General features: G+C 34.0%; 11 protein-coding genes and 7 long non-coding RNA genes across 28 annotated transcripts in view; 7 read left to right on the forward strand and 11 right to left on the reverse strand.

The window, feature by feature from the left end:
• Nucleotides 1-24940: 24940 nt before the first annotated feature.
• Nucleotides 24941-52117, reverse strand: LOC145321588 (acyl-coenzyme A diphosphatase FITM2-like). 3 transcript variants are annotated; one of them, XM_080163028.1, is made up of 12 exons: nucleotides 52044-52117; nucleotides 42004-42036; nucleotides 40159-40242; nucleotides 39594-39692; nucleotides 39076-39160; nucleotides 37414-37460; nucleotides 35689-35758; nucleotides 34058-34138; nucleotides 26683-26744; nucleotides 26098-26152; nucleotides 25323-25395; nucleotides 24941-25008 (listed from the first exon to the last, which is right to left on the reverse strand). In XM_080163028.1, the coding sequence occupies exons 1-11, from the start codon at nucleotides 52114-52116 to the stop codon at nucleotides 25362-25364; spliced, it is 723 nt and encodes a 240-aa protein (XP_080019154.1). In that variant the 5' UTR covers nucleotide 52117; the 3' UTR covers nucleotides 24941-25008; nucleotides 25323-25361. The 3 variants fall into 3 exon arrangements, with proteins under 3 accessions (XP_080019154.1, XP_080019153.1, XP_080019155.1); XM_080163027.1 differs by lacking the exon at nucleotides 24941-25008 and having other exon boundaries at nucleotides 25264-25395; XM_080163029.1 differs by lacking the exon at nucleotides 24941-25008 and having other exon boundaries at nucleotides 25264-25395; nucleotides 34058-34132; nucleotides 35686-35758.
• A 1487-nt stretch (nucleotides 52118-53604) lies between these two features.
• Nucleotides 53605-76539, reverse strand: LOC145321585 (selenocysteine lyase-like). The gene is made up of 18 exons (XM_080163025.1): nucleotides 76470-76539; nucleotides 69651-69714; nucleotides 67040-67069; nucleotides 66247-66281; nucleotides 65043-65119; nucleotides 63108-63235; nucleotides 62151-62199; nucleotides 61717-61788; nucleotides 59928-59991; nucleotides 59473-59511; nucleotides 58592-58716; nucleotides 58336-58406; nucleotides 57615-57686; nucleotides 57507-57544; nucleotides 57280-57397; nucleotides 56194-56281; nucleotides 55505-55603; nucleotides 53605-53758 (listed from the first exon to the last, which is right to left on the reverse strand). Exons 1-18 carry the CDS (start codon nucleotides 76530-76532, stop codon nucleotides 53728-53730), a joined length of 1263 nt encoding a protein of 420 aa, XP_080019151.1. The 5' UTR covers nucleotides 76533-76539; the 3' UTR covers nucleotides 53605-53727.
• An 8-nt stretch (nucleotides 76540-76547) lies between these two features.
• Nucleotides 76548-78843, reverse strand: LOC145321589 (uncharacterized). Its single transcript, XR_013880326.1, has 2 exons — nucleotides 76753-78843; nucleotides 76548-76628 (listed from the first exon to the last, which is right to left on the reverse strand). It is a non-coding gene; the product is annotated as an uncharacterized LOC145321589 (long non-coding RNA).
• A 1012-nt stretch (nucleotides 78844-79855) lies between these two features.
• On the reverse strand, nucleotides 79856-92970 carry LOC145321587 (deoxynucleoside kinase-like). Its single transcript, XM_080163026.1, has 11 exons — nucleotides 91930-92970; nucleotides 91201-91277; nucleotides 89563-89622; nucleotides 86052-86106; nucleotides 85417-85508; nucleotides 84502-84534; nucleotides 83156-83245; nucleotides 82627-82695; nucleotides 81239-81287; nucleotides 80891-80979; nucleotides 79856-80391 (listed from the first exon to the last, which is right to left on the reverse strand). The coding sequence occupies exons 1-11, from the start codon at nucleotides 91979-91981 to the stop codon at nucleotides 80329-80331; spliced, it is 729 nt and encodes a 242-aa protein (XP_080019152.1). The 5' UTR covers nucleotides 91982-92970; the 3' UTR covers nucleotides 79856-80328.
• A 4223-nt stretch (nucleotides 92971-97193) lies between these two features.
• LOC145321590 (uncharacterized) lies at nucleotides 97194-110258 on the reverse strand. Of its 2 annotated transcripts, none has more exons than XM_080163031.1 (8): nucleotides 110174-110258; nucleotides 106532-106941; nucleotides 106002-106087; nucleotides 105349-105500; nucleotides 102448-102512; nucleotides 101734-101767; nucleotides 101460-101495; nucleotides 97194-97382 (listed from the first exon to the last, which is right to left on the reverse strand). In XM_080163031.1, exons 2-8 carry the CDS (start codon nucleotides 106809-106811, stop codon nucleotides 97325-97327), a joined length of 711 nt encoding a protein of 236 aa, XP_080019157.1. In that variant the 5' UTR covers nucleotides 106812-106941; nucleotides 110174-110258; the 3' UTR covers nucleotides 97194-97324. The 2 variants fall into 2 exon arrangements, with proteins under 2 accessions (XP_080019157.1, XP_080019156.1); XM_080163030.1 differs by lacking the exon at nucleotides 101734-101767 and adding an exon at nucleotides 101855-101888 and having other exon boundaries at nucleotides 97198-97382.
• Nucleotides 110256-113692, reverse strand: LOC145321591 (uncharacterized). Its single transcript, XR_013880328.1, has 2 exons — nucleotides 113440-113692; nucleotides 110256-110324 (listed from the first exon to the last, which is right to left on the reverse strand). It is a non-coding gene; the product is annotated as an uncharacterized LOC145321591 (long non-coding RNA).
• Nucleotides 113693-114708: 1016 nt separating this feature from the next.
• LOC145321593 (2,4-dienoyl-CoA reductase [(3E)-enoyl-CoA-producing], mitochondrial-like) lies at nucleotides 114709-139449 on the reverse strand. Of its 2 annotated transcripts, XM_080163033.1 has the most exons (13): nucleotides 139385-139449; nucleotides 138223-138281; nucleotides 137304-137363; nucleotides 132452-132526; nucleotides 127435-127524; nucleotides 126607-126700; nucleotides 125795-125819; nucleotides 125379-125479; nucleotides 124501-124581; nucleotides 123754-123796; nucleotides 116095-116171; nucleotides 115254-115372; nucleotides 114709-114838 (listed from the first exon to the last, which is right to left on the reverse strand). In XM_080163033.1, the coding sequence occupies exons 1-13, from the start codon at nucleotides 139437-139439 to the stop codon at nucleotides 114722-114724; spliced, it is 996 nt and encodes a 331-aa protein (XP_080019159.1). In that variant the 5' UTR covers nucleotides 139440-139449; the 3' UTR covers nucleotides 114709-114721. The 2 variants fall into 2 exon arrangements, with proteins under 2 accessions (XP_080019159.1, XP_080019160.1); XM_080163034.1 differs by lacking the exon at nucleotides 125795-125819 and having other exon boundaries at nucleotides 125379-125504.
• On the reverse strand, nucleotides 139449-164863 carry LOC145321594 (uncharacterized). 3 transcript variants are annotated; one of them, XM_080163036.1, is made up of 8 exons: nucleotides 164710-164863; nucleotides 164181-164287; nucleotides 162802-162920; nucleotides 162207-162311; nucleotides 144551-144634; nucleotides 143217-143328; nucleotides 140198-140249; nucleotides 139449-140135 (listed from the first exon to the last, which is right to left on the reverse strand). In XM_080163036.1, the coding sequence occupies exons 1-7, from the start codon at nucleotides 164820-164822 to the stop codon at nucleotides 140200-140202; spliced, it is 690 nt and encodes a 229-aa protein (XP_080019162.1). In that variant the 5' UTR covers nucleotides 164823-164863; the 3' UTR covers nucleotides 139449-140135; nucleotides 140198-140199. The 3 variants fall into 3 exon arrangements, with proteins under 3 accessions (XP_080019162.1, XP_080019163.1, XP_080019161.1); XM_080163037.1 differs by having other exon boundaries at nucleotides 139449-140249; nucleotides 162802-162912; nucleotides 164182-164287; XM_080163035.1 differs by having other exon boundaries at nucleotides 139449-140249.
• On the forward strand, nucleotides 147724-156874 carry LOC145323207 (uncharacterized). The gene is made up of 6 exons (XM_080165658.1): nucleotides 147724-147735; nucleotides 148501-148542; nucleotides 154096-154169; nucleotides 154377-154420; nucleotides 156253-156336; nucleotides 156511-156874. The coding sequence occupies exons 1-6, from the start codon at nucleotides 147724-147726 to the stop codon at nucleotides 156621-156623; spliced, it is 369 nt and encodes a 122-aa protein (XP_080021784.1). The 3' UTR covers nucleotides 156624-156874.
• Nucleotides 156878-158338, forward strand: LOC145323225 (uncharacterized). The gene is made up of 4 exons (XR_013880886.1): nucleotides 156878-156936; nucleotides 157058-157104; nucleotides 157948-158024; nucleotides 158235-158338. It is a non-coding gene; the product is annotated as an uncharacterized LOC145323225 (long non-coding RNA).
• LOC145323226 (uncharacterized) lies at nucleotides 158465-160534 on the forward strand. 2 transcript variants are annotated; one of them, XM_080165669.1, is made up of 4 exons: nucleotides 158465-158512; nucleotides 158686-158860; nucleotides 159936-159987; nucleotides 160099-160534. In XM_080165669.1, the coding sequence occupies exons 1-4, from the start codon at nucleotides 158483-158485 to the stop codon at nucleotides 160199-160201; spliced, it is 360 nt and encodes a 119-aa protein (XP_080021795.1). In that variant the 5' UTR covers nucleotides 158465-158482; the 3' UTR covers nucleotides 160202-160534. The 2 variants fall into 2 exon arrangements, with proteins under 2 accessions (XP_080021795.1, XP_080021794.1); XM_080165668.1 differs by lacking the exons at nucleotides 159936-159987; nucleotides 160099-160534 and having other exon boundaries at nucleotides 158686-159056.
• Nucleotides 164864-164944: 81 nt separating the features above from the next.
• On the reverse strand, nucleotides 164945-179740 carry Mpp6 (M-phase phosphoprotein 6). 4 transcript variants are annotated; one of them, XM_080163039.1, is made up of 7 exons: nucleotides 179606-179740; nucleotides 178652-178764; nucleotides 178048-178119; nucleotides 177261-177369; nucleotides 166247-166345; nucleotides 165499-165604; nucleotides 164945-165080 (listed from the first exon to the last, which is right to left on the reverse strand). In XM_080163039.1, the coding sequence occupies exons 1-6, from the start codon at nucleotides 179693-179695 to the stop codon at nucleotides 165533-165535; spliced, it is 555 nt and encodes a 184-aa protein (XP_080019165.1). In that variant the 5' UTR covers nucleotides 179696-179740; the 3' UTR covers nucleotides 164945-165080; nucleotides 165499-165532. The 4 variants fall into 4 exon arrangements, 3 of the variants coding, with proteins under 3 accessions (XP_080019165.1, XP_080019166.1, XP_080019164.1); XM_080163040.1 differs by having other exon boundaries at nucleotides 164956-165080; nucleotides 165495-165604; XR_013880330.1 differs by having other exon boundaries at nucleotides 164964-165125; nucleotides 165483-165604.
• Nucleotides 179741-179957: 217 nt separating this feature from the next.
• LOC145321592 (peptidylprolyl isomerase domain and WD repeat-containing protein 1) lies at nucleotides 179958-186825 on the reverse strand. The gene is made up of 5 exons (XM_080163032.1): nucleotides 186381-186825; nucleotides 183739-183885; nucleotides 182928-183194; nucleotides 182137-182434; nucleotides 179958-180991 (listed from the first exon to the last, which is right to left on the reverse strand). The coding sequence occupies exons 1-5, from the start codon at nucleotides 186510-186512 to the stop codon at nucleotides 179958-179960; spliced, it is 1878 nt and encodes a 625-aa protein (XP_080019158.1). The 5' UTR covers nucleotides 186513-186825.
• A 4460-nt stretch (nucleotides 186826-191285) lies between these two features.
• Nucleotides 191286-288358, forward strand: part of LOC145321597 (uncharacterized) — a 106543-nt gene continuing 9470 nt past the window's right edge. The window contains exons 1-19 of the mRNA XM_080163041.1: nucleotides 191286-191541; nucleotides 191668-191785; nucleotides 198940-199031; nucleotides 200491-200610; nucleotides 270708-270894; nucleotides 272625-272767; nucleotides 274420-274561; nucleotides 275710-275839; nucleotides 276919-277006; nucleotides 277463-277511; nucleotides 278331-278447; nucleotides 282917-283062; nucleotides 283327-283417; nucleotides 284069-284141; nucleotides 284554-284639; nucleotides 285857-285921; nucleotides 286431-286556; nucleotides 287147-287207; nucleotides 288054-288168. Of these exons, the coding sequence (XP_080019167.1) occupies nucleotides 191449-191541; nucleotides 191668-191785; nucleotides 198940-199031; nucleotides 200491-200610; nucleotides 270708-270894; nucleotides 272625-272767; nucleotides 274420-274561; nucleotides 275710-275839; nucleotides 276919-277006; nucleotides 277463-277511; nucleotides 278331-278447; nucleotides 282917-283062; nucleotides 283327-283417; nucleotides 284069-284141; nucleotides 284554-284639; nucleotides 285857-285921; nucleotides 286431-286556; nucleotides 287147-287207; nucleotides 288054-288168 (2042 nt within the window). The 5' untranslated portion in view covers nucleotides 191286-191448. The remainder of the gene's footprint in view (nucleotides 191542-191667; nucleotides 191786-198939; nucleotides 199032-200490; nucleotides 200611-270707; nucleotides 270895-272624; nucleotides 272768-274419; nucleotides 274562-275709; nucleotides 275840-276918; nucleotides 277007-277462; nucleotides 277512-278330; nucleotides 278448-282916; nucleotides 283063-283326; nucleotides 283418-284068; nucleotides 284142-284553; nucleotides 284640-285856; nucleotides 285922-286430; nucleotides 286557-287146; nucleotides 287208-288053; nucleotides 288169-288358) is intronic.
• On the forward strand, nucleotides 212568-215968 carry LOC145321599 (uncharacterized). Its single transcript, XR_013880332.1, has 3 exons — nucleotides 212568-212634; nucleotides 214567-214628; nucleotides 215750-215968. It is a non-coding gene; the product is annotated as an uncharacterized LOC145321599 (long non-coding RNA).
• Nucleotides 216277-218989, forward strand: LOC145321600 (uncharacterized). Its single transcript, XR_013880333.1, has 2 exons — nucleotides 216277-216875; nucleotides 218619-218989. It is a non-coding gene; the product is annotated as an uncharacterized LOC145321600 (long non-coding RNA).
• LOC145321598 (uncharacterized) lies at nucleotides 219953-224531 on the reverse strand. Its single transcript, XR_013880331.1, has 5 exons — nucleotides 223857-224531; nucleotides 223406-223475; nucleotides 222253-222314; nucleotides 221027-221144; nucleotides 219953-220552 (listed from the first exon to the last, which is right to left on the reverse strand). It is a non-coding gene; the product is annotated as an uncharacterized LOC145321598 (long non-coding RNA).
• On the forward strand, nucleotides 244860-247685 carry LOC145321584 (uncharacterized). The gene is made up of 4 exons (XR_013880323.1): nucleotides 244860-245391; nucleotides 245929-246072; nucleotides 246629-246724; nucleotides 247599-247685. It is a non-coding gene; the product is annotated as an uncharacterized LOC145321584 (long non-coding RNA).

Below are 288358 nucleotides of genomic sequence, written 5' to 3' on the forward strand. Positions count from 1 at the left end.
TCAAAAATATACAACAGACAGACAGACAAACAGACAGACAGACAGACATACAGACAAACAGACAGACAGACAGACAGACAGACTTAATAAACAGCAAGGATAATTATGTCCATTAGTCGCAAAGTAATGATAAACTAATAATATTTTGACGAAAAAAGAACGTTTGTTATGTAATATGTAACACTTAAAAGACATAAAAATGCCAAAAAAAGCAGGTAGTGTCAATAAACCTTATAATTAAACGATGTGGATTCTTAAAAAACGTTTTGGCTCACTGTCTAAAATTAGTAAGGCTCGCTAAACTTTAGTGAGACAGTGAGAATCCACCTCAGTTTCGTTCGATAGTTCATTTAATTTCAGCATTTTTACAAATTCCCGTACAAAAACAAAACAGTGTTATTTTTGTTAACAATCTCTCATTGACTGAACGTTATAAGGATATACACAGGTTGTAAAGAAGCTGCGCTGTTAAAACAGAGTCTAACAGACAGACAAACAAACAGACAATAAAACTGTGAAATAAAACTGCAGACATAGAAAATTATTTGTAAGCTTTCTCCACGGAGGAGGAGCAACAGTCTTCTCGGAGAAAGCAAACACGGGATCAACTAAATTTTAATTTCCGAATGTGTACACAGTATCCTCGGTGTTTCCTCATCCTATCCAAACTTTCAAAATTTTGAATGTATAAACGATTTATACATTCAAAAATTTGATTCTTAAAATTTAGATCTTTTTTGAAAGTTTGAAGCTTTTTTAGATAGTAGTAAATATTGAGATAGGATGAGGAAACACCGAGGAAACTGTGTACACATTCGGTAATTTAAATTCAGTTCATTAAACACGGACAGTAATAATGGATATACAATATACGTGGATATTATGACAGGGGAAAATTGCTATCATGATGGATATTATTTATTGGTCAGATCGTTCATCAAGTAAGAGGGGGAGGGGCAAAGGAGGTGGATTGGGGGGAATTGTTATTTTAGTCAGCTACAAGTTTCACTTTACTAGAGTACATGATAAGCTGGTGTAAGATCCAGATATTGATATAGTTATTTCTCACATCGTATTATAAACGGCTTTCCGCGGATATAGAATGTAATTGTACAATTATGAGATTAAAACTAGTTTTAATCTTATGATTGTACATTTTTATATTCGTAGAAAGCTGGGTATAATACGTTGCTAGACATAGTTTTTTCGTATGTATGAGAACCGGTTCCTATCCACCGGATTCGAATGAATACGAGAAAATCCATTATAGTATAACATCAGGGAACAAGTGGACAGTGGAAATACAGCAGGGAGGGAGGGGACATTGGACTGTAAATTACACTGGTACCCAAACTTTTATATCTTATTCGATGGCTCAAAAACTTTGGTTACTTTTATTAAATTTTGATTTCAAACTAGAAGCATCCAAACTTTTCAACCAATAATTAAATTTACAGAAAGGATAAGTTTGTTTAAAATTTAAACATATAGTCTTATCCCTTAAGATCCCTGAAATTTAGGGAGGAAAAGGACAATGATAGATAAATTAACCAAACACCTACAAAGCTTTGATGACAAAAAATGAAAATGATTGGGGCGAGATAAATTAATCTTTCATGGTCTGTACCTTATATCCCTAATAATTGGAGTGTATTTTAAGAAACAAAAGAATTGACATTTAGAATAGTTATTTATCGCATCGTATAAAAATGTACAATCATAAGATTATTTTTGGGCCCTGAGTTGCCCCTTTTCTTATTTAAAAAACAACAGCAGAGGGGGGGGGGGAGGCATAACCATGCAGGACTATCCAGTATGAGTACCAAATATAACCCAACCTAACGTAATCCTATAATATAAAGTAGTAAGCGTTTTTTGTCTGTCCTGAAGGATCTCGCTAACCGCTTAACCTTTATTGTTCTCCTTTACAGTGAAGCTTCTTATAGGTCCTGGGAAGGTTTTAAACTTTTTTTAGGGAGGGTGTCTGCACCACCCCCCCCCCCCCAAAAAAAAAATATTATTTACTCTTTTGAAACTCAAATTTAAAATGGGATGAGGTCGACTTTTTCCCCTCCTACCTTAATTGCCCCTAGAGGCTTCTAGGGGGCGTAGTTGCTAGTAAACAATAAAACAAAATCCTTCCGCCACCACTTATCTGTAATACAAAGTAGAACGATGTCTGTCTGTCTGTTTGTAACGAAGGATCTCGCAAACCGCTGATTTGATCGGGTTCTCCTTAACAGGATAGCTTCTCATAGGTCCCGGGAACTATTTTGGGGGAAGGTACCACCACCCTTCCAAGAAAAATTTTCCCCACCAAATTTTTTTTTACAATTTAATTTTTTTAACTAAAATTTTAAAAAAATTTCCCTCCCCCGCAAAAAAAATCTTTTACTTAAAAAAATCTAAATTAAGAAATTGGGTTAACCAATTCAATTCCCCCCTCCTTAAGAGCCCCTAGAGGCCTCTAGCATAAAGTACAAGTTTCAAGAAACAATAAATTGACTAAATCGTAGCGTACCCGAAAAGATAACACAATAAAAATAAGTAAAGTTCATCCGAAAATTATTTACTAAACTTAGGGATCTAAAGTGATAAGACATTACCCAATAAATTGATGTAAATCACCAATAAACACACACAAAATTAACTCTTCTGTAGATAACAATTAATGGTTGAAACATTTGGCCAACCAACATAATGATTTAACCAATAAAATTTAATAAAAGTCCCCAAAGACGTTATTTCAAAACTTTGGGGACTAGTGCAAATAACAGCCCAAAGTCCCCTCCCTCCCTCAACAAACGTGCTTTCTATATCATGTTTACACACAAAAATTACACGTTTTTGTAACGTTGTTTCAAATTCTTTTGTCGAAAAAAACGTCAATTTTTTTATAGTTATACTGTCAAAACATTTTTTTTATGAAATTAAACAATGAAATAATGTCTGTCTCAATAAAAAGACTTTTTAAATAGGGCGGGTTGAGGGGTGGGGTAAAGCAAGTTTTTTTTGTCATGTGGGCATCATTCTACTAAGAACAATAAAACACGTGAAAAGGTAGAAGAAAGAAATTATTTTATTAAAGTAATTATTTAAATTAACTGGAAAGTGAATAAACAGAATCCAGCACTTTTATTTCCGACCAATTGGCCGTCTGTTTTAAACTTTTGGGGAAAAGTAATACTCGCTATAACCACTGATTTAATTGAGGTCTCCGTTTAAAACAAACTTTACATGGGTTTTGTCATGATGTTAGGCTTAAATATTTTAATTTTAAGTCGTTTGATGGTTTTAGGCTCTTTTTCTGTCTTTTCCCTTTCGAATAAAAAAAGCCCCTAGATGCTGGGGACGAAGCTTCTATTAATGTAGAAGACACGATAATATTCTATTAAAGATGTTTAAAAATCAAAAATATTTTCCTTTTGTTCTCTTTGTCTTTTATCCTTCCTCCCAATAAACTTTTTTCTTCCATTAATTTATCTTTGAATTTCTCATTAATGGTGTTGTGGATTATTGTAGAGATCTCGTAATCTATAATACAAAGTAGCTTGATGTCTGTCCGTCTGAAGCTTAAGATCTCGGTAACCACTGAACCGATCGGATTCTACTCTTCAGGGAATATACGTACTGGTCCTGTGGTGGTTTTAGGCTATTTTTTGGGGGGGTGAGACACCCCCAACCCCCCCAAAAATAAAAAAAACCACCCCCTAATTTTTTTTTTTTACATTTTTTGTAAAATCTCAGTAACTGCTGATCAAATTGGGCTCTACCCTTCTGGGAATATACCTACTGGTCCTCTGGTGGTTTTAAGCTATTTTCTTGGGGGGTGGGACACCCCAACCCCCCCAAAAATAAAAAAATCCCCACTTCAAAAATTTTTAATTTTTAAAAATTTTTGTAAACAAAAACCAGCAATTGGGGTGGGGGAACCCCACTGCAACATGGAGCAAAGCCCCCATGAATCCTCCCCCCCCCCCCAATTTTTTTTTAATTTTAATTTTTGTGTATGTGAACAACCTAGGTTTAATTTTTACGAATTGAAATTTTTTTGTACAAATTAAAATTTTTGTGCATAAAGCGCACAACCTGGGTTTAATTTTACCACAGAGTAATTAAACAAAGAATATTTTTTTTGAATATTTCTATTAAGGAGGGTTGACTTCCCATAAGTTTATAGGGCGAAGCCCCTAGAGGCTAGGGGCGAAGCCGCTAGTTATGATATACAGGAAATAAAGCTTAAACTATATTCATTTAAACAAGGCAGCGACGAAATGAATTTTGATAACAAAAAGTAATAAATTTCTTTTAATCTCAACAAAGCTTTTATTAGTAATTAACTTAAGTCCAAATTTTGGAAATGTATAGATATTGTTACAATGGCTTCCCCCTCAAATTGCCTTGTTGAGCACAAACCCCCCTCCAAATCCTATTTTCAATAAAAATAAACTGAAAAAATTAATCTTTTTAATTGTGATTTTAGTCACGAGTTCAACATAAAAATTTGATCTAATTAATTCTAAAAACATATTTCATGATCTAATTGGTTTAATAAACAATAAACCAGCGGTTATCCGAAAATTGCACCTGGAACACAACCAAACTTTAAAAAAAAAATATATTTTGATGCTTATTTCAGGTTTAGTTAGGTTAAGTAAAGATTAGGAGCACCACACAAGACTAGTAGCCTGTTAGGATAATGCCCTGTAGGGGTAGGCTAGGCCCTCCCATAAACAGTATTTACACTTTGAGCCTCTAGCTCTAAAGGGGTAGTTTCACGAAATGCATTTGAACTTAATTTAGTGAACCGCATATCTTTTCCTGGTTAATTGGTTAAACTTTATTTATGTGGCATATATTTGAAAGAATTTCAATTTTCTACCACGAAGTTTTTAAAATATCAAGACTTGAAAATTGTCTTTTTAAATTGCATATATCACAAAACGACGATTTTCAAGTCTTGATATTTTCAAAACTACGTGGTAGAAAATTGAAATTCTTTCAAATATATGCCATATAAATATAGTTTAACCCATTAACTAGCAAAAAATATGCGGTTAACTTAATTATGTTCAAATGCATTTTATGAAACTACCCCTTTAGATATTACAACCCAAATCATATTATCCTACAATTTTCACGAAACTCATAATCAGAAATAAACCAGGGGGGGGGGGATAGTTGGCTGTTTATTACGCAAGTCTCCAAAGTTTAATAATAACGTTTTACAATAACTTTGGGGACGTATGTTGAATTTTAATTGGATTGGTCATTAGGTTGAGTGTCCAAACGTTTCAATCATTAACTGTAATCTTTAGAAGAGACCATTTTGTGCATCATCATTGGGAATTTACATAAAAGGAGAGGTAGGTTTCGGGCAAAATCCGTAAAGGTTATGTGTTATAAGTTAAAAACAGTAGTAGAACGATAAAAACTTATGTTAACTTAAAATTTTTTTTTTGTCTATAGTTGTTTTCAATAAGAAATACACATATTTAGTGAATATTATCGTTCTACTACTATTTTTAAGCCTTAAAACACACACCTTTACGGATTTTACCCGAAACCTACCTCTCCCTTTATTGTCTATCTCTTTAGAATAGATCCCTATAACTAAACCATTTCCATACATACAGTTTTAGAGTAGCTATGCTGCTAACAAGTTGAGAAAATACAAAAATTTAAATCAATTCTTTGAAAAAAAACACTCGAGATAATTAATGATTACCTATTTGATTTGATAAGTCAATCGAATAATAATAATAATAATAAGTAGTTCATTATAAATAAATAGACGGAGAAAAACAAGGAAGACAACATCCTTAAAAGCGAAGCTCTGAAACGGTAGGGGACAAAGGAACATTAACTCTTGTAGAGAGTAGGATAATTATATTTATCTTATGATTGGCGTTAAAAAATTTAAAATCAACATGATTTAAATGAACGTATGAACATTCTGATAACGATGATTGAGTCGCTACGCTTTCTAAATTGTACCTAACTACTACAATAATGGCCATGCTAAGTTTAAAATTGATAGGACATCTTTAACATGCCAAAATTAACGATAAAAGCCGTCCGTTAAGGACGGACGTACCGATCCTAATCATAGAAAAGCTACGCAATTGAATAATAATAAGTAGTTTATCAATAATATAAAAAATTTAAAAACAACGTGTTTTAGTCATCAAAGGAACGTGTTATAAAAAGGATGACCACATCCATAAGTAAAAATGTATTGATAAGAATACGGATAAGGAAATTTAATGATCATTTAAAGTCAAGAATAGATTTATTGGAGAAAAAAATAACAGAACCTTTCTCATTGTACCAAAGATATTAAGAATTGATTGAATTATATATAAAATAGTAAAAAACCTGCCTAAAAGCAGTCCAACCGCTATGGATGTTTTATACTTAATTATACTCCATATTGCTGCAAATGTTGACAAGAAGTTTCAGCCGTCTATCATTTATAGCAGCCAAGAAAATCATGTTTCCCCAAGAACGTTCAAGACAGACATTTCGAATTATAGAGTAACTTCGCCATTAAAAATATAAAACAATGTGTTTTAATCATCATTAAAGAAACGTGTTATAAAAAAATGAGTAATGTATTCAATTTATCTAGATCATTCAGGATATTTCTTTTTACACACAAAAATAATCTTTTAAATCCATATAAGTCTTTTTAATATGTAATATGAAAACGAATACGCTTTAATTTAAGTAATTTTTGTGAACGAATTGTCTCTTTCAAAATGTCTGTAAATTTTTTATTAAATACGATTTTTAGAATTAGCTTATCATTTACAATGATACCCAAAGTTTTATAAAAAAAAACGTTAATTTTCATCCCAAAACTTTACCTAGGGAATTTTATTTAATTTTCATTGTTAGGTTACAAACTAATTGTTTCAAAAATTTCAAACCAATAATATTTATTAACAGAAAGGGTATTTTCATCATGATTGGGGATTATTAATTTATCAGCTATCCCGTAAGATCCCAGGAGCTTAGTAGTAATTCTCAATCCGTTCTGGCTAATTGGGAGTTTTTTGGAGAACGGTATTTTTTCGAATGGAGAAACGTGTCGGTACAAAGGTTGCCAAGATCTTAAGGTAAAGACACTCACAAAGACTAACATCCTGTTAGGTACTTTTTTTAAGGATTAAATTTTAAAAAGTTTTGTTCTTATCTTCCTTGTTATATATATTAGAAAAACGATGTGACTTAATTTCACAAAAATGGAGTAACATTTTACAGAAACCTTAATCGACATCACAACAAGGATGACGACATCAATATAAGCGAAGCTCTAACATAAGAAGGAAGGACAAACTAACCCTTTGTATAGGGTCAGAACTTGATAAGTAAAACAACAATTTGTAAGTCTGAACCATTTGTTGAAAATTAATCAAACACAGGATACATTAAAAGGGACTATAACCAAGGACATACTTTCATCTTATACAGATGCTTCGCTTATAGTATTGTACATAGTTGTCTTAAGAATCCTCATTCCAAATATCAGATTAATTGGATGATTGAATAATATTTTTAAAAATGTTGTAAAAAAGGTAAAAAAAATAGTTTTGCTACGTTTTCTCAATCATACCTTACTATTACAGTTATCACCATGCCAAGCTAAAAATTCGATATGACAATTCTAACATATATCAACGAAAAGAGCTATCAGTTATAAACGGACGGATCAACTCTAATTATGGACAAGCTTCGCTTTTAAAAAGAAGCAAAAAAAAGCGCTTAACAAAGTTTTCAGGGTATTCTCACACGTTTTGTAAAGGGAAAAATGGTGATGTTTAATTCGGCCGAAAACAACAGGAATCTAAAGGAATAAGACAATGGCCGATAAATTGGTGTATATACCCAATGATGATACTCAAAATTACCCCTTTTGACCATGGCAATTAGTCGTTGAAATGTTTAAACACTCAACTTAATGAACCAACAAAATATAATTTAATAGAATTCAAGTCCCCAAAGTTGTTAATCCAATGAATACAAAACTTTGAGGACTAGTGTAATAAACACTTCCGAATGTCCCCTTCCCCCCTGGAAAATTAGAGACGTTTCTTTCGGTCGAAAACCACTATTCACCCTAATTTTTCCCGCCAAATGTTTTGTTCATAGAAAAAAGAGAGGGGTAGGTTTCTGGTAAAATCAGTAAAGGTTATGTATTATAAGGTAAAAACAGTAGTAGAACGATAAAAAATTTATGTTACCTTTTTAAATTTTTTTTGTCTATAGTTCTTTTCAATAAGAAATGCACATATTTAGTGAATATTATCGTTCTACTACTATTTCTAAGCCTTAAAACACACACCTTTATGGGTTCTACCAGAAACCTACCCCTCTCTTTAAACTATTTGGTGTCACATACCAATAAATATGTTTATTACACTAGTCCCCAAAGTTTTAGTAACACGTTTTCTTATTCGTTGTCTTAACAACTTTGAATTCTTTATTGAATTCTGGTTGGTTTTTTAGTTGAGTGTCCAAACTAATTGTAATCTATAGAAAGGGCAATTTTGTGTGCCATCATTGGTGATGTTCATAATTTTACCAGTGATTGTCTTATCCCTTAAGATCCCTCAATAAAGATACAGAGAAGGGATGGGAATTTAAGGAAAGTGAAGTACTAAAAGTACCCATGTACTAAAAATTAGGATTTTGCCGGATATCCGGATGATTCATAATGCCGGATATCCGGCGTTGGCCAAGTATCCGGCCCAACCCTAATAGAAAAATGGGCTAGCATTGCAAACAGACAGACAAAGAACAACATTGAGTAGCTTTGCTGTTAAAAATTATTGAATTTATTCCTGTGCTATTGGCCCCGGGACCTTAGATGATAAGACAATAGGCGGTAAATTATATATACATCTCCAATGATGACAAACAAATGACCCCTTCTGTATGTTAAGTCATTAGTTGAAAGGTTATGTTTTAAGTTTTGAACCAATCAATAAAAATTCAATATAAGTACCCAAAGTTTGTATGCTCACGAATAAGCTTGATAACGTTGCTACAACATTTACTTTTGTTTGCAGAAAAGGGATAGTTGCACGATGTGCATTTAAAGAATTGGGGGTATTTGTAGAAGTGAACCTTAAAATGTTTTTGTATAATATGATATAATAATATATAGGTTGGTAATAAAGATACCGGAGATAAAAATAAACTTTTACCAGGCAGTTTTTGAGTTACGTCCAAAAATGCCAAATTTGTTTAGGTAAAAGTCACGATTACAGTATTAATAGTTTTAAAACTATGTGGTAGAAAATGGAAAATCTTTCAAATATATGCCCTATAAATAAAGTTTAAACCATTAAAAAGGAAAGCTTATTTGGTTCACTAAATTCAAGTTCAAATGCATTTCGTGCAACTACCCCTTTAAATAAAATCAATACGCTACTTGTCTTTTAGGAATTACTCACAACCGGTTTTGGATCAGTGGAAATTTATGGAAGACATCCTATCTACCGGAATACTTTCTTTAGTTTTCTCTATGAATAAATAACCCTTGTTAAAATATATTGCAAAATGTTAAATTGAAGATAAAAATGCTGAGAATTCAATAACATATTCATGGGCTAGGCAGTCGCGCTACAAATCAAAATCCGGGCCGTATGGATGTTTTTTAAAAAAGATTTGGGTCAGATTTAGACATCCAGTTGATTTTAAAATTGGAATAGATAGATTTCCCAGAGGCTTACAGGGGGCTTGAGCGCAGCTGCCGAGCCCTGGCATATTCACACACTATGTCTGCAAGGATAGGTCACAGTTAGTTAAATTAATCCCATATATTTCAAGAATATTAGGACAAAAGTAAACACATTTAAATTTTGTCCAAGATATATTTTTATCCATTGTCTTATCCCTGTATCCCTGACTGTCTGAGAAAAATCCCTGCTTAAGCAGTTTTATCTTCGCGCATTTTTCTGCTAGAGTTATTGTAAAAATTTACCCCATCTAAAAATATTATTTGTAAAATTAAAACTTTTTGGCATAGAAGACTTTTTAAAACCGCACTTTCAGAACTTAAAATAGATATAAAATATTTCCATAAAAATTCTAGGTAACAGTACCAAGCCGTTTTCACTCCACAAACGGAGCATAGGCCGCTGACAATTTGTCAGTGTTTCTGTGTACAATGTGGATTTTTTTTATGGATATGGGACAGGGTTGTCAGTCCTAAGAGCACTATGATTGCGGTGTAAAGCGTCCATTTGCCCATCAGACAACCAACCCTTTGATTGCACGACCTTGGTCTGAGAAGTCCTAACTGCGGTGACCGAGATTCGAACCTATCACCTTCCTGACGACGAGCGAATGCGCTACGTGTTGAGCAATGGTTGTTTTACCTATCCCAATCAACAGACTACTTAATCTAATATGATTATGTTTCTTTCAGACTCAGTTATCTTATAAAGGTACAAGAACTAAAAACTTTTAAGACATAATCTCTAAACAAGGATGACAACATCCATAAGTAGCAAAGCTAAAAAAATATGAATTAAACTTGATAAAATAAATCGTGACACTTTATAAGTATTTTGGCAGTCAATCTTGAATGGAAAAAACACATAACTTAAAATCTGGGAATCAATCAAGCATCCGAACCAATAGGCAAATCCTAATGAAACTTGGATGGAAATATGTGGAATGTGAACATATTCAATCCCTGAAAATTTTAGCCATCTATCTTGAATAGGAGTCGAGAAAATCATGAAAATCTAGGAATCGGTCTAGCACCCCAATCGAAAGACAAATCTTACTAAACTTGGTGGAAATATGTAAAATGTGAGCTTATTCAATCCCTAAAAATTTTATCTTGAAAAAGAGTCAAGAAAAACTTATGAAAACTTAAAAATCTAGGTGTCGATCTAGCACTCCTATATGGAAAGACAAATCTTATTGAAACTGGGTGTAAACTTATTTAATCCCTAAATATTTCAGCTGTCTATCTTGAATAGGAGCCGAGAAAATCACGATAATCCCATAGCATTACGGACGGACAAAGTAAATCATAGAGAAGCCTCGCTACTAAAATATATATATATATATTTAATTGGAAGGGTTGTATATTCAAAATGCTGATAAAGGGCAAATCCAATATTAATATGCAATAATATTCAATCCTTAGCAATAGGAACAATTACATAAATGTTTCCTCTATATTTCAACCCAGTAATCTGAAGAGATGAGACAATGGGCGATAAATTGATTTACATCCCCGATGTTAATACACAAAACTACCCCATCTGTAGATTACATTTAGTGGTTAAAATGTCTGGACACTCAATGTAATGAATCGACCAATCAAAATTTAGTAGAAGTCCCCAAAGTAATCAGAAATCGTTATTATAAAACTTTGGGGACTAGTGTAATAAACAGTCAAATGTCCCCTCCCTCCCTGAGTGATAATATTCAATCCTTAGCAGCTAGGATCAATTACATAAATGTTTCCTCAATATTTCAACCCAGTAATCTGAAGAGATGAGACAATGGGCGATAAATTGATTTACATCCCCGATGTTAATACACAAAACTACCCCTTTTGTAGATTACATTTAGTGGTCAAAACGTCTGGACACTCAATCTAATGAATCAACCAATCAAAATTCAGTAGAAGTCCCCAAAGTAATAAGAAAACGTTATTATAAAACTTTGGGGGACTAGTGTAATAAACAGTCCAATGTCCCCTCCCTCTCTGTGTGATAATATTTAATCCTTAGCTAGGATCAATTATATAAATGTTTCCTGAGTAGGTCTTTTGTAGAACCGACGAGTAGGTCTTTTGTAGGGGTAAGTCTTTTGTAGAGTAGGTCTTTTGTAGCAATGCCAATATTTCAACCCAGTAATCTAAAGAGATAAAACAATGGGCAATAAATTGATTTACATCCCCGATACACAAAACTACCCCTTCTGTAGATTACATTTAGTGGTTAAAACGTCTGGACACTCAATCTAATGAATCAACCAATCAAAATTCAGTAGAAGTCCCCAAAGTAATAAGAAAACGTTATTATAAAACTTTGGGGACTAGTGTAATAAACAGTCCAATGTCCCTGTAACAAAATTATATTTGTTTAAATTAATGATTTATGATATTATTTCCACACAAGAAGACGACATTATGAGTTTCGCAGCAATCCCACACCAGCTCTAAATTGCAATATATTTCTATTAAAAATTGTGATTAGTAATTAACTTTGTGATCTTTATGCTTTTAAGGATTGTATGATATTTAATTATTACTGACTTATTATACTTTCAGACTCCTTAAAGCATTCTTTTAGAACAATCTTAATGTCGAATTAGCTAAAGTTAATGTTCACAATCTTAATATTCTATTATTGTCTAATTAAAACATATAAAACGTATCTAAATAATTAAAATCGTGGTCTCTTTAATATTCATTCAAAAGGTAATATTTTCATCCTTTTATAGTTCTAAAAGATTTTATTAGCGATTTTCATTAAAAAACGTGTGCATGTTTTTTACGTTAATTCAATTCTTTCTTTCAAAGGCAAGGCATTTAATTTCAACTTAATTTTTTCAACAAGTGAATTAAAATGTACTGCTAATTGGTTATACAGTGGTGAGTTCTTATGTTACTTGTTACATAACATATCAGGTTAGTGTTAATAGTACATATATCCATTGTTAATAAAACCACCAAACTTTCAAAGCTCATTAGAGTACCTCTAATCCCTACTACAGTGAGTTATTATAGTGTAGTAACTTAGGGATTAAAATTCAAAGGAAAGGGTTAGTCTAAATCCATTTCTCCTCTTCCCCCTCCTTCTCAGGGTGGAAGTTAAGTTCTGTTGGAAAGGGGTTTTATTACAACCCATTCCTGCCTCCCTTTCATTCCCTTTCTGTGTCATAGAAAAGGGATTATCTATTAAAAGATTTTGTACACTTTAATATGTACTATTTATCTTTGTAAATCCCTCTCCCATAAAGTGTAGAATACAACCCTCTTCCTTTTACTTCTCAAAAGGTAGACCATTTGTGATTTCACTGTACATTATGGTTGAGTATTTATTAGGGCTCTTGTGTCCTAATTTATGAAGCTTTTATCTTTTATAGATAAAAATTATTTCAAAGGTACAAATATAATATAAGAATAGTCATATTTAAGGAAAACTATATTCCTATTATTAATATATTCTTTTGTAATTGTACTTTCATATATTACTTTATGTTTTCTTTGATTCTTATAAAGGAGACATTACACTTGTAATATTCTAAACTTCAAAATTATTTAGACCTCTTGTATGAAAGGTTTTTAAGTAATTTTAATCAGAATTAATCTTATTTGTTGGTATTGGTAAGGAATATTAGTTATCTACTATATTCATGGCTTATCATTAGACCATTGTAAGATTAAATTTTCATACTCCAAAAACGATTTTTGGCCTGTTTCTTACTGCACAGATATACCCTTGTTGCTATCTGGTTCTGTGTGCTCATCTTGTTACATCATTACTTAGTAACATACTCAAAGGGGTTTACTACTCCTCCCCCTTTTATATAAAAAAAAGGTATTTCATTAGAAAGGGCTTGTAACCCCTTTTCACATTCTCCTACCCTTTTCATAGGCGGAGCTAATTGTGGTAACACACTTCTCTTTATTTTCCCTCCCCCTTCACTTATAGGTGGAGTCAGCGAAATATTGTTATATAATAGTTTATATATACTTATTGATTTATCTCAAGTTATAGTTTTCAGTTTGAAAATTTAATAGGGGAAATATCTCTTTCCCAATTATTATTCATAAATCTATCATTCATATGATTTAATGGTTTGTATATGCTAGTTTGAAATCATTGTTGTTAACTTCTACTTCTTAGTGGAAAATACATGGTTTAACTGATCTCCCAAATTATTTGCTTACTTAGGCAAGGACAAAATAGTTTGGTAATATCATAAAATCTCCAACCCACTATAGATAAAAGGCATAGCATTTCTTCTCCCTCTTTACTTCTAAGTGTGGAGCTCTTCAAGTCTATTTACCTGATTTCTAGGGGCGGAGCTATCATATGGGTCATATCTCCCTTAACCATTGTTGTGACAAAATCAATGGCTAAAATTTTATCTCTGGTTTCTGTTTGAATGTTTAAGAGAATTAGCTATGTATAAATGATTGTAAGTTCACAGTTTAATTGATGTAATTAAAACTTTATGAAATATTATAATTGTTATCTTTAAACATTTACTTTCATACTACTTATGGATATTGTCATCCTTGTCATTGTAATTTCTGACATTAAGAAAATCTGAGAAAGGAAAAATCCATTCATACTCATTTTTCTTACCAAGTTATTACATCTATTCCTAAAATCATACACTATCATGATTTAAATGTACACTACAGGTGTGTATAATTAACTATTTTGTATTGAGTTAAAGTTTTTGTGTATCAGATACAAAATTTTCTTTTCTTGTTTTCTTTGTTTTGTTTTAAGGAGAGTTTTGTTTTATCAGTACAGATTACAATTAACTTGCAAGAAATTTTGTGGCACAAAGTATTTTGATAAAGGAGTCTTGTACTACCTAATCAAATACTTCGTTCAGTTTTTGTTGAATATTTAATTCTGAATCTTCATTCTCAATAATTGCCTATTCAAGCATAATCATAACTGAATCATGTTGTCATATAAAAATTTGAGTTTTTTACCCTTAATACCTGAAGAATCTGAATCAGGTTATAGCAGCACATGTTCATTGAGTAATTCAGGTGCTTCAAGTTCTGACCTTTCACTTCCAGACTTGAATGATAATTGTACTATTACTGAATTGGACTTGTTTCTTGCCATTGCTGAAAAACTGATTTCTAGACTAGAAATATATGGCAGTGTATATTCAAATTCTTCTCACTTGAATAGCCATTTTCTATCCTATGAACATTTAAATGTAAGGTTACATTTTGCTCAAGCATTAGCATTTAATATGAAATCTATTACACATATTAAAAAATGTTGTGCTCTAATTCTTCAGATTGAGGAAAGTAAACTTGAGTGGCTAGTTAACTGTCCTAATCATCTTTTTCTATCTCTTACTAAGAAGACTCAACTTGATGTTTCAGCTGACATTGATAGCATTTATGAAGTTGGTTCTTTAGAGGTTGATGTTATTCCTACCAATCTCATACAAAACTCACATGAACTTCATGATAATAATGCTAGGTTTAACAGTTTGGATTTTGCTATTCCTTGCAGAAATACTATTTCCAACTCTTTACCTAAAGCTCAGGATCAGTCTTCATTCTCTATACACAGTAGTTCTTGTTCTAGTCATATTGAAAACATCAATCCAACTCTGGATAATGAAAGGAAGAAGGTTGATATTGTTGATAAAGTTCTGAATAATGAGATGTATTATCTTTCCAAGCTTTTGATTGCTACTTCCAGTAAGGATTTGTCTCATTCTAATTTGGTCTATTTGCACAATAGCCATGTTCCTGTCGTAGATAGGCTAATATCTTCACTTCAACATTCTCTCAGAGACTACATTACTGTCAAATTTCATGATGCTAAGTTAGCTTTATCTGTTGCTGATGTAATTAGGGATGCAATTAATTGGACTGTTGATATTAGACATCTCTTTCTCTCTAAGGAACTTTTCAAGAAATCTCAAGGCCAAAAATTATATGGTAATTTGAGTAAGTTTTCTACAGATCCTAATATTGACATTTACAGATTCTTCCATGAATTTGAGGCTTTAACTATCGATTTTGATTATTCTGCTGAAAGAGCTGAATTTTTGTATTCCAAGTATCTTGTTGAGATTCATCAGGACGAAGTTACAAGATACATGCATGATTATGAAGCTATCAAATCTTACATGATTCATAAATATGGGGATCCTAAACCTATTTTAATGAATCTTATCCAACCTTTAATTGATTTAACAATACCTGACAATCATTCCAATCCTGCTGTTTCAGTTCCATACTACAGAAAGTTTCAAGCTGTTCTTGAAACAATAAATTCTTACCTAGTTTCTAATTCTGAACATTCAAAGGAGTTTGAGGTGTGTATCTTTTCACAAGAGTTTCTTCATAAACTCTTACAGCTCATGCCTCATGATGCTAAGAAAAAATTCTTTAAGCAGATGGATTCGATTAAAGAGGATACTATTCATGTTAAAGGTAAAATAGCATTTAATGTTCTGTTGGATACAATCAGATTTCAGTTCAAAATTCATGATAGAATCTTAAAGCATGATAGTTCTGCTTCAAAGTATTCCAATTGTGACGAGGAGTCATGTATCTCCTATCACAAAAGGATAAAGTCTGTTAACATATCAAAGCAGCCAATTGCTGGTGGAAGATTATTTCCTTGTGTTATTCCTGGACACAATCACAGTGTAAATGAGTGTTCCAAATTCCTCAATCTTTCAACACAGGAAAGAGTTAAGCATAGGAAGGATTTCATATATAAACATTGTGCTGTTTGTCTCCAATCTTCTCTCTCATGTCATGGTGGTAAATGTATAAATATAAAATCTGTTCCACAGATTTTATTATGCAAAGGGTGTAAATCTATGAATAAGATTAATCCTGAAAGACCATGTTATTCTGTATTGTTTTGTCTAACCAATTCACATGGAAAACCACCAGACTCTGAAATCCTAAAAGGTTTGGAAATATACATTCCTGGATTTAAACCTCGTGTAGGACAGAGAGTTTCTATGGAAAAATTTCAAGAATCAAGATGATTAACGTCTTGTTTATCACCATCTGGTTGCATTCTGCAAAAATATCTATTTTATTTCAATACCTATCAACTTATATTTTGTGATTTTAATTTCATTTATTCAATTATTGTGTTAAAGGTTTCATTAAATATTTTGTGAGGATTACCTTATTTAAAAAAAAATTATATTTTTATTAATACTGAGGATAGATACAAAGAATACTTCAACAAGTTTTAGAGAGTTTTATCAGTAAAGGGATTATTAGATACCTAACTGAAAAGCTCCCAAGTTATTTACACTATTATTATTATGGTAAAGGTTTTTCAAACAATATAACCATAAAAATGTATTTCTATCTATTTGTCAGTAGAGGTTTTATTATAAATCTAACTGCAAATATGAGTTATTTAATGTTATTATAGTACAGGTTTTTTTTACAACCTAACTAAATAACATAATTATGGCAAATCTTATTTTCAGTAGAGGTTTTATGATAACCTAACTGTAAAAGTATATATATAATTGTTGTTATTAACAGTATGGGTTTTACTAAATAACCTAACTGTTTACGAGGAATGTACGCTATTGTGTTGAAATCTTTGTTGCGGGAGTGTAACAAAATTATATTTGTTTAAATTAATGATTTATGATATTATTTCCACACAAGAAGACGACATTATGAGTTTCGCAGCAATCCCACACCAGCTCTAAATTGCAATATATTTCTATTAAAAATTGTGATTAGTAATTAACTTTGTGATCTTTATGCTTTTAAGGATTGTATGATATTTAATTATTACTGACTTATTATACTTTCAGACTCCTTAAAGCATTCTTTTAGAACAATCTTAATGTCGAATTAGCTAAAGTTAATGTTCACAATCTTAATATTCTATTATTGTCTAATTAAAACATATAAAACGTATCTAAATAATTAAAATCGTGGTCTCTTTAATATTCATTCAAAAGGTAATATTTTCATCCTTTTATAGTCCCCTCCCTCCCTGTGTGATATTATTCAATTCTTAGCTATAGGAACAATTATATAAATGTTTTCTCAATATTTCAACCCAGTAATCTAGAGATAAGACAATGGGCAATAAATTGATTTACATCCCCGATGTTAATACACAAAAATACCCCTTCTGTTGATTACATTTAGTGGTTGAAACGTTTGGACACTCAACCTTTTAAATCAACCATTCAAAATTCAAGAATTCACCTCTGATTTCAACCAAGAACGATTATGTACAAAAGTAGCGATACTTCAAAATATAAGCTAAAAATCATTACTTGGATCTTAAACCAGATTTTCATGTTCTATAATAAAGTGAAACTTGCAGCGGGCTAACGATTTTCCCCATCCACACCATACCCTCAGCTCCTACTGGATGAACGAACTGACCAATAAGTGATGTCTATGTAATTTACTACATTTTTCGAAAAGTAAAAAAATAGCATTAACAAGTTTTGTTAACTCGGGCCTTTGACCCCTCGGGGCTAAAAAACTGAAACTTATTATAATTTTTAATTCTACTATCCACGGAAAGATGTCTATAATACAATGCGATAAATAACTATTAAATTATCAGACTTTGAAATCAATCAAACTGACACCATCACCTTCCTATCGGGAGAAACTTCTTGGCCAAAAAGTCCATGCAATCAAAGGTTATGTTTTCTGATGGGAGTTATTCTATTTTCGTAATCTTACATGACAAATGCATTTAAACTTTTACTACAATGAAATTATATAACCTCAATTGTAAAGAAATTATGTAAAGCCCACATAAAAGTTAGTGTACTTATCTTAAACAAAAAAGGTGGCAATTCTTAAAATTCCGATGTTTGCATTATGCAATGAATTAAAAGGCAGGGAGGGAAGCGACATTGGTCTGTTTATTACACTAGTCCCAAAAGTATTATGCACTAGAGAAGGGGTAATTTTGTGAATCATCATTGTGGATGTATATCAATTTATAGGTCATTGTCTTAACCCTGGTAGAAAATACACTTATTGAGATTGAACAGTAAACTGTTGTTCAGCTAGATTTGCATAATAAATTTCAATCTCTAGCAGCCTCTAAGTCTAGGGTTGGCGATCCGTCTAATTTTTTAACCGGATTCAGATTCTTACAAGAATCTAACCAAAAATAAAACGGATTCTCCGCGGATTCCGGATTCTAGCAATATTTTAAAAGGCTTTTAAAAATATAAATTAAGGGATTAAATTATACCGGGTACTGGGAAGAATCTAAAGCTGCGTTTTTCATATTTTCTTATCTCTCTTCTTAGTGGTGTAAGACGTAGGTGGGGAGAAATAGGGGGGGGGGGGGGTGATCTTTGCCTTTAAAGAGGTGGGGTTGAAAGAAAAAAATCAAGACGCTAATTTAAGCCTAACAATTAAGAATCAGAATCCGCTATAAAAAAAACGGATTCCGGATTCGGAAACCAAAATAGGCCAAAAATTGGGCGGATTCCGGGTTCGGATTGCAAAGGTTTCTGAAGAGATAATCGTTACCAGGAACATTTTACCGTGAACTGCACTAGATACAAAATATAACATTATATACCTTCAGGGGTGTATGTTTTGAAAATTTGACATATCTTCAGGGGTGTATATTCTGCAAATTTGACCCTGCTGAGGGGGAAAGGTTAAAAAAAATTTAAAAAATATGTAGTTGGGGGGGGGGGGGGGGGATGTAAAAATTAAGAGAACTGAAAGCATTTTTTCCACTTTCTTCCCTCTTTGGGAAAAAAAACTAAAAGAATATGTGGGAGGGGGGTTGATATGAATCCCTTTCCTTGCTGGAAAAAAACTAGGAGGGGAAAAAATAAAAACTTTTTGCATCAGGTAAAAAAAGAATTAATCTTGTGTAGAATATACACCCCTGCATACCTTTCCACTTACTTTCGTTTCCATTTTATCTAATTAATTTTCTGAAAACATTATATAACAAAAAAAGTATTTTATTTACTATTAAACAATAAACGTTTGTTTTATTATAACAATAGTACGAAATACCAAAAAACTCATCTTAAAAAAACATAGTAAATAATGTACTATTTCATCTTTAACATATAAATTTTCAATTTTTAGAGGGTTTTTGACACCCCCCTCTTGCATGCTATTAAAGTATGTAAATATCTTTATAATAAAGTAACAGGATGTCTGTTTGTTTGTTTGTCTGTCAGAGTGTCTGTACCGAAGGTTCTCGCTAACCGCTAAACCTATTGGGTTCTCCTTAACAGGGTAGCTTCTCATAGGTTCCGAGAAGGTTTATAACTATTTAGGGGCAGGGTGCAACCACCATCCCAAGAGAAATCGTCCCTAGAAAAAAAATTACCCCTCCAAAAAAAAATTCTTTATTAAATTTTAACAAAAAATTTATTGGAAAATTATTTCTGAATTTTCCTCAATTTTATGTGTATTTAGAACTCAACGACAAATGACAGTGACCAAAAAAGAAAGAAAATTATTTAAGTTCATCCCTGAAAAATTTTTATTTTTATTTTTAACTCTGTTTTGTTTTATTTTGATTGTTTTGATTATCTATTTAAATATGTACAAATAATCTTCCATTATCCTATCTCTGTATCTCTGGTATTTTATAAACCCCAAGTCCGGAAATTGATTGTATTTAACTTGGATTACAGACAATCTTATGTAACCAGGGAAGGAGGGGATTATAATGATTTAAATAATCTTCTAATAATTTTCTTCTCAATAATCACATGTAACTTATTAAATAGATGTTGGTTGTCTGATAATGAGGGCCATTTTAAGTTAAAACTATTCTTAATTACAAAAAAATGTATATATAATATATGAAATGGTCAAAATTAAAAACAGTTTGACTTAATAAGCACATTTGACTAAACGGTAACACACAACTTTACGGAAAATATACTAAAAGACCCCCATTTTTTTTATCATTGTCCTATCCCTGACAGGGATAACTCACAATCTTATATAACTTGGAACTCATTTGCTAGATAATTACATAATGGTCAGGGATTTCAGGATGATTGGCCTACCTATAGATTTAAAAATTAAGTTACATATGATACAACAATTAAAAACATAGGAATCTACCACCATTTTGTTCCTTATTACAGGCTAGTATAGGCAGAACTTTATACTCAATCGGAATACAGAAAAGATTAAGTTCAGTGCAATGTTCCCTTAATCACTGCTTAGTAGTACAATTATTAAATCATTATAAAAAAAATTATCTGTATTTTTAAATATAAATAAATTTGAGGTCATTAAAACATGAACTAAAAAATAGATATTTGTAATAATAACAATGATTATTAAATGGATGAAACAACAGGGGCAGTTCATTAAAGTTAAGGGTATGGCAACTTCAGGGGTATATATTCTGCAAAATTGACTCTGCTAAGAGAGAGGGGGGGGAGGGTTAAAAAATTCAAATATGTTGTTGGGGAAAAAATGAAATAATTAAGTGAAATGAAAACATTTTTTTTCCATGTTTCTCCCCTCCTTGGTGAAAAACTAAAATAATGTGTGGGAGGGGGGATAATATATATAAAATAAAGAGTTCTTCATTTTTTTTCATTTTCCTCCTTTCTTGCTGGAAAAAAAACATGGGAGGGGAAAAAATTAAAAATTTTGCAGCAGGGGAAAAAATGAATCTTGTGCAGAATATGCACCCCTGGGCAACTTTAAAAAGATACTCTACAATTAGGGTTTATCCGTGTTACGTAAAAGTATTTTAAGGAAAGACTTTGACATTTCTGTGACCCGGCAATGATCAAATATAATTCTTTGTCAAATCAGGAAAAGGTGGTATAAACAAAAACTGAATTAATTCGAAGAAAATATACTAAGGTAGACCCTAAAAACAGCTGGAATAACAAAACATTTTTTTCGATTAATTCAGTTGTTGTTTACAACTGATATCATATAGTCGAAATAAAATTAATTTGTGATCTAGCTGCCTTTAAAATCTATGAATTTTAAAGGCAGCTAGCTGCCAAACGGCTGAACGTACAGATCATACCCGCACACCATTTTAAACGGCATAAGAAGGCCTACAAATAATCTGAAATAGCCAAGATCCAATAATTCACAGGGAAAGCTTCACTGAAGAAAAAACGCGTAAAATAGGTCTTTTTTCGCGCATTTCTCTGCACTGCGAGATAATTATGCATTATTGATTTATGGCTATTCCAGATTATTTGTAGGCCTTCTTATGCCGCTTAAAACAGTTGGCGGGCATGATCTGTACGTTCAGCCGTTTGGCAGCTAGCTGCCTTTAAAATTCATAGATTTTTGAGAATATTGCTTACCAGCAATATTTTACCGTGAACTGCAGTAGATCCAATCTAATATATTTGTGACACCTTGATTTAAACAAAGCATTTGACAGATGCTTTTGATAGACTGCCAAGTCCTTCATAAAATCCTCATGAATAGTCCCCTTTTCTAGAGTGGTAAACAATAATTGTAAATAAAAAAAATAACTTTATTTTTAGACTATTATTTTGAGCATTTACTGTTATTATAGAAAAGATATTTCATCATAAGAAAAACTTATTTGCCAAAAATAATGACTTCCAAACTTTAAATTTTCATTTTAACATTTGATCTCAAAGATGATTATCATATTAATAAAATAAAAAATAAATATCTATTAACAATATAATACATACAATTAAATACAATATGATATTACACACCCTGCCTTAACCATTTAAAGGATAAAACAAATTTACCATCAAAACGGACAATGCATCGTTCAAATAGGACCAAGAGACAAGTTACGTAGAATCCATTGAGAACGAAATCCTAGCTGCTCCTTCTTGGCAGATATTTCATTTTTAGGATTTTAGGTGAAAACACCATATTCAACAAATATACTAGGCAATTCTACTTTGAATACAGGAAGATAAGATGTATTTCTGTAAATTGTGCTTAATAGGATACTTTTGTAACAAAAATAAAATCTTATTTATGTGAAATCAATGCAGCAGTTGTGACTTGACTTAAATTAGGTTAACTAGTCTTTGTGTTTCAATTGTTTTCTTTTTGATCTCAAACATTAAGGTATAGAATTCTTTACTTATTAAGAATAGAGAAAATTTAGAGACACCATTTCTAAATCAGTCAATAGAATAACTGGGGAAGAACCATCTGGCTAAGTTATTGGTAAGAATGTTTACAAATTTTGACAGGAAAGAGATAAATTTTGTATTTCTTATGACAAAGTTAGCTTTCTAGAAATCATATGGTTAAAAAATTTCTTTGCTATATTACTGGAATGGATCGTACATAACAAAAAATAAACATAGGTGTTTATCTGCTAGAATTTCTCTTTTAAGTTGATGGATTGTAGGACCAGTTTGACCAAATAGATATCATTTTTCAATTGTGCTAATATATGACTCTACAGGTTATCTGATCACTTGACTGTATTATAAATATTTCTATAATATTCTATATGTTTCTAAAAAACTGCCAAGTAACAATTTGTAATCAATCGGTTTCTATTAAAATTTCTGAATTAAATTTGTTAATAAATGGAAGACCAACTATTAAGGGTATTAATTTGCCATTGCTACAAGTGACTTTTTCTTCTTTAAAGTTCTCTTCTATATCAAACTGCTTTCCACTTAATAACAAAACTGTGTGGGAATATGAATCCCAATAGATTGTGGTATAGATTCTTCTAAGTGTGTTCTACTATACTTTCACAAGACTTTAACTGGGATAATGATCCTGAAGCTGGTATGTTTGATGGCAATAAGCCCCAACCTATAGCATCTATAATTTCTTGTTCCAGATATGGTTGAATCAAACATCAACCTTTGATTTATATTTGATCTAAGTTAGTTAATTTTTATGGATAGTGTCTGAATACAAAGCAATTTGATTGTTTTAGTTCTTCAAACATCCAGAAGTTCATTTCCCTGTCCTCAATGTTAGGTACCACAAATTCATTGAAGATCTCAATCATGTAAATATTGCCAGAGCACGATAAAAGTCTTGTCGTTAAAGAACCCTTTTTTAATGTATTTTTTTCAAAAGGTTTTCATGGCACAACTTTTAAAGGTAAAGCTTTCATTAATAAACATGAATTTCTAGGAGATACAGAAATTCATTAGGTAATAAAGCTGAGGTTTTAAAGTAATTAATACTAGTTTAAGCTCAGGACCAATTGACATCTGATGAGAGCCTGGTTGATTATTTAAAACATGCATTTAGGCAAACTGGATTCTCAGTCACTTCTAGAGTGATTTGTGTTAAACCCTAAGCTTCCCGGTATACAATAACTAGGACTAGAAGTTTGTTCAAAATAGGAAGGTTTCCATTTTCATTTTAAAGAGTACTTTTTGAAGTAATAGAAAATTAGCTCCATGGTTTATCATACAGTATTCAAATAACCTGTAAATTATATCTTAGCCAAATAGATAAAGTATATCTAGTTTGTCCTATAATCTGTCAAAATTCTATAAGAAAACACTTGTAGATTTTTGTTATGTATGATCCATTTAAGTAATACAGCACAGAAATTTAAACAGTTTGATTTACAGAAGAGAAGGCTTACTGTATCATATGAAATGCAACTATTCATAGTTGACTTATTATATTTGTTTTGCCTATTGTCTATTATGCAACTATTTTTATCTGACACATATTGCACACAAAATTAAAAATCTATCTCTTCCATGTAAAAATCTGTACACATATCAACCAATAAAATAGCCAGATTTGTCTTCCACAGTTATCCTATTGGCTGATTTAGAGAGTGTGTTTCTAGATTATCTCTATTTTTAGCACATACACATTATGTAAAAAATTCTATACCCTAATGTTTGAGATTAAAAAGAAAACAATTAAAACACAAGACAAGTTAACCAAATTCGGGTCAAATCACAACTGCTTCATTAATTTCATTTTAATAAGATTTTATTTGTGTTACAAAAGTATCCTATTGAGCACAATTTACAGAAACACATCTTATCTTCCTGTATTCAAAGTAGAATTGCCTAGTATATTCTGTGAATTTGATGTTTTTCACCTAAAATCCTAAAAATGAAATATCTGCCAAGAAGGAGCAGCTAGGATTTTGTTCTCAATGGATTCTACTTGTCTCTTGGTCCTATTTGAACGCTGCATTGTCCGTTTTGATGGTAAATTTTTTTTATCCTTTAAATGGTTAAGGCAGGGTGTGATTACTAAATACCATCATCTTAATGTCTAGATTGTTTTCCAATATACAAAATGTAAAATAATAGGAAATACCCCTAAAATAACCAGTGGACCAATAATAACCCCCTTACAGTTGTTTGAAAAAGAACTAAATTGTGATGCTTTTAAGGTTAGGTAAAATAATGTGCTTTCACTTAAACTTTTTTGGAAAACCACAACCCACCCCCTTTATTTTTAAATAAAAATAACTAGCTAGATCCTGCACTGGCTCCAGCCCTGAAAGTCCCTATCCCTAAGGATCTTTAAACATTAACTCAACCTAACCTAACCTAAAATATATAAGTGACTACCATAAATGAAACGAGGAAGAGTTATGTATTGGTCCACTATATTTTTTAAGGGATCCTACCTAATAATAAATTTTTATACTAACACATTTACATCAGTTCTAAATTATTTCAATTTTTGGCACAGGCAGTATCCTGAAAAAAAAAGAATATATAATAAAAATCAAATTTTTAATAAGTTTTTATTTGTTTATGGTAAAAACTAGAAATAAATCGTGGTATTTCTTTTTAAACGAGTCTAGCAAGATAAATTGGGTTATTATAGCAAATAAAACATCAGTTGGCTCGGAAGGGGGTTTGTGAGGTGAGGGTGTCTGTCAACCCCCCCTAAAACAGGATAATCGGAAGAACTGCCTTTCTCTCAAGGTTTTACAGCCCTCTGGTGATAAGCTGTGAACGCCACTTAATAAATCTCAGAATGCGAGAAATTGCGTGATATTTGAATTAGGGTTGGGCCGGATATCCGGCCGAATATCGGATATTAAAACTATCTGGATACCAGACATAAAAACTATCCGGATACCGGATATCCGACTGATTTCTAATGCTGAATATTCCGGTAATTTGCCGGATATCGAACATTGGCCCGATATCCGGCAGTAGAAATCAGCCGGATATCCGATGTCCGGCCAAAAAAGTATCCGGCCCACCCCTAATTCAAATATCACTTGTAATTATTGAGCCTGTTTATCATCAAAAAAATTCCCACTATCCTACGAAACAAAAATAAGTTTATTTGATGTCTCTATTTTTTTATACAAATAGCCTAAAGCCACATTATGATTTGAAGGAGCTGTGTTTTTAAAATATCCCTTATATCTTTATAAAAAAATTTACCTATAGATAAGAATCCATGCAAATAAAGCCACTAAACATCCAAACACTTTCTCAGCTAAAAACATAAAAAAAACACTGTTTAGTAACATAGTATGTTTCATACCTACTCTATTTTTACATAGGACATATCTTTAATTTAACCAAATATAAGATATAATATACATAGGTAGTTTCATAAATATATTCAACGTCAAATTCGATTAATAAGAGAGGTTTAGATTTAATAAGTAACATGTGAAAAATCAAAAAGGTTACTTGTCCTTTCATCTACAGATACAAAAATCTCTTAGAACGACCATAGATCAATGGGAAATTTGATTTAATACAAAAAAGATATGGTGAAATGTGAAAGATAAAAATTGGACAAAATCCTGCTAAAAGCATGCCCCATAATCATGGAAATATTGACAAGAAGTTTCAGCCTTCTATCTTAAATAGCAGCCGAGAAATTCACATTTACCCCTAATTGTTACAGATTGCCTGGCGGACGGAAGACACAGTGAAATATAGAGTAGCTTTGCTACTAAAAAAAAGAGTAAAACCCCTTCGTTAAGAACTTCTTTTCTCTTATTAAATAAATGATACCTGTGGTATGAAAATGTAAAGCTGTAGAGACCAACATAATCTCCCAAATCATCGTCAACAAACTGAATAAACACAAATATCAGGATATATTCCTAGAATTGGCTGTGGATCATCGATAGTCCCCCCCACTCCTTTCAAACACACTTATTAATTAACTCTTGTGGTTTTATTTAATCTAGATTATTTAAGGTTCAGTAGATCTTTAATAGTTATTTATCATAGACAGCTTTTTGCAGATATAAAAATGAAAAAATTAGGGGCCCGCCATGGCCCGGACTAACAAAACTGGTATTAATATTATAAATTTTTGTTTTAATATTCTTGAGAAATTATCTGTAATATGATGATCTACATGATTTTTTAGTAAAGCTGCACAGTTATGGAATCTCGACCACAAAGATTTTTTTATCCAATCTTGACAAGTGAGGTATTTTTGGAAAGAGGAATATATATAGAAAACGCCTATGAAAATTAGAAAATCCGCAGAAATCATATTTGCAAGTTATTTGCAAAAATCTGCAATGCTAATTTGCAAAATTAATTTCATGCCTTAAATGATGTATTTAGAAAAAATCTTTTCATGAAATGTGTTTATTTATAAGTTTAGAACATACTTAGGGCAAAAAAAATATCTTTAGTGTTACTTTTTTCACCTTATATATGAAAAAAGCAGTTTCTCACATTTTATGATAAAAAAAGGTATAGGAACAAAAAATATGATTTTTCTTGATGTAAACACAATAATTGGCATAAAATCTATCATCCTAAATGTAAAAATCAGATATAGAATCCTTTTTAGAGCTAATATAGGGCAAAAAGTAACTAAGACATTTTTGCAAAGTATGAAAATCTGAAGAAAATAGTTCTTTTTGCTTTTGATATACATATCAGATAATTGTATATAAAATTAGTGATCAAAAACTATAAAACATGTTATAAGTTTTTTCAACACTGTCATTGATTAAATTGCACTTTTAGGTATAAGAATTACCGAAGTAGTGCATAAAAACTCTTTTTATGATGTAATTAAACAAAATAAATGAAAAAAAAACAACTACAAAATGGTCTACTGCCTTATAAAAAACGCCCAATTGTTGATTTGAATTTATTTTGTTTGATAACTTAATAAAAAGAGTTTTTCTGTGCTACTTTGGTAATAAGTAAACCTAAAAGTTCATTTAAATCAATGATAGGGTTGAAAAAAATTTAACTTGTTTTATAGTTTTTGATCACTAATTTTATATACATTTATAAGAACTATTTCTATTTTTATAGAACTATTTTCTTAAGATTTTCATACTTTGCAAAAATGTCTTGGTTACTTTTTGCACTATATTTGCTCTAAAAAGGAGTCTATATCTGATTTTTACATTTAGGATGATAGATTTTATGCCAATTATTGTGTTTACATCAAGAAAAAACATATTTTTTGTTCCTATACCTTTTTTTTATCATAAAATGTGAGAAACTGCTTTTTTCATATATAAGGTGAAAATAGTAACACTAAAGAAATTTTTTTTTGCCCTAAGTATGTTCTAAACTTATAAATAAACACATTTCATAAAAAGATTTTTTCTAAATAAGTCATTTAAGGCATGAAATTAATTTTGCAAATTAACATTGCAGATTTTTGCAAATAACTTGCAAATATGATTTCTGCGGATTTTCTAATTTTCATAGGCGTTTTCTATATATATTCCTCTTTCCAAAAATACCTCACTTGTCAAGATTGGATAAAAAAATCTTTTTCGTCGAGATTCCATAACTGTGGCTGAGAACCAATTATGTTCCTTTGGATATTAATATGTTTCGTTGACATACTTGAAAGTTTTTTAAAAGGATGAGTGTTGGGGGGTGGGGAAGAAATGGAAAAGTTGAGAATTTGTGGTTCTTCGACAAAATTTCTGTAAAAACATTATTATCATAATACAAAATAAGCAAGTTCTTTAAAAGGGATATTCTTAAACTTTAATTTATTTGCAGACCAGCGGATATGCACCTAGAGGTCTCTAGGGGCCCTTTTCTAATGGGTGATTTCTCTTGGGGGGGAGGGGGGGGGGGTACGCTTTACCAAAATAGTTACAAACCTTCCCAGAACCTAAAAGAAGTTTACACTGTAAAGGAGAAAATCTCGGTTCAGCGGATAGCGAGATTCTTCGGTAAACACACACACACACACACACACACACACACACACACAGACAGACAGTCTTAAGTTCTCTTTCTTTTATATAAAAATTGATTTTAGGCAGAAATGATTGCACATCTTATTACGTATAATACGTGGAGTACAACCTAAGAAGTGTCAGGTCGGCAGCCGCACGTCGGCCGCGTGTAAGCCTCAGGGAAATCAACTGTTTACAATTTTAAAAATCAGATTAAAGTCTAAACCTGACTCAAATATGGCAATTTTTTTCAAAGCATCTAAACGCAGAGAGGGAGGGGACATTGGGCTTTTTATTACACTAGTCCCCAAAGTATTAAGTAATAACATTTTCTTATCCATTGGCTTATCAACTTTGGGAACTTTTATTAAATTTTGATATGTTGGTTCTTTAAGTTGAGTGTCAAAACTTTTTAGCCACTAAATGTAATCTACAGCAGGAGATACTGTTTGTATCATCATTGGGGATGTACATCAATTTATCGCCATTGTCTTATCTCATTAAATCCATGTTTCAAACGAGATTAAATTTAAGGTTTAGTGGCGGCTGCCGAGCCCTGCTGGAATGTGTCTGGCATGAGCCCCAGGTCCAGTAATTTAATTTGAGGGTAAGTCGCGGGTGCCGAGCCCTGCAAGAATGTTTCTGGCATGAGCCCCAGGTCCAGTTATTTAATTTGAGGGTATGTCACGGGTGCCGAGCCCTGCAAGAATGTTTCTGGCATGAGCCCCAGGTCCAGTAATTTAATTTGAGTGTAAGTCGCGGGTGCCGAGCCCTGCAAGAATGTTTCTGGCATGAGCCCTAGGTCCAGTTATTTAATTTGAGGGTAAGTCGCGGGTGCCGACCCCTGCAAGAATGTTTCTGGCATGAGCCCCAGGTCCAGTTATTTAATTTGAGGGTATGTCGCGGGTGCCGAGCCCTGCAAGAATGTTTCTGGCATGAGCCCCAGGTCCAGTAATTTAATTTGAGTGTAAGTCGCGGGTGCCGAGCCCTGCAAGAATGTTTCTGGCATGAGCCCTAGGTCCAGTTATTTAATTTGAGGGTAAGTCGCGGGTGCCGAGCCCTGCAAGAATGTTTCTGGCATGAGCCCTAGGTCCAGTTATTTAATTTGAGGGTAAGTCGCGGGTGCCGAGCCCTGCAAGAATGTTTCTGGCATGAGCCCCAGGTCCAGTTATTTAATTTGAGGGTAAGTCACGGGTGCCGAGCCCTGCAAGAATGTTTCTGGCATGAGCCCCAGGTCCAGTTATTTAACGAATAATTTGACAGCTAATACCAATATTTATGTCAGAAATATAATATTTCTAATGCCACAGTACATGACAGACGTTTTACATAAAAACTTACATACTAGCGGCTGCGCTACTAGCATCTAGGAGCTTAGTATTCGAAAGACTAAGAAACGTATAACAATAGTCTAAAAACAAACTTAGATATAAAAATTAGGTAACCTAAAACCATCCAGGGACCTATAAGAAGCTTCCATAAAATTAAAAAAACTCAATCAATCTCTGAAGCTAAGGATGAATTTACTAGTTTAAATTCCTAAAAAATATATATAAAAAATTCTTTCACAAAAGTAAACTTTTGACCAGAAGAATACTCTTTATATTTATTTTATTTACTTTTGTTGCATTTTATTTTTTTAAAACATGGCTGAATAAATATTCTTCAAGATTTTGGCAAAATTTTGTTTGGAAAATTAAATTGCTTCTGCAAGATTTACATTTAAAAGACTTTGTTAGTTTTGATTTGGAATATTATCAACTTAGAACGGACACAGTTGGGTTACATACAGGTTGACTTTTCCTATAGAAAAAGGACAAGAGTACCTTGTTGGGAGGGGATTCTCTTTCGATTTATAGTGATCAGCTTGTTATGGGATGCGATTCTCTAAACCAACGCACATTGGGGCATATCAGCCAAAAAGGGGATTTAATTATTTAGAGCCCGAATTTATTGTTCAAAATGTCAAATTAGAATGTTTGAGGTCAGGGAATGTATTTCTTAACTTATCAGAGTAGTATGAAAATTTTTCAGTAGCGCAGCTACTCTATCACTAGCTTTTTGGACCCTTTAAAGTGTATCTATGTCAATTGTAGTCCGATTTTAGTGTTCAAAGTGTCAAATTAGGGGTTGTTGGGGCCTGGGAATTGATTTCGGTAGAAGGGGAGGGGATGGTGTAAAGGGGGTGGATGGGAAATCCTTATTTTAGTCAGCTACAAGTTTGTTAAGTGATAATAAATCCATTATAAATGTAGGCATGATTGACATCAATTTTTATAAACTAATATCTATGTTTATAATGAAATTATGATTCTTGTTTACTGTTTATCTGTATATTAACCCTCCGTTTTTTTCTATCATATTTTCTGTGTGTGAAAGATAGAGGGCTATAAATGAGTGACTTCTTAACTATGGCTATGCCACATAACTGAGAGTTGGAATTTTTTGAATATCTCCAGCCTGGCAAAACATTTTTTCTGACTTAAACAAAGCCTTTTATCTTACTAAAATATCATAAACCCTTATGTAAAATATAGGTATTCAAGTCAATTTTAGGTTCCAGGTATGATCTTGAAGGTCCTGATCCTCCAGGTCTCTAGAAATCTTTAAAAGCCTCCTGTGACCGCCATTTTGACTTAGAGACTTCAAATTTTAAATTTAAGCTTTTCTTGTATGTCTACATAACGTATTAAAATTTCCTAAAGATCCGCCGCCGTTTTCCCGCCACCCGCCGACTGCGGTGGCTGGCAGCTGCCAAGTACAGCTGCAGCCGCCAAAATTTATGTTTTGAGATTTATAATATAAAATTTACATACAGATAAACATTTTCTGAAAAAATTGTATTTGTAGCTTCAAAAAAAAGAAAATAACAGCTTTTTGAAATTTTTAAGTAAAAAAGGACCTAAAAACAAAGGTTGTTGAATAAAAGAGCGAAGTAAGCGAAAATTGACTTTGAATCACTTGTAGTCGGAAATTCATTATCAATCAGGGGACCTGCAAAAAGAACCCCCTCCTCCCCGACCGATAAATGTGCGACAAGGGGCCCAACTGTTAAGGGTTAGTTAACAAACAGGGAACTAAGGGACAAAACAATGACCGATTAATATATGTATCATTGTATATTGTATATACCTACATAATATTGATACATCAAATTATATTACGAAATTGATTACTGTAGATGACAATTAGTGATTAAAATATTTCAACACTCTACTTAATGAACCAAGCAATAAAAAATCAATAAAACTTCCTAAAGTTTTTAGGCCAAAAAATATAAAAATTTTATTTTAAAACTTTGGGGACTAGTGTAATAAACAGCCCAATGTCCCCTCCCTTCCTAAATAAAACTGCAGATTTTAAAATAAGGACCAAGTAATTACATAATTTAAAAACAAAGCATTACCAATAGACAGACACATAACACTTGCTAATTCCAATTTCAATTAATTATAAGAACACCACGTTATTTGGATATTAGCTTAACCTTTGGGACATTTGGCTGTTTATAACACTAGTCGCCAAAGATTTACAGTTGTGTGTTAAAATGTTTTGAATACTAATTTTTATCTATACAAGAGGTAATTTTGTGTTTTATAATTGGGAATGTACATCAATTATATTGACCTTTGTCTTATCCCTTTAGATCATTGATAATGGTAATAATCCTTAGAAACAATTTTTTAGTTACATTAAAACTTCGAACATAAAGAGGTGTTGATTTAGGCTTAGCCCCTCCCCACCATTTAGTGCAATATCTATCATCTATCTATCTATCTAGTGTGGTAAATTGCAAAATCCATCTATCTATCAATCTATCTATCCATCTATCTATTCATTTATATATCCATCTATCTATCCATCTATTTATCCATCTATCGATCCATCTATCTATCTATCCATCTATCCATCATCCATCTATCCATCATCCAACTATCTATCTATCTCAACCTCTAAGGAAAACAATAAGGAGGATACAATTCATAAGTAACAAAGCACAAAAAATCTACTGTGATAAATTGCGAATATGGTCAATTAAAGAGCAAATGCTTAAATTTAATAGTAAATTACATACTGAATAGCTTTTATAGTGTTTCCAATTTATCTAAACACTCTAAAATAATAGACATAATATACGTGGATATTATAACTGGGTAAATTTTGTTGTCAATTTAGGTTGCTAATTTAGTCCTCATTTATTGGTCAGTTCTTACGTCCAGTATGAGGGGAGGGGATATCATTATATCAGCATGCTGGAAAGACCATTTCATTTTAGTTGGAGAAAATATGGTGCAACATGCAAGTAATTATATATCCCTTATTAAGATTCTAATTTCGGGTTGTTACAATATTGACAGGAAGAATTATCTAATAAATTAGCGCAGCAATATCAAACCTGAAAAAACCCATATATTTTAGAGGTAAAATAAAGCAGGGATTTAATAAAATAAAACAACTATGTTATTAAATTTTGACTTTAAAAGCGCCTTTAAAAGCATTTTCTTACAAAGTTTTTGTGCACCCACCTTCAGAAAACAGGCAAAAAACCCCTACGGGGGCGCGGGGGGGTAAATGAAACCAGTACTGGCGATTATAATATGTCTTTTGGTAATTAAATATCGCTTTTTTAGCCGGTGGCACCCGGTGAAAACATTTTTCCTGATACTGTCTACTTAAATGTTGATTTTGAAACAAACAAAAATAAACTAAAATCTTGACTTCAACTAGAATTATGTAGGACTAATATCTTCAATTTGTGCTTTTTTAGTTTATATTCTCAATATACATGTAATGCATGACTCAACAAAAGTTATTTTGTCTAATTACGTTAATTCTAAGAGATTTTATAATACTTTTAAAATTGTTGGTGAAACACACAAAATATGCCTTTTTCTGTAAGAAATTTTTTGCATTTCTTAACTTCCAGGCATTAGAAAGCTTACTTAAAAAGCGTAATTTTACGATTCCTTTGAAATCTGATGTAATATGGATATAATAATACTCATAGAATGATTAAAACTTGATTTGGGGGTGGTGAATAAAATCCCCTGGTTGCCCGTATGTGCAACGTAAATTAGGTTAATTAAAATCCATCAGACAACCAACCCTTTGATTGCACGACCTTTGTCGTCCTTCTCAAGCTTCCCTTTTTGGAATTTATCGGTAATTGTCTTTTCCTTATAAGTCCCTGGGTTTAGAGCAAATTTTACCTTATAAAATAAAGCTGAATATTTGAAAAAGTCTCCAAAGTTGATCCATTTGATTTTTTCTCATTATTTTCTTCTTTCCTGCTAAGGATGCATTTTTTAATAGACAAAAATATACGCCAAATTAAATTTACATCAAAGACTAACTTTTGTTTTGATCAAGGATTGGCAGACAGATGCGAATATATTGTCATTGGATTGGCAACCGCCGAATCTTTAAAAATTCGCAGCTGCAAGCCTGATTTAAAATTTCAAAATAGTAGCTGTTTGCAGATACATTAATTATGGAAATTTAATTGAATATTCACTCACAGCCAGGCCGTACCTAAATTTACTCACACCATTATGCATGCAATTCAATTCCCCAATTATGTTAAACAATTTACCCCTTCCCGAGATTATATACATACATTTGTGAAAGGGTTTGGACGCTGTTACTTTGTAAAAACTCGGGTAAAATCAGGAATTTCTAAGGTTTGAGGGGAGGGGGGGGGGGGGGCATTCTAGTATATTTTTAATTGGGGTTAATTTCAAAGTTTGAGGAGGGTGAAGACCTCTTTACCCCACCCCCCTCCTTGGACGTATATAACCCCAAATTTCAGATAGAGTTTAACTTAAAGTCGAGATGATAAAACATTATGATAACCGGTTCTACCCCATCCCTTATTCTCTTCCCCACTTTCAGATTGAAAGGGTGACGCAAATTTCAGACCCCAGATTTGGCGATTTGAGAAAATTTATCTTTATATTATAGCGAATTAGATAATCTAGCAAGCATCGCTTTTATCATATAGAGAAAAATAGTAAATCAAACGGCGAAAACCCATACAATATGACGCAAAACGCATGACCGCTACGACCGTGGCATTATTTTAAACCCGATCAATTTTAAAGCCCTTCTCCCCATTTTCAAATTTTCCAACAATCCTGAGCGGCTAAATCACGAATTTTGCATTGTACTACAGTACATAACAAATTTAATATTCTTAATGTTTTGTACGCTAACTTTTAAATTAAATCTAATTACACTTTTTTCAAAGCTCAAAGTTTACTTTTATTTTTAGATTAAAACGTCAAAAAGTTTTTGAAACTGAGCTTAGGGATTTCAGATGTATTTGATGTAAATTTGGGCAGGGATGAAGAGCCGCAGCTTTTGATAGCGACCGCAGATACGTATTATTAACTGGATGATAGTTTTTGACTGCCAATAGAGTTCTCCTTTTCCAGGAAGCTTTTTTGGGTTCAAAAAAAGAGATTTAAACCACAACCTCCCGATAATTGTATCTTTTTTTCTTAATGTTATAACCGCAGCTTTTGATATCGGCCGCAAATTGCAAAAAAACGGCGAGACTGCCAAAAAGTTAATTAAGAACAGAATACTCAGGATCAATAAGATTCTCCTTTACAAAGAAGCTTCTTTTAGATCCAAAATAGATATTTCAACAATAAAATTGTACTTTTTGTTTTTATAGCAAAATTAAAATGATGGGCCCTCACTCTCTTTTAAGTGCCCCAAAAAGCCTCTAGGGGTAATAAAAAATAACTTTTTTACATAATAGAAAAATAAGACGAAAATATCCACTTCTGCATTCAAAAGTCTGGAAAAATCTATATAGTCATTATATTAAAAATTCCTTGCAGCAAGTTGATGTTGAATATTTTCCAATGTAAACAATATGTTCCATAACAACAGAAAACAATGTCCTGAGAAAAAAAATAAGTTTTTATTAATATTTTCCTGATAAGGTTGTTAGATGTTTGTTAATACTTGGGATACAAGGATCTAAAGGGATAAGACAATGACCGATAAATTGATGTACATCCACAATGATAATAAACAAAATTGCCCCTTCTGTAGATAACAATTAGTGGTTAAAACGTTTGAACACTCAACTTAATGAGTCAACCAATCAAAAGTCCCCAAAGCTGTTAAACCAACGAAAGGTTGTTAGATGTGTGTCATTACTTCAGATACGTTCTTTAAATTTAATGACATCCTTTTATAATAGGTTCATTTAAAGGATCTTAGGGGGAAAAGACGATAAATATCAGGGTTGGCAATCCGAATCCGTCCAATATTTGGACAATTTAGGAATCCAGAATCCGAATACGGAATCCGTTCTTTTAATAGCGGATTCGGATTCTTAATTGTTAGGCTTGAGTTTCTGTGGTCCGAATATTTCACAGTAGCTTTTCATGCTTATTTTAGGTTAGGTTAGGTTGAGTAAGGGTTAGAAAATAGCTATAGGGTTACAAAATGGCTATAGAAATAGGAGAAAAGCTACTGTGAAAATATGAGAGAAAAAAACGTAGCTTTAGATTCTTCCCAGAACCCAGTAAAATTTAATCTCTTAATTTATTTTTACAAAAAAAAAGGATTTTTAAAATATTGCTAGAATCCGGAATCCAATATCGAGAATCCGTAAAAAAATAAGAATCCAGAATCAGCGGACTAATCCATTTTTTTTGGCGGACTTATGTAAGAATCCGAATCCGGTCCAAAAATTGGGACGGATTGCCAACCCTAATAAATATATACCCCCCCTTCACTTCTATACTGTTTTGAATTTTGATTGGTTGGTTCCAATGTACTAATGTTAGAGCTTTTCAACCAGTATTTTTTACCCCAAGAGGTAATAAAAAAAAAATGGCAAAATTCGTAAAAGGACCAAGGAAATCTTCAGTAAAAAAAATAAGGGGATTTTTTTTTTTTTTGGGGGGTTGGGGGTGTCCTTACCCCCAAGAAAATAGCCTAAAACCACCACAGGGCCAGTGGTTACTGAGATCTTAAGGGACAGACAGACGGGCAGACATCATTCTACTTTGTATTATAGATTTTCTTATCTCTTAAGATCCCTTTAAATATGGGAATAAAGTTGAAGGTCTAGATTTATTGTTCAACTTCAACTTTAATTCCAATTTGTTCTATATCCGTTTCAACTTTTAGACAATAAATTTGGGGGTTTATAAAGTATATTCAGGGATAAGGGACTTGGATTCTGACAAAACAATTCTAAGTGTACACCCCCCCCCCCCCATCTTACTCACTTCCCTTTAGTTACAACACAAAACAAGTTTGACGCCAACATTAGGCCACTAAAATATCAAAATTTTCAGCAATTTTGAATGGAATTAATTTGCTATAATAAAGACATAATAGCAGACTATTTCAAGATCCTATATCAATTTTTGCTTAAAAGATCTCTAAAACGCTTGTTCAAGTGTATAATATGCAAAGAAGCGTAGTATTAGCTTTCTGCTATTTTCCCACTTATAGATTTTAAAAGCTTTTTTATTTTATCTTTTTAAATGCAGAAAAAAACATTTATGGAAACGCATATGAAAGAAAATATTTATACCTGAAATATCAAATCTTGTCCAGTTATAACCAGCTTTCCTGCAGGATCTACAATCAAAGTACAATTTTTAATGAGGTGACACATAATACGCATACATGTCAGGGATGGAGGGGACAATGGTCTGTTTATTTTACTAGTCCCCAATGTTTTACAATAACGTTTTCTTATTCATTGGCTTAACAACATTGGTGACTTTTACTGAATTTTGATTGGTTTGTTTATTAGGTCGAGTGTAAAAAATCTATCACTAATTTTAATGTACAGAAGGGGTAATTTTGTGTGTCATTAGAGATGTACATTAATTTATCGGCCATTGTCTTATCCTTTTAGATCCCTGACAAACAAGGCCAATTATGACCATTGGAAACGTAGCAATAAAAGTAGCCAATAATCCTTTATTCCTTAAAATAAAGTAACATGATATCTGTCTGTTTGTTTGCACGGAAGGATCTCGCTAACCACTAAACCGATATGGTTCTCCTTAACAGGGTAGCTTTTCAAAGGTCCAGGGAAAGTTTGTAATTATTTTGGGGGAGGGTATCTCCAACCTCAAATACAATGAAATATAAAAGATACCTACATACTTATATTTCTATCTAATTTTAATAATGTTACTTTTTATCTTAGAATTAAAACGACTGACCTCCCCCCTACCTACACTATACTTGCATGGAAGTTGCGCTTCTAGAAATGTTCACTAATCTAGAGATCCCAAGGGGATCATCCAAGGGGGGAAGGGAGGGGATAATGGATCTAAAATTCATATTTCTGACAGTCTTGGACTTTGGGTACCAGAACACATGCAACTTTTATTATTTTGGCAAATTTCAAAGACTTTGGGTACCAGCGCAAAGAATTCCGCTAAAATAATTATTCACAAAGCAGACGACTCTTACTGAACTAACCAATACAAATACTAGCAGACTATTTGGAAAAAATCAAAACAAGTTTATTTTGGTTTTTAAACAAAATAGTTTTCATCTAAGAATGGGTGGGATAAACCAGAAATTCTACTGTGATACTTCTGTAACTATTCATTCTAATCAACCCTTTGTCAAATATAAAAACAAACCCCAATTATGGTATTATTTTGTAAGAAACTGTCATACCTTTTATGATAAATTACAGAATATTCACAGGAAAAACTCAAAAGAGCCAGTATAACCTATTGTTAAATACTTTTCTTTCAGTGTTTAATAATTTCTTATTATACAAATCTAATTAAGATTTCTATATCTAAATTTTTGGAATTTTCCAGATATATCTTGTTTTGAAAATATTGAGTTAGAACTCTAAAATTGAATTAATTGCCCATTGTCCCCTCCCTTTCTCCCTGGGATCATCCGCTTGTAATAGTATGCAATACTCTAACGCCCACTGATGGATATTATGTTAAGTAATATCCAATAGACTACCAACCCTTTAATTACACGACCTTTGTCTGCGAAGTCCTAACTGTGCATGGTAATGAGTTACGCCCGTTAGTGGACCAAGGCATTCCCCCTGCTCTAACTATTTCTGACATATCAGAAGTAGAAACCATTTTTAACGTCTTTAGTTATGACGCAGTGCCGGGCCGAAAATCGAACCTGTCACCTCTCCCCGACGACGAGCGGATATGCTACGCGTTGAGCAAATGTTGCGGATTTCTAGAAATGTCACCTTTTGTTGTTGAACTCCGACAGTTTACAGACCCCAGTCCCCTCTTCCACGACTGGAAATAATTGCACAGCAAACACATACCAAACTAAAAAATAATAAATTTTGTTGCAGTCGAAGGTACATTTATTCACAAATTTGAACACTTTAATTTCATATATTAACTAGTGGGTTCGCCCCTATCACCTAGGAGCTCTGCATTCCGAGGGAAATGTAAGGAAATAGAAACAGACTGAGACTTAAAATTCAAAATAAATAGCCTATAACCTTCCCGTGACCTATAGAAAGCTTCTCCTAGATGGATAACTCAATCGATTCAGTAGTTATCGTAATCAGACTCAAGGGACAAAAACCTTACTACTTTATATTATAGGATGTGATAAACAATCAATGAATTGAAAGGATATTTTTCCATTCAAAATTCTCTTAATGAACTTGCAGGCAAATTGAAAATAATTGGAAAACAATCATAAAAACTTTAAGTAAGTTTTACATCAGTTTTCATGGGTTTTAAAAATGACCTGTTGTTCCTAAAGCAATCTGAAGGAATATATTTGTAAGATGGCGGAGGCTGACTCCATTTGTCCTTGAACTTGCTCGGGTCAATAAATAACCTCCAACTAAAATACAATATCATAATATTTAATCAAAAATTTCATTAATAAAAAATTCAAAAAGATATTTGATTACGTTTCCTATAAACTATAAAGGATAAGACAATGAACGATAAATTAAAACACGTTCCTAATGATAAGCAACAATATTACCCCACCTGTAGAAAGTGTCCAGACTTTTAGTCCGGAACCAAAAAATCTGAATTTTAAAATAGAACCCCCTTATTATTATAATAAACTGAAAATAAGGTGATTTTTTTCCTCTATGCATAAACCCTGCCTTTCATACAATGTCCTAAACCTGTAGTGCTACCAAGAACCTAATAAAACCTAACCGAACCATAACTAAAATAAGAAAAATACAAAAAATGCCCCCTCTCCCTTATTTTGATATATTTCAAAAAAAAGGAATTGGAGGTTCAGTGCGCTTGACTGGAAACTTTGAGGGAAATCGCCGAAATTGTTGACTGACCTGCCGCTGACGTCCAAGCCCAACTCCATTTGACCATGTACACATTCAGGTAATTGGATTTAGAGGCCAACATTGTATCCCAAACTTAATAATAAACAAGGTTGACAACATCCATATAAGCCAAGCTCTGAAATCAAAAGGTAGGACAAACAAACAAACATTAACACTTGTAGAGAATTATAACTTAATTAGCAGAATACTAATTTGGAGGTATAAAAAAATATTTGAACTTGTTGCATAAATACAGGATTCTCTTCAAGGACATACTTACATTTTTAGAACTTAAATAGTGATGTTTCGCTTAAATATTGTACTTAGTTGTCCTAGGACTCCATTGTTCCGAAATTCAGGCTAATAGGATAATTGCATCATAAAATTAACATGTTTAAATACCTAAAATGTACGGACTTTCTGGTAAAGGTTTTAGAGCTGCTATGTTTTTATAAATCTTATATAAATTAGAATGCAAAGTTTCAAATCAATTGGACAATTCTAACATGAAAAAAATACCGAATAGATACATCCGTTGCAGATGGACGTAACACCCTAATTATAGGAAAGCTTAACTTTATTATCAAACATGTTAATAAAGTCTTATTAAAAAAAAGGTGACTGATATAGGTAATATTTTTTCGTTAACAGATATAATAGGAAATCTTTAAAACCAAATAATATGAAAAGGGTTCCAATTTGAAAACCTTTAACTGAATACTAGCTGCCGACGTGAATTGTATTCTTCCAGTTAGCTAATAAATTGGCGTCAACTTTATTGAAAATTAAACAAGGAAGAAAATGTTCAATATCTTTTTATTTTACTAATAAGTTTTTTGATAGATTTTGTTATGCTTTTCTTGGAAGATTTCTATTGGCATTATATATTTTCTTAAAAACCCTAGGTGCAAAGCCGCAGTTTATAAATAAATTATAAGGGGGGGGGGGGGGAGTTTTGACACATTTGCGTAAACCTGGCACCTAGGCTTTGGACTGAGAGGATAGGTTATTAGTGATAAAATCATTCTTATATGATGAATTTCACGAAGTTTTAAGATTTTTTGGATAGGCCTCCAGGTTTCGGAGCTCCAGGCCTCCAGGTGGTCTCTGTACAGGTAAAAATTAAAAATAAGATTTTTTTTTTTAAAGTTACAGGTCAACTTATAAAACAAAATATGCATCTTTTTTAATATTATTCACTTATTAGAAGAAAAAAGATGCATATTTTGTTTAAAAAGTTGATTTGTAACTTTAAAATTTTTTTTTTTCATTATTACCTGTACAGAGACCTATCCTCTATCCTACAGAGACCTATCCTCTCAGTCCAAAGATAAAGCCTAGGTGCCATGTTTACGCAAATGTGTCAAAACTCCCCCCCCCCTTATTGAACAAACTGGCAATTATCAAGTAATATGCCAAGACAAACAAAATAGCAGGATAGTTATTTATCACATCGTATTATAAGCAGCTTTCCAGTGATATAAAAATGTACAATTATAAGGTTATAAATATGTTTTTTTTTATGGTTGTAATCTTATGATTGTACATTTTTATATTCGTAGAAAACGGGATATAATACGATGCTATACATAATTCTTCAGTATGGCTGAGAATCGGTTCCAATCCACCGGACATTGATTGGTTTCGAAGCGATACTGGAAAAGTTTTTTATTTAAATTTTAAAACGATTACGTGTGGTACAGTAGTAGCATTGTTTTTGAAAAAATAGCTTCTTAGGTTAGATAACAAATTATCACAATAGCGGGATAGTACCTAATAATTAAATCAAAATTAGTTTTCGGACACAGTAGAACTATTATAGAGAAGCTTCGCATCTAAAATTGAATAACCTACCTTCATTTTCATTAAAAACGCTGAGGAAAAGTACTAAACAATTCAATTCTCAATTAATATTAATTTATATAATTTTTGAATTACAAAATTCAATTAAATTTACTACATTACTTAAGTTGCGCTAATTATTATTAATGGATATATTATTACTTTGATCTTACACCAGATTTACATGATCTCTAATAAAGTGAAAAACACAGCGGGCTAAAATAACGAAATAAACAATAAAAGATGGGGGAGATGGCAGCCTAAATTGACGATAATTTTCCCCCTGTCATAATATCTACGTATATTCTTTATCCATTTAAAATTATTCATTTGGAAACTAACAAGCTCGATTATATCCATGATGGGCGCAGTTAAAAAGCTTTAATTGTAAGATAAAATTGGGGATTTAAGGGGGGGGGGGGGGGAAGTTTTGACACTTTCGCTTACTCCATGATTATTGGGCTAGGTATTAAAGTTAGACTATAGGTTATTTGGGATAAAAGTTTACTTTAAGTTAGTACTTCACGGATTTTTAATCATTTTTTGGATAACCCCACCCCCTATCCCCCCGGGGCTCAAAATCCCCCTAAAAATGAACCTAACCTTAATTTTCTCAGGAACCATTTGACCAAAAGAGATGATTTCTTAAACTTAAGCTTTTATGCTTATAAACTAACTTCTGATTTAGAAGTCACCCCCCTGCCACCAACCCCTAGCCCTCCGGGGCTCAAAAAAACCCTAAAAATGAACCTAACCTTAATTTTCTCAGGAACCATTTGACCAACAGAGATGATTTCTTAAACCTAAGCTTTTATGCTTATAAACTAACTTCTAGTTTAGAAGTCACCCCCCTGCCGCCAACCCCTAGCCCTCCGGGGCTCAAAAAAACCCTAAAAATGAACCTAACCTTAATTTTCTCAAGAACCATTTGACCAACAGAGATGATTTCTTAAACTTAAGCTTTTATGCTTATAAACTAACTTCTGATTTAGAAGTCACCCCCCTGCCACCAACCCCTAGCCCTCCGGGGCTCAAAAAAACCCTAAAAATGAACCTAACCTTAATTTTCTCAGGAACCATTTGACTAACAGAGATGATTTCTTAAACTTAAGCTTTTATGCTTATAAACTAACTTCTAGTTTAGAAGTCAGCCCCCTGCCACTAACCCCTAGCCCTCCGGGGCTCAAAAAAACTCTAAAAATGAACCTAACCTTAATTTTCTCAGCAACCATTTGACCAACAGAGATGATTTCTTAAACTTAAGCTTTTATGCTTATAAACTAACTTCTTGTTTAGAAGTCACCCCCCTGCCGCCAACCCCTAGCCCTCTGGGGCTCAAAAATACTCTAAAAATGAACCTAACCTTAATTTTCTCAGGAACCATTTGACCAACAGAGATGATTTCTTAAACTTAAGCTTTTATGCTTATAAACTAACTTCTAATTTAGAAGTCACCCTCTGCCGCCAACCCCTAGCCCTCCAGGGCTCAAAAAAACCCTAAAAATGAACCTAACCTTAATTTTCTTAGGAACCATTTGACCAACAGAGATGATTTCTTAAACTTAAGCTTTTATGCTTATAAACTAACTTCTAGTTTACAAGTCAGCCCCCTGCCACCAACCCCTAGCCCCCCGGGGCTCAAAAAAACCCAAAAATGAACCTAACCTTAATTTAAATTTCTTATTTGTAGAGTTAGAGATACACTTATTATACCAAATATGCTTATTTTTGGATGTTATTGACATATCTCCTGAAAAAATTAGAATCGGCCTCCAGGTTCAGGTGCTGCAGGCCTCCAGGTCCACTCAGGAGACAGGTAAAAATTTAAATTTCTTATTTGATGGTTTAGAGGTACACTTATTAAACCAAATATGCATCTTTTTGGATGTTATTGACATATCTGCTGAAAAAATTAGAATCGACCTCCAGGTTCAGGTGCTGCAGGCCTCCAGGTCCACTCTGGAGACAGGTAAAAATTGAAATTTCTTTTTTGAAGAATTAGAGGTAAACTTATTAAACCAAATATGCATCTTTTTGGATTTTATTGACATATCTCCATATTGGGCACATTTTATACCCTCCGTGCACCCGTTGTTTTTGGATTTAAAAACCTCTTTCAAGTTTCACAGGGTTTTATATTGGCCTAGTAACCCTTGCCAATGTCTACTAATGTGAAATTCCAAAATCGACCCACCCTAAGTAAGTTGTATTTTTGTATTTTTTAACAAATAATTTAATCTGCAAGGTATTTTTTTCAGAGTTCTAAAATGGCGATAATATTGCTCACTGGAAGTAAGTAGCTATCATATAGGATAACTTTAGATTTTTTATACCTTGAGTTTTAAGTTTCTTGTTGTAAATATTTTTTATTTCTATTTAGTAACCTTTCATCTTAATTCAAACATTACACATAAGGATTTTTACCTGTTGAGCAGGCCCCTGGAGGCTTTCGGGAACACATATTGAAGCCGTAAACAATAAATTTGACTATATTGTTTACTTTAACCTTACTCTATTTAAATATCTTTCCTCTAAATTTTAAACTAACTATTTTAGATATTCACCTGAACCTGGAGGCCGATTCTAATTTTTTCAGCAGATATGTCAATAACATCCAAAAAGAAGCATATTTGGTTTAATAAGTGTACCTCTAACTCTTTAAATAAGAAATTTTAATTTTCACCTGTCGAGAGTGGACCTTGAGGCCTGCAGCACCTGAACCTGGAGGCCGATTCTAATTTTTTCAGGAGATATGTCAATAACATCCAAAAAGATGCATATTTGGTTTAATAAGTGTACCTCTAAACCTTCAAATAAGAAATTTAAATTTTTACCTGTCTCCTGAGTGGACCTGGAGGCCTGCAGCACCTGAACCTGGAGGCCGATTATATTTTTGTTTAGCAGATATGTCAATAACTTCCAAAAAGAAGCATATTTGGTTTAATAAGTGTACCTCTAACTCTTCAAATAAGAAATTTTAATTAAAGTTAGGTTCATGTTTGGTTTTTTTTTTGAGCCCCGGAGGGCAAGGGGTTTGCGGCAGGGGGGCGGGGGGCTATTTCTAAACTTGAACTTAGTTCATAAGCATAAAAGCTTAAGTTTAAGAAGTCATCTCTATTGGACAAATAGTTCCTGAGAAAATTAAGGTTAGGTTTATTTTTAGGTTTTTTTGAGCCCCGGAGGGCAAGGGGTTGGCGGCAGGGGGGTGACTTCTAAACTTAAACTTAGTTCATAAGCATAAAAGCTTAAGTTTAAGAAATAATCTCTATTGGACAAATAGTTCCTGAGAAAATTAAGGTTAGGTTCATTTTTAGGGTTTTTTGAGCCCCGGGGGGCTAGGGGTTGGCGGCAGGGGGGGTGACTTCTTAACTTAAACTCAATTTATAAGCATAAAAGCATAAGTTTAAGAAATCATCTCTGTTGGTCAAATGGTTCCTGAGAAAATTAAGGTTAGGTTCATTTTTAGGTTTTTTTTGAGCCCCGGAGGGCAAGGGGTTGGTGGCAGGGGGTGACTTCTAAACAAGAAGTTAGTTTATAAGCATAAAAGCTTAAGTTTAAGAAATCATCTCTGTTGGTCAAATGGTTCCTGAGAAAATTAAGGTTAGGTTCATTTTTAGGGTTTTTTTGAGCCCCGGAGGGCTAGGGGTTGGCGGCAGGGGGGCGACTTCTAAACTTAAACTTAATTTATAAGCATAAAAGCTTAAGTTTAAGAAATCATCTCTGTTGGTCAAATGGTTCCTGAGAAAATTAAGGTTAGGTTCATTTTTAGGGGGATTTTGAGCCCCGGGGGGCTAGGGGGTGGGGTTATCCAAAAAATGATTAAAAATCCGTGAAGTACTAACTAAAAGTAAACTTTTATCCCAAATAACCTATAGTCTAACTTTAATACCTAAAAATTAAGGTTAGGTTCATTTTTAGGTTTTTTTTGAGCCCCGGAGGGCTAGGGGTTGGTGGCAGGGGGGTGACTTCTAAATCAGAAGTTAGTTTATAGGCATAAAAGCTTAAGTTTAAGAAATCATCTCTGTTGGTCAAATGGTTCCTGAGAAAATTAATGTTAGGTTCATTTTTAGGGTTTTTTTGAGCCCCGGAGGGCTAGGGGTTGGCGGCAGGGGGGTGACTTCTAAACTAGAAGTTAGTTTATAAGCATAAAAGCTTAAGTTTAAGAAATCATCTCTGTTGGTCAAATGGTTCCTGAGAAAATTAAGGTTAGGTTCATTTTTAGGGTTTTTTTGAGCCCCGGAGGGCTAGGGGTTGGTGGCAGGGGGGTGACTTCTAAATCAGAAGTTAGCTTATAAGCATAAAAGCTTAACCCATTAGTGCCGAACTTCCCCCCTGTCGTCAGAATCACTTGAAATTTTAAACACAGCTTCCTTAAGGGATTGTAAGACATTTGTATTTTTAGATTTTTTGATTTGTGGCATACTAAAGAAGTTTTTTTTTGCGTCGTTTCTGACGCATTCGGACTAATCATTTTTCCCATGCGTCTATTATGTACCATATCGGACTAATCATCTTAGGCTTTTACTGTATAATCTATTAGTTGCTTCGCCCCTAACCTCTAGGGTGGGTGGGGAATGTCAGAAAAATAGCATAAAACCATCTTAAGATATTTATAAAGCTTTCCTGATAAGTAAAACCAATTCAGACCCGAAATTTCTATAATCTTTAGCTTCAGACAAAAACCTTACTACTTTATAGTATGGAATACTATACTAGCAGTGGCTTCGCCCCTAGAGGCATACAGGGACCCTTGGGTTTGGGGGGAGTCAAACCCCCTCTTTCAATTACAGTTTTTAAAGAAAATTTTTTTAAAAATAATGAGAGGGGTTTATTATTTTCTAGGGGTGATTTCTCCTAGAGCGGTTGTGGTACTCTCCCCCAAAATAGTTATAAACCTTACCAGGTCCTATGAGAAGCTAAAATGTAAAGGAGAACCATATCGGTTCAGTGGTTAGTGAGATCCCTTAGTACACACAGACACATGTATGTAGAATGTATTTAGATCCTGTTACTTTATTAAAAGGATACATAACACAGATACTCTACAATCAGTGTCTGTCTGTACGTCCATTCGTCTGTATAAAACAATTCAGAATATAATTATTTGGTACTAGTGGCTACGCCCCCAGAGGCCTTTAGGGGCACTTGGGATGGGGAGAGGTCATTGAATTCTACAACAATATTTTTTATTTTAGATTTAAAAAGAATTAATTTCATTAAGTTCATTCTATTTTTCTTGTGTTGGGGGTCTTTTTTAAGTGGCGATTTCTCTTTGGAGGGTTGTGGTACTCTCCCCCAAAATATTTATAAACCTTACCAGGTTCTATGAGAAGCTACTATGTAAAGGAGAACCATATCGGTTTAGTGGTTAGTGAGATCCCTTGGTACACAACACACAGACACATGTAGAAAGTATATCCTGTTACTTTATTAAAAGGATACATAACACAGATACTCTACAATCAGTGTCGGTCTGTACGTCCATTCGTCTGTATGAAACAATTCAGAATATAATTATTTAGTACTAGTGGCTACGCCCCTAGAGGCCTTTAGGAGCACTTGAGATGGGGAGAGGTCATTGAATTCAACAACAATATTTTTTATATAATAATTATATAATTATATAAGATATAATTTCATTAAGTTAATTCTATTTTTTCTTGTGTTAGGGGGGTCTTTTTCAAGGGGCGATTTCTCTTTGGAGGGTGGAGGTAACCTCCCCAAAAATAGTTGTAAACCTTCCTAGGACCTATGAGAAGCTACAAAGTAAAAAAAGAAGCATACCAGTTAAGCAGATACACAGATAGATACCCTCCACTTTATTACAATGTTTAGCAAAGAAATATGATTTTGTCGACAATTATATTGAACAACCCAATACATGACAACCCCTCCCCCCCCCCCCCAGCCCCTGTTAATCCTTAAAGTTTTATAATAACTTTTTCTTATTTGTTGTCTTACCAACTGTGGGGAATTGTATTTGTATTTTGATTGGTTGGTTTATTAAGTGTCCAAATGTTTCAACCACTAAATGTAATCTACAGAAAGATTTTATGGTATAATATCCCTAAATAAGTACATCAATTTATCGGCCATTGACTTACTATTTTAGATCCCTAACCAATACATTTCTTAGTTGTAGCGTAGTTGTTAATTATTTGGATGCAATTATATATATACAGACGGACGGATGTACAGACAGACCATAATTGTAGAGTATTTGCGCTATTTTTATGAATATATTAACAGCTAGGCTGCAATAAAAATTACGGAAGTATAAAGTATTAACATATTTACAGTCGTTAATTGGCTGTAATTTTGGATATATAGACAGACATACATACATTCCCTAGTTGTAAGGTAGCTATTATTTATTTTGATGCAATTATGGAAATACAGACAGGTGGACGTACAGACAGACCCTAGTTGTAGATTATCTGCGCTACTACTTTTATATCCTTAAAATAAAGTAACATGTTATTGTATGTCTTTGTGTGTGTACCAAAGGACCTTGCTAACCACTGAACCTATATGGTGCTCCGTTACATGGTAGCTTCTACTAGGTCCTGGTAAGGTTTATAACTATTTTGAAGGAGGGTACCACCACCATCCCTTAAGAGAAATCATCCGTAGAAAATAAAAAAAAAAAAATTAAAAAAAAAACTTTTTCTTTAAAAAATTGTAATTGAAAGAAGGGATTTGACTCCCCCTGCAATCTAAGGGGCCCTAGATGCCTCTAGGGGCGTAGCCGCTGCTTGTATTGTATTCCATACTATAAAGTAGTAAGGTTTTTTGGCTCAAGCCAAAGATTACAGAAATTGAAGGTCTGAATTGGTTTTACTTATCAGGTAAGCTTTATAAATACCTTGGGATGGTTTTAAGCTATTTTCCTGACATCCCCCACACGTCCTAGAGGTTAGGGGCGTAGCAACTAGTAGATTATAGGAGATTATACAGTAAAATCCTAAAATGATTAGTCCTATAAGGTCAAAAAGGACGCAATGGCTAAAATGATTAGTCCGAATGCGTCGAATACGACGCACAACAAGGGAGAGGTCATTTTCTAGTAAATCCCGTAAAGGTGTGTGTTATAAGGCCTAAAAATAGTAGTAGAACGATAAGGTGCTCTAGATATATGTATTCCCTATTGAATAGAACAATAGGGAAATTTTTTTTTTTTTTTTGATAACCGTACCTGGATTATCTAAAAAAAATACGAAATTTCTATCAAACGCTTTGTTTGGCTCAAACTGACAAAAATTAAAAAAAAAATATAATTATAATAATAATGTTTTCTATAGGTACAAGGTAAAGGTTAAGAACAATCTATACCATTAAACAAAGGAATAAGTCATTCTTTACAGGTTGATTTATTATAATTATATTTTTTTTATTTGTGTCAGTTTGAGCCAAACAAAGCGTTTGATAGAAATTTCAGATATTCCAGGTACGGTTATCAAAAAAAAAAAAAAAAAATTTCTTCCCTATTGTTCTATTCAATAGGAAATACAAATATATAGAGCACCTTATCGTTCTACTACTATTTTTAGGCCTTATAACACACACCTTTACGGGATTTACTAGAAAATGACCTCTCCCTTTATCAAAAAAAAGTATGTAAACTAACTAAAATTAAAGAAAACTTAGCAGAAACTAAAAATATATAACAAATGCTATAATTAATTATAAATAAGTATGTTTTAATTCTTTAAAAGAAAAAAGTTAGGCCTGGTGTGGAAATTTTTTCCTATTTTTTCCACTTCTGCCATGAAAATATGATTTCATCTGGTCATCGAATGAAGTGAGAGGCCAAGCAATGTAGAGGACAAAACTTGAAGCCCTATTCAGTTATTTACAAACATTTAAAAAGGACAGCATAAAAAAATAGAGTGATAGTATAGGTTTGAATTTGTGCGTCGTTTAAGACCCTATTGTCATTAATGGGTTAAGTTTAAAAAATCATCTCTTTTGGTCAAATGGTTCCTGAGAAAATTAAGGTTAGGTTCATTTTTAGGGGGATTTTGAGCCCCGGGGGGCTAGGGTGGGGGGTTATCCAAAAAATGATTAAAAATCCGTGAAGTACTAACCAAAAGTAAACCTTTATCCCAAATAACCTATAGTCTAACTTTAATACCTAGCCCAATAATCACGGAGTAAGCGAAAGTGTCAAAACTCCCCCCCCCCCCTTATTGTCCCAATTCTGTAGGTAATTAACTTTACAGCGAAGCTTCTTATAGGTCCAGAGAAGGTTTATGACTATTTGTGGGTATCTCCACTCTTCCAATAGAAATCGCCTCTATGAAAATGAACCATTAAAAAAATCCAACATTTCTATTCTTTCCTTTTTTAAACTACAATTGAAAGTGAATGGTCAACTTTCACCCCCCCCCCCCCCTACATTCCCTGAAGTGTCCCTAGAGGCCTCTAGGGGGCGTAGCCACAAGTACTATTTTTAAAGTAGCTTTACAACTTTAAAAATCAAGATAAAATATTAAAAACGGGCTAAACCTATTAAGAAAAAGCTTCACAACAAAACAAGGATGACAATATCCATAAAAGCGAAGCACTGAAACGGTAGGACAAAAGGACATTAACACTTGTATAGTGTCTGAACTGAATAATCAGAATATAAAAGTATAAGAGTCGAAGCAAAATTGTAAGTAAATTTGTTGAAAAACTGCTTGATACAGGATAATGTTTATGGACATACTTACATTTTTAGGACTTGATTATAGAGTTGCTTCGCTTATAATATTGTTCTGTGTTGTCCCAGGAATCAATATATCAAAAATCAGATCAAACAGATAATTAGATCACATAAAAATTTGTTATTAAAAAAGTAGAAAAATCAACATGTTGAAAATCAACGTACGGACATTCTGGTAATGATTATAGAGTTGCTACGCTTTCTAAATCGTACCTAAAACTACTGCAGGAATCATCATGCAAAGTTTGAAATCGATAGGACAATTCTAAAATGCCTAAATTAACGATAAGAGCTAACCGTGACGGACAGACGGACGGACGGACTGAGCCTAATTATAGAAATGCTTTGTTTTTAAAAATATCTATAAATATAGAATGTTAACAATTCTAGATTCTTAAAATAATATGTAATAATTTTTCATAGGTATGTTTCCGATAAATATTATCTGCGAAATCTTTCCTAACATAAACATTAAGATATATAAGTTGGAAAGAACTAAAATGTTAGAGGGAGAATTGAAATCTGCATCAAATTTTAAGGATTTTTTTTTATAAAATTTATTGTTGTATAATTCTTTATCTAAAAGCGGAAATACAATTTAAGTTAATTAATTTTGACATCTGTGATTAGTGGATTGAAAACTATCTGCGCTCTGATTGGAGAAGCTTAAGTGTCGTACATCATTCAACCAATTAGAGCGCAGGTAGTTTCCCATCCACCTATCCTATTGGTCAAAATTAATTAACTTAAATTGTATTTCCGATTTTAGATAAAGAATTATACAAAAAAACGAATTTTATAAAAAATCTTTAAAATTTAATGCAGATTTCAAATCTCGGGCCTCTAACATTAAAATTCTTTCCAACTTATATATCCTAATAAACAAGGAATATTACGTCTGCAAGTAGCGCAGTAAAAATAAGCTTACATAATCGTATATTAAAAAAAGTACAGTTCTCCACGGAGAGTAAAATGAAAAGTTATAGGATCAATTAATGTTTTTCTTTCCCGAGGGGATTAATTCAATGATTATCTATTATTTATTATTTTGTAAATTGTCTATTACGATACATGAATTTTCAGTACGGCAATAAACCGGTTCTAATCCAGAGGAAATAAATGAAAAGATGAATCTTATGGAAAGTATCTTAAATAATGTTTCTGTTTAAGTCAATTACATTGAAGGTAATTTATGTTTTTAAATTCAAAAGGTAAAACAGTTTTTTATTGCATCCTTTTTAAGACAGGTTTCCGTGGATATTAAAATAAAAAATTTTAAAAAGACGGACACACCTAGTTATAGACTAGAGTAGCTACGATTCTAATAATATTATTGAGAAATTTCCTAGTATGAAATAAATAGCTGCTCTTGTTGACGTAGTAGTGCATGATAAATATGATCTACACAATCCATACATTCTATCTGAAAAAAAAACTGTGGGATTGGGGCGGATACTTTTTTAGCCGGACATCGGATATCCGGCTGATTAATAATGCCGGATATCCGGTATCCGGCCGGGTAGCTGGCCAACGTTAGATATCTGGCGAATTACCGGGTATCTGGCATTATAATTCAGCCGGATATCCAGTATCCGGATAGTTTCAATTTCCGGTATCCGGCTGGACATTGAATATTGCCGGATATCCGGCCCAACCCTAGAAAAAAGCAGGGATCACAAGGGATAAGACAGTGGAGGATAAATTGTTTTACTTTCCCAATGATGATAAACAAAATTATCCATCTGCTGATTAAAGTAATTGGATGCATGGTCTGGACACTGTTGGCTTGTACAAACCAAACAATATTTATTTAAAGTACTTAAAGTTTTTTCAAAGAATTAGATTATGAAACTTAGGGTATCAGTATAATTTAGTTCAATTTATACTACCTCCCTAGTGAAAAATAGAATATCAGTGCTGAGAGAAAGGAGAGAGAGAAGGAAGGAGAGAGAAGGAGGGAGGGCGAGAGGGAGGAGTGAGGATAATAGACAATAAAAGTAAGGTTGGGCCGGATATCTGGCCAACGCCGGATATTCGGCAAATTACCGGATATCCGGCCGGGTGACCGGATATCCGGCATAAGAAACCAGCCGGATATCCGGTATATGGATAGTTCTATCCGTCATCTAGCCGGATATTGAAAATTGACGGATATCCGGCGAAACCCTAATTAAAAGAATCTTCCACTCATTTGATGTTATATTAACAGAATACTATTCAAAACAAAATAATTTTCTCTTAACTTGTTAAAATACCAATTAAGGATTTGCATTCAAATTCTTTCATAACCTGGGTTGGCCGTTGCAAAAGCTGAAAATACCAATTACGGGACAGATAATCTATCATCCATTGTCTTATTCCTTAATTCCTGGTAACTACATATAGGTAGCACAACTTGGCAATGTTTACATGTCTAACTGTCCGTCTGTGTATTAACATAAAAGCATAGATTAAAATAAAGTAAGCTTAAGTTCTGGAGTGGATACAAAAACGCGACATTACAAAACTGCGACAATTACAAAACCGCGACATTACAAAACCGCGAATGTAACAAAACCGCGACAATAACATAACCGCGACATTACAAAACCGTGAAAAATTAATGTCGCGGTTTTGAAATTGTCGCGGTTTTGTAACTGTCGCGGTTTTGTATAAACTCCTACGTTCTAAATCACAGAGTGTTATAAATAACATAAAAATGCAAATAAAAAAGCATTAGTTTGACTTTTCATAACAATATACATTTTTTAATCACAATAAATAAATTTGGAATAGTCCCTTTTGTGGCAACGCCCCTTGAAGGGCGATTCATCCTATTTTTAAAATGGCTTAAGAATCGCCGCTTAAGGTGCGTTGCCACGAAAGGGACTATACCCAATAAATTTTTATTTTGAATGTTTAGTCTTTTATACTTACTAGGTATCTAGTTCTTCTTACTAGTTTTTTTTTGTCTTCTAGATGCTTGTCAATTACTACTTATAAATAATTCTAATATATATTTTGTACTAATCTTCAGGATAAATATCACTTTATGCATTTGTAACTATTCTTCCCTTCAATCTAAAATCATGGTTTTTACTTTGTACATGGATACAAAATTGGAAGATATATTGAATTTCCCGCGTTTTTTTTTATAATGTGCTTTTATACCCTTGGAAGATCAAATTATTGCATGTTTGGACAGGGGTGTATATTCTGTAAGTTTGACCCTGCAGAAGGGGGGGGGGGGGGGGGTAAAAAAATCAAAAAATATGTGGTTGGGGGGAAAAAATGTAAAAATTAAGAGATCTGAAAGCATTTTTTTCCATTTTTCTCCCCTCTTTGGTGAAAAAAGCTAAAAGTATATGTGGGAGGGGGGATAATATGAATAAAAGAAAGAGTTGTGAAAATATTTTTCCATTTATCCCCTTCTTTGCTGGAAAAAACTAGGAGAGGGAAAAAAATAAAGATTTTTGCAGCAGGGGAAAAAAAATAATCTTGTGCAGAATATACACCCCTATGTTTGGATTTATTCATAAGGAAAAAGGATAAGAGGATGAATACTCACCCCTTTTTCATGGTAAAATACTACTTCCCCATCCCTAAATTTAGAAGCAGACGAAAATCAAAAACCGCCCAGGGCTTTTTGTAAGTCAATCATAAATAATAATGTGAATAAAAAGAAAAGCGATATTTAGCAAACAGCCGTGGGCGGTCAGAATCAGCTGAATGTTCATTATGAAAAAAATTTCCCCCTTTTTAGAAATAGAAGGATTCATCTTTCATGAACAAATTTTTTTAAATAAAAATAAAATTCTGTGTAATTTTTAATTAAAACATTAAAACGAAAATATCTAATCTAATATTCTTGCCCTAAATATGGAAATAGTAAAAAGTAAAAAAAATATTTTTTTTAATAATTTTTAATCCTCCCATTTGAAAAGTAGTGGAATAGCAATAAATTTTAGCGCGGCAACAGCGCTGAGTAGGCCTCTAGGCCCACTGCCTATTTTCGTCTTCTAGTTGCTTCGATTCCTCTCTTTTATTTTTTTCTCTATGGATTTATTTAATCAGCGATTCAGATTAGCATGTTTAAAGCAACATGTGTGTATTAAGTAGTAAGGTTTTTTTTGGTCTGTAGCTTAAGATATCGGGGACTACAGAACCGATTGAGTTCTACATTTTAGGTAAGTTTCATATAGGTCCTGGGATGGTTTTAGGCTATTTAATATTTAGATTCGAGTCTTTGTATGTTTTTAGGCTATTTTTTCCCTTTCCCTAGTATTATACAAAGTAGTAAGGTTTTCTGTTTTTCAGTAAAGATCTGAATATCCACTTAATAATTAGAGTTTACCAAACTAGAAAAGCTTTTCAAATGCCCCAGAATGGCTTTAGGCTTTATTTTTTCAAAGGGAGGAGTAGGTTGCGCTAAAAATCCGTAAATGTTGTGAGTTTTTAAGTTAAAAACAGTAGTAGAACAATAAAAATTTATATAAACTTTTCAAAAAAAATTTTTTGTCTATAGTTCTTTTCAATAAGAAATACACATATTTAAAGAATATTGTCGTTCTACTACTATTTTCAAGCCTTAAAACTCACACCTTTACGGATTTTTAGCGCCCTCCCTTTATGATCAGGGAATGGTTTCAGGATTTTAAACTGCTCTTACTCTCTCCCCTAGATGTAGGTGAGTAAAGCCGCTTATTTCTTACATAAAAGCAAAGTAATTCCCCCCCCCCCCCCCACAAAAAAAACACAAATATTTTAAATTAGTTTAAAGATATTGCTTTATACAATGTATTTTTCACTATGTGTTTAAAACCATGCCTTGATAAAGTAACAGCCTCGTCACCAAGAATAAGACCAGCTAGACCATCTAGAACTCGGTCTATATCTGATCTTCTTGTTTCCCTTCCAACACTTAACCTAAATTTTAATTCTAACAGAATATAGGGGATTTCCCTCAAATTGCCCAGTGACAACACAACCCCCCCCCCCCCCCAGCTTTGACATGTAATAAAATAAGTTTTCTATCTTATGTTAGGTTATATTGGTTACAGGGTAGTAGGGTTGAACGGATATCCGGCCTTTTTTAAATATCCATTCGGATTTCCGGATATTGAAACTATCCGAATACCGGATATTGAAACTATCTGGATACCTGATATTGAAACTATTTGGATACCGGATATCCGGCTGATTTCTAATGCCGGCAATCCGGTAATTTGACGGATATCCGGCGTTGGCTAGATATCCGGCCGGATAACGAATATCAAGCTAAAAAAGTATCCAGCGCTGCCCAACCCTACAGGGTAGCTTAGCAGGTGTAGGTCTCGCAGGAGTTAGGGATTAATTTTCATTTTTTTAAACAAAAGGGAGGGTTTTGGTTGACCATAGGCACTTTGAGGGAAAGCACCATAAAGACTCTTTAAAATTCGCAAATATTTTTATGAACAAACATGGACAATATTAAATATTTCAGCGGTAGCAACAGTTTAAAAACTAGCAAATTTTACCTGACTGTTTGACTAGCACCTTCTTCTGACCAGTTCCAAGAATTTAGCAGAATTTGTGACACAGAGCCTCCACTATGACAAGCTGCTCCTAATATTATTCAAAATTTAAAACCAACAGCTGGTCACCAGCAATAACAGCTGATTACGCGCGTATATATTAGTTAATATCTGTTGAGTATTTGATAGTTCAACTAACAGCTGATTACCAGCAAATATATTAGTTCATACCTGTAGATGCATGTAGAGTATCTGATAGTTCAGCTAACAGCTGATTAACAGCAAATATATTATCTTACCTGTAGATGCTTGTAGAGTATCTGATAGTTCAGCCAACAGCTGATAATCAGCAAATATATTATCTTTCCTGTAGATGCTTGTAGAGTATCAGATAGTTCAGCTAACAGCTGATTAACAGCAAATATATTAATTCATATCTGTGGATGCTTGTAGAGTATCTGATAGTTCAGCTAACAGCTGATCACCTGCAAATATATTTTCTTACCCGTGGATGCTTCTAGGTTATCTGCTAGTTCAGCTGATCACCAGCAAATATATTTTCTTACCTGTGGATGCTTCTAGGTTATCTGCTAGTTCAGCTGATCTTACCTGTGGGTACTTGCAGAGTATCTGATAGTTTAGCTAACAGCTGATTAACAGCAAATATATTAATTCCAACCTGTGGATGCTTGCAGAATATCTGATAGTTCGGCTAACAGCTGATTAACAGCAAATATATTAATTCCAACCTGTGGATGCTTGCAGAATATCTGATAGTTCGGCTAACAGCTGATTAACAGCAAATATATTAATTCCAACCTGTGGATGCTTGCAGAATATCTGATAGTTCGGCTAACAGCTGATTAACAGCAAATATATTAATTCCAACCTGTGGATGCTTGTAGAGTATCTGATAGTTCATCTAACAGCTAATAACCAGCAAATACATTAGTTTATATCTTTAGAGTATTTGATAGTTCAGCTAACAGCTGATTATCAGCAAATATATTAGTTCATACCTGTGGATGCTTGTAGAGTATCAGATATTTCAGCTAACAGCTGATTACCAAGAAATATATTGGTTCATACCTGTAGATGCTTGCAGAGTATCTGACAATTCAGCTAACAGCTGATTACCAGAAAACCCGCCAAATCTGACACTAAGAGTGTTTGGAAGCATGTGACTGTCTACATATCTCCACATTACCTAAATAAGTAAAATGAAAGTGAAACTAACTCTTAAATAAAGCAAATTAATTTTAACTATAGCATTTGTAAATATTGGATAATAGATTAATGAGACACAATAGAATTACCTCTCCTCTTTCTAGTTTGGGATCTTCCTCATTAAGCACTTAAAAAAAGTAATGTATTGAAAATGTTAAAAATTAAAATGTATAGTTTTTTATATATTTTTTTTTTACCTAATTGAAATCTTGTCATTAATCCATCTCTTAGGTAGTCTCTTACATTCTTTAAATGCTTGGTGTATCCATCTAAAATAGAAAGAATCTTCAAGAAAGCAACACTCTTCTAAACAATCTGTTTTAGCAGCTGTCAACTGTGTTAAGGCTAGCGTGTTTGGCAACTGTAAGAACTTGTTTAGTAGCTACAACTAGGCTATCCATTATATGACAAAACATTTTAAGCACAGTTTATGTACAATTTTAAAATCAGCTAACCCAAAACCCAAATAAACCAATCACTTTTAAGCACTAATAGAGCAGTGAAATGACGGCTTGCTTGTTAGCTATTTGACAAGATAAGCCGCCATGACTAGGCTAGCTATCATGACAGCTGTACTTCCTACCTGTATTGTCTGTGACAAACTGGGCAGCTAAAACTAGGCTAGCTATCATGACAGCTGTATTGCCTGCCTATATTGTCTGTTACTAGCTGAGCAGCTGATCCCAGACCAGCCATCATGACAGCTGTATTTCCTCCCTATATTGTCTGTTACTAGCTGAGCAGCTGCTCCCAGAACAGCAATCGTGACAGCTGTATTTCCTCCCTATATTGTCTGTTACTAGCTGAGCAGCTGCTCCCAGACCAGCCATCATGACAGCTGTATTTCCTGCCTATATTGTCTATGACTAGCTAAGCAGCTGCTCCCAGACCAGCCATCATGACAGCTGTATTTCCTACCTATATTGTCTGTGACTAGTTGGGCAGCTGCTCCCAAACCAGCTATCATGGCAACATTTTCTGTTCCTGACCTAAAAGAAAAAGTTCTCTTTAAGTAAAACCTACCAACGATTTTAAAATTATTTCCTAAATCAATGTCAATATTTTATGATAAATGCTTCATTATTAAAAAAAAGTTAATATTTTCCAAATGGTCGAGAAATCGGCAAGAATTAACAATAAAATTTGCATTCATACAATTTATTTACAATCTCACCTGAATCCTCTCTCCTGATTGCCTCCAAAAAACATGGGTCTGATAATATTTTGAGGATTCCTACAGTAGAGAGCTCCAATCCTGGGACCATAGAATTTGTGGCCCACTATTGTTATCATATCTGCCTGAAATTCATATTTTACTAAATAAATGACGAAATTCCCCTCTATTCCAATAAGGGATGGCAATCCGTCAAATTTTTGGACCGGATTCGGATTCTTACAAGATTTTATATATAATGATGATAATATTTGCCTTCAAAAAGCGGGAGTTGAAAGAAAAAACTCAAGAAGCTTATTTTAGCCTACCAATTAAGAATCTGAATCCGCTATAAAAAAACGGATTCCGGATACAGATTCCGATTCCAAAATTGACCAAAAATTGGTCGGATCCCGGATTCGGATTGCCAACCCTAATTCCAATAAAGACATCTAACAAGTGTGGGTAGGAACAATATTAAGCTTCTATAAAATGGTACTAATGTTAATGAGATTTCACACATGACTGTAAAATAGAGCTTGAACTTAAATTTTACATCCTCCTTCAAAGGGTTTCCCTTTATTGTCTTAATGTTAAGCGCTTTGTCTTAGTCATATATTTAAATAGTCCATATTTATTGCTAAACCCATTAAATGAATATTTTATCGCCGCAAGGCAGCGTTCTTTGAGTCTTTGTGTCGTGTACTATATGAAAATTCCCAAGCCTCTTAATCCTTACTCTAAAAAATCAGAGACGACGACATTTCCTCCATAGGTACACTGGATGTTCACTTAAATCGAAGGAGAATCCCGCCCTTACGAGGTAATGGTAATGCTGTCTTAATATCAAACGTTTTATTTCAGTCAAAGTGCATCAAATAGATGAAAAAGATATGATTAACCTGCAATTCTCCCGCAGAAACTTTAAGTTTTCCAATAACCTAAAAAAAACATGTATTTCCTTTTTAAAAACGAAGCCTTTAAGTATGTAATATTTGTGCAGCAGAACATAAAATAATGACAAAAGCAAAGTTATTATTCTTGTTTTTATTTAATAGAAACATTTTTCAACAGCCTCCCGTAAAGAAAAATCTATTGGCTGTGCCTTAAGTCTGAAGGGGTATGCAGTATTTGATATGAAACGGACCTATTTACAGCTTCCCTAAAATGCTGACATCGACAGAATTGTTTTTCAAGTTTCGCTTCGAATTCCGGAGGATTAGAACCGGTACTCAGCCATACTGAAAATTTTTCTAGAGTATCGTATTATATCCAGTTTTCTACGAATATAAAAATGTACAATAGTTTTTATATCCGCGGAAAGCTGTTTATAATGCGACGCGATAAATAACTATACCTGAGCAGCGTCTGTGTGCAGCAAAATCTTTTCACTTCGGGTCAAATTCAACTTTCGAATTTCACTAAAAAAATTAGCATTTTTTAGATCACAGATACTCTATAAGTGTGACATATCCGTAAGTATGCCACCACTACGTAGAATTATTTTAATATATTACCAAGCTATACACTTAAAACGCTACTTACAGATATTATAATAGTTATTTCTCGCATCGTATTATAAACAGCTTTCCGCGGATATAGAATGTACAATTATAAGATTAAAACCAGTTTTTTTTAGCCCCGAGGTGCCGAAAAAAGGTCAAAAACTCATTTCTTTCACTTATTTACAAAATGTATTTAAATCTTCTCTTAATCTCTCTTTTGAGAACTTTTTGAGAAAAAAAAATTTAAATAGAATTTAAGTGTCTTACAATAGGTATTATTTTATTAATTTTGACCTTCCCTATTGTTAAAAGGAAATAATAAATATATTAAAAATTCTATTATAAAACATTTTAAATTCTGTTTAACAATAAGGGAAAAGAAACAAAAGCACTTGAGAAAGGGGGGACAATATTAATATAGCAATATAGTAACTTCAGTTTTAATACCATACGAAAATCAAAATACACTTTCCAGAGCCGGATCTTTAAATCATTTTAGTGGTGAACCAGATCGGGGTGAGCCGAATTTCAGCCAATCACAGCGCGGCATTTCATAAAATGCTGTGCTCTCATTGGTGGAAAGTTGGCTCACCCCGATCTGGCTCACCACTAAAATGATTTAAAGATCCAGCTCAGTACGGCTTCGAAACCGGTAATAAGAAAACAGTTCTGAGCCGTACTGAAAAAGCGTGTATCGTATCGTTTTACAGATTATTTTCCACATAAAACAAAATTCAATAATAAAGTAAATGCCATAATCTGGAATCAACCTTTTCATTTTTAATTTTACTATCCGCGGAAAGCTATCTATAATACGATACTATTTATAAATTCATATCTGTTTTCAGTACAACTAGATTACGAGATCGCTCCAAAAATGTTGTCTCCCTATCTTAAGTAATTTTTCTATACCAAATTTAAACCTCTTGTCTTCCTTATTAAAAGCGAAGCTTTCCTACATTTAGGGTCAGACTGTCCGTCAGAAACAGATGTCTCTTAATTTAGGCATATTAGATTTCTCCTACAGATTTCAACGTTGACAAAATGATTCCAGTAACATTTAGGTACAATTTAAAAGCGTAGATACTCTAATTTACTACAAATAAGTCTGTATGTCCATTTTCAACATGATATTCAAATTTTTTTAAATGATAAAATCATCAAAATTACTTAATTTTGTGGAATAGAAAATTCAAGAACGATATGGTATAATGTTGAAAAAGTGAAGTATCTTTTTAATTAAGTCTTAAAATGTAAGTATAATGTTCATATTCAACATCGGTCATAAAAATTATTGTAGTATAGATTTAGAATTTATGTTTAGCCATAGCGAAGCATCTCTATAATCAAGTCCTCAATATGTAAGTATGTCCTTAAACATTAAGAAGTTTTTCAAACAATTTACTTACAATTTGTTTCGATTTTTATACATTTCTATTCAGATTATTCAGTTCTGACACAGTGTTAATGTTCGTTTGTCCTACCATTTCAGAGCTTCGCTTTTATGTATGTTGTCATCCTTGTTTTGTATATAGTTTGTAACTTTTATAAGAAGTGACCTAAATTTGTGACAAACAAAGAATTTCAATTTATTAATTTCTTGAAAAGTTAGATACGCATTATTGATAAACAAGATCTTACCTGAATATTTGTTGTACAGGTTGGAGGATTCCAGTTTCATTATTAGCCAACATTATAGTTACCATACACGTTCTAATATCATTAAAACATTTTTACTTTATTGTTTAACGTCATGTACATCACATAAACCAAAAAAAGATAACACTTTTAACATAAAATTCTCGTTTTATGTTAAAAATGTTACTGAAGTACACAATTGTTTTTTTTTTCATAAGTCCTAAAAATTGTTGTATGTACGACTTGTATGTAAATCCAAACTTTTTTTCTTGGGGGGGGGGGGTAAATACATTTCAACCACTAATTGTAATATAAAGAAGAGGTTACTTTGTGTATCATCATTTGGAATGTACATCAATTTATAGGCTATTGTCTTATCCCTTTAGATTCCTGACTCTTTCAGGACAAATTAAAGATAAATAAATATTTTATAATTCCTTGGTTGTAGACTGTCCAGAACTGCAGTTACATTAACACGTCCTGTTCCTACATTAATTTAAATTAGGGTTGGCAATCTGAATCCGCATCCGGAATTCGAAATCCGCCCAATTTTTTGGTCAATTTTGGCATCCGAATCCGGAATCCGTTTTTTAATAGCGGATTTGGATTGTTAATTGGTAAGCTAAAATTAGCATCTTGAGTTTTTTCTTTCAACTCCCCCTATTTGAAGGCAAAGATTATCATCATTATATATAATATCTTTTAAAATCTGGTTCGATTCTCGGAAGTGAATTATAGAAAACACCAAGAACATTAATAATAAAAAAAGCCTTTTAAAATATTGCTAGAATCCGGAATCAGAACCCGGAATCCGCCAAAAATAAGAATCCCAATCCGCGAGAATCCGCCATTTTTTTTGGACGGATTCTTGTAAGAATCCGAATCCGGTCCAAAAATTTGACGGATTGCCATCCCTAATTTAAAATATACCAAATATGTATAAATATAAAATGTTCATAGGTAATAAAGAACAGTTGGACTTAATAAGCACATTTGATTATATGCTAACACACAACTTTACGACTAATACGCGAAAAAATAATCCTTTTTCTTTAGGTACAATATCCCCTTTTTTTATAACCTTCTTTAGATTCCTTATTATTTTCAGTTATTCTAGGGGTTAGAGACAACAGTGGACATTGAGCAGTTTATTACTATAGTCCCTGAAATTTTGAAATAACGTTTTCGTATTCATTGGCTTAACAATTTTTAACCCTTTTATTGAAAATTGATTGGTTGGTTTATTAAGTTGAGTGTCTAAACGCTTCAACCAACAATTAAAATCTACAGAAGGAATAATATGTATTTTATTATTAGGGATGTACATCAATTTATCAACCATTGTCTTATCCCTTCAGATCACTGGTATGGTCTAGTGTAAATTACGCGATTACCTTTAACAACTGGGACATAGGTGACATTGCACATGTTTTGTTCTTCATAATGGCGTAGAGGTTGCGTGATGGCGGGGTGCTCTACATTTGTGGTTACTATGTGCGGTAGAGTATTTGTATTTGATTCCCTAAATTAAATATTAGTTAGAGAGGTTGAGTGATTGTTGAAAGGAATCAACATGTTTTAATGACATAGAGGTTGTGTGATGGCGGGATGCTCTACATTTGTGGTTACTATGTGTGGTAGAGTATTTGTATTTGATTCCCTAAATAAAATATTGGTTAGAGAGGTTTTGTGATTGTTGAATGGATCAACATGTTTTAATGATGTAGAGTTCTTTTATTTGATTTGCTAAATAAAATATTGGAAGGAGAGGTTGCTTGATTTAATAGAGTATTGCAACATAAATCTTTTTGTCATATGATGGTAATGTACCTAGTGGTTTTATATCCCCTAAAAAAATAATAAAATAGTGAGTGATTAAGTACTATGCCTATTGAAAAATGACCCCTTTCCCTTATTACCTATAAAAATTAAAATAAGGTGTGTGGTGATTCTTTATGCCTGTCCCCACTGGGACCTAAAAATGCAGTACCCTAACCCTATATAAGGGAAGGGGGGGGGGAAGCGTAATGACATCTAAACTTAAACAGTGAGCAAAATGGTCTAAATATTGAGCTAGATTTTGCTCACTGTTTAGATGTCATTACGCCCCCCCCCCCCCTCTTTAAGCTGACCTGTCCTAGAGATAATAGTAATATGTCTCATCTATTATTCAAGAAATTTTGACGGAAAACCCACGGCTTCTATGTCTAAATGGCTGATAAAAATTTTCAATTTAAAGTAACAGGATGTAAATCTGTGTATGTGTCTGTCTTCGGCATAATCTTATGTAATTTAAATTCTCTCTTCCCATTATCTAAATTAATATATTTATTTATTATTAATATATAATATATTATAATTTTTATCATTATAATTTTTGCATCAAAACTATTAAATAATGCAATTTGATGATTATCATATTTGCAAAAGGTACAATAAAAGACAGGGTTTCGGATCCGCATTGATTTTATGCGGATCCGGATCCTCAAAATTTGGTCAGTGCGGATCCGAAACCCTGATAAAAGAGATACAAAAACAGTTATTATATTAGATTATGTAAGTGACAGATTCTCTTTTTTATGAAAATGTTTTGTTATTTCAGCTGATTGCATTATTTTTAAAACTTTAGGTCAAAGCAATCTTTAATGGGAAGTTTTTAAATTCTGTTTGACTGAGATCATAATGTCATTTTAACCATTAGCGTGCAGTAAGAGGTGTAAGGGAATAACAACAACTCCCTCAAAGTAAAATTTGGAAATGTCTAATTCCCTCCCCCAGAATTGGTTTCCAACACCCATGGTGAATCTCTGCGCACGCCACTGATTATAACCCCAACTAAGTGAGATTCTTCCCGATTATGTAAACATATCAGCAGTTCATATTTAATTTTATCTTAACTCCAATTATCTGCCAGGAAAAAAATAATGGACTTAGGGTAAACTATAATTGTAAACTAAAAGAGAAAATAGTTTTTCTTTAAATTAATAACCCCTCTTAAATTGGATTTATTATTACCTGAGTCTTACACCAAATTTTCATGTTCTCTATTTAAATGAAACCTTTAGTGGGCTAAAATAACGATTTCCCCCCATCCCCTCCCCTCTTACTTGATAAACGAACTGGCCAAAAAATAATAGGGGATAAAACTCCATGACTACTTAGGTCCAAACACTAAGAAACTATGGCTACACACACAGGGGATAAAACAAGCTAAATTGACGACAATTTTTCTCCTGTCATAATATCCACGTATTTTCTACATCTACGTATTTTCTACATCCACGTATTTTCTACATCCACGTATTTTCTACATCCACGTATTCTCTCACCTGTATTTGTTAATAGCAGATGTTATGGCCAGATGGTTTGATTCTGTGCCACCAGAGGTAAATATTATATCCACTGCCTGAACAGGTAAATGTATCAGGATTCTTTAGCAGCTGCCATAAATCCTGCAGGGGGCCCTAACGCTTCAAGGCTACCCAGTACAGAATATAACCTAAACTGACCTATAGTAACAAACAAACATATGAAAAACTACCCCCACCTCCCTACTTTCTTTTTAAAAAATTTTAAAATTAAGTGGGGGAGAGGTCATCAGAGGTGGATTCTTAAAAAAAATTTGCCCCGCTAATCGCTTAGGAGGGCAAAATTGTTTTCGTGAAAAATCCTCCAAAATCACATAAAAAATCTACAAAAAAAGAAATAAAATCTTATGTTAATACCTAACCCTTCTTTGTTTAATTTTTGTAGATTTTTTGTGATTTTGGTGGATTTTTCACGAAAACAATTTTGCCCCACTAAGCGATTAGTAGGGCAATTTTTTTTTAAGAATCCACCTCAGTACTCAGTAAGGTAATATGAGTAAAAGTGTCTTTCCTTCTAATACTATATTTACCAATAAATATTGAAGCTTTAAAAAGATTTCATAAAACAAGAATTAATACTAATCTTTATTTACTAAGGAATTATTTTTAAAACTAATATGAAAACTAGAATAAATCTTTGTACCTACTTATTTATCTCTTGAAATAAAAAGAACAAAATAGCATTTTTAATTTTAAAAGAGCAGGATAAAAGAACGTATTTTTTTATTTAATGAAAAAAGGGATCTACTGCAGTTTACGGTAAAATATTGCTGGTAACGAATATTGCCAAAAATTTATGAATTTTAAAGGCTGCTAGCTGCCAAACGGCTGAACGTAAAGATCATACCCGAACACCATTTTAAGCAGTATAAGAAGGCCTACAAATAATCTGGAATAGCCAAGATCCAATGATGCACAGGGAAAGATTCACTGAAGAAAAAACGCATAAAATAGGTCTTTTTCGCGCATTTCTCTGCACTGCAAGATAATTATGCATTATTGATTTATGGCTATTTCAGATTATTTGTAGGCCTTCTTATGCCGCTTAAAACAGTGTGCAGGCATGATCTGTACGTTCAGCCGTTAAAATTCATAGATTTTTGGCAATATTCGTTACCAGCAATATTTTACCGTGAACTGCAGTAGATCCGAAAAAAGTAATAACCTGTGCGTCTAACATTTCTGCTATCTGACTCCTGGCCTTTAATATTATATTACACTTTATAATTCTTCAAAATCTTAAATTAAAAATTTTTACATTATAACTAAACAATGATTTATATAAATTGTATCATTTTGATTAATAAAAACTTTATATTAAAAACTTATATAAAAACTATTCTTTAAAAGTTTTCCACTCCAATAATTACGGGGTGACAAGGATAAAGGGATCAAGGTACCCAAATGAAATCAACTTTTGGATCAACTGCAGTTCACGGTAAAATATTCCTGGGACGAATATTTTCAAAAATCTATGAATTTTAAAGGCTGCTAGCTGCCAAACGGCTAAACGTACAGATCATGACCGCACACTGTTTTAAGCGGCATAAGAAGGCCTACAAATAATCTGGAGTAGTCATAATCAATAATGCATTATTAATTATCTTGCAGTGCAGAGCAATGCCCGAAAAAGACCTATTTTACGCGTTTTTTCTTCAGTGAAGCTTTGCCTGTGCATCATTGGATCTTGGCTATTTATTTGTAGACCTTCTTACGCACCAAGGGTAATAGGGCCCTGTTCCCACATTTAATTTTGTTTTGTTTTGAAAAAAAAACAATTTTATTAAGTGGGAGGTTTTTTTTAGCACATTCCACCTTCATAGTAGCCTAAAACCTTCCTTTAGACAATCAAAGACTTTCCTAAAAATAGTGGAATTATCAGTCTTGCCGTATACGAGGTGTTAGCGTACAGATGGACATCCTATTGTATTAGTATATTTAGAATAAAGCATAATTTTCCTTGTCTACTGCACTCTTAGCTCGTTTTCCTATAATAAAAAAAAATTACATAATTCTTACAAAAAAAAAATTTCTTGGGTATAGTTCCTTTCGTGGCAACGCTCCTAAAGGGGCGATTCTTTTTTTTCACAGTAGCTTTTCTCCTATTTCTAGCCCCTGCGGGGAGCTCTAACCCTGCGGGGCCAATTGCCTAACCCTGTGGGGCAATCACCTAAACCAATATAAAATAACCTAACCTAAAATAATCTATCAAAAGCAATTTTAAAAATACGACGAATCGCCCCTTTAGGCGCGTTGCCACGATAGGGACTATTCCCAATTTCTTGAATCAGATTATTGAGGCGTGCGAGAGAAGGGTGTTAACATCCCCCCTTTCTGACAATTAACGTTATTAATCTTTTAAACTTTTGGGAGGTCCAAATTCCTCCACCCCCTTCTACATTCCACCCTCTCCAACAAGCAGCTGTGCTCCTTTCTCTAAGAGCACTGTATTCAAAAGAGTAAGAAAAGTAGGAAAATAGGCAAAAACCAAACTTAGATATAAAAATTAGATGACCTAAAACCATCCAGGGACCTATAAGAAGCTTTCATAAAATAAGGAACTCAATCGGTTCAATAGGTATTTAAATCTTTAGCTACAGACAAAAAAAACCTTACTACTTTATATTATACTAGCGGCTGAGCCCCTAGCATTTAGGGACTCTATACCGAAGGGATATGGAAGGGCAGAAAAATAGCCTAAAACCATACCTACTCGGAATTTTTTTACAAATAAAATTGGCTAAAACCAACCCGAGACCTATAAGTAGCTTTACTGTAAAGAAGGACCTTTTCAGTTCAGCGGTTAGCGAGATCCTTCGGTACAGACAAAAAAAAGTTTATTACTTTATTTAGGGTGAGGCGGGGCATTACCGGTAATTTTTTTGGTTTTTTGAAAAAAAAATGGGGTAAATATTAATATTTTTAAATGGGACCAAGACCATTAGAAAGCTTACGGAAAGGACTATCAGGTCCTAATAGGACGTTATCCTAGGACTTTTAGAAGTTTGTCATAATTGGACTCAAAGAAATTACCGATAAATGCCCCACGGTGGGGCATTGTGGGTAACGTCTTTTCAACCTAAAAAAAATCGATGAAAAACGGCCAAACGGCCAGTCAAACATAAATAATCAAAATTAGTATAGGTTATAGGGATTAACCACAAAAATTTTCATAAAGACCGGACTATTCCTTCTATGTCAAAAATCATTTTTTTTAAAGACGAGAAATTTCGATTTTTTTTTCACAAAAATTTTCTTAAAAAATAAAATTTAAATTTTTTATATAAAAAAAACCTGTTCTATTCACTTTTTGGCCTAATTCTTAAAAAGCCCATATTGAATTTTAGATTTTACCAAAGAAAACCTGAAAATTGATCTTAAAAATCGAATTTGAATTTTTTTTTCGACGTTACCGAAAAATACCCCGCGCGAACTTTGGTCATTTTTGAGAAAAATATTAACTCTACATTTAAGCTCTCAACGGATTTGGAAAGAGCGGGAAATTCTTAGTTCAAAAGGTTTTTAAGGATCAGTTCTAGGTCTTACCAATTTTTGTGTAGGTCGATCTTTATACACCTAGGTGAAAAAAATTTTGAAGAAAAAAAATTTTCGTCCGACTTTGAGACCCAAAAAGTACCCTTAAAATTCATCTCACAAAAATTTCATTTTATACTTTTTTGTAGGCAATTTAATAAGGAACAAATTTGCTTTTATGTTTTTTTTCTGTCAGTCGATTAGAACATGGAGAAAAATGTCATTTTCTGGAGGTGGGTAAAAAATTACCGGTAATGCCCCTTACCGGTTAATGCCCCGCTTGACCCTATTAAGATGATTTGATTGAAGTGTCTGAAAATATTTGAAGTATATTACAGTTTTATTTTAGCTGAAATATCACTCTCTTAATATGATATTATTATCGTTGCATAAAATGTCAAAATTTGAAGATATAAAAAATACACCCACGTTATGCTTTCTTGAAACAACGAGTATACACCAGAAAAGACCCTCTTTTGGTTAAAACAAAATTATTTTTTTACAGCTCCAACGTGACTATTTCACTCCTTAGCGAATTTAACCTAAAGTAAGCTTAAAAATAAGTTTTTGTCTACTTTTGATTGAAGAGAAAATCCATCCAAATTACATAAGTGCACTCATATCAACCCCCCCCCCCATATTTTTGTTATTGGCAAAAAAAACGTATTTTAATTCCTAACAGGTTGGGTTTCATAAAATATGATATAAAGAGTGGTTGGAATTTTACGATTCAAAGACGATTTCCGGAAATTTACCAATTATCTTTATAAATATAGTGTAAATATGTAAAATTGCATACAAAATATACGCCTACTATATTGAGCTGGATCTTTAAATCTTTTAGTGGTACGCTAAATCAGGGCGATCCAGTTCGGCGCACCTAGATATTATTAGATTTCAATCTTTAAATCAAAATGGAATGGGCGAACCAGCGCGCCCAGTGGATCGCCCCGATTTAGCGCACCACTAAACGATTTAAAGATCCAGCTCTGGTACGTCATATACAAAATATACACCTACTACTATTAGTGATACCTATTGCATAAGAAGAGCTCGGGTTACCCCAGTTATCCAGGTTTTCTATTATAGCTGCCTGCACCTAAGAAAAAAAAGAAAATATTAATCTTAAGCTGTGAAGTAGTAAGGATTTCATTTCTGCATTACAACATGTTAATCTTGGAGAATAAATGTAGAATATACGTGGATATTATGGCAAGAGAAAAATTGTCCAATATCATTTATTGGTAAGTTCGTTTATTCAGTAAGAAGGGGAGGGTATGGGTAAAGGAGGGGGAAATCAAAACCCCTCTACCCCCCCTACACAGAGTCAAGACATTTTAATAGAAAGTGTACTGGGACAGACTAACTTATAGAGTAGCTATCATCCAACTAATAACAATGTTTCTGTATATAATTTGATTTAATGAATTATGCTTATTTAATGTATGGTATTGTATTGTCGCCTTGGAAACTAAGCCATTCAAAAATGTATGAAATGAGTAACAATAAAAATTATTGAAAGTTTTAAACCATTTATTTTTTTATATATTTCAACATCCCTTAACCTCTAACTGTTAAGTAAGTTCAGAAATGCGTAGGAACATGAAAATTTAATTTGCTCAAATAATGGAGTATTTTCAGGGATCTTAAGGGATAAGACAATGGCCAATAAATTAATGTGAATCCCCCATTGATGATAAACAAAAATCTAGATTAAAATTAGTCGTTGAAATGTTTGAACACTCAACTTATTGAAAGAAGCAATCAAAATTCACTCAAGTCCCCAAAGTTGTTACCTAAGACAATGAATAAGAAAACGTTATTCTAAAAATTTAGGGACTAGTGTAATAAACAGCCCATTGTACCCTGTCTCTCTGGGAGTATTCCAATGGATTCAGTATAATGGAATAGAAATCATTATTTCCTACGTTCTGACTATACCTAGAGGCTTAAAAAATATTAGGGTGTAAAAAATGGTTGTAGATTAATTTAATTATAACTTTTATCTCACTATCTGAATATTCATTAATTTAAAGAGTATACACATTACATTGCAATATCAAATTAAAGTGCTCTTGTACTTCCAATTTCAAATTTTAATTGAAATTCAATTTATACTTATTATTTACTATGTTCTAAATTTTAAATAAAATGCAAAATAGCTTGTATTACATAATAACAAGGATGACAAATTTCGTAAAAGCGAATATCTGGTACCAAACGGTAAGAAAACGAACATGAACATTTTTTTTCCAAAAACTACTGAGCAAAATATTAATTTAAAAGTATTAAAGGAAAGAAGGGGGGGGGGGGGGCGGAAGTGACACTATTTGAAACCAAAACTAAAAGTCAAAGGAAATCTACTAAATAAAGAGTTCCCACCATCTTAAAGATCTTATTGAGTACGTATAACTGTTACCTTCTACTTTGGTTTATTCTGTATAAAAATTGATACTCTAAAAACGTAATTATTCTAAAAATAAAAAAAATTCTTTGGAGATTTAAAGAATTTATTTGACAAAGAAATACATATCTTTTTTATTCTAAAGGTTATAAGAAAATTTTGCAATTGAATTAAGATTATAATATACAGGGAGGTGGAGGACAATTCTCAAAGAATTTCTATCCCCCCCCCACCAAAAAAAAAAATGCTACCAACCTAAGAATTGTAGAAAAGAATATTGCCCATTGTCTTACATCTTTATCCCTGGTTTTATTAAATATTTCTTGTAAAGAATTAATTGCTTTGTCACTATTATGCATTCTTAACATTGTTGAATAAATTGTATAACTATAACATCCTATAAGAGTTACATAACACTATGTATAATGTGTCTCTGATTTAAAGGCGTCAAAGGGGGGTGGGGTTTAGGTCAAATGTTTTTGGGTATATTCCCTTTCGTGGCAACTCCCCTTAAGGGGCGATGCGTCGTATTTTGAAAATGGCTTTTGGTTATTTTAGGCTATATTGGGTTAGGTGATTGCCCGCAGGGTTAGGCAATTGGCCCCGCAGGGTTAGAGCCCCACGCAAGGGCTAGAAATAGGAGAAAAGCTACTGTGAAAATACGAAAAAACGCCCCTTAAGGAGCGTTGCCACGAAAGGGACTAATCGGTTTTTTATTATATTTTACTCCCTACCACATAAATCTTTAACCCCAGGGGGTAGTGGATAATGGGGTGATTACAAAAGTTTTGATGTGTCAATTTAGCTTGCTAACATGGAATTTATTAATTGGTTAGTTCATTCATCCAGTAGGTGGGGAGGGTAAGGGGTAAAGGGGGGTGGAAGGGAGGAATCGTTATTTTAGCTCGCTGCAAGTTTCATTTTATTAGAGAATATGAAATGTAAGATCTAAGTAATACCAATATATCCATTATCAAAACACATGTATTTATACATGATGAAATTATTAATATTATTCCTTACACAAAATTTCTATAGTTATGTAACTTTCGATTAGTACCTATGAGTAATTTATAGCATCATATTATAGACAGCTTTTCGAGGATATTAGAATGAAAAATTAAAGATCAAAACCAGTTGTGTTGGCCCTGTTAAGCCGAAGGCCCTTGCTAAAAAAATAGTATTACCCTAATGATTTTTATTTTAATATTCGTAGAAAACTTCTGTAATACGATGTTATGCAAGAATTTTCGGTTGTAATCCATCGGTCATTAATCATTTTCAAAGCCAAACTGGACTATCTTATTTTCAAATTAAAATAAAATTCCTATTACAATATTTATTTTATCTTTTAAATATGTAAATAATTTTATATTATATAATAAAACTGTGTAAGTGGAAAATTAAAGAGTAAACAACATAAATACAAGAATAATGGGACTCAAATGTAGAACAGCAATAATATTTTATCAAAAAACAAACAATAAATCATACCAAATTAACAGGATCTTGTCTACCTATGTGTGTGTGCACTTAAGTATCTTGCTAACCGCTGAACCGATATGATTCTCCTTTACAATGTAACTTCTCATAGGTCCAGAGAAGGTTTATAAACATTTATAGGGAGGGCACCACCAACCTCTTAAGATAAATCACCCATAGAGTGCCCCAAGTTGTCTCAAGGGGCAAAACAATTTAATAAACAAGGATATAGTTCCATCTTTAAGGATATTTGTATTTTTAAATTTTTACCAATAGAAGATGGATTAATTTTAGCCTATAATTTAAATTTCTTTGTTTGTCCAAGAATTGTGACTGTCTAACGTACGGCCATGGTGTGGTTATATAGTAACTACACTGATAAAATCTTAAAACATATTACATAATAAAACTTTCTTATTGAAAAATTAAATATAAAATCATAAAACTTGACATTGCAATCAAATAAAACAAACTTTTAATGTAGAAGTATATTCTTAGTTTCGTTTCTGTAATAAGTTATCTATAATACAAAGTAGAATGATGTCTGTCCGTCCATCTGTCTGTCCGTCCCTTAAGATCTCGGTAACCACTGAACCGATTGGATTCTACTCTTCAGGGAATATACCTACTGGTCCTGTGGTGGTTTTAGGCTATTTTCTTGGGGGGTGGGACACCCCAACCTCCCCAAAAACAAAAAAAATCCCTCCCCCATTTTTTTTGCTGAAGATTTTCTTGGTCCTTTTACGAATTTCGCCAAAAAAAATTTTTGATCACCTCTTGGGTCAAAGCCTCTAGAGGCTTGGGGCGAAGCCGCTAGTGCCATTAATAAATCATATAAAAACAAGGATGGAAACGTTCATCAAAGCGACTCAAATGATAACTGTATTTAAATATTTTGATAATAAAACTCAGTATATACAAAATTCCCCAAAAATACAAAGTGAATGACTTTAAACTGACCAACAGGCATTTGCAGTTTCAAAAGCGAAACTTTCTTTAACTATGTTCAATCCGTACGTTAGTAACGGTTCTTTTCGTCAATTTAGACATGTTAGAATTGTCCTATCGATTTCAAACTATGTACATGTTGATTCCCATGACTGTTAAGTACAATTTAGGAAGCGTAGCAGCTCAATGATCGTATACAAGTAGTATTGAAAAAGACTTCATTGTCCCTGTCATAGTGATGTGTGAAATTGGGACTTATGGACAATTAGACTGAAAAACCCTAACTATAGAGAAGTTGGGATTTTTAAAACTTTTTATTACATTAAGATTTGATGGACTTTTTTTCTTGAAAAATAACTTTTATATAATAAAGAGTCAGTACAAAGATTTTTAAATGAAGCTTTCTTATTAACTCTGCACGTCATTACGTAAAGTTTGATAAGACAGTTCAGCTCAGCATTATCTATAATACAAAGTAGCTTGATGTCTGTCTGTCTGTCCAATAAGGTCTCTGTAACCACTGAAACGATCGGATTCCACTCTTCAGGGAATATACCTGCTGGTCCTGTGGTGGTTTTAGGCTATTTTCTTGGGGGCTGGTACACAAAAAATCCCCACAATTTTTTCAAAGCATGTAATTGAAACATAGGTACTGCCGCACCACCACAACTGTTTTTAAAGCGAAGCTTTTCTATAATTAGGGTCGGTCAGTCCGTCCGTCCGTATGTCAGTCCGTCAGTAACGGATAGCTTTTTTTATTAATCTAGGCATGTTAGAATTGTCCTATCGAATTCAAACTTTGCATGATGGCTCAGTAGTTAGGTACGATTTAGAAAGCGTAGCAACTCTATAATCGTTACCAGAATGTCCGTACGTCCATTTTAAACATGTTGATTTTTTTACTTTTTTAATTACAATTTTTTATGTGATAAATCATCCGATTCATCTGATTTTTGGATTACTGATTCCTATTACAATAAGTTACAATATTGTGAGCGGAGCATCTCTACAATCAAGTATTAAAAATGTCAGTATGTCTTTAAACAGAATTCTGTATTTAAGAAGTTTTGCAACAAATTTACGTATAATTTTGTCAAACCTTATATTTTCATATTTTGTATATTCAGCTGAGTTCTGACACTCAACAAAAGTTAATGTTCGTCTGTCATATCGTTTCAGAGCTTCGCTTATATGGATTTTGTCATCCTTGTTTTTTAAGCATGAAATTAAATAATGCTAATGCACCACCACCACAGTTTTTTTTATTACCTCTTGGGGCAAAGCTCCTAGAGGCTAGGGGCGAAGCCGCTAGTTAAGGCATAAAAAGAGGTGTATGATCATTTTAACCTTCTCCATATATTTCTAATTTTCCCCCTAAACCCCACTCTTAGCTGGGGATCCCATGCAGTATATACGAATCTTAGACAAAGTAGCTTCGGACAAAGTAGCTTCAGGACAAAGTAGCTTCAGGACAAAGTAGCTTCAGGACAAAGTAGCCTCAGGACAAAGTAGCTTCGGACAAAGTAGCTTCGGGCAAAGTAGCCTCCACTGTTAATAAAGGTCATGGCCGCAGAGCTCGGCCCCCTGGCCTGCCTAGCCGCGGGCGCTCGGTCCCCTAGCCTATAACCTAACCTAACCTAAAATTTGTAAAAACATCATTTTAAAAATTGTAAAAACAATATTAAAAATTGTGAAAATCTATCAACCACGAAATTCCAAACCACCTGTGTTTTAACAGTTGAGGATATTTTACTTAAATAAATGTCCTGAGGCTAACATAGATTAGGTTAGGTTAGGTTATAGGCTAGGGGGCCGAGCGCCCGCGGCTAGGGAGGCCAGGGGGCCGAGCGCTGCGGCTATGACCTTTATTACTATTGGAGAATAATTTTTCTTAAGAAGCTACTTTTCTTAAGTAAATGTCCTGAAGCTACTTTGTCCGAAGCTACTTTGTCCAAAGCTACTTTGTCCAAAGCTACTTTGTCCAAAGCTACTTTGTCCGAAGCTACTTTGTCCAAGACCCGTATATACACCCCTAAAAGTTAGTATTGCCATCTTAAATGACTTCGCAATATGGATATTGGTATTTCTGTGTAATAATCTTATTCATTTGAGAAAAAAAACAATGAAAATACGGTCTCTTTTAAAGAGGTTTTTTTTGTATATTTTTTAAATAACTTGTATTATAAGAGGAAACATCTTAAATTATTGAAATTATGTAACAAAATTAGAAAGTTAAACGTCACTGGTTCAATAAAGAACAATAATGAAATCCTCCATAAAACCAGAGCTTAATCTTTAAATGTGTAGCCGTTGTCGCTGCCGTAGCCGTGGCCGTAGTCGTAGACACTTTTTTGGCCGGATATCTGGCCAAAGTTCGATTTCCGGCACATTACCGGTTATTTGGGCAGATAACTGGCATTATAAATCAGCCAGGTATCCGGATAGTTTCATTATCCGGTATCCGGCCAGATATTGAAAATGGCCGGATATCCGGCCAACCCTAGTCGACAATCACTTAATAAACAGTTTGCTCAGTTTCATAACGACAAGAAAGTCCTATCATATCCAAATTCTCAAAATTCTTTGATGTAGTGACAGACCCAAAATATAGAAAAGGCTTGGTTCAGAACATAAGAAAAATGGCTAATAACAGTTTTGATGGCCCAGAGGGGCCGAAGGCCCAGGCCAACAAAACTAGTATTGATTCGTGGAAAATTGTCTGTAATCCGATACATGATTTTTCAGAACCGGTTCTAATAATTAGTAAAATTCAAAGTCACACTGGAAAAGCTGTTACCTATTATTCATTGGCCTAAAAACTTTGGGGACTTTTATTGAATTGGATTGGTTGGTTCACAAAATTGAGTGTTCAATCGTTTCAACCACTAATTGTAATTAAGAAAAGGGGTAATTTTGTGTATCACCATTGGAGATACGAATAAATTATCGTCCATTGTTTTATTCCTTTTATCCCTGGTTATAAATAGTCCACTGGTGAAACAAAAGATCCATTTTTTTACCTCTGATGCTATTGGGGTTGTAGCATTGTAATCCAGGTAAACTGGTTTCAGGTCTCCTGACATTCTTATTTTGTCTGAAAAAAATACAAAGATACAGAAAAATATGACAAAACTTCCTCTAAATATTGCTTGATTTACCAAGGGACTCCAGAGCTGGATCTTTAAATCATTTTAGTGGTGAGCCAGATCGGGGTGCGCCGAATTTCAGCCAATCACAGCGCGGCATTTTATAAAATGCTGTGCTCTCATTGGTGGAAAGTTGGCTCACCCCGATCTGGCTCACCACTAAAATGACTGAAAGATTCAGCTTAGTATTGCTTAATCATCATTGAGAAAGAAACTGACAGAAAAGATAAAGGCAAAATAGTTTTTCCAGAAACATAATACCTACTGTCTTAATTATTGGAAAATTCTCTAAAAATGTGTTTTTTCATTCTAAAATATGAAATTATACTGAATCAAAGGGAGAGGGTGAAAGTGACACTTTTTGAAACCATAACTAAAAGTCAAAGGAACTCAACTAAATAAAGAGTTACAGCTTGTAGATTTGGCATGGCAGTTGCTTTAAAGAAACGGCGGTGGAACCGCGGCTAGCCCCGAAAACCGCCGGATTTTTTTTGACTATTCGTCAAATTAGACAATTTTCAATCATCTTAGATAAACTTTTTTTCATAAAAATTTCCCTTGTATTTTCACTTGACACTTGTAAAATTTTAAATATGTCAATATTAAAAAAATCGCAAGTGTCAGGTGTAAATATATTGAACGGCATCATACTTCTAGAAAAATCACAAGTATCTTTATCCTGCATTAGTAGCCTTCCACTTTCCTGTCGTTCCTTATATTTGAATTTGGCGAGAAAAGTGAAAATTTTTTTTAAGGAAACGGCGGTTTTCGGCGGGAGCAGCGGTTCCGACGCCATTTCTTCACAGTTCCATATTGTACCTCTTTAAAGCAACTGCCATGTCGATTCTCAGAGCTGTAACTCTTTGTTTAGGCGAGTTCCTTTGACATTTAGTTTTGGTTTTAAAAAGTGTCACTTCGGCGTCCCCCTCTTTTTTTTTTATTTCTGTTCAATTTCCCCTCATTCATTTTTTCTTCATATCCTTTTACTCTCAGGGATCTAAAGGGATAAGACAATGGCCAATAAATTAATATACATCCCCAATTGATGATACACAAAATTATCCCTTCTGTAGCGTAAGATCAGTGGTTGAAACGATTGAACACTCAACCTAATAAATCGACCAATCAAAATTCACTAAAGTCCCCAAAGTTATTAGGCCAACTTATAAAAAGTACGTTATTATAAAACTTAGGGACTAGTGTAATAAACAGCCCATTGTTCCCTCTCTCTCTCTCTCTGTTCATATCCTTTACTTTCTTTTCATCCAGAATTCAAATTAAATCTTTCTTGAAATTGCAGGACAATCAAGTCAAAAATAGCGCAGCAGCAAAGGCGTTTTAGATAACCACCATAGTTAATTATATATATAACATCGTAACATAAACAGCGGGGGCTAACAAAACAGGTATTAAATTTATGATTTTTATTTTAATATTCGTGGAAAATTGTCTAGAATACATGTCTATACATGATTTTTCAGTATGGCTTAGAACCGGTTCTAATCCAGCAGATATTAATCGGTTTCAATTTTTCAAATTCATACTGGAAAATTACTAGCTAGTATTTTCACATATAGCTTAGAAAATAGTTTTAAGGACATTAAAAATAAAGACTTATAAAAGAACAAAGACTTTTTTTTAACGTTCTTGTCATAAAAAGACCATCTTAACAGATTTTCGATTTTTTAGGCATTTTATAAATCCGAAAACAAAACTGAACATTATTGGGCAGCAGGATAGACATATACAGCTGTTTATAGATTAGCTGCGTTTCTAACAAATTAAAGTTGGAAAAGTACTGGGAACATGTTTATATAAAGTTTTATAGCAGGTCTCAGCAGCCGCGGCCGTATTCAGCCGCTTTTTTTTAACAAGCCGCAGATTCGAAGATCTTATACAATCTGCAACCGCAGCCATTTTTTTAGTAACAAGCCGCCTTTATTTTTCAATTATGACGTTAAAACCGTTTAATATCCACTGGATCAGAAACGGTTCTCATCCTTACTGAAAATGCATGTATAACATCGTATTACAGACAATTTTCCATGAATATTGAAATAAAAAATATAACATTAAAATCTTAAGCCACTCGGGACTAACAAAACTGGTTTTAATCTTATAATTTTTAATTTTACTAACTGCAGAAAGTTGTATATTTATCTATAAAGTTCAGCAGTCAGAAGCCAAATCACTGCTGACAAACCCTGATAAATTGTTATTACGTCATACGTTTAGTGCAAAGTTTTATTATTAAAATGTAAAAAACAAGCTTGTTATTTTGTAATAATAAGATTTTTAGTTCATAGATAAACTAAAGTTAAGAAAATTATTTTAAAAAGTTATAGTTAAAGTGAAAGAAACTTTTAAAAATCAATCAATAAAGTAAAAGAAAATAAAACGTTTATTGAGTATTTGAAATATGATGTTATTATCATGATCTTCAAGTATAAGCAATTCAACAAAAAAATATTTTTATAAAGAATTTATTATGAAGTAAAGTCTTTTTTGGGCTTTTAGATGGTAAAATGCTCGACCCAGGTATAAGGTTTAACCAACAAGCGAAATAAATCTAAAACAATAATTGGGGGACAGATGGAAAAGTCGTCATTTTTACTATGTGTTTCCCCCCAACGGCAGCTGAAAAAAGCGTACAGGTTTCGTAATTTTTTTTCCGAATTAATTTCGTTGTTGTTATAAGCTGTAAACGACCGTTTAGTCTATGTTAAAACGTCATTACCCAACGATATCAATAAATGAAGATTTATTGTAAGGATAAGATAATCATGGCTGGGTTTCAGACAAAGAGAGGCAAATACTTTTATGTAAATAACATTTAATAGTTATTTATCGCATCGTTTTAGAGACAGCTTTCCGCGGATATTAAAGTTAAAAATTATAGAACCAGTTTTTTAGCCTGCAGGGCAGAATGCCTGGGCTAACAAAACTGGTATTATTATAATGATCTTAATTTTAATATCTGCGGAAAAAATTCTGTAATATGGTTTTTCAGTACAACTGAAAACAAGTTCTAACCCAGCGGATATTAATCGGTTCTGAAGCATTACTGGAAATTACTAAATATATTACTCTTACAAGAAATACAAATTTAAACAAAGCTTTAATAAAATAAACACTTTTCCAGTATGGTTTCGAAACCGATTAATTGACTGATTTGGAAATGTTCTAAGCCATACTGACAAATAGTGTTTCATATTTTGGAAAATTTTCCATTAATAATAAAATCATAAAAAAATACTCGAGAATTTGGCCCCTTGAGGCCAACAAATTGGAATTAATCTAATAATTTTACATAAAAACAATTGATGGAAAGTTTTCTATGGTACTATGCATTAAATAACTATCAAATCACGTTTTTGAGATCTAAGAAAAGGCCAACAAAAAAACTGACCAAAATACTAGAGAAATATTACATTTACGTAATATAAAAATCCAATGAAAAAAGATATAAAAAAAACATTCACATTCTATAAAAAAAGAAAATTATAGAAGTAAATGCTTGGATAAACAATATTAAAATCCTTAAGTAGCGTAACTACTAAAAACTTATGATCTTATTGCGGCAGTTTATATCATCGAGGTTTCATGGATAAGACAATGCAATTAATTAATCTCCTCTTATACGTTTTACACTTTATCTTTGGTATCTTGTAGTTTTGAGAATGAATGAAGGGAAGATTAATTTATATGCCATTGTCCTCTCCCTCCTCTCATCTCATTTAAATTGAAGATTGTGTAGAGATCCCTCTTTAGGACTACTGTCTTCCTTGCTTAGCATCTAAATGAAAAATATTTGTTTCAATAGCTTTCAATAGCTTTCAATAGCATTCAATAGCTTTCAATATCTTTCAATATCTTTCAATATCTTTCAATATATCTTTCAATAGCTTTCAATAGCTTTCAATAGCTTTCAATAGCTTTCAATAGCTTTCAATAGCTTTCAATAGCTTTCAATAGCTTTCAATAGCTTTCAATAGCTTCAATAGCTTTCAATGGCTTTCAATAGCTTTCAATATCTTTCAATAGCTTTCAATATCTTTCAATATCTTTCAATATCTTTCAATATCTTTCAATATCTTTCAATATCTTTCAATATCTATCAATATCATTTAATATTATTCAATAGCTTTCAATAGCTTTCAATATCTTCAAATAGCCTATGAAAGCTTAAAATCATTCAATATTTTTCAATATCTTTCAATCATTCAATATCTTTCAAAACTTCTCAATCTTTCAATCATTATCATTATCAATCATGGATAAAACAAATATCTTTCCTGGTTGATTCTCATTTTGACATGTTCAAACTCTGGCTGCAGTAAGCTGGCATCCTTGTCTGCTTCTATGGTTAATACTTGTCCTTGTACTAAAATAAAAAAAAGCTTTACATAGGTCCCAGGATGGTTTTATTCTATTTTTATGCCCCCTCCCTTTCCTTTCTAAATGCTAGGGATGCACCCACTAAGATCTGTTTGGCTTTTGGTCCTGAACACATGTTAAGCAATTTTGCAGATGGGGAATCTTACCTTTATCAGAAAAGTTCTTAGATTCTTAAAAATTAATTAATGTACAGCAAGTAGTGATTCTGTTGAAATAAAAAGGCAAAGTAAAGTACTGCCACTTACCTGGAAACTTAGCATGGCACAGCCAGTCTTCATACAGATCATGTAAATCCTGATATAATCAAACTTTTGTTCATAGTTTTACAGATACCCATAATGTTTTTCAATGTTTTTAGATTTTAAAGTTCTTTTTTGAAATCTTTGAATAAAAAGACAAAAATCTTTTTCCAATTTTTTTGATGTTTTTTCAATGTTTTCAATAACATCTTAGAAAAAAATTTTAAAATTAATAAAAATCCTCTGTAAAACATCCAATAATGTTAAACTTTCTAGTGATCCGTGTAAAAATGTTACATGAGGACGTAAAAATTTTTGCGCTATTAAATGGAAATCAAACCAAAATAATCATTTAAAAGGAATAAACTTTTAATATGTCTTAATTTTTCATTGATGTTTAAAATGCGATTAAGAAAATGAAATATTCAGTTTTAAAAAAAAAATGTTTACATAAACCTAATTTAATTCCCTAATTATATACTGCAAAGCAGGCATAAAGGAACCCCCCCCCCCAAAAAAAAAAAAATAAGAGAAATGCGTTAAATTATTTAAAATAAGTGAATTAATTTAATCTCCTACAAGTCCTCTCTTCCTTCTTGAATATAAATATATAAACAGCTGTATTGGGAGTAGTAGGTAATAGCAGAAAAAAAGCTTTAAACCATACGAAGACTTAAATCATCAACTAAAATAGTCTTGCACACCCAAGAACCAAAATGAAACATTACTTAAATGGAGAACTCAGTTGGTTCAGAAGTTATCGAAATCTTAAGCTACAGACAAAAAAACCTACTCATTTATATTATTACTAGCGGCTTCGCCCCTAGCCTTTAGAGGCTTTGCCCCAAGAGGTTTGATCAAACTAATTTTTCGTGTTATAGATTTTAAAGAAATTTTTTTTTTTTAATTTTGGGGGAGGGATTTTTTTTTTTTTTTTTTTGGGGGGGGGGGGGGGGGGGTTAGTCGACCCCACTATTTTTTTTTGGTTTTAAAAAGAAAAAATAAATTTGTGGGGGGGTATTTTTCATTTTGGGTAGGTTAGGGGTGTCCTACCCCCCAAAGAAAATAGTTATAAACCTTCCCGGGACATATGAGAATCTACCCTGTTAAGGAGAACCCAATCGGTTCAGCGGTTAGCGAGATCCTTCGGTACAGACACACAGATACACACACAGACAAACAAACATCCTGTTACTTTAGTATAAGGATAATATTAATTTATAAAACTTAACTTACATAAGATAATAACAAGATGGTTATTACACAAAGGCGATAATCATTTAGCAAAATATATCTTTTAGAGGAGCTAAAAAATCCCATTTGATCTAAATAAGGACATACGGACACTGCGTGCTATAGCGCAGCTTCGCTGCTTTAAGATTAAAAAAAATTACCTTAATATACGACAACGATATTAATTTCTCTTCCCCCCGGTTTCTCTGTTTTAATCTTTCATACGCAATCTAAATTAAACATTTTTATTTATTAAATTCCATTTAACAGGAATTTGAAAATTGTTTGAATTTAAATAAATCAACTGAAAGGAATGTTTAATCTAAAATGCATTTAATCTTAGCTCGTAGTCATACATCCGGAGCTGAATATTTTTTCACTTAGTACTGCAGAGATGGTAAAAAAACAGGTTTGCACAAACAGGTTAGCACCAAGATCCAGTGAGAGGACGGACGTATGGACGATCCAACCCTTAGTATAGAAAAGCTTCGCTTTTAAAAACCTTATTAAAGTTAAATTTTAAAATTTTGTGTCAACCTACCTCTGGAGAGGTTTTCAGGTATACAATCAGGTCAGCACAAAGATCCCAGTGAGAGGACGGACGTATGGACGGTTCGACCCTAATTATAGAAAAGCTTCGCTTTTATAAACCTACTTAAAGTTAAATTTTAAAATTTTGTGTCAACCTACCTCTGGAGAGGTTTTCAGGTATACAATGAGGTCAGCTCCAAGATTCCAGTGAGAGTCACAGGTGATGTATTTAAACCAGGAATCCAGCACCTTAACAGTTATACAGTAGCATCGCTAATTATTTAGACCGTTCAGAAATGTATGAATAATGTACAACATGTGTTCACTAAGATCTTGATACACTGCTAAACCGATGAATCCAAGATTTTCATGGAAGTTATGGGCAGGATTTAGGCTTTTCATTGGGGGAAATCTGTCCACTTGAAGATTTGGCCCAAGAAAAAATTATTAAGGCTCCTCACCGAAGTGTCAAGATATGAATATATTGCATAACTTTAAATTAGTAACATATTTTTCTTGTACGGTCATGTTCAATAGCTTGCGGTAGGGGGGTGTCAAAACCCCCATTAAAATTACAAAGGCAAGCCTTCCCTTATTTTTCACTCCCTTAATGCACTTTTTAAGAATTGATAATCGTACCCTTGCTGTAAAAAGCATTGCAAAAAAAACGAAGTAATATCATTACAAAACGCAAATCATTTTCATATATTGAAGGATTACAAAGCAAAAATTCGATATAAAAAGAAAAGTTAGTTTTCGTAAAAATGTCTGAGAAGAATATTAATCAAAAAGTTAACCTTTCTGCTCAAATGTCAGGGGTCGGCAGCCGCATATTTATATTTCGCTTATTTTAAAAGGTTGTTTCGGAATATTGCTGTTTTTTTATACTATCATCTAGGTATTCTGTATTCTTAGGGGACAGATGGGCAAGTAGCTTAAAATCAACCCCGGACTTAATTCTGAAAAAAAACTAGCCTAAAACCACCACAAGACCTATCAGAAGCTTGCCTTAAAATAAGAGAGCCAAATCAGATCAGCAGTTAGGATCTTAAGCTTTAGACAAAAAAAAACCTTACTACTTTATGAAATAGGATAGACTTAGTGTAAAGTTCAGGAGTATGCAACGACTTTTTAAAAATTCTGGGGGACTAAACTAAAAGCGACTTGACTGGTTAATTAAAAATTAGGGGGGTTTTATGCTTAACATTCAAGATGCAACTGTCTCTGGCTATTTAAAAATTAAGCGAGCAAATGCGACTTGCTGAAAAAAAGTGCGGTTGAATATCATTGCAACTGCAGATCTTTAAAGAAATGTATCTTATTCTTATCAGATTATTGTTTCTTTGAAAATATTTATGTAATTTTGGAGTTATAAAAAAATTGATATCCACGTCAATTCTCATAAATAAAAAATGGAATAATAATTGTAAAGAAAATTACATTATTTACTTTTTGGTTGCGCAGCTACTCAATAATTTAAATACAAATTCTACTCTGTCGCTTACCTCATATTCTGATGGTTGCATCTTTCCCTCTTTCTGTCGCAACAAAATAATATTCATAAAACTGTAATTATAATGTTATTTCTCGTATTCATTCGAATCCGGTGGATAGGAACAGGTTCTCATCCATACGAAAAAACTATGTCTAGCATTGTATTATATACCACGGGGCTAAAAAACTGGTTTTAATCTTATAATTGTACATTTTTATATTTGTAGAAAGCTGGCTGTATATAGTACGATGCTAGACATAGTTTTTCGTATGGCACCACGGGGCTAAAAAACTGGTTTTAATCTTATAATTGTACATTTTATATCCACGGAAAGCCGTTTATAATACGATGAAAGAAATAACTATTATAGTTTTACCTAAATCTTTTAGTGGTTTGCTTCACATAACATAAACAGAACAATCAATCTTTAGTTAGGTTAAGTATGGGTTAGGACAGATCAGCAGAGATAGAGCACCGCAGGGGTTACATTCAAAATAGTAGGGAAGGGTTCGGTGGTCCAATGATAAATCAAAGCGAAAGCCCTTAGCTTTTTGAAGCACAACTAAGTTAATTCTTAGTTGTGCTTCTGGGTAATAGAAATAGGGTTTAAGTATAACCCTATGATAATGTAAGTTAGTTTCCAAATTACTCATCTCCGTTTTTAATGTGTGGGAAAAACAGCCGGCGCTTCAACATTAAAAAAAAATACTCTTTAATCAAAACGAGCTTTTGTAGTGTATTTGATGTAATCGGTAAGGAAAAAAATTCAGTTTGGATAATAAATTGTGATGGGTGGAGATTAAGACTATTGTTTTCATCCAAAAGTAAGCTTCATAATCGTCCCATCCATTTAAAAGCTCGTGTTAATTCAACAGACATCCACCCACTTGAGAAATAATAAGATATGAAATTATGAATAAAATTCCTTGAGATTTTCCACAAAGCAGTATCTAGCGCTGAATAAAGATCTTTCTAATATTTTAACTGGATAGGCAGCTGAGTTCTCCACATGATGCTCTAAAAACAACAATCATCGAATTATATCCAAAATATTTATCAAGTAAACAGCGGTATGGCAGTTGCTTTAAAGAGGTACAATGTGGAACTGTGAAGAAACGGCGGCTGAACCGCCGCTATCGCCGATTTTTTAGCGGGAAACGGCGGTTTCACCATCTTTTATTCACAGTTTCATATTATGCTTCTTTAAAGCGACTGTCATTCCACATTTCAGTGCTTTAACTCTTTTATTAAGTAGCTTTGGTTTCAATAAGTGTCACAACCTTCCCCTCCCTTAATACAAAAGAGGGGGGGGGGGGCGGCTGTAAAAAGCATTTTTGGATCAAAACGTTCCTTTTGGAGCAAACACGAATAATGTTTTGTGCACAAAAGGAATTGCCCCTAATCTTTTTGAGGGGTTATCCGAAAAACTCTCACCAAATTGGCAAAAAAATCTTTCTTAAACATACAATCATCCCAGCCGTTTAAGAGATCTTTCAACCATACATACAACTTATTCTACAATAGGATTTTTAATATATAAAAAAAACTAAAACTTGTTACCTAACATTGTTAGTTGGACATAAGTTTGAAATGTTAAAGACCATCTAACTGGATCCTGATAATAATAGTAAACATTAACACAATATCCTAATATATAAAGTAGTAAGATTTTTTGTCTGTAGCGAAGGATCTCGCTAAACGCTGAACCGATATGGCCCTCCTTTACAGTGAATATTCTAATAGTTTTCAGGATGGTTTTAGGATATTTTTTTCATAAAAAGTCCGGGTAGGTATGGTTTTATGCTTTTTTTCTGCAGTTCCATATTCCTTCGTTATATAGCCCCTAGATGCTAGGGGGCAGCCGCTAGTAACATAAAAAGGATGAATTAAACGTAGAAAAAAATTACCTATGAACAAAATATGTTAGTTTAATATTTAATTTTATTAAACCAAAGCTATTTTTTCATAAAAATTTTGGGTATAATTCATACCCCGCCCTCCCCCCCCCCCCCCCCCACATTCTTAGGCGCTCATGATCTAAAAGATGATAGTCTTGTCATCAGTTTAAAAATTAGCTACTTAAAACATTTATGTGACATTTTATGTAAATTTTAAACTTGATATATCTTTAATTCAATTAATGTCTTTTGGACTTTAAAGTGACATTTGACCAAATAATTTGATTTCGCTGTTTAAGTGACCAAACTATTAGGTATTTTAAGAAATTAAACAATGACTGATAAAAGTTCTTTGCATCCCCAAGGATTCAGGGGTGTATATTCTGCATGGGATCCCCGGCTCAGGGGGGGGGGGGTTGTAATAAAATATAAGTGGTTGGAGGGAAAAAAAATGTAAAAATTAAGAAAACTGAACACATTTTTTCCATTTCGCCACCCTCCTTGGTTAAAAAAAACTAAAAAAATGTGTGGTAGGAGGGATAAAATAAATAAAATATAGAGTTCTTTAAATATTTTTCTATTTCCCCCCCTACTTTTTAAGAAAAATCTAGGGGGGGGAAAAAATAAAAAATTTTGTAGCAGGGGAAAAAAAATATATCTTGTGCAGAATATACACCCCTGCAAGGATTACAAACTAAAATATCCCATCTGTAGGATATATTTTATTATTTTTTGGAAACATATAGGTTAAAATCAACCAATCAAAATATTACTAGTACCCAAAGTTTTTGAACTGGCGAATAAGACAAAACTTTGGGCACTAGTGTAATTTACAGTTTAATGTCCAGGGTTGGCATTAAAAAAACCACTTGGTTTAAACCAAGTGGTTTAAACCAAAAAAAACAAGCTTAAAAAAAACAAAAAAAAACAAGGTGGGGATGGTTTAAAAAAAAAATATTTATACAAAGGCCTATCTTTCCAGTTATATCTTTTTATAATGTAAATAATACAGTAAATAAGTGTCAAAAACCTAAATACCAGATATAAAATTATTTTAATAGTTTAAATATTGTAGTTTGGTGATTATATCTAAGAGCATTCAACAGTACACAGTGAAAGAGACAAAAAAACCGGTTGAAACCAAAAATAAAACCTAACTGGTTTGTTCTTTTTTACAAAAAAAAACCTGGTTTTTTACCAACCCTGCTAATGTCCTCTATCTCCCTTCCAAACTATTCATATTCTTTAAAGTTCCCTTAATTTTGGAAGATTTAGATTACGTTTTTGCAAACCATATTCATTCATTAATTTAGAAAACAAAAGAATACTAAATCAGGAAATTTTTCTAAAATTATATTTGGGGGGGCAAATAGAGAGGTCGTCAATTTTGCGATGTGTTGCACCCCAACAACAGCTGAAAACACGTATAGGTTTCGTGATTTTTTTTCTGAATTAATTTCGTTATTGGTATAAGCTGATACTAAATTATACTATTGTTGACTCAAAAGAAACAGGGAGGGAGGAGACATTATAATAACGTTTTCTTATTCGTAGACTCAACAACTTTGGGGACCTTCATTGAATTTTAATCAAGGGGGGGGGGGGGGGTCGGATCTGACACTTTTGCGTAAACAGAGGGAGCATAGGCTTTGTCTTAGGAGTGAGAGAATAGGTTATTAAAGACAAAAGTTTACTTTTGGGGTGTATTTTTAAGACAAAACCTATGCTTCCTGTTTACGCAAGTGTCAGATCCGACCCCCCCCCCCCCCCTTGGTTCATTAAGTTGAATGTATTAACGTTTCAGCCACGTTTCAATTGTAATCTACAGAAAGGGTAATTTGTGTATAATCATTGGGAATGCACATCAATTTATAGACCATTGTATATCTCTTTCGAAAAGACAACTTTACGAAATTCAACAAATTGTAAAATGGTATTGGTTAGCTGCACGTGCTGTGTTATTTTAGGTAAGTCAAAGGAATAAAGCTATACGTAAATAAGTTTAAAATTCAAAGTTTATTTTCTAAATTTCAATTCCTAAAACTTAATTACAAATAGCTTTAATATACACCTAGCTTTAAGGATGTTTCTTGATAATGGATAAATTATTATGTGGATCTTACACCAGCTTTTCGTGTTCTCTAATAAAGTGAAACTTGCAGCTTGCTAAAATAACGATTCCCCCCTTTCCATGCTCTTTACCCCATACTGGATGAACTAACTGACCAACAAAAAAGCTCTCCATTTTAGCAAGCTAAAAAAATTGACGACAATCTTCCACCTCTTATGAACTAAACATCAGGTTTCATAAAATTAATCATTTTGTTCTAATAAATAACTAAAAATTAGATCTATTTGAATAGCTTATACCTTTCCTTACATCCTTGAGTGTTTGTATAACGACCTAATTTAAATTCATCAAAGTTAATCTGGAAAACCAATGAAGAATAAAGGGAAACTGTAAATCAATGTTAAGTCATTTAAACTTTTTTGTCTGTAGCAAAAGATCTCGCTAACCACTGAACCGATATGTTTCTTATTTACAGTGAAGCTTCTTATAGGTCCTGTAATGGTTTTACGCTATTTTTACTTTCAAATATTAAGCCCCTAGACGTTAAAAGGTTTTATGTTGTTTTATAGAGTTAGGTCGCTTCCTAGGGAAACATAAAACATATATTTCATTAATGTTTGACATGATAAATATCACCTTGTCACTAGCGGCTACGCCCCTAGATGCCTCTAGGGACACATACCAATGTTTTAATTTATTTTAAAATCAGCTATTAACCAAAAATTTTTTTATCGCCGCTAGATGGTGTTAGTTATGGTTTTAGCAAATTGCCGCGTTTTTCTATTTTATTTATTTTTGTCGATTTCTCTGGGGATGGTGGTGGTACCCTCCACAAAAATAGTTATAAAACTTTCCGGGACCTATGAGAACCTACCCCTTTAAGCAGATAGCGAGATCCTTCCGTACAGACAAACAAACAGACATCCTGTTACTTTATTATAGGGATATCTTGTATCAGAACTAGCGGCTGCGCCGCGCCCCTAGCATCTATAAGCTCTAGGTATATTATAAGGGGTATGGAAAGCAAAAAATAAAAATCAAATAGCCTAAAACCATCACGAACGTGGCTTGCTTTGCTTTGCTTAGAAGACAATATCTTTACCTCGTACATTAACTGTAGAAGATTAATTCCATTTAGATTTCTCCATTTGTGTACAGGCTCCTAGTTCAGACAATCATTTCCAAACACAATCTATCTATCTATCTATCTATCTTCTATTTAGATTTCTCCATTTGTGTACAGGCTCCTAGTTCAGACAATCAATTCCAAACACAATCTATCTATATATCTATCTATCTATCTATCTATCTATTTAGATTTCTCCATTTGTGTACAGGCTCCTAGTTCAGACAATCATTTCCAAACACAATCTATCTATCTATCTATCTATCTATCTATCTTCTATTTAGATTTCTCCATTTGTGTACAGGCTTCTGGTTCAGACAATCATTTCCAAACACAATCTATCTATCTATCTATCTATCTTCTATTTAGATTTCTCCATTTGTGTACAGGCTCCTAGTTCAGACAATCAATTCCAAACACAATCTATCTATATATCTATCTATCTATCTATCTATCTATTTAGATTTCTCCATTTGTGTACAGGCTCCTAGTTCAGACAATCATTTCCAAACACAATCTATCTATCTATCTATCTATCTATCTATCTTCTATTTAGATTTCTCCATTTGTGTACAGGCTTCTGGTTCAGACAATCATTTCCAAACACAATCTATCTATCTATCTATCTATCTATCTATCTATCTATCTATTTAGATTTCTCCATTTGTGTACAGGCTCCTAGTTCAGACAATCATTTCCAAACACAATCTATCTATCTATCTATCTATCTATCTATCTTCTATTTAGATTTCTCCATTTGTGTACAGGCTTCTGGTTCAGACAATCATTTCCAAACACAATCTATCTATCTATCTATCTATCTATCTATCTATCTATCTATTTAGATTTCTCCATTTGTGTACAGGCTCCTAGTTCAGACAATCATTTCAAAACATAAATTCTTTACGATATACCAATCTATCTTACTTTAATATAAGGATAAGACAAAAGCCGAAAAATTATTGTATATCCCCAAAGATGATACACAAAATTACCCTTTCTGTTGATTAAAATTAGTGGTAGAAAAATTTTAACACTCAACTTAATGAAACAACCAACCAAAATTCAATAAAAGTCCCCAAAAGTTGTTAAGCCAACGAATAAGAAAACGTTATTATAAAGCTGTGGGGACCAGTGTAATAAACAGTCCAATGTCCCCTTCCTCCCTGCTACGATAAAAATTAGGTATTGACAGGGATAACAACAATCATAAATTGAAGCTCAACAAATCTGACAAAAGAACAAACATTGAAAATTATATAGCGAAATTGCTTTTGACATTGTAGAAACAGAAAATATATAGGTAGAATTCTGTAGAAAACTGATCAGTTATTCCATCGTAAATTGTCTAAAATACAGGGATTTTAATAAAAAAAAACCTACTTGAAGAAAAGACTAGTTGCTTTGCCCCTGGCCTCTAGGGGAGGGCGGAGGTCAGGATAATAGCCTTAAACCACTAAAAGACAATCATAAAGCTTCCATGAAAACTTTAATCAATTTAGACAAAATTTTTCGAGATCTTAAACTACAGATAAAAAATTACTACTTAATAGGATAGAAAAATAACCAAGCACTCCAGTTAGATAAATAAATATTAAAAGTGTGGAAAGATGCCTCAAGCACTTTAACACCGGGCAGGCCTTGAAATCTGTCCAGGAACAAAGATTTTCCAGCTCCAATATTTCCCTCAACTTTGGAAAACAATTATCAGAATTCATTAGTAGCGAAGCTACCCTATAATTCACTCCGTCTGTTCGTTTATAGCTCTCTGTGATCTATACATCTATCTAAACCTCAAAGGCATAAACCTTACTTTTTAAAAAGATTTTTAAATTTTCTTTGAGTTTTTGTATATTGTCTGTCTTTTTATTGGAAATGAACGTCTGCTTGTCCAATTACATAAATTATTTGTGCTTATGGATATTATCATCCTTTTTAAAACTTTGAATATTATTGATGGAAAAAAAGGTTTATGCGTACGGTGTGAAAAAAATATTCACATGTCAAACTTTAACTATAAAACTTGTAACAAAAAATATATTTATCTGAGCATAACCGAAGTATTTAATTTTGCAGTTAATTGCTAAAATATTTTTAACCCTACATTGAAGTAGCAATATTATCAACAGATTTTCCGGTTCTTTAATAAAATAGAACACGCAGCTGGCTTAAATAGCGATTACCCCTTTACATTACTCCCTTAGTATTTGATAAATGAACTGACCAATAACTGAGTTCCATGTTAGTAAGCTAAATTGACATAAATTTTTCCCCTGTCTTAATATCCATGTATATTCTACATCCATTAGTGTAACCATAAAACTTAAAACACTGATAATTTGCCTAGAACAGTAATGGGGCGTTGCATATTTCTCAGAAAATTGGACATTCGCATTTTTACATCTGAAACTAAGAAAGAATTTTAACAACATTTCCAGTATGTCTGCGAAGCCGATTAATATTCGCTGGATTAGAACCGGTTCTCAGCCATTCTGAGAAATCATGTATAAAATTGTATAACAGACAATTTTCCACGAATAATAAAATAAAAATAATAAGATTAATACCTGTTTCATTTTGAAATCCGCGGAAAGCTGTCTATAATACGATACGATCAATAACTATTACAAATTTTAGATAGTAAGATTTATTTTAAAATTTAACATTAAGTAATTATAAAGTTATAAGTGAGGTAGTTTTATTCAAATATGAGGTAGATGGATTACATAAAATAAGTCATAACATTGTATCTATAGGGATAAGACAATGGCTGATAAATTGATGTAAATTTTCAATGATAGAACACAATATTGTCCCTTCTGTAGATTAATATTAGTTGTTGAAACGTTTGGACACTCAACTTAATAACCAAACCAATCAAAATTCAGCAAAAGTCCCCAGAGTTATTGAGCTAACGAATTAGATATTGTTATTTTAAAACTTTGGGGACTATCAATTTACCCTTTCCCCTGCATAAGACAATGACCGTGAGATTAATTTAACAGCCATTGACCTATCCACCTTATATAGTAATATTTTATCTTATGAGGTAGTTAAATTACATTAGACAAAGTCATAACAATAAATATAAAATAATATATTAAGGAATAACTTAAAAGCGAAACAATATATTTTCATTTCATACAAATTAGCTTCCTTTTACGGATATTTTTTCTTATTATTTCGGAGATTTTTCTTAGAAATTATTTAATCTTAGCATTACTTGATCAAAGATTATTTCCATCACTTACTAGCAGGACTAGTAGAAAATCATGAAAATTCTATCCCTAGCTAAATTAGCGGTTGGAAAATCCGATGAAATCCTTAGCTGGATCTTTAAATGTGTAGCCGTTGCCGCTACCAAAGTTACAGCTACTAACCTAATAGCTTTAAATCAAATTGGTTACGCGTGGCTACGGCTATATGCGATCCATAAATCACAACAACTTTTTGAATTTTCAGTAAAAATATGGAGAAAAAAATAATAATAATAATACGTAAAAACTTCAAACATTTAAAAATCCATGTTTTATTGGCAGCACTGGCAGTGGCGACGGCTACACATTTAGAAATCCAGCTCTTATATTTTTTTTTAGAATTTTGCTCTTCATAAACCATAGGGGTGTGTGAAGAAAATAAACTCTATTCCTAAGACATGAAATTAAATCCCTATCTTGATTACAGCGGTGCGGAGCCGTTTGATTTTAGTGCGGCTCCGGCTCCGCCCTAAAATCAAGAAAAACATATTTTTTTGCCAAGTCTATTTTTGACTTTTGAAGGTTTTAACAGGATCTTTAAATCATATTAGTGGTGAGCCAGATCGGGTTGAGCCGAATTTCAGCCAATCACAGCGCGGCATTTCATAAAATGCTGTGCTTGGTGGAAAGTTGGCTCACCCCGATCTGGCTCACCACTAAAATGATTTAAAGATCCAGCTCAGTTCAATTTTTGATAAAAATGACTTGAAAAACTTAAAAGAGGCATTTGCACACGACACAACAGAATTACCAAATTATAATTAATAAAAACCCGGAGCCGTTTTATAAAGAAAATTACGGCTCTTGCTCCGGCTCCAGTAAAATTAGCGGCTCCGCGGCTCCGGAACGCTGCTTGATTGATGAATGACTACATCAAAAGGTTCCTGTGTTCGTATTTACGTGGTAGGCAGACATTTGTTATGTTTAGAAACTCAAAATCTAAATATAGGAAAGTTAAACAGGGTGTACCACAAGGAGGGGTTCTCTCACCCCTGCTGTTTAACCTCTACATGTCCAAAATGCCTTCACCACCTGGAAACATCAAATTAGTATCATACGCGGATGATGGTAACATTCTTAACTCTGGCCCTCTGATTGAACCTGCTGTTAAGGAGATCAATGAATATTTGATCACCCTTGATTCATGGTTTAAATCAAGGAATCTCTTCATCTCCCCCTCTAAATCATCAGCCACAGTGTTTTCAACATTCTCTGGTGATGTTGGAAGAGAGCTTGATGTTGAGATTAATGGAGAACCTGTGCCTACTGAAAAGAAGCCTAAGATCCTAGGAGTCACTTTTGACGGTCTTCTTTCCTTCAAAGAACATGTCAGCAACATTAAGACCAAGATCCTTGCTCAGAACAATGTTCTGAAAGCTCTTGCTGGCTCCACCTGGGGGAAAGAAAAAGAGGTAATAATCAACACCTACAAAGCAACAGGTCAGTCCCATCTTAACTACTGTTGCCCTCTTTGGACCCCTTCACTTAGCAAAACATCATGGGATGAACTCCAGGTAGCTCAGAACCACGCCCTCAGAGTCGCCACTGGCTGCCACAGGATGTCTAACATAGACCATCTCCATGACGAAACTAAGGTGATGAAAGTGCGTGATCACTGTGAGATGATCAGCAAACAATTTCTACTTGCCACCCAGAAACCTGATCATCCCAACCACACTGATCTCAGCAGACCTCCCCCCCTCCGCCAGATGAAACAATCCCTATCTTCTAAATTTGGCAATGAAATAAAAACCATTGCTCGCAATCTGACGGAGGGAAACTACAAACAAAAACTCAAGTTTATCCACACCAAATCTGTAAAGGAGGCCCTTAGCAGATATGACAACAATAAAGTTCTGCAAACACGACCACCAGAAATCAACGGATCTGAGAAAAGCCTCCCCAGAACCACCAGATCAACTTTGGCCCAACTAAGATCTGGCTATAGTAGCTACCTAAACAGCTACAAATCCCGCATCGACCGCAGTGTAATAGACAAGTGCCCCCACTGCGATAATAGTCACACTACTGCCCACCTTTTTAATTGTCCAGGCAACCCCACAGACCTCACTGTCACCAGCCTCTGGAACAAACCCATGGATGCCGCCAGATTTCTTAACCTGGCAATTGATGACGAAAATCATGAAGAAGAAGGATAAGGGCTACAGAAAGAAAGAAATTGAAAACAAATAAAATCATGAATATAGTTGAAAATTGGGATATAATTTCTGATTAAGTAAAATTCTGAAAATCTCACAGGAATTCTAGTTATCGTTTCGCTTTTAAGTACCTAATCTATACACAAAACAAATTTTAATTAAACAACAGTAAATTTAAATGTTATAATAATGATACAAACACAAATAAACAAAATCTTTTTTTTTAGAAATATCTTTAAAAACACTTTTAATATTTCTTGAAAATACCATTTAAATTGTCAAAAGAAAGTTACATAATATTGTAAATATTTGAAAAATAAAAACATATTTACAAATAACATCTGTAAGCTACTTAAGTTTTGTCACTGGTATAAATAGTTGTTACAAATATATATATTATATTATAGGGTTGGCAATCCGAATCCACAATCCACAATTGAAATTACGAATTCAGATTGTGAATTTTTATGACTTTTGTAGCGCTTAATATATTATAGGGTTGGCAATCAGAATCCACAATCCACAATCCACAATTGAAATTACGGATTCAGATTGTGAATTTTTATGACTTTCTAGAACTTAATTTTTTCATTTAAAATGTGACAAAAAAGTATTTTATTGTATATTTACTTCAGGTAAAATGTTGAATATTATTCAAATCTTTTTTTTTGTATTTTACTTTTACAATAGCTTTTAATAGTTATTTTAATTAAGTTAGGTTAGGTAAGGGTTAGAAAATGGCCGCCGTAGGGGCTAGAACTATTTTTTTTTACAAAAAGACCTTTAAAAATATTGCTAGAATCCGCAATCCGCAAAAAAAAATCTACAATCCACGGATTAATCCGCTATTTTTTAGGGCGGATTGCAAACCTTAATATATTATGTAATAATATAATATAAATCTCTATATTGTCAATATTTTTTTGCAATTTTGTTAATAATAAATACATTACATAAACAAATATTCTTTTTAAAAAAGAATCTTATCAAAATAAAGAACTTAAAATAATATTGAAGTTTTGTTTAAAAAGTTTAAGTCACCGGTATGATTACAGTTATGAAATTACTGGTATGTTTTGGACTAGTTATTTACAAATATATAAAAACATTGATATTAGCATAAAAATCTTAACATTAAAATAGATATTTACAAAGGGATCATGTTCCATTAGAAGTTGGTATAATATAACAAGTTAATAAACCTGGCATTTTTTGATAACCATGAAAAGTTACAAAGAAAGAAAATTAAACATAATTAAACAATCCTTTAGTTACATTAATAGAAAAAATTTAGAAAACAAATTTTTAAGTTATTTAAAGGGGACTATCCACGAAACTGAGCAATGATTCTAAGCACCTTCCAGCATTAATCCACAGCATTTTTTTAGTTAATAAACTAGCTTTATGATTAATATTTGGTTTATCGACTAAAAAGTTAGGTTTCACCATAGTATTATTTGGAAAAATCTTTAAAATGTTAAGCATCTTTTAGTGCAATATCATTAAATGTTTTGATGAGTTCAAACTGTTGTTTAAAAGCTTTGACACAAAAGTATATTATTTTGATTAAAAATGTATATTTAGAAAAAAGGGTTGGTAGCTTGTAATACTACAATTTACAGCATTTGATGCTTTTATTTTATTTTGTCCTTTGAACTCAACAAAGCATTTGATGATACTGTATCAAAAATGCTTTACATTTTTCATATAAAACCATGGTGAAGCATAAATTTTTAGTCAATAAACCAAATATTAAACATAAACCAAGTATATTCACTAAATAAATACTATGGATCAATGCTGGAAGGTGCTTAGAATCACTTGCTCTTGTTCGTGGATAGTCCCCTTTGTTTTAATGATCTTAAACATTTTTGCAAGAGAAATTAGAAGATTTTAAGAAATTCTAGATTATGAACAAAATAACTGAGTTTGAACGTGAAGCATCCCAACCCCTTAATTTATTTGAAGAGTTGTACAAATGAGGGCCATGCGGTTAATGACTTCCCTCCAGGGGTAAACACAAGTTTATTTAAAAGGTTTCCCTCAAAATGCTGAGTCAAGCACCCCTTGTTATTTGAAATAAATTGAATTTTTTGTTTGTTTTATTAATTTTAGTCAGTTTATGTTAGGTTATATTGAGTCCCGCATGGGGTTAAGCAAAAAAAAAAAAAAAACTAAACACGGACCCCTTCCCTGTATATTTATAATCTATTTCATAACTAAGGGGTGGTGTTAGTGCTCGAAAGGCACAACAAGGGAAAGTACCGGATTTTTATAGGGGCTCCCCACTTTCAAATAAAGAATTTCTCATGCCGTATCGTCTTAAGAAGATCTTTGATAAGTACAGTTAACCATGTTGAACACTCGCAGATTTTTAAACCTGAAAAAAAAGGATATGATTGTCAGTGCAAGAAAATGTTATTTTTTTTCCATAGTTCAATGGGTTAACACTAACGTTTTCTTAAATAACAACTTTCAGGACTTGTGTTGAACTCTAATTTTTTGGTTCATTAATTTGAGTGTCCAAACGTTTCAACCACTAATTAAAATATACGTAAGGGGTATTTTAGTATCTTCATTGGTGATGTAGATCAATTTCTTGGCCATTTTTTTTAAATAAGCCATGAAATAACCAGAAAGGCTGGCAGAAATATTCCAATTGCAGAGTAACTAAACTACTAGAAATGAAGAGGATAAACATTTAGATTTAAATCTATTTATGTAATTAAATAAAAGTGGTAGTTCCACGAAATGCATTTGAGCCCAAACTAAGTGATCCTAATTAGGGATGGGAATCCGTCGAATTTTTGGGCCGGATTCGGATTCCGGATTCTGAAGGAATCCGTCAAAAAAAGTGACGGATTCTTGCGGATTCCGGATTCTTATTTTTGGCGGATTCCGGATTCTAGCAGTATTTTAAAAAGCCGTCCGTCACAGAGGGATAGTTTTTTTCGTTAATTTATCACTATGTTACTTGGTTGAAGCCTTGATTTGTTTAAAGTGTTGACTTCCAGCATAACTAAAACATTTACATCACATTAGTAAATTTAAAAATTTAAGTGCTACGTATGTCCTAAAAATGTGCTTGGTATTTTCTAACCTATTTAAATTAAATTTAGCCTACCAATTTAGAATCCGGAATCCACTATAAAAAACGGATTCCGGATCCGGATTCGGATTCCAAAATTGGCCGAAAATTGGGCGGATTCCGGATTCGGATTCGGATTCCCATCACTAATCCTAATATTGTTTCCTGTTATTTTATGCAGTTTTTAATATCAAGAATTGTTAAGTCACCCTTCAAATTCTTTCTATTACAAAAATCAAAATTTAGGCTACTTTCTTGGTGTCAAATAGTGTAGAGCTGTGTCCAAATTTTTCAACCAACAATTGTAACATCAAGAAATGTTAGGTAATGTTTTTTTTTATCATCATTGGGGGTGTACGTCAATTTATCTCTCCTAGATATATTTTATTCTCAAAATCTCTGGTTTTTATCCTTATACTAAAGTAACAGGATGTTTGTCTGTACCGCTAACCGCTGAACCGATCGGGTTCTCCTTAACAGGGTAGCTTCTCATAGGTCCCGGGAAGGTTTATAACTATTTTGGGGGAGGGTACCACCACCCTCCCAAGAGAAATCACAATAAAATCGAAAAAAATTGAAATATTTCCGCCGCATAGTGTCGCTAGCGTAGTCGCGCTGCGTAGAGACATGAATTTAACAGCTGATAACATAGACAAATTATTTCTCAAATTAGATATTTAAAATAAAAAATAAAAACATTTAAATGCCACTAGAGGCCTCTATATACAAGAAGGGAACAATTTAAAAATATTTAGCTGAACTTGTAAAATACGTTTTGTGGTACTATCCCTTTAATAAGTCTACACAGAGAGAGAGAGAGAGATAAAACATTAATGAAATTACTTTGAAGTTTTCAAATATCTCCCACAGGTAAATTATTAAATTAATAAAGTTAGTCATTACCAGAGATACAGGGATAGATCTTCTCAGGTAAAAAAGGTTTTTTTTTAATGCAACCATCTCGTAATTAATGATTAAATGGCACTTAGAATTTGAATTTGGATCTGAAATTTTGCATGAGTAATCCTTGGTAGGTCTATTTTCCCTAAATCGAACAAAAAGTTGGAAAAGTAACGGATGGCGGCTCAGCCGTTTAGCCGTTTTTTTGCCTATTTTCAGAGCAAATTCATCATTAATTACGTAGGAATCAACTTTTTAAAACATATTTTTGATTTAATTCATGTCAAATGATAGCAATAACCTTTTTTAAATTTCTAGTACCAACAGCTACCGGATAGAACCGTTTGATAAGGTTTTTGAGCGACAAAAAGTATTATATGGAGATTGGTTTCGTGATAGCAAAAAATGGCAAAACGGATGGGCCGCCAGCCGTTACTTTTCCAACTGTTTGTTCGATTTAGGGAAAATAGACAGTGTGGCCACAACCAAAAAAATACTGATACTGAAGAAAAAAAAGGAAATACTGAAAATACTGAATCCTAAAATAAGAAAAAATACTGAAATACTGAACAAAAAAATACAAATACTGAATAAGTATTTTTTTTATATGATTCCTCATTTCAAAAGTTCATATATCATAGCTTTATTATTAGGGGGATATTTTAAAGATCTTTTAATTTTGCCTCATAGATTTTCTTGCACCAATTAAGCAGAAAATGACTGATAAATATTTTAAATGATTACAAAACTTAAATACTTTTTAGTTGAGTTAAGAGCATGCTAAAAAACTTTACCTTCAATAATCATGCAAAGTACTCTCCTTAGATTATTCATTCTATTAATAGACAAAAAAAAATTTTATTTGGGGGGCTAATTCGCTTTTGGGGAGGTAAAATGGCGCGCCGCAAATTTTTTTTACCCCCCCCAAAATTTTTACCCCGGGGGTAAAATTTGCTTGGGGGGGGTAATTACCCCCCCTGAAATCTGTTGGCAGGGGTAAATTTTGTTTACTCCCCCCAAAATTTACCCCCCGATTTTTTGGGGGGGTAATTCAAATTTTCTTAAATACCTATTCAGCATTAAAAATGTGCGCGAAGCGCGCAAAAATTTTTTTTGTTAGAGATTTTTATTTTGGGGGGGGGGGTAGGGGTAAATTTTAAATGGTGGGGTAAAATGAAAAAATTTTTGGCACCCTCAAATTCGTTTGGGGGGGGGGGTAATCGCCACTTTATCCCCCCCCTTGGACGTCTATGATTACCATAAAAAAAGAAAAATTAATGTACAAAGTTATAGGGTAATTTAAAGGAAAGTAAAGTGAGGCGCGAAGCGCCGAAAAAAATCTGACATCAACTACTTGAAAAAACATCTTATTTATGCAAAAATTTTTGGAATTTAAGAAATAATGAAAATACTGAATCATGAAAATTTCCAAAAACTGAAAAATACTGAATAAAATTTTCAAATACTGAATATTCAGTATTTACTGAAAATACTGAACCCCCAATTTCCAAATACTGAAGAATACTGAATATTTTCAGTATACTGAAAAATGTGGCCACGCTGAATAGACCTACCAAGGATTACTCATGCAAAATTTCAGATCCAAATTCAAATTCTAAGTGCCATTTAATCATTGATTACGAGATGGTTGCATTAAAAACCCCCCCGTTATGCCATGGAAAAACGGATTGGTGCTTTCCCACAAAGTGCCTAACGAGCACTGAACGAACCACTTAAAAAAAGGGGTGACTTAGTTTTTTCCCAGTGTCTAACACCTGCGGGGCTACCCAGCACCCAACATAACCCAACCTGGCCTACAGTAATAAACAAACAAAGGAAAAACTACCTTTCATAATTTTTTTTGAAAATATGAGAGAGGGCTTTCTGTGCCCGACTATGTATTTTGAGGGAAAGCGCCAAATGCTTTAGCCGACAATATCACAACTAACTAATGACAGAGTAGCTGCACTAATTAAATACAAAAAAAGGTTGTAATTTTTGTCGTTGCTTCCCTTTTCCATGAACAAAATTTTCTTGCTTAAATAATTCAATATAGAGATTGAGTCTAAACTTAGATTAATTGGCAGAACTCATTAAAACTTGTTGAAAGTAAGTAAATGGTTGAGGTACTAGCAACCAATTAAAATTATAATTTTTATGATATGTCAGTAGTCATAGAAAACAAAGTAAGTCTGTCTGTTCGTCTGTCAGTACTTTAAATATCTCAATAAAACTATACAATAATTATTTATCACATTGTATTATAGATACCTATCTTTCCGTGGATAATAAAAGAAAATATTAAATCAAAACCAGTTTTGTTAGCCTCGGCTAACAAAACTAATATATATTTTATGATATTTATGTTAATATTCGTGGAAAATTGTCTGTAATACGATGCATAGCTGAGAACCGGTTCTAATCCAGCGGATATCACTCGGCTACGAAGCCATACTAAAAAATGTTTACCTGGGAAGGTTGAGTCCCACCCCGACCAGATCGCACCTGGCAAGCTCCAAAACCTGCAAGTCTGGACAACCTGCAACAAATATATCTATCATACAAAGTAGAATGATATATGTTCGTCTGTCCGTCCGTCTGACCACCCCGATCAGATAGCACCTAGCAAGCTCCAGAACCTGCAAGTCTGGACAACCTGCAACAAATATATCTATAATACAAAGTAGAATGACGTATGTCCGTCTGTCTGTCCGTCCGCCTTACCACCCCGACCAGATAGCACCTGGCAAGCTCCAGAACCTGCAAGTCTGGACAACCTGCAACAAATATATGTATAATACAAAGTAGAATGATATATGTTTGTCTGTCTGTCCGTCCGCCTTACCACCCCGACCAGATAGCACCTGGCAAGCTCCAGAACCTGCAAGTCTGGACAACCTGCAACAATTGAAAAATCCTTGCAATAATATAACAGGATCTCTGTTTGTCTGTCTGTGTGTACCTAAGGATCTCGCCAACCGCTGAACTGCCATGCATAGGTTACAAATATTAGAGGAAAGACTGGGATGTTGATTAAATTTGTCTGCATTATTCTATTGACTAATCTAGATTTCATTATTCGTATAAGAATCAAGGTTTTTAAAATTTTGAGGTAAATAACAAATATGACGAAAAAATAGCCTTGCTTTCAAGTTTTGTCTTTAATCTGGTTAACTATACAAAGAGTCCAGTGGCCATAAAAAAAGCATTGAAGATAAAAAAGCACGATGACCGACGGGAACGACGGAAATCTATCTCAATTAGCAGCAGAGAAAATCCTTTTTTTCACATAATGTACGGACAGACGGGTACTGGACTTAACAAGTGAATTAGAGTAGCTTCGCTACTAAATAAACGCGAATAAAAAAAGGATTATGATGTAAAACATAATAGCTTAGAAATACAAAAATCTCTCAAAAATCCATTACCTAATGTAAATATTTGAACTAAAACTTACCAGTAGCAAGTTGATTGATGTAAGATTGGTCCAATACACAATCAAATATTCTCAAAACTTTTAGTCTGATACAACAATCATTTCTTATTTACCAAAATGCATGTGTAGAATATACGTGGAGATTATGACGGGGAAAATTGTCGTCAATATCGCTGGTTAACATGAAACTCGTTTATTGGTTAGTTCGTTCACAAAGTAGCAGGAGAGGTGATGTGATAGGGTAAAAAGGGTCAAAGGGGAGAATCGTTATTTTTAGCCTGCTGCGTGATTCAATTTATTGGAAAATATGAAATCTGGTGTAATAATACATCTATTTTAAACAATCACATGCAGAGGGAACGTGACCCTTAGGCAGTGTTTCGGAGCCGGAGCCGGGAGCAGCAACATTCTTGGTGGAGCCGGATCCGTATTTTTCGTTATAAACGGCTCCGGCTCCGGATTAGCTAAAAATGATTTTTTAAAGTAATATTATTATTTGGCAACGGTCTATTTCCATATAATAAACTGAAAAACTATTGTTACTTAACAAATAGACACACATCCTTCTTCTTTTATATAGCTTTAATCAAATAAAAGCAAAATATATAATTTTATATTATTTATTTTATTTTATCAAATTCAATAATGAAAAAAATTGATATATTAATTTTAAGGTAGAAGCCGGAGCCGAAGCTGGAGCCGTATTTCAAAATACGGCTCCGCGGAGCCGCATCAAAATTAAACGGCTCCGACACCCTGCCCTTAGGGGAAGCTTATGTTGACACTTTTCTGTGGTTAATAAAGTTGTGAAATTTCGGAGTACATTATTTCATATTCAAACCTTCCGCCCCACCCCCAATAAAAATTTTAGTTAATAAAAACTAGTTTTTCGTTGATAGATTTTGTATACTAGACCTTTCATTTTTAAAAGCAAAGCTTTTCTATACGAGTGTCGGTCCGTACGACCGTCCGGAACGGATAGCTCTTTTCGTTAATTTAGGCATGTTAAAATTGGAAAGCGTAGCAACTTTATAATCAATACCAGATTGTCCATACGTCCATTTTTAACATGTTGATTTTTAACCTTTTAACAACAATTTTGTATGAGATATTATTATCCGATTGATCTGATTTTTAGAATACTGATTCCTAGGACAACAAAGTAGAATGTTATAAGCGAAGTATCTCTATAATCGATTCCTAAAAATGAAAGTATGTCATTAAAAATTATCCTGTATTTCCTCAGTTCTTAACAAATTTACTAATAATTTTTTCGACTTTTATATTCTGATTAATGAGTTCTGACACTCTACAAGTGTAAATGTTCGTTTGTCATACCGTTTTAGAGCTTTTATTGATGTTGTAATCCTTGTTTTTTTCTTTATCTAAATATCTCTGACAAAATACATTATACATATTCAATTCATGTGTAAACTGCACACACCCATACATTTGCACGTTTCCAGAAATAAAATGACGTTCACCAAATGAGGTTTTCCCAGGAATTGACTTTGGAATGAAAATTTCACTGGTACCCAAAGTTTTTAAGCCAATGAATGATAGAATTTACTGTAAAAACTTTGGGTCCTTTTCGTAAATCTAGATTGGTTAGTTCAAACTAGCCTTGTCCAAAGTTTTCAAACTAATACTTTAAATCTATAGGTGGTGTGATTTTGTTTATCTTCATTAGGTAGAATAGGTACCTATAGAAAAATAAAAAAAAATCTTCAAAAAATTTTAGGTTTCAAAATAAGTAATATTCTGTCTCTAAAAGAAAATAGGTACCTATTTAACGTGCAAATTTAATATTTGAAAATTTTTGTATTTTTGCATCTTTTATGGTATGTTTTTTGCACTGTGAAATGTCCCAATTCCAAGGTCCACCAGGTACTGTATAGTTAATAATTCAATTTACGTTTGATCACTAATTTTTAATAGGGAATATTTTGTATTTGAGCGAATGCATGTTATATTTAAACGAATTACGTTCGAGAGGCTAATTTGATTCAGAAAATTAGTCCAATCAAAAATTGATTGAAAGGAATATGCAGTTCACTAAATTTAAGTTCAAATGCATTCCGTGCAACTACCCCTTTAATGATATATAAGTTGGACGGTTTCCCTCATATCACATATTATCACAAAACTTTGTAAAACCCGCAATTTGTAAGCTTATTTTAGGTTAAGTTATAATAGTTCCAGAGCAAATGTACCCAGAAGTAAGAGGTCCCCGCAGGGTCTAAAAACATTTTTTTTTTCAAATAAATTAAGATATGGTAGGTATAGCTGCCTTTCTTATTTTCTATACCCTTCAAGGATTACACTTGGTATATGTTTTCAAACGCCCCTAAGTTCATACAAAAAATAATGGATACTTATGCATATTCTCTAATAAGGTGAAATACGCAGCAGGCTAAAATAACGATTCCAACTTTCCACCCTATCAACTTCCCTTCTACTGGACGAACGAACTAACCAATAAATAATTTTCATGTTGGCAAGCTTAAGGGGTAGAAGCACAAAATGCATTTCAACTTGAATTTAGTGAACTGCATATTTTTTTCCTGTTCAATGGTATAAACTACATTTATAGGGCATATATTTGAAGGAATTTCAATTTTTAACCATGTAGTTTAAAAAATATCAAGACTTGAAAATCACATTCTTGTGATATTTGCAATTTATATAGCTGGCTTATTTTCACAAAAACAGCAAACTAATTTAGTGATTTTTAATTGTTTAGGTATTATTTATTGTAATACAAAATAATATATTTTTGATGGTATACTTGTAACTTCTGCTTAAAATATTTTTTCTACAATGCACTTCATGCATCCCTTTACAACAATTTTCCCCCCGTAATAATATCCACGTATATTCTACAATTAGATCCATTACATTAATAAATAATAAGAAATATTCCTGTTGCAATGTTGCGCCACATTTCTAAATAGGAACTCCGGAACCTTGTCCTCCATGTTGACCTGCCAGATCTGCTTGTTGCTGCCAGCCTCTGCAGCAGGCACACGGTCTCCATACAGATACAGGTGACGCAGCCAGGTATACCAACAGATCTAAATACACAAAAATACGTCTTAATTGGGACACACGCCATGATATGTTTTGAACGTCAATGCTTTTTTAAAATAGGCACAGATGACGTAGCTAGTTCTTGTACAAAGATATTTAAATAGACAAAAATATATCTTAGTTGGGACACCTGCCATATAAGTTTGGATTTTAAGTACGGTCTTCATATAGATAGGCATCGAGGGATCTTTAATAGACAATTACAGATGAAATTAGACAGCTGTCTAACTTAAAAGGAATTTCTGTCAGAAGATTTTTGGGTTCACGGCAAGAAAACAAAGTAGCGGGTTTCGTTGTATTTTTACAGGAGCTTTTGATAGGTAATTTTAGGTTATGTAAATGTTAATGATTGCCACGCAGGGGCTTGAAATAGGAGAAAAGCTACTATGAAAATCGCTACTTCGTTTTCTTTCCATGCTCCGACTTTTGTTTATTTAAACACCCATGCAACTTATTTCAATAAAATTAAAATAAATAATGCATACCTTATCCATGTAGAGCTTAGGCTGGTCAATCAATTTTCTTGCCTTCAGACGTAGGTGCGTCCATAGGATGGGGTCATTCAAAAGATCTTAAATCATATTAAGTTTTATTTTAAATTAGTTATTTATCGCATCGTATTATAAACAGCTTTCCGCGGATATAAAATGTACAATTATAATTCGGCATCTTAGGGCTCAAAGAATGGTTTTAATCTTATGATTGTACATTTTTATATTCGTAGAAAACTGGATATAATGCGATTCTAGACATAGTTTTTCGTATGGATGTGAACCAGTTCTAATTCGCCGGATATTAATCGGTTTCGAATGAATACGAGAAAAAAGGTTATGTAAATCTTAATACTAACAATAAATATACAATGCATAAAATAGACAATTTTTGCCTTTAGATTCCGTATTTTATATAAAAAGCTTTTTGTTATTTCCATCAACAAAGAAAATGACACAAAACTTGCTAATTTTGCTTCACAAATAAAAAAATATTTTCTTCCTACCCTAAATAAAAATTTTACCTGAAAATTTCCTGTTGACCTGAGCGACAGCTGGCAAATCCTGCGGGTCAACATACCCTAGGATTATCATCCAAACTTCTACTGGCAGATCAAGGTTGACATTAGCCCCATCAAAATTGAGGCCATTGGCAGGTTGTTCCAGGTATACAATGTCGTCTTCAGTTTCATTTTGTTGTTCAACAATGTCGTCTTCATTTTCATGTTGTTCTTCAACAATTTCGTCATTTGTTTCCATTTCAACGATTTCTTGGTTTACATCAATAATTTCTTGGCTATTCATATTTGTTAATATATCAATAATACAGCAAAATACAATAATGACTGGTTACTGGTTAAATTTGTACTGGTTTTATTCACTGGTTTCGGATAAAAGAAGCTTTTCACCGGGATTCTTGTTTACATAGTTTGTCCTAGAATAAATAGGAGAATCAATAAAGCAGTTGGAGATCTCTTAGGATTTTAAAAACTGCTAGAGTTGTTTGTATACATGCCATATTTGATCACAGGAAGGTATTTGACCATTTTTGGTGCACATTGAGTACCTTTATTCAAGTAAAATTAAGGAAAAATAATATTGCATAAATTGGGGGGAGGTAGGTTGTGCTAAAAATTGTTTAAGGCTTAAAAACAGTAGTAGAACGATAAAATTTACGTTAACGTAAAAAAATTAGTTTATAGTTCTTTTCAATAAAGAATATACATATTTAGTGAATATTATCGTTCTACTACTGTTTTTAAGCCTTAAAACTCACACCTTTACAGAATTTTAGCACAACCTACCTCCCCCTTAATCAACGAAATCAACTTCTACAACATATTTATCTTCTACAAAAGGCAGAACTTAGAAGGTAAGAATTTTATGGTAGGAATTTTTGTCGTCTAGTAATCTATTTATATACCTAATCAGTTGCTCTGTACCCCCTTTTTGCATTTTTAAAAACTTTGTTGCGCCTCCACCCACCCCTCACCTCACAGGAGTTATTATGTGGAGAAGAAATGGATTTCTTTATCCCTACTCACAGTTTTACATGAGAAACAGTTCTGCAAACCAGGGATAAAGGGATGAGACAATGGATGGTAAATTAATCTTCCGCTCAATCCCTAAATTCTTGTAAATTTCTCCATTGGTAACTCGCAATTTTTTTGGTGGCAGCATGGGTTTAATATAATAAATCATTTTTTAATCTATGATTGATATTTCCCTCTCAGTCTGCAAAGACAAAATGAGAAAAAAAGTTGGTAAAACTTAAAATTGGTTCTTAACCAAGGAGGGAAAAGTCTTTGACTGTTAAAATCTACATCCCTTTCTTTCCTCCATTATATACTAACCAACAAAGGCATATCTATACACATAAATATATGAAAAATTAGTTTTTTTACATTGTCTTATCCCTGCACCCTGTTTCATTCCTCTCCCAAACTTTACTCAGTAACAAATGTGTCCATTTCTTCAATCTATGTGAAGTTTTTGAATGATAAGGCGATTCTATCACATCAAAGTAATGTGCCAAATTTTTTAAAGAGTTTTTCTTGATTTTAGGTCGGAGCCGGAGCCGTTATTTACAGAGACGGCTCGCCGGAGCTGCATAAAAAAATCAAACGGCTCCGCATCCCTGATTCTAGAGAAAAGAAAATAAGATAAGATTCTCTGGTGTCTGCATTGTGTCAAGAAATGGAAAATCAAGGATGCGGGGATGGGGTAGTGAAAGATGTGTGTGTGTGTAGCCATAGTTTCTTAGTGTTTGTACCTAAGTATTCATGGACGAGACACTTTTTGTATGCTAGCACCAGGGCCAGCTCAAGGTCCACGCTCAAGAACAAGTACTTGACCCGCTGTCTCAAGAGACCTACTCATCATTACCTCACCCTCGCCGAGTATGGCAGGTGTCCCAAATTAAGTCACCGTAATGAATGACGCTCTCCACAGAGGAGCTTGGGTAAGGGTAAAAGATAAATCCGCTATACTCTTATCGTAAAATTATGCTCATAAATATTGAATGAAATGGAAAGAAAGAATTGTAGAATAAATTTACTGCCATTGGCCTATCTCTCTCAGTGAAAGTATAGAATTCAATTTAAAGTTTAAATTTAAGATTTGATTCAATCCATTAGACATGACATTTTCGAGAAAGGGATTGTTTATCTGAATAAAAAGTTTTTGACTCTCTAACTTTAGTGTCAGTCAAATGTTTAAAGTTTAGTTTAAATGGCTTGTTTAAAAGTAACAGGATATATGTCTGTCCGTCTGTCTGTACCTTAAGATATTGCTACTAGACCGATATGGTTCTCAAGAAGCTTCTTATAATAGTCCAGGGAAGGTTTCTAACTATTTTTTTTTCCAAGAGAAATTGCACCTGGGAAAAAACACATAAAAAACCAGAGGGAATTTTTGTTATTTGGTGGGGGGGGGGGAGTTGGGGGTGTCCACCCCCCAATAAAATAGCCTAAAACCACCACAGGACCAGTAGGTATATTCCCTGAAGAGTAGAATCCAATCGGTTCAGTTGTTACCGAGATCTTAAGGGACGGACGGACAGACAGAAGGACAATCATCAATTTACTTTGTTTTATAGATAATAGCACCTCATAAAATTCAAATCATATTTTTATTAACATAAAGTATTATGAGAAATTGTTAATAACACTAACATAGAATATGATTCTTTACTGTTACAAAAAAAATTTAGAGGCAAAAAAATCTTTTCTTCAGAAGAAATATCCCAGGACAATCGCTACAGATCTTCTTTTTTGACACATTACAAAGTGACTATTTCAATTTCAATCTTGAGACGGTTTAAAAACGTTAATACAGCAAAATTATGATATTTATAAAATCAAAGTTTTTCTTAATATTGGGTCTGTCTGTAACTATGGCTATATTTAATAATGTATTTAATGATTCTAGAGCGATAAGACATAGTTTTAAGCAGCTCTCTATCAACGAATAAAACTCTGGGGACTAGTGTAATAAATAGCCCATTGTCCCCTCTCTCTCTCTATGATCAAAACTACTTTTTTTGTATCATATAAAATTCAGACAATCAAAGTTTCTGATGTTAAAGTTAAAATTGTTTAAATATGTATGGATATAAAGTTAATATAAGATTTTCCTCTTGTATTAGATCCAGGGCTTGGCAGCCGCGCGTCAGCCGCCTGTAAGCCTCAGGAAAATCAACCTTTTACAATTTTGAGGTTTAGTCGCGGCTTAAATTGCTATTATCATCAACTTTTCAAAGTACTTACAACAATCCTTATACCAATGGATTTATTATTATTTTGATCTTACACCAGATTATCATGTACTCTAATAAACAGAAACTTGTAGCTGGCTAAAAACTACCTATCCACCCTTTACCCATCAATTACTGGATAAAGGAACTGACCAATGCGTGATGTACATGTTAGCAACCTAAATTGACGACCATTTTTCCCCTATCATAATATTCAAGTACATTCCACATCCATTATTTTTAGGACAACTGGCAGAAATACGGTGGATGTTTAAATGCCAGTGTTAGATGTATTTAGGGCAGGCACTTCAAGAAGAATGACTGTTTTTTTGGCAGTTTTTTTACATTTGAAAAATAAGCATCTAAGTATATTTCTGCAGGTTGTACAAACGTCAGGTACCTATTCTTTTACCTGAGTTTACTTTGTCAAATGTCTAGTATTGGTTCTCTCCATGACCATGAGGTAGTGTCATTTTTTTATGAATATATACAACTCTGAAATATAAAATATTTAGCTATAATATATCACATTTTTGTTGGTTTTGTCATCATATTATAAAATTCTAAAAAAGATCTGTTTAATTAAAACCTTTATCTGTTTATAGTGAATTAAGTAAAGGAATGCTTAATATAATATTATGTCATAGCCACACCATGGAGAGAGGGAGTTCTCGGATCGCAAGGGATAAGACAATGGCCGATAAATTGATGTACATCCCTAAGGATGGTACACAAAATTAATCTTTTCGTAGATTAAAATTAGTGGTTGAAACGCTTGGACGCTCAACTTAATCAACCAACCCTATATAAATACAATTAAAGTCCCAAAAGTTGATAAGCCAGCGAATAAGAAAACATTAATATTAAACTTTAGGGACTAGTGTAATAAACAGCCCATACTACATTCCTCTCTTGGGGGGAGGAGGTTAAGAGGACAATAGAGATTAAGTTAATTCAAAAACGGTATATTCTCTTCATTAATCATAATTTAGCCCCATAAGCATTTTGGGGTACGATTAATTTATCTATAACTGTCCTATCCTTGTGTGCCTGCTTGTTTTAACTTGACTTTTGCAGTTTTAGAAGAAAAATTTTAAGGGAAAAAAAGGCCGTTTCTCTTCTTTTGTTTAACTTTCAAACAAGTTTTAAACATGTTAATGTGTAAATAAAGTGTAAGCTATAAAATTATATTAGGTAATTTCATTTAATCAGTTATCCTATATTATATAAACATTCTAGGTCCATTTATGTTGGGAGGGTGGTGGTTATCTCCCCCAAAATAGTTATAAACCTTCACTGGACCAATGAGAAGCTACATTGGAAAAGAGAACCAAATCGGACCAGCGGTTAGCAAGATCCTTCACTAGAGAAAAATCTTATTACATATAGTATGATTTTTTTGTCTGTCGGTTAAGATCTCGCTAACAACTGAACCGATTCTATTTAGGGAGGGCTTCACATAACTCCCTGGATGGTTCTAGGCTATTTTATTTCTGAAATCAAGTCCTCGTATGGTATTCCTGACCCCCTCCATAGTGGGTAAATTTACTTATTTATAGGTGGGGGTATAAAAACGTCCAAATACAAGAAATAGGAAATTATAAAATTTTTCATTGGGAAATAAGAATAGAAGATGAGAGATTGGTAAAAACAGGGATCTAAAGGGATAAGACAATGGCCGCTAAATCCATGTACATCGCCAATTATGACACACAAAATTACCCCTTCTGTGGATTACAGTTAGTTGTTTGGACACTCAACTTAATGAATTAACCAATCAAAATTTAATAAAAGGCCCCAAAGTTTCAAAGCCAACACAAATAAGATAACGTTATTATAAAACTTTGGGGACTGGTGTAATACACAGCCCAATGTCCCCAATTTTATGCTATGAATGTTGCTTGTTGATTTCCAATATCAACCACAAAATAATACTAAATCTAAACGGAATTTCTGTTTGGATTATTAATAAATTGTTGTAGACAAACTAGTTTTCTTCGGATGAAACATCACTACCTGATTTATCTTAGGAAGGGAGGGGACATTGGTCTGTTTATTACACTAGTCCACAAATTTATAGTAACGTTTTCTTATTGGTTGGCTTACAAATTTTGGGGACTTTAATTGAATTTTGATGGTTCATTCAGTGCCCAAACGGTTCAACCGCTAATTGTAATCTACAGAATAAGTAATTTTGTGTATTATCATTGGGGCTGAACATTAATTTATCAGCCAATGTCTTATCCCTTGTGATCCCTGGATTTATCCAGTGTGAATAGAACATGTGTGAATGCTGAAAATCCCAAGAAATCTTAAGGGATAAGACAATGACCGATAAATTGGTGTACATTCCCAGAGATAACACGAAAAATTACCCCTTCTTCTGTAGATTACAGTGTGTGGTTTAAACATTTGGACACTCAACTAAAGGAACCAACCAATCAAAATTCAAAAGTCCCAAGGTTTGTTATGCCAAAGAACAAAAAAACGTTATTATAAAACTTTGAGGACTAGTGTAATATACAGTCTAATGTCCCCTTCCTCCCTGGTTGAAAATCCTAAGAAAAATGACCCACGGATTAGAACTTAATCTTAATCCTCTTCCTATTCTTAAACTTTTTTTTATACTTTGTGTTAAAATTGGGTTAGAAAAGGTTAGAAATCTGAAAGAAACTGGTATTTTTACATCTAAGAAAAATCTGAAAATTGTTTAATCCTTATAATATAGTAGAACGATGTTTGTTTGTCTGACTGTTTGTTTGAGCGAAGGATCTCGCTAACCGCTGAACCGATCGGGTTCTCCTTTACAGGGTAGCTTCTCATAGGTCCTGAGAAAGTTTATAACTATTTTAGGCGAGGGGAACCACCACCTTCCCAAGAGAAATCGCACCTCGAAACACCCCTCCCCTCAAAATTCTTTTTTATTAGTATAAATATAAAATAATTAAATTTTGATATGAAAGCTGGTGTGGTTCTAGCCAGCCATATATACTAAGATATATAAGTTTTCCGGAATTTTAAAGTTAGGGGGAGATTTGAAATCTGCATCAAATTTTGAGGATTTTTATTAAATTCGTTTTTTGTATAATTCTTTATCTAAAAGCGGAAATGCATTTTAAGTTAATTAATTTTGACCAATAGGATAGGTGGATTTTAAACTACCTGCGCTCTAATTGGTTGAATGATGTACGCCATCCAATCAGAGCGCAGATTTTTTAAATCCACCAATCACAGATGCCAAAATTAATTAACTTAAAATGCATTTCCGCTTTTAGATAAAGAATTATACAAAAAACGAATTTTATAAAAAATCCTCAAAATTTGGTGCAGATTTCAAATCTCCCCCTAACATTAAAATTCCGGAAAACTTATATATCTTAATATATACTAAAATTTACTACCTATTGATGTAATTTTTAAATAAAGTGGCATTTTAAAAAAGTTTTACCAAGAATAAACTTACAAATTTTAGGTCATGAGGCATTTTCAAAAATTAATTTGGAAAAATGTATTTACCGCATCGTATTATAGACAGCTTTCCGCGGATAGTCAAATAAAAATTATAGAATTATTATTTAATTATTCGTAGAAAATTGTCTATTGATTTTTTCAGTATGGCTCGGAACCGGTTCTGATTCAGCGAAAGTGAGACAGATATTATTATAAGGCAATTTAAACATTAAATACAAATTGACTAGTTTCAAAAAGATTTCAATGATCTTTAAAAATGCTTAAAACTATAAAATTAATACTTCAAAAACATAATATTATTTTACAAAAATATACTAAATAACAATCATAAATATTTGTAATGGCTTGTGAAAATTATTTTCAAAACCGGTTTTAATTCGTAATAAACATTATGACACGAGTATTTCTATCACATTTTTGATTTCTTGTTTGTACCCCTGCAAATTTTATCACATTAGATATATTAATAACTTTAATAACAGATACCGGATATCCGGCTGATTTCTAATGCCAGATATCGGGTATCGGCCGTTTATCTGGCCAACGTTCGATATCCGGCAAATAACCAGCTATCCGGCATTAGATATCAGCCTGATATCCGGTATCCGGATAGTTTCAATATCAGGTATCCTGCCGGATATTGAAAATGGCCAGATATCCGGCCAATCCGGATATATTGCACAACCCTAATGGATATATCAATACTTGGATGTTGCACCAGATTTTCATATACTTTGATAAAGTGATGCTCGCAGCTGGCTAAAAGAATGATACTTCTCCTCCCCTACCTCTGGATGAACGAAACTAACCAATAAATGAGGTCTATATTAGGAAGCTAAATTGATGTCAAATTGCATAAGATACCCTGTATTTTGTGCCTTGGTTTACAATTTATTACTTTTGATTTCATGCTGCGAAAAAAGTTATTAAAAATTTCATATTTTGAAACTTAATTAAATGTAAGTACCTTTAAGTTTTTTTTAAAACATTGTAATGTAAAATAATCCCACATATAAGAATGACTACACAAAAACAAACTAGTACACAAAAATAAAAAACATTGACAAATGCGAAAGTAACAACTCTATGAATTTAACAAAAGTGAAAACGAAAGCTTAGGTAGCTTTCATTTAGTTTTGAAAGAATGCGGAAATACACACTTATGTTTTATGCGAGACTTATCTTTAGTTAACTTTATTGTCTGTATTTCAAATACATGTTTAGATGTTGAACTTTCCTATCTATTAGCACAATATTTAATATTTTTTTGGTGTAAAAAAAATTTTTTTATTCTCTATTTTCCTATCCTATATCATCTTATACAAGCTGCTGCACCCATAGATGTCGCTAGGGAAAACTTCGACTATACCCCACCCCTAGAAGTGGGGTGAGGTGGAAGTCGACCCTAGACTTTCAATTTTGATAAGAAAAAGTAAAACAATTTTATGGAAGTAGTTTTCTAGGGGCGGTAAAATTTAGAATAATATTTCTAATGTAATTTCCTAATAAGCTGTTCCATCATGTCCCACTGTTCATTGGTGATCATTCTCAGCTTGTTGAACTCGCCAGCGAGGGATCTGAATTCACCACCGTCCAGTGTAACAGTCTAAAAACAAATTACTAGTACTTAAAAAAATACTTAAATTAAATAGAATAAAGTAGGTACTTGCTCATTCATGTAAAGATGTTGTAGTTGTCTTTATTGACTATATTGTTCTTATTTATATAGATAGGATACAACCGAGGGATCTAAAGGGATAAGACAATGGTCGATAAATTGATTCCACATTCCCAATGATGATACACAGAATTACCCCTTCTGTAGATAATAATAAGTGGTTGAAACGTTCGGACACTCAACTTAATAAACCAACCAATCGAAATTCAAAAAAAGTCCCCAAAGTTGTAAAGACAACAAATAAGAAAATGTTATTATAAAAATTCGGGGACTAGTGCAATAAAGAAACAGCCCAATGTCCCCTCCCTGCCTGACCTGAACTCGAAACTATTTGAATGTTCACCTCTGCATTAATCCAGCTGGAATAATCGCTGCAGAGGAAAGTTGCAAGATTTGCAATTTCTTCAATTTCTCCAATTCTTCCGACGGGAATATTGTCCATCATCAGTTTAGCTCCCTGGCCTACAATAATTGTAAAATATAATTTTTCTACCGGCTACGCCCCTAGAGGCCTCTAGTATGTTTTTTTTAAAAAACATGTCCATGTTGCGTTCAAGTATCTACATAAATTTTTTTGACTGTGATTTCTCTTGGGAGGGTGGTGGTACCCGCTTAAGAAATAGTTATAAACCTTCTCGGGACCTATGAGAAGCTACCCTGTTATGGAGAGCCTGATCGGTTTAGCAGTTCGCTACAGACAAAAAAGCTTACTACTTTATATAATAGGATAAGACTTAACTTAATTAAATTATAAAGCCACTTAAATAAAATGATATTTATACCTAATTATCATTATTTTAAGAGATGCGTAGCCGTAGCCGTCGGAGCCGCCATATTTTTGCGGAGCCGGAGCCGTAATTTCGTTGAATAACGGCTCCGGGTTAGCTTAAAAAAATAGAGATTTTTTAAATAATTATAATTTGGTAACTCTGTTGTGTCGCGTGGAAATGCCCCTTTTAAGTTTTTAAAGTCCATTTTTATCAAAAATGGAACTTTTAAACCTTCAAAAGTCAAAAATAGACTAATAAACAAAAATTTTATTGAGTTTTTATTGAATTAAGGTTGGAGCCGGAGCCATTATTTTCAGAGGCGGCTCTATTGGATTTCTCATTAACTTTTTCTGCATATAAAGTGCTATAATGATGATTATTTGAACGAACCAAAAATGCAAACTCAAATCTTACCTGTAGGATCCAGACGGCTGAATGCTCCCTCAGTTTCGATAGGTCCAGGTGCTATGCAATTGAACCGGATTCCATACCTGGGCAAAAATACAGCTTATACCAAAAACGATATTAATTCAAGAAAAAAAAATCACGAAACCTTTATGTGATTTTCAACTGTCGTTGGGAGCAACACATGGTAGAATTGACGACGTTTTTATCTATCCCAAAATATAATATCTCAAAGATTTATTTTGCTTGATGGCTATGCCTTTATTATTCCTGGGTAAAATAGGATTTTTAATTAGTTTATGGTTAAGCAAATCCAGTAAAGATTCAAGGGGGTGTGATTGTCATTTGCCCCAGGGTTGGCAGGAAAAGTCCAGGGCAGATTAAACCACATGGTTTTTTTCGGTGTTAACCATCAACAAAAATCCATAACAAAAGTCCACCTAGAAAAAAATGATGTTTTTGCCTCCAAAGGTCCTAAATTACTACTTTTTCTGAAGAAACTTCTTATTTTTTTCTTAAAACGCCTGCACACACAGTATAAAAATATTAGAATTTACAACAAAAAAGACTTCTTTCTATTTTTTTTCAAATAAAAATGTTGCTTTCTAAAAATAAGTCTTTTTTGTTGTAAATTCTAATGTTTTTATACTGTTTGGTTTTTACCCAATATTTAACCAGTTAAAATCGGACTTTTTAAAGTCCGCGGACTTTTCTAGAAAAAGCCGGATTTTTGCATACCCTGATTTGCCCCCTAAACAAAGGGTATCCAGTATCAGATAAGACTTTTCTTTTTCCAGGGAAATTTGGTCTAAACTTATTGCAAATCTTTTAGCGGTTCCCAAAATCTTTAAAGTTAGCCAAAATAAGAAAATTTGCATAGGTTCTAAAACCCAGAGTCCAAGATAGCCAGAATTATGAATTTTAGATCCATTGTCCCATCCCCACATACCTGGTATCAGGAAAAAAGGGAATGTGATTCTGACAAACAATTCTAAGTGAAAATTCCGTTTTTGCTCCCCTTCTTACCCACTTCCCTTTCAATTACACCAAAATACAAGTTTTACTCTAACTTTACTTCAACAAAATCTTTAATTTTCGGCAATTTCAAATGGAATTAATTGGCTTAATAGCAGCCCCTGCCTGGTATAAGCTTACAACGTTACTGGATTTGATCCATTACAATAATAAAACATAATCTATATAATACAGGGATTTAAAGGGATCAGACAATGGACGATAAATTGATGTACACAATATTACCCCTTCTTTAGATTACAATTAGTGGTTGAAACGTTTGGACACTTAACTCAATGAAATAACCAATCAAAAATTAATAAAGTCCCCAAGGTTGTTAAGCTAACGGATAAGAAAGCTTTAACATAAAACTTTGGATACTAGTGTAATGAACAATCCAAATTTCCCCTCCTTCCCTGACATAATCAGTAATGTACAGCTTATTTACACTGCGAATTTTAAAAGAAAAAAAGTTTACCCTCAAAATTTCACCTTAAAGTGATACTTTTCTAATAGTTTATAGTCCACTGAGTCGTAAGCAGTTAGAATTAAATTCTATTAAGTCCCTTCTAACGAGATATTGGCAACTTTTTGCACACATTTTCGCAAACGGCAATTATTTCCTTTATTTGAAGTTTTTGTTAATAACATTTTCATAAAAGTTTTCAGTAATAATCATTTAAGATCCATTGTTGAGAAGAAATAACTGAAAAAATGTGTTTCCATGCAAAATAAGCTTAAAATCTAATGATTTTAAATATTTGCGATTTAATGGTAAAAAAGAATATTTTATGCTTTTTGATAGCCTGAATATGTTTAATTTCGTTTTTTATTTAATCTATTCTTTGAAAAGACATGCATATTCTTTCAGATTTGAAAAAATTAAAAAAATTAAAAATCGGAATTAATCAAAATTAATCTATAGCCTTTAAAAAATACTTTTAATATTTTGAACCTATATACCTAATCAATAAAATCAATGGAAAATAAAATAGTTTTATAAAATAAACTTTTGGAAAAGGTTTAAGATAACTTCATAAAAGTAGCATTAAAGTAGGATATTTTACTTGTCTTTTTTAAAATGCAAATTAAACATAGTTAACGACTATTTAATTATCAAGAATGTTAATAAAATATTTTAATAACCACTTAAACCTTTTTGTGGCTATGTTATTTACTTAAACAGAAATTCTATTTTGTCAGAATTATAAAAATAATGAAGTATTTTCCAAAAAGCTTGCAAAAAAAAACGTAATTTTATCAAACTTACTCACAGTTTATAGCAGATATTGTTGTAAAATATTTATTATCAAAATAAAATCTTCAATTTACAACGTTTAAAACACCTGAAAGTAAATTCTAAGCAAAATTAGATTTATCCCCTAGATTTAGAGTAGCTGCGCTACTTAAAAAAACATCTAGTATTCAAACCAATCAGCTGATCAAATTGCTATAGACATAATTTGTTGGGTTGTTATTATCTGAAACATTTTTCTTTTTAATTTTAAAATGATGCTTGACATACAAGCGGCTACGCCCCCAGCGCTCATTAGGGGCACTAGAATTTGACCCCCTCCATTTTCAAATTTAAGTTTTACAAAAAAAACCAAGGACTATATCTGTTCAGTGGATAGCGAGTTCCTTTGTTACAGACAGATATACATACATCTCATTATTTCCATATAAGGACTATCGGCTACGTACCCTTAAAGTCTCTAGAGGCAGTTGGGGATAGGGAGGGAGGGGGGGGGGGAGTGGAGAGTCTTAACTATACTTAAGATGATAGTTTTTCAAAATTTTTAGAGGGTTATTTTTTGTTCAGGAGCAATTTTTATATGGTGGAGGCACCCTTCCCAAAATAGTTATAAACATTGCCAGGACATATAAAAAGCTTTAATATAAAGAAAAACCATATCTGTCTAGCAGTTAGCGAGATTCTTTGAGACAAATAGATAAATAGTTATCATGATACTTTTATATAAGGATAAAAAAATCAAAGATGTTCAAGCTTTATTTTGGGATTCAAATTAAAAAAAAAAGAGTTATGCGACAGGTTTGTGGGTAAAATGATACTCGGAGTGTCAAAATGCTGTTTCAAACTAACTTGAAATTTTTACATTGTGGGATCAGAACTGTGGTGCAATTTCACCCATTTTGTAACAACTACAAGGACGTCCAAGGGGAGGGGGTAAAGGGGTGATTATTCCCCCCCCCCCATATAAAATTTACCCCCCCAAACAGTTTTTTTTAATTGGGGGGTGAATATCCCCCCCCAAAAAAAATAATCCCAAAAAAAATTTAGAGAGCTTCATGTGCATTTTTATGTCCACTATCAAGATTTTTACCACAGCCCAAATTCAAAATACTTCATGGTTTCACTAATAAATTTTGAGATTTCTAATATAAAATAATAATAAAGATAAACATCTTCTGAAAAAATTGTTTTTCTAACTTTAAAGATAAAAAAAAAGGCAAAGGACCTAAATACAAAGGTTGTTAAATAAAAGGGTTAAGTAAATTATACGATATGATATTTAGTCAAATTTCAAACAAATATTTTTTCATTAATTCATTTATAAAAATCAATATTATAAATATGAACTCACAAAGAGACGTTGTATATTATCATAATATATTTAGTCTGCTTTGTAAAACAAAACACACATTTTTCTTTCTTTAATGCAGGGATGATTTTGGAACAAAAAAAACATAAAAAATAAATTATTTTTAATTTAATTTGATATTATCGTACAATATTTTTCTATATACATAATTTAAGAAATATATTCATAATATAATAACCTGTCATAAAGACGACATATAAAAACATCATCCTGATAAGGAAATTAAAATATATCTTCAAAATTTTCAAATTCATTTTATATTCAAGAAGGAACGAGAAGGATTTGAATTTCAACATTAACTTGTTATTTTGGTTGTATATTTATCATATCTCTTTACAGTTTATTGGTAAAGTTTGGTAATACTTTATTTTGAGTCTATGCCATTGTGTTTAGTACGTACTAATGATTAGAGGAATTTAAAGAATTGACGTAAAATTAATATTTAGACAATATTTAAATAAACAAATTTGAAAATATTTGATCATTAAAATAAACAATTAAAACTAAAAAATATTTAAATTTTGCTCTAATTGTAATTATATAAGGTGCATTATTTGCCAAATGTACCACTTTTCTGCACTACCTCTCCGATTTTGTTAATACTCTATATTTTGGTCCGTTGGGTCATTCAAGGATGCTGGATGGCCAAAAAAAAGTTTCAGAGTCCCTGGATGTCTAGATATCTAGCTATCTATGAAGGTAGGTAACAAAAATGTAAAAAACACCCATTTTTTCACAATTTTAAAAATTAATTTTTTCATCAATCTTACATCCAATCTATACATTTTATACACCAAAATGATCGTTTATTCATGTAAAAAGCGCACATTATGCTATTTTGGCCAAAACTCTAATTTTATAGGGTGTCCAACAAAAAGTGTATTTTGGATATCTAGCGTAATACCCAAAATACCTGTCCGAAAAAAATCATTTTTTTGGCTTAAATCCTGTGTTTTATCTGTGTGCATATGTGGTATATAACGGTTCGGACCACCCGGGACTATAAGGTTGTCAAATTTCACTTTGGGACACCCTGTAAATGTGATTTTTGCGTCTGTAGAGCTAAAACTTGGTCCAAATTGGCTATTTTTTTCAAATTACTCTAATATGTGTCTTAGTATGTTTGGCCATAGTGTTTTCTGACCAGATCAATATTTTCATATTTTTTGGACACCCTGTATTTTCAAAAAAAGAGAAAATTTTTTTTTGTTTTTTTTTAAATTTTTTTTCTATTTTTAAGTTACTTAAAACTGTCATATAGATACAGATTTTGACTAATAACAATAATATTTGCCTATTTTACAATTTTTTACACTTTTGGGACACCCTGTGCATGTTTTTGAAAAATGATGGTTTTTGCCCATTTTGGGGGGGAAGGAGTCGTTTTAGGGCCATAGACTATTTCTTCATTTATGTAGAACTTTTCAAGACACATCATTTGTTATTTATGCAAAAACCGCAAAAACCGAACCGTTTTGCCGTTATTCAGCGCCAAAACAGAATTTTTTACGTTTTTTGCCGTTCCCGAGGTTCTAATGGGCATTTGTGGTAAGAAGACGTTGATTTATCAAGATAACTGTGAAATACTTTTATTTAGGCATTTTAATTTACTAAATTTCATGTGAAGTAAATTTTTTTGTATATCCAACCGATTTTTGTCAAAAGGAATTTCAAATGCACATGATTTATGTTTCTTTTATCACTTATGTTATAGCAATTATTTATGTTATATTCACTTCATTTTCTTGTTTTAACAATTGAAATCCATCTCGATGAAAAACAGTTAGCTGCACAAAAAATTTTACTTAATATGAAATTTAGTAAATTAAATTACCTAAATAAAAGTATTTAAGAGTTATCTTGATAAATCAACGTTTTCTTACCACAAATGCCCATTACAACCTCCGGAACGGCAAAAACGTAAAAAATTCCGCCTTTGGCGCTGAATAACGGCAAAACGGTTCGGTTTTTGCGGTTTCTGCATAAATAACATATGATGTGTCTTGAAAAGTTCTACAAAAATGAAGAAATAGTCTATGGCCCTAAAACGACTCCTTCCCCTCAAAAATGGGCAAAAACCATCATTTTTCAAAAACATGCACAGGGTGTCCCAAAAGTGTAAAAAATTGTAAAATAGGCAAATATTATTGTTATTAGTCAAAATCTGTATCTATATGACAGTTTTAAGTAACTTAAAAATAGAAAAAAAATTTAAAAAAAAACAAAAATTTTTTTTTTCTTTTTTGAAAATACAGGGTGTCCAAAAAATATGAAATTATTGATCTGGTCAGAAAACACTATGGCCAAACATACTAAGACACATATTAGAGTAATTTGAAAAAAATAGCCAATTTGGACCAAGTTTTAGCTCTACAGACACAAAAATCACATTTACAGGGTGTCCCAAAGTGATATTTGACAACCTTATAGTCCCAGGTGGTCCGAACCGTTATATACTACATATGCAAACAGATAAAACACAAAATTTAAGCCAAAAAAAATGATTTTTTTCGGACAGGTATTTTGGGTATTACGCTAGATATCCAAAATACACTTTTTGTTGGACACACTATAAAATTAGAGTTTTGGCCAAAATAGCATTATGTGCGCTTTTTACATGAATAAACGATCATTTTGGTGTATAAAATGTATAGATTGGATGTAAGATTGATGAAAAAATTAATTTTTAAAATTGTGAAAAAATGGATGTTTTTTACATTTTTGTTACCTACCTTCATAGATAGCTAGATATCTAGACATCCAGGGACTCTGAAACTTTTTTTTGGCCATCCAGCATCCTTGAATGACCCAACGGACCAAAATATAGAGTATTAACAAAATCGGAGAGGTAGTGCAGAAAAGTGGTACATTTGGCAAATAATGCACCATAACGATCTATACGATTATATAAATATGCATTAACATAGAATTTGTTGAATATTTTATTTATCTAAATTGGAAAAAAATCTCTGAATGTAGGCTGGAGGAAAGGTAAATATAATTAAATTAATCTATAATATAAGGGATTCAAGATTTTTTTCTTTCCTTTTTAATATACTAGGTTTCTCCCCTAGCCTCTAGAGCTCTGCCCCAAGAGGTACAATTACATCTTTTATTACCTGGAGATCCTCCACTCCTCCAATATTTAAATATTTTTTTAAAAATGACGGGTGGATTTTTTTTTTTTGGGGGGGGGGTTGCCCTACCCCACAAAAAAATAGCCTAAAACCACCACAGGACCAGTATGTATATTCCCTGAAGAGTAGAATCCGATCGGTTCAGTGGTTACCGAGATCTTAAGGGACAGACGGACAGACATCATTCTACTTTGAATTATAGATTAGTCCTCTTTCTTTAAAATAATACTAGCGGCTACGCCCCTAGATGCTTCTAGGGGCACTTGAGGAGGGGAGAGTCGAATTTGATAATCCAATTTATTATCTTACAATTTTTTTTGAGGGGGTAGGATCTCCCTCCACCATTTTAAATTTTAGTTAGAAAAAATCAAAAAAAAAAAAATTGGAGGGGTGGAGTAATTTTTTTTCTATGAGCGATTTTTCTTGGCAGGGTGGTGGTACGCTCCCCACAAATAGTTATAAACCTTCACGGGACCTATGAGAAGCTACCCTGTTAAGGAGAACCCGATCGGTTCAGCGGTTACCGATATCCTTCTGTACAAACAAACAAACACAGACAAAGATCCTTTTACTTTATTATAAGGATTAAGGAAGCAAAAATATTTCATTTATTTTACTTACTAGCAGCTACAGTACACATTATAGGTCTCTGGGGGAACTTGAGGTGATTGGAGGTTGAATTCCCCCAATTTTTATATTTTTTTAGGGGGGGGGGGCGAATTTTTTTAAGGGACTAGTAGGGTGGTAGTACCCTCCCAATATAATTATAAAAACCTTCCCAGGAACTTTGAAAAGCTACATTTTAAAGGTTAGGCGGTTAGCGAGATCCTTCGATACAGACAAACAGACACAGATGGTATGTTCATACATCCTATGGTCATTTTTTTACATACCTGCCCCACTCTACACCAAGTGACTTACACATTGTCTCAACACCTGAAATTATAGTGTTAGGTATGTAAAAGTGTGAAATCTAAAGAGATAAGACAATGGCCGATAAAATGTTGTACATCCCCAATAATGATACACAAAATTATCCCTTCTGTAGATTATATTTAATGGTTGAAACGTTTGGACACTCAAAGCAATGAACCAACCAATTCAGATTCAATAAAAGTACCCAAAGTTGTTAAGCCAAAGGTTATTATAATTCTTTGGGTACAAGTAAGTATTATAAAAAGTCCAATGTCCTATACCTGGCAGCAGACAACATAACTACTTGAAAGTGGTGAGAGTTCGAGTTCAAGTTCAATTCTGCATGTGTTGACTCAAATTTCTCATTCGCAATAATAATCACGCAACTTCCCCTGGTTGTGTAAGAAGGGGATTATTGAGTAAGTTTGGATACTCAATACTAATAGTCACGTACATAATATCATTACCTCCATTATCCCAGGCTCCCCTTCGGAAAGCGTCATTCATTACGGTGACTTAATTTAGCACACCTGCCATACTGGGCGAGTGTGAGGTAATAATGAGTAGCTCTCATGAGATAGCGGGTCAAGTCATAATGTGCTTGAACGTGGAGCTTGATAGCCCTAGATTGGCTATTCAAAAGTGTCTCAGCCTACTCCATGACTACTTAGGTCTAAACCCTGAGAAACTATGGCTAATCAATCAATCAAACCTTAAAGTTTTACCTGATTTAGCGCAGGCAGATGGAACCACAAACCCAGAGCCCTCGTTTGTGTAATGTGTTGTGATAGCAAGGAAAACTCCACCTTTTTAAAAGAAAAAAAAATGATTAACCTTATAAATAAAATATATAAAGTAGTAAGCGTTTTTTGTCTGTCCCGAAGGATCTCGCTAACCGCTGAACCGATATTGTTCTCCTTTACAGTGAAGCTTCTTTTAGGTCCTGGGAAGGTTTTAAACTATTTTTGGGGAGGGTGTCTTCACCCCCTCCCCCCAAAATAATATTTTTTGACTCTTTTAAAACTCCAATTTAAAATTTGATGAGGTCGAGTTTTCCCCCTCCTACCTTAAGTGCCCCTAGAGGCTTCTAGGGGGAGTAGCCGCTAGTAAATAAAAAAAGTAACAGGATCTGTGTCTGTCTCTCTGTCAATGAGTGTGTGAGTACCGAAAGATCTCGCTAACCGATGAACCCATATGGTTCACCTTTACAGTGTAGCTTCTTTTAGGTCCAGGAACGGTTTATAACAATGATCCCAAAAGAAATGGCCAATAAAAAATTTGTGGTTAGGGGGGAAAAATGTAAAAATTAAGAGAACTGAAAGCATTTTTTTCCATTTTTCTCCCCTCTGGTGAAAAAAACTAAAAGAATATGTGGGAGGGGGGATAATATGAATAAAATAAAGAGTTTTGAAAATATTTTTCCATTTTAGGAGGGGAAAAAATACAAATTTTTGCAGCAAGGGAAAAAAATTAATCTTGTGCAGAATATTCACCCCTGCCCTGCGGAGCCCAATATAATCCAACCTGACCTATAGAAATTTAAGGGGGAGAGGGGTGTTTCTATGTTCGACAAGGCACTTTAAGGGAAATTACCCTGTTGTACCTTTCTCTTGTTTGATCATCCTCTTTCCCACGTCCAGGGTGAGAAAAGCTGTTCCCTTGAGCACAATATCAATAATGGTCTGGAAAGCATTGGCGGACAGCCTCTCTGTCGGAGATATAAAGTTACCTATAATATATTAACAAGAATTAGTATTGGCGGACAGCCTCTCTGTCGGAGAGATAAAGTTACCTATAATATATTAACAAGAATTAGTATTGGCGGACAGCCTCTCTGTCGGAGATATAAAGTTACCTATAATATATTAACAAGAATTAGTATTGGCGGACAGCCTCTCTGTCGGAGATATAAAGTTACCTATAATATATTAACAAGAATTAGTATTGGCGGACAGCCTCTCTGTCGGAGAGATAAAGTTACCTATAATATATTAACAAGAATTAGTATTGGCGGACAACCTCTCTGTCGGAGAGATAAAGTTACCTATAATATATTAACAAGAATTAGTATTGGCGGACAGCCTCTCTGTCGGAGAGATAAAGTTACCTATAATATATTAACAAGAATTAGTATTGGCGGACAGCCTCTCTGTCGGAGAGATAAAGTTACCTATAATATATTAACAAGAATTAGTATTGGCGGACAGCCTCTCTGTCGGAGAGATAAAGTTACCTATAATATATTAACAAGAATTAGTATTGGCGGACAGCCTCTCTGTCGGAGAGATAAAGTTACCTGATATATATCAACAAGAATTAGTATTTGTAAAATCTTAGGCATTTGCTGTGATTTATTATATATTTACCGTGACAAGGATGACAACATCCATAAAAGCAGAGCTCTGAAATCAAACTGTTCAGCAGACGAACAAGAACATTTGTAGAGTATTTATTAATTAATAAGCATAGCATTGATTTAAAGATATACACAAAATTGTATATAAAATTTGCTGCAAAATTGAGTAGATACAAGATTCTGTTTTAGGACATACTTATATCATAAAAAAGCAAGTCTTGAATGGACTTTCTGGTTACAGAGTTGTTACACTTTCTAAATTGTACTTTACTATTACAGGAATTATCATTCAAAGTTTGAAATGGATAGGACAATTCTAACATGCCTAAATTAACGAAAAAAACGTTGCGTACGATAATACAGAACCTAAGTATAGATATATGGTTCGCTTATTGTAACGTTATTGTAAAACTTTGGGGACAAGTAAAATAAACAGCCTAATGTCCCTCCCTCCCTGGAATCAAAGTGTATTTACCGGCAGCATTGTGAATAACAACATTTGGAAGTCCAAGTTCAGCTTCTATCTTGTCAACAACTTCTTTGATAGCAGCTGGGTTGCGAATATCAAGCTAAAGAAAATATGTATATTAAAAACTAATCTAGACTTTAAACATTTTCCAGTATGGCTTCGAAACAGATTAATATCCACTTGATTAGAGTCATACTGAAGAATCATGTATAGCATCGAAATACAGACAATTTTCCACAAATATTAAAATAAAAATGGTAAAATTAATACCAATTTTGTTAGCCTGGGTATTTGGCCCATCGGAGCTAACAAAACTTTTATTAATTTTAATATCCGCGGAAAGCTGTCTATAAAATAATGCGATAAATAACTATATTTATATTTTGAGAGTCATAGGGATCTTAAAGGACAAGACAATGTAAATTTATGTAATCCTCAATGATAAACAAAATTATCCCTTCTGAAGATTGAAACTAATGGTGAAAAGGATTAGACACTTGTAAGATTAAACCAACCAATCAATACTTCATAAAATACGGTCAAAAAATGAGAAAACATGCTTGGATCTTTTCGGGTCACAGTATTATTTACAGTCCAGTGTCTCCTCCCTTCTTGCATAATACTTTTCGGGTATAGTCCCTTTCGTGGCGACGCCCCTTAAGGGGCGATTCGTCATATTTTCAAAATAGCTTTTGATAGGTTATTTTAGGTTAGGTGATTGCCACGCAGGGGCGAGAAATAGGAGAAAAGCTACTGTAAAAATACGAAGAAACGCCCCTTTAGGAGCGTTGCCACGAAAAGGACTATACCCAACTTTTCAATTTTAAAACTTACTGAGCAGGGAAGAACAACGTTTCCAGTCTGTGCCGTGATTTCTGCGGCGGCTTTGTCCAGCACCTCTTGACGGCGGGCAGCAATGGCAACCTAAAACAAATATGGATTATCCTGGGATCTAAAGGGATAAGACAATGGCGATAAATTGATGTATATCAAATTCCCCAATGATGATACACGAATTACCCCTTCTGTAGATTACAATTAGTGGTTGAAACTGAACTTATCGAACCAAGCAATCAAATCCAATAGAAGTTCCAGAAAATGTTGAGCTAACGAATAAAACTTAAACCATATAAAACTTTGGGGACTAGTATAATACACAGCCCAATATATCTCCCTCTCTGGCATTGAAACTAAGTATTAGAACATGGGTTTTTCTCACTTTAAACACTTCGGTTATTCAATAAAGAAGGTATATTTATTTGTTTTGTACAATGTGACAAAAAAAATAATGCACTTGACCAACGAAAATTTATTAGAAAGCTTATTATGCGGGAACTTGAACCCTACCCTTAATTTGTGGTCCACATACAATATGAGGGAAATAACCAAAAATTAATTTTGCCTAAATATGTCGGAAAAAATAGAAACTTAATCTTTTTCCTATACAAATATTTGACAAAATTATATCTTCAAGATTTTTAATGATTTCCTAAGAAGCCATATTTTAACAAATTAGGTGCAAATATTGTTAAGTTCCCCGAAAACTGGAGTGGGGGATTTATACAATATATTTCATTATATTTTGCTTTGCATTGCGGCGCCGTAGCAAGTATGGAGATATTCGGAGATTTTATAAAAAAAAAAATTATATTTTTAAACAACCAATATTAGCAAAGATGGCTAACAAACCAGCCAAGGAACATTTAAAAATAAAAAGGGGGAAAAGTTCAACAAAGACGAAATTAAGCTTTGTAAATCTACTTTGTTATTTACTTTGCAGCTATGCGTTGAATAATAGTCATTCAAAATTGTTGATTCTCCTTTCCTGAAGCACAAAACAATATTGAACGCGTCTATTCTATTCCTAGTTGTTTTTTATATACCCTGCCCCACCCCCCACCTCCAATTCTTTAACTACCTATTAAATTATAGGGAATTTAAAGCTATAGAGTAGCTGAACATAGAACGAGGAAAAGAAAAATATTTGAGTAGGGTAAGGGGGGGGGGAAATTTCGTTTTTTTTTCTCGGTTTTTTTGAAAAAAAATGGGGTAAATATTAATATTTTCAAATAAAACCAAGACCGGTAGAAAGCTTATGGAAAGGACTATCAGGCCCTAAAAGGACGTTATCCTAGGACTTTTAGAAGTTTGCCGAAAATGACTGCAAAAAAGTTACCGAAAATTCCCCACCACCGGGGGAAATATCGGTAATTTTTTTCAACCTAAAAAAAATCGATGAAAAACGGCCAAACGGCCAGTCGAACATAAATAATCATAATTAGTATAGGTTATAGGGATTATCCACAAAAAGTTTCATAATGATCGGACTATTCCTTCTATGTTAAAAATGAATTTTTTTGAAAGACGCGAATTTTCGATTATTTTTTTCGAAATTTTTTTTTTAAAAAAATTAAAATTAATATAAGAAAAAAACGTATTTTATTACTTTTTAGGCCTGATCCTAAAAAAGCTCACATTGAACTATAGATTTAGCCCAAAAAACATGAAAATTGATTAAAAATTGACCTCAAAAATTGAATTTGAAGCAAAAGTGTCATCTTTGACAAAAATTCACCATTTTCACCCTGCATACATTTTCATTTTAAATATTTCTTTCTGTTCATTTTTATCTAGGAATAACATGATATTGTGTCAAAATGTTGTTTATAACATCAATAGGGTTCATCTAGGTTGTTAGTAGGTAAGATATTCATGCTCAAAAAAACCCAAAAAATGAACCTAACCTTAATTAAAATTTCTTATTTAAATTTTGAGCCCCGGAGGGTTAGGGGATAGCGGCAGTGGGGTGACTTCTAAACTAGAAGTTAGTTTATAAGCATGAAAGCTTAAGTATAAGAAATCATCTCTCTTGGTCAAATAGTTCCTGAGAAAATTAAGGTTAGGTTCAATTTTAAATTTTATTTGAGCCCTGGAGGGCTAGGGGTTGGCGGGGGGAGGGGTGACTTCTAAACTAGAAGGTAGCTTAAAAGCATAAAAGCTTAAATTTAAGAAATCATATCTATTGGTCAAATGGTTCCTGAGAAAATTAAAGTTAGGTTCATTTTTAGGGTTTTTTGAACCCCGGAGGGCTAGAGGTTGGTGGCAAGGGGGTGACTTCTAATCTAGAAGTTAGTTTATAAGCATAAAAGCTAAAGTTTAAGAAATCATCTCTACTGGTCAAATAGTTTCTGAAAAAATTAAGGTTAGGTTCATTTTAAGGGTTTTTTGAGCCCCGGGGGGCTAGGGGTTGGCAGCAGGAGGGCAACTTCTAAACTTAAACTTAGTTTATAAGTATAAAAGCTTAAGTTTAAGAAATCATCTCAATTGGTCAAATGGTTCCTGAGAAAATTACGGTTAGGTTCATTTTTAGGTTTTTTTTTGAGCCCCAGAGGGCTAGGGGTTGGTGGCAGGGGGGTGATTTCTAAACTAGAAAGTAGTTTATAAGCATAAAAGCTTAAGTTTAAGAAATTTTCTCTATTGGTCAAATGGTTCCTGAGAAAATTAAGGTTAGGTTAATTTTTAGGTTTTTTTGAGCCCCGGAGGGCTAGGGGTTGGCGGCAAGGGGGAGACTTCTAAACTAGAAGGTAGTTTATAAGCATAAAAGCTTAAGTTTAAGAAATCATCTCTATTGGTCAAATGGTTACTGAGAAAATTAAGGTTAGGTAAGTGAAATACATATAGTAAATTATTTTTGGAAATTACCGATTTTTCCCCCGGCGCCAACTTTGGTCATTTTTGAAAAAAATATTAACCCGATTTTAAAGCTCTCAACGGATTTGGAAAAAGCGGGCAATTCTTAGTTCAAAAAGTTTTTCGGATCAGCTCTAGGTCTTACCAATTTTTGTGTACGTCGATCTTTACACACCTACTAAAAAATTTTTGAAAAAAAAAATTTTTTTCGTCCAATTTTGAGACCCAATAAGTACCCTTAATATTCATCTCACAAAAAATTCATTTTATACTTTTTTGTAGGCAATTTAATAAGGAACAAATTTGCTTTTATGTTTTTTTCTGTCATTTGAAAGGAACATGGAGAAAAGGGTCATTTAATGAAGGTAGGTCGAAATTACCAAAAATAGCCCCTTACCGAAACTTCCCCCCCCCCCTTACCCTACAACATAATAAAATAAGTGTCCCATATCCATGTCATGTCAAACATACATTTTTGATCATGGAAAGAAAACGAAGTAGCGGGTTACGTCGTATTTTCACGGTATCTTTTCTCCTATTTCTATCACCTGGGGGGGCTGTAACCCTAAGGGGCAATCATTAACATTTACCTAACATAACCTTGCCTAAAAAAATCAATCAGAAAATACTGTCAAAATAAGATGAAACCCGCTACTTAGTTTCCTTTCCATCATGCCAAATTTTTAAAAGCATGGTAGATACTCTTAGAAAAATTGCCAGCTGTAGCATTAAAACTTGTTAATTTTTGGGGTTAACAGAAAAATAATAAAACTTTAAGGCTTTTAGTACCTATGTAGGTTTTTTCTGATTGTTTCTTTTACTACTGTAAGGTTAATCTTTTACCCAATCGAATTTGATTTTTTTAATGAGAAAAAAATTTGCGAACATTACCAAGAGACGGGACAAGTTTGTACATAATTAAATGAAACGTGACACCTTTTAAACATTAAACCAAGCCCACGCGAAAATACTTCAAACAATACAAGAATGTAATGTCAGGGATCTAAAGGGATAAGACAATGGACGATAAATTGATGCATATCCCCAATGATGCTACACAAAATTATCCCTTCTATAGATTGAAATTGGGGGTAGAAACGTTTGAACACTCAACTTAATAAATCAACCAATCAAAATTCAATAATATTCCTCGATATTGTTAAGCCAACAAATAAGAAAACGTTATTACTTTTAAATTTTGGGGACTAATGAAGTAAATAGCCCTTTGTCCCCTCTCTCTCTCTGTACGTTAAATCAATCTTCCCCCCAAATTCTCTTAAAATATTGTATTCCTTCAAAACTCGTATTAATATCCGGTGGATTTGAACCGGTTCTCATCCATACGAAAAAAATGTCTAGCATCGTATTATATCCAGTTTTCTACGAATATAAAAATGTACAATCATAAGATTAAAACCTGTTTTTTTTACACATATCAAATATAATATTTGTATGATAAATACGACCACCAGGAAGTAATTCTTTATATTAATCTTTTCATAACAGTCACGTGACATTTTCATTGTTTATATCCAAATTATTTTAGTAAGCATGCTTTTTAAGTCCGGTTATTAAACTGGAGGGCATTAATAATCCCAGATGTTGCAGACAACCAACCCTAATGGTCTTGCACCAGGGATCTAAAAGGATAAGACAATGGCCGATAAATTGATGTACATACCCAATGATACCCAAAACTACCCCTACTGTAGATTATAATTAGTGGCTGAAACATTTGGACATTCAAATAACTGAACCAACCAATCAAAATTCAATAAAAGTTGATGTGCCAACGAACAAGAAAACGTTATTATGAAACTTTGGGGTTCTAGTGCAATAATTAAGTAAATCTGTCCATGCCACTGATTTCAAGACCTTTGTTATAACATTTTTTATAATCCCATTGTCTTAGTCAAAATAGCATAACTGAATGGATATAGAATATGCGTGGATATTATGGCAGAGAAAAATATACCTAGGTTGCTAACATGGACATCAATTATTGGTCAGTACGTTCATCCAGTTGGAAAGGAGGGGGTAAAAATGGTGGATAGGTGGGGAGGATCGTTATTTTAGCCAGTCACTTCATTAGAGAGCATGAAAATCTGGTGTAAGATCCAAGTAATAATAAATCCATTCAGGCAGAAATTTTTAAAATCACCTTTGCGCCAAGCTGTGAGAATTTGAGAGACATTCCCTTACCAAGACCAGTACCACCGCCAGTCACCAGAACAACCTAAAACAAACAAATAAAATAACAGGGAACTAAAGGGATAGGACAATGGCCGATAAATTGATGTACATCCTTAATTATGATATACAAAATTACCCGTTCTGTAATAAGTATATTAAAATTGATGGTTGAAACGTTTGAACACTCAACTCAATAAACCAACCAATAAAAATTCATCAAAAGTCCCCAAACTTGTTAAGCCAACTAAAAAGAAAACGCTTTTTTTAAAATTTGGGGACTAGTTTATTAAACAGCCCATTTGTCCCCTCTCTATGAATAAAAGTACTATATTCATTGTCAGTACGCAAAAGAATGAATAAAAACATTTTTCTAACGTCAATATATTTATAATAAGGAATCTTTTCAGAACAAATCTACAGGGTGAAACCAAAATTTTCATATTGGTATCTTTCAAAGTGAGTTAAGAAAGTCAAAACATTTATATGAGTACAACATACGATTTAAAATGTGGTATGGTTGCTATGGCTGCGCTTATTTTGCACAATCCATCTGTTTATATACAATATATTTGATTTACTCTACTGCTAAGGATTTAAGTATTCTAGATTCTGTTGTGTAGATTCCTTAACCTTGAGTAGGATATATGAAAGCATTAGGTATCAAGTTCAACATTAACAATCCACTCAAGAACTGCTATAAAGTAGCTTTTTTTGTTTTTCTTTTATGTAAAAATAAACTTGTTAAACGTGTTATCCATGATTGTCTAATGTCCTTGCTAGGGTTGGCAATCCGGATCCGGAATCCGGCCAATTTTGGAATCCGAATCCGGAATCCGTTTTTTAATAGCGGAGTCCGGATTCTTAATTGGTAGGCTAAAATTAGCGTCTTGAGTTTTTTCTTTCAACTCTTTCTTTTTAAAGGCAAAGATCACCCCCCCCCCACACACACCACCATCTCCCCCCACACCACCACCCCCCCCCCGCCCCTCATCTCTTCCCACATAAACCACGAAGTTGAGAGATCAGCTGGTAACGTCAACTAAGCCCTCTAATTGCTAGTACAGTGGTCACATGACATCAAAATATATTTATTTTGATTTCAAAGCTTTTCATGCTTCATTTATTTTTTAAAAGCCTTTTAAGATACTACTAGAATCCGGAACACGCCAAAAATAAGAATCCGGAATCCGCAAGGAATCCGCCACTTTTTTGATGGATTCTTTTAAGAATCCAGAATCAGAATCCGGCCCAAAAATTCGACGGATTGCCATTACTAGTCCTTGCTACGCTACCTATGGATGCCAACATTGTCCTTGTTGAATTTAAATTTTTATTTTCAAACTCTGTATCTTAATATTGCCATCTCGTGTGTACTCAGTCTACTGTTGTTTCCAATGGTTTGATACATAATATCACGTTTGGAATTTAAATATTCAAAATTTCAACCATTCACGAGGAGAATAAAACCAATAAGAAGGTATCTAAAATTAGAAACATCAGTGCTGATAAGTAGGACGAATGGTTACGGACCCAACATGTAAAATCCTCAGAATAAAAAAACTCAAGGCATCATACTTTTACACTATGTTCCACGAGTGACAAAAAATCGTTTTTTACATTTTGGAAAATACAATTTTAAACAATTGATTACTAATATAGACAAGTTTTTGGAAATATAGCCGAAAGGATTAGCTTTTACTATGAAAAATAAGAATTTTATGTGCAATTATACCAGAGGTATGGAAATAAGTTCCTTTTCATCATTGTAAACAACTATTTTTAAGGTCAACTAAACTACATTTCAAATCATCGTGGACCCTTTATTTTTAAAGCTATTTTTAAGTATTATATATTTTTGGAATCAGTATGTAATAATTTATACGTTTAGCCTTTAAAAGAAGTCAAATCTCCATTTTTTGTTGTAATTGTAGATGGTTTTCTTAGCATACCCGATTTCTGTAAAATAGACAATTTTCTTCTAATGAAAATTTTACGTTTTGTTCCAGATCTTTTAAGACCAAAAAAGTCCAAGCAAATCCTCTTACATGGTGATATTAGATGTATGTATAATATCAGAGAACTTTACCCTGTGTATGCGAAGTTTGTTTTTTAAGCCCTAAAGATACTAGAGTCTATCAAAAAATAACAATTTTTAAAGAACACAGTAATAGTGTCTGACTGATTATGACGCAACAAAAAAAATTAGCCAATGAGAGGCCACTATAAATTTTACCATTAGTCAATAACGGCCTCTCATTGGCTAATTTTTTTTTGTTACGTCATAATCAGTCAGACACTATTACTGTGTTCTTTTTAAAGATATAAAAGTAATTTATTTTTCTACTTATTTCCAACACATATTCAATTAAACTAAAAGTAGAGAAAAGTTTTAAATAAAGATAATCCCTAAATGTCTAGGCCCTTATCTGAACCATTTTACCTTTTTATTGGGGGGGGGGGGGAGAGGGGGGGAATGCCCGACTTATATCCACATCTGAACCCATTAAAGCTAGAAGTTAAAAAAATTGTATGTGGTTTTTAGTTCAAATATATATTCTTATTTAATTCGTTAGCGTTATTTACTCCCTTCACCCTTTTATTAAGCAACCTTTTTCCAAAGGTGCTTTCATACTTATTAAAAAAATACAAATATAATTTGTATTGTTTAAGATAGAAAATGCTTCCTTTCAAGTAAATTGAAAATAAAATGAAAGTCTTTCATATCAGAGATTAATAGGGATTAGACAATGGCCGAGAAATTAATGTACATTCCCAATGCTAATACACAAAATTGCCCCTTCTATAAATTATAATTAGTGATTGAAACGTTTGGACACTCAACTAATAAACCAACCAATCAAAATTCAATAAAAGTCCCACAAATTGTTATGCCCACAAATAAGAAAACGCTATTTTGTGAATTTGGGGACTATTATAATTAACAGCCTATTGTCCACTCCCTCCCTACATATACACACAGAAAATAAATAAGAAATAGGCTCATCTGTAGGTAAACTTTAGATTAGAAATCTCAAAATACATATTTCGGCGGCGGCGATCGGCGGGAAAACGGCGGCAAATTTTCATATAATTTCAGTAGGTCATACATGCTTGTTAGAAAAGCTTATGTTTAAAATTTGAAGTCTATAGGTCAAAAATTGCGGTCTCAAGAGCTGTTTAAAGATTTGAGAGGGATCAGGACCTGCAGGATCATACCTGGACCCTGAAATTGACTTAAACACTTAAATTTCATATTGGTATGTACTAGTATAGGATATTTTAGTATTTGGTAACTTAAAATGCTTAGTTTAAGGCAAACAAAATATTTTTACTCTTTACCTGTATGACTCTGCCAGGTTTGCTGGCATCCTGTGCCAGCCAGGATGGAGATATTTAAAATTTTGCCATTATATTGAAAGATATATGGATACTTATTGCTATTTAAATAAAATTTCATCAAAATTTTAAAATATACACTCTCTATGATTTTTTGTCATTTTTTGGCTTTTCTGGAACACGGTGTTTTAGTGCTGATAAGCATGTTTAAATCCAAAAGTAGATCATTTACTTTTTTGAGTACTTTACTCCTAATATAAAATAAGTAGGATGAAAGTCTGTTTGTTAAAAGCGAAGCTTTTCTATAATTAGGGTCGGTCCGTCCGTCCGAGATAGATAGCTTTTATTCGTTAATTTAGGCATGTTATAATTGTCCTATCGATTTCAAACTTTGCATGGTGATTCCTGTAGTAGTTAGGTACGATTTAGAAAGCGTAGCAACTCTTTAATCATTACCAGAATGTCCGGACGTCCATTTCAAACATGTTAATTTTTCTACTTTTTAAAAAACAAACTTTTATGTGATGTAATTATCCGTTTTATCTGATTTTTGGTATATTGATTCCTGGGACAACAAAGAACAATATTTAAGCGAAGCAACTCTATAATCAAGTGAGTCCTAAAATATAAGTATGTCCATAAACATTATCCTGTATCAAGCAGTTTTTTCAACAAATTTACTTACAATTTTGCTTCGACTATTAGGTATACTTTTATATTCTGATTATTCAGTTCTGACACTATATAGGTGTTAATGTCCGTTTGTCCTACCGTTTCAGTGCTTCGCTTTTATGGATGTTGTCATCCTTGTTTTCTACGAAACTTGGACGTAAACTATGCATGCATAATGTGTTGATTAGAGGTTGTACTTAGGGATCTTAAGGGAAAGACAATGGCCGATAAATTGATGTACATTCCTAATAATGATACACAAAATTACTCCTTCCGTAGATAATAATTTATGGTTAAAAAAGTTTAAAGACTGAACTTATAGAAACAACCAAACAAAATTAACTGAAGTCCCCAAAGTTGTAGGCTAACGAATAAGAAAACGTTATTATATAACATTGGAGACTAGTATGATAAACAGCTCATTGTTCCCTCTCTCTCTGTGTAGTACTTAACATTAAAGTTATTTTTCAAAACGTGGTGGTGTGTTTAGGGAAAATATCTGAAATTTTTCCTTTTTGTTTTGGCATAATATAAATTAGAAATATGCGTCTGCATGATATCTCAATCTGATAATGACAGCAGCACGTGAATAGTTATTTATAAAATCATATTATATACTGCTTTCCGCGGATATTAAATTAAAATTATAAAATCAATACCAGTTTTTTTCGCCCGGGCCTTGGGGGCTATCAAAATGGTGTTAATCTTATAATTTTTCATTTATCCGCTGAAAGCTGAGATCGCTACAATAAAGACAACAACTATATATTTAACCTTGGCTGTATGTTTTTAGGTATAAATTCATAGTTTACCTTATCTTTGTAGGAATCGGGTGGCAGCATGGTATCTTTTTTCACTGGGAAATGTTTGGCCTAAACAAAAATAATTTTGTTTTTTTCATTCTTGTACTAAAGTAACAGAATCAAATGTCTATCTTTATGTATGTACAGTACACTATTTTCAGGGAATTTTACAGTTATCTAGGGGAGGCTAAGGCTATTTGGCAGGGGTACAACATCTTCCCCACCCCCTCTCATCATCCGAGGCAAGTTAGTAATAAAAGCCAAGAAAAATAAGGACAAAGAAATAAAAGATATAAAAACAAGGGGGGGGGGGAGTTTTGACACATTTGCGTAAACCGTGAGTATAGGCTTTATCTTTGGACTGAGAGGATAGGCTATTAGGGATAAAATCATTCTTATATGATAAATTTTCCCAAGTTTTAAGATGTTTTAGTTAGGCCTCCAGGTTCAGGAGCTGCAGTCTTCCAGGTTCAGGGGCTGCAGGCCTCCAGGTGGTTTCCAGACAGGCAAAAATGAAAAAAAATTTTTTTTTAAGAGTTAGAGGTCAACTTATAAAACAAATTGTGCATACTTTTAAATGATATTTACATATTTAAAGATAAAAGATGCATATTTTCTTTTATAAGTTGACCTCTAACTCTTCAACAAAAATTCAATTTTTATTTTTACCTGTCCAGATACCACCTGGAGACCTGCAGCTCCTGAACTTGGAGGCTTATCCAAAAAATCTTAAAACTTGGGAAAATTTATCATATGAGAATGATTTTATCCCTAATAACCTATCCTCATAGACCAAAGATAAAGCCTATACTCACGGTTTCCGCAAATGTGTCAAAACTTCCCCCCCTCTTGTTTTGACTTGTAGGAGGCAAAGTGGATTTTCTACAAATGACATGTCCAACCCCGAGGCAATTTCATTTTTACTAACCTGTGGTCTGGGTGGGTAGTCTCCATTTCTTCCAGTTGTAGTTGAAAAGGCTCTTACACCTAAAAATAAACAACATTGAAAACATAATAATGATGGGTAAAAATATAGTAAAATCCGTATTCACACCAATTTAAACCTGCCAATATTCATTACTAAAGGCAAAACTTCACACAAAAATTCAGGTTAAGAACAACTTATCATATAATGCCCTATCTCTCCGTTTCTGACCTAGAATAAAGGGATCAGTTAAGAATACAATGACAATTAGGATCCGAATTTCCTTATATGGAAACTGTATTAAAACTACCTTTAATGGTTCTATTTTATATTGAAGGAAAAGATGTAAACAAAGAGGCTTACGGCGATAGCCTTTCAATTTATCCATTTTTTTTCTTATGAAAGGTAAAAAATCCTTCATCATTCTCTCACATGGAACTATCCCTTTCTTTTAAATCTTACAACTGTAATTGTCCTGTCTTCAGTGATGTACTTTCAGTATTCTAGAAATGATTTTATAGTTTTCTCTTGAAAATGATAGAAGTTTTAAATCTTATTTTTACATGATTGATAGACATATCAATCCCAAGTTTTAACATGGATGGAGACTATTCAAAGTCAGGGAGGGAGGGTACATTGACCTGTTTATTAAACTAGTCCCCAAAGTTTTATAACAATGTTTGCTTATTCGTTGGATTAACAACTTTGGAGACTTTTATTGAATTTTGATTAGTTGGTTCACTCAGTTGGGTGTCCAAACGTTTCAACTAATAAAATAAATCTACAGAATGGGATCTCTTATGTATCGTCATTGGGGATGTACATCAATTTATCAGCCATTGTCTTATCCCTTTAGATCCCTGAGTCAAAATTCAAATTTTGTGCTTACAATGAAAATTTTTAAAAATAAGTTTATAGATGTGGACAAAGAAGCAGTTCCATAAAAAAAATCAAATTAAACCTTAGATTAGATTAAGCTTACATGACTTACTTAGTTGAAAATTACATGGCCGAAAATTTATCTTCTTTTTAATATTTATAACTTGATATAGTATTAATTTTTCGGATCTACCTTTATTAGTCAGTCTTCCCTTAGAATTTGAATCACGTATAGACTAAAACAAATTGCAGAGTAGCTGCTCCATAAATAATAAAATCTATTTACCTAATTTCAAATCGGTTTTAGCCGCCTGGCTCACAGCTGCTCGTAGTGCTGACATTTTTAGAAGTCTGCAAAAACAAGAGAAAATTATTCATTTTATAACAAATGGTGTATACAAAAAGTCAAGTGATTTTCAACTCAATACTTTAACAGTAGAACAATAGGTTAGGTACTTCCTACATTGATAAATACAAAAAACACTATTTGACCTCCTCAGATAAACTTCAGAGAACAATGAATATAAAATAAAGAAATTAATAATTCTAAAGTTAAAATTAGCGTAAAAATTAAAGTTATTCAAAATGAGGGATATTTCATTTGAAAAAAAGATTAAATTCAATTGTAAAAAAAGAAAATAATATTTTCAGCTAATTAAAAATAATATTTTCAGCTAATTAAAAATAAAATGTTTCAACTTATTACCTACCTATGAACCTTAAAGACAAAAGTTATTCGACTTTTAAAAAAAACAGTAGCAGGTTTCGTCGTATTTTCACAGAAGCTTTTGAAAGGTTGCTATAGGTTAAGTTTGGTTAGATGATTGCCTAGCAGGGTTAGGCAATTGGCCCTGAAGGGTTAGAGCCCCCCCCCCGCAGGGGCTAGAAATAGGAGAAAAGCTAATGTGAAAATATCACGGAACCCCCAACTTCGTTTCCTTCACATGACTCAAATAGTCATCCACAAAGTCAAACATTCAAGTACTTTCTGACACAGTACGAATAAATTTAATCAGGTAAGATGTAGCAGGATGGACCTCTACACACTGTTGTCCAGGTTCATATTCTTACTGTGGTGGTATGATGTAGCAGGATGGACCTCTACACACTGTTGTCCAGGTCCATGTTCTCACTTGTGGTGATTTCTTTACCTAAACAGAATAGAAGTTAGGTACATGTCACATATGAAGGGGAGGGGGGGGAGGGAGTTAATGCAACCATCTCGTAATCAATGCGCAAATGATTTTTGGTATATTAATTCCTGAGACAACAAAGTATAATGTTATAAGAGAAGCAACTCTATAATCAAGTCCTAAAAATGTAAGTATGTTCATAAACATTATCCTGTATCCAGCAGTTTTTCAACAAATTTACTTACAATTTTGGTTCGACTCTTATACATTTATATTTTGGTTATTCAGTTCTGACACTATACAAATGTTAATGTCCGTTTGTCCTACCGTTTCAGTGCTTCGCTTTTATGAGTGTTGTCATCCTTGTTTAATTACAAGTTATAAAAGAAAATTTTCTTTGACATTTAATAACTTTTTTTGTGTAATGAATTAGGGAAAATACTATATATTAATTTTGAAATTAAAACTTTAATCTGAACAGAGCTTCAATAGGTATGAAAAGGTACAAAAATTATGTAAGAATATAAAAATCTGTTTTGGACAAGAATTTTAAAGAAGAATAACACCATCCAATCAATGACGGACAAAGTAAGTAATAAAGCAGATGTTCAGTGGTACTGGTCATGAAAATATTAACAAGGATGACAACATCCATAAAAGCGAAGCACTGAAACGGTAGGACAAACGGACATTAACATTTGTATTTTGTCAGAACTAGGGTTGGGCCGGATATCCGGCAATATAATCTTTTATATTTTACAACAAAAATCTCTGTTTTTTTTAAATCTTAAATGGCTGTAATTTTTTTATTATTGAATCTAGAAGAACAATTTTTTCTGAATATGTTAATCTTTATGTAAATTTTATATTAGAAATCTCAAAACATAAATTTTGGCGGTGGCAGCAGTACTTGGCAGCTGCTAGCCGCAAACCGACGGTTGGCAGGTAAACGGCAATGGATTTTATGAAATTGTAATATGTCATGAAGATATATAAAAAAGTTTAAAATTTGAAATCTTTAAGTAAAAATTTGCGGTCAAAGGAACCGTTTAAAGATTTCTGGAGACCTGGAGGTTCAGGACTTGCAGGATTATACCTGGAACCTGAAATCGACTTGAACACCTATATTACATATGAGGATGTACAACTATAGGATATTTTAGTATTAGATAACATGAAATGCTTTGTTTAAGTAAAAAACTAATTTTTACTTTTTACCTGAATGACCTTACCAGATTTGCTGGCATCCTGTGCCCACCAGAAAGGAGATATTAAAAAAAATTCAACTCTCAGTTATGTGTCATACCCATATTTTGAAAGTCACTCAGTTATAGCCCTCTACCTTTTGTACACAGAAAATGGGATAGATAAAAAACAGAGGGGGGGGGGGCAGGCATTCAACGCCACCTCCCCGCCCATCCTCCAACCGTTGGGGGTTGAAATTACAGATTGAGAGTAGTAATAGTTAATTAGATTTATTTGCTAAGAAGAAAGATCATTTAATAGTTACTTAATTTTTAAGTTTTAACCTTAATTTTATTCTATTATATTAAGTAGTGAGCTTTTTTGTCTGTAGCAAAGGATCTCGCTAACCGCTGAACCGATATGGTTCTCCTTTATAGTGAAGCTTCTTATAGGTCCCAGGGTGGTTTTAGGCTGTTTAATTTTTATAAAAAAAAGTCGTTGTAAGGTTTTAAGTTATTTTTCTGCACTTTCATGTCCTTTCTAATATTCCTAGATACTAGGGACGCAGCCGCTAATATAATATAAAACACCAGTTTATGAAGAATTTTTTTTGTGGGTATAGTCCATTCGTGGCAACGCCCCTTAAGGAGAGATTATGATATTCTCACAGTAGCTTTCCTCCTATTTCTAGCCCCTCGCGGGGCCAATTGCCTAACCCTAACCAAATATAACCTAACCTAACCTAAAATAACCTATTAAAAGCAATTTTAAAAATACAACGAATCGCCCCTTAAGGTGCGTTGCCTTTTTTGCCTTTTTTGATACTTTAATATGTAGTAATTTGGCCGGTTATCCGGCCGGATATCCGGTAATTTGGCCGGATAACCGGATATTTGCCGGATACCGGATATCCGGCATTTGAAATCAGCCGGATATCCGGTATCCGGCCAAAAAAATATCCGGCCCAACCCTAGTCAGAACTGAATAATCAGAATATAAATGTATAAGAGTCGAACCAAAATTGTAAGTAAATTTGTTGAAAAACTGCTGGATACATGATAATATTTATGGACATACTTACATTTTTAGAACTTGATTATAGAGTTGCTTCGCTTATAACATTATACTTTGTTGTCCCAGGAATTATTAATTAATATACCAAAAATCAGATCAATCGGATGATTAGATGAGATGAAAATTTGTTGTTAAAAAGTAAAAAAATCGACATGTTTAAAACTATTACAGGAATCACCATGCAAAATTTGAAATCTATAGGACAATTCTAACATGCCTAAATTAACGAAAAAATCTATCCGCTTCGCTTTCAAAAAGAAAATTCCGTCTTCTTGGACTCTATTATATCAGCTAACACCTCTTAATGTATGAAGATTAGGGTTGGGCCGGATACTTTTTTGACCGAATACCAGATATCCGGCTGATTTCTAAACCCGGATATCCGGTTCCGGCCAGATATCTGGCCAACGTTCGATATCTGGCAAATTACCGGATATCCGGCGTCAAAAATCAGCCGGATAGCAGTAATCGGATAGTTTTGATATCCGGTATCTGGCCGGATATTGAAAATGACCGGATATCCGGCCCAATCCTAATGAAGATCTTAGTGACTACAGTGGAAAAATTGGATCTTCTAATAAAGTGAAAAACGCAGCGGGATAAAATAACGATTCCACATCCCCTCCTCCTACTTGATGAACGAACTGACCAATAAATAAGTTGCATGTTAACAACCTAAATTGACGATAATTTTCCCCTGTCATAATATCCACGAGTAACAATTACCTGAAAGAATCAACTGTTCTTTTTTCAGCTTTTTCTCCTCTTTTTTCTTCATCTTTTGTTTCTCCTGTTCAATCTTCATCTGATCCTCAACAATCTTCAGCTTCTCCTCAGCCTGAAATTAGGGGGGAAGATTAATTTATCGCCCATTGTCCTGTCTTTGATAGTGTACAAATAATAATAAGAGTTTCCATCTAAAAAATCTATCTAGCCTTCAACCTTTTTGGCTATTCATTTGGTCCCACAATTTTTATGATTTTAAGACAAAAAAACTTAACATTACAGGATTGTGTACAGAATAGAGTTGGGCCGAATTTTCAATGACCGGCAAAATACCGGATATTGAAACTATCTGGATACCCGGCTGATTTCTAATTCCGAATATCCGGCTGAATATCCGGCAATTTGCCGGATATCCGGTATCCGGCCAGAAAAGTATCTGGCCCAACCCTAGTACGGAACCTAAATATACAAAAGCCCCAACGGACGGACAATGTGTTATACAAGGTAGATTCGCATTATAAATGGGAAACATGCATTAAAATTGAATGATGTTAAACAATACAAAAGACAACTTCAAAAGACAATCCAATAACACTTGAAATATTCATTGTTACCACTTTAAACAATTGAAAATGTATCTTTAGACTCGCTTTTTATTAAACAAGACCGTAAACAGTCATAGATGCGTGATCGCATACTATTAACAATAACAAACAAGCTATTTACATACCTAACTCTTAATATGTAGGTATTAAAGGACGGTTGTGACACTTTAAGAAACCAAAAATAAAAGTCAAAAAAACCCCACTAAAAGCAGTTAGAACAGAGAACACTTTAAAAGACGCTATGCATAAAAATCAAAACATAATTACTGTAAAGTTTAAGTGTTTTATTTATATAACTCAAATCTTTTAACGTCTATGTTTTTGTTAATATCTAGATCAGACCTATACATAATACAGGGTAGGTAGCCGCTAATTTTTTTGTAGTAATTTAAGTAAAGATGCGGATTATTTTTAGAAAGGCAGGTTGGCTGGATATCATTATCACGGTTATGGCTAAAGTAATCTCTTTAGCTGGGAATTTTATTTTGAAGCAGCGGTATCCCTCAAAGTGTCTAGTCGTGTCGGGCAAAGAAACACTACCCGACCTTATTTTGAAATAAAAATTATAAATAAGGGGTATGTAATTCTTCAACTGTTTATATGGGATTAGGCATAAGAAAAAATATAAATAGGGTGGGAGCTCTATTTATGCAGCATCCAACCCCGAGTGAAACACTTCAGTGATTATATAAATGTAATCATACTAACAAATAAAATATTAATATTTACCATTTTTCTTTGTTGGCTCTCAATTTTCCTATTGTTCTCCTCAAGAATTCTCTCTAGATCCGTAGCTCGCTGTCTTTCCTCTTCCTAATAAACAAAATAATCATTATTTTCGGCATATCATTATACACAGATACTAGAGGCTACGCCGCCTCTAGAAATGTTTTTAAATGTTAAATGTTTTTTTTTCACTGTGTTTAATGTTTATATCAGCTGTTAACCAAAAAAAAATTTCGGTCGCTACATGGGGTTAGTTAATTTTTTGTTTGTTTGTTATAAACCTTTTCAGGACCTATGCAAAGCTACCCTTTAAAGGAGAACCATATTAAATCGGCGGTTAGCGAGATCCTTCGGTACGGACAGAGATCCTGTTACTTTTAGGATTATGCCTTCTTTAATTATCAACAAATCTATAAATTGTTGTTTTTCCTCTTTCTTAAAAAATATCAAAGCTATTTATTAGTACTAGCGGCTAGGCCATTAGCATCTAGAGCTCTGTAATGAAAGGGAAGACAGGAAAGAAAGAACCATTCCGTACAGTTGTTTTAGAGATATTAAGCTTAAGACAAAAACTCTTTCTACTTTATATAATAGCATATTCTGTAACTCACATCAACAAAGTAGATGTTAAATTGGCATTAAAATTAGGGTTGGCAATCCGCCGAACTTTCGGGTCGGATTTGGATTCTCACAAAAATCCGCCAAAAAATAAATAGGATTAATCCGTGGATTGCGGATTCTTATTTTTTTTTGCAGATTGTGGAATTTCGGATTCCAGCAATATTTTGAAAGGTCTTTTTATAAATAAAAAAAATTTTAGCCCCTACAGCGGACATTTTCTAATCCTTACTTAACCTAACCTAAACTGTGAATGAAAAGCTACTGTATAAAATAAATAAAATACAAAAAAAACTTGGGATGCTCCAGGGTTGGCATAATATCGGGCTGTTTTTTCGATAATTGGCCGCCCCATTGCCCAAAATATCGTAAAGGAGAACCATATCGGTTCAGCGATTAGCAAAATCCTTCTCTAGATACAAAAAAGCTTACTTATTTATATAATAGTTAATATCACCCAAAAAATAGGCCAAAATAAATAATAAATATTAACAATCCGAATCCATTAATTAAATTGCGGATTCGGATTCTGGGTTCAAAATTGTCCAAGAATTGGACGAATTTCGGATTGCCAACCCTAATTACAATAGCTTTCCTTTCATATAATTCAATTTACATTAAAATTTTACTAAAATATGATTTAAACTTGTAAAATTATTTTTTGCATTGCTATATTAGTTATTTCTCGCATCGTATTATAAACGGCATTAAGCGGATATAGAATGCACAATTTTAAGATTAAAACCAGTTTTTTTAGCCCCGAGGTGCCGAAGGCACGGGCTAAAAAACCTGGTTTTAATCTTATGATTGTACATTTTTATATTCGTAGAAAGCTGGATATAATACGATGCTAGACATATTTTTTTCGTATGGAAGAGAACCGGTTCCTATCCACCGGATTCGAATGAATACCAGAAAATATTTTAAATTCTTAAGGTTTTTCTGGAATAATCTGGTTTCAATTCTATTCTGCCAGAATTATAAAATTCAATTTATGCCGATTGCCCTATCCTGAATCATTTTCTAATTGGTGAACTTGTTACATAGTGAACTTTTCGTTCCCGATAGAATAGATAAACATTGCAAAACAAGTAGGTTAAATACTAGCGCAAATTTTTGAATATTTGCAAGTCATTAAAATAAAGGATTGAGAAATCAGTAACAGCTAGAGATCTGAAGATGGCAGTAAAACTACGTGAAAGTTTAATTTTGTTCAAGAAAAGTGAAATCAGAATAAATCTACATCATGTTAAAACTATTTTGATACTATTATGTATAGCTTCATTTAGCTTCATTTTAATTCAAAATCGTAAAGGTTAGTTGACTCGCATTATTAAAAGCGAAGCTTTTCTATAATTAGGGTCGGTCCGTCCGTCTGTAACGGATAGATTTTTTCGTTAATTTAGGCATGTTAGAATTGTCCTATCGATTTCAAACTTTGCATGTTGATTCCTGTAGTAGTTTTAGGTACAATTTAGAAAGCATAGCAACTTTATAATCGTTACCAGAATGTCAGTACGTCAATTTTAAACATGTTGATTTTTAACTTTTTTAACAACAAATTTGTATGTGATAAAATTATCAGATTGATTTGATTTTTGGAATACTGATTCCTAGGACAACAAAGTAAAATGTTATAAGCGAAGCATCTCTATAATCAAGTCTTAAAACGTAAGTAAGTCCTTAAACATTATCCTGTTTTTAGTCAGTTTTTCAACAAATTTAAATAAAATTGTTGTATTACCGTTTCAGAGCTTCGCTTTTATGGATGTTGTCATCCTTGTTTTATACTGTTTACTTTCAACAATTATAAAGTGTTTTGCAACTTTTACAGATGGGATGAAAATTTTAAGCTCAGGTAGGTCAGAAAAAAGGAACATTTTTTGGCTTTTTGTTTAAAAGATCAGTAGCGGGACAAAGTGTCTCAAAAAACAGCCATGTGCCGTCATTAAAATGAGGAATTATCCATTTCTTTTTTAGGGGTTTTCTTTCCCACTTCTCTCATCTCATCTCCCTCATTTTTATGACGTCATAATTCTGATTTTTGAAACACTTTGTCCCGGAACAAAATACATAATTTGATTAGATACAGCAATGGGCGAAAAATTTTCACTTCCTTTAGATAAGTGATAACCAAATACAATACATTTTAAGAAGTTGGTCCGTGGAACAACTATGGAATTGACTGTGAAAATATAATAGTTAGAAAATTCAAAAAGGTATCTTACCCTCACACAATTGAATTACAAATTAATTGCAAGATTATTTTGGTAACAGGACAAGCTCTTAATTCGAGGACATTTAAGCTTTTTTTTTGTGGGGGATAAAATGAGGGATTCGAAGTTTTGAGATAGGAATGTACAATTATATTTATAAGATTAAAACCAGTTTTTTTAGCCCCGAGGTGCCGAAGGCACGGGATAATAAAACTGGTTTTAATCTCATGATTGTACATTTTTATAATCGTAGAAAGCTGGATATAATTCGATGCTGGACATAGTTTTTTCGTATGGATAAGAACCGGTTCCTATCCACCGGATTCGAATGAATACGAGAAAATGTGTTTTAAAGTAGGACGGGAATAAAGGCCCCTTTATCCCCCCACCCCCCTTTGGACGTCTATGTCAAGATTCATAAATATTTTCCCTAAAAAATACAAAATTACCCTCACTTTACGTTCTTGTGGTAGATAGTATGATTCAGTAATAATAAAAAAACAAGGATGACAACATCCATAAAAGCGAAGCACTGAAACGGTAGGACAAACGGACATTAACACTTGTATAGTGTCTAAACTGAATAATCAGAATATAAAAGTATAAGAGTCGAAGCAAAATTATAAGTAAATTTGTTGAAAATCTGCTTAATACAGGATAATGTTTATGGACATACTTACATTTTTAGGACTTGATTATAAAGTTGCTTCGCTTATAATGTTGTTCTTTGTTGTCCCAGGAATCAATATACCAAATATCAGATCAAAAGGATAATTAGATCACATAAAAATTTGTTGTTAAAAAAGTGGAAAAATCAACATGTTTAAAATGGACATACGGACGTTCTGGTAATGATTATAGAGTTGCTACGCTTTCTAAATCGTACCTAACTACTACAGGAATCATCGTGCAAAGTTTGAAATCGATAGGACAATTCTAACATGCCTAAATTAATAAATAAAAGCTATCTATCTCGGACGGACGGACGTATGGACGGACGGACCGACCCTAATTATAGAAAAGCTTTGCTTTTAAAAACATTTTTGTTTTATATCATTCTTATTCCTGTTAATAAAGGTTTTTTTTATTAAACACAAAAATTTCAGCTCGTTTTTTTAGGGAAAGCATAACACAGATGATTACAAGATTAAAGATTTACAGGTAAAAAACAAGGATGACAACATCCATAAAAGCGAAGCACTGAAACAGTAAGACAAACGGACATGAACACTTATATGGTGTCAGAACTGAATAATCAGAATATATAAGTATTAGAGTCGAAGCAAACTTGTAAGTGAATTTGTTGAAAAACTGCTTTATACAGGATAATGTTTATTGACATACTTACATATTTAGGACTTGATTATAGAGTTGCTTAGCTTATAACATTATACTTTGTTGTCCCAGGAATCAAAAATCAGATCAATCGGATTATTAGATCACATAAAAATTTGTTGCTAAAAAAGTAAAAAAAAACAACATGTTTAAATTGGACGTACAGACATTTTGGTAATGATTATAGAGTTGCTACGCTTTCTAAATCGTACCTAACTACTAAAAGGAATCACCATGCAAAATTTGAAATCGATAGGACAATTCTAACATGCCTAAATTAACGAAAAGAGCTATCCGTTACGGACGGACGTACGGACGGACGGACCGACCCTAATTATAGAAAAGCTTCGCTTTTAACAAGGAGTAGGTTAATAGAGAAGAAGCCCCATCCTTATAGTATTATAGTATAATTATCACTTTTAGTATCAAACTAAATGAAGATGAAATAGAGAATATTGGTAAAATAAGAGACTATTATTATATCCTTGGTTAAGGGAAAAGTAGGTTGCGGGTAAAATCCGTAAAGGTTGTGAGTTTTAAGCAGGGAGTAAGGGAGGGGACAATGGGCAGTTAATTCAATTTTATAGTTGTGACCCTTTAAGGTTGAAAACCCAGATATTTCCAGATAAAACAAGTATTTGCAATATAGCAACCTTTAGTGGAAATTTTTGACTTTTAGAATTGTTTTTAATTCGAAATGCACCATCCTTAAACTGATGCTTTACTACAAGCCTTTGATTCTAGAGATCAAAACCCTTGTTTACAATTCATTTCCATAATTGTTATTAATTAAACTTCGGAAAATTAAGGAAACATACCATTTTACTTTTACAGTTAGGGAGTTGAATCCATTTTTATAGAAGCAGAAATATAATCTATGATTATGGTTTGGACCCTCTAAAACTGTAATCTACCTTTCCACTTTCCCCTTTCTTGGTGAAGATATCTTCAACGCCGATACGATTTTTGAAATGTAAGATTCTACTTTCCCCTCTCTTGGTGAAGATATCTTCAACGCCGATACGATTTTTGAAATGTAAGATTCCACTTTCCCCTCTCTTGGTGAAGATATCTTCAACGCCGATACGATTTTTGAAATTTAAGATTCCACTTTTGCCTCTCTTGGTGAAGATATCTTCAAAAAGAGAGACAAAAGTGGAATCTTATATTTCAAAAATCGTATCGGCGTTGAAGATATCTTCACCAAGAGAGGGGAAAGTGGAAGGGTAGATTACAGTTTTAGAGGGTCCAAACCATAATCATAGATTATATTTCTGCTTCTATAAAAATGGATTCAACTCCCTAACTGTTTTACAACATCTTTTACCCAAATTTTTTTATTGTATTTATTAAAAAGCTTAGACATGAAAAAGCCTTTAAATAACTATATTACAAAACTTACTAAAACAATTACCTTCATAAATAACTTTTAACTCAAGTTATTTCATTTAACGAAATAAAAATGAGATACCTTGCGTCAAAATTTCATACTACATAAATAAAATAGTTGAGAACATGAGTACATCTTAATTTTAAAGATCTTAAGGTTTAAGTAACATATCTTAGGATAACTGGTAGCTGCGCTCCTAGCATCCAGGACAGAAAAATAAAATAACACCATCTTGAGATTTTAATGATAAACAAACCTTGAACAACTCAGGACTTTTTCCCTAAAATTTTGAAATTAATCGGATCATTAATTACAGAAATATTAAGCTAAAGACAAAAAACTTTTGCCTTTACATTAAATCAATAAGAAACATCTAACATGTCTAAAGTAACGAAAAGAGACAACCGTTACGGACGTACAAATTTGCGGGACCTAATTATAGGAAGGCTTTGCTCATAATAACTAACAAGGATGACAACATCCATAAAAGCGAAGCTCTGAAACAGTAGGACAAACGGACATTAACACTTGTATAATGTCAGAAATGAATAATCAGAATGCGAATGTATAAGAGTCAAAGCAAAATTGTAAGTAAATTTGTTGAAAAACTGCTTGATACAGGATAATGTTAATGGACATACTTACATTTTTAGGACTTGATTATAGAGTTGCTTCGCTTATAAAATTGTACTTTGTTGTCCCAGTAATCTGTATACCAAAAATCAGACCAATCGGTTAATTAGGTCACATACAAATTTGTTGTTTAAAATGTAAAAAAATCAACATGTTTAAAATGGACGTACGGACATTCTGGTAATGATTATAGAGTTGCTACGCTTTCTAACTCGTACCTAACTATTACAGGAATCACCATGCAAAATTTGAAATCGATAGGACAATTCTAACATGCCATAATTAACAAAAAAAGCTATTTAAAAAAGTAAAAAAATCAATATGTTAAAAATGGATGTACGGACATTTTGGTAATGATTATAGGGATCTACTGCAGTTCATGGTAAAATATTGCTGGTAACGAATGCTTCCTGGTTCCTGGCAATATTACAAGATTCCTGGATCCAGCAGCACGCAAATTTCTCTAAATCCTAGGTTCCTGTTAGCTGGCAATCTGCAAATTTTCCAAGTTACCAGCAATGACAGAAGATTACTGGCTGACAGGAGTTTTTACCCCATACCCTTTTTCACAATTTCTTAGGGGGTAAACAGCAACAATTAAAAAGGGACAGTAATTTCAATTATTTTATGTGCATTCCTAATAGAGGTGGGGGATGGATTTAAGAGAGTGGTATCTTTACCTTTAAATTTAACTGTTTCTATCTTAATATCCACTTTCGCGCCAAAATTTGGACAGTCCTCTTTATTTTTATAATAAATTAAAAATGGGAGATACATTCGTAATTTTAATCATATTAATTAATAAATTAATTTTTTCTAGGTGAGACTCTGAAATCAAACAGTAAAACCAACGATTTTGAGCGCCTTTGGAATGCAAAACTTAATACTAGCCCCTGTAACCTAAACTAACCTAATTATAAAAAAGTGCCGCGGCCAGGTTTGATGGTTTAGTTGGGGGGGGGGGGGGGGGGGGGTAGGAGAAAAGAAGGTTTAACACTTGCGCGCCAAAATTTGAATGGCATCCCAACGACCTCACAACCAATCCCGTATCTTTATTTTTATAATAATTGAAAATTGGAGGAGAGATACTCGTTATTGTTCCGAATTAGTAAATTGAATCTTAATTTCGTCTTAAAAATATGGGGTTTTAATTGGTGGGTAATTGAGTTAAGATAAAGTTACCTCTTGACAATAAAGCTAATTGGTTACCCATTTTTAAATTTAAAACGCACATTTATGTCCTGAATCTCTGATACTTTTTGCGTTTTTTTTAAATTCAAATTCTCTTCACTCCTTTTTATGCTTGTAAACTCAAGTAGGCAAGGTTGACAATATAGCAATATTTGTTTGTTTCTCAATTAAGATCTCTAACCACTGATTCGATTAAGTTCTTCATTTTAGAGAAGCTTCACAAGGTCCCATGATGATTTTAGGCTATTATTTAAGTTATTTTTGCCCAATTTCTTCCAATTTAAAAACGGAGCTTCATGATGCTAGGGGTGCAACTGCTATAATCTACAATATAAAGTAGCGAAGGATTTTAATTTAAAGCAAAATATTTAGGAAAAGTAAGTTACAATTTCATAATGAGTTTCATACTTATTTATAAGTAACAGAGTTTCCGTTTGTATGTGTGTTTGACTGTCTGTGTGCACAGAGGGATCTTGCTAAACGATAAACCGAAAACGTATATTTTTTTCTTGTGGCGGTTTATCTTAGAAGGATTGTGGATGATACCCTCAAATCAACTAAAATAGTTAAAAACCTTCCCAGGACCTATTACCCTTAAAGTTTTTCCTGACTTCTTTTATATTGTTACTTTTTACGCCTACGCAAACGTTGTATTATTAACTGTTGATAAAAGTCAAGAATACGGAATATTTATCATATTTGTCTTGTCTCACCCCCCCCCCCCCCCCACCCCCTCTCTCTCTAATTCATTATTTACATTTGATCAGTTTAAGGTTTTTAATTTACTATGAATTGTTGTAGAACAGAGCAAAATTTCTAGAACCTAACTCCCCCAATTAGTACAGAGAAACACCATCACTACCCTCCCACCCCCTATCACATCAGACAAACATGCCAAAAAACCACTTCGAGTAGAGTGAATCTTATCAACCTCTAATTGTGGGGTAAGTGTAATAAAAGGGAAATGGGAATTAAAAAGGGAAATATTGCTTTTTAACAGGAATATTTTAAACATGCCAGTGGCCAGGAATATGCATAAATTGCCAGCAACCAGGAAAGTTAAACATTGGTAGCTCCAGAAATATTTCTTGTTATGCTAGATCCAGGAATCTTCTAATATTGCCAGGAAACAGGAAGCAATCGTTACCAGCAATATTTTACCATGAACTGCAGTAGATCCGATTATAGAGTTGCTACGCTTTCTAAATCGTACCTAACTACTAAAGGAATCACCATGCAAAATTTGAAATCGATAGGACAATTCTAACATGTCTAAATTAACGAAAAAAGCTATCCGTTACGGACGTACGGACGGACGGACCGACCCTAATTATAGAAAAGCTTCGCTTTTAATAATCTTAATATAATTTCTTTCTACAACGCACTAATCGGAATGAATTAACATTAAACAAGAATTAGATATAAAAAATTTAATGATTCAATTTACAAAATAGTTTTCAAAATCAAAATATTCTGTCTGCTTGTTATTGTTTATCTTTTTGTTGACGCGCTAGTTTGCCGCGAGATTATGCATGATTTTGCGTGACGTCATTCATAATTGGTCCCCAAGATTGGTTAGAAACTGCTAAATTCTTGCATGTTCCCTTTAAGCCAGTCCCCAAAGTCTGAGACTCCTAAAAATTGAATATTCGATCCATTGTCCCCTCCCTTACTCCCTGGTTTTAAGTGAAAAACAATAGTAGAACGAAAAAAAAATTATGTTAAACTTTTTTTTATTAATTTTGTCTGTAGTTCTTTTCAATAAGAAATACACATATTTAGTGAATATTATCGTTCTACTACTATTTTTAAGCCTTAAACACACACCTTTACGGATTTTACCTGCAACCTACTTTTCCCTTTATAAACAATCATTTTGGTGTATAAGATATAACATGTTTTATACAAGATTGATCAAAAAATTATTTTAAAAATAAAAATAGGTTTTTAACAATTTATGTACATTCCTTTATGGATAGCTAGATGTCTAGACATCCAGGGATTCTGCAACTTTTTCTGTCATTTTTGAGCCAGAACAGACCAAAATATATAGTATTACCAAAATAGGAGAGGTTGTTCAGAAATCTGTTCTGCTTGGTAAAGAAAACCACATTCAAAAAAATAAATATCTAGGGATTTTTTTTCCATGTTTAAAAATATTTCAGTTTACTGGAGAAAAACAATTTGTCAGTCAAAGAGAAGATTTATTTGAAACTATAAAATACAAATATAATCATAGGTAAATATCTACTAAATATGAAAACATGCAAATTAGGTGGTATGGTAATCATTTTCATAATATACTTTTGGCCCATGACAATTTAAATTAAAATTGAGATAGTAAAGCTAAAGAAATTTTTCTAAAGAATCTTTTTACAGGTATAATTGATTATTGCTTCTATTTCATATACAACCTTGTCTAAGGGAAATAAACTTTTATTTTCAGGCCACTCTTAAATTGCCTTGCTTCTGATAACAGTTACTTAACAAGTAAGTAACATTTTAAATCATATAAGATTAATAAAATATCCTGAGGTGGATCTTTAAATCACCGATCTGTCTGAGCCAAGCCACAAGCGAGCCGATTTTGAAAGTGGCTCACCTCATATCAATCTTTAAATCGAAATGGCATTGGTGATCCGGCTCGCCTACAGCTCACCAGCAATACTCGTATTGTGATGCCACCGAGCCAGAATGTGATCTGTATTTAATGTTTTTTTCAATTAATTTTAATATTTTATCGCAAACTATCGTGAAAATATTTTTATAATTATTAATTAAATTAATTATATATTGTTTTGTATGAAATATGATATTTATTTCTAGGATATTTTATTGAGTGTCGCTAGCAATCTGACCACACTGAGCTGTAAATCTTTTAAAGATCAATGTTTTTTAGCAGTAGCTGTGGCTCACCTCGAGGCAGATCTGGCTTGGCTAACCACTAAATGATTTGGTAGATTCCTCTTAGTATTATTTTTAGCGATTTCGAAAATTTGAGTACCCCCCCCCCCCCCCGACAACAAAATAATAATTTAAGTAAACTATTATTAGGTTGGACAGGAGGAAGGGAGGGAGGGTATATAAGGCGAGACACGAGCCTTGCCTTGCCTCCTTAGTCAACCATGCCAACCAGATTAGGATCTCAGTCCCTCGCTACAAGGCAGTCGACTAGCAAACAGCTTCAAGCTTTCAGTCTATTTATATACAGAATTCTTACTGTATTGTTTACCCCTTTCCCCTCCCATCTGACCAACAACCCCCTTATCCCCGCCCCCTTTATGTTCTCCCTCTCGTCCGCTCCGTGTCCGCATTTTTTTACTGTATTGTTTACCCCTTTCCTCTCCCATCTGACCAACAACCCCCTTTTCCCAGTCCCCTTTATGTTCTCCCTCTCGTCCGCGTTTTTTTAGCAAGAACAATTTTATTTGTGGGTTGCGTAGCAATATTTAAAAGAAATAGCCTAACCTAAAATAGTTTTTTGAAATTTAGAAAATTAAAGTACCCCCGACAACGAACATCTGTGGCCGCAGCGCTCGGCTCCCTAGCCTATAACCTAACCTAACCTAACCTAAAATAGTTTTTTGAAATTTAGAAAATTAAAGTACCCCAGACAACGAACATCCGTGGCCGCAGCGCTCGGCTCCCTAGCCTATAACCTAACCTAACCTAACCTAAAATAGTTTTTTGAAATTTAGAAAATTAAAGTACCCCAGACAACGAACATCCGTGGCCGCAGCGCTCGGCTCCCTAGCCTATAACCTAACCTAACCTAAAATAGTTTTTTGAAATTTAGAAAATTAAAGTACCCCAGACAATGAACATCTGTGGCCGCAGCGCTCGGCTCCCTAGCCTATAACCTAACCTAACCTAACCTAAAATAGTTTTTGAAATTTAGAAAATTAGAGTACCCCGACATCAAGTTGTGGACACAGGAAAAAGGCAAGCTTCAATTTAATTCAATAACGTTATTGAATTAAATTGAAGCTTGCCTTTTTCCTGTGTCCAAATCTTTTCCTCCTCCCGCAGACTATCCAGACTGTCGGGGGGGGGGGGGGGTACTCAAATTTTCAAATTGATAAAAAATTTTGTAACAGGATAACGCCAATGATTTAAAGATCCAGCTCTGATCAACACAAAATTTCTATTGAAAAATAAAAAAAAACATGTGGTGTATACAATATTGGATTTTTGTAGTTGCAAATCTACATACCATAATTTTAGCAATAAATACAGGAAGATTTAGAGCATCAATAATCTGCTCTTAAATCTATTGGTAACTGCCTTTCAGTGAATGATCAAATACAAATTTCTTTATTTAGGTGTGATAAAAGAAGATTTGATGGTGCATCCCAACCCAGCAGAACTTTATTATAATCTTAATAATGTCAGAAATCTCGAGTTTGGTATAAATTGGTTTTAAACATTTGCTCGTTAAAGTTTAAGGGAGTATATTATTGAAGCATATCAACCTTCCATTCAAAGCATAGCTTGGTCACGTCAGTAAAGATGTTATTTTATCAATTGCATATGAAATTATAAATATTAACTTTACAGGTATTATATGCATTTATATTTAGAATTTGGAGATTATGCACAAGCAGCAGATATCAGAGATATGATTTTTAAGGATAAAAAGGTGAGAGATAATTTAAATCTCCGAAAATTACAGATCATCCTTATATGCTACTAAAACATTATTTTTAAAGTCTAAGATAATATCTAATTTTGAACCAGGAAAAAAGATTAGGGGTGGTACAGACCTCACAAACATAAAATTTTTAATATAAAAAAATAAAAAGTAGATAATATTTTTGTGGAATATATGATTACTTTGATTTCCATAAATCCCAAATCTTAAAACCTATCTTAGACCAATAATGACATAAATATATAGAATCTGTTAATCATATTTAATATTTTGATATATTTTAGTATGGATTTTTTATTAGACTGTGAAACTAACTCTGTTACTCTTCCATTTGAGGATAAATATGGATGGACAGGTTGAATATCTATTTCTAATGTAAATTTAGTATGAAAATCTGCCGCTCGGTCATTTAACACCTTGGGATTTTAATATTTTTTTTGTGCTAAATTTAGTGAAAGTAAATGATTCATTTTCAGGTATTCTTGTGGAAGCAATGGCTGACAAATTTAGTGCTTGTAAAAGGGTAAGTATTAAAGTTCAGGAAATTTAACAATTTAAGAAATATCTTAGGGTTAAAGGGGGGGGGTTTCAATGCAACCATCTCGTAATCAGTGAGCAAATGACACTTAGAATTCGAATTTTGATCTAAACTTTTGCATGAGTAATACTTGATAGGTCTATTTTCCCTAAATCGAACAAAAAGTTGGAAAAGTAACGGCTAGCAGCTCAGCCGTTCAGCCGTTTTTTTGCCTATTTTCAGGGTAAATCCATCATCAATTACGTAGGAATCAACTTTTTGAAACATATTTTTGGTTTAATTCATGTTAAATGATAGCAATAACTAATTTTAAAACTTCTAGTACCAACAGCTACCGTCTAGAACTGTTTGATAGCGTTTTGGAGAAGAAAAGAGTATTATGTTGAGAGAGGTTTCGTGACTATTTTGCAATATAGATATCAAACAAATGGCAAAACAGATGAGCCGCCAGCCGTTAGCCGTTACTTTTCCAACTTTTTGTTCGATTTAGGGAAAATAGATCTACCAAGGATTACTCATGCAAAATTATAGATGAAAATTCGAATTCTAAGTGCCATTTGCTCACTGATTACGAAATGGTTGCATTAAAAACCCCCCCTTTAGTAGGTATGGGGCTCTTACCTAAGTATAGACGAATAGCCAAGTAAACTGTTTTCTTGAAGTAAAAGATCAAATTTTATTTTTATTTTTAGCTCCTTTTTGGCTTCATCATACCCACTGAAAAGCACTATAATAAGCTATCTATAAACTATGTAATTTTATTTACCTAGTTGTAATCTTGATATTGTTTTGCTACTTATTAATATGATTGTCCTTTTTTTTTGGTAGGTCAACAGACAAGCATATCTAATGAACACATGTATTGGAATTAAAGAACAACCATACATTTCCAGCTTTGCTATTGAGTAAGTGTAAATCTGGATCATTCCATGCAATATATGACATTTTTTTAGGTGAACTATAAGCAAAATATGCATCTTCTGTCTACATGCATTTGAAAAAATTTACAACTGAATATACAGCAGCAATGAAGAATGCTACCTATAGCTGGGCTGCATATTTTATTATGAGGCTGCTGACACCTAATGAGAATATTTATATTATTTTTATTATAGTGGAAGTACTTTGTCGTATGGTGTTGATGACATAAAATATGTATTCAAGTAAGTTCATTTACTAACATTATCTAACAAGCAAAGCATTACTCTAGAAACTTTGTTTTTCTACCTCCAAGTGCATGTATTTACTAATTAAAAACTTTTCAACCATCATTGAAATTTCTATTTTTAAATAATTTATAAAATATGTTATATACTCCTAACCACTCCATTTTTATTATTTCATGACAACTGCATCATTTTCAATGAATACAGATGGAGCGTTAGATATAGAGGTATGATATTCCATTTTAAATGACAAGTATTTTCATTGGGAGTTCATGCACTTTTGGTCCTGGTTGATAACACTTTACTATATTTTGATTCGATCTTTTTTTCTTAAAACATATTAATATATTTTTAATATATTTACATGTAATAATATGAATTTATTTTTTCTTATTTCTAGTTACAATGCTACCCACTGTACTCCCTTCTTCTGGCTGTTGGCAATCCAACTGTCAACCTATTTGTTCTGGACATTGAGGGGTATGAGCTGGCAGTGCTTGAAAGTATTCCGTGGGATAAAGTTGATATTGAAGTACTTGATGTTGAAACAGATCTTGCTGGTTTAGTTCAAAAAGGTAGTGATAATTTTAATTTGTTTGTTCAACTAAGATTCATATTTATAAAAATACCCTCATTGTCAACATTTATGAAAGAATTCTTTTGTATTGGTTCATTTCTTATTATTAATGAAAGAAACATATACTTTACCAAGACAGTAGAGAGATTACTCAAGAGAAATAATATCTGATTCCAACAATAAGAAAATCCTTCCTGAATGTTTAAGAGATCTCATTAGTTGAAATTGTGTACACATTTCATTACAAACACATGTTTTTTTCACTTCATACAAAGATATAAGTCAGCTGTAAACAGTATCATTTCTTAGTACAAAGCTTTATTGAATCAAACTTACTTGCCCAAAACTTTCGTTGTAAGTTTTTTGAAATGTGAAAGCTTCAAACAGAGGTGGATTCTTTTAAAAAATTCAGGCTCCCTACTTGCTGGTGAGGAAAAATTATTTTTGTGAAAAATCCTCCAAAATTGCTTTAAAAATTTACAAAAATTGAACAAAATCATAAAAGGGTTATAAACATATGATTTTGTTTATTTTTTGTAGATTATTAATGTGCTTTTGGAAAATTTTTACAAAATCGAGTGGCGAGTCTATTGTTTTGCAGTATCTGCCTCAGCTTGAGTCAAAAGTAAACAATACTTTCGTCTGTTAGAAATGTTCCTTTTAAGATTTGACGAAAAATCGGGTCAGAAGCGTAATCTAGATATAGTATGTCTATAACCAACCCTCACTATTTTAGTTTGGGTCATTCAGACGTCTGAGGCAATTTTTATGAATAAGTTTAATATTGATAATGATATAAATCTCTTCATTAGATCAAAGTGTTACTGATAGACTTGAGAAAGTCACAAAAAGATACTTAATCCAATCCTAGGAATCTTTGTCTATTTCAGTTAGGAGGTTGAAACCATTTTATATAAGCATAAATATAATCCATGATCACGGTTTTGTCCCTCTAAAAATGGTTATGAATAATTCCACTTGGCTGATATAATCTTTTATATAATGATGATTATATTTCTGCTCTAATATAAAATGGTTTCAACCTTTTTACTGATAAAGTCTATCTTTTTTAGATTCATCACGAGAAAAAATCCTTGCATTTATGGATAAACTTGGATATGATAGGTACTAAAATTTTAAGACACTCTATTAATTAAACTTTTCTTTGATATTAAGCATAATAAAGCTTTTACTAGATTGTTATTGCTGCTCTTCTCAATATTATCTTAATTTTAGGTTTAGTCACAGAAAAGATTTCAACTTTATGACAAAAAAGAAACAGAATGATTTATTTGTTAGAAGAGATATTGTCAAGAAATATAATGTTGTCCAATTATAAATATCAAAAATTAATAAATTACTGAATTTTAATTGTGAATTACTTATTACTTGTAGTTATATACATAATTTATATATCAACTAGCGGCTTCGCCCCTAGCCTCTAGAGGCTTTTTTTCCTGAAGGTTCCGGGGAGAATTTAAAAAATTTGTTTACATTCGTTTAAGATGATTTCTGTATTTTATAACATTATTTAACTTTTTATAACTCTTTCTAACTCTTTATAACTTTTTATATTTATATTTATTAAAACCTTCGAATATTTTCTCTTTTTTTAATGATTTTAAAAATTTCTTTGCCATTAGCTTTTTTAGGGCTTTGCCCCTACATGAGAAGGAAGGTTTCACAATCTTTTTAATTTCATAAAACAAAGTTTAAAAGAAAAGAAATTAAAAAAAAAAAAAAAATTTAATTAGGTATAAAAAATATAAAAAAAAATTAGGTAGGTACCTAGGTATAAAAAAATATAAAAAAGTATAAAAAAATATAAAAATGTATAAAATATATAAAAACATAAAAAAAATTTTAAATTAGAAAAAAATATAAAAAAAATTTGGGGGGGAAATTTTCATTTTTTGGTTGGTTGGGGGTGTCCCACCCCCAAGAAAATATCTTAAAAACCACCACAGGACCAATAGGTATATACCCTGAAGAGTAGAATCCAATCGGTTCAGTGGTTACCGAGATCTTAAGCTTCAGACGGACAGACATCAAGCTACTTTGTATTATAGATATGTATGGACTGTTTTTTTTATACAATTATGCTAGGTATCTGAACTTCCTTGGTTATTAAATTTCAATTAATTTTAAGAACTCTCAATAAATTAATTTTTTTCTTTCACTGATTTAAAATTAAGAAATTTGTTTGTTTTAACTTTGATAATCTTTTTAATACATTCTTGATGTTGTATAACTTAAAAAAACTGAAAATTGTTATCTTTATTAAACATTAAACAAGGATGACAACATTTTAAAAAGCGAAGCTTAAAAATTAAAACAAACATATTAAAATTTTTAACTACAATATAAGATCAGCTATTCTTATATTACTTTTAATATCAAATTTTAAAAAATATGCCAATTGTAGACAAAAATGTTAAATCATTAATAATACCATAATCTTAAAAAAAAATCCAGGTAAATTCTTTTTTAAAACATATTACCTACCAATCAATCAGACCCTCTTAGGTGTATAAAATCATTATAAACCAAAAAATGTCTACTCTTTTACCCTATTATCGACGTACAAACTCTGTCTATATAGTAGCTTCGCTACTTTTTTTTTGTTTATATAAATACATGCTTATGTATGTAGTCAATAACATTCTCCGATATCTCAATATAACAACTGCAGCACTTATATAGAAATATTGTTTTTGCATTTCTCAAATATGTAAAGATAAGATATTTAGTAGCGCAGCTACTCTATAACTAAGGTACCTACGTCTGTCCGTAAATTGTAGTGGGTAGCCCTGCAGGTACAGACCTTGCCATGTTGGGTTCTGGAAATAGGCATAGGAAAAAATCTACCCGCTTTCCCCTACTTTTCAATTTATCTTTAAAAAGGAAGAGGGGTGGTTGTTTCAGTGCTCACCAGGCGCTTTAAGGGAAAGTAACGATTAATCGATCATGTTTGAGATTACCCTCAACAATAAAAATTATATCATTTTAAGCTTGCTATTGCTTTGCAACCTACTCACTAATACATTGTTCTCGTCTATATATATTATATTATACATATAATTTTTCAGTTATATATAATAACAAAAATATTTTGTAACAGTTATTCGTATAATTCTTAAAGTATTTTAGGGAAAATAATTTCAGTGCAGTGGCACTCAAAATTAGAACATTAAAGATTATGATCTAATTACCAGAAAGTCCTTATATCCATTTAAAATATAACTTTATAAGCGAAACATTTCTAAGATTAAGCTCTTTAAGTACCTAAGTATATCCATATTAGGCATCCTTAATTTTTATAGATTATAAAATAGAATAGGTACCTCTTTTAATTGTGCCTCTTTCAAAGCCTGTTCTTTTCTTCTGGCTAGTTCCTGCATCATTTCTTCTTCCATGTTTCTCTTTGCCTCTTCCACTCTTTTCAACACCTGGACATAAGTTTTTATTCCAAATGATCTGATTGGGCAAATGCAAAAAATCGGCAGCTAGGCTGTTGGCAAATTTGAGCTATTTAATTTAATTTATTATTTTTGCCTCCTACCCCTTCCTCCCCCCCCCCCCTCAAGTGAGGATTTCTTTTTAACATTTGATACTCAGCTACTTTTTAACTAGGAGGTTTGCCAGCACACAACAATGAATTTATTATTTCTTAGATCTTACACAAGTTTTTTATGTTCTCTAATAAAGTGAAACTCGCAGCGGGCTAAAATAAAGATTTTCCACATTCACCCCCTCCCCTGGAAGAACAAACTGACTAATAAATAAGTTCCATGTTATAAACCTTACATGACGACAATTTTTTCCCTGTCATAAAATTATCCACGTATATTCTATAGGTACCTATGCATTTTTATAATAACTATTAGTATTTAATAAAAAAGTCAATAAGAAAGAGGGGGGGGGGGGGGGAATGCTTACCTCAGCCTCAATTTCATCCCTCCTTTTTTCCAACTCCTCCTCGACCCTTCTGGCGACCATCTCCTGGATCCTCTTGGCTGTTTCGTCCTCCACCCTCTTGTCCTCCGTCACCTTATCCACCAGTGAGACAAAGATAAGCAAAGCATTAAGACTTACCTAGCTATTTACAAAGAGAGGGGTAGGTTTCTGGTAGAATCCGTAAAGGTGTGTGTTTTAAGGCTTAAAAATAGTCGTAGAACGATAATATTCACTAAATATGTGTATTTCTTATTGAAAAGAACTAGGTATAGACAATTTTTTTTTTTTTAAAGTTAACATAAATTTTTATCGTTCTTCTACTGTTTTTTACTTATAACACATAACCTTTACGGATTTTACCAGAAACCTACCCCTCTCTTTGTGATGCCTTTTCCAGTATGGCATCGAAACCGATTGAAATCCGCTGGATTTGAACCGGTTCTGAGACACTCTGAAAATTCATGTAAAGCATCGTATGACAGACAATTTTCTATGAATAATAAAATGAATATCATAAAAATAAAACTAGTTTTATTAGCCCAGGCCTCGGATCAGACAAAATTTGTTTTAATCTTATAATTACACTACAAGAACTTTTGGGATGGTACAATGGGCGATAAATGGGGTATTCCTGTCCAGTTTTTTGTTTAGGAATGAATATTTCTTACCCGAGGGAATAAATGATGGACCGATAGGTCATCATTTATTCACGAGGGTAAGAAATATTCATTCCTAAACAAAAAACTGGACAGGAATATCATTCTCATTTAAACAAAAAACTCACTTTTTATGCTAAATTATATATATTGAAAATAAGTGTTCTTTTCAAAAAAATATTATAAATATGAAAAAAGGAGATTATTTTCTTTCTTTTAGTAATTAATAAAAATTATAAAATCTTCCAAAAAAAATTAAAAATCTTCTAAAATCATACCAGGGATATAAATGAGATACCAGGGAAATAAATGAATATTTACATCCACTATTTAAGGGGTTGTTTATATGGGAATGAAAATTCCTTGATAAGTGTTGCATGAAATTCTGCCTTGTGTGAGGTAATGCACTTACTAAACCAGCATAAACCCAGGAAGGTAGGGGATATTAGACTGTTTTATTTAAACTTTAGTCCCCAAAGTTTGATATAACGTTTTCATATTCGTTGGCTTGACAACTTTGGGGACTCTAGTGAATTTTTGATTGGTTGGTTCATTTAGATGAGTGTTTAAATGTTTTAGCCACTAATTTTAATCTAAAAAAGGGGAAGGGGTAAGTTTGTGTATCATCATTTGAGATACGTACATCAATATGTCGCCCATTGTCTTATCCCTTTAGATCCCTAGTCATTTATCCTTGTAGCCCTGCCTTTTTCCTCTCCCTGTCTGCCAGTCTGTCCACCTCTTTCTTGGCTCTCACAGGGGACACACTGGACCCGGAGGAGCTGGAATACCGCCGGCGACGATGCCTGTCCCTGCATAAAAATAAATATGAGTATCTCACATCCATTAAAAGCTAAAGTGACATTTAATAATTTAAATCTGTGACAGGCATTGCAAAACATTGATTGATTAAAATATATATATATTAATCGAAATCATTAAAAACAAATCGAATTCTGTCCAGTTACCTAATGTTACCTAATGGAAGTTTATCTAATTTTCCCCACATGGCAAAATAAAAAGGGGCCAATACATCCCTTTTAAAGGATGAAATAAGTCAAAAGGTATCATTCCCCCCCCCCCCCTACATCCCTCTAAAGTTTTGTTTGAATGGGGTTTCAAAATTTACGGGCATCTCCAAGGCAAAATTCTCGATAAAAAGAACTAGCATACCTACTTTAAATATAAAGTAGTTACGCCATTAAAACTTCTAACTATTCAGAATCCACCATACCTGTCACGTCTATGCCTTCGGTCCCTTGACCGAGATCTGGACCGTCGTGACCGTTTTGACCGCCGTCTATCACGATCCGAGCTACTGCTTGACCGGGACCGTGACCGACCCATTTTAGTTCCTATCTTGACTCTGAAACATTGCACTATGTAGAGAAGAAAAAAAATAAATGGCACATTTAAAATAAAACACCATGAAAAAAATACAATGTTCCATAACAAAAAAAAATATCACAGAAAAAAATGAAATAAATAAAAAAAACACAAACAAAACATTTAAATTGAACGAAAATTCCTTAGACGGAATATTTAATTTTAAATTCACATAGTGAATTTTCTAATTAAAATAGATTTCTTTTGACTTTATTGTATCTTAGGTAATTGAAAAGAAAATTTATTTATATAATTTAAGTGCCACTTAAGACTGATTTATAATCATCTAATATAAACGTAGCTACCCTATAACTTAGATATATTTTTGCTTTTAACCAGGAATAAGACAATGGTCGATAACTTGACCTATATTCCTCTTTCTGTAAATTACAATTGGTGGTTGAACCGTTTGGACACACAACTAAATGAACCAACCAATCAAAATTAAATTAAAGTCCCAAGGTTGTTAAGCTAACGATATAGAGAACATTATTATAAAACTTTGGGAACTAGTGTAACAAACAGTGTACTGAAATGTATTAGCTTCAAGTTGCTGCGCTACTTACGGACAATATGATCTTTGTCATATTATATAATTGAAACAAAAAACTTAAATAACACTTGAAGCTATACAAACAAAAATCCTCCAAAATGAATGTTTTAATGTTTTATTACTCATCATCTTGAGGTTTCTTGAATTTTGCCTTCTTGTTGGGCCCTGATTGGTCGGTTTCCAGTCTTACCTAAATAAATATTTATAGATTTGATTGATCTAGGGAGGGAAGGCACATTGGACTGTAATTTACACCTATAATACCAATAATGTTACTTTTTTTAAACGTTGGGGACTTTTTATGTTTCCCAATTGGATGGTAGAACCTAACAAATTAACAATGTCCAACAATTTTTTCACAAATCAATTTTCTAACTATTGTCTTATCCCTTAAGAAACTTTGACTAATAGTATAGATCGAATTTCATAATAACAACAATGTCATGAACAATACCTACCTTTATAAACAAAACATAACAAAAGGTTTAAAAACTTAGATTCATTAGAAAAGAATGTAAACTCGAAATTATTTCGGAAGTTAAAAAAAAATTAACAGATTAGCCTAGCTAAAATAAACCATACATAACTGGTAAAATTGGATCTATAATACCTACAGTATGCAGGTATTTTGTTGAATGGAATCATCTTTAGGACATACAGACAATGAATAAGCAATTAAAAGCGCAGCTTCGCTACATTTAACCTCACCTGAGCTAAAAATTGTGAAGTTTGAGCAACAATGTTGGCTGTGTTTGTGGAATGATAAGATCTATAGGACATACAGACACTGGAAAAGCAATTAATGGCGTAGCTTCGCTACAATCAATCATACCTGGGCTAAAAATTGTGAAGTTTGAGCAACAATGTTGGCTGTGTTTGTAGATGGGGCAGATGTTGTAGGGGTGCCGATTTTTTTGCCAATTGCATCTCTCTACAAAAAGTAAACTTTGTTGTTAATTTTTAAAGATTTTTCTCGTATTTATTCGAATCCGGTGGACAGGAACCGGTTCTCATCAATACGAAAAAACTATGTCTAGCATCGTATTATAAACCGCTTTCTACGAATATAGAAATGTACAATTATAAGATTAAAACCATTTTTTTAGCCCGTGCCTTCGGCATCTCGGGGCTAATAAACCGGTTTTAATTTTATAATTGTACATTCTATATCCGCGGAAAGCGGTTTATAGTACGATGAAAGAAATAACTATTAATGAATAGGTTATAGGGATGGGATACAACCAATGAATTTGCAAGCATTCGTTTCAACAGCAAAGTGAAAAGCTTCAAGATATTTAAAAATTAGATAATTTTGATTTTATATTTGGAGGATTTTTTTATTCATTTTCAAAACTAAGGTGAAACAAATGTAACATATAGAAATGACAAAAATTCTATAATTTACGAAAAAAGGGCAATTCCACTTTTTTACCAAAGATCATGCTAAAGAAATATTATAAATCCTTGAGTGTTTAACTAAAGAGTTGCCCCCCATAGTAAAGGGGGGGGGGGGCGAAAGTGACACTTTTTGAAACCAAAACTAAAAGTCAACAAAGGAACTCAACTAAAAAAAAGAGTTACAGGTCTGAGATTTTGCATGGCAGTTGCTTTATAGGGGTACAATATGGAACTGTGAAGAAACGGCGGCGCAACCGCCGTTTCCCGCCGAAATTTTTTTTTGCCTTTTCTCGGCGGTTTTCGGCGGTTGCGCCGCCGTTTCTTCACAGTTCCATATTGTACCCATATAAAGCAACTGCCATGCAAAATGTCAGACCTGTAACTCTTTTTATTAGTTAAGTTCCTTTGACTTTTAGTTTTGGTTTCAAAAGGTGTCACTTTCGCCCCCCCCCCCTTTGTACCCTAGAGGGTTATTGGTTGTAATTAAGGTGCTTAATATATCTTCATTAGTGTGAAGATTAATATGTAACAGACCAAAACCTATGTTTTATCTAGGTATGTTTTACCAGTGCTCACAGACCAAGTATTAAACTGGATGTCTAATCTACACAAGAAGAAGAGGCCGACTTTAAATGACCAAGGGAGGACTCTTCTGTTAATCACAAGCATCCAGTGATCCTAGACCAAGAATAGTATTTTATCTAATTTTAATATAAAAATATATTCATGTGTATTTTATCTTGTCTATTTGATATTATCATTTTTATGTACCTATGAAGCTTTTATACATTCCAGAAATAGTTTAGTTTATTCTGGGGTTTTACTTTATTCAACATTAAGTCATAGACCAAGTATTTGTGAATTTTACAGAAATACATGATGCTGTCGTCTACCTGGATAAATGGTTACACATGTGTGTTTTGTGGTGAGTCACGCTACTTTTATTGATTTTCACAATGGTAGCATTGGCAAAACCGATCTACGACTCTGTGTAATTATAAATCTAGCTTAGGCTCAGTAAAAAATTTTTTTTCGGACAGCTTCACGAAAAATTGTGTCAAAACAAAAGACGTTAAAAACACGAAGTGAGGTGTTTTAAACCCCAGAATTGCTAAAAATGGGCGATAAAAACGGAAACCCTGGGAGGGTAATTTCAAGTGGCGATGATGAAATGGACGGCGCCATTGGCGGCGCAATTGGCGGGGGTGGTGCAAATCATAACCCTGGTGTTAATAATGGGCCAGAAAAGGAACAAAATCCGGGCGTAATGGATAATAGACCAAGTTTGGCTCAAAATAATAACAGACCAAATATTACTGATGAAAGTAATAATTCGGAGGGCGTGCGAGAGCGTGGCGTTACGGATAGTACAAATAACAGACCAAATGTGGGGGGCGGTCCTACAGGTGGTTATATGGAGGATGTAAATAATAGACCAAGGATAGGTGGCGGTCTCACAGGTAGATATATGGATGATTTAAATAATAGACCAAGAGTGGGGGGCGGTCCCACAGGTGGTTTAATCAATTATACTGATGATTTAAATACTAGACCAAGGTTAGAAGATATTAATTCTGGAGGTAGACAAAGAATAAATGGTGTTTTCTATGATGAATTTAATAATAGACCAAGAAACAATGATTTATTTAGCGAAACGAACAAGGACAACAACGTCAATAATAGCGCAAATCAATACAACAATAATAGAGAGAGATTTGAAGAATATGACAGACAATATAACAGACCAAGTAATGCATACTATAGACCAAGTGAAACACAGTATGACAGATATAGTAACAAGGATGGCAATTTCTTTAGTAGCGTTTCAAACAACGACAGATATGATAGAGAGGGCACGCATGGAGGTGCTAGACCTAAAACTTCTGATGACCATAATAGACCAAGACTAAGCATTTTTGAGGATAATCCCCGACAATTAAGATATATATTCGAAGATAATCCTAGACAAAGACAAGGATTTTTTGAAGACAGCAGACAGAGGACCTATGATAGACCAGACCCATACAGAGAGCAAAGATATGATTATGGAAGAAACACGATACCAATTCCACCTTTAGATGAATATAGAGAGTTTAATACATGGTACGAATGCATTAAAGCCTGGAGTGCTTCCACGGACCTTCCATTACACAAACAAGGCTTTGCGCTAGCAAATGACATTCCAAAACACTCTCAAAAGTATGGAAACCATTTAAAAGACGATCTCTTTAGAGCGATCCCGGCAACGCAATTAATCAATAACGAACAAGGGGTGGAACGCGTAATTGATTTTCTTAAAAAGCGTTTCTATGTCGATGAAGAAAAGGAAATTTTCGAGGTCAAAAGGCAAATGTCTGCAATAAAAAGGAAGGCTGGGCAGAATATTAACGAATTCATCATCGAATTCGAAAATTTAAGAGAGAAAAGCATGCAACTGGGGATAGAAATTCAAAATGACAAGCTACTAGCCTTAACTTTATTCGAATGTGCCCAACTAGACACAACTGAAGAAACCGTTCTAAGAGGAGTATGCCAATTTATGCTTAACGACGGCAAAAGATACGAAACCGTTAAACGGAAATTACGAGAAGTATGCAGCCGTTTAAAAGACAAACAGAACAAAAATAATGAAGAATTATTCCTTACACAGAATTCTAACCCGGAAGACGACACTACGAACAACCTAGACCAAATTTTAATAGCGAAAGGATGGAAGCCGCCAACGCAAAACCAAAGATACCAAAAATCGGGAAATCAAAATAACCGATACCAAAATTCACAAGGACGTCAAAACAGTGATAACAAAGGACAAGAACCATTTTATTCTACTAGAAAGAAGAATCCTATAGGGGCTGATGGAAAAATCATGCGTTGCAAAATTTGTGGATCAAACACACATTTTGCAAGAGAATTTTTCAGATTCTTATGAAAACAGAAGGAAATCAGGTAAAATTCAGCACAAACAGATAGGGGGAAAGAAATATAGACAAGTCTTCCTAACTGATGAAAATGGAGAACAAAAGGAGGTGATGGTTGAATCAGCTGGAGAAGATACAGAGGAAGAAAGTGTCAATTGTACAGTGCTATGCTCAGACAACAAGGAGGAGATGAGCAACTTTACAGCTGAAGCACTGAACATGGCTGCCCTAGACACCTGCTGCACTTCAAGTGTAGCAGGAGAACAATGGTTAAAGATATACCTGGAATCCTTACCTGGCAACATGAAAGACAAAGTAAAAGGACCAATGGAAAGCAACAGACACTTTATCTTTGGAAATCAAGGCAAGCTGAAATCAAAGGCTAGATATACAATACCTGTAAAAATTGGAGGATGTTACAATGAAATCAGCTTTGATATCATAAAATCAGACATTCCTCTTCTGATGTCAAAGAATGAAATGAAACGTTTAGGCATAGCATTGGATATGAAAAATGACAAAGGCACTATAAATGGTAAACCACTAGTTCTAACAACAACTTCTGCAGGACACTACATTGTTGATCTTCTGCAAGAAGATGAAGCACTAGAACAAGTCAACATAGCTGAACTAGAAAATGACAATGACAAAGAACAAATGAAAGCCTTATCCAAGATCCATCTGCAATTTGGACATAGACCAAAGAAAGCCTTTGTTACAATCCTAAAAGAAGCTGGCAAATGGCAAGAAAAGTTCTTGGACATGATTGACAAAATAATGAACAAGTGTGAAGGTTGTCTGCTCAGGCGGAGAGTACCAGATAAACCTTCTGTAGCACCACCAATGGCAAATGACTTTGGCCAAGTACTAACAATTGATCTGAAAGTGTGGGATATGCATAAAGGTATATATATCATGTACATGATAGATCAATTTACCAGATTCCAAGTAGCAGCTGTTATAAGGAGCAAGGAACCGGCTGAGATTGTAAAGACACTTACACTCAAATGGTTGCCAATATTTGGCAGAGTTGAGAAGATTCTTACAGATAACGGGACAGAGTTCTGTAATGAAGAACTAAGGGAGGTAGCGAATGCTTTCAATATCCAACTGCTCACGACGGGTGCAAGCTCGCCGTGGCAGAATGGAACAAATGAAAGGAATCATAAGATCACAGACCAAATTGTCAAGATTACAAGGAAAACTTATCCGAATATGAGTCTTGAAGTTGCATTGGCCTGGGCAGTGACAGCAGCTAACTCATTATCAAATGTCAGAGGATTCTCTCCTTACCAATTAGTATTTGGAAGACAGATCAAGCTACCAAATATTCTGGATGATCCCCCACCAGCATGGGAAGAGCCTACCAAGAGCAAGACTCTGTTGGAAACGCTTGAAGCCATTAACAAGACAAGAACAGAGTATACCAAGGCTGAAAGATGTGAAAGATTGAGGAAAGCACTCAAGACCAAGATCAGAGTAGCTGATACAATCTATGAACACGGTGATATTGTATACTTTCAGAAGGAAGGGGAAGATACATGGAGAGGTCCTGCGAAAGTTGTGTTCCAGGACAGCAAAGTGATTTTCATAAGGATAGGGAGCATTTACTACAGAGTAAGTGCCAACAGACTGATCAAAGCAGGTGAAGAGCTGGTAAAGGAGATGAACAGGAAAGAGCAAGAGAACACAACAGAGCAAGCTGAGAATGATGAAGACATCATAGCAAGTGAAGTTGAACGTGAAGTTGCACAAGAGGAAGAAAGAATTCACAATACCAGAGGTAGGCAGAAATTGTTGGATCTTGCATTGGATGAACAAGAACGAGTGACAAGAAGTCTAATGGACCATGTTCAAAACAATGACAAGGATAAGCACTTCACAGCTACAGATCTCAAAGCTGACAATAAACAGCAATCTTCTACAGATCAAGAGATAAGAGATCATGAGAAGGAGAAGAATGAAGAAACCAATAACCCGTCAACAGATACAGACCAAGTGAACCATGGCAAGAATGACTTACCACAAAACACAAATAAATCACCAAGAGACACAAATGATCCTCTACTGGAGAACACAAACGGTGAAAAAGATGACAGCAATGAGGATGAGAGCAACAAAGAGAAAGAAAGAATTCCACTGCGTAACACAAGAGGCTTGAAAAGAAGGAAGAACAGCCAAAAACCTACACCCACTTTCAATGATGATGGAACATTACAAAATGCCAAACATGTTCTCAAGCGTAATGACAGGATTGAAATTCTAGAAAAAGGAAAGTGGGAGAAAGGAAAAATTCTTAGTCATGGAGGGAAGGTAGGAGGAAGGAACGCTGGTTGGTTCAATATTGAGCTTGATAATGGAGAAGTGTTCCATGATGAGGTATCAAAGCGGGATATCAAGTATGAATCCAATAATGATCAAATGGAAGCTGAAGATGTTGAAGTTATGACTGTAATAAAGCTAGATAACGGCAGAAATCTTGAAATATCTGACATTGAACAAAGAAAAGTAAGAATAGAAAAGGAGGAAGAGACTGCATATCTAATGATATGTGAAGAGATACTAGCTGTAATGGTTCCAGCTGAACAAAGGAACTCACCAGAATGCCTACAAGCAAAATATGATGAGCTCAATAAGTTAAAGGCCTTCAACACTTATGAAATAGTAGATGATATAGGTCAAGACAGAATAACTACTACCTGGGTTCTTACTGAAAAAGGAACAGAAAAGAGAGCCAGACTAACGGCTAGAGGTTTTCAGGAAGAGACAGACTTTCCTACAGACAGTCCAACAGTTCAAAAACAGTCAATCAGACTGATATCAACGTTGGCAGCAACAGAAGGATGGGCAATATACACAACTGACATATCATCAGCTTTCCTACAAGGAAGCCAGATGGATAGAGAAGTTTTTGTAAAACCTCCAAAGGAGGCCAATATGCAAGGTAAACTACTCAAACTGAACAAATGCCTATATGGGCTGAAAGATGCCAGCCGCAAATGGTATATGAGAGTACAGGACAAGCTCAAGGAATTAGGTTTCAAAAAGTCACCTCTAGATAAAGGACTTTTTTACATGATCAAAGATGACAAGCTCATTGGTATAGTTGGCATACATGTAGATGATTTTTTTTATGCTGGCACAAAGGAATTCATTGACAAAATCATGCCTGAAGTGCTAGGAATATTCAAAGTTGGAAAACAGGAGACTAAGCAATTCATGTACACTGGTTTTCTATTTAAGCAGGACAAGGAAGGAATCACAATAGACCAAGATAAATATGTGGATGATGCCAATATTCCCAAAGTTGATACAAAACTGATCAAGGACAAAGCTAGAGAGATGAATCAGGATGAGCTGACAATACTCAGACAAATAACTGGAATCCTAAATTGGACAGTCAGAGCAACACGACCTGACCTAGCATTTGATTGTGTTGATTTGTCAACAAACTTCAAAGGAGGTAAAGTTGAGAAGCTTAAAGAAGCCCAAAGTTGTTTTCAGAGAATGAAAAAGAACAAAGTGACAATTAGAATCCCGTGCCTTGATAACCTAGAAGACTGCCAAATATGGGTATACACAGATGCGGCTTACCGCAATCTCAACAACAATACTGACAGCTGTGGTGGATATGTCATTTTCATAGTTAACATCAAAAATGGAAAGGCAGCTGTAATAGAATGGAAAGCAAATAAACTAAAGAGGAAAGTACACAGCACTCTTGGTGCTGAAACTCAAGTTTTGTCATTAGGTTTAGATGCGGCTCTAGGTGTAAAGACCCAGATCAAGACGATTACAAACGGCAAGATTGATCTAAAAGTAAGAGCCATTACTGACAATAAGTCAGCTAGGGACGCAGTCTATTCAGAATCTGAAGTGCAAGAAAGGATGCTAAGAGCGGACATCGCTATTATTAAAGAAATGATTGAGGAGAAGAGAATCTTGGAAGTCCGGTGGATAAAAGGTCAAGATATGCTAGTAGATATCTTGACCAAGAAAGGAGTCAAGAAGGAACCGCTGTTGGATGTGATTCAAAATGGAAGGATGTCAAAGAACACCATGGACATCATTCTAAACTAAAACGAATAATCAGAAAAATACAATGTATATAAACGAATTGTAAATAAACGAATACCTTTATTGTAAAAATTTATAGGTACCAATACAATACAAGATTTGGCAACACTTTCGAAGAGAAAAGCGTAAAAACACAGATCCCGGTAAAACAAATGCGCGGCATTACATCTAAAGTTGAAATTATTGGGATCGGCCCGTGAGAAAGCAACGCACAAAAGTCAGATCTTGGAAAAACAAATACGCGGCATTGCATCAAAATCAAAGTTTTCACCTACACAGGCGCGACGCCATTATAACGAACGCGTGAAATTTCAAGAAAACAGTGAAAAACTAATGTTTCATAGAAATAAACAGTGAAAAACAAATTTTTAAAGCATAATATAGTATAAAATTCAAACAAATTGCCTGCGTGTTCTGTTTTATTGTCGCATTTTTAAAAATTTTTCCGTCAGAACGAAGTTTTTTTTTATATCCTGATTGAAGCCCAATTTTTTTATTACATCCAGCACGAAACAAGAATATTTCAACCGTATATAACATTTTCTATTAAATCATGTTTTTTGGAAAAAATCCCAGCTTGTCTACGAAAAATTCATATCATGCTAAACAAACTTCAAACAAATTTTCTCCTTCCATTAGTACTCATCATTGTTGTTTATTTTTCAGATAATAGACAGAATTTTTATCAAGCTTGCCCAAAAATGCCGCCAAAGGACTACATCTTTGCTAGTTATATGATGCCCCAAAGAATTTGGGATGAAAACATGACCCGTGCCAAGTGGATATCCCTTAAGAACTATGATATTCGTACATGTACTGATACAATCCTGGATGCCGTTAATGACCAAAGCAAAAGCAAAAATATCATCATCCTAGCTTATCAGAAATGGGCAGGGGCATTAGAGAACAAGAAACTCACAAAGTACATGGAAGAGATTGTTGACGCTGTTAAGAAGCAGGAGAAAAATAAGGTCATCTTTGGGAGTGCCATGTTCATTCCAAATAGTTCTGTTGTATGGAAGAAGGTGGGAGATTTAAATGAAAGTATCAGATGGTACAATGAGAAGTTGGGCATGCCGCCTCTCAACATGCACAAAATGGGTATGTGCTGGGTATCTGAGTCTGACAAGACCCTGAGGGTGAGGGGAACTTCTTTTGTAGAGTTCCAACTTGGCTTGGGTTTGGGAATAAACCCAAGCTACGAGTGTCTGGTGAAGATCAAAAACCACATTCTCATTGCCCTGGACAATACTTTCTATGGGAATGCAAGCAAGCGTAAATCGAGCTCAGTGAGGGTAAGAGTTCCCCCTCCTCTTATCGAAACTGAGGGATATAGGTTTAACGAGTATCATCGGCAGGAACTTGAAGACCGTAACTTGGGAGGAAGGCCAAGATCAACAGGAGGATACAGGAGGTCCAAGTTGACATGGAGTCAGAGAAGACCGGAAGGCTGGCATTCTTGGGATATTTACAAAACTGCCCCGTGGACAAAGGAGGAGAGGGAGAGAGTTTTGGAAGAGTATTTAGATGAGCTTCACCAATCTTCAGAACGCCCTACATGGGGAGAACAGGTCAAGGAGGAGGTGAAGGAGGACGTAGAGGAAGAGGCCGTGGCTGATTTGATTGTTTTCTCTGAAGATGAGGGTTTTGAACAAGGAGAGATGGAGGACAGAGAGGTTGAAGTTTTGACAAAGAAACTAACACTTGGAGACAGCGAGGATAGAGAGAGAGAGGATGAGGACGAAAAAGAGGTGGAAGAAAAGGATGAAGAAGATTGTAATGAGAGTGAGCTTGAGGCTATAGAGGCAGCGGATATAGAGAACAGTCACGAGAGGTACAATAGGATTAATGAAGAGCTGGTCTTGCAATACAGGAAAGAACTATCATCCAAGAACGTTCAACTGTCCAAGGAGAAAACAGCCACTAAGCAATGGAAGGGAATGGCCAACAAGGTTGAGGAGGAGAAGCATGCGATGGTCAAAGATCTTGAATACTACAAGCGTAGGGTGGAGGTGTTGGAGTCACAAGTGGAGAGGATTAACAACGAATACTACTTCCTCAAGGGTCTCTATGAACACGGGGGAAGGAAGAGAGAGTTGAAGCCCACTGGCAGGCAGTATGCAAAGTCTGGAGATTTCGTTGTCAAGAAAGATTAGGTAATAGACCAAGGATCACACAAAAAGTTTAAGAATTAAACAGTTTATAATTAATGTGAAGATTAATATGTAACAGACCAAAACCTATGTTTTATCTAGGTATGTTTTACCAGTGCTCACAGACCAAGTATTAAACTGGATGTCTAATCTACACAAGAAGAAGAGGCCGACTTTAAATGACCAAGGGAGGACTCTTCTGTTAATCACAAGCATCCAGTGATCCTAGACCAAGAATAGTATTTTATCTAATTTTAATATAAAAATATATTCATGTGTATTTTATCTTGTCTATTTGATATTATCATTTTTATGTACCTATGAAGCTTTTATACATTCCAGAAATAGTTTAGTTTATTCTGGGGTTTTACTTTATTCAACATTAAGTCATAGACCAAGTATTTGTGAATTTTACAGAAATACATGATGCTGTCGTCTACCTGGATAAATGGTTACACATGTGTGTTTTGTGGTGAGTCACGCTACTTTTATTGATTTTCACAATTAGGTGTCTATTTTTGATAGCCTCTAATAAAAATATCATGTTTTCTTGAAATAATATTCCAGAAAAATATTAAAAGCGACGACATTTAAAACACACAAAACTTAATAAAATTATCCTATTATAAAAAGTACCTACTAAGGTTTATTGTCTGAAGCTTAAGATCTCAATAACTACAGAACGGATTGAGTTCTCCTTTAAAGAGAACCTTCACATAGGTCATTGGATGGTTCAGGCTATTTTAATTTGAGATTTGATCCGTGGGATGGTTTTTGGCTACTTTTCTGCCCCACTCCTTTTGAATACAGATCCCCTAGATGCTAGAGGCGCAGCCGCTAGTTATATATAAAATAAATTGAAATATCAGATACTCAAAGCTTATTTAATAAAGTTAACAATCTCTTTGAGTAGGGCATCAACATAAAAGAATAACATATGCCATAAAAATTCTTAAGACACATACAGTCAGGGTTTCGGATCCGCATTGATTGTATGCGGATCCGGATCCTCAAAATTTGGTCAGTGCGGATCCGGTTCCGGATCCTTGACAATAAAAATAAAATCACCAAATTTTTCAAAAAAATTTTATTCTTTAATTCGAAGTCAAAAATACTTTTAATTTTCAAGTCTGAACCTAAACCTTAAAGATTGGCTCTCATCAAGAGAATGTCTGAGATTTTATATAAATTTAGGTAGATTTTTCCATTTTTTCCGCATTTTTTTGAGTCCAAGGATCCTTGGACTCAAAAATATGCGGATCCGAAACCCTGCATACAGTAAATGTTATTTTTGAATTACCTTTTTCTTGCTCTTGAATTTTTTATCTATAGTTCCCACCAGGTTTGCGTATCTCTCCGCCATTTCCATTTCCGAGACGTCAACCATTTGTGATGGCTTTGCAGCTTCCTCCTTTATCACAGTTAATATTTTAATTGAAAGGATGAATTAAACAATACAGGCATCTAAAGCAGGAAGGGAGGGGACATTGGGCCGTTTATTACACTGGTCCCCAAAGTATTATGATAACGTTTTCTTATTCATTGCCGTATCAACCTTGGGGACTTTAATATAATTTTGATTGGTTGGTTCATTTAGTTGAGTGTCCAAACGTTTAACTGTAATCTGTTTAACTGAAAGGACCGAAAATTGATGTACATTGAGCATCGCAAGTATTGATAAAGAAAATTTCTGTAAATAATTTTTTTGGTAGTTTGGATACTGCTTATTTCAACCAACCAATCAAAATTTATTGAATGTACCAAAAGTTTTAGAGAAACAAATGAGATATTTATAGTGTTTAAATATCTTTTGATATCAATATGGTTCTAATAATTTTGAGTTATTTTTGTGTATGTAAAATAGTACACTTTAAAAAACCCGAAGAAGCTGAATTCCTAGGAAGAAGCTTAAAATTCCTAGGTACCTATTCATTTATTGGTTGACAAATATTTAGGTACTTTTCTTATTGTGGGATAAATAGGTGAAAAACAGGAGTAAGTGTAGAATTTTTAGATGGTAAGCTATGACGCCCCCCCCCCCCCCTTAGGAGATTTTGTTTTACCAATTTCCATTTAAAATATACTGTTCCTTGGCTGACTCTTCCAACATTATGGTTTCAATTTCTGGGTTCATGCCCTTGTACGAGAATCTTCCAAATCTAAATAAGAAAATATAAATTAAACTAGAATTCATCAGTTTAAAAAACCCATTAAATTTCACAACCTTTGCAGTGCAGTGTATTAACAAGTTAACAATGTATTATTTTTTTTGACAGTGGAATTTTCCTCTATGTACTCTTTCTGTCGATTATGATGCTATTTAAGTTACTTGTTTGAAAAGGTTTAGTGCTATTTAAGATAATTTAACTAGTTAGATTTTCTAAATACGTTTATTTTATTGTTCTTACGTATATACTAGCGGCTCCTCCCATAGCATCTAGGTTCTCTGTATTCAAAGAGGCAGAAAGAAGCTAGAAAAATAACTTAAAACCATCCCAAGACTTAAATCTGAAAATTAAATAGCCTGAAACCTTCACGGGACTTATGTAATGCTAACCTAAAATAGAAAACCCAATCACTTCAGTAGTTATTAAGATCTTAAGCTTTAGACCAAAAATCTACTTTGTATAATAGGATAGATAAAAACACATCTTGATAAACGGAATAAAATATAAATGGCAGTTGTCCTACCTTAGATTTTCAATGGCAACATAGCTTGGTTCTGTGATGAATCTGTCTCCCTCAACTCTCATGGCAGGTGTCACCTCACTGTCAAACATCTGGGCTCGGATCTCTTCTTCGTCCTATAAACAATAATAAACCAGTTATAGAGTAGCTTTTATTTTAAATGACAATGGATAAGACTAAAAGGGGTAGTTTCACGAAATGCATTTGAACTTAATTTTGTGAACCGCATATTTTTACCTGATTAATTGGTTAAACTACATATATATGGCATATATTTGAAAGAATTTCAATTTTTTACCACCCAGTTTTTAAAATATCAAGACTTGAAAATCGTCTTTTTAAATCGTATATAATATCACAAAAAGACGATTTTCAAGTCTTAATATTTTAAAACTACGTTGTAGAAAATTGAAATTCTTTCAAATATATGCTATATAAATAAATGTAGTATAACCCAATAACTAAGAAAAAATATGCGGTTCACAAAATTAAGTTCAAATGCATTTCGTGAAACTACCCCTTTTATCATTAAAATCAATAAATCAATAGACACTTTTTAGGCTAGTATCGCATGCATCCGACAAGGTTGTATCATAGAAAAAAAGGTTGTTTGTTTGTCTGAAAGTCACTAAAAGGCATGGTAATGAGTCAAATATTAAAAGGAAAATGTAATCCTATATATTTGTTTTGTGTAGCAATGGATAAAGAATATACGTGGATATTATGACAGGGGAAAAATGGATATCATATATTAATCAGTTAGTTCATCCAACAAGAGGGTGAGGGGAGAGGGTAGGGTAAAGGGGGTTCATGGAATTTAGCCAGCTACAAGTTTCACATTATTAGAATCCATGATAATCTGGTGTAAGATCCAATCATAAAGCAGTTTGGGACAGTTTGCTTAATACAAAAATGCTTAAAAATTTGTTTAGAAATATTTTTAAAAAGATAATTTACCATTTTTTCATTCTTTTCTCTTGTTCTTTTCATGAATTTCATCTCCAGAAGATGCTTAGACAGCTTTTTCTTATGTGTTCTTCGCTCCATTTTTTTATACTGACTGTTTTTTTTTTCTCTGAAAAATTCAGGTACCAAAGTTAATAAATGTCATATAAGCAACAAAAATCACCATTAAAAGGTTATTTGAAAAATCTTAAGAGATTTCTTACATTGATCTACAAAAAGACGTGGATAGAGGGATATGACAATGATAAATCAAACTAAACACACAACATAGGGAGGAAGATTGTTGTGTTGAATTTTAATTAATCTGCTATTGTCCACTCCCTATCAAAATAAATGTCAGGTTTTAAGCCATATATGGCTGTCGTACAGTAATCGACACCATAGAGATATCATCATAAGGTTTATCTGTTTTAGGATGTGTCTTGACATTGCTGATGGACTGAACCACCTCCATCCCCCTGACCACCCTGCCGAATACTGTATGCTTGTTGTCCAACCACGGCGTGGGGCAGACAGTCACAAAGAACTGGGATCCATTGGTGTTGGCGCCAGCATTTGCCATACTAACCGTATAAGGCCGGTCATGTCGTAATTTTGGACTGAACTCGTCCTCAAACTCGCCACCCCAGATTGATTCCCCGCCGGTACCTGTGCCCAGCGGGTCACCCGTCTGAATCATAAACTGTTTGATTACCCTGTGGAATACATGGCCGTTGTAGTAGCTGTTGCGAGCATGCACACAAAAGTTCTCCACCGTTTTAGGGCACTCTTTCGGGAATAGTTCAATGTGAATGTCTCCCAGGGTTGTGTGGATGGTGGCGGATTCATAAAGTCGCGGCGCTCCCTTTTCTTCGGTGGCAGAGATAATATCTTCTTTGCTGGGCTTTTCATTGAACACGTCTCTGTCATTGTCCACACTGGAAAGGTCACGTGGTGACCGACAGCTGAACAGATAAAACCGGTTTTTCTTGTAGGCCGACACGACAAGTGTCGGATCAGTGCCCCGGTCGGCAAACGCCGGATTGTCACTAGCCTCCATTTCGGCGGTTAACGCTGTGCCAGTAAATGACTTTGGCTTGCCTTGAAACAGCGCAATCGACAATGGCCGAAGGTGTTCCTTTTGAGACAGCAGTCTTTTAACTTTTTGAGTTTTAAGGTTAACAAACTTGATTCCAAGCAAAGAAGCGTAGATGAGGAAATATCCACTTTCATCATAGATCAGGTTGTTGAATTTGATGAGGTTTGTCCTTGTTAATTCCTTCTCTACCGACATCTTCTTGCCGAACTCCATGGCGGGCATGATCTGGCTGACCTGCTGCAGCTCGGAGTAGTGCGACAGGCTCTCGTCAATTACAGAGGTCAATTTTCCAGTCAGTACCTGTATTAGACATTCTTTGATTTTGTTATAACTTAGTTCATTAAGTATCTTAGTTTGTAAGTTTTGAAATCAAAATATTAATAATGTAACATGCTATTTTATTTATAATTGTGAAATACTTAGATAATATATTTAGAGTGTATTCGAAAGTTAAAGTAAAGTAAGTATATTTACCTAGGTATATATTTTAAACGTAAAATAAGAAAAAAAATTCAATAGGTAAGTTTTTTAACATGTATCGTTTATATACATTTTAATACTTTATTAAACTTTTTCTTCTAAAGTAAAGCTAAAGTGGGGGGGGGGGGGGCGAAAGTGACACTTTTTGAAACCAAAACTAAAAGTCAACAAAGGAACTCAAATAAAAAAAGAGTTACAGGTCTGATATTTTGCATGGCAGTTGCTTTATAGGAGTAAAATATGGAACTGTGAAGAAACGGCGGCGCAACCGCCGAAAACCGCCGTTTTCCACCGAATTTTTTTTCGCCTTTTCTCGGCGGTTTTTGGCGGTTGCGACGCCGTTTCTTCACAGTTCCATATTGTACCCCAATAAAGCAACTGCCATGCAAAATGTCAGACCTGTAACTCTTTTTTTTAGTTGAGTTCCTTTGACTTTTAGTTTTGGTTTCAAAAAGTGTCACTTTCGCCCCCCCCCCCCCTTTGTATTGTTACCCTACTTAAAAATGAAGTGTCCTTGTTTACTAGTTTATAAAGTTGGGGGGGAGGGGGGGGGGGATGTGCTACTTTTAAGATTTTACACTTGCATTTTTTAAATATTAACATGTTTGAAATATTACAATTGTCACGTGAAAATAGGTAAAGGAAATAAGGGAAATTTTTATGAGAAAATTTTTTTTATCTCAGATGATTGAAAACTGTCTAATTTGGCGGGAAAAAAAAACAAAAAAATCGGCGGGAATCGGCGATTTTCGGCGGGATCGGCAGTTTCGCCGCCGTTTCTTCACAGTTCCATATTGTTCTCCACAAAAGCAACTGCAGTGCCGAATTTTAGAGCTGTAATTCTTCTATGGGCTGAGATCATGCGCGTTTTACTTTTGGTTTCAATAAGGGGCACATCCACCCCCCCCCCCCTTCAAAGTATATTTTAGTATTTATCAATACAAGAAAAAAATCAAAGAACATCCCTTAAAAATGCGAATTTTTCTGTCAGCCGCAAACGTGGCAAAATACTCGTCCTTAGGCGACAATGCTATACACAGGGGCGTTGTTTTATTCTTGGCAAACTCGTACAAATCCGTCTCAACCTTGGACTCGAACTTGACAGCCCTGGGGAACTTGTATTCATTCCTAGAGCCGGACCAGTACTCCACCATGCCCGCCTCGTCTGTGGATATGACAATGTCATGGGTGGTACAATACTCCATAAGGGTCACTGGTTTAAAATGTACGTCAGATATGGTTTTAATTGGCTTCGATTCTCCCTGAAAAAAAAAAATGAATTTCAAAAATAATTTTTAACACTCTCCTTAAACTAATTTTATTTACCTAGTGCTTTGTCCTTTCTTTTTTTAGCAAAAGCAGCTGTATTATATACATATTGTCTGTTCGTAGGTCCGTGTCCATAATAATCATCAATAAAAGGAACATACAAACAACTAAAGCTTTTCTAGCAGTTATTGATTCTAAATAAATCTAAACTGTTGTCTGTTATTCCTACACTACGTACGGGCTTAATTATCTTTGTAAATAAATCCAGGGTGTATTGTATATTCTGCACAAGATTCATTTTTTCTCCTACTTCAAAAAATATTTCAGTTTAAAGTAAATTTCAAGTAATTTTTTGTGTCTGTAGATGAGAGGACAAGTAGCTGTTTGCTGATTTTTCTAATATTTCTTTGGTGGTTATGTTCCGATTTAAAAAAATTTTACCCCTTGGGATCCAATGGAGGTTATACACCCCTGTAAATAACAAACCTTAGCATCATAAACATGGATCTTATTAGTTCCCTCTTCGGCCAGAGCCACCTCTGGCACCAGATTACCCTCGGCAACAATCCAACACGCCCGGGACGGGGTAAATCCAAGCTGCAGGATGTTGATCATGTCAAAGTTGACAATGTCGAATATTTTGACGGCCTTGTCGCTGGATACTGTACACAGTAGAGTGCCTGAACTGTTGACCGCTAGCTGAGTGATGGGGGATAAGTGGGCGCGGAAGTGTTTCACAAACTCTATTCCAACCTGAAAAAATGTAGGTATCAGATTAATGCCTGTAAGTTTATCTTTTCTATTAAATTTTGATACTCATTTTTTAAGAAATGATTTATCATAATAGCGGATGCGCCTCTAGCATCTACAGGCTCATTATTCAAAAGGGACAAATATAGTAGGGGTAAGAAATAAAATAGCCTTAAACCATCCCGGGACCATTGTGAAGCTTTCCTAAAAAGAGAACTCAATCAGTTCAATAGTTATTGAAATATTAAGCTTTAGACAAAAAAAAACCTTATTACTTTATATATTTGGAGGATAGAGAACGGTTTTATTACTATATAATACATTTTTTCTGTCTATTTTACGTATTAAAATAAGAAACACGGTACCTATCAATATGTATGATGTGTTACTGTTAAGTAAGTTTCTAAATATTTTATGAGGAAAATACCTAGGTAATTTTCGTTAATTAGATACTCGGTCATTATAAAAAAAAATAACATTCAAAAAGACATTAATACGTCATTTGGCAAATCTCCTAGGTAGCTATTGCCACAATATACTGCCTTACCTCCAACTTTTTCCAGAACTTGATATGTCCATCCTGGCTGGCAGTGATGATAAAATCTGTCTTGGTAACACTAACATGCGTCACAATATCTCTGTGCATAAAACTCTTCTCATAGTTCTCTCCGCTTGGTAGATTTTCTAGATACACCTAAAACAACATTATATAAAAGTAACAGGATGTCTGACTGTCTCTCTGAACCGAAGGATCTCGCTAACCGCTGAAAGATATAAAATCTGTCTTGGTAACACTAACATGCGTCACAATATCTCTGTGCATAAAACTTTTCTCATAATTCTCACCACTTGGTAGATTTTCTAGATACACCTAAAACAACATTATATAAAATTAACAGGATCCCTGACTGTCTGTCTGAACCGAAGGATCTCGCTAACCGCTGAAAGATATATTGTCATGTTTTAGCCAAAATGAATTTGAAAAGACATGAGAATTTTTAAAAATGATTATTTTTGTAATAGTGATAAACAAATTGTAAGCAGGGCTATTTTTACAGAAACAACATGGTTACGTTATGAAAATGATATTAAGTTAATTTGCTTTGGAGACCTTTTAAATACTGATAATGTATGTCTAGATTATAGAAACTTTAACATCAAATCAAAGGTCAATTTTAATTACATGGAATATCTGAGACTTAGGGGATTTGTTCAGCACAATATTGCTATATATAGGTGTAAACTTTCAAAACCCCAAACTAAAATCAGTTCCCTGTTTTTAAAGCCAAAAGTAAAGTCAAAACATTTTCGTTACTTCTTATCAAATGATGAACAGAGGATAGAAAAGTGTAAGACTTATTTAAATAGGTATAACTGGGCGAAAATCAGAGAATTTGACATAGAGAGAGAGCGTAAATGGCAAAAAGTTTGGAATTTGTCCTTTATTCCTATAAACATAAGAGATTTCTCGTTTAAATCAATAAACAATTTTCACTATTTTAATGCCAATATCGCTAATTTTAGGCCAGAGTCTCCAGAATGTACACTTTGTAAACTGGACAGGAATCTACCCGCACCCAAAGAAAATGCCCAGCACTTTTATCTGGACTGTCCTGTCACCACTAGTATTACTGCCAACTACTTCACAAACCTTCTACAAAATATTGAACATAATTTTGAGTCAAGCTGGCTATTAGTAGGAGTTCCAAAAACGCTCACCAGTAACATCATAACTGTATTGAATATCGAAATCATTCTTGTGTTATTTTTTATCTTTCAGTCAAGACTGAAAAAAAAGCTTCCATTAAATTCAAATCTACTTGAATTTATTTCCTTTCAAAGGAAATTTTTGCTTAAAAATAAAAGTTATAAGCTAGGATATGAAAAATTAACAACAATACAATTTGACCCTGGATAAAATTCATTTCTACTCTGTCGGTTAGTCAGCTCAAGTATGCTATACAGGGTAAATACCGAGGTAAGGGACCAGTCGATAATGATCCTCTGGCGACTCTTAAACCTAACAGGGTCAGAGCTGTCTATTATCAGAATACCTGTCCCTGCCCCTCTCATCTTAATTCAGTCTGCTAAACACATCTTATATGTGATACACTATTTTTTTGGAGGCTTTATTGATGACTGGGCTAGCCTCTAGGGGAATACCACAGGATCTGTGACTTGAGTTATAGGGGCAATACCAAGGTAAGGGACCAGTCGAAAATTATCCTCTGGCGACCCTTGTACCTAACAATGTTAGAGCATTCTGCTCTTAATAAAACTGTCCCTGCCCAGGATCTGTGACTTGAGTTATAGGGGCAATAATAAGGTAAGGGACCAGTCGAAAATTATCCTTAATTCATCCTCTGGCGACCCTTGTACTTAACAGTGTTAGAGCATTCTGCTCTTAATAAAACTGTCCCTGTCCCTCCTTTCTTTATTCAGTCTGCCAATCACACCTTAAATGTGATCCATTATAATCTGAGGAATTAAAATATGACTGAACGAAGGGAATGTCACAGATTGTAAAAATCTTTTTTATTTAACCAATGTAATTTTGAAATGCTATTCTTTTATATATGTGTACATAAACAATTTTTACCCAACTTGAATATTTTAAATGAGTTTTAAATTAATATTGATATACTTTTAATGTAATCTTTGTATGTAAATGATAAAGACAAATAAAGAATCAAATAATAATAATAAAAAAAAAAAAAAAAAAAAGATATAAAATCTGTCTTAGTAACACTAACATGCGTCACAATGTCGCTTGGTAGATACCTATTCTAGATACACCTAAAAAGCCAGAAGAAGCAACTTTTATTTGCCAACTACTTATCTACTAATCAAAAAGGTTAATTTTTAAGATTTTTTTACTTCTATAGGTATTTAAAGCACTTTTTATCAATAAAAATCTAAAAAGATAGGTATAGTAGTAGGTTTTTTTTTCTTTCTCTAAACAATATTCTATTTACCGAACTTAACCTAAGCAGATCATGGAAAGAAAGCGAAGTAGCGGGTTTCGTCGTATTTTCACAGTAGCTTTTGATGGTTATATTAGGTTAAGTTAGGTAATTGTTAATGATTAACTAGCAGGAGCTAGAAATAGGAGAAAAGCTACTGTGAAATACGACGAAACCCACTACTTCGTTTTTTTTCCATGATCCAACTAAGCTTCTGAAAACCAACCTTTTCATATTCTAAGACTTTTTTCTTTTTCGGCGGGGCCGCATCTGTAATGCTTGGGCCAACAAAATCGTCGTCGCTAGATTCGGCGTCGGATTTCTCACGTTTTTCACCTCGTTGCTCGGTATCTGACATTTTAGAGATCTTTTGTCTGAAATCAAACTTTAAAGTTATTAACTAAGTCTTCTGAGTAAGAAGTCTCTAGAAAAAAGGTTCTATACCTTTGGATATAATAAATCTCTTTACAAATGTAATTTTTTTTTAAAAAGGTAATTAATTAAATGATAAAAAACACAGGTACCTAAACAATAGAAAAATATGTGTTAAATATAGGTATTTTTAAAGTAGGTAATTAAAAGTTTAAAATTTATTTCTTATTTCAAATTTGTTAGTTTTTCATTTTTTATAACAAAAATCTTCCACAAAACATTCTAAATGAATTAAAATCGCAACTAAAAAGAGCTTTTAGGGTACAAAATATAATGATTTCAAGGAAAATGGAGAAAAAAAAACAACGTAATTGCATAATTTTTGTTTGTCCCATATTTTTCGCTTTCTTTCTGCTTTTTGATGTTAAAAATGTGACGCGGCATTCTCTGGTGTAAACACAACATAGACTAATAAGATCTTTAGATCAGATATTATTTATAATATCATAGACTAAATTATAATATCAAAGTAGAACGATGTCTATCTATCTATCTGTTTGTTTGTTTGTACCGAAGAATCTCGCTAACCGCTGAACCGATCGGGTTCTCCTCAACAGGGTAGCTTCTCATAGGTTTATATATGGTGTAAGGTTTTTATGTCTGAAGCTTTTGAATTTCAATGACTACTAAACCAGTGGCGTGCGAAGCACTTTGTCTAGGGGGGGGCAATTTGAAGATTTTATAAAATTTTGCCCCCCCCTAAAACAAAGTGCCCCGGGGGGGCACTTTGCTTTAGGAGGGGGGCATTTTGATTATATATACTTATTTTTAATGAAGGCGTTTTAAGGGGTGGGATTATTTGATTATGGGCCTTCTAGTCCTTATCCCTTCTTCCCCATCCCTTCCCCCATCCCTATTTCCCATTTATATCCCCCATCTCTTCCCCCCCATCCCTTCTCCCCACCCTGCAATGACAGAAGGGAAGGGAGCTAGAAAGAATCTTCGAAAAAAAAGTACAGAAGATAATTTAACTTCCCCCCCCCTCACCACAAAACATTTTTTATGTGTGGAAGGGGATGTTATAAAATCTCAGCAGGAAGGATGAATAACCCCATTAAATAAAATTTGGGGGGGGGGGGGGGAGATAAAAACACTCATTTTGGAAATAATTTACCAAAAATTAACCTAATATGTAAAACTGATTTTAAATATTTCTGTTTGTATGACAACAAGGATGACAACATCTTTAAGTAGCAAAGCACAAAAAATCATTAATAAGAATACAGACAAGTAGATTTAAAGAGCATCTGTTGAAATAAATATATATTTTAGGTATAAAAAGTCACAAATCCTTTTTCCTGTATGTTGTGTGATGACAGTCAAAGTAAATTACATACTGGATGCTTGATTTAAAATTGATTTTTAATATTATAATCCACAAAAAAATTTATCGTACCATAAAAACCAAAGATATAAAGAACTATGTAAAAAATAAGAAAAATTACTTGTCCTTTCATCTACAGATATAAAAATCTCTTAGAAATATGGAAAACTTTGGGGTATAGTCTCTTTTGTGGCAACGCCTTTTAAGGGGCATTTCGTCGTATTTTCATAGTAGCTTTTAATAGTTTATTCTAGGTTAAGTTAGGTCAGGTGATTTCCCCGCAGAGTTAGGCAATTGGCCCCGCAGGAGCTATAAATAGGGAAAAAGCTACTGTGAAAATACGACGAAATGCACCTTAAGAGGCAATGTCACAAAAGGGACTATACCCGAAATTTAAAAGATACAAAAATAGCCAAAAACGTCCTGAAAAGCAGTCCGACATCCATGAATATTTAATAGTTAATTATACTCCATAATGATGGGAATGTTAACATTAAGTTTTAGCCTTCTATCTTTAATTGCAGTTGAAAAAATCACATTTCCTCCATAGCATTACCTACTGACAGCCATAGTGAATTATAGAGAAGCTAAAAAGTTATATCAACATATCCTACCCTCTTTAAACGGCACTTTAAAACTCTGTTAATTTTTCATTAAGTGGTGTTTCCAAGGATTTATAAGGGCCGTGCGTGAAGCGCACCTAAAAATATTTACTCCCCCTTTGAACTAAAATCAATTAAAGACAACAAGAGTGGCGTATTTTATCAAGTTAGGAATATAGAGTGTAGTTAGTTTTAAGGGTTTTTAATGAAAATTGCCATAAAAAAACATGTCTTTTTGTAAGGGTATGTACACCAAAAAATGATAAACTTATCCTGAAAATAATATGACATCATATATAGTTATTCATTTAGACAGACATACAGTGTTGAGAAAAAGGCTTAGATAAATATCAACGCTGTTTCTTTTTTATATAAAATAACTTTTTGATTAAATATTTGTTGTTTACAAATGTTTTTATAGAAATAAAAACAAAATATACAATAAGATAAAAAGCAGAAACCATTTGAAAGTGCGCGAAGCGCAAATTTTTTTCCTCAAATATGCAGGGAGGGAGGGGTTTTTGGGCTATTTATTACACTAGTCCCCAAAATTTCATATAAAATTTTCTTATTCGTTGGCTCAACAACTTTGGGGACTTTAATGGAATTTTGATTGGTTGGTTAATTAAGTCAAGTTTCCATACATTTCATCCACTAATTGTAATCTATATAAGGGGTAATTTTGTGTATCATCATTGGGGATGTACAAAATTTCTTTGGTAAAAAGTTGATATTATATAAAATAAAAAACTTCCTATTACCTGGTCAGTTATGTTCAGTGAAAAAATATTATAACCTAATTTCTACACTAATTAAAAAATTTGGTAAGGTTAAATGAATAGTAAATTTTTTTTGGAGTATTTCTTGATCTTTTTTTTGGAAACTGGGATAGTTTTGCTTTTTGTAGGGTAGGGGGCAAAAAGGGGCATTTTTGTTGACCAGGGGGGGGGGGCAAAATGGGGCATTTTTCAACATTTAGGGGGGGGCAGGGGGGGCGGTGGCTAGGGGGGGGGGCAGGGGGGGCGTTTTGGTCGCTAGGGGGGGGGCGATTGCCCCAAATGCCCCCTTCGGTTCGCACGCCACTGTACTAAACCAACACTTAAGTAAGCATCAAGTAGGTACAGATGGTTTTAAGCTATTATATTTTCAGATTTACAGATCATATATTATTTATTATACCATAGACTAAATTATGCTATTAATGAAAAATGTATAAACTTTTTTGCCATTAAGATCATCATATAAATTGGTTTTATTCTTTGCTGGAGTTAAATTATTTCAAACAATCATTAAATATAATTCTATTTTAATTATTGGAAAAGAAAATATCAAAAAAAAATGTTTTCTTTTGGTGAGGAAAAGGATAATGATGATTGAATTAATCTACACCCTTTCATTCCCCCCACTCTGACAATATAAAAATTCAACGGACGGTTTGTCAAGTTGGTAGTCAAATAACAAATTGATGGTGACCTCTATAATGCGATATTTAAAGAAACAAAAAAAATTAGCAAAATAACGTTAAGAGCAAACCTAAAAATAAACTCCAGCTGGGTTGTCCTAGTTTTTTTTTTTTATTGTAGTCGAGGGGGGATGGATTAAACACCTCCCCCAGGACAAACTTGAAAAGTAAAATTTTTGACAGAAATCGACCATGACCTGAGATCCCTTCGTTATTAGTACCAAAAAAATTGGTCGATAAATTGAGATCATCTCATTCATTCCGTTTAGCTATAGCGATCGCTAAAACTGTTTTTTACAATGTACTCTGCGTGCTTTTTAGGTCAATTTTCAATAAAAAAAATCGTTAAAAGTCTAGGTACAATTTTAAAAAAGGAATAAGATTTTGCAAAAAAAAAAATTGGCAACCCTGATAGCGCGCGCTTTTTTATAATGGTAGGCGGGCCTTGGCTGGCTCTGAGAGAAAAGAGAGGATCCAGGGGGAGAGGGGGGGGGGGGGGCAATAGATTTTGAGGGCTGTTACATTTTTACTTTTTAGTTTTACTTTTACTGCGATTAAAACACTCTCACTTAACAATATTTCGTTTTCTTTCATGAATAATTATTATAAAAAAAAACGTTGCATATATAGTTAGTTGTGTGAATTACGGACGCACCGATCCTGATTAGAGAAAAGCTTCGCTCTTTTAAACAAAATCATATTTTACGAAACGCCAATTAGATCTTAGCATAAAATTTATAGTGTAGATGTATAAAGAGCTTACTATTTGATTTCCAAAGGCAAAGACCTAAAGCTCAGCAGTGATATTAAAAAATGATTATCAGCGCATATGCATCTAATTTTTTTTATTAATAACTAAATATGTATGTCTTAAAGGAATAATCCTGTATTTACGCAATTTTTCATCAAATTTTCTTATAAAAGCAGCTTTTCTTTAACTATGGTCGGTCCGTATATCCGTCCATAACTGATAACACTGTTACTTTTCGGTTAATTATTTAGGAATGTAAGAATAGTCGAACCCCGATTATTTCAGCTCCTATTAGAGTCCCCTGTTTGATAAATGAGTCTTAAGTCATATTTTATTTAACAACCTTTCGAAACAGTTTGAACTCAACAAAACATTTGATAAAATTATAGTTCGTCTGTCCTTACTTCTGAATATAGAACTTTGCTTTTGTGGATGTTGACGACATCCTTTTTCACCTTTTAAATTAAAATTCCACTTGTGATTAATCTTGTGAAAAAATGGCATTAGCTCTACCTGTAAATATTGTACCTATCTATTGTATTTCTAATCTTGTATTTTTCAGAAAAGAAAAAGGATGTGAGATACCTAATTTTTAAATTTTCCAAGGCTTAAAACCATTTTAATTAAAAGGATATTGTCATCAAATTAGCCATAGAAAAACTTTCAGGCCTGTTGATTCACGTCAAAAGTAAATAAAGTGGTGCCCCCAAAACCCTTTTGAGAATGCCGCCTACCCCAGCCCCACCCCCAACCATCGACAGCAATATACCGGTCATAAACAGCAATGTACTGGTCATCAAAAATAAAATATACAGGGTAAGATATTAAGATTACCTCTTAGGTATCGTATATTAAAGATCCAGTAGCTTACCGCAATGTGCGAGAAAAATCTGCATAGAGAAGAAAATCTTCGTTTAATTAATTAAATTCTTTCTGTTCTAGATATTAAAAGTTCTTGGTGAGGGTGGCAGCAGTATAGTTTATGAGGCGGTTGATGCAGACAGGGCCAGAGTTGTTGCCATCAAACAAGTAGATCTTGCGGATAAGGCTCTGGCTGAAGGTACTTTTTTACTCAGGCCTCTAGGGGGCACTTGAGAAGGAAGGGGAGGGAAATCGACCCTCCACTTTTAATTTTGGGTAGTCTTCCAAAGAAAATAAAAGTAATGGCTACTTAGTTCAATTATGTGTAATCAGTTTTCACAAAAAAATCGGCTTGATATCTTTAAAAGGTCATTAAGGGGGGGGGGGGAAGTTTTGACACATTTGCGTAAACCTGGCACCCTGGCTTTATCTTTGGACTGAGAGGGTAGGTTATTAGGGATAAAATCATTCTTATACGATGAATTTCACGAAGTTTTAAGATTTTTTGGATAGGCCTCCAGGTTCCGGAGCTCCAGGCCTCCAGGTGTTCTCTGGACAGGTAAAAAAATAAAAAAATTCTTATTTGGACAGTTAGAGGTAAGTTTATAAAACAACATAACCTTCTTTTAATATATTATTTACATATTTGAAGAAAAAATTACAATCGGCCTCCAGGTTCAGGTGCTGGAGGCCTCCAGGTGGCCTCTGGACAGGTAAAAAATCAAAATTTCTTATTTGGACAGTTAGAGGTAAGTTTATAAAACAACATTACCTTCTTTTAATATATTATTTACATATTTGAAGAAAAAATTAGGATCGGCCTCCAGGTTCAGGTGCTGCAGGCCTCCAGGTGGCCTCTGGACAGGTAAAAAATCAAAATTTCTTATTTATACAGTTAGAGGTAAGTTTATAAAACAACATAACCTTCTTTTAATATATCATTTAAATATTTGAAGAAAAAATTACAATTGGCCTCCAGGTTCAGGTGCTGGAGGCCTCCAGGTAGCCTCTGGACAGGTAAAAAATCTAAATTTACATATTTGAACAGTTAGAGGTAAGTTTATAAAACAACATAACCTTCTTTTAATATATCATTTAAATATTTGAAGAAAAAATTACAATTGGCCTCCAGGTTCAGGTGCTGGAGGCCTCCAGGTGGCCTCTGGACAGGTAAAAAATCTAAATTCACTTATTTGAACAGTTAGAGGTAAGTTTATAAAACAACATAACATTCTTTTAATATATTATTTACATATTTGAAGAAAAATTTACAATCGGCCTCCAGGTTCAGGTGCTGGAGGCCTCCAGGTTCAGGTGCTGGAGGCCTCCAGGTGGCCTCTGGACAGGTAAAAAATCTAAATTTCTTATTTATACAGTTAGAGGTAAGTTTTTAAAACAACATAACCTTCTTTTAATATATCATTTAAATATTTGAAGAAAAAATTACAATTGGCCTCCAGGTTCAGGTGCTGGAGGCCTCCAGGTGGCCTCTGGACAGGTAAAAAATCTAAATTTACTTATTTGAACAGTTAGAGGTAAGTTTATAGAACAACATAACCTTCTTTTAATATATCATTTAAATATTTGAAGAAAAAATTACAATTGGCCTCCAGGTTCAGGTGCTGAAGGCCTCCAGGTGGCCTCTGGAAAGGTAAAAAATCAAAATTTCTTATTTGAACAGTTAGAGGTAAGTTTATAAAACAATATAACCTTCTTTAAATATATTATTTAAATATTTCAAGAAAAAATTACAATTGGCCTCCAGGTTCAGGTGCTGAAGGCCTCCAGGTGGCCTCTGGACAGGTAAAAAATCAAAATTTCTTATTTGAACAGTTAGAGGTAAGTTTATAAAACAACATAACCTTCTTTTAATATATTATTTAAATGTTTCAAGAAAAAATTACAATTGGCCTCCAGGTTCAGGTGCTGGAGGCCTCCAGGTGGCCTCTGGACAGGTAAAAAATCAAAATTTCTTATTTGAACAGTTAGAGGTCAACTTATAAAACAACATAACCTTCTTTTAATATATTATTTATTATATTATTATTGATTCCCAACGATCCCTAGTATAAAATAGGGAAGGTAATTTGAATTTTTGATATCAATGAGGTAGGTAAGTAATATAATAAAAAAATATGTTTATTTTCAATTATTGAGGTAAATATTTTTAAGGTTATACCTGAAATACATAAATAACATTTGAAAATATGCTTACTTTGTTTTACGAGTTTACCTCTAACTGTTCAAACAAAAAATTTTGATTTTTTACCTATCCAGAGGCCACCTGGAGGCCTGCATCACCTGAACCTGGAGGCCAATAGTAATTTTGTCTTCAAATATTCAAGTAACATATTAAAAGAAGGTTATTTTGTTTTATAAACTTACTTCTAACTGTTCAAATAAGAAATTTTGATTTTTTACCTGTCCAAAGGCCACCTGGAGGCCTGCAGCAGCTGAACCTGGAGGCCGATTGTAAAGAGGGGGGGCGGATGTGCCACTTTTTAAAACCAAAAATAAAACGCGCATGATCTCATCCCATAAAAGAGTTACAGCTCTAAAATTCGGCACAGCAGTTGCTTTTGTGGAGAACAATATGGAACTGTGAAGAAACGGCGGCGGAACCTCCACTCCCGCCGAAAGCCGCCGTTCCCCGCCAAAATTTTTATGCCTTTTTTTCGCCAAATTAGACATTTCTCAATCATCTGAGATAAACTTTTTTTCCCATAAAAATTTCTCTTATATTTTGACGTGACACTTGTAATATTTCAAACATGTTTTTATGAAAAAAAGTTTATCTCAGATGGTTAAAAATTGTATGGCGAGAAAAGGTAAAAAAAAATTCGGCGGTTTTTGGCGGGAGCGGCGGTTCCACCGCCGTTTCTTTACAGTTCCATATTGTTCTCCACAAAAGCAACTGCTGTGCCGAATTTTAGAGCTGTAACTCTTTTATGGGCTGAGATCATGCGCGTTTTTCTTTTGGTTTCAAAAAGTGGCACATCCGCCTCCCCCCTTTTCTCCAAATATGTAAGTAATATGTTAAAAAAAGGTTATTTTGTTTTATAAACTTACTTCTAACTGTTCAAATAAGAAATTTTGATTTTTTACCTGTCCAGAGGCCACCTGGAGGCCTGCAGCAGCTGAACCTGGAGGCCGATTGTAATTTTTTCTTCAAATATGTAAGTAATATATTAAAAAAAGGTTATTTTGTTTTATAAACTTACCTCTAACTGTTCAAATAAGAAATTTTGATTTTTTACCTGTCCAGAGGCCACCTGGAGGCCTGCACCACCTGAACCTGGAGGCTGATCGTAATTTTTTCTTCAAATATGTAAGTAATATATTAAAAGAAGGTTATGTTGTTTTATAAACTTACCTGTAACTGTTTTAATAAGAAATTTAGATTTTTTACCTGTCCAGAGGCCATCTGGAGGCCTGCAGCACCTGAACCTGGAAGCCAATTGTAATTTTTTCTTCAAATATATAAATAATATATTAAAAGAAGCTTATGTTGTTTAATAAACTTACCTCTAACTGTTCAAATTAGAAAATTTTATTTTTTACCTGTCCAGAGGCCACCTGGAGGCCTCCAGCACCTGAACCTGGAGGCCGATCCTAATTTTTTCTTCAAATATGTAAATAATATATTAAAAGAAGGTTATGTTGTTTTATAAACTTACCTCTAACTGTCCAAATAAGAATTTTTTTATTTTTTTACCTGTCCAGAGACCACCTGGAGGCCTGGAGCTCCGGAACCTGGAGGCCTATCCAAAAAATCTTAAAACTTCGTGAAATTCATCATATAAGAATGATTTTATCCCTAATAACCTACCCTCTCAGTCCAAAGATAAAGCCAGGGTGCCAGGTTTACCCAAATGTGTCAAAACTTCCCCCCCCCCTTATCTAAAATTATTTAAAAAGGCTTAAAGGGGGGGGGGAAATGTGGTGACTCGTGCCACGACATACCAGCAATTTTATTTTGGGTGCTACTCCCTTAGTTTTAGAGATAAGGGGGGGGGGGTGCGTAATGACATCTATTCTTAATCCGTGAGCAAAATGGTCTAAATATTGAGCTAGACCCTTCAAACTTGGTATATAAGCCTAGTCCTATAGGTATTACATCTAAATGGCAAAAAAATCCAAAATTTTTTTATTTTTAGGTTAGGTTAGGTAAGAAAAACCCTGCGGAAATGGGGTTTTTAGGCTTTTTTGGTCTATATTGATGTGGAAACTTACCTTAAATTGTGTTTTCTTAGGGTTTTAACTTAAATACACTGTATCTATTCATAAGGACATTATTTAAGATGATTCAGCAAGTTGGGGACCAACCCCAGGGGGCTAGGTGGGTGGCCCGCAAGGGTTAAGTGCATTTTTTCCAATATACATGTTGTGACATATCAAATTATAGGTTTTTTAGGTCAAGGAACTCAAATTCAGAGCTAAAATAAGCATTAGACTAATCTGAAGCTAGCCCCAGCGGGCTAGGTTGGTGGCCCGCAGGGGTTAAGTGCATTTTTTCCAATATATATCTTGTTATATATCAAAATATAGGTTTTTTAGGTCAAGGAACTCAAATTCTGAGCGAAAATTAGCATTAGACTAACCTGAAGCTAACCCCCCCGGACTAGGTTGGTTTTCTGCAGGGCTTAAGACCATTTACCTAACCTAACCTAGAAACTTACTTATATTTTTACAGGTTTTTTTCTTGAATAAACTGTGTCTATTAATGAGGACTTCATTTAAGATGATCCAGCAAGTTGGGGACCGACTAACCTGAAGCTAACCCCCCCGGGCTAGGTTGGTTTTCTGCAGGGCTTAAGAGCATTTACCTAACCTAACCTAGAAACTTATTTATATTTTTACAGGTTTTTTTCTTGAATAAACTGTGTCTATTAATGAAGACTTTATTTAAGATGATCCAGCAAGTCGGGGACCGACCCCAGCGGGCTAGGTGGGTGGCCCGCAGGGGTTAAGTGCATTTTTTCCAATATATATGTTGTGATACATCAAATTATAAGTTTTTTAGGTCAGTAACTCAAATTCAGAGCTAGAATTAGCATAAGACTAATCTGAAGCTAGCCCCAGCGGGCTAGATCGGTGGCCCGCAGGGGTTAAATGCATTATTTTTAATATATATCTTGTTATATATCAAAATATAGGTTTTTAAGGTCAAGAAACTCAAATTCAGAGCTAAAATTGGCATAAGACTTACCTGAAGCTAACCCCCGCGGGCTAGGTAGATTTTCTGCAGGGATTATGTACATTTTACCTAACCTAACATAGAAACTTACTTATTCTTTTGTTTTTTTTCCTTGAATAAACTGTGTCTATTAATGAGGACATTATTTTAGATAATCCAGCAAGTTGGGGACTTCCCCCAGCGGGCTAGGTGGGTGGTCCATAGGTGTAGTGCATTTTTTCTAAAGTATGTGTTGTCATACAATTATACAATCATAGGTTTTTTAGGTCAAGAAACTCAAATTCAGAGCTATTTTAAGCATTAGACTGACCTAAGGCTTATTATACTATATTATTATTATATTATATTATATCATCCTTATACTAAAGTAACAGGATGTCTGTGTGTTTGTGTGTTTGTACCGAAGGAACTCGCTAACCGCTGAACCGATCGGGTTCTCCTTAACAGGGTAGCTTCTCATAGGTCCTGGGAAGGTTTATAACTATTTTCTTAGGGGGTGGGACACCCCCAACTCCCCCCAAAAAAATATAAGTAAGTTTCTAGGTTAGGTTAGGTAATTTTCAATCAGAATTTGAGTTCCTTGACCTAAAAAACCTATATTTTGATATATAACAAGATATATATTGGAAAAAATGCACTTAACCCCTGCGGGTCACCAACCTAGCCCGCTGGGGCTAGCTTCAGATTAGTCTAATGCTTATTTTAGCTCTGAATTTGAGTTCCTTGACCTAAAAAACCTATAATTTGATATGTCACAACATGTATTTTGGAAAAAATGCACTTTACCCTTGCGGGCCACCCACCTAGCCCCCTGGGGTCGGTCCCCAACTTGCTGAATCATCTTAAATAATGTCCTTATGAATAGATACAGTGTATTTAAGTTAAAACCCTAAGAAAACATAATTTAAGGTAAGTTTCCACATCAATATAGACCAAAAAAGCCTAAAAACCCCATTTCCGCAGGGTTTTTCTTACCTAACCTAACCTAAAAATAAAAAATTTTGGATTTTTTTGCCATTTAGATGTAATACCTATAGGACTAGGCTTATATACCAAGTTTGAAGGATCTAGCTCAATATTTAGACCATTTTGCTCACGGATTAAGAATAGATGTCATTACGCACCCCCCCCTTGGATGAAATCTTTTGCATTTTTTGCATTTCTCGCCGAATTAGGCAATTTGGAATCATTTGAGACCATGTTATTTTTTTCAAAAATTTTTCCCCTTACAAGCAACCCTGCGGGGGGTCTTTTTTTCAAATTCTCGTATATCAAGGTATATCTTAAATTCAGTACTTCTCCTGTGCTTTTGAAGATATTGGAACAAAATCTTTTTTGATGGGTCAGTAATAAATATTTGAATAAAAAACGGCGGCGGTACCACCGCTCCCGCCGTTTTCCGCCGCCAATTTTTTTTTTGCATTTCCCACCGCCGTTTTCCGCAGCCGTACCTCTGCCATTAGTTACTGACCTATCTAAAAATATTTTGTTTCAATATCTTTTAAATCACAGGAGTACCTACCACTGAATTTAAAATATACCTTAATGTACAAAAATTTTGTTGGCGGCGGCGGACGGCGGGAGCGGCGGTCCCGCCGCCGTTTTCTTAATTCAAATATTTTTTACTTACCAACCTATAAAGATTTTGTTTCAATATCTTCAAAATCACAGGAGAAGTACTGTATTTAAGATATACCTTGATATACGAGAATTTGAAAAAAATGACTAAGTCCCCCCGCAGGGTTGCTTGTAAGGGGAAATGTTTTGAAAAAAATAACATGGACTCAAATGATTCCAAATTGCCTAATTCGGCGAGAAATGCAAAAAAAAAATTTTTGGTTGCGGCGGAAAACGGCGGTCCCGCCGCCGTTTTTTTTTTGAAAGATACCAATAGTTGGGGTAATTACTGACCCAGCCCAAAAGATTTCATCCAATTATCTCTAAAACTAAGGGAGTAGCACCCAAAAAAAAAATTGCTGGTATGTCGTGGCACGAGTCACCACATTTCCCCCCCCCCCCTTTTGCTTCAAAATAGTCATGTTTTTAATTTAAAATCAACACAGATTTTTAAAAGGTATAAATTGATTGATGATTGAGTGTTAAGAAAACTGAAAATTTATAATGATTTCCATAAAGTGAACTTTAAATATATTCAGGTTATTTAAATGAGATCAATATGTTAGCCAAGCTTCAAGGAGAAGACACTATTATAAAACTTTATGACCATCACCATGATAGAAAACAAAAGGTAACTAACCTTTTTGTTCATTTCCCCTGTTTCGCTGCCTATTAAAAAAATAATTGGCCTTTTTTAACCTAAATAAGCTAGGTTTGTCTAGTTTTGTTTAGTGAGACTACAGACTAGTTTTGTGTTTGTAATATTATTTTCTCGTATTTATTTGAAACCAATTAATATCTGGTGGATTAGAACCTGCTCTCATCCATACGAAAAAACTGTCTAGCATCGTATTATATCCAGTTTTCTACGAATATTAAAATGTACAATAATAAGATTAAAACCAGTTTTTTAGCCCCGAGATGCCGAAGCTGTTTATAATATGAAACGAGAAAAAAAACTGTTATTAAAGGAACCCTGCAAGAAATACCTCATTTTAACTGCTGGAAGCCTTCCACGAGTAGACCCAATACCTAAAATTTGAATCCTCCAGCTTCAATAACAAAAAAGTTGTAGAAATTTCAAAATGATTCTTTTAGTACAATGAAAATTTTGAAAGCTTTTCATTGCTTATGATGGAAATTTCAATATTTAATTACGTCGTCTGGAAGCAAAATTAAAAGCTTATCTTTGTTAGAAACTTAGACTGCCAGTAACCAATAACATTTTTACAATAAAAACACCCCTTTTAAAAGTCAAAATGTCTTTAAAAAATTAGGTTTAAATTGCGTTTGAAAGCGTAAAACCATAGCGGAAAAAATTAAACTAATGTAATACAGATGCTCAGCTGTGATTGGTTGTTCAGAGGACTTTGCGCAGACTCAGACTTCTGATTGGATGGAAATCCTAAAGGCTGGCATTCTCACACTACAGTACTCTCAATACAACGCAAATTAAACTGATTTTTTTTTATTGATTTTGACTATAAAGAAGGGTGTTTTTATTGTAAAAATGTTACCAGTTACTGGCATCCTAAGTTGGAGGCTTCAAATTTTGGGTATTGGGTCTACTCGTTGCAGTCTTTCAGCAGTTAAAGCAGTATATTTCTTGCATGGTTCCTTTAATTCTTATGACAACAATTAAACTTTAGGTAGTGAATCTACTCTTAATGTGAATGCCCGTCCGTCTGTTATAAACGGAATAGCGAAAACGTAATTTTCTCAGCTTTGTACATAATATTAAAACTAAAATTTCCATCGTTCTAAGGAAGTTTAGAGACGATAGATGAATAGACAAGTAGCTTTGTTTGGATTTTTACATTTAATAGCCGTTTTTTAAGACTGTTATTAGATATGTTAAGTGTTAATACATTATAACTTATGTTCTAGTTATTATGAGGGTTGTTTATTTGTAGATGATGGGCGAGTAGTTTTTTTTGTAGTATGAAATTAGCTTCTAAAAATATTTAAGGCGATTTATTAGTATTTACCTACTCTATATTTGCTTGTGTTTTCAATTTTCTTAAAAGCTTCCATTATTTTTGGCTGCGATGTTGTCATCCTTGTTTAATATTTAATATGTTAATATTTAGATTCTGTATGTTGTAATGGAGAAGGGTGACACAGACTTACAAAGTTTGTGTCACTTCACTCCTGCACTTATTCAGCATTATTGGGCTGAAATGTTGCATGCTGTTAATGTTATTCATAAGGTAAAACATTGCATTAAAAAATTCTTTTTAGTGGTGAAGCTCTACTATAACTCGAAATGCTCGTCTCTGTATATTCGTCTGAAACATATTTACATCAAAAGGGGACTATCCACGAACAAGAGCACGTAGAGCACGTGATTCTAAGTACCTTCCAGCATTGATCCTAAGTATTTTCTTTCAGAATAAAATAGGTCACCATTAATCATTAGTATATTGACGAGAAAAGGGGAGGGGGAAATGTGGTGACTCGTGCCACGACATACCAGCAATTTTATTTTGGGTGCTACTCCCTTAGTTTTAGAGATAATTGGATCAAATCTTTTGGGCTGGGTCAGTAATTACCCTAACTATTGGTATCTTTCAAAAAAAAAACGGCGGCGGGACCGCCGTTTTCCGCTGCCACCAAAAAAAATTTTTTTTTTGCATTTCTCGTCGAATTAGGCAATTTGGAATCATTTGAGACCATGTTATTTTTTTCAAAATTTTTCCCCTTACAAGCAACCCTGCGGGGGGACTTAACTATACTCAAGGTATATCTTAAATACAGTACTTCTCCTGTGATTTTGAAGATATTGAAACAAAATCTTTTTAGGTTGGTAAGTAAAAAATATTTAAATTAAGAAAACGCCGGCGGGACCGCCGCTCCCGCCGTCCGCCGCCGTTTTCCGCCGCCAACAAAAATTTTTTTTTTTTGCATTTCTCGCCGAATTAGGCAATTTGGAATCATTTGAGACCATGTTATTTTTTTCAAAAATTTTTCCCCTTACAAAAAATGTACAATTTTTGTACATTAAGGTATATCTTAAATTCAGTGGTAGGTACTCCTGTGATTTAAAAGATATTGAAACAAAATATTTTTAGGTAGGTCAGTAACTAATGGCAGAGGTACGGCTGCGGAAAACAGCAGGGGGAAATGCAAAAAAAAAAATTAACGGCGGGAGCGGTGGTACCGCCGCCGTTTTTTTTTCAAATATTTATTACTGACCCATCAAAAAAGATTTTGTTCCAATATCTTCAAAAGCACAGGAGAAGTACTGAATTTAAGATTGGAGATGCGATCCTCAATTTTCAAATTCTTTGAACGTACATATAAGACTTTTACAGAAATGCTTTGCATCCACAGCTATCTATCTATGCTTGATATAAAGTCAACACTTTATAGAGCAGATTATGAATATTTGATTGACGCGTGCCCTGCAATTATCTAGTAGCAATCAGGGGCAAGACACAATTACTTTAGCTAGGCCCAAGGCATTATTTGTATCATTTTATGCATTCATAGGCCTATCTCTACCTATATGACACCATATATGGGTAACGCTAGCCTATTCATGGTAATTTGTATGTGATTCGCTAATATTATATGTTTATTAAAGACATTATGTTTATTGTTAAAGTAATCATGTAAATAATCAGTACAAATATGTATGCCTACAACCATGCCTGATTTACGTCACATATTAACACACAGACATTTAATTGTACAGACAAACACTAAAATCCTGGTCCAAAGCTAATGTTATAGCATGTACCTCTTAAATTTAGTTAGTTATTTATTGACTCTCCTACCATCAACTTCTCTTTCTGGCTTTAAAAGGTAATGACTTAGTTGTTTGGCATGCATTGTAGTTTAAATTTAGGCCCCTTAGTACTTAGCATGAATTGAGCTCAGGCCTTATGTTAGAATTCTAACACTTAGCACAATTCACTGCTTGGGACTTAGGGCGCATTTCTGTCCTACTCTACTTATAATTTTAACACTTATCCTGTAAATATTTTCATACTTAACTTATGCACTTGTAATATAAATACACTTTATAAAAACATTTTCCTTCCTTAATACTTAATATACTTATATAATTCTGATCGAATATCAAAACCAACCATTTATTCTTAGATTAAAGCAACATAATACTTCGCGTGGGTCTTTTGTTGAGCTTCCACCAGCTCAACCAAATTCGTATTATACTTGTGGGAATAGAGGGTTAAGCATTCTAAACAAACGAACCGACGATGAGAATGTCTATGTGTATTGCAGTAACAGTAGGTTTTTAGTAGTACTCATAGAAGAGCGGTCTCCATACCTAAATTTGGACAAACACCCCATTCGCACACACAATGGTGCAACTTACCGGTTGTATCTTGGAAAAATTTTACTTCATAAATTTTTTTTCTTTTTTTTCCTTACCGTACCCGAACCGCCTAAGGCAGGTATTTTTACCAAAATCGAATAATTGTAGTTATGGCAAAATCGGATTTTCCAAAACCTGTGAAACTATTTGAGAGCAAGGTTAGGACTATGAGGCGTTTGAAGAGATAGGGACTGAAAGGCACGACACAAATGCAATTGAGAGCCTCGTGTACGAGCAGTTGCACTAGCTGACACTCTAGAGGCCCTAGAGAATGCTAGCATATTTGTGGCCATTGGTCGCCGCCCTATAAGGACACTCGCACTGGTTGACACTCTAGAGGCCCTAGAGAATACCAGCACACCGGCACCTCCATGTCCGCCTCTCTTTAGTAAAACACTTGGGTTGGAATAATCTATGATCGAGCTATGTGCAAAACTTTGATTTTCGGACTTAGTCAGATTTTTGAAATCTAGGAGTTGTGCTAGGTGGCGGAGTATATATATAAATCTTCGGACTTAGTATGATTTTTACTTATTCGGAAATTCTCTAAGTGTTGAAATACTTGAATCTTTGATACTTAAACCAGAACTTATTAAGAATCAAGCATGGAGTAACTTTTCATTTATAAGCTATCAAAATACTATTTGTAAAGGACCATTTTGAACTTTCTTATTAAATGAAACTTAGGAGCAAATCTTATAGAACACGGGAAACGCTGTTAGTTGGGATACATATTGTCTTTGGAGCCATGTTTCTGAAACAATATGCCGAAAGCAGTTAGTACTCTTGAGTCGTAGTAAAGGGCCAAAAGATTATTACAAACTTGTAGCATTTATACTCAAGTTAAACTGTACTAATACTTTGGTACCGTTAGAACCGATTTTCTGAGATTTGCACTTACTTATACATGCATAGGTCTTATATTCCTAATATAATTCTGATTTATATGCGGATGTATCAAAATAACTATTTCCTCCAAAACTTTGAGTTAAACAAAATATTTCAAAGTCTCAAAGATATTCTCAACATCGATCGGTTGGAATGATATAAGTGTAAACAAATTACTTTATGCAATCAGCAATAATTCCAAGGATTTCCTGATACTCTGAGCAAAATATTCCACTTTTTGGACTTAGCACCGTTCTATTTCTTTTGTTACAGAGAGAATTTTGAATTTTTGGACTTATAGTAATTTTTATGAAATTGTGAACTTGGTTGGAAATTTACCAAAATTTGGACTTGTAATAATTGCAATTTTTCCAACTAGATTAACAAATTTCATTTTCCACACTTAAGAGAAAATTTTGTTTTAGAGTAATTCTGTCTTAGCCAAAATATTCTAATTATGGACTTAGAGAGATTCTATTTCTTTTGGTGAAGGATAATTCTAACACTCTAATACTTTATGACTTTAAAATCCTTAACTTAGCGAGATTTGCACTTAGTCAAAATACTCCAATAATGGACTTAGAGTGATTCTATTTCTTTTGACTTAAGGGCAATCTCTAAAGTAGCTTTGTGAATGAACTGTTAGGAAATTTCATCTTGGACAAAATATTCCACGTCTGGACTTAGAGTGATTCTATTTCTTTTGTCTCAGGATAAATTCACTAATTTTGTACTTAGCATAATTTCATTGAAAAGTTTTTGGACTTAGTCAAAATTCACTAATTTTGTACTTAGCATAATTTCATTGAAAAGTTTTTGGACTTAGTCAAAATTCACTAATTTTGTACTTAGCATAATTTCATTGAAAAGTTTTGGACTTAGTCAAAATTCATTAATTTTGTACTTAGCATAATTTCATTGAAAAATTTTTTGGACTTAGTCAAAATTCACTAACTTTGTACTTAGTATAATTTCATTGAAAAAGAATTTTTTTTGGACTTAGTCAAAATTCACTAACTTTGTACTTAGGATAATTTCAATAAAATTTTTTTTGGACTTAGTCAAAATTTATTAATTTTGCACTTAAGATATTTTCATAAATTTTTTCCTTAGCCAAAATTTATTGATTTTGTACTTAGAATAATTGGGTATACTCCTTTTCACGACATCCCTCCATATGGAGCGATGATTTTCTATAGCTCCTTCAAGGAGCTATAGCATAGCCTCTCATCATATGGAGCGATGTGAAAGCCCCTTTTAAGGAGCGTTCATATCGCCCCTTATGATAAGAGGCTATGCTATAGCTCCTTCATGGCCTCTTAATAGCTCCTTTAAAGGGGCGTTCATATCGCCTCTTATGATAAGAGGCTATGCTATAGCCCCATGATGGCTCCTTTATAGCCTCTCCATCGCCCCTCCGTAGTCCCTTACCTTAATTTATATAACAACCCACTTGATGGCCCCTACATCGCTCCTCCATCGCCCCTTCTCCATATTTATATTACATTGTACTTTGATGGCCCCTACATTGCTCCTACATCGCCCCTTCATCGCTCCTACATCGCTCCTTCATCGCTCCTTCATCGCTCCTTCTCCAAATTTATATTAAATTGTACTGTGATGGCCCCTACATCGCTCCTATATTGCTCCTTCATCGCTCCTACATCGCCCCTCCATCGCTCCTACATCGCTCCTTCATCGCTCCTTCTCCAAATTTATATTAAATTGTACTGTGATGGCCCCTACATCGCTTCTACATCGCTCCTTCATCGCTCCTACATCGCCCCTTCATCGCTCCTTCTCCAAATTTATATTACATTGCAACTTGATGGCCCCTACATCGCCCCTCCATCGCTCCTACATCGCTCCTTTTCCAAATTTATATTAAATTGTTCTGTGATGGCCCCTACATCGCTCCTACATCGCTCCTTCATCGCTCCTACATCGCCCCTTCATCGCTCCTTCTCCAAATTTATATTACATTGTACTTTGATGGCCCCTACATCGCCCCTACATCGCCCCTCCATCGCTCCTACATCGCCCCTTCATCCCTCCTTCTCCAAATTTATATTACATTGCAACTTGATGGCCCCTACATCGCTCCTCCATCGCTCCTGTATCGCTCCTACATCGCCCCTTCATCGCTCCTTCTCCAAATTTATATTACATTGCAACTTGATGGCCCCTACATCGCCCCTTAATAGCCCCTTACCTTAATTTATATAACAAAGCTCAAATATGGACTCTCTATCGCCCCTTAATAGCCACTTAATTTAATTATATAACATTGCCCCTACATAGCCTCTCCATCGCCCCTAAATAGCCCCTTACCTAAATTTATATAACAAAGCTCCTATATAGCCTCTCCATCGCCCCTTAATAGCCCCTTACCTTAATTTATATAACATAGCCCCTACATAGCCTCTCAATCGCCCCTTAATAGCCTCTTACCTTAATTTATATAACATAGCCCCTATATAGCCTCTCCATCGCCCCTTAATAGCCCCTTACCCTAATCTATATAACATAGCCCCTACAAAGCCTCTCCATCGCCCCTTAATAGCCCCTTACCTTAATCTATATAACATAGCCTCTACATAGCCTCTCCATCGCCCCATAATAGCCTCTTACCTTAATTATGTAACATAGCCCCTACATAGCCTCTCCATCGCCCCTTAATATCCCCTTACCTTAATTATATAACATAGCTCCTACATAGCCTCCCCATCGCCCCTTAATAGCCCCTTACCCGAATTTATATAACATAGCCCCTAAATAGCCTCTCCATCGCCCCTTAATAGCTCCTTACCTTAATTTATATAACATAGCCTCTCCATCGCTCCTTAATAGCCCTCCATCGCCACTTAAAAGCCCCTTACCTTAATTTATATAACATAGCCTCTACATAGCCTCTCCATCGCCCCTTAATAGCCCCTTATATCCTCCTTCAAAACAGTTATACACCTTCCCAGGATCTATTGGAAGCTACCCTATAAAGGAGAACCTTATCGGTTCTGCAGTTAGCGATCTTCTTTGATACATACAGACAATGATCCTGTTACTTTTTATAAGGATTAAAAATAAAATGGCCTAAAGCCATCTCATTACCCATAGGAAGCTTCACTGTAAAGGAGAACCATGTCGGTTTAGTGGTTAGCAAGGTACAGACAGACATACATACAGACAAAGATACTGTTACTTTATTATAAGGATTAAAATAAAATAGTTATTAACCTCCCCAGGACCTATGAGAAGCTACCCTATTAAGGAGAACGATCTCAGGACCTATAGGAATCTTCACTGTAAAGGAGAACCATATTGGTTCAGCGGTTAGCAAGATCCTTCGGTACAGACAGACATTCATACAAAAAGACAAAGATTCTGTTAATATATTTTAAGAAATACAGATAAAATTGTTATAAACCTTTCCAGGCCTAAAACCATCTCAGGACCTAATTTCTGCCGTTGACAACTCGAGTTAAGTTACTATATTATTTTTACAATGTTTAACTTATCTGTTATTATTGGCTGACGAAAAGTTTGGGCAAAAAAAAAGATTTATTCTTCAATGAAATATCTCTCCAGTATAATTTTGGCAAGTGCTAATTTATTAAGAATAAAGTTTGCCACAAATTTACCAAAAAATCTCATTGTCATTTCGCCAGGGAGGATTGGGATAGTTCCCAAAGTGTTATAAGTTGGCTTATCCAAGAGTGCTGTCTAGTCTCCAAAGTTTTATAATACCGTTTTCTTATTTGTTAGATTAACAACCTTGGGGACTTTTTATTGTTTTGTGATTGTTTAGTTCATTAAGTTGAGTGTCTAAATGTTTCAACCACTAATTCTAAACTAAAAAAGGGGTAATTTTGTAAATCATCAATGGGAATAATTAATATATAAACATATATATACAGTGTTTTTTTTATGAGAACATTTTTGAAAGCAATTTTACCCTACTTATAGTTATCAGAATTTAATGTTTAATGGCTTATTCTCTTCGTTTTTTATAACCATTAACAGAAAAGCAAAAAAATATTTCAGTTTTTATTTAAAAAGTACAGTAAATTCAAAATTTCAAAACATGGGTGTCAACATCTAAAATAGTTATTTCTCGCATCGTATTATAAACGGCTTTCCGCGGATATAGAAAGTACAATTATGAGATTAAAACTAGTTTTTTTAGCCCCGAGGTGCCGAAGGCACTGGCTAAAAAAACTGGGTTTAATCTTATGATTGTACATATCTATATTCGTAGAAAGCTGGATATAATACGATGCTAGACATAGTTTTTTCGTATGGATGAGAACCGGTTCCTATCCACCGGATTCAAATTAATACGAGAAATGGTTTTAGCGCATTTTTCTTATGCTCAAATCTTCTACCCTTTCCTAGAATGGAGGGAGTACATTGGGGGGCCAGTATTCCCTCCCTGGTTGAGATATGGCCTTCAAATTTCAAATGTTCTAGTACATGTCACAAATAGTATCTATATAAATTTTTAGCTCTATATCTCAACTTTGAAGCGTTTTGCAGCCATTCTTGCAAAGGTAGATTATAAGAAAAATGCACTAAAACCATTTTTAGATGTTGACACCTAAGTTTTAAATTTTTTAATTCACTGTACTTTTTGAATAAAAACTGAAATATTTTTTGCTTTTCTATTAAAGGTTATAAAAAAAGAAGAGAATAAGCCATTAATCATTAAATTCTGATAACTATAAGTAAGGTAAAATTGCTTTCAAAAAAGTTCTCACAAAAAAACACACTGTATATATGTATATATATCATTTTATCGACAATCGTCTTATCCCTGTAGATCTCTGATTATCAGAGCATTTTTGAAATATTTGCTGCTTATTTTTTGGCTGCCTTTGGCAAAATAATTTTTTTTCATAAAAAATGTATACAAAATTATCGTATTAATTTGGTAAATATATCATTGCACTTGAATTATTTTTAAGTCACTAACGGCTAATCCCATAGATGACCTTAGGAGTACTTTAATGAATAGATGTGGTGGAGAGGGGGGGGGGAGGGGAAGGTTAAGAATTTAAGGGAAGTGATACCTTCCGGGGGCTGAAAGTGTTGGTCCCCTCCCCAAAATGAAAACTTTTCCTGCGAGTAAGATAAGCTTCAATGTAAAGGAGAAGCATATCGGTTCAGTTGATACTGATAAACATCCTGTTACTTTAATGTAAATATTAGTTTAAGGATAGTCTGTATAATCTCAGGGAGAAAGGAAACATTAGGCAATTTTTACAATAGTCTCCAAAGTTTTATAATGAAGTTTTCTTATTCGTTGGCTCAAAACTTTGGGGACTTTTGTCATATTTTGGTTGTAGTGTTGCAATTTTGTGTATCGTTATTAGGGATGGATAAAAACTTATCGGCCATTGTCTTATTTCTTTAGATCCTTGGTATAATCAACTGAATAACAGTTCCAACAACAAAAATTAAGATATTGCTTCGCTTTTTATGGACAAATATCCTGTTATTTTATTATAAGAAAAAAAAATAAACTATCTTAAAATCATCTCAGGACTCAGCGGTTAGCAAGATCCTACGGTATAGACAGACAGACATACATCATATCGGTTTAGCAGCAAACGAGATCCTTTGCTACAGACAAAAAAAACTTTGTATATTGACTAGTGTCTACGCCCCCAGCATCTATTGGCTCTGTATTCAAAGGGGAATGAATAAAAGCCTAAAACCTTCCCAGGACTTAAAATAGAATAGCCTAAAACCATCCCTCGACTTAAAATAAAATAGCCTAAAGCCATTACAAGACAAATATTAAGCTTACCTGAAATAGAAAGCCCAATCTGTTTAGTAGTTATTGAGATCTTAAGTTTCAGAACAGAAAGCCTTACTAACGTGGACAAACGCAGGATATTTCGGACAAATGTCGGAGTGGACATTATATAAGTAAAACGCAGAAGTGTCTATAATATCTTAAAAATTAGGTTTCAACAACATTTGTTTAGTTATTTCTACACAGGTTAGGTTAGGTTAAGATATAAATATACAAATAAGCCCCCTGCAGGGGTTAGGCATATAAAAAAAAATATTTGACAGTTGTAAACAATGTGAGAAAAAATATGTTTTAGTTTAATGAAATGTTCTATCTGTTTCAAACCTTTGCCTTTCGATAGAACTTACCTACTTTGGAAAACTGTCAGACTGATTTTAAAATTTCAGTCTGTGAGAAAAGATATTCAAGATTTTTTTTTTGTTTTGAAAGATTTTTATCTTATAAATAAAATAAAAGACACTCCTGCGTTTTACATAAGCAATGTCCACTCCGACGATTGTCCCATTCCTAGGTTTGTCCACTCCAACGTTTGTTTATGTTTTACTACTTTATATAATAGGATAATATGTATTCTTCTTTTATATTTCTCTTTTCTTATTCACTTGCAGCTGCGCTCTTTTTAATGTAAGGAGGCAGAAAAATAGCCTAAACCAATTAGGGGCTTAAATCTGAAAATGAAAAAGCAAAAAACCATCCCATGACCTATGTGAAGTTTCCCTTAAATGGAGAATTTAGTCAGTTTATGAAATTTTTAAGCTTCAGACAAAAAAAAATACTTTTTTTGTTAAAAGAGAAACTTTTCTACAATTAGGGTTAGTCCTTTCGTCATTGCTCTTCTCATTAAGTTAAGCATGTGGTTTTCTCTGCTATTGTTAAAGATAGACTGTTGAGATTTTTAGTGAATATTCCCATGACATATGTATATCCAGTCTATAAATTATTTTGTCTGTCTCTCAATTATGCTTCAAAAGACTTAGGTTTCGTGATAATCTTTGAGTAATAGCATATTCTCTTAAAGTCTGCTCTATAACTTACTTTGTCTGTTTGTCCATTATATGATCCTTATTCAATATTCTATTTAATTAAAAAATTTCATTCTCTTAGTTTATTTTTTTTCTTTATTTCATTATGTTATTATATTATTTATATTTATTTTATTAATTCATTATATTTTCATTATAATTTTCCTTTTTAAATGCGAAACTTTTCTATAGTAAGGATTGGTTTGTCCGTACGTCCAAACGGTTAGACGACATTTTCTTTAATTTAGACATGTTATAAATATCCTATCGATTTCAAACTTTGCAGAATGATTTCTATAACAGTTGGGTACAATACTATATTCATTACTAGAAAGTATGTACATCCATTTTTTTGTATAATATCATTGTCCCATTCATCTGGGTTTTGGAGTAATGTTTCTTAGGACAACAAGGTTTAGTATTATAATCAAATACTAAAATTAAAATTATGCCCTTTTACTATATTCTATACTAGCAGATTCGCCCCTAGCCTCTAGGGGCTTTGCCCCAAGAGGTGATAAAAATTTTTTTTGGCGAAATTCGTAATAGGACCAAGAAAATCTTAAGCAAAAAAAAAAATGGGGGGGGATTTTTTTGTTTTTGGGGGGGTTGGGGGTATCCCACCCCCCAAGAAAATAGCCTAAAACCAACAGGACCAGTAGGTATATTCCCTGAATAGTAGAATATAATCGGTTCAGTGGTTACCGAGATCTTAAGGGACTGACAGACGGACAGACAGACGGATAGACAGACAGACGGATGGACAGACATCATTCTACTTTGTATTATAGATTTACGCTAATTTTAACAAAATTTATGTTTGACCTCCTGATTTTAGAGCTTTGCTTTTGTGAATGTTGTTATCCTTGTTATCTTGCTTTTTTTTCCTTTTTCATAACCTATTATATAAAGTAGTAATCTTTTTTTGTCTGTAGAAAAGCTAACCGCTGAACCTATATGGTTCTCCTTTACAGTGAAGCTTCTTTTAAGTTCATAGAGGGTTTATAATTATTTCGAGGGAGGGTATCTCCACCCTCCCAGAAAATTCACCCCAAGAAAAATATTACCCCATCCCCTCAAAAAATCTTTTTAACTTTTTAAAAGCAAAGCTTTTCTATATTAAGGATCAGTCCGTACGTCCGTAACGGTTAGCTATTTTCGTTAATTTAGGCATGTGATTCCTGTAGTAGAAAGGTACGATTTAGAAAGTCTATAATCATTATCAGAATATCCGTACGTCCATTTTAAGCATAATAATTATTAACTTACAATAAATTTTTATGTATCAAAATTAAACTGTTTTTAAAGCATTTTTGAATGGGGGGTCAAAAATATACTTTGCCACATTTAGAATAAGACTGCAGGGCCGAAATTTTAATTAGGCCCCCAAGTTAGTTTTTTTGGGGATTTTTAAAAAAATTTTTTATAGTGGATTGGGTAATTTTTACCCTAGCCGATCGATTATTTATTTTGTGGTAAAATTGTCGCTTATGGAAGAATTTTAATAATTCACTTTATATGCATAGCATACAAAAATAATGTACTCTGTTAGATGCAAATAATATTTTTTCTAAAAAAATTAATTGCATTGAAAAATTTAATATTATAGAAAAAAAATCGAGATAGAATAATCCTTAAAAAATTGTTGTCTGCTTGGTAATATTTTTCAAATGTCGCCTTTGCGTAAGGAAGTTTGTTTTGAGTCACACTCACTATTATTATTGTTATTATTATTACGTAAGTGTGTGTGTGTGATTATCGACTGTTTGCATTGTGAAGAAATATTGCTTATTTGCACTGTCTAATAGTTTAAAATTATTTATTGTCATAATTTGCTGTAAATATAAACTTAATCCTTGGCTTTTCAACTTTGTAAATACATCAATTGATCGGCTATTTATCCTTTAAGATCCCTCGATTTTAGGAGATTTTAATAAAGGTTCCATATGGTTTTAGGCTGTATTTAAATCTAGGTCTGGGGATTGTTTTAGGCTATTTAACTATCACCCATCTTCTACATGCTCGAGGACTCGGGCATATAGATTTTCTAAAATCAATTAACTTAACCTATTTATTTGTAAAATAAGTCCAATCAATTGCAGAAATCTGTTAAAATGAGGGAGGAAGTTTGAATAATAGAAGATTTATTTGCTGATATTGTGCTGAGGTATGTTAAAATTTGATTTTATACACATATACTAAACTAGTACGTACAGGTATTACTAAGACTACTCAATAACCTAATTAAATGTATTATTTACACTCATATAAGAAAATAGATATTTACCAGCCCCTAATTTATGGAAATTTATAAAAGTTTGGATTAAACAAAATTAATCTCAAGCACTTATAAAAAAAATTAAATTGGCAACCATCTAACATTATCGACAGACAGACACAATTATTTGTACAGGAGATTCGTTATAAACCAATGAATTATGTTCATATCAGATGTTTTATTGATCCCTCTAGATACTAAGGCATGTCCACTGGTTTTTAAAAACGAAGCTTTTCTATAATTAGGGTCGGTCCGTCCGTCCGTACATCCGTCCGTCACGGATAGCTTTTTTCGTTAATTTAGACATGTTAGAATTGTCCTATCGATTTCAAATTTTGCACGGTGATTCCTTTAGTAGTTAGGTACGAGTTAGAAAGCGTAGCAACTCTATAATCATTACCAGAATGTCCGTACGTCCATTTTAAACATGTTGATTTTTTTACTTTTTTAAATAGCTTTTTTCGTTAATTTAGGCATGTTAGAATTGTCCTATTGATTTCAAATTTTGCATGGTGATTCATGTAGTAGTTAGGTACGAGTTAGAAAGCGTAGCAACTCCATAATCATTACCAGAATGTCCATACTTCCATTTTAAACATGATGATTTTTTTACATTTTTAACAAAAAAAGGGGGGGGGGCGAAAGTGACACTTTTTGAAACCAAAACTAAAAGTCAACAAAGGAACTCAACTAAAAAAAGAGTTACAGGTCTGAGATTTTGCATGGCAGTTGCTTTATAGGGGTAAAATATGGAACTGTGAAGAAACGGCGGCGCAACCGCCGAAAACCGCCGTTTCCCGCCGAAATTTTGTTTTCCTTTTCTCGGCAGTTGCACCGCCGTTTCTTCACAGTTCCATATTGTACCCCTATAGAGCAACTGCCCATGCAAAATGTCAGACCTGGAACACTTTTTTTTTAGTTGAGTTCCTTTGACTTTTAGTTTTGGTTTCAAAAAGTGTCTTTTTCGCCCCCCCCCCCCCCCCCCCCCCCTTTGTATGTGACCAAATCATTCGATTGGTCTGATTTTTGGTATACTGATTCCTGGGACAACAAAGTATAATATTAAAAGCGAAGCAACTCTATAATCAAGTCCTAAAAATGTAAGTATGTCCATAATCAATATCCTGTATCAAGCAGTTTTTCAACAAATTTACTTACAATTTTGCTTTGACTCTTATACATTCGCATTCTGATTATTCAGTTCTGACATTATACAAGTGTTAATGTCCGTTTGTCCTACCGTTTCAGAGCTTCCCTTTATGGATGTTGTCATCCTTGTTAAAAAAGTTTATTGATACCTAGATAATCCTATGTCCAATGCAAAATTGTTTTTATTCCAGTAGTTTGGTTTTAAAACCGCTGGATTAGAACCGATTCTCAGTCATACTGAAAAAATCATGTTTAGCATCATTTCACAGATAATTTTCCACGTACATTAAAATAAAAATCTTAAACTTAATTTAGTTTAACAGTTTTATTTAGGTACCTGGGCTTCCGGCCCCTCATAACTAAAAAAAAATGTGTATATATCTTATTAATTTTCATTTTGATATCCGCGTTAAGCTGTCTATAATACGCGACGCGATAATAGTCATTTCTTACATCGTATTATAAACTGCTTTCTGCGGATATAAAATGTACAATTATAAGATAAAAACATGTTTATTTAGCCCCAAGATGCCGAATACACGGGCTATTAAACTGGATATGATACAATGCTATTCATCGTTTTTTTCTTATGGATGAGAACCAGTTTTAATTTGCTGGATATTAATCATTACGATTGAATATGATAAAAACTATAATTATTTATTTTTTCAGTAGTGGTGAAGGATGTTTATTTAGTATCACTGCACTGAAGAATATTCTTTCATTCAACACAGGTTAATTATTATTATGAGCAGCGTAGCTATTCTAAATTTCGGGGTTCTCTACACGTTGTTTCGTGTACATTCATTTAATCTGTAACACACATATTTTTACGGAAAAGAGAATAAACAACAAAGGGGGGAGGCGGATGTGCCACTTTTTGAAACCTAAAGTAAAACGCACATGATCTCAGCCTATAAAAGAGTTATAACTCTAAAATTCGGCACAACAGTTGCTTTTGTGGAGAACAATATCGAACTGTGAAGAAACGGCGAAAAGTGTCAAGTGAAAATATAAGCGAAATTCTTATGAAAATAAAAGTTTATCTCACATGATTGAAAATTGTCTATTTGTTGGGAAACGGCGGTTTTTGGCGGGAGCGGCGGTTTCGCCGCCGTTTCGTCACAGTTCCATATTGTTCACCACAAAAGCAACTGCTGTGCAGAATTTTAGAGCTGTAACTCTTTTATGGGCTGAGATCATGCACGTTTTACTATTGGTTTCAAAAAGTGGCACATCCGCCTCCCCCCTTAATGTTCATCCCTAATTTAGAATAAAATTCCCCCTTCTCTAGATTAGAGTTATGGTATGAAAGTTTGGACATTATAGTTGAAACCAACCAATTAAGAAAAGTAACTGAATACAAAATTCATAAAAGCTTTCTAGAACAGGGACAAGCAAGGGCGTCCAAGCTTTTTTTTTTTGGGGGGGGGGGGGTTTAAAATGTCCCGCAATTTTTTTTACACCCAAAACATTTTTAACCTTGGGGTAAAATTTACTTGAATTCTGATGGGTGGGGGGGGGGGGGGGGGGGAGGATTAATACCCCCCTATTATCTTTTGGCGAGGTAATTACCCCCCTAAAAAAATTTGCCGCCGAGGTAAAATTTTTGTGCAAACACTAAAAAAAAAAAGCATCACTGCTGGTAGGTTCTTAAAATCACTTGCTTTCGTTTTTGCTTTGTCCCCCTTTGGGAGAGAGGGATTGGGGTACATTCATCTAGGTGGAGAAAATATACACAGCTTGTACAATGTACACTATTACACCGGGGGGGGGGGGGGGGGAATCAGTTGAAATATTTTACGCTAATAAATGTTTTTTCTTTCGTTGTGATTAATAGTTCTTGTTATTTTAGAAGCCGGAAAGTAAGCGACGACAGCCTGGCCTCTGGAAACGTTGGAAAAAAGATACTGATACAAACAAAAAATGTTAATTCTATAGAACCTAATTATCCTTATTAACTTATTTTGCAATAATAAAAGAATATCAAAATACTTAATTTTCATAGTTCAGACATTATTCTATTTCATATTTCAAATTAAGTAGGTAATTAAGTTCTGCTATATTCCTAAAAGATAACTTTTTATAGATAGTTTTGAATTAAGGTTGGATGTTTTGATGACTTGATGTTAAAACTAAGCTCATCGTTTTATTTTATCTATTTTGAGACTTGGGATCAATCAATAAAAGGCCATCCATATTTGTGTTCTTTAAAGCATGGATCGGCAGCTGTTCATCAGCCGCCTGTAAGCCTAAAAAAATACCTAAACCTTTTACGATTTTTAAAAATAAGCTGTTAGTCTAAACCTGACCGAAATATGGCAATCTATCTTTAAGAAAAAGTTTTTCAAGCATACAAACAGGTTTAGTTTTAGGGCTTAGTTGCAACTGACGCGCGGCTGCCGAGCCCTGCTTAAAAGGCTTTGTGACTACGTCAAATTAAACTAACCAACCTTATAATTTATTATGTACTCTGTATTAATTTAGTATTTAATATAGTATTTACTCTGTCAATAGCTTTAAAAATATTTATCTAGCCTTACTAAACTAGCCTAGTTTTCACTTCATTTGTCACATATCAGCGGGAAACACTTTTAAAAAAGGATAATTTTGAACATTTTATTAAAAAAAGATACCAACACAAAAATTATTCCTTAAAATAAAATAATATGCCAGACGAAATTGCCAAAATCAGAATAATTTATTTTCTCGTTTTCATTCAAAACCTATTAAAATCCGGTGGATTAGAACCGGTTCTCAGCTATACGACAAAATTATGCCTAGCATCGTATTATATACAGTTTTCTACAAATAAAAAAACTGGTATTAATCTTATAACTTTACATTTTATATCCGAGGAAAGCTGTTTATATAACAATGCGAGACATTATCAGTGTTTCTCGGATTTGTGCGTTTAGCGCGCAGATTTTTCTCTCCATAAAACTGTATAATACGATGCGGTGATATTTTAACCCTTAACAGTTGGGCCCCTTGCCGCACCTTAATCGGTCGGGGGGGGGGGGGGTCAACGCCCCCCTCCTATTATCTCAATTCCTATTATTGTAAGAGGGCTAAATTTTTTGTGCAAGTCCCCTGTTTGATAATGAATTTTCGACCTTAAGCAAGTCAAAGTCAATTTTCGCTTCCTTCACCCTTTTATTTAACAACCTTTGTTTATGTCCTTTTTACTTAAAAATTTTAAACGACTGTAAATTTCTTATTTTTTAAGCTAGAAGAACAATTTTTGGCAGACACTGTTTATCTTTGTGTAAAGGGGGGGAGGCGAATGTGCCACTTTTTGAAATCAAAAGTAAAACGTGCATGATCTCAGCCAATAAAAGAGTTACAGCTCTAAAATTCTGCACAGCAGTTACTTTTGTGGTGAACAATATGAAACTGTGAAGAAACGGCGGCGGAAATGCCGCTCAAACCGAAAACCGCCGTTTCCCGCCGAATTATTTTTGCCTTTTCTCACTATAATAGACAGTTTTCAATCATCTAAGATAAACTTTGTTTTCAAAAAATTTTGCTTATATTTTTACTTGACACTTGTAAGATTTTACACTTTAAATTTTTTAAAATATTGACATGTTTGAAATATTATAAGTGTCACATGAAAATATAAGGGAAATTTTTATGAGAAAAGAAGTTTATCTCAGATGATTGAGAACTGTCTAATTTAGCAAGAAAAGAAAATTTGGCAGGAAACGGTGGTTCCGCCGCCGTTTCTTCACAGTTCCATATTGTTCTCCACAAAAGCAACTGCTGTGCTGAATTTTAGAGTTATATCTCTTTTATGGGCTGAGATCATGCACGTTTTACTTTTGGTTTCAAAAAGTGTCACACCCGCCTCCCCCCTTTTATATTAGAAATATCAAAATGTAATTTTCAGCGGCCGCAGCTCTACTTGGCAGCTGCCAGCCGCCGCAGTCGGCGGGAAAACGGCGGCGGATCTTTATAAAATTTTAATACATTATGTAGACTTAACCTTAAGTTTAAAATTTGAAGTCTCTAAGTCAAAAATTGCGGCCACAGGAGCCTTTTAAAGATTTCTGAAGACCTGCAGGATCATACCTAAAACCTGAAATTGACTTGAACACCTGTATTTTATATGAGGATGTACTACTAGGGGATATTTAAGTATTTTGGTAAGATAAAATGCTTTGTTAAAGTCAAAAAGATATTTTAGCTCTTTACCTGGATGACCCTGCCAGGTTTGCTGGCATCCTGTGCCCGCCAGGATAGAGATATTTAAAAAATTCCAACTCTCAGTTATGCAGGGGTGTATATTTTCAAATTTGACCCTGCTGAGGGGGGGGGGGGGAATAAAAAGTATGTGGTTAGGGGAAAGAACGTAAAAATTAAGAGAACTGGAAGCATTTGTTTCCATTTTTCTCACCTTTTTGGTGAAAAAAACTGAAAGAAAATGTGTGAGGGGGTATAATAGGAATAAAATAAAGAGTTTTGTAAATATTTTTACCATTTTATTTCCTTCCCTGCTGGAAAAAAAAACTAGGAGGGGAAAAATGTTTAAAAATTTGCTGCCGGGGGAAAAAAATAAATCTTTTGCAGAATATACACCCCTGCAGTTATGTGTTATACCCATACTTTAAAAGTCACGCAATTCGGGCTCTTGATCTTTCACAAACAGAAAATGAGATAAAAAAACCGGAGCCCCCCCCCCCCCCCACCATTAAGGGTTAATATTTGCATTTGACATTTAGTTTGGTCTCGGATGATTAAAAATTGTCTAATTTGGCAAAAAAATTGTAATTACAAATTCGTTGTGAAACTGCTTTTTTCGGCGGGAGCAGCGGTTCCGACGCCATTTCTTCAGTTTTTATTGAGTTCCTTTTTGCCTTTTTAGTTGAAGATAGATTTTTTATTCATTGTTTTTTTGTGATATAACTCTGTATGTTATAAAATACCTCATAATAGTAATTTGTACCTACTATTTGTCATTGTGATAAAACTTTAAAAGCTGTAAAAATTCATTGTAGGTACTATAATCAGATTTTCAATACCTATGTTTTTTTTATTTTATTCACCTCAGTCTGATTTTTTTTACATAAATAAATATTATTAAAACTTATAATTTGTTCCATTAAATATTTGTCATTTTTAAAAGCGAGGCTACACTATACCTAATTCACTTTGTCTGTATTCAAGTCAGCTAAAATTTTAGATTCCTATGACTTAAAAAAAACAGTGACAAGCCATTTTCACTCCACAGGGGGAGCATAGGCCCTTGACAATTAGTCATTGTTTCTGTAACAGTGTGATTTTTTTATGGATATGGTTGTCAGACCTAGGCCCTGTGATTGCGGTGAAAAGCGTCCATTTGCCCATCAGACAACCAACCCTTTGATTGCACGACCTTTGTCTGAGAAGTCCTAACTGTATATGGTAGTAAGTTGCGCCTGTTTTTTGGGCCAAGGCATTCCCCCTTCTCTAAATATTTATGTCGCGCACCTGACATGGCAGCAGTATGAACCATTTTTAGCGTCTTGAGTTATGACGCAAAGTCGGAACGAAATTCGAATCTATCACCTTCCCGGCGACGAGCGGATGTGCTGTGTTGAGCCACAGTCGGTGGTTTTAATTCCTATGACATATTAACATTTAATCTTTATAAATTTTGCCCATCAGTCATGCTTAAAAATGCATAAAACGTTTTATTTAAAGTTTTCGGGATTTTTGACTTCGCTATTAATGGATGTTGATAACGTTGTTTTTAATTTGAAAGCTAAGCTTTTCTATAATTAGGATTGTCTGTCTGTACGTACGCCCAGAGAGGTTAGCTCTTGACACTAATTCAATTGGCATATCGATTTTAATGATATTTAGAAAGCTTAACAAAAACTTTATGTATAATCTTTACCAGAAAGACCGTACGTCCATTAAAACATGCAGATTTTTACTTTTTTGATAACTCCCTTTGATTCCAAGTAAGATGATAAGGTACTATGTTATAACCAAAGCAACTACTCTATATTAAAGTCCTAAAAAAGTATGTATTTAAACAGGTTTGCAACAAATTTACTTACTACTTTGGATATACTTATATTATATTATGCGATCTTTGGTAAATATGTATTAGTATAGTAATGATATTGATTTTAGACAAAGTAAATTTCAGAGTAACTTTTAAACTATCATATATATATCATTATCATAGCCAGCCGCAAGTATCACATAATTATTGCAATTGTTAACAGACTTAGAGATATAATGATTGTAGAGTCGCCACGTTATAATTAAAATATTACTAAGTTTATTGTTTATTTATTTTTATTAATAATGTATAACATAAAAAAAATACTTTTCAATTTAGAATTTAATATACAGATTTCCGGATATTTAAATGAAGACTTAAGGCTTAAGCAAACAAAACTGGTTTTAATTCTCTGATTTTTATCTTAATATTTGTGGCAAATTGTCTTTAATACGATGCTATACATGGTTAAATAATAATTATGTTTATATTATGTAATACCAAATAAAAAAATATCGTACTTTATCATAAATCACAGGAATAAAGGACAATAGACGAGAATTATAAATAGAACTGAAATCAATTTTTAAATAATTATCTTCTTTTTGCCAAAACTGTTCTGGCTTTGTAGATGGTTGAATGATGATTCCACGATTTGTGTTCCTGAAAGTAAAGATATTTATTGGTTTTTACAAACTATCAGTGTATAATTTTTTTTTCATCAACAAAGAGAGGGATAGGTTTCTTATAAAATCCGTAAAGGTTAGGTATATGTTATAAGTTAAAAACAGTAGTAGAATGATAAAATTTATGTTAACTTAAAAAAAAAAATTGGCTATAGGTAGTTCTTTTCAATAAGAAATACACATATTTAGTGAATATTATCGTTCTACTACTATTTTTAAGCCTTAAAACACACACCTTTACGGATTTTACAAGAAACCTACCCTCTCTTTATGAACAGAAGAGCAATTTCATTTTTATTATAGGGTTTACAATAATATTGTCAATTGTCTCATCCCTTAGGAACCTTGGATATATTTTCATTTCTGAGTTTTCTGCCAGCTAATTTTGTATATAACTTAACCTTTTACGCGTAATTGTGTATGTTGACACTCATAGCGAAATTTCATTTACCTGGTTCATTCTTGGCAATACTGATGGAGGTACTTGGCATCTCTGGCTAGGTGGCCATGGGGTGTCGAGGTAGCATTTATACAGCTTGTTAATTTCATCTCACCATCTCAACGTCTTTCTAAAACAATTGATGAACATGTATAAAAAGAATATTTGTGCTCCATATTGTTTTTTACATGTTTTTTTTGTGCTTGGTACATATGGAATCATGGATATTAGTATTCTTGTTTTTAGACCACAAAGAAATCTTAAATAGTAGTTTTACGAATTAGGAAAATTTTCCAAAATGTGCATTTTTGTCACCCCCCCCCCCGCCCCCCCCCCCCTCCCGGATTTTTTTATGGTTTTATATTGTACAAATTACCTACAGAGCTTACTACTCCCCCCCACCTTTTTTTTGTTGAAAAAATGGTGGTTTTAGTTATATTCCATAAATTTTCAATAACCCTTCAAGGTCCATAACACTGTTGGGCTACAGCCATTACAGCATAACATTACATATCTTATAGTGACAAAAAAACTAACACACCCTATTTTAATCCAATCAAAATAGATTTTTTTGGTAGACAATTTGAGGGACACCAGAGCTGAATTTAAATGTGTAGCCGTTGTTGCCGCTGCCAGAGGTACAGCCACAAACCCTATAGCGACCTTTAAATCAAATTGGCTACGCGTGGCCAAGGCTATATGCGATCTTTAAATCACAACTACTTTTTGAATTCTAAGTAAAAATATGAAGAAAAAAATAATAATAATACGTAAAACTTCAAACATTTAATAATCCATGTTTTTATTGGCAGCACTGGCCGTGGCTTCGGCTGCAACTACGGCCATGACTTCGGCCACGACTATGGCATTAAAAGATCCTGCTCAGTAAATAAAATTTGAAAAAGTTGAAATATAGAAAATGTTAGTCCAAACTTTTCAACCAGTATTTTTAATCCAAAGAAATGATAATATTTGGTTAAGATTGAGGAATAGTTATTTATCAAATCGTATTATAGACAGCTTATTGCAGATATTAAAATGTAAGATTATAAGATTAAAACCAATTAGCCCAGGCTGACAAAACTGATATTGATTTTATGATTTATATTTTAACATTTGTGGTAAATAGTGTTTGTAATACGATGCTATAATATGATTTTTCATTATGGCTGAGAACCGGTTCTAATCCAACGGATATTAATCAGTTTGGAAGCCATACTGGAACATTATTCACCTACCTTATTCTCATTTTGACGACAACCTCCAGTTTCTTGAGAGCAGGTGATACACTCTCCCAAGCCTTAAACATCAAAAATATCTTTAATTTTTAAAAGCGAAGCTTTCTAAAATTAGGGTCCGTCCGTACGTCTGTCTGTTCGTCCGAGATGGATAGCTTTTTTGTTAATTTAGGCATGCTAGAATTGGTGTATCGATTTCAAACTTTGCATGGTGATTCCTGTAGTAGTTAGGTAACGCAGCAACTCTATAATCATTACCAGAATGTCCGTACGTCCATTTTAAACATGTTGATTTTTACTTCTTCACAAATATTTATGTGATCTAATTATCTGATTGTTCTGAATTTTGGTATACTGATTCCTGGGACAACAAAGTAAAATATAATAAGCAAAGCAACTCAATAAGGCCTAAAAATGTAATTATGTCCATAAACATTATCCTGTATCAAGAAGTTTTTCAACAAATTTACTCCCAATTTTGCGTTGACTCTTATTCATTTATATTCTAATTATTCAGTGTTAATGTACGTTTATCCTTATCGTTTCAGAGCTTCGCTTTTATGGATGTTGTCATCCTTGTTATAGCTTCTTAGTTGTTGTCTGAAGCAAACAAACTAAAAGGGGGCATTAAGGGCTGTTTATTATACTAGTCCCCAATGATTTATTATAACATTTTCTTAATTGTTGGCTTAGCAACTTTAGGACTATACTTAATTTTACTTGGTTGGTTTATTAAGTTAAGTGTTTAAACGTTTCAACCAGGAATTTTAATCTAAAGAAGGGGTAATTTTGTGTGTCATCATTGGATATGTACATCAATTTATCGGCCATTGTCTTATCCTTTAGATCCATGAAAGAAACTCGTTCACACAATTCACTGTCTGTCTGTCTGCCCCAGGGCTTTTGGGGGAAACTATTCTCTGTTGCTATTTAATATTTTTTTGTGAATATTTTTCATACCAGGAGCATTTTACTTGTTTCGTTGATCTGTCGATATAATACAAATAAATCTGAAAGGTTTTGCGATTTTCTAAAAATAATTTTGATTTATAATCACTAAAAATCTGCTAGGTATATATCTCACTTTGTCCGTTTGTCCATCTTTCATTATTTTGTGATTCGCTACTTAAGGATGTCATCCAGGTTTTCTTACCTCTTTATAGAAGTTAATGAACAGAGATCTTTTCACCAGAAACACTTTCTAGTCCGAATACAGAATGTACCTAAAAAATACGAGTTTAGGTTGTTTCCCTCAAAGTGCTTAATGAGCAATGAACCCCCGCCCCATATTTTAGAAATTAATTGAAGACTTTGTGCTATGAATCAGTTATAATCCAGCAGATTTTATTACACCAGATTTTCATGTTCTTTAATAAATGAAACTAAGGCAGCGGGTTAAAATAAAACTGTGCACCCCAACCACCCACCCCCTTTATCCCATCTCCTTATCTCTTGATATGAGAAATCGAAATAAGATTACCCTGCTCTAGATTAGTATAATTGATAAAAAAATTTAGACAACTAGTTTAAAAACAATTCAATAACAGTGCCCTAAATTTTTCAGCCAATATGTAAAAAAAACGTAAAAAAGTAAGAAAGATTACCTAGTAACTAATTAAATATTTCGAATAATCAGTTCAGAGTTCAGACACACAAACCTAGTTCTACATAGACAGCAATAACATTTGATTTTTGATTTATTTCCGTTTATTCTCTAACACTTTTTCCCCCCCAGAAATTTAGAGACTAAAAACAAGAATAAAGGGGAAATTAATGTACAAAATTATTTATCCAGAAACCATATAAAATGGCGATTTTCTGGTAACAAAAATTCTCGTATTTTTTAAACCCCCAAAATTTTTTTTCAGGGAGAAGACGATAAATTATTACAATGAAGAAATTGTCCAAAAATCCTTATAATTATCCATCCGGCTTGTTTCGTTAACAAAAATGCAGATTTTATAGCTGAACCAAATTCTTAAACCAATTTAATTTACTTTCATAAATATTTTTTATTCGTTATACCCAATCAAGGGCATAGTAGAGTGTACAAATGAAAAGAAAGGAAGAAAAAAAGCAATTAAAATTAAAAATGCTTCTGCTGTTGTAAAAATTACCCAATCCGCTATAAAAAATATTTTTAAAAACCCCAAAAAAAACTAACTCGGGGGACTAATTAAAATTTCGGCCCTGCAGTCTTATTCTAAATGTGGCATAGTATATTTTTGACCCCCCATTCAAAAATGCTTTAAAAACAGTTTAACCGATTAATCTGATTTCTGGGATACTGATTCCTAGGACAACAAAATAGAATGTTATAAGCGAATCATATCTATAATCAAGTCCAAAAAATGTGAGTACGTCCTTAAGCATTTTCCTGCATGTAAGCAATTTCTCAATAAATTTACTTACAATTTTGTTTCGAATTACATTCACATTCCTTCCTTACCTTAATGCCCTACCTTCTATAATGAAGGGGCAATACAATTACAGTGGCTGTACAGGAGCCATAAAGGGCCTATGTTATATAAATTAAGGTAAGGGGCGATGCAGAGGCTATGAAAGGGCTATGTTATATAAATTAAGGTAAGAGGCTATTAAGGGGCGATGGAGAGGCTATGTAGGGGCTATGTTATATAATTAAGGTAAGGGGCTATTAAGGGGCGATGGAGATGCTTTGTAGGGCCTATGTTATATAAATTAAGGTAAGAGGCTATTAAGGGGCGATGGAGAGGCTATGTAGGGGCTATGTTATATAAATTAGGGTAAGGGGCTATTTAGGGGCGATGGAGAGGCTATGTAGGGGCTATGTTATATATATTAAGGTAAGGATTATATAAATTAAGGTAAGAGGCTATTAAGGGGCGATGGAGAGGCTATGTAGGGGCTATGCTATATAAATTAAGGTAAGGGGCTATTAAGGGGCGATGGAGAGGCTATGTAGGGGCTATGTTATATATATTAAGGTAAGGATTATATAAATTAAGGTAAGAGGCTATTAAGGGGCGATGGAGAGGCTATGTAGGGGCTATGTTATATATATTAAGGTAAGGATTATATAAATTAAGGTAAGAGGCTATTAAGGGGCGATGGAGAGGCTATGTAGGGGCTATGCTATTTAAATTAAGGTAAGGGGCTATTAATGGGCGATGGAGAGGCTATGTAGGGCTATGTTATATAAATTATGGTAAGGGGCTATTAAGGGGCGATGGAGAGGCTATGTAGAGGCTATGTTATATAAATTAAGGTAAGGGGCTATTAAGGGGCGATGGAGAGGCTATGTAGGGGCTATGCTATATAAATTAAGGTAATGGGCTTTTAAGGGGCGATGGAGAGGCTATGTAGGGGCTATGTTATATAAATTAAGGTAATGGGCTTTTAAGGGGCGATGGAGAGGCTATGTAGGGGCTATGTTATATAAATTAAGGTAAGGGACTATTAAGGGGCGATGGAGAGGCTATGTAGGAGCTTTGTTATATAAATAAAGGTAAGGGGCTATTAGGGGCGATGGAGAGGCTATGTAGGGGCTTTGTTATATAAATTAAGGTAAGGGGCTATTAAGGGGCGATGGAGAGGCTATGTAGAGGCTATGTTATATAAATTAAGGTAAGGAGCTATTAAGGGGCGATGGAGAGGCTATGTAGGGGCTTTTTTATATAAATTAAGGTAAGGGGCTATTAAGGGGCGATGGAGGAGCGATGGAGGAGAGATGTAGGGGCCATCAAAGTACAATGTAATATAAATTTGTGGAAGGAGCAATGAAGGGGCGATGTAGGAGCGATGGAGGAGCGACGTAGGGGCCATCAAGTTGCAATGTTATATAAATTTGGAGAAGGAGCGATGAAGGGGCGATGGAGGAGCGATGTAGGAGCGATGTAGGGGCCATCAAGTTGCAATGTAATATAAATTTGGAGAAGGAGCGATGAAGGGGCGATGGAGGAGCGATGTAGGAGCTATGTAGGGGCCATCAAGTTGCAATGTAATATAAATTTGGAGAAGGAGCGATGAAGGGGCGATGTAGGAGCGATGAAGGAGCGATGTAGGAGCGATGTAGGGGCCATCACAGTACAATTTAATATAAATTTGGAGAAGGAGCGATGAAGGGGCGATGTAGGAGTGATGAAGGAGCGATGTAGCAGCGATGTAGGGGCCATCAAGTTGCAATGTAATATAAATTTGTAGAAGGAGCGATGAAGGGGCGATGTAGGAGCGATGTAGGGGCGATGTAGGAGCGATGTAGGGGCCATCACAGTACAATTTAATATAAATTTGGAGAAGGAGCGATGAAGGAGAGATGTAGGAGCGATGAAGGAGCGATGTAGCAGCGATGTAGCAGCGATGTAGGGGCCATCAAGTTGCAATGTAATATAAATTTGGAGAAGGAGCGATGAAGGGGCAATGTAGGAGCGATGAAGAAGCGATGTAGGAGCGATGTAGGGGCCTTTAAAGTACAATGTAATATAAATAAATTTGAAGAAGGAGCGATGAAGGGGCGATGTAGGAGCGATGGAGGGGCAATGAAGGGGCCATCAAAGTACAATGTAATATAAATTTGGAGAAGGAGCGATGGAGGAGCAATGAAGGGGCGATGTAGGAGCGATGTAGGGGCCATCAAAGGATAAGATATATATAATAGTGAAGGGGCCATGAAGAGGCGATATTTAATTAAATAGCCCCTTGGGATAAGAGGACATATCATCTCCTCTTAAGAAGGGGCGATAAAGGAGCGATAAAGGATCATTTAATCGCTTCTTAGGGCAAGGGGCTATTAAATCGCTCCTTTCAAGGAGTCATAACATCGCCTCTTGTTATATGGGGCTATTAAATCGCCCCTTTCAAGGAGCCATTACATCGCCCCATGTCATAAGAGGCGATCAATTAAAATCATCGCTCCATATGGAGGGATGTCGTGAAAAGGAGTATACCCGAATAATTTCATTAGAAACTTTTTGGACTTAGTCACAATTTTCCAACTTTGGACTTAGAGTAATTCTATTTTATTTTGACTTAGAAAGTTTTTAATTCAATCTTAACTTAGAAAATTTTTGTTTGTGTGTTCCCTACAAACATATACATAAATGCAATAAACAGTTCACTCAACAATAAGTAGGACATGAAAACTAAATTTTTACTTACTTTGTTAATGCTAACATTTCTATTTCATGTACCACCAGGATTCAGCAGTGAAAGTGAAGACAAGTTAATTACTAGTGATAGTGACCATTAGTGATATAAAAGTAAAGTCAACAATATAGGCCCTATATGTATTGAATAGCACGCTTTAAGAGACAAAGTTCTATAAACCAAACGCAGCAGGAGGTTGCAGCAGCCTACCTTGGGAGAGTAGGACGTCTCTAAAAGAAGTAGCAGAAGTACTACGGAAAGTACCCTACTGTCTTTAAATATCCGGAATCATAAAAAAAAATTTTTTTACATATCGAGAAACGTATGTTTACTTAGGCTTATTAGCACACAGACTATAACCAAGTAACATAAAAGTGTGTCTACATATAGCCCAGAGTTTTTATAACCTAACAGAATACCTTTAGATAAATAAGAAAGAAGTGCACTAAAACCAGTTAGATTAGTTTTCAAAAGTATAAGTATTGTTTAATTCAAAGTTGATAGGCTCCTTTGAAGTTTGATTGACAACCTCCACAATATAGGTTGGCCACCTAGTGTAGGATCTCACACTTCCTCAGAGTAAACTTGCACTTGAATATTGTATTACTACCAATTATAATTAGATTACATCCGGTTAGATAATTTTGAAAACAATCTTTACATATATAAATATAGGTGTATCTAAATTGTATATCTTACTACAGTTATAAGAATTGAAGTCATAAGTGAAGCCCCAATTTTGCGCAAATTACTTTATAGGATTGGAAGGAAAAACCCCTAATACAACTATAAGTAAGAGGTGGCGAGATCTTTGACATTCAGGCAAAATTGTTGCAATATTATTAGAATATAGACGATCCTTTGGGAGTGAACCTTAGTAAGTTATATTCATAATAGCCTTACAGGAACAAGTAGATCGTAGGCTATAAACACATATCCTTAGAGTGAAGTAAGAATTCAACAAGGATTATAAATTGCTGTTTCTTTTTCTCGACAACCATAATTTGCTAGGAAAGTCGACTCCCAAGCAAACTAAAGTTAATTTGTGATAGTATATAAGCATACCCAAATTAACTCTGCTGCAAACATTACTTAACTTGATAACTAATTTGAATAGCTAACTAGCTCAAATTGAATTCATAAATAAATCTATATAAAAGTTAAGTAGAGGTGTTTCTACAGTTGAGCCTAATTAAGGATAAGAGTGCATTAGCGCACACTTCAGAATATCAATCAAAGCTCACACGCAAGTATATACGACGTAGAAACAACTATAGGTGAAGTAGATACCACACCCATCTATAGCTAAGCAAATTCAAAGAAAAGAATCGTTAGTTTAAACAGATTCTTGACCGTTTTAGACTATACCCATTATTTGTACTCCTCTTGAACTTTCGCTATTTTTATCTTAAAAATAGTACAACATCTCACAGGCTTTTAAAGAACTTACAAATAGTTCTAAGGCTTTACAACAACTATCATGTCATCTTCCCGCAAGCAAGGCAAGAAGGATGATGAAGCTGATAAGGAAACTACTCCTTGTCGGGGACGCTCGACAATACCTGGTACAAGAACCCCTTCAGCTAATACAGACACTAGAGACTCTGATGCTTATGAGGAGATACAAATATCCAATCTAGAAGAGCCAGAACAAATTGGTGAGAAGAATATGAGCCCTGAATTGAATGAGATATCTCTGGACTCACTATCAACTCAAGCTAACTCACCAGACTCGTGGAAAACTGATTCCCGTGTGCAAACAACAGTAGCAGAGCCAGCAGAAGAACTTCTACTCTCACAGAAATTGAACACGATACAACTTGGTAGACCTAACACGAGTGGTTCACTTGAAGTTGGGAGGAATCTCTGCACAAACTGTACAAAGAGTGTAGTGCACAAGAGAACCAACAACACCAACAGTTCGAAGTGTAAAGAGAGAAGAGCTAACCACAGAGACAAACAAACTGCCAAGATAGAAGCCATCTCAAATTATTATAAAAGAAAATCCACTGTTAGAGAAATGGCTACAAAATCACCCAATCCCAAACCTTATCACAGGGATAACAGGGACAGGCACTTTCAAAGGAATACCAAACGGGATTATCAAGCTTCTTATAGATTATCACCTGGACGCTACTGTGTAGCATGTGGACAATATTCTCACAATATATCAGATGGATGTAGATTATTGTGTGATGATACAGTAAGATTATACCCAACTGTATTGACATCGGCATTCTGCACAAACTGTTATAAGATATATGGTAAAGAGTTATACCATTCTCGACACCTATGTCCTGGAAGGCCAGCCATGATGGAACTGTACCATAGTGGTAAGGTGAAACCTAGTGGCGTCTTCAGGCAAACATATGAAGAATGGGCTAAAGCCAATGCTAAGGAATCACCTAAAGATTGTAACCTCAGTGGAGTCAAAGCTACCACAGCGGAAATAATTCCCAATGAGCCTAACTATCAAATAGGAGACAACATTACACCAACTAAGGAGGAAGAAAGGAAATTGTACCTTCATTGCTCTGGTTGTATGCCAGAAGAAATAGATTGTAAATATGACTATGACGTACGTATGACAGCCTTACTTGACTCAGTAACAGATAAAAACATCATATCAGCCAGGTACTATAGCAAGTTGTTTGGCATAGTAATGAACGATGATAAAAATCAGTTGGAAGAAAGTCATGAGCCACCAGTCACATGTGCAGATCACAAGATCCCCGAACCCAGAGAAGTAACTCTTATGATTCGTCCCACATCATTTTCAAGCCGTCATTACCCAATTCTCTTTTCAATTGTATCTGAAGACCATGAGGATGTCACACCTATGATAATTGGACTGAATGGTATTAGAAGTCTACAGCTAACATGGACTCCCGTCACAGACAAGTACCGGTTAGCACCGTGTTTGTATTCTATTCTTCACCCTGAAGGACCACTGAGCAGTATCTTCTGTTCTGACTTCGAGCTCCAGCTCTGTACAGGAGTAGTTAAAAAGATCAAAGCTAAAGAAACCCAAGTGATAGTGATGAATATCAACCACTTTTTCAACCTGGCACCTGGAACACAAGTGATCCTCAGCGACGATCATATTTCAAACGGAAACGCAGATATTAAGATCTTACCTGGACAAACACAACTCATTATCAATGATGATGGACAACTCAGTGGCAGAGCTCTAATAATCAACAACTCCAATCACACTATCACCAATACAGTTATCACTGGTTACATAGAGTCCAGCGACCAATCCATTGTCAGAGAGGTAGTCGTTGATTTCGATTTCACAGGATCATTCATATATGGACTACCCATGCTACCAGAAATAGATGATTCTGATGACGAATTGGAGCAACTTGCCATAGCCCGAAACACACCAGCTATTAACTAGATCACTCTAGTTACTAGTAACCAACCCAATAATATTCTCATACCAATCTGAAACACGAAATCATTAATCAAATCGATTAACTTTTCAAGCTGATAGATACACTCTAAATCATACAGCTATCGAACAGGGCACTCACATATCATGAGTGATCTTAATCTGATTATCATCTTAATGCTAATAAAATTTCTAGTCTCATTTATTCCTGAATGCAGTAAATTCGTTGAAAACAGAGATGATGTTGTAGAGTTTAGGTTAAGGTATATGGTTAAAATCGGCAATCTCACACACTAATATTTCAAATCAATATACAAAAAAAATTGGGTAGTAATAAAGCTAATGTTTTACTGTATAGCTCTAGAATCTTCATACATTCACAAGTAGACAGAAAAGTCTTGGACAATCAGCTGTGCCAAAATGACTCTGGGACTTTGCCTAAAGACTGTTATTGCTTGTGAAGCAAATCTTACACTAAAATTCAACCTATGACAGACAAGACAAAATTGTTAAAAAAATATATTAGGACATGACCTAGATAGTACACTCCTCCACCCCAGGAGCCCAGTATACTTAGGGAATATCATTAAATTGATTGAACTATCTAAGGCCGAAGTCTGAATTATTGAGCATACACTTTAAATATTCTGAAGAAAGTTGTGGAAAATACGCACATAAAAGAGAGAAAATTAGTTTAAGAAAATTTCACTTACTTTGAAAAGTTAAAACTTTTCCTTGGTTCTAAGTTTACATGTCTATCGCCGTATAAATTGAAAGCAAGCATAGCAGTTTTCAAAAGATATATGGACTTACAGATTTTACTGAAAAAAGACTTTTTATGCGCATATTCACAACAGTATGCATAAACGAACCAATAGCATACTCGAGATCACTCATATTCTCAAGTTAAATAAAACTTTTGTCTCAATTCTAGCACAAAGGTGAAACTTAGAGGACATTAAGAGAGTTTTGGCAGCTGGACCAATTTTAGTACACTAACTAGCATATTGACATGTAAAAATAATCCTGTCAAATGAAGCCAGCACCACCTCTAGCTTTCACGCAGTAGTTTCATTATAAATTATATTGACAGAATTCACAGACCACTTTTATCACCTGATCTAATCCTTATATAATCATACAGTACTATATCATTCCTGGTGACAAGATACCAAGCTTATCGTTGCGTTTGCAAGTCAAGGAAAACAGTATTGGACCGCCTGAATTTAAGATTTTTTTTGTTAGCCTGAAACCCTATGAGTTATAATTCTTAAGTAACCTTGCGGTTAACATTAGGTCTAAGAAACACATTTCGGATACTTAACCTATCAACCTATAATAATGCCTGAAATATATGCCCAAAACCATATTGCGACAAAAGTATATCTAATTTGTATATAACAGTGATAAAAATAACTATCGATTGAAGATCTGTGCGAACAAAACTATACTTTTCATGCTTTTATTATGAGAACACAGCAACAGAATATATATTGTGATATGCCACAATTTCACCCATCAATGATTTTATTTTAAAGATCTAGCAATTAGGCAAGAAGCCATTGCCTACCCTCAAAGAAAATTTCAGTCAAAAAAAAAAATAATTTTTTTTCCTTGCATATCGTACTTAGACATCGTTAAAAACTTAAAAATTTTATGCGAAAATTCATTCAGAACTCTAATATGACCCAAATACTAATGCATCTTGTCAACGAATGAATAACAGGTTTATTACATTTCTAACCAAAGTATATTTAGTATTGCTGAATATACCAAAGAATCAATTTATTATTTGTTTAATCCTAAGGCTAAAATATCAATATCCTTCCTGAGAAGAAAGGACAAGTATCAACTCTTAACAGAGACACATAAAGCTATGTTAACAAGCCTAAAAATAATGCAGTAACAAATACTCATCTACTGACTTTAAAAACACTAGCCCCAATGTAAAGGCTTGAACTGTTATAACAACAAACACACTTAATAAAAATGCCATAAAATATTTAAGTTGTAAACGCATATGAGCTAAATTATATTTCATTCTATAAAAAAAAGAACACTTTTACTATTCTTTCCTTACAAGCGATATTATACGCGGTACGCAATTTCTGATAAACAGGGATAGTTAAAAGTTTAAATAACAAAATTCCCCTAGCTCTAATTTAAAAAAAAAATACCAAAACGTATCAAAACCTGCTTTAATTGCTAATTAAAGAATGCAAATACAACTAAAACACATAAAAATATAAGGTAAACTTACAGAAAATTCGTGGAATTAATTAAAGCAACACTTTCTACATAAGACCAACTCTAAACATCACACATATCCTCTCACAATACATAGTAAATTGCAAGCTTTCAAAATAAACATGGTTGAAAGGAGCTCTGATATAAATACAGACAAGTTAAATACCCTTTCAAAATCAAAGAATTTTAAACCAATTGATGAATATTTTGACACTTTCATAGAGGATACAAAAGAGTAATTATAAAGTATTCCAATAAACTCATGGACTAAAAGATAATTAACTAAACAAATACGCTTCTGTTTATATTTTCGGCTAAAGCAAAATCTGCAACCAAAAATATGTGCACATTCATCTCTTTATGCATAAAAGCAGCAAAAAACGATTACCATTAAAACTAAAATGCAAACTTAAATAATACAAAACCTATAATTCTGAACACGTACCGAGTTCATAGCTAAGAAACATTGAACATAAATTATAAATATCAGATTTCAAGAGGTATAAGTTCACTCCAATAACAATTACTTACATTTCCGTTTACCCTGTAAACTCGGGAACAATATAATAGTATGTTATTCTAATCTGATAACTGAGATATCATAATTTATGTAGCATTTTCCCACTCAAGGTTATATATATCCAGTGGTAAAATTTACATCTTCTCTATTGACAGGGGGAGACCAACCATATACAATACACGTCGACTAAATAAGTCGATCCCTTCAAAAATATTTATACGCAAAAATATATAGAAGGTAAATTGTATATGTATAAGTTTTGAATCTGTATAGTCTAAACAGAGTCAAACGAGTAAAATAAACTGTACAAATATACGCATGGTACTACATAACCCAATATATACAGAATTGAGTTAAAATACCTAATATGAACCATGTAAATTACACAGGCATAACAATATTATTAGACAACCTATATATATGCCTTGAACTGAGATGAACTTGATTAGTTATTAAGCCTATAACCAATCTACATACAAAAAATATGTCAAAACTTTAATTATAGTTAGAAACCGGAAACGCCCACTCAGAATCTAGCAGTAGCGAAAGTGGGATAATAAATAGATTTTGGAAAAATAAGTTAGTTTATCATAGAACTCCAAGCAGTGAAGACCTTATTTATTAGTGTAAGTGTATCAATCAGAAAAGTAACTTTTGATTTTGGATATAAGCATTTACTAAATAAACTTAGCTGTTTAACAATGTATCCTAAGATAATATAAATAATACTAAGTATGTACTACTATAGTACAACAGCAAACACAATGACAGATTTGATACCCACTCACTATCAAAGTGGAGAGTATATAGGCTACACAGCGGTAGCAATTCAATCCATTCAAGTTGATATATCTATAGGAAATACAGCGCCTGAAATAGCAATCTATGATGGCCTGAAGACGCAATTAGACATTAACTACGACGGACGCACATTCACCTCAGCACAAACTAAACTCATAGGCAAGTTATATACCAATAAGATTAGGGACTTGCTTATTGATGTAATGGAACTTATCCGCACGATCAAGGAAGCTATTGAAACAGTAACTCCCTTAATAAGTTCTAACCGTATTGAAGTGACTAATAATGTAAATAAACTTTCTTATAAGCTAGATCATGATAAGTTTGATTTTACACAGTTATTGCTTGCGGAGATAGTACCACAAATCGTAAGTGGTATAACTCTTCATGCCAAAGCAGCTAACTTTGTGCAAACAGCAGAATATTCTTATTTTGATAGCCTGAGCAACTTAGCCATCACAAACTTAGAAGAGCTTAAAGCAGACTTAAACTTCAGACTTACTCTAATTCAAGATCTTGCAAAAACGGACATCACAGATACTATTAAAACTTTTGTAAGGCAAGAGCTTAAACTGGACTATATTCATAATCTCGGATTGGAAGTCCAAAGCCGTTTAAGTTGTGGTACAACATCATTCACCACTATACTATCCATGGAATTAAGTTCTGAGCCAATAAAAATCTACAGATATGCACCAATTCCTTTTGATGAATGCTACATCGATTCCATTTATTATTTGGATAAAACCAAAAGAGTATACAGACAATCTTACTACAACGCTTATCTACCGGTTGAGGCTGACCAGTGCCTTAAGGGACTACTTAGCGTTAATGAAACATTGATAACCAAGCACTGTCCTTTGGCAAAACAAACTTATCCTTATGCGCATGTGCAAGATGGAATTGTCTTTACTAGCTTGAGTGAGAATACTAATCACAGTTTAGAGAATGCATCAATAACTATTACATCCACTCCTTTTATTATAACAGGAGGATCATATAATCTCACATTGGGAGATACGATCACACAGTTTGCACTAGGCTATGACCGACAGACCACAGCACGAACTTTACCATTTGCATCGGAATCATTGTGCCCACCTAAACCTAAAGAACCATTGACCATTAGAACCATCTTCGCTCATATAGAAGAAATAGCTATATACGTGTCGATAACAATTATCATGGTTATAATATTAGACAGGGTCACTACATTCCTAGTCAGACTCTTGAAAAGAATATTAAGAGTATTTCAGAGGAGCTTGCGTATACGCGGCAGAACGCTTGTCCCTCAACGGCCAGATGCACATCATCATAACCTAACGGTAATCTACGGCAGGAGAGGTCACCCCGCCGCAACTACCGCTAGTTATCGACCTAGAAACTCAAACAGAATAGTCAGATAAACATACAAGTTAACCTGATTCCTATGACTTGATTTCTAATGTATCCAGATGGAAAGACCTACGGACATTCCCAATGATATAAAAGACTTTGCCAAACGGAAAATATAATACTCTCGTACTTACCTATATAATATTGTACTTATATTCTTGTATGTTCTTATATATAAAAAAAAAAAAATCTCTACGTAATTATTATATGATTTATCTTAAAAGGTAGTGATAGAAACGGTAAGAAATAAATCGCATATATAGTAACTATAATACCAAAAGAACATAGCAGGTAATGTTATTACTTATTTAATCGTTATAAAATAAGCGAATTTTAAACTAAGCTAAACGCTTCATAAAGGTAACAATTTAATTTAATTATTATCATTACTAACGTGACAAACGAACAAGTAATGCTTATAGAGTAGCTACGTAGATGGGAATTTTACACAACATATATTAAACCAGTAATTAACAAGTATATATGTTACTTAAAAATCTCTATATTTATTTTAACAAAAGTAGATAATCTTTAGAAAAAGGTATAAAAATTTGACAAATACTTCTCTTTGGTGAAAATTATAAAGTTAAAACAATTTTGAAAACAGAATATAAACTTTCATTTAACAAATCTTTGGAAATAAAATTGCGATAATAAGAAAAATTTCTGACAAGTTTTAACAAATTTAGTTAATATACTTTTTGGACTCAAGCTGTATACTGGCACATAAGAAAAACTTCGAGATCATTAAAAATAATTGAGCAATAAATGCAAAAACTTATATATATATATATAGGCACATAGCCTATCAACGATTCTACTCGAATCAGGAGAACTTTATTTGGTGGAAATAAAACTTAGATTTAGCTTTAATGAAGGACCTAAGAAACATTTTACCCCGAAAACTTAAGTTTTACGACTATTGTAGTAAGAATTAGAAGGGATGTTAAGCTCTATAGTTTTGAAGGGAAATGATATTTACTCTAAACCTTACTAATTTAAACAATTCTTCCTTAATGAGATTACCCGATCAATGATACTACTTTAATTGCTCAAATATTAAAATTACAAACAGTCTTTACATGAGATCTCTTAAAGGTACTTGAATAAGCGTATTTAAATAGCTTTGTCTAACGTCAGTCTTTCAGTCTACTTAGATATTGGTTACAAACAAAAAAAATATATGCTATTTACAAGTCCTCTCTATATCACAGCACAATTAAATTCACGATTAATGCACAGGGATGGATATAAATGAAAGATTAGAGAAAAGGTACTGAGGCGCAAGTTCGACTAAATATCTATATATACATAACCCTTAAAAGCTAACAAGAATGAATAAATTGTGACATAAGGCTGAAATTAAAGTTGTTAATATACTATTGAGAAAAGAAAGAATTAGCTCGCTTACGAAGAAAGTAATTGAGACTACACGAAGTTTTAAATTATGGGCAAAAGAAAATACAACCTTACATCATTACTTCCTTACATACTAAGTTCCTTACAAGCTAACATGTATATACATAACAAAATAGCAACGGTGTAAATTATTTGGTCTTGTACAGTATAAAAGTCATAACGTCTAATATTTTACTAAATAGTGATCACTACTTGACTAGTTACATAGATTAAGAGTTTTGTCACACATGTCTACACAGTTTTTGTCTAATAAAATCGCAGTGTCTACGACCAAGCTAACAATCGCCACTTCAACGCGTACGCTTAGGGCCGGCAGAACCCCGTCGCCGAGGGACACCCTCAGCATCGGACTCCTCCCTGCTATTATCTGACGAACGCGCAACTGAATTCAGGCTAGCCGTCTCTGAGGCAGTCTCTGGCGGAAGGGAAGGGGTTGGGGTCTCAACTGTAAGACGCAGCCGTTCTAAGCCTCCAACAATTCTCTCCGGCAAAGGGAACTGAATCTCACTACCCATAGAACCGAACTGGCTGGATGGGATATCGATCTCGAAAACGTCCACCAGAGGAATTGTACTTTCCGCTTCCTAAAATAGGGAAGTAAATATTAATTAAACAGAAAGTTTTAATAAATATTAGGGAGAAATATAATAATGTCTACCCATATAGATTATTGAACAATCCTGATACTTTTAGAAAAAAAAAGATTATTACATAAATCCTCCAAAGTCATAATACTAACCATTGGAAAGGGATAAAACTATAGTTAAAATAAATTATTGTATATAAGCATAGCTAAACCCACCAAATCCTTTACTTTAAGTCACGTAGTTTTGGCAAATAATAATATTAAAAGAATTTAGCAAACTTACCGCTGAAAGGTCTGCTGCAGATGGAGAATCAATGCGACTAAGGCATAGAGATGAACTATAGCTGGATCTCTCCGCGGACCCTCCAGTACTGGGCGGGCTAAACCTTAGCATGGTTGTATAATGCTGCTCCAGGTTAACTGAATTCGTCGCCTAAAATATAATAGATTTTATTAGTTTAATCGCAACACTAAAACAGAATCCAGGAAAATCAGGAAATGAGAATGCCTAAAATCCTGTAAAGCTATATGATTAGGTAGCGACTCAACCCACTTTATAATAGAATTAAAATCTTAAAACGGTTCAAAAATGCTTACGTAACCATACATTTTAAGGTTAATATTCTACCAATATAAGAATTTTAGTTGCAAACACCTCTAAATACGTGTACAAAGGTACGGCCTCTTTCTGAAAATTAATATAGAAAAACTAAAGCATCTATACTTACATGAAGACGCTCTGATTGATCGAATATCAATGGGCGGAAGCCAGGACTTCCTGACGGGCTGTCCAATCCCGCAGGCACATTACTTCCAGTAAGTCGATCCTCGGTGGCAGATAGGCGGTGTACAGCAAACAGCCCAACTCTGGACCTCACCTCGGCTGGAGTTGATGGACTAACAGATGGAGCCTAAAACAAAAAGAAAACATTAAAGTCTTGAAATAACTTCAAAACCCCCAATGAGAAGCGTGCGGCACGAGCAGACTCTCAACCTTCCCAGAGGGAAATAATATTAGTTTACTAATTAAGATTATAGTAAAAGTTAACTGGTATCTCAATTTGATTGCGGTAACCGAGCGGATTTCTCTGGTGACATAAAACGACGACAAGCGGTGAGCGATATATATGGAAGAGCCGAAAGTCAACGTTGAGGAAGTGAGAATAGGACAGAACAATCCTGCAACAACATGATGCTTTACTAGACAAAACGGGTGGCTATACAAAAAAAAAAGAATACAAAACAGAAAAAAAAAGTACGAAAGAAGAAAAGCTCACCTGTGTATCTGACAGAATATCATCCATCACAGAAGACGCGGCTTCGTAGATGCCTGTATCCGACGGCTCCACGGTTGGCGACGCAACTCCAGATCTAGTCCTGCTACTGCAGTGAAGAAGCTCAATGGTCCGGACGCCTATATCACGGAGGCGCGTACATACATCTCTTATCCAGCGAGCCAGCGACCTGTCTGAGGTGTTATCTAAACGAGTTAAAGTCTCAAGCCCCACAGCACCGAAGAAGACAACTAAGAGAGCACAAGAAAATAAGCCTAAACCCAACAACATGTTGAACAAGCCATCCATGTTGAGTGCGTCCAGACTCGTCTTCTGGTCTCTCCTCGACTCGGCAGACCCAGAATCACCTCCGACAACATCGTCACCAATGTCACCGCAGGAATTCCGCATCACCGAATTGAGGAGAGACCAGATGATCTGTATCGTTCTACTAAGCATCAGTGAGAGATGCTCGTTGCCAAACATCTCCCCTTGATCCCTTTCGGACTCTGCAGCATCCCAGACGCGTCGCTGTACACTGAACTCGAGTCGTCTAAGGAGGTTTCGAGAAGCGAGGAATTGGCGAGAGTGGCCGCAGCCGCTCTCATCGACTCCTCGAATCTCTCCTTAATATTCTGATGCGCGTCCAGGCTGTCCGGAATATACATAATGAGCGGATGTAAATTTAAAATAAAGGACTAGTGATTCTGAAAGGCAATATAGTAAAATTAATTTTATGAAAAAGACTGTACACACGAATATTTTTTTTCATCCAGTATTTAAAGCAACTATGGTTGAGCTACCTAACCATTAAAACTTTGATTTATCATTTAAAAGTCAACTTACTTAAGTTAAAGAATGTGTAATTAATCTTACATAATTTAACGCTTAAAAATAGCTATCGTCAAGCTATCTAAACATTAAAACTTTGTTTTGTCACTTAAAAGTAGATTCAATTAAATAAAGAATGTGTAATTAATTTTACATGATTCAACTCAAAAAAAAATAGCTATCGCTGAGCTATCAAAACACTTTCATTATGATGTATCAAGCAACTAAAACTTATGTGCTAGCTAAATCTGAATATTTTTTTTTAAATAATGTTTTAAAAGTACCTATAATTGAGCTACCTAAAACATACTCTTATGAATTACTTATTTAAAAGTACCTACGATAAAGCTAGCTAAATATAATTTTCATAAGCGACCATTTTAAAATAAATACAGTCGAGTTACTTGTAACGTAAATAACCTATTAATTAAACGTAATTATAACTGAATTAAGTAAAACGAAAATCTTATTTTAAAATCTATAGCAAAATTGTTTTAGAAGATTTAAGTCAATATTCAATAAATTTTGATTACAAAAAAGGGACGCTGTAATCAAAAGTTAAAACGAATAAAATGATGGAACATATCTGTGTCAATATAAGTTTTGCTTACGATGAACAAATTTTACTTTTGCAGACGGAAAACGTAAACAAAACAAGGTACGTCAATTTACCTGATGATTCAGATATGTCCTATCAAAACTACAAATATTATATAAAACAAAATTGTCGTAGATTGAGGATATACCCATATTGTTTCTAACCCACTTTTGATCAAAAATATAGTGATAAAGGCCTTATCGACGAAGAAAATATACTTCCTGAGTCTTAAATAGTGGCTAACAAATGCAATAATGGGCGTATCAACAATCTAGAACATAAAAAAAAACATTTATATAAAACAAACGAATTACTATATTTTATCACTTTTATATAAATTCTCTTGAAACTAGCGGTAAAATTAAACACTCGAACTCAAGCTCCGCTCGCAAAGACAATTGTTGTTAAAATGAGCATAATTATTGGGCCGCCAGCTATTTATAACCTCGCTCAAATCCAACCCCTATCACTTTTGACCGCCCAAACATAAACAAAGGGTTGACAACTTATTGTTACATAAATTTTAATTACGGACGTCGAACGAGATATTTCATAGACATTAAGTCTAAAAGGTATACTTGACAGCGATGTAACGTAAGATATTAGTCTTCAAATTGATTAAAATTTATTCATGTTAAAAATAAAATGAAATACAGCTAATACCAACAATGGTATAAACCATATGTACATATACAAAATATACAAACAAGGGTTACCAACTATTGTTAGTAAAACCTTATACTTATACATATATACGAGTAATGTAACCAAAGAAATTAATACGATATGTAAATATTAATTGTACTTATAATTTTATATAAAATATTGTTTAAATTCAGGAAACAGTTATATTTAACAGAAATAGAGATAACTAATCAATCCATTATAGGTCTATCTGTAACGAAAAGAATTTCTATAATATCCCAGGGATAAAATGATTAATAAAAGATTATTAAAAGTTCTTTTGTTTAGATTACCATAGCCAGGATACCCCAAGGAACCGGTTGGAGCACGCGCACTAACTCTTTTTAGGATCTACCATGGACCAGCCTGGAGATAACCTAGATGATCATGGAGTATTGGAGCCCTACCACCACCCTACCTTGGACGGATTACGGTTGTGTTCCTGTCAACACCTTGACGCTAAAGACGAGAACAACAACATTATCACCACACCAGAGTACGATGGATTCTCAGAGAACCTGTCCATCACCATTAGGAATTTCTTGTTAAATACAGCCCTGAATACCAGAGAAGAGAGTAGAGTGGAGACCGATAGTGACATTAGCTCCAGCAGCACACTATCCCTCTCTACCGATGACCTCAACCAACTCTACTATGACCTGGAAAATCACTCAATCACCTTGGACGAGAATGGCAACAAGGTAGCACAAGTGGACGCCCTTAGCTACATATTGACGTATGAGGGGATGTACAGACAGACTGGAATACGAGTATAGAGTAGCTTCGATACAATTAAATATCAATAATATAACAAGGTATTTCTAAAAAATACAACGTTTATTAAGCAATTAAAACTGGTTAGAATAGGCAGATTAATGGGATTATTATTATAGGATATATTTAATATGATATCAATTAAAGGCTTGGACGTCCTGTTTCTTAGTTAGGTAAGAAACGACGTACTTGAACACGTGGGAAATATAGATACCGCCAGCCTAGACTTATAGGCTTGTATCTAACCGAATGCAGACGGGAGAGAAGTATTCACTCTTTGGCCTGCAACAATCAACTAGCTCTCAACACAGCAGGATGGAGTATAGTGGCGGTTACAAGTGGAGGTCTGACTCAGCCAGAGAAGTATAGGAATGTGGACAGGGATGGGGATACATAAACTTGGATGGTGAATACCACACTTGCCCCCTCTGAGGGAATATGAAATATTCCCTCACAGTTGACCTGCACGCCTGCTTCTGCGGGTTGCTGTTGTACTCGCAGGTTCTTCGATTGCGGCCATAGCCCTCTCTACGATATCAACAGGATTGGGTTCTGAGGAAGTAGGATCTTCTGGAGCTGCTGGAGGCTCTGGAGGAGCCGTGGCTACTGGATCTTCAGAGGCAGCGCCAGCCTGCGGATTAACAGGTAGATCAATTCCAGATGGAAAGAGCTCACTGATTTGAGCATCGAGCTCTGTGTCACTGTTTTCCTCTGCAGGATCCAGGACCTCTGGATTGCCTTCTCTATCGGTGGGCCTGTACTCATCAGAGCACTCAGAACCGCCATAATGAGAAATCAGCTCAACTCCATCATCATCTGGCCGGGGTACGTCCCCAGCGGGAAGAGATGCCTCTATGGTCGCCACATTCTGCCCAGGTACATTCATAATATTACAACGAGTATTAATATATTTAATTACCCTGTCAGAGTTTTGGTCCAACAGTCGACTAGTGGCCTCAATGACCGTGGTCATTCGTGATTTTAACTCAACGGTCGAGTCCTCAGAGACAGTGCGAATTTTTTCGCGCAGAGTTTTGCGGTTCCGCAGTAATTCTGCGGAAATTTCAATAAGGCGCTTGCCATGTTGTATATATGCTTTCTCAACAAATGAAGCATTGCTAGCAATTTTAGATTCCAGACTTCTCTGGAAGGGGAGAAGAGCTTCCTCCATTGCTTCTTTTACAGTGGAGGATAGGACTTTTTTCCATTCCTCAGCAGTCACCCAAAAAGCCTTAGGCTCAATTTTGCTTTCTGCTAATGTCTCTTTTTAGGGGGTAATGGAGGCGGATGAGTTTCCACCTTAGCCTTCTTGGCTGCTGGGCCGCCGCTGCCTGTTGGTGTTGGCGGACGTTTTTCTACCGCCTTTGGGGCTGATTTTACGGCGACTACCTCCAATTCAGGTGAGGCACTACGTTTTGGTGGCGATTCCACCCGATTTTTTTGCGGTTCCCCTCCCCTATTTTGTTCCATTAGAGGCCTGGCCCTAGGCCTGGCTTTATCGGGATATTCGTTGGCCTCTAAATTTTTAGCCTGCCGCAATTTTTCTTGCAAGTCAAGGAGTTCCTTTGGAACCTCTTTTCTCGCGGTGCGGTAAACGTGGATTGATCTTGAGACACATTGAAGTTCACTGAGGTTTTCAGGGTTGCGTGGCGGTTTTACTCGCGGCTGATACCTGTTCTCGTCAGGTTCATAGTAGGCTTCCTCAGGGCCGCCCTGGGGATAGCCATGATTGCTGTCATAATAATAGTCCTCTTCATTGTAAAAGGGTGCCTCTTCATATTCTCGACGGTATGAAGAGTGACCGGCCCCATGGGAGTGGTGAAAACCCCTTGAAAAATTCCGCCTGGGATATCCTAAAACAAAAATAATAAACTTAAAATTAAGGGTCATTAATTCCTTATATCAAATAAGGAAATATTTTTACAAAGACGACCTTTAGGGACGACAATCTTATAGGTATATATGTCTGATACAGATCGTCCGTTTTTGGGGATTAGTTTTCCCCATTATCTGTAAAATCCCGCAATTCGTGTGTTTCACTCGTACCTCCTTCTTTGTACGCGTGAATTTTGGTGCATGCTAATATGTAAATGATAAAAGCGACGCATAATAACGACCCTATTCCTGTAAGGATGGCTGCTACTACAAGCACTATATGATACCAAGTACTAGATAGAAAATCAACCACCTTATGATACGTTTGAATAAACCAGGAGTCAGTTATTTTTACTTCAAAATTATTGGAGTCTGCGGCAAGTTGGCTGAGGTATAATTCCTCGGCACTTTCTGAGAAATTAGTTTTTTCTAGGCTCTGCCAAGAATGATATAGAAATAGGCTAATCGGTTTATCCATAAGATATTGGTTTACATTTAGTATTTGCATACCCTGCCCTTGATTCCCAAGGAATTTTCCTTGGTACAAATGTAAGAAAATTGGTTTTTCGGAACATTTAGTCGGAGTTAAATGGGTGGTGTTAACCAATCTGCGTGAAAATGGTGATATTCCCATAGTCTTATTATTGATTGAAACCGAGAAATGATCCACAAAACAGGGTAAATTTTCTCCCAAAGAAACATTGATTTTAAGACTATCGCACTGTATTACTAAATCCAGCTCACCGAGCGCCCTAACTAGTTTTTTACGATGAGTCTGAATACTGCTTTTAGACAGAAAATGGTTCTGTAAACAGCGAGTTTCGGGGACAATTAATTTATTATATTGTTGGTAGGAATAGAAAATCTCTAGTGGTAACATGTCATCTTTTTCTTTAGCGTTTAAGAGTGGGAAATATGGTTTTATGGAATTTGTGAACCATACCATTAAGTTATCAATATTAGTTTTGTAATAAAATAATTCGGGAATTAGATTTTCAAAATGTTTTTTATCTTTAAGTTCTAGCGCTAGCGTAATTTGGGGATCGATCACTAGATATTTTTGGGCACCCTGTTCTCCTTCAAATGTAAACAATGAAATATTAAAGATGTCTACCGTTCGCCAAGGAGAAGTGAATTTTTGTGCGTTATCAGTTTTATCATCTGAGATAATTCTATCGTAGCCTATTCTAAGATTGTGATCTAAACAATTGTTTCCCACCCAGTGACTGCCCAGGTAACAGCCCGCTTTTGTTTGTAATAATTCAACAGGCTCAGCCTGGACCCCTATTTGTTTTTCCTCAAATGTCCCAGGGATAAAAATGCCGTTAATGGTTACGCCGTTTCCCTCGCAGGCGGGGTCGATGCCGTTAAGGAGGTCGTTGGGGTAAGTAAGTGTCCCGTTTACCAGGAAACGCGTGTATGACATCTGGTGTTCATACACTGAGACTGATTTCCCTTCAAAGTTAAATATTTTAGTTTTGGACATGGTGTAACAGTCTTCATAAGTTACGAGGTTCGGTATCTCCACGAGTGCTGGAGCAGCGAGGTGTATGTGGCTATATCTGCCACAATACCAGTAATGAGTACTGGTTCGGAGGTGGCAACGAATTCCAGGTATAATTTTTCTTTCAACCTTTTGAAGCAGGTGAAATTGTTTTTGTTCAATATTGGTAATATTGAGAAACGCAGCGCATTCAGAGATTTTCAAACGCGGATTTTCGTTTGCTACACATTGAGTCGCATCTATTTGTATTATTTCGGACGCATTTGATTTTGCAAAAATAATAAAAAGCCCCAAGAATCCCAAAATAAATTTACCTCGAGCTCCTGGTGCCTTTGCCAAATGATGCTGCATTTTATTTTTATGCTTCTCGTTTTCTCTGAAATATGTTAATTAGTTAGTTTTAACATATATTTTTTTTGTTTATTTTCGTTATTATACATACGTAGATTAAGCTATATACATTTGCCACCTTGGTTTTATATAATTATACATTTTATATACATTTTATTTCTTCCTTTTAATAGGATTATGCAGTCCGATTTGGACATGTATGCGGTTATCCCCCCCTTGTGACCTAGTTTTTCTTTCTTCTTCTAATATATACTTGGGTACTATGCTTTGTTTGTTAACATTAATAACCTTTTCAGGGCTGGATTGTTTGGGTCTTTGTGCGAAGAAAGAAGCCTCGGACGGGACGGTTTCTTCCAAGAAACTATTTTCGACGTGGATGTGAGGACCGGATGACCGATCTGCGCCAGGGGGTTCTTGGTCTTTGGGCTGTGACTCAAATGGTGAGTTTTTTTCCATTATATCCCCTCCCCCATCACAATCCACCTCCCCCTGGGGTAAGTCCTGACTAGTTTCAGGGTTTTCTTCTATAAAATCGTCACCATCGTTATCTAGGTAGGTAAAATCGTCATTTTCCATACCTTTATTATCGTTTATTTCGGTTTGCCCGGTATTATCTATGGTCAAGGTTATTTCCTCAGACGGGACGATTTCCTCAATTGGAAAGACGTTAAAGGAAAGTGTTTCCCCCAATAATTCTATTTTAGAATCTATTTTTCGTATTTTATCTCTACTAACAACTTGGTTAGTTTTTAATGGATTTGATCCAAAGGGACTGAGTTCAAAAAGGGCCTCTGAGAATTTTTTTGTTACAATAAAAGGACCCCCATAGAAAGATTGCAATTTTTTACTGATCCCTATCTTTACTAGATTAAAAAATGCAAAGCATACGTCGTTAACGAAAAGGGGAGATGAAGCCTTCCTAGATTTATTTTGAAACTCTAAATAGATTTTAGATTTTTTGGAAACCTGTGCAATAATTTCTTCCAAATTTTTTAGGTAGTTTAAGTAAGACCTGCAGTCAATGTCCTGCCTTTTCTGCAAGATTGGAGAAAAGAAATCGAGATTGAGAGTTGGTTGTCTGCCGAACATAAGGTAATATGGCGTATACCACGTTCTTCTAGACGTACTAGCGTTAATTACAAAAGTGGTCAAAGCTAATTTTCTTGCCCAGTCTTTACTTTCGAATCGGATCTTAGACCTGCATAAATGCTTTGATTATGCCTTTCACATGGGTTACTATTAGGGTTTCTTGGGGGAATAAGTTTAGTTTCGATACCTAGTTCATCCATAACTTTTTTGAAAACTTCCCCAGTAAAATTTGTTCCCCTGTCACTCCTCAATGACCGAAATAAGCCGTAGGTGGGTACCACCTGTTCAAGGATGACCTTCACCGTGCTTTCCACGGTGACGTCCTTGATGGGGTGGGCGATTATGTACCTAGAGAATAGGTCAACTAGGATAAATATGTAACGGACATGTTGTCCTTGGAAATAGTTAGGGGTTAAAGGACCGATAAGGTCTACTGATACCTGGCCAAAAATCTCGTGACTAATGGCTGAATGGGTGATAGGTTGTTTGTGTTTAGGTACCTGTCCTATTTTTCTTAGGCAGGTAATACAATTTTTGATGCGTGATTCGACAAACTTATTAATTCCTATAAGGAAGAATCTTTCATTTATCTTGCGTATTGTTTCGTTAACCCCCTTGTGACCTATACTATTATTATGTGCCAATTCAAAAACTTTATTATATAATCCAATGGGTACGACGGGTCTTTCAATGAATGTTCCATTGCTAAGAGGTTGTCTAAATATTAGAAGTCCTTCCATAACGTATAAATGTTCTATCAATTTAAAAAGGACCTCTTTCCGGCCGGTTAGTTCAGCTTTTTCAAAACTGGACAACTTCTTTTTTTCGAATATCCACCTACGAATTTCAGATAATACTTGATCTTTTTGTGTTTCAGATTGCCAAACATTGTGCACACCGACTTCCGAAGCCGAATGTAACTCAAAAATCTGGTCTTGGTATGGGCAATCCTGTTCATAAGGATCTAAGGTAAATGAGCTAGTACATTTTTCACAATCGGTTTCCTTATGTTCTTTGCATAAAAATTGCCCTCTAGATAGATTGTCGGCATTGCAATGGTCCCAACCCTTCCGATGAATTACTGTAAAGTCAAAACTTTGGATAAAGAAAATCCATCTCAGAGTTACACCATTTATTGTTCCTTTTTGCCATTTTTTGTAATGAACTAAGGAAATCGAATCTGTACGCACAATAAAGTTTCTAAATCTTAAATAATGAAGAAAGGTTTTAAGAACAAATACTAGACATGCTAATTCTCCTTTATAACTTGGATAATTTTTCTCTGCCCTGTTACATTTTTTGGAACATATTCCAATAATTCTTTCTTCCCCCCCCTGGTTTTGGCTGAGAATTCCAGCGAAATAACTCGTAGAAAAATCTACGTCTACTATAAAGGGGTTAGTATTATCCCACTGGGGATAGCCTTTACTTATAGAATTTGAGAACATATTTATGAAATTTTCCCAATCTTTTGATAGGGAATTGGTCCATTCGATAACTTTATCGTTTCTGTGTTCGTCTAGGGTACAAGAATTTTTCGCATAGGATGGGAAATAGGCCCTATAATAATTGGAGAAGCCCAGGAAACGCTGGAGTTCCTTGCCTGTCCTGGGCCTGCTCCAATTTTTAATTTGTTCTAAATATGCGGGGTTCATTTTAAGTCCTTGGGAACTGACTATATGCCCTAAATATGTACATTCGGATGTGAAAAATTTACATTTGGCTAGATTTAACTTAAGTTTTGCTATTTTTAGGACTCCGAAGAGTTTTCTGAGATGCTGCAGATGTTCCTCAACATTCTTTGAGAATATAATAAGATCATCAAGGTAAGAAATTATAAATTCGTATAAGCCAGGGATAAGGGTTAGGACTCTGTCCATCAAATGGCAGAAAACACTTGGCGCGTTACACAGTCCGAACGGCAGTTTCTTGAAAAGATACTGCCTGTTAAGGGCTGTGAACGCTGTCAAGTGTTTACTTTCCTCCGAAATGGCTAGCGCATGGAATGCGCTAGTCAAGTCGAGGGTGGTAAATACATTACCAGTGCCTAATTTTTCTAAATTACTAGAAATTAGGGGAAGGGGCCAATTAATTTTTCGTGTTACACTATTAAGCGCACGAAAATCGATAACGAACCTAAGCTTGCCTTCCCCCCCAGCCGTTGTTTTTTTCTTTACCGCAAAGATTGGGGAGGACCACTCGCTGTAGCCCTCCTCAATGACGCCCCCCCTTAGCCAATTTTCAATTTGTTCTTTTAATTTGGCTTCGTATAATGGGTTTAATTGAATGTTTCTAGCCTTAATAGGTTTAACCCCCGGGGATCAAGTCTATTTTATACTGTAAGAGATCGCAGTTACCGATATCGGCATCGTCAACCGAAAATATATCGAAATGATCGAGGCATAATTTTACTACCTTTTCCTTCATCCCTGGGTTATTTTTGATAAGATCACTATTTTCTAAGTCTAATTTTTCTTTAATGAATTTAATTCTTTTAAGAAGTGTAGTTCCTGACAATTCATTTATTTGATTAATACTTTTATTGCAGGAATTTGGGGAATCTGATTCGAATTCAAAGCAATATCCAACTTTAACATTATTCAATAAGGTAATATTTTTTCCTGCTAAATTGACAAAATTTACCCAACATTCTCCCTTCTCATTTACATTATAAATACCCTCCATAAGCATCAAACCGTTATGGCTTGTCATTTTAGAATTATTTGGGGATATATACAGCTTCCTATTTTTTTGATGGATAGGTATTGTTATCACTGTTGTATTCTCCCCCGGCAAGAATGTTGTTTTCTTTGCTAATTTTACGCATGTTTTATTTTGTTTTAATGTCCCAGTCCCCCCCTGGTTACTCCAATTTATTCCTGGGATAAGGGAGTTTTGTTCCGTATGAACATTATTTGTAGGAATCAAGGGTATGTTTTTACTTTCTTCAACTATGTTAATTGTTGAATTTTCTATTGGGATTTGCTCGCCAGTAGGGAGCTCAAAGGACAACTTATCTAGTAACAAATTAATTCGATTAACTTTGAGAAATTCATATCCTAGATTTATAATTTTAGACGTTGTTTCAGGGATGTAAAACGTTTCTTCGAATATTTTATCTGACCCATCAAAGCTGAATTTTAAACTTACGTGTCCTATGATATTTACTGGTTTTAAATCTACAGATAGAGCGCTAAGATTGGCAGGGGTGAATGTGATTTTATTATCATCTAAGATTTCTTTAGAAATAAGGGACCTAAAGTTGTTTCCTGTATCCACTAAAGCGTGTTGCAGGAATTCCCCCCCCACGGGATTAAGAACTTTTAGTTTTGCACAGATAGGCATTATAAAATAAATTATATTTTTAGTCGAAGCCTAAGATGCATATTTTCCAAGATCCCCACCTCAGTGGTTAGACGATGGTAATCCTCACACAGAGATTTCCTGTGTTCCAGGTATAGTTGTCTGTCGAATTTTTTCAAATAATGAAATGTTTTAACAATATGGTTAATTGTTAAAATAATTTTATATAACTTTCTGGGTTTCATTAAGTTTTATTAAACGCTTTTCAGCTCCAGAAATTTCTTAATAAGCATGAGAATGTTGATAGTTCTAAAGAAACTATTAAACTTTAATACGGGTCCTTATTTATATACTTGGATATATGATAAAAACCTATCGGGATAAAATTAAACTAAAAAGTTTTTGAAAGGCTACAAAGTAGCTTAAAAATAAGTGTTCAGCTTGCAACTAACAAGACATTAAAAACAGACTGACTTATTTTTTGATTTATCTCTGTATTTATACAAACTATGGTTTTACTAGTTAGTATTTGATTCACAATATCAAATAATATAAAGTTAGCGCTGAATTACAGCTCAAAAAATATTAGATATGGCTAATATAATAAAGAGGGTCAATGATGACTGATTTATTATTCTGATATTGTTAGTATTTATACTTAATTTTTCCACCTATGGGGTAGAACAAGTTTATATATTTACTAAAGTATAATTAATGCTGAATATCAGCTTCAAAAATAAGATGTGGTTTGTAGTAACTGCTTTGATAGTAACTGGCCTTGATTAATAATATGCATTCACTTTTATATAGACTTTTTATTCCGCTGATAATCCTAGCGGAAGCTAATAGAACTAAGTTTATTTTATTCTGCTAGTAATCCTAGCGGAAAATAATTTAATCAAAATGTTTTAAGATTTTATTAATCACGTTTTAAGTGATTAAAGTTTTTTTTTAATTTTTAATTGCTGCCTAATTGCAGCTCAAAAAATCAGAGAGTAAATGATAACAACAAAGAACTGAAGAACAACTGAATTAGATTTGGAAATTTTATCGTATTTATACAGATTTTCCAGTAGACCCCCCCCCTTCTTAATCTTATTATTTACTTATACGGACCGCGGTAGCATTCTAGGCGACATCTTTCGGATACATAATAAATTAAATATAGTTCTATTATTGTCACTGTACAAAATGCAATAATATTTATCCATATGAATAAGTTATTATACATAATTGCTGAGATATTTCAGCTACAAAAATCAGAGGCTAAGAGTGAGCAACTCTCAGATAAAATTGATACTGAGGATTCAACTCAAGAATCATTGTTTATATACAGATAATTCGCTTAAGTTCCCCTAGCGGTTAAAAATTGAACTAGAATGTTTTAGATTCTAATATATATACATTCAAAATATACGATATTTACATTTTAGATAGATCATGCGATATTAAAAATAAATACTACTAAATAGAAAATAGGTATTCACTTGTTAGCTTCTTGATAAAGACTATTAGATTTTAAAAAATGGAAATATTAAGTGCATGTGAAATGCTCCTCAGGTTACTTCCCTATTTCCCCCAATTTCCTGTATCAGCTACATTTGGATAGGGAAAGGAGGGGGAGGAGTTTATTTTGTGTTGCTTTGTCAGACTTAATAATAATAATTTGTTTTATTTTTTCGCGCCAAAGCATTGCTTGGCAAGGGATATTTGATATTGAGGAATTTGCAAGCTTAGCTTGGCATGGGATATTTTGTTTATCTTTCATATCAAAATATGAAATTCATTCAGCAAATTTTTATTTTCTGGGATAGGGACAATTAATATCGCATAAATCCACTTTTACATCTAGTGGACGTGATTTTTAACAATCGCTTGTACATATTTATCTATTTCAGATTCCTCGCTGGCTTCCTGATCCATTTGGTTGATAGTTTTACGCGCATACTGCTCAGGTATTTTATTACTATTACTTGGAGCTTTTCTAGGCGTGAATTTACTCCGTGTTTTACCAAAGCGGGACTCAGGATTTGGGGGCTCCCCAGCTTTCTTTTTGTTGCAATTCTGCACTACATGGCCAGGGATATTACAATGCCAGCATTTAATATTTTTACTCCTCCCATTAAAGGCTCCTATAACGCCCTCGATTTGATCCCAAGCAATAGGATCATCCTCATGATCTACCCAAGAGGGAACCTCGTCGGGTTCTTCGGTTAAGTTTTCCTTATACATTGCCGTGTTAGTGGGGATATTATCTTCGATAATGCTGATTATGGGTTGTTTTTTCGTTTCCGCAGAATTTTTAGGTAGGAACATTTCCATGGCTTGAGAATAGCAAGCCGAAAGGTTTTCCTTGCTAATATGGCCAGACCCATCCCAATTTACGTATCTTTGTCCGAGGTTAATAAGTTTATTTAAGTAAGCGTTGTAATCGTCCAAAAATTGCATACTCTCAACATAATTGGCCATGTCCATGGCAAGGTTGGTATACAGCAGATTTTTGCTAACGTTAAGATAGAATTCTTTCCACTTCTTTTTAGGTATGAGGCCAGGATTCATGAGTTTGAACACCCTAAGTTTGTTTTCAAAATAGGTGTCAAGGGGTTGATTAGTCTCCTGTTTTAGGTTGTAGAAGTACTGCGAGGCTACTTCTGGATCCGAGAAAGGAGTGACCAGCCTCCTAATCATCAGGTAATAACTTAAAGCAGATAAGGCCTGATTTCTTTCAGGCGTAATTAGGTCTCCTAATCGTTCCCCTCTAGAGTCATAAATTCGCTGATATAAAATATCCTTGAAAAGGATTGGGTCACAGATTCTGTATGTCTTTGCAACCCTCCACATATTAGAAAAGAAATTATCAAAGTCGGCCCTGCCGTCCCACCTAGGGGCATCCCTTGCAAAATCGGAATCCCATTTTTGTCCCTTAATAAAGCATTCTTTAATAAAGTCATCGTCGGCGGCGCTAGTTGTTGCCGCCGCGGATGTGCCTGTGTTTGGCGTGTTTCTTGTAGATGGTCTTGTTGCTACATTGGGTGCAGACCGTGTAGGTCTACGGAGGGGTTCTAACGACTTAATCCTATCAGGGATAAAGGGAATCCTTTCTAATAAGGTTTTTTCATATTCCGTTAGGGAAGTTTCTCTTACATTCATCCAATTGTCATTATCCGCCGGACCTATAAAGCCTACAATTGAATAGGCCATACAACCTGGGGCTGTCATCCTATCCTTGGCGACCCATTCGACCACGTTTATCTTTTGCTGAACCGATATCCGGTCATAAAAAGTGGCATTAATTGAATCATCACCTATGGTGTTAAAATGAGTCATGTTAAGACTTTCGTTTAACGTTTTTTCCGCAAACAATGGGCCAAGATTTCCGTCCGCTGGGAGTTTTGATACTCTACGTTTTAGATCTAAGATGTCGGTGTCGGCTAATAATCTGCGATGTGATTCCGTGTCCTTAAACCCTGCCCATTTTGTTTCTATTTCGAGCTGCATAATCTCGGATTCTTGTTTTATTAAATCTCTATAATGTGACGAGTATTCGTTTAACTTAACATTTAACGCTTCCGATATGAGTTCTTTGATTTTTTCAGGAGAAAGCGGGTCAGCCTGCTGCTGCTGCGAGGTACCAGGGACGGCCGGAGCCGGCGGAGGCGGCGGATTTTTGGTTTTATCATTATCCCCTTTCTTGACATTATCGGTCATGGTGCTGGAGTGTAGTGTTCGTTAACACTGCTTTGTCTACCACGAAACTTTTTTTTTTTTAAGAACTTGGGAATATCCCTTTCTTCCTGTTTTTAAGGAGAAAATATGGAAATGTGTGAAATTAAATACTAGTGTGAAAATAAAAGGCGGGTTCCTTTTTATCTTTATTTGGCAGTTTGCCACGAAATAATTATTAGAAATATTCTGTAACAAATTGTTACTATAAACTGTTTCCGTGAATAAACTTAGTTATCAGGAAAATATTAATTTCACTTTGCAATCGAAGCTACTTTACAATTTAATTTTGTCTGTACGCTAATTATCTATACCTTCCCCCCTCAAAAATTGAGTGGTAGACAAGACTGCGCCAAAATGACGTATGAGGGGATGTACAGACAGACTGGAATACGAGTATAGAGTAGCTTCGATACAATTAAATATCAATAATATAACAAGGTATTTCTAAAAAATACAACGTTTATTAAGCAATTAAAACTGGTTAGAATAGGCAGATTAATGGGATTATTATTATAGGATATATTTAATATGATATCAATTAAAGGCTTGGACGTCCTGTTTCTTAGTTAGGTAAGAAACGACGTACTTGAACACGTGGGAAATATAGATACCGCCAGCCTAGACTTATAGGCTTGTATCTAACCGAATGCAGACGGGAGAGAAGTATTCACTCTTTGGCCTGCAACAATCAACTAGCTCTCAACACAGCAGGATGGAGTATAGTGGCGGTTACAAGTGGAGGTCTGACTCAGCCAGAGAAGTATAGGAATGTGGACAGGGATGGGGATACATAAACTTGGATGGTGAATACCACAATATCTACCTCACCCCCAACCTCAGTCTACACTTCGAAAGAGAGCATTTCACCACCTAGTTCATCATCAGAAGAAGCTGAACTATCCAGAATAATCAGCTATCTATCTATGCTTGATATAAAGTCAACACTTTATAGAGCAGATTATGAATATTTGATTGACGCGTGCCCTGCAATTATCTAGTAGCAATCAGGGGCAAGACACAATTACTTTAGCTAGGCCCAAGGCATTATTTGTATCATTTTATGCATTCATAGGCCTATCTCTACCTATATGACACCATATATGGGTAACGCTAGCCTATTCATGGTAATTTGTATGTGATTCGCTAATATTATATGTTTATTAAAGACATTATGTTTATTGTTAAAGTAATCATGTAAATAATCAGTACAAATATGTATGCCTACAACCATGCCTGATTTACGTCACATATTAACACACAGACATTTAATTGTACAGACAAACACTAAAATCCTGGTCCAAAGCTAATGTTATAGCATGTACCTCTTAAATTTAGTTAGTTATTTATTGACTCTCCTACCATCAACTTCTCTTTCTGGCTTTAAAAGGTAATGACTTAGTTGTTTGGCATGCATTGTAGTTTAAATTTAGGCCCCTTAGTACTTAGCATGAATTGAGCTCAGGCCTTATGTTAGAATTCTAACACTTAGCACAATTCACTGCTTGGGACTTAGGGCGCATTTCTGTCCTACTCTACTTATAATTTTAACACTTATCCTGTAAATATTTTCATACTTAACTTATGCACTTGTAATATAAATACACTTTATAAAAACATTTTCCTTCCTTAATACTTAATATACTTATATAATTCTGATCGAATATCAAAACCAACCATTTATTCTTAGATTAAAGCAACATAATACTTCGCGTGGGTCTTTTGTTGAGCTTCCACCAGCTCAACCAAATTCGTATTATACTTGTGGGAATAGAGGGTTAAGCATTCTAAACAAACGAACCGACGATGAGAATGTCTATGTGTATTGCAGTAACAGTAGGTTTTTAGTAGTACTCATAGAAGAGCGGTCTCCATACCTAAATTTGGACAAACGCCCCATTCGCACACACAAGATATACTGTGATGTATAGTCCCTTTCTTCCTGACTTAAGAGCAATGCATGTATTTTGTATTTTAGCTTTTAGTTCTTGTGTCAACCGTTTCGGAGCAAGACATTGCTCTGCAACACGACACGAACATAAAAGTGAATAGTTGTCTTAATATTTAATATTATTATTGTATGTTTATCTTGTCTTGAATTAATACACTTTATAAGAATATTTAGCTGTTTGTTCTTGCTATTACTACACGTCATTTTGGCGCAGTAGTGTAGTACGAATCTATAGCTCAGATTTTCTTTTAATTGTATTATTTCTTCACTTTGTTTTTGTTCAGGGATTTTTGTGAGCGATGAAATTGGACGTTGCTCATTTCAGGAAGCTGTCTCCGGAGGAGAGGCTGGAGTACATCTTTGAGGCGATAGCCTCGTTGCAGGGTGATATATCCTCTATGCAGGGTGATCTTGGGACTAAGCTGGATAATTTGACTGGGCGAGTGGCGCCGTTGGAGGCGAAAGTTCAGGAATTGACGGATAATGTTGATACTAATAGTGCTGCGGTTACTGGACTGGCTACTCGGATGGACGATTTGGAAGATCGTCTTAATAAGGTGGTGGAGCCTAGTGTTGATAATGATATCAAAACTGAGAATGTGACTGTTGTGGATGAGTTTATGACTGGCCAGCAGCGAATTCTTGAAAAGATTGCCCAGCAGAATAGTTTGAATGACCAGCAGAATGGTTCGAATACCCAGCAGAATGGGTCGAATAACCAGCAGAATGGTTTAAATAACTCTATGCCGTGGCAGAGGACGGCTGGTGGATCTGGAGGATTTGGAGGATCAGAGGAGAAGCCTAAATTGTTTGCTAGTGGTTCTCGGCCTATTTTTGGTGGTATGCAGGGAAATGAAGATAAGATCATAAAACTTTGGGAATTGTCTAAGGTTGATGCTGTGGATAATATCTACAATGGAGTTCTCATGTGGTGGCCAGCCCTTTCTGAGGTTAATGCGGAGGATTTTAATACGCTCAATTTTTTTGAAGCTGGACTGAGTGAATCGCAGGTTAGTTGGTGTAAATCTCTTGTTTATGTACCAGATAGATCTCTGTATGTTTCGCAGGGGGAGGAGAATGTTCATAGGTACAATGAAACGTGTGCTAAACTTGATGATCAGTTCAGAAAAAATGCGCCTGAATTTGCGGTTGACGATGATGTGATTTTCTTTGATGATTATTTGGAGAGATTTTGGATGACTACTAGACGTTATCATATGACTAATCATCAAGTGTGTAAGGAAATTTTGTTTGATAAATGTGTGGGTGTAAGAACCGCTTGTGGTTATACACTAAAACCTGCTGATATGGAGAATAGACAATTAACATTAAAGGGGTACTTGTGTAAGATGCGAGAGACATTTTTACCACCCGACATGAAAAATGTGTGTAAAGATGCGTATTTGAGTGTTAAGCAACATGAGAATGATAAGATTGATGCATTTTTTGATAAGATACTATCTTTCTGGAAACGTGCGTATCCGAAACCAACTGATGATATGTTTATGGATTTCTATTCTCAAGTGTGTAATGTGGTCTTATCTCCACTTTTGGCTAATCAGATGCGTCAATTTGCGTTGGATTTGGAGCGTGACGGACAAGTGCGAATGATAACGAAGTTTCGGACAGAGTTAATAGTTAAAGCACAATTGATTGTTAAAGGGCTACAATTTAACCAAATTTCAGGGTCAATGGCTAGAGGATGTACAACAAACCAGATGGCTTTGGCTAAAACGATGGTTGGTGGCGTTGGTTCCAAGTCAAATCCTGTAACTATTGATCAGGTTAGTGATGAAGATAATTTGTCATATGAAATAAATCAATGTGAAATTGATTTAGCTGATGAATTTGGTGGACCAGCTGAACTTATTCCTTTAATTGGCGCAATTCAAGGTGGTTTTATTTGTTATTATTGCAACAGGAAAGGTCACATGATGAGGGATTGTTTTGATATTAGAGATAAAAAGTTGCCTAATCCTAAAGGAAAATACTTTTTGCGGTGGGGAAACAAGCCTTTTGTTCCTTATAAGACGGGGCAAAAGAGTTTTAAAAAGAATGAAAATAGTATTGATAAAAAGAAATTGGTTGGTGAAATTGAAGGAGAGGTGAAAGAAGGGGAGGATACGAAGGAAGTGGCGCATGTCGATGGTTTAGGGGCAAGTAATTATGAAGACGATCTTGTAGCGGAAGTTGAGGCATGGAATAATGCTATTATAGATGACATTTTATGGTATTAATGTTTTGTATGTAGTATAATCATTAAAACCTTATTCCATTTTCTACTTGTTACGCGGCATTGTTTTGATTTATGCGCATTGTAAATAAACAACAACAAAACAAAATTAATGATAAAGAGTGAACGAAGCAACTCTAATTTTGTGATAATTTATTTTGATGGTTTATTTTGAATTATGAAAAGATAACATATTGTTTATAAGCGTATATGAAATTATGAGATTATGTTATAATGGAAATCAAAATAATTAATTTAGTTTTTGATTATGTTTTGTTGAAATTAGGAAAATTCATTTTTGTTTCAGACTGTTGTGGAGTCTAACAGAGATAAGAATAATAAAAAGTGAAAATGAAAAACGAATTAGGAATACAATTTTGTAAAATTGCTATTGAGAAATATTAAATTGAATTTTAAATTGAATCAAATTTGATAAAAATGTGAAATTAGATATTTGAAAAGTATTAAATTTTGATGAAATGTGGAAAATTGTTTTAAAAGTTGAGTCAGTTATTGTGGTTTAAAGTATTCGATTTTAAAACAATTATATTGCGATTTAGTAATGTTGATGCAGCAAAATTTTTTATGAAGTTTAGAATTTCATGAAGCAAAATTGTTATAATGCATTAGATATAATCGTGGAGTAGTCTCTCTCTATGAAGGAAGGGAGGGGTTGTCTCTCGGAGTTGGTATGCGCAAATATGGTGGAGCTGTCTCTTTTGTTGGAGGAGAAAGGGGGAGTGAACATATTTGCAAAGAAGTTTGCACTATCTCTCAGAGTTGGTATGCGCAGATATGGTGGAGCTGTCTCTTTTGTTTGAGAAAAAGGGGGAGTGAACATATTTGCAAAGAAATTTGCACTATCTCTCAGAGCTGGTATGCGCAAAATGGGGTGGTGTAGAGAGGTAGCTGCAATGATTATCAGGCGTGGGGCGCGCCATGCGCAGAAAGTTGAGCTGCGCAGAGAAGCAGAGCTGCGCAAGAAGGTGCTCTCAGGTATTGAGATATATAGTTAGTTGAATTTCGACTTTTAAACCTTTTATACATCTCAGTTTTAATCTGACAATAATAGTTTTGTTAGGTAATATTTTATTGAATCACAAAAGAATTGAACTTATGGTATTTGGAAAGATTAATTTGATTGGTGATTGATAATATTTGATCATGTCATATTTCTTAATACAATTTCTTTTATTGTGTTGCAAGTTTATTTGTTCAGTGAAAACATTTAAATATGGCATCTAAAATAATTGTATTTTATTTTAGATTGGCTGAGAAGAGTATTTGTGGTGATTGAGAGATACTGTCATCATTATTTATTTAATGGTGAGTTGTTAAGATTTTGTTTTATGTTGTTAATATTTGATTACCATTATATATATATATTGCTGTTCGAAAAGTAGTCTTGCAAAATTTGTTATATATATATTAATATCGATATTAATTCTTATTTACAGTGATTTATCCATCAATTGGCATCTAAAAAGTTTGTAATATTTTAGATTGGCCGGAGAGAAGTTTTACTGATTGTGGATTAAGAGATATTTTGGGATGTTTCTGTTGGCCGGAGAGAAGTTTTGTTGATTGTGGATTAAGAGATATTTTGGATGTTTCTGTTGGTGGATGAAATATTGTCGGTGAGTGATTTGTTTTATTCCGTTATTTTGTTATTTGTTGTAGACAGATAGATAGTTATTTGATAGACAATTGGATAGTTACAACCTCATAACTGCTGGTGTTGGTTAGAATAGCTGTTCATAAGTTTCATGAAAATTCTGAGATGGCGGCTGGAGCGGCTGAAGTCTACGTTCCAACGAAGATTGGTGGCATGGAAATCCTGACCTTAATTGATAGCGGCAATGCACGAGGCTGCCTGATATCTCAAGTGTTGGCTAGAAAGCTTGATTGTATGATTGAAGAAACGGATTCGAAAGCAACAGGCGTGCAGGGTTCCAGCATCAAGATTGATGGTGTTGTTCGGAATGTTGAATTTCAGATTGGAGGTCACAGTTTTCAAGAAGATTGCTTTGTTATTTCTGGCATGACTGTACCTATGAATCTAGGCAGTCATTGGCTGAACAAAAATAACGTGAAGACGATATTTGCCAAGGACGGCAACAGGATTGAGATGCATGGAATCAGTGTGAATTTAGTAGCTAAACGAAAAATTGTAGTGAAGAATTTGGTTCATACGGTTTTGGAGAAACTGGAGAAAGCAAGAACTAAGAAACCTGAGATTAATGTAGCTGAGTTACAAGACCAAAAATGGATTTGTTCATTGAAAAATCGAATAGAAATTCCAGCATTAAGTACAGTGGTGGTAGAAGTTTCAACTAAGGGAGATATGCCTGAAGGACAGTTGTGTTATATAGCTCCTAGACAAGGTTACTGTAGCCGAAACAACTTGTTGATAAATGAAGGAATTACTGAGGTGGGAAAAAACGGTAAAATTATGACTAAAATCACGAATTTTGAAACTGTTAAGAAATCTGTTCCTGCTGGTACTTTGGTTGGAAATTTGTTTTTGGCGGAGAAGATAGCGATGTTGCAAGAGAACAGAGTTAAAGAAGATGTGTCAACAACATTAAAGAAGATTCGTTTTATTAAAGATAAATTGAATTTGGATAAAGTTCCGTTTTTAAAAGATAATGTTTCTTTGAAAGGAAGAATAGTTGGTTTGTTTTTAAAGAATTTCAAGGCGTTATCGATTGACCCTACGGATATTGGATCTTGTACTTTGGAGGAGTATGACATTCAGTTGGTTCCTGGAGCTCAACCTTTCAAAAATAGGATGATTAGACTCAATCCTCATCATGCAGAGAAACTAAAAGAACAGATTGATTTATGGTTGGAAACAGATGTGATAGAAGAATGTAATTCACCGTTTAATTCTGGAATTTTTGCTGTTAAGAAGAAGGTTGGAAATACTAACGAGGTGAAAGTCAGGTTTGTCCTGGACTACCGCTCGTTAAATGAGATAACTGAGAAGATCTGTTACCCTTTGCCTAATATTGGTGAGCTATTTGACAAACTTGGAGGAAAGAAGATTTTTACGTCTATTGACCTTACTTCGGCGTATAATTCAATGCACTTGAAGGAATCTGTCAGGAAATATACAGCATTTTGTTCTAATGGACGGCAGTATTGCTTCAAGAGGCTTCCGTTCGGATTGACCAATGCTCCAAGTGCATTTGTAAAGTTGATGGATAGAGTAATGGATTTGAGTCCTGAATTAAGGGCATTTTGCCTAGTTTATTTGGACGATGTTCTTGTATATAGTATGAATGTGGAGGAACATCTGGAGCATTTGAATACCCTACTACGAACATTCTGTGAAGCAGGCCTCAAGATTAATCTTGGAAAATGTACATTGTTTGCAGAGGAAGTGAAATTTCTGGGCCATATTATAAATGCAGAAGGCATATTTATGGACCAAGCATATATTGAAAAGATTAAGAATTGGCCAGTACCTGAAACAGGTAAAGATATTCAAAGATTTACTGGTTTCATAAATTATTATGGTTCATATTTCAAGAATTTTTCTGATATTACGGCACCATTGAACAAATTCAGAAACAGTAGTAAAATAGAATGGGATGAAAAAAGTATGGAAGCTTTTACAAAGACTAGAGAATTGTTCTGTGAAGAAATAAGTAAATCATTTCCGGATTGGAGGATGGAGGCTGAACCATTTGTGTTGGATACAGATTGGTCTTCTACAGCTATGTCTGCAGTGTTAAGTCAAAAACAAAATGGTCAAGAGAAAATGATATCGTGTTGGTCACGTGTTTGTTCAACTCATGAAGCCAATTATGCAGCGCATAAAGGAGAATTATGTGCATTAGTGAATGCTGTTGAAAGATTTGAATGTTATTTGAGACACAAGAAGTTTATCGTGAGAACTGATTCAGCTGCACTGAAACATCTATCTACTTGGAGGCAGAACGGATATTTTGTTGGTCTCACCATAAGGTGGATAAACTTTTTATCCACCTTCAGTTATGAGGTTGTACATAGGCAGGGCAAGATGCATACTAATGTTGATATATTGTCACGTACTGCATTAGAGGATAGTAAAGATAGGATATCTAAATTATCGACGGACGAACAAGGAGAGTTAATATTGGATACTGTATATCAATTGGAAGATCCTAAATTGTGTCTTATTGCAGGAATTGGAGCAGAGACGGCCAGTCAAATAGCATCCAGATTGAAGGCGAGAGAATTCAGTCATAGCCTGGAGAAGGATCCTGTTTTAGTTGAGGTGAGGAAATTTATTGTAAATAATGTCAAACCTACGTCCAGAGAATTGTCTCAAATGCCTTATCGTGGTAAACAAATATTAAGATTTTTTGAACATTTGAGTTATAAAGATGGTTTAATTATCTTGACTTCACCTATGCGGCTCCAGAAAGAATTTCAGTTTATTGAACGGGTAGTGGTACCTATTGGAATGTACAATAAAGTTTTCTTGTTAGCTCATGCAGATGTTACAGCGGGGCATAGGGGTTATTTGGAAACTTTGAGCAGGATTAATCGTCACTTCATTTTTCCCTATGTGTCTAAATATGTAGCGGCGGCAGTTGCAAATTGTGTCATTTGTTTGAATAGACGTAAAAAACCAAAACATAATCATAATATAGAATTTTCTCCTTTGGCTGGGGAAGCTATGGCAGAGTTGGCCATAGATGCTTTAGGTCCTTTGAATGAGTGTGAATATAATGGAGTCATTTGTAAGCATATTTTAATAGTAGTTGACAGTTGTACTAGATATGTGTGGTTGTTTGCTATTGAGGATGTTAAAGCTGAAACAATTATTGAATGTTTGAAGTTTAATTTATTTTCTGTTTGGGGATTATGCGAGAGAATCAGGACTGACAATGCACAAAGTTTCAAATCAAAAGTTTTTAGGGAAGTTTGTTTAAGGTTGGGAATTGAACAAATTTTTATCCCTCCAAGATCAGCAAATTCGAATTATAGTGAAAGATACAACCAATCGGTGTATTCGTTTCTTAAGACTGATTTACGTTTTCAAGATGGAGATTGGGCTCATAAACTTAAAGCTACACAATTTTGTATGAACACTTCTTTCAATCGGAGGTTAGGATGTTCTCCGTATTTCAAGATGTTTCTACGAAACCCTAAGCTTCCGCTTGACTCATTTGATCCTTTAACCCGCTCGAAAATTAAACATATGAATTTTTCAGAGTTATTGGAGTGCCTTGACAGAAATTGGAAAACTGGACAAGAGAGAACTGAGAAGTATTTACAGGTAGAAAATACAGAAAGGATAGGTCGGCCGATAGCTATAAATTCCTATTGTTATATTTATTATGACGTCACAACGATTGGTGTAGCTCGTAAACTCTGCTCGCTATGGGTGGGTCCGTGTCTAGTGACAAAAGTAATTTCTGACAGTTTGTTCGAGGTTCAACCCCTAGAAAAGTGTAGATTGAAAGACAAAGGGGTAAGAATTGTACCAAGGGATAAAATATATGTTATTGAGAGTACTTTAGACTTGACTCCAGATGAAAAGATTGACTTAGTGATTACAGATGAGTTTTTCTCTGTGGATAATACCTTGAAAGTAAACTATGACTTTCCCAATACTTTAAGAAATTTAACTTGTTCAGGCGTTTCTGAAGAGGAGAATAGTTGTGGCGCTAGTCCAGAGGTGGTTGGAAGGCGGAAGGATGGACAGGTAACACCAGATTTTTTGGAGAAATCTTTTTTGGGTGTTGGGTTGTCACAGCAAAGGTCAAATGTATCTCAGGATAATGAAAATTTAGATGATTTAGTTGAGGATCTTAGTGATACTTTGGAAAGTACTCATATTTCTGACAGTGTAGATACGAATGATACGACTGACAAAACTAAGTTAGACTCTACATATTCTACTATTAGTAAGGATAGTGTTTTTCATGGAGATTATGCCTCTGATAATAGTTTAGTAGACAACAGTTTGGGTGTAGAGGATGTTAACATGGAATCTGCTAGAGAGTTAGAGTCTCGGATGAGTATTTTAGAGGACACTTTGCCAAAACTGCAAAGTAAAATTGTAAACTTGGAACAACGAAGGGGAAGTGTTAAACGAGGTAGGGATGTTGAGGAGGATGAATTAGATAGATCGTTAGATAATGCAAAACTGCAAAAAATGTCTGAGACTATTCCTGTTAAAGGTCGTCCTAAAGGTTCTTCAAATGAAGTACAATCACAAAAATTGGAAGAGGATAGACAAAACAGAGATAAAGACAGATTAGAACGTTATTCAGTAGCAGATGTAGTAACTAGGAACCTCGCAAAATTGATTAAAAAATAATATTTGTAATAATTTGTATAATATTTGCAGGAGAAGAGATTACCACGAAAACCGTCGGGAGCGTGATGACAAGAGAGGAAGCGGCGGTGGTGATAGACATGACCGGAATAGACGAGATGGAGATCGTGGTATGCGAAAGAGGTCGCCTGACGCTGGTAGTTCAAAGAGTGGACGTGCTGGACCAGTACCTGTGAAGAAATCCAAGGATGATAGAGGAGTCAGGTACTTGGATATTTTGTTATTTGTTGTTGTGATGCAGACTTATTGTTTGATTATTGTTGGTGGTATGTATACGTCACAGGATCCACGGTTAGCAGCTTATGATTGTTCTCAAATAAGTGATGTTGAACTTAGATCAGCTGCCTGTTTGCATGATAGGATGGAACCGGTCAGATCTGTGGAATTATTGGGGTTAGCAGAAACCGATTTTATACTGTCGGAAGCCATTAGTTGTGAGGTTAGACTAAAATTGGAGCGCTGGTTTTGCGGCACCGCGAGTCATGTGCACGTATTAGACGTGCCACATGAAAAACAGGTAGAGTTGAGTATGGATGAATGTAGAAGGATTTTTCATTCTGGCAAGTATCAGCATGATGGTATTAGTTTTAAAGTAAACATAGACTTGCCAACTGTTCACAGTTTCACGGTTAATGGAACATTGTCACCTTTCTGGGATGTTGGCGGTGAAAATATTCAATGCAAGACACTGGGAATATACGCGCACAATATGTGGTTCAATTTAGGTTTTGCTATTGGGACTTTGCATATTTTAGTAAAAAATACACCCGTTTTGATCAAGGGAAATGTTGTTATGGATTATGATAAAAAGACGATTGTGGCTAATTTTGAAGAAAATCATTTGGGGGCAACATCAACTTCACCATATTTTCCGTATGTAGTACGAAAACCGGCCAGTAATTTTAAGGTAGTTTTTCAAGATACATTTAATTTAACTACGTGGAATGAACAACTTTTTGTTTCTAACTTGGAAAGGAATATTTTAGTTAAAATTATGGGAACAGAGAAACTTACTTTGCAGCATCTGGATTTCAACATTTTTGTAACAGAATTGGAGGGTATCAAGTTTTTAGAGGAACCGAAGGCGGCTGTTAGAAGTTATTTTGGGGATTTGTTAAAACAGGAAGCTAGATTTGATTTGAATGCTATGTTTTTGGCTAGTAGAGAAAGGAATGAGAGGATGATGGAACTTTTTAGTATTTCTAGATGTGCTCAAACAGAAGTTAGATCAAATGTACAGATGCATCATGGGTTCAGAATTATATACCTGGGAGAAATTGCTAAGTATGAAAAGTGTACAGCGGTTGAAATTCCAGTAAAGTTAGGTGTGGATTATGGATGTGCAGTAGGACATTTGCTGGTGGAATATAAAGGTGAGACAGTTGGAATACAAGAATATAGTAGAATGATTGTTGCAGTAGAGGACATAAAATTGTTAAATTGCTCGCAAAGTCCGGTATTTTTGAAGTTGACAGCCAATTTGTTCCTTGGGAATCAGGGGCAGGGACTCGAACTTCTGCACATTGCCAATGAAAAATCTGAACATGTGGGACAAAAGATTTTTCTGAACGATGAAAAGGTGTTTATTGCTGATTTTAATAAGACTATTAAATATCAGGGATTAGAGGATTTTGAGGATTTTAATGGACAAGCTTCTAAGTTGGATTTTGTTGATCATAAGTTGTCATTTTTCGAACAGGTTACAGGTCCTTGGTTTGGTTTAGAACATTTGTTCAAAGATATACTACCATTGTTTGCTAAGTTTGTTTTGATTGTGTTAATGTTGTTGTTAGGTATAATTCCTATGTTGGCATTTTTGTATTGTTGTTGTTCATGGTGTTATAAAAAAAGATTTACTGAGGAAGAATTTAATGCTAGATTTTAAATTCTGATGCTGAAATTTAATTATATTGTATTTTTGCAGGTTGGTTACGGCGGCAACAATGAATCAAAAGTTATTGAGCAACGAAGAAGATGGCCGCCACAAACAATCTGTCAATGAAGGAAATCAAGTCAAACCTGGTCTACCGGTGTCTGCATTGGTCAGCAACTCTGCCTCTCGGCTGGTGTTGGTAATGTCGCGCGTTGAGCTGCCCACGTTGAGTGTGGGCAGGGCGACGAGGAACATATTTTTGAGCAGTGAGGACATGCCACTGGCAGATTTAGCTCGTCTTATTGATAATGAACCAAGGTTTAAGTTGAACTTAGTAAACATGCTTTCGGTGCAGTTAGAGATGGGGAGATGCATCAACTCCATAGACTGGCCTGTGGACAGGATCCCTATCTTTACCAGCCAGAATTCAAGACACCTCAACCTGATGGCGGCTGGTGAGCATTCTAAAGCTATAAACAGAAAGTTGTCATGGAATGAGACGACTAGTTTGAATAAGTTGAGTGCAACCATATTTCTCTCTAAGCTTGTTTGCGAAATTTTACCAAGTTTGGTGTTGCTTGCTAAGATTGAATACCTGGATGGAGATGAGAGAAAAAGCTGTCAAACGTTGGGCGAATTGTTACCCATAATCAAACATATGGGGGAACTTGAGGATTGGCATCAACTTTCAAAAATTGACGTCATACCTGCAGATGGTCGAATGAGCCTTCAGACGGTGTTGAGAACGGTGGGTAATAGCGTTGATCTGAGGTTGAAGACGCAGGTTGTGTCAGCTATCCGGCTCCTGGCACATTGGAAAGACGTCGTGAATAAAGTATCCTTTATTCTGAAGCAGATGCCATCCACAACTTTGTTCGAGTTACAGAAAGATTGGCTTGATGGGAAGTCTGAACAGGATTTGAGTGCTAAAGTGTTTATTGACTCTATTCAGGTGAATGAATACATGAACTTATCGGTCTACATTCCACGCATTGTAAATGTGAATTCGGTGAGTTTAATCACCAGTGGAGAGATGCCAGCTGAAATACGTTATGTTAGATTGGATGGACAAAGAGAAATAATTGATAACCTGGTGAGTGCCACATACGCAGGTAGTCTGGTGAATGATAAAGTAGATGCAAGAGTTTTGACCTGGGAAATGCAGATGCGCTGCAAGCGTCTCCGTCCGACTCTAGCCAAGCAGATATTGTTATGTGATCCAGATACTACTTTAGAGAATGTAGTAAAGGAACTTAGATTGGAGTTGGATGGAAAAGTTTATACAAGTTTGTTGACAACCAATATTGAGTGGAAGTTTAATCCTGAACACAAAGTAAATGAGTGGTTTGAGGGTGATTTTAAATTGGTTACTCGGTTTGGGGATCCTGTTTGTGTTCAGATGGATCAGCCCTTAAATCCGAATATTCCTGTTTGTCTGGACCTTGAATTGTCAGGTCAGCAATGGCGTGTTGATGAACAAGCGAGGGAGGAAATGAGGATGGAACACACGCCTGGAATATTGATGATGCTTGATAAATTTGGGGAGGAGGTTAGTCGTAAGCATCAAAAGATTTTGGATAATCAGGAGGAGGTTGATAACGTTGCTTGGTGATACTGAGGCAAGGATGTCTCAAGACGGCTTGTGTGATGAGACCGCAAAACTTGGAGTGAATGATGATGAAGCTATCATGCCTATGGATATTGAAGAATCTGGCAAGAAGAGCAGAACGTCTGGAAAAAGAAAGTAATAATTATAGTTTATGTGTATTAATTCATATTTTATTTTATTTTATGTATTTAATATTTGTTGAGGCAGTAGTAGTCTCAAAAAGGTTTAAAATTAATGTTTTATATTAATGCTCTATAATACCATGTTTAAATCTGATGGTTATATGTTAACCAGTGTTATTTTTATATCATGCATTTATGATAACTATGTAATTAATGCATTATGTGTTAATCAATGCATTTTCAATGATTATATGTTAATCAATGTTTTTTTTTAAAAAAATATTAAAAAGAAAAAAAAACACATAAAGAGAAAAAGAATATATAAAAAAACACAAAAGAGTTCTAAGGAACCAAAATAATAATAAAAAAAAAAAAATGTATATGAAGTGTTTAAAGATCTGGAAATAAAATATATAAAAAAAAAAAATATGGCAGGTGTCATACCAGATCAATTATTATCTATTTAATAAGCGTTCAACGCTACTCATAATATATATATGATAATTAACATGAAAAAACCTATTGTTATATTTAATCTGAAATATTACAGTTTGAAATCCAGGTTCATGTTAAAGCCAGGGAGAAATGTGATGTATAGTCCCTTTCTTCCTGACTTAAGAGCAATGCATGTATTTTGTATTTTAGCTTTTAGTTCTTGTGTCAACCGTTTCGGAGCAAGACATTGCTCTGCAACACGACACGAACATAAAACTGAATAGTTGTCTTAATATTTAATATTATTATTGTATGTTTATCTTGTCTTGAATTAATACACTTTATAAGAATATTTAGCTGTTTGTTCTTGCTATTACTACACGTCAATACCTTGATATATGAGAATTTGAAAAAAATGACTAAGTCCCCCCGACTGTAGGGGGAAAAATTTTTGAAAAAAATAACATGGTCTCAAATGATTCCAAATTGCCTAATTCGGCGAGAAATGCAAAAAAAAAAATTTGTTGGCGGGAGCGGCGGTCCCGCCTGTCCCGCCGCCGTTTTCTTAATTCAAATATTTTTTACTTACCAACCTAAAAAGATTTTGTTTCAATATCTTCAAAATCACAGGAGAAGTACTGTATTTAAGATATACCTTGAGTATATCTATAGAAGTCCCCCCGCAGGGCTGCTTGTAAGGGGAAAAATTTTTGAAGAAAATAACATGGTCTCAAATGATTCCAAATTGCCTAATTCGGCGAGAAATGCAAAAAAAAAATTTTTGTTGGCGGCGGAAAACGGCGGCAGGAGCGTCGGTCCCGCCGGCGTTTTCTTAATTCAAATATTTTTTACTTACCAACCTAAAAAGATTTTGTTTCAATATCTTAAAATCACAGGAGAAGTACTGTATTTAAGATATACCTTGATATACGAGAATTTGAAAAAATATACCTTGAGTATATCTATAGAAGTCCCACCGCAGGGTTGCTCGTAAGGGGAAAAATTTTTGAAAAAAATAACATGGTCTCAAATGATTCCAAATTGCCTAATTCGGCGAGAAATGCAAAAAAAAAATTTTTTGGCGGCGGCGGGAGCGGCGGTCCCGCCGCCGTTTTTTTTGAAAGATACCAATAGTTGGGGTAATTACTGACCCAGCCCAAAAGATTTCATCCAATTATCTCTAAAACTAAGGGAGTAGCACCCAAAATAAAATTGCTGGTATGTTGTGGCACGAGTCACCACATTTCCCCCCCCCCCCCCTTTTATATTTCACCACTTCAAGTTAACGAAAAGTAAAAAAAAGTCCAGCATTTTTAGTCAAAATACTATCAAACGTTTTGTTGAGAAGTCATTTATACTGTACCCAAGTCGTAGTCCAAATATGCGTGTGTACAAGTCAAGTTTTTGAGAAAAAGATTTACCACATATATCACATAACTTTTAAGTTTTCAAAATCAATCAAAATGTCTAAAAAAAATATGGTGAAACATAAATTTTCTCGTCAATATATCAATGATTAATGGTGACCTATTATATTCCTGAAAGAAAATACTTAGGATCAATGCTGGAAGGTACTTAGAATCACGTGCTCTAGTTCGTGGATAGTCCCCTTTTATTTCCATTTTTTCCATGTTACATACTTGTAGATATAGGGACAGGTAGCTTTATGGCTGAAATAAAGGGGACTATCCACGAACGAGAGCAAGTGATTCTAAGCACCTTCCAGCATTGATCCATAGTATTTTTTTAGGTAATATACTAGGTTTATGTATATATTTGGTTTATCGACTAAAAAGTTAGGTTTTACTTTGGTTTTAAATGAAAAAAAAACTTTGTAATTTTAAGCATAATTTGGTTCAATATCATCAAATGTTTTGATGAGTTCAAACTGTTCTTTAAAAGCTTAATGCAAAAGTATATTATTTTGATTAAAAATGTATAGGTATTTAAAAAAGGGTTGGTAACTTGTAATATTGTCAACAGTTTAATTAATGTTCTTTTACAATTTTCAGCATTTGATGCTTTTCTGTCGTGTTATTTTATTTTGTTCTTTGAACTCAACAAAGCGTTTGTTGATATTGCATCAAAAAATGCTTTACAATTCAAAGTTTTTCATAAAAAACAATGGTGAAACCTAACTTTTTAGTCGATAAACCAATTATTAAACATAAACATAAACATATTCACTAAAAAATACTATGGATCAATGCTGGAAGGTGCTTAGAATCACTTGCTCTCGTTCGTGGATAGTTTTCAAATTGTCTTAAGACCTTTCATAAAAAGCATCTACTCCTTATGTTATTTGTTGATATATTGTTTGTGCTACTTCTGGATGTTGTCATCCTTGTTTTCTTTAAATTTTTCCGTCAATAACACATTTTTTTTTTTCCATTCCTTTAGCGGGGAATCATTCATTCTGATCTGAAGCCAGCCAACTTTCTGCTGGTGAAGGGAAGACTAAAGCTCATTGACTTTGGCATCGCCAGCAGCATTGAGTCCGACATCATGACCAGTGTCATTAAGGACACACGGATTGGCACATTCGACTTCATTGCCCCGGAGGCCATTCAAGATTTGTCTGGTGGAGGTGAGGTTTATCCCCGAAAGAAAGGGGACAATGGGCTGTTTATTACACTATTACTAGTTATATAATAACGACTTCTTAACGCAAACGCAACTTTGGGGGTCTAAGAGAATTTTGATTGGTTAGTTAATTAAGTTGAGTGTTCAAACGTTTCAACCACTAATTTTAATCTACAGAGGGGGATGTACATTAATTTATCGGCCACTTATCCCTTTAGATCCCTGGGTTTATCAAGTTGATCAATTTTTGTTTTCCTTCTAGGCCCACACAAACAATACTTTTTCACTCTTTTTAAAATAAAATATGTTTCTTTCTCGTTTTCATTCGAATCCGGTGGATAGGAACCGGTTCTCATCCATACGAAAAAACTATGTCTAGCATCGTATTACATCCAGCTTTCTACAAATATAAAAATGTACAATCATAAGATTAAAACCAGTTTTTTTAGCCGGTGCCTTCGGCACATCGGGGCTAAAAAAACTAGTTTTATTATCATAATTGTATATTCTATATCCGCGGAAAGCCATTTATAATACGATGCGAGAAATAACTATTATTTTACTCTATGGGCACTTGAGGGTGGGGTTTTTTCAGTTTTCATTACTTTTTTACTTTAAAAATATACTAGCGGCTACGCCCCTAGAGGCCTCTAGGGGCACTTGAGGAGGGGGGACTCAAATTTGATAACCCAATTTCATATTTTAGATTTGAAAAATTTTGGGGGGTGGAAATTTTTTTTTTTTTGAGGGGGGGTGCCCCCGGCCCCCCCCCCCCCTCATTTTAAAGTTTAGTTATAAATGTAAATTTTTTTTGAGGGGGGGTATTTTTCATTTTTTGGGGGGTTGGGGGTGTCCCACCTCCCAAGAAAATAGATATAGACTTTCCCGGGACCTATGAGAAGCTACCCTTTTAAGGAGAACCCGATCGGTTCAGCAGTTAGCGAGATCCATCGGTACAAACAAACACACAAACTCAGAGACACACAAACATCCTGTTACTTTAGTATAAGCCATAAGGATATCTATTATTTTTTTGGGGTGGGGCATAATTTTTCAAGGGGATATTTGTCTTTGGATAATGTAGATACCCTTCCTCAAACTAGTCTTAAAAACCTTCCCAGGACCTATGAGAAGCTCTACTGTAAAGGAGAACCATATCGCTCTTGGTACAGACAAACAGATGGACTTACAAACATCCTGTTACTTTTATACTTTTATTACAAAAACAAAATGTATAAGATTAATTGCAGCAAAGCAGAAAATATAATATAAAGGATACGCGTGGTATTCTCTACCATTAACACAAGCCGCGCAACTCGTTTTTTTTAAAACAGATACATTGTCTTTACACACCCTCTATCCTCTATAATACAAAGTAGCTTGATGTCTGTCCGTCCGTTAAGATTTCGGTAACTACTGAATCGATCGGATTCTACTCTTCAGGGAATATACCTACTGGTCCTGTGGTGGTTTTAGGCTATTTTCTTGGTGGGTGGGAAACCCCCAACCCCTAAAAAATGAAAAATAATCCCCCCCACAATTTTTTTGATCTATTTACCTAAAATTATCTCCAGTGGTATTTAACTTTTTTCTTTAATTATTTGAAATTAGTGGTGGCATCTCCAGAGGTACTTAATTTTTTTAATTACCTCTTGGGGCAAAAAAGCCCCTAGAGGCTAGTGGCGAAGTCGCTAGTATAACATAATGTTAGATTGATAATATATTTTACATTAGGTACAGACGAAAATAAAGAAGTAAGGCCACTGTTAAAGATAAGGTTCGAAACTGATGTTTGGAGCCTGGGCTGTATTCTATACTATTTTACCTATGGAAAAACGCCATTTTGTGATATCAAAATAAATGAAATGAAATTTCAGGTTTGTTTATTCGATCATTTTAAACTTTGCATGATGATTTATATACAATTTAGGAAGCGTAGTAACTCTATACGAATTACCAGAAAGTCCGCACGTCCATTAAAAGATGTTGATTTTGAACAGCATTTTTGGTGTTATAATTGTTCAATTCATCTGATTTTTGAAATAATGATTTTTATTACATCAAGGTATAATGTTATAAGCGAAAAATCTGTATAATCAAGTCCTAAAAATGTAGGAATGCATGTAATATATTTAAGCAGTTTTGCAACAAAAAAAAATACAATTTGTTTAGATTCATACTGTGCATTTTTATTGCTCATTTAGTTCTGACACTCTAAAAGTAATATTCATTTGTCCTACTGTTCCAGAGGTTCGCTTTTATGGATTTTGTCATCCTTATTTTATTTTAAGCTTGGTTAGGTTATTTTATATTGGGTACACCGTACGTACAATGTACATTGTACCTCGGATAGTTAAAGCACAGCAGATACCGGTTCTGGTAGGTTACAAGAGCCCACCAAAAGCAGGGATAAGGGATAGGAAACCTGGCCATAAATTAGGTCTCGGCCTGGTTTTGAAAGGGATCATGCAACTTTTACCATTTGCCTAATTTAATGACCTTACTGGCGGACGGCTCATATTGGCTACCGCTCTAAACCAATAGTGTTCTGTGATTGGTTGATACAAAACAAGCCCAAATCACAGATGGCGGAAATTTTACAAGCAGACAATTCTAGAAAAAATAATGATTTCGTCTGCTACGAAAAAATAAATATAAATGGTGTTAGATCACATTAGTTTAATTATTAAATCTGCTTAGAGTTAAACATTAAAAAAGGGCCACATAGAAAAAACAAAAATAACGGGATTATTTTTTTGGAAAGAAGGTAGCTACGAATTTTCATTTGGTAGTTTATAAATTAGATGTTGTATTTTGAATTTTAAAAATTTAGTACGGAGTTGATACAACACCTTCACCCTAATTTTTGTACAATACAACACAGTACAGATATATCATTACATTATATCCAGTATAGTATCCAAAGAACTTGATAGAATGTTACCCAAGTGCATATTTATTTATTTATTTTGAATTTTAATTAGCAATGAAATTTTCAAATAAAATTTTTACTCATTAATAAAAATGCAAATAATACAAACTAAAATCTGTCTGAGGGAAACCCAACGATAGCTTTCTGACAGTTCAAATTACCAAAGTAAAAGATAAAAAATTTTGGGAGAGAAAAAACTTCATTTTAACAAAAGCCATTAATATATAGGTTTATAAAAAGTTATGTTTTTTACTTTAAACTAGCTACCTGAATTTGATTCTATACTTTATCTACACACACACACACAGCTTTTTCATTAGCATTTTATACGAACCACTGCGCTATCCCAAAACTGGTTTATTAGGCTAGAAATAGGCCTAGGCTTGAAATAGGCCTGAAATAATATTTTCCTACGTTTCCCATCCCTTATCCCTGACCAAAAGTAAGGAGAGGGGGGGGGGGGGTGTTCTTTGCTCGCTAGGCACTTTGAAGGCAAGCACGTGGAAAGATTCGTCGTAGGCTTTGTTATGAAACTATTTCCTGGAGGCCTGCAAATGTATTAGTTGTTATCAAAACTAATCTAATTTTTTTTTGCAGGCAATTCTGAATCCAGATCATCAAATTCCTTTTCCTAAGAATGTTGATCCGAAACTATTGTCGGTTTTGAAAGCTTGTTTAACCAGAGATGTTAAGTTGAGACCAAGTATTGAAGAACTATTACGATATCCTTATGTAACAGGTAGGAAAATGGTAAAAAAAAATTATGCTATTTCCATAAACTCTTTTTATTTCTAGCATGAAGTTGGAATATTACCTATCATAAAGTTTTTTCGTGGAAATCCATTTTCGACATTTTATGTCTTAATCAAAAAGATTAACAAACATGTTTTAATAGACCTTTTTAGTAGCGAAGCTACTCTATAATTCACTTTGTCTGTCCGTCAGTCAGTCAGTCAGTCAGTAACGCTATGGGGGAAACGTGATTTTCTCGGCTCCTATTAGAGATAGACAGCTGAAATTTTTAGTGAAGATTACTATGACATGTGCGCATCTAATCTATACATTGTTTTGTCCATCTGTCTAATAAATGGGGTGCTAGATCGATTCCTAGATTTTTACTTTTTTGCAATTTTCTCAATTCCTGTTCAAGATGAATGGCTGGAATTTTCAGGGATTAAATAAATTTAAATTCTACATAATTCCATCAAGTTTTATTAAAATGCCTTTATTGGTTGGGGTGCTAGATCGATTCCTAGATTTTTAGGTTTTCTTGATTTTTTCGATCCCTATACAATATAGACAGCTGAAAATTTCAGGGATTGAATAAGTTTAAACACTACATGTTTCCATCAAGTTTTATTACGGTACCCTTATTAGTTGGGGTGCTAGATCGATTCCTAGTTTTTAAAGTTTATGTGATTTTCTTAACTCCTGTTCAAGATAAACGGGTGGAATTTAAAAAGTTTTCGTGATTTTTATTATTGAAGTTTTTTATAACATACTCTATAGATCATTTTCCCCAGATGTCTATTCATAATTTTTGAGCTTTGCTACTTATGGATGTTGTCATCCTTGTTTTAAAGTACCTCACTCTCAAATTAAAAATGATAATCTAATTTTTTTATGTAATCAAACATGTGCACATTGTGCATGGGTGTGTCTATCAGTCCGACTTTAAAATTTTGCTTTTTGTGACATTAATAATTCTGATGTCTATCAGTCAAATAGAATGGAAAATTAATTTTAATCGTTCCATGCACCTTTTTTATGTTTATCTGCATGCCATAGAGTGTATGTGTCTGTTTTCAAATGTTTAACTTCTGATTTTGGTTACCTAAATGCTTAAAGTCACTTTCTCTCGTTCTTGCATAGTCCCCTTTTGTTTAGACAACGTCTTGCCTAGAGGTTCCTCAAATCATCCTCAACCTCGTCCCCAAGGAATTTTGCCAAGTGTTAAAGATCCAATCCCGAGGATCGGAGAGCAGTATAATCTAGGGAGGCAAAGCAAGAGAAAAAGGTAGATTTCGTTTTGTTTACGTTATTTCAATAAGGATAAATGTTAATTCGGCCGCTTGCAGTTGAGTTGGAGTTAGGTTCGAATCTGTACAACACTGCTTCATAATAGAGATCTAAGATTTTCTCCAACCATTGCCATGTTCAGCATGTCACATCAAAAGTAAGGGAAAAGGGAATTGTTTTGACAATGAACAGGTAATTAGGGTTTGCAGAAAAGGTTTTATAATCAAACGATTAGTTACTTAATAACCTGGGTGTCAAATACTGTTGACCCTATCCTTGGCAGGGTTGGCATAAAAAACCAAAGTATTTTTTTTAAATGTACCTTTTTTCGATAATGTTAACTCTATTCTATTTTCAAACAACTAATAGAAATTATAAAAACATTTTATTTTAACTTTTGTATAACTGTATTTTAACTGCTTATTTCTATATATAAGTAACGCAATGTCTGTCTATATATACCAAAATAACTCTAACCACTGAACCGATATGGTTTTCAATAACAACGTAGCTTCTCACTGGACCGTTGAAGGTTATTAACTACTTTGGGGGGAGGGTACCACCACCCTTTAAAAATAAATTTCCCATAGAAAAAAAAACCTCCTAAAAATATGCATATTTCCACAGAAAATATTTAATACTAGTGGTTACGCCCCTAGAGGCCTCTAGGGGCACTTGAGGGGGAAGGAGTTGAATTCGATAAACCAATTAACATATAAAAAGATTAAATATATTTTGAGAGGGAAGTAATATTTTTTTGGGGGGGGGAGGAATCTTCTAGGGACGATTTCTCTTAGGAGGGTGTTTGCACCCTCCCCCAAAATAGTTATAAACCTTACCTGGACCTATGAAAAGCTACCCTGTAAAGGAGAACCATACCGATTCAGTGGTTAGCGAGATCCTATGGTACAGAGAAACATTCTGTTACTTTATTATAAGGATTTATCCTTATATATAAAAGCCACTGGGTTGGGTTATTTAAAAAAACCGGGCTTTTATCAACCCTGATACTTGGTCTTGGAAATTGGACAACCAACCATTTACCTAACTATTAAAATAATTGTATTTCTTGTTTAGGATGGATGATGAGCAGGCCAGAAATCTGGAAGGTCCACCAGTTAAAATTAGACATCCTGGTGACGCCCGGGAACAGAAGCAACAACGGGTAAACAGATATCTTTGGATTTTTTTCTTCTGATGCTAAGATGATTATTAGATGTTCTATTAGGTTGGGTTATATTTGGACGATAAGGTAGTAATATTTTTTATTTCAAAAAGGCATCAGTTTGGACGTTTATACTTGTAATATATTGAAATTTTGAACTGGTAATTTCAATCAAATTATTTAGCTTAGGCTGAAAGACAAAAAAGCCATGGTTTTGATTTTCTATTCCTCTTGTACTTAAGGTGTATTTTAGAATTAAAAAATATCAAGAGAACTTAAGATTTTTTTTGGCCTGCAGGACCTGAACCTGGACACCGATTTTTAAAATTTTCCTCTAACCTGTAAATAACATCTAAAACTATGCATAGGTATTTTGTTTCGAAAATTGACCACTAGCTCTTCACATAAGAATTTTAAATTTTCACCTTAATTTTTATCAAGGAATTTTATTTTTAGTTTGAACCAAAAATCTCAGATCCACCAAAAGTGGCAGCTAGAAACCCAGGTAATTTTATAAAACAACATGCTTGTTTATCTACAAATAGCGGCTACTCCCAAAATAAAATTGCATGTAATTTAGTCTATTTTAGTATCTTTACCAAATTCAATACTACTCAAGGATGGTATATAGCTTAAATAAGCCCTTAACACCATAATGATAATGGACAACCAACCCTCTTATTTCACGGCGTTTATTATGGCAGTATTAACTGAATTGAACATAACAGGGGGGGGGGGGGTTAGTTCTGACACTGTGGCGTAAACAGTGATTATAGACTTTATCTTTGGAGTGAGAGGATAGATTATTTTTTAAAAAGTTTATTTTTGGGATGTAGTTTTCCTATTTTAAAAAAAAATTTGGATTTGGTCTCCAGGTTCAGGTGCTGCAGGCCTCTAGGTGAAAGACGATAAAAAGAAAAATTTTTAGAAGTGTTAGAGTTTAACTTATGAAACAAATTATGCATATTTTGTTTTATAATTTGACTTCTAACTCTTCAAAAAAAAAAATTTTTATATTTACCTCTCCAGAGACAACCTGGAGGCCTGCAGCACCTGAACCTGGAGGCCAAGTCCCAATTTTTTTTTCAAAATAGGTAAACTACATCCCAAAAAGAAACTTTTTGGTGAAATAATCTATCCTCTCACTCCAAAGACAAAGCCTGTAATCACTGCTCACGCATAAGTGTCAGAACTTATCCCCCCCCCCCCCACCCCCTTAGTTTTGTCCATTTTGTTCCAATCTTCAATTTTAATATCACACATCTTACACAACAGCTTCAGGTAAAATTTCAAGATGTTTAGTTATGGCGTGGTTTTATCTTAGGCAAGAAAGCAGCCACACCAGAATTTAAAAAGCCACCAGCTGCAACAAAAAATAAGAAGGATAAAGATAGTGCAGAGGGATATGATAATCAGAAGCTTTCACATCATAAGAAGAAAGGTGTGATTACCCCTAAGGGAAGGAATTCTTAAAGCAAATGGAAAGGCCTCATTAAAGCTTTTTTAAATTTTGGGTGCAAAAATTTACATTTTTAAAAGAGGTGCAAGAAAGAAACAAATTAAGTCTGCAGGAATTACACTGCTCTAACGGCTGAAAGACTACCACAAGTTGGCCCGACACCCAAAGGAAACTATGCAAGAGCAAGGGAATCTAAGCACCTTCCAGCAGTGAACCTGAGTATTTTATTGGTGAATATACTAGGTTTATGCTTAATATAGCTATATCGACTAAAAAAATTATGTTTCACCATTGTTTTGTATAAAAAAAAACTAAAAATATAAGCATTTTTTGATGAAATATCATCAAATGTTTTGTTGAATTCAAACTATTGTGTTATTTTATTTTGTCCTTTGATTTCACTGCACCATAAATACATAACATTTCAAAGTTTTTTTTTCATATAAAAACTATGGAAAACCTAATTTTATTAGTTGATAAAACTATATTGAACATTAAACTAGTATATTCACTAAAAAAATAGGTTTGCTGCTGGAAGGTAGTTAGATTAAAAAAACATTTATTCAGTGACAGATTACGGGGCGTACGAAGCATTAATACAATAGTACACCAAGGTGTACTTTACAATTTTTCATAATATTCATAAAATTTAAATTGCATGACTAACACTAGATGTTTGCATTGCCTGTTTTAGGTTGGCATTAAGTTAACGAGAAATAAAAAATAATAATGTCAAAATAGATTTAGGCAAAATTAAATGGACAGGGGACGAGGAGAAAATGAAGGGTAATAACAAATTTCAAGGATAATTTGGTACACCGACAAACGTCCTACCGCGACAAACGTCCTACTACGACAAACGTCCTACGCGACAAACGTCCTACTGCGACATCTCTTAAGTAAAACGTCCTAAAAATTTAAAGGTCGAATTTTGTAATGCAGGGATGTATCGGGTTCGAAACCATACCATTTGATAGCCAACACAGACTTTGGGAAAACTGTCGGACAGATTTTTAAAATTTAGCCTATGGTTAAAGTTATTCAAAAAATAAATTTCAGTTAAAAGATTATTTTCCTGTGTTTTATCGCCATTTTGAATTTTATATTGATAACTATTCTTACAATTAGAGGATTTTGTCCTTAAATTTGGAAGATTTTTTTTATTTCATAATTTTTGAAAATTTGTAGGACGTTTTACTAAAGAGATGTCGCATTAGGACGTTTGTCGCGGTAGGAGGTTTGTCGTTTAGGAGGTTTGTCGTTTAGGACGTTTGTCGCATTAGGACGTTTGTCGTATTAGGACGTTTGTCGGTGTACCGATAATTTTTCTTCAATTTTAAAACCATTTCTGTAGTAGATAATGTAAGGTTTTTAGTAGATCCAGGAAAATCAATATATTTTAAGTACATTACATTCTTCAATATTACATATCAATTTAAAAAGTTCATCTTTAAGATTTAATGCAAATGTTTTTTAGAAATATTCTCATTTAAAGATCTACTTTTTCATGACAAAAATTATTCCTTAGTCTTTGAAATGAAATAATGGAAACCTTTCAATTTTTTATAATTTGGCTATTGGAATATAAAACTCATTAGAATTTCTTAGTTGCCTTTGATTTCTTAAATTATTTCTAATCCATATACTATCAAAAGAATTTGGTAGCCTCCAGCGAATAAAATCATAAAAAAATAGTAGTTTTGTATAATTAGAGAGCTCCTTAAAGGAACCCTGGAAGAAATACACAGCTTTAACTGATGAAAGACTGCCACGAGTAGACCCAATACCTAAAATTTGAAGCCTCCAGCTTCGATAAAAAAAGTCTTTCACATGATTTAAAGCAAAAATATGTATCAAAAAGTTGATTTCTACGTAATTTAAGACAGATTTGCCCTTAAAATAGCAAAAAAAAACGGCTAAACGGCTGATTACTCATGCAAAATTTCAGATCGAAATTCAAATTCTAAGTGCCATTAATACATAGATTACGAGATAGTTGCATTAAACCACCCCCCTTAATGAATTTTAAAATTTAATCACTTGCCCTTGTTCGTGCTTATGTGGTAGGGTGAAGCGGTTCAACCCTACTGAGCGAGTTCGGTCAAAAGAGCCCCTAGCCTTAAGGATTCTATCAATAAAGTACTACAAGTAGTTACTGTTTGAATGTTTTATTTGAACTGAATATATACAACAAGTTAATGGCTTTATATACAAACAGATTACAATAATGGGTTAGGTAGAAAATGGGTGTGGAGAAGATGGGGGAGCCTCAGGATGACAGTAGTTCGAGATCTCGGATTTTTTAAAACCTGTTTTGTTCCCCCCCTTATTTTTGTGCATTAACTGGTGTTTATACAAATGCGCCAATTTCAAATCCCCTACCTAAAATTTTTTTATAATATTTTTTATTAAAACTCAAATTAAAAAGTAGAAAGGCGGTTGACTTATCCCCCTCCCACTTTAATAATACCTAAAGGCTTCTAGGGGGCGTTGCCCCTAGTCTATCTTAAAATAAAAGCTACATCTTGCATTATTTTTTTCAATTAGGTGTTTGAACACGAATTGCATATAGTAAAAATATTTTTCTTTTTTAATTGTTATCCTAATAAGATAAAAGTTATACTTAAAAATTGTTTTAATAGTTATCATTATATTTTGCATTTTTAAAAAAACACCAAAATTGACCAAAATATGCGTATATATTTTGTACTCACGGGCGTCATTTATATTTCAGATTTTATTTACCCGTCATCAGCCTCAGCCAGGTGAATAGTAGATGGGTAGGCTCCGGTAGGGGGTAAGGTAGACGTGATGAAGGAAGATCTCGATCATAACTATTTTCGGATAGATTCACCCCCTCTCTTTCTCCATTTCCTTTGAACTGGATGGTTCTGGATTATCTATTCCAAAACTTGTAAGCGATAAGGTGTTTATACAAGTGCGCCAATGTTTTTTTTATAAAATTGTTAAAAAATGACATCTGTTTGGTTTTCCTTTGCAATTAAGCTTTTTTTTAGGTACAGGGAAGGTTTTTAACTATTTTGGGAGAGCGTATCTCCACCCTCCCAATTTAAAATCACACCCCCAAATTTTTTTTCTGAATATTTCTTATTAAAACTCAAATTAAAAAGTAGAAGGGCGGTTGACTTATCCCCCTCCCACATTAAGAACACCTAGAGGCTTCTTGGGGGCGTCCGTTGCCCCTAGTCTTTCTTAAAATAAAAGCTATGTCTTGATCACGAATTTCATATGGTAAAAATATTTTTCTTATTTAATTGTTATCCTAATAAGATAAAAGTTATGCTTGAAAATTGTTTTAATAGCTATTATTATATGTTGCATTTTTAGATAAACGTCAGAATTTGCGTCATTTGCGTCATTTCTATTTCAGATTTTTATTACCCGTCATCGTAGACGTCCCCCGGAAAAGGGTAGGTTACTGGAACATGCAGGGGGGAGGAGCAACTCCCTCCCCATATCAGCGGGTGATAAGTTGACCGCTTTCTTTGATGGAAAAACAATGGCAGAATGGGTTGGCTAGAATTGTGATAAGGAGGGGATTAACATCTGGGTGTTATCGGCAGTCCCGGAGCATAGCGTGCTCTAGGAAATGACAGTCTGTCTGTCCGACTACCACACTTAGTCACATTTGAAGCCTCCAGCTTCAATAACAAGAAAAATTTTAGGCATCTTAAAATTACTTGTTAAGAAGATAAAAAAATTTCCAGTGCTTATTTCAGAAATTACACTAGCTAGCAAAATTATAAGCTTATTTCAGGCACAAAGTTGGAATGCCAGTAACTGATTACATTCTTAAGATAAAAACACTGCTTTTCATAGTCAAAATCTCTAAAAAAAATTCGGTATATATTTTGTGTCTAAACGTTAAAGGAAACTAACATTTTATACCAGTAAGATTTTCAACTCCCTAAAATTTCCTTTTACATGGCTACACCTTTTTGTTATTGAAGCTGAAAACTTAAAAAATTTCCTGCAGGTTTCCAGTAAACTGGAGCCTGGTTTAATTTCCCGCCAATTTTTTTTGCCTTTTCTCGCCAAATTCAAATATAAGGAACGACAGAAAAGTGGAAGGCAGCTAATGCAGGAGAAGAGAAGTGTGGTTTTACTAGAAGTATGATGCCAATCAATATATTTGCACTTGACACTTGCGATTTTTTTTAATATTGTCATATTTGTGTCAAGTAAAAATATTATTAAGGGAAATTTTTATGAATTTTTTTATCTCAGATGACTGAAAATTGTCTAAATTGGCGAGAAATGGCAAAAAAAATTTCGGCCGGAAACGTCAAATGTCAAATCTTAAAGCTGTAATTCTTCATTTAGTTGAGTTCCTTTGACTTAGTTTTGGTTTCAAAAATTGTCACTTCCGCCCCCTCCCTTTAAAATGAAAAAATCTCCGAAAACTTACTTTGAAAATCCTTTAACTTCAGATGTTCCTGTAGCTAAATTTAAGTCTGGTGGATCAGTATCTTGTGTGGAGGAGATAATGCCAATGCCAGATAATTCTACTCACATTGTTCCTTTCTTTGCTGACCTTAAATTTGAGCTGGCGGGATTTTCTAAGAGAACAAAAAAGGTAAAGGAAACTAAAGTTATGAAGGTTTATAGATTTTTTAAAAATAGGTTAGCTTCGCTCCTCTAAAACAGCCAGATGTACTTACCAAATGCACATTAGAATTTAACAGGAGCAAAATTTAAGTTATTTCCTAGCCAAAGCAAAAGAAATTACATCATTTATTCAAATACAAGCCTATTCATTGAATTTTACTTTTGTCTATTTTCAATGTCCTTATATTTTTCAAAAGTCACTGTGGATAATCATCTTTTTTGGCTGTTTTAGGAATTGATTGTATGGATAACCGAAGTTGGTGGTGAAGTAATGTTTTCTGACTATAAGGGAGTTGTCGACTATCTTATTACTCCCGTGGAAGGTATACAATGCAACATATTTTACATTTACCGGGGAAGAAGAGTAGGGACAAAACACCTTATTTAAAAATACCTAATTTTAAAAAGTCTGATTTAAAGATACCTAATTTTAAAAAGTCTGATTTAAAGATACCTAATTTTAAAAATGCCTAATGTGACAAAACACTTAACTTTATAAATGCCTAACTAAAAATGTCTATCTTTAAAAATACCAAAAAACGCGCGGCTAGAGCTAACTACACAGTAAGAACACACTTCTTACACACATGTACATAAACTCTCAAACAATTAGTATTGAGAAGGCTTGAATAAAGCGAAATTTATTTTCTACAAAGAAGTGTGTTCTTACTGTGTAGTTAGCTCTATCCGCGCGTTTTCTGAGATTTACCATCCATCCATAGAGCTCAAGAAGGTTGTCACAGCCTCCTACATAGGAAGAAGCAGAATATATTCCAAACGCTTGACTAATTATATGAATTTGTGAAATATAACATAATAGCTTTTTCTTTATTTCTGGTTTATAGTATGTAATTCTTTTCTCAAAAATATGTATAAAGATTTATAAAAAAATCTTATTAGAATTATCAAAACCATGTTTTGCCGATGATAAGATCTTATATGACACAATACCCAGGATTTTTTATGCTTTTTAGGGGGACAAGGAAAGTTGAAGTATAAAGAGCATTTGACAAGCTACTGGATAGATGATTGTTTGGATGCTGCTGAGTAAGTTGATGCAGTAGCGATGATACTCTTTAAGTCTATATCAATGGTTGGTCGTAGCATTTGTCGCTTAGAATGTATTCACACATATTAGAGATGTCACTTGAATCTGTCAGAACATTCGTTAACATTACAAATGTGAGATTTATTACATTATTTGCATTTTGACCTATTGGCGTGGTATATATTACACTTGAAAAAGGTGTCCACTTTTCACTTCTTCCATCAATTCATTCAAAATTCAATCCTTTCTCGTCATTTCTGTGGCTTTTGGGACATCTAAAATAATGGTCCCCAAAAGGTTTGTCTGTTTGTTGCGCCAAGGTTTTGTGATTTTCGTGGTTTTTCAAAATTGGTTTTATATGAAATTTTTGGCCGTAAAACTTTTGGACATAATAGTCCTCATTTGATTTAGAATGTTACCTAAGCAGTATTACCATTACCCTGTCAAGATTATTCCAGATTCTGCCCCACTCCAAGGATGTGTGACTTCTATCTCAGGTGTTTCAACAAGTTTTTATTCTAATTCCTCTTTGAAATGTTGTTTTGTAAGAAGATAAAATATAATGTAAAGGGTGCGGCACATAAATCCTGACTTTTTCAAATTTTAAACAAATGAACATAAAATCGTCAATTTTAAAGATTTTATTTAATTTTTAAAAATGGCCGCCAGTCTCAATCACCGCCTAGCCTCTACCCGCCTCCTCAACCGCCGGTCAAAATGTACCTGTCCAAGCTGGCGAAGTTCTCATTGACAGTGGCAATGAGGGAGGTCTTTGTGGTATGGGCACGTCTATTGGTGGGTGCATGCTTCAAAGTAGTCCCAGGCCCAAAAGTCCATTGAATTAAGATCGGGCTGCTGGGAGGCCCCATTTCCTTAGGAACGTGAGTAACCGCAGGATCCAAATTCACCCAACTTTCAAGCTACCCTTTGACACGGAGGCTCTTATATGAACCACAGTTGAGCTAGCACGTCGTTCTAAACCTTTTTGGAAATGGCATGAAGATTCAGCTAGGGTTGTCAGCGCAATCCATAGTCTAAAATGAGTTCCATATGGGTCTCTAACGCCGAGAACCGAGAATTTTTACACGATTTTTGACGGTTTTGACATCTCAAAATCTGCCACGTTTCACTTTGCTGGAGTACTAAAGCTATGCCATTTCATATAGAGAGCTCTAGTCTTTTCTAGTGTCATACTTATGGATCTAACAGTATCCCCAGCAAGTTGCTTAACTCTACCTCGCCTACAGATGGGCTGAGGTCGGATTTAGTGGGCCCTAGTCAAGAATCCAGATTATACCACCGGCGCATCTCGAATCTGCCTAGTTGAACATATGCGCGGCCAGCTCGGAGTACGAGTCCATCTTTGTCCAAAGATTTTTTGTGCTAAAAGGTCATTAACTAAGCTTTTTATAGAAGGGTCTAACGTTCTGATTGGTTAAGTTGTTTTGACGCTATGGCCGTTTTAAAAAAGTCCAGATTTATGTGCCACACCCTGTATAATATTCTTTAGACCTCCAAAAAAGTGGTCTCCCAATGTCTTTTAATGGGTCTTACATTTGGGTGTGATGTTAATCTGTTCTTGGACAAAAGATAATTATATTTTTATTATGGCTTTCCATTGATATATCCCTGTGGTCTAAGTGGATTTAGATTTTAGCCATTGTTAATGTATTATTCTTGTCTCATATAATGTGTTACATACTTATTCTGTCAGGATATTCTGGTACGGAGTGTGATTTCATCCAAACTGTTATTGAGTTGCTTGGAGGAAAACCACAGGTAAGAACTAATATGACCTTGTAGTAGCTCATAGCAGCATACAAAAAGAACCTTTTCTGATTCTCATTAGTTGAAAAGCGTCCCTGAGATTAAAGTTTTCTTTAATATTAAAATAATTATTTATGAAATGACCTCTATTAATATTATGATTTATTATAATAGCTTTGTTACTTAGGATATGTTTGTAGTCATTGTATTAAGTTATCAGAAGAGGTTTCTGCCACCATGCTACTTTTAAAAAAATCAGTTATAGTTCCTTTCGTGAAAACGCATCTTAAGGGGCGTTACGTTGTAATTTTACAGTAGATTTTCTCCTATTTCTAGACCCTGCGGGGTAATCACCTAACTTAAAATAACCAAATAATCAAAAGCAACTGTGAAAATACGCAAAACGCCCCTTCAGAGACGTGTTGACACGAAAGGGATTAGACCCCAAATATCTTAATAAATGTTTATTTTAATGATTTAATTTTTCAATACATCTTTGGTTTCTTAACTATTCTTTGTAGGTAATGTTTAGCAGGAAGGATAACAAAGACAAGGAAATTATTGCCTCCACACATTTGGTCTGTAATGCTCCTGAGGGTCCAAAATACAAGGCTGCACTCCGGTGGGGTATTTCTGTCATTCATAAGGTTAGAATACAATATAACTGAATAAAGTGTTACAGCTCTGAGATTTGACATTGCAGTTGCTTTAAAGAGGTACAATATGGATCTGTGAAGAAACGGCGGTGGAACCACCGCTCCCGCCGAATACCGCCGTTTCCCGCCGAATTTTTTGCCTTTTCTCACCAAATTAAAATATAAGGAACGACAGGAAAGTGGAAGATGGTAATGCAGGAGAAGAGAAGTGTGGTTTTACTAGAAGTATGAGGCCAATCAATATATTTGAACTTGACACTTAAAAATATATATAAAAAATATATTGACATATTTGAAATATTAAGTGCCAAGTGAAAATATAAGGGAAGTTTTTATGAAAAAAAAGGCTTATCTAAGATAATTGAAAATTGTCTAATTTGGTGAGAAAATGCAAAAAAAAATTCGGCAGAAAACGGCGGTTTTTGGCGGGAGCAGCGGTTCTTCTGCCGTTTTTTCACAGTTCCACCTAAGATACTGAAACATAAGCCCAAGTAATCAATTTTGTAATATCTTTCTATTTCATGGAGCTAAGTACCAAAATTTTCAAAATTGAAAAATCAGGATTACGCTATTGTTTGTAGGATTGGATGAGATCTTGTCTTAAAGAATGGAAATGGATTTGTGAAGTACCATTTTTAATAGGTAAAACTTAAATCAATCTTCTAACAACTGAATTGATTGGTTCTCTATTTAAAGAATGTTTTTATACACGTTCTTGGCATATTTGCAGCTCTCACTAAAATTTAGGATGAACTTAAGGGCATGGGGCGAAACGGTTAGCCCGTTAGCTTATATACGTACGTTCTTGGCAGGTTTTTTGCTACTATTTTTCTTTAAAATTCAAATTACATTAAGGGTTAGGCGCAAACCAATCCTATTATATAAAGTAATATTGCTTTATCTGTGTGTTTTTAAGATCTCATACTGATTGTACTATACAATACAATTAGAAAAGCTTCCACCTTCGAATAGAGATACCCATGATGTTAAAGAGGCAGCCGCTGGTAGTTTATATTATTTTTAAAAAAAATTCGGTAATATCCCCCTCACTATTTCCCTAGCCTCAGCGCTCGGCTCCCTAGCCTATAACCTAACCTAAACTAAAATAGTTGTTCGTTGTCGGGGGGGGGGGGGGGGTACTCAAATTGATAAAAAAGGAGAACGCCAAAATAAATTTCAGTTACATGCTAATTTTTCCCAGAACATATATCTTGACCTCCAACCATCCCTTTTGTTGGGGGTGTCCCATCCCCCAACAAAATAGCTTAAAACCATTACAGGACCAGTAGATATTCCCTAAAGAGTAGAGGGCAATCGGTTCAGTGGTTACTGAGATCTTAAGCTTCAGACAGAGGACAGACTGACAGAGAGACAGACATCGTTCTACTTTGTATTATAGTTATTTCCGATACAGTTTTTGGTCAAGGTGCTATCTCTAGTTGTTTAAATTCTACATTACCTAATTAACTACATATCTTGATTATTCAGGGGATTCCAAAATCTTCAGCATAGGCACGCCTCTTCCATCTGTACCACTTGATGATGAAACTTATACTGTAGAAGAGGACGAAATTATCAGACTAGTCCATCAGATTTGGTTAAGGTAAATATATTCTACTTTTTGTGTACTCTTCGTTAGTATGTAGTGTATTTGTTTTTAATTTGCACTGTACAGATCAATAGTTTTAACTTTTTATACTATACTAGCGGCTTCGCCCCTGGCCTCTAGGGGCTTTAAATTAAGGCGAAAATCGTAAAGGACCATGGAAATCTCCTTCAAAAAAAAGGACCAA

This window comes from Acartia tonsa, chromosome 6, assembly GCF_053477335.1.
Source record: "Acartia tonsa isolate MP-2025a chromosome 6, ASM5347733v1, whole genome shotgun sequence".
In the NCBI taxonomy this organism is placed as follows: Eukaryota; Metazoa; Arthropoda; class Copepoda; order Calanoida; family Acartiidae; genus Acartia; species Acartia tonsa.

Bases quoted from the DNA above. Each gene is read 5' to 3' on its own strand.
- LOC145321588 (XM_080163028.1), bottom strand. From the start codon at position 52,116: ATGTATGGATTGTGTAGATCATATTTATCATGCACTACTACGTCAACA. The intron at 40,243-42,003 runs GTAGGTTATTCA...TTTATTATTAAG, and splicing joins CGTTTTTAATGAAAATGAAG to TTTGGGATACAATGTTGGCC. The intron at 34,139-35,688 runs GAATTTTTAATA...ATGCATCCTTAG, and splicing joins CAACATCAACTTGCTGCAAG to CAGGAAAGAAGAAAATAATG.
- LOC145321585 (XM_080163025.1), bottom strand. From the start codon at position 76,532: ATGTCAGGAGACCTGAAACCAGTTTACCTGGATTACAATGCTACAACC. The intron at 58,407-58,591 runs GTGAGATTGTAA...TTTTTCTTTTAG, and splicing joins AATCAGGAGAGAGGATTCAG to GTCAGGAACAGAAAATGTTG. The intron at 56,282-57,279 runs GTATGAACCAAT...GAATAATATTAG, and splicing joins TACTCTGCAAGCATCTACAG to GAGCAGCTTGTCATAGTGGA.
- LOC145321587 (XM_080163026.1), bottom strand. From the start codon at position 91,981: ATGCGAATGTCCAATTTTCTGAGAAATATGCAACGCCCCATTACTGTT. The intron at 91,278-91,929 runs GCAAATTATCAG...TGTTTTCCAAAG, and splicing joins ACGCCCCATTACTGTTCTAG to TTGAGGGAAATATTGGAGCT. The intron at 80,392-80,890 runs GAAAGATATTTG...TTTTTCATTTAG, and splicing joins TCAAAATGAGAATCAACCAG to ATGCTAAGCAAGGAAGACAG.
- LOC145321590 (XM_080163031.1), bottom strand. From the start codon at position 106,811: ATGAATAGCCAAGAAATTATTGATGTAAACCAAGAAATCGTTGAAATG. The intron at 105,501-106,001 runs GTATGCATTATT...TTGTGTATTTAG, and splicing joins CTAAGCTCTACATGGATAAG to ATCTGTTGGTATACCTGGCT. The intron at 102,513-105,348 runs GAATATTTCTTA...TTGTTGTATCAG, and splicing joins GTGGCGCAACATTGCAACAG to ACTAAAAGTTTTGAGAATAT.
- LOC145321593 (XM_080163034.1), bottom strand. From the start codon at position 139,439: ATGTCAGCACTACGAGCAGCTGTGAGCCAGGCGGCTAAAACCGATTTG. The intron at 124,582-125,378 runs GTACAACAGGGT...TCTTTTAAAAAG, and splicing joins GATGATCAAACAAGAGAAAG to GTGGAGTTTTCCTTGCTATC. The intron at 115,373-116,094 runs GTAAGATTTGAG...CAATTATTGTAG, and splicing joins CAGCCGTCTGGATCCTACAG to GCCAGGGAGCTAAACTGATG.
- LOC145323207 (XM_080165658.1), top strand. The intron at 148,543-154,095 runs GTAAAAAACAAG...AAAATATTTCAG, and splicing joins ACAAGATTAAAGATTTACAG to TTTACTGGAGAAAAACAATT. The intron at 156,337-156,510 runs GTATAAATTGGT...ATTTATATTTAG, and splicing joins TGTCAGAAATCTCGAGTTTG to AATTTGGAGATTATGCACAA.
- LOC145323226 (XM_080165668.1), top strand. From the start codon at position 158,483: ATGAATACAGATGGAGCGTTAGATATAGAG. The intron at 158,513-158,685 runs GTATGATATTCC...TCTTATTTCTAG, and splicing joins ATGGAGCGTTAGATATAGAG to TTACAATGCTACCCACTGTA.
- LOC145321594 (XM_080163036.1), bottom strand. From the start codon at position 164,822: ATGGGTCGGTCACGGTCCCGGTCAAGCAGTAGCTCGGATCGTGATAGA. The intron at 164,288-164,709 runs GTATGGTGGATT...ATTTTTATGCAG, and splicing joins CGAAGGCATAGACGTGACAG to GGACAGGCATCGTCGCCGGC. The intron at 143,329-144,550 runs GTAAATATTAAT...CCCTAATTTCAG, and splicing joins AGAGCCAACAAAGAAAAATG to GCTGAGGAGAAGCTGAAGAT.
- Mpp6 (XM_080163039.1), bottom strand. From the start codon at position 179,695: ATGGAGCGAAGAACACATAAGAAAAAGCTGTCTAAGCATCTTCTGGAG. The intron at 178,765-179,605 runs GTAAATTATCTT...TATTGTTTATAG, and splicing joins GAGAAAAGAATGAAAAAATG to GACGAAGAAGAGATCCGAGC. The intron at 166,346-177,260 runs GTAATTCAAAAA...TACTTTTTGTAG, and splicing joins AATTCAAGAGCAAGAAAAAG to AGAGATGCAATTGGCAAAAA.
- LOC145321592 (XM_080163032.1), bottom strand. From the start codon at position 186,512: ATGTCAGATACCGAGCAACGAGGTGAAAAACGTGAGAAATCCGACGCC. The intron at 183,886-186,380 runs GTTGGTTTTCAG...ATGTTGTTTTAG, and splicing joins AAGTCTTAGAATATGAAAAG to GTGTATCTAGAAAATCTACC. The intron at 182,435-182,927 runs GTTTGTTATTTA...TTTTTTTTTCAG, and splicing joins TCCATGTTTATGATGCTAAG to GGAGAATCGAAGCCAATTAA.